At 48.1% G+C, this 269,270-nt stretch overlaps 4 protein-coding genes across 14 annotated transcripts in view; 1 reads left to right on the plus strand and 3 right to left on the minus strand.

Annotated features, from left to right (window-relative positions):
• Positions 1-80,560, plus strand: part of LOC139229971 (myocardin-related transcription factor A-like) — a 240,402-nt gene extending 159,842 nt beyond the window's left edge. For all 7 annotated transcript variants that reach the window (XM_070861664.1, XM_070861663.1, XM_070861659.1 and 4 more), the window contains 12 exons: positions 29,661-29,716; positions 32,351-32,426; positions 38,587-38,748; positions 50,561-50,733; positions 54,083-54,208; positions 59,196-59,446; positions 62,595-62,754; positions 65,627-66,694; positions 72,327-72,431; positions 73,641-73,805; positions 77,037-77,094; positions 78,898-80,560. In XM_070861664.1, coding sequence (XP_070717765.1) covers positions 29,661-29,716; positions 32,351-32,426; positions 38,587-38,748; positions 50,561-50,733; positions 54,083-54,208; positions 59,196-59,446; positions 62,595-62,754; positions 65,627-66,694; positions 72,327-72,431; positions 73,641-73,805; positions 77,037-77,094; positions 78,898-79,418 — 2,921 coding nt within the window. In that variant the 3' untranslated portion in view covers positions 79,419-80,560. The remainder of the gene's footprint in view (positions 1-29,660; positions 29,717-32,350; positions 32,427-38,586; positions 38,749-50,560; positions 50,734-54,082; positions 54,209-59,195; positions 59,447-62,594; positions 62,755-65,626; positions 66,695-72,326; positions 72,432-73,640; positions 73,806-77,036; positions 77,095-78,897) is intronic.
• Positions 80,561-116,787: 36,227 nt separating this feature from the next.
• On the minus strand, positions 116,788-136,171 carry LOC139230498 (peroxisomal membrane protein PMP34-like). Its single transcript, XM_070862326.1, has 9 exons — positions 135,996-136,171; positions 133,080-133,140; positions 130,847-130,913; positions 129,111-129,262; positions 124,998-125,114; positions 123,711-123,856; positions 119,970-120,065; positions 118,871-118,953; positions 116,788-117,177 (listed from the first exon to the last, which is right to left on the minus strand). The coding sequence occupies exons 1-9, from the start codon at positions 136,086-136,088 to the stop codon at positions 117,030-117,032; spliced, it is 963 nt and encodes a 320-aa protein (XP_070718427.1). The 5' UTR covers positions 136,089-136,171; the 3' UTR covers positions 116,788-117,029.
• Positions 136,172-144,425: 8,254 nt separating this feature from the next.
• xrcc6 (X-ray repair complementing defective repair in Chinese hamster cells 6) lies at positions 144,426-239,230 on the minus strand. 5 transcript variants are annotated; one of them, XM_070861668.1, is made up of 14 exons: positions 239,166-239,230; positions 236,152-236,249; positions 232,356-232,468; positions 229,044-229,182; positions 225,543-225,797; positions 223,218-223,401; positions 221,841-222,027; positions 217,757-217,925; positions 215,753-215,914; positions 213,074-213,203; positions 210,677-210,777; positions 208,981-209,088; positions 175,916-176,013; positions 144,426-144,668 (listed from the first exon to the last, which is right to left on the minus strand). In XM_070861668.1, exons 2-14 carry the CDS (start codon positions 236,219-236,221, stop codon positions 144,585-144,587), a joined length of 1,800 nt encoding a protein of 599 aa, XP_070717769.1. In that variant the 5' UTR covers positions 236,222-236,249; positions 239,166-239,230; the 3' UTR covers positions 144,426-144,584. The 5 variants fall into 5 exon arrangements, with proteins under 5 accessions (XP_070717769.1, XP_070717771.1, XP_070717770.1 ...); XM_070861669.1 differs by lacking the exon at positions 144,426-144,668 and adding an exon at positions 162,894-162,917; XM_070861670.1 differs by lacking the exon at positions 175,916-176,013.
• LOC139230602 (cytochrome b-c1 complex subunit 2, mitochondrial-like) lies at positions 176,726-190,774 on the minus strand. The gene is made up of 5 exons (XM_070862422.1): positions 190,646-190,774; positions 185,930-186,079; positions 180,103-180,167; positions 179,117-179,173; positions 176,726-176,813 (listed from the first exon to the last, which is right to left on the minus strand). Exons 1-5 carry the CDS (start codon positions 190,772-190,774, stop codon positions 176,726-176,728), a joined length of 489 nt encoding a protein of 162 aa, XP_070718523.1.
• Positions 239,231-269,270: the final 30,040 nt, after the last annotated feature.

The following is a 269,270-nucleotide window of genomic DNA, read 5'->3' on the forward strand; positions in this document are numbered from 1 at the left end:
TTCCAAGCTAGAGGAATGAATTGTGTCAGTAGTTGAAGAACGAATGGTGGAGAGTTCACAAGTGGGAGCTGTTGGTAGACTCGAAAGAGACAAGAAACTGTCTCTCCTGAGGAATTGAAAGAAATATGATTTTCACTGTTCTATTTAAGAACGTAGATGAATTGGTTCAACTATTGTACAATGAGAGAACTGGAGCTTGTGAGTGCTAAAGGCTAGCAAGGTTCCAGAAGTGCCTAATGCAGATAACCAGATCACCAGTGGAACAATCGTGCCGAATGGGCAGACAAGTGGCAGATGGCGTTTAATAAAGAGAAGTGTGAGGTGATGCATTTTGACAGAAGGGCTAGGGAGAGGCAATATAGACTTAATGGAACAGTTCTAAAGAGTGTGCAGGGACAGAGGGACCTGGTGGTTCATGTTCATAGATCTTTGAAGGCAGGACATATTGAGAGAGTAGTTAGCAAAGCATATGGGATCTTGGGCTTCATAAATAGAAGTATTGACTACAAAAGCAGGGAAGTTATGCTGAACCTTTATAAAGCTCTGGTTAGGCCACGACTGGAGTATTGCATCCAGTTCTGGTCATTACACTTTGCACAGGCACGATAGGCCGAATGGCCTCCTGCACTATATCATCCTGTGATTCTGCAAGATGGCAGTTGACATTTCCTTTCAGTAAAATTGCATTTCGCAACTTTGTGGATTTATAGAATTTGAGAGTCATGATAAAGTTGGCTCAGAATGCTACAGAAGATGCCAGATTCTATTCATCACAAGATGCAACAGTATGATTCAGCCAAGATATAATATTGGATTAAAAGTGCAATAATGAAGTATGAAATCTTCCATGCCAGTTACAATAACATCACCTACAAGGGTCAGGAGCAGTTGTTCCACTAGAGGAAGGAAACAAAGAATTCTCCAAGACTGTTCCCATTGGCTGACTTGTTGAGCCAAATATATAGGACGAGTATCAAGGGATTATGGAGTTGAGGTACAGATCAGCCATGATCTAATTGAATGGCGGAACAGGCCAGATGTGCTGAATGGCCTACTCCTGCTCCTCTGTGCTTAGATTGCTGCTTGTGAGGTACTTTGCAGTTTGAGACGATCGTTAGAACAGCACAATTATAAGAAAATTAATATAATATAACATTTAGGATTGGCAGAGAAGAGAAGTTTTTTTAGGGGGAATTTTGTCCTTTGTGGGTCACCAAGGCATACAGCATGGAGTATCATCGGCCACATATGAAATGTAAATCAATGTCCCCAATAATATGTATATATCCCAAGTTGTAGGTACCAACAAAACTTGGTGTTCTGATGTCGGCCATTTAAGACTGATGAGGAATTTCTTCACTCGGAGGGTCTTTAGAATTCTCTACCCCAAAGGGCTGTGGATGCTAAGTTGTATTCAAGGCTGAGTTCGATAGATTTTTGGACTTTCGGGGACTTGAGGCAAAAGAGGATCGGGCGGGAAAACAGAGTTGGGGTCGCAGATCAGCCTTGATCGTATTGAACGCCGAATGGCCTACTCCTGCTCCTAATTGTTATGTTCTTATGACAGGACAAATGGTCTCCATATCCCTGGGGTAAGGGAAGAAAAAGTATTGGTTTAAATTTCCTGTACGGATCATCATCCTGTGTCCCTCACTGGCATAAATTTGGAGCAATGTTAGGATCAAGTTTAGCTACGATGAACTACACAACTAAACCCCTTGCAATCCTCACACAAGACATGACACTTGGATGAGATACCGGAGGGCTGCCAGTGCCCATAGAAGCACACCCCTGCACGAGTTGGCACCTCCAGGAAAGGTAGAGTAGAGTGGGGAGAAAACTAGGAGGGGCTGTTGAATCTGAGACATTAGCTCGTGTCTTATACATTGAGAGAGATAAAATGTTAATGAGTTGAGCAGTAGCAGATAAACTTTAATACAGACAAGTTGAAAGTTAGACACATTGGAAGAAACAAAATGGCAACATTAGTACTCCACAAATGGCGCGGGAATAGCTACGAGTGAAGGGAGAAAGATCTTGCGGTATTATTAGATACAGGTGCTCAACAGGAATGGCGAACGCAGATCGAAATGTTAATCTACACAGCTAAAACAGTAGAATACAAGTCATAGGAAATTGTGCTTAAACTGTACAGCTTTGGTCACACCACAGCCCAAGAGATGGTTCTGATCGGCAGGATGCAAGGGAGATATTCAAACGCTGGAAGCGGTGGAAGAAACGAGACACGAGGCTCATCACCTGCAACAGAAACTTCAGTTGTGAGGAGCTTGGCTTTTCAGTCTTGAAAGTAGACAATGGAAAGATTACTTTACATAGGGTGTACAAGGTAGCAAATCTTACATCGAAATACATAGCGATTACAGTACTGCAACAGGCCATTCGGCCCAATTGGTTCGTGCCGGTGTTTATGCTCCACACCAGCCTCCTCCAACATTACTTCATCTCACTCCAGCAGATTCGGGTGCGACGGGGGAATGGGCCCTAGCTGGCAGATGCCTTTTAATACAGTTACATGCAGCATGATACTCTGGGGTAGGGGCAACTCCAAGCCTATGTACATCACATGCAGAGAATCTAATTCGGCCAGGGTGACCTCGATGACTAGTGTCGATCGCCTGGATGGGTCGGAGAGGAATTTTCCCAGATTTTTTTCTCCATAAATTGGCCCGGGTTTTTATCTGGTTTTTGCGCCTCCCAGTAGATCACATGGCTCCGGTTGGGGTGGAGTGTAGAATGTTTCAGTATAAGGGGTGTCGCAGTTGTGTGAGGCAGACTGGTTGGGCTGGGTGCTCTTTGCCTTTCCGTCATTGTTCATAGGTTTATATGTAACCTTTAGGGCTACTGACCAAGGTCCGTGCGGCTCTTTGTCGGCCGGCGCGGACATGATGGGCCGAAATGGCGTCCTCCTGCGCTGTAAATTTCTAAGTTTCGATCACGTAGGGTGCTGAGCACGAGAGGGACCCAAGGGTTACAGTGCACGAATCATTCAAGGTCCGTGACCAGTCCTGTGGGCTATTGTAAAAGCAACTAGGTGTTAGGTGATTCACAGACCAATTTCACAATGGGCCTGATCGATACCTAAAGCCCCCGCACCACTCCTACCACCGATTTGCATTGTCAATGGGCCTAGCAACTGCTTCAGGCAGTGGATCGCGTAGGGTGGCACCACCTCCCTTTGAAGGCATCAAATCCAACTAGGTCGTTTCAATGTTTTGGAGAAGTTGCTCGGCCTTTAAACCCTCTCTTCCTCTCTGTACTTCACTAATAACCATACTCAAACTTTATTCTTTCTTCCTCCACTCCCACACTCATTTGGTTGCACAACTCAATTTCCCCATGCTCCACCGCTGTTTCAGGCATCAGAGAGCTACCCCAATTATGAGTTACCATAGTTACGAAAGGCCACCGAGCTCTGCCAAAAAAACATTGGGACACATTTTAAATAAAACACATTTAGTTAAGTTTATGTAAACTTTTTCTAAAATCTAAATTTTTTTGGTCTTTATAATTATCCAAATCTTGTTCCTAGCAATATGTTTAATAAGACTCCAAGGTGATGAAGAAGTTTCAAAAAACAATTAGTGATTTCAATAATTTGAAAAAATTTTTTTGCTACGTCTTTAGTAGTTTTTTCATCCGTATAAAATTCTTATCTTTGTTTTCAAATCCTACCATGGCCTCGCCCCATCCTAACTCTGTAACCTCCTGCCGCCCCACAACCCCTGAGATCTCTGCGCTCCTCTAACACTGTCCTCTTGTGCATCCCTGATTTTAATCGTACCACCATTGGCGGCCATGCCATCAGTTGCCTGGATTCTAAGCTCTGGAACTCCCTCCCCAAACCTCTCCGCCTCTCTCTCCTCCTTTAAGATGCTCCTTAAAATCTACCTCTTTGACCAAGCTTTACATATCTCCCAATGTGGCTCGGTGTCAAATTTTAACATAGAAATATAGAAGTTTACAGAATGGCAGAAGGAGGCCATTCCGGCCCATCGTGTCCGCGCCGGCCGACAAAGAGCAGCACGGCCCTTGGTCAGCAACCCTAAAGGTTACATATAAACCTATGAACAATGACGGAAAGGCAAATAGCACCCAGCCCAACCAATCCGCCTCACACAACTGTGACACTCCTTATACTGAAAACATCTATACTGCACCCCAACCGGAGCCATGTGATTTCCTGGGAGAGCCAAAAACCAGGTAAAAACCCAGGCCAATTTAGAGAGAAAAAAATCTGGGAAAATTCCTTTCCGACCCATCCAGACGATCGAGACTCGTCCAAGAGATCACCCTGGCCGTATTCGATTCCCTGCAGTACATACCATTATATCTGCGCCGTCCAACAAAAGGTCATCCAATCTAATCCCAATTACCAGCTCTAGGTCTGTAATCCTGCAGGTTATGGCACTTCAAGTGCCCATCCAACCATCTCTTAAAAGTGGTGAGGGTTTCTGCATCCACCACTCTTCCAGGCAGCAAGTTCCAGATCCCCACAACCCTCTGTGTAAAGAAGCCCCCCCTTAAATCCCCTCTAAACCTTCCACCAACCACCTTAAAACTATGCCCCCTCGTAATAGACCTCTCCACCAATGGAAATAGACCCTAACTAACGCTTGATAACGCTCCTGTGAAGTGCCTGGGGATGTTTTACTACATTAAAGTTGTTATATAAATGCAAGTTGTTGTTTGCTAGTTTGGAATTGGTACGTTCCCTATCTGTTAAGATTTGCTGCAGCTTCATGAATGCGAAATTTGTGCCAATCAAGTGCAAGCTTTGTTTTACAAGCATGGTAGCAGAACTGAGAGGTTATACCAATCAGGGGCTCTTTTCTCTAGAAAGGAGAAGGCTGAGGGGTGACCTGATAGAGATGTTTAAGATTTGATAGGGTAGACGTAGAGAAGATGTTTCCATTTGTGGGGAGTCCAAATCAAGGGCCATAAATATACGATAGTAACCAATAAATCCAATATTCTGAAACTATGCCCCCTAGTTCTAGATTCTCCCACGAGGGGAAACATCCTCTCTGCACCTACCCTGTCATGCCCCCTCAGAATCTTAAACGTTTCAATAAGCCCATGGAATAAAAGGGATAGTAGCAGTATGGATACGAAGTTGGCTAAGTGACAGGAAACAGGGAATAGTGGTGAATGGTTGTTTTTCAGACTGGAGGAAGGTATACAGTGGTGTTCCCCAGGGGTCAGTACTAGGACCACTGCTTTTCTTGATATATATTAATGACTTGGATGTGGGTGTACAGGGCACAATTTCAAAATTTTCAGATGACACAAAACTTGGAAGTATAGTGAACAGTGAGGGTGATAGTGATAAACTTCAAGGGACATAGACAGGCTAATGGAAGATTACATTTAATGTGGAAAAGTGTGAAGTGATACATTTTGGTATAAAGAATGAGGAGAGGAAATGTAAACTAACGGGTACAATACTAGAGGGGGTGTACAAAGAGAGACCTGGGGGTGTATGTTCACAAATCGTTGAAGGTGGCAGGGCAGGTTGAGAAAGCGGTTAAAAAAAGCTTACGGGATCCTGGGCTTCATGAATAGAGGTGTAAAGTACAAAAGTGTGGAAATTATGATGAATCTGTATAAAACATTGGTTTGGCCTCAACTGGAGTATTGTGTCCAGTTCTAGGCACCGCACTTTAGGAAGGATGTGAAGGCCTTAGAGAGGGTGCAGAAAAGATTTACCAGCATGATTCCAGGGATGATTGACTTCAGTTACGTGGATAGACTGGAAAAATAAAGAAAGAAAGACTTGGATTTATATAGCACCTTTCACGACCAGCGGACGTCTCAAAGCGCTTATCAGCCAATGAAGTACTTTTGAAGTGTGGTCACTGTTGTAATGGGAAACGCAGCAGCCAATTTGCGCACAAGCAAGCTCCCACATACAGCAATGTAATAATGACCAGATAATTGTTTTTTTGTTATGTTGATTGAGGGATAAATATTGGCCAGGACACCGGGGATAACTCCCCTGCTCTTTGAAATAGTGCCATGGGATCTTTTATGTCCACCTGAGAGAGCAGACGGGGTCTTGGTTTAACGTCTCATCTGAAAGACGGCACCTCCGACAGTGCAGCACTGGCGTGTTAACTTAGATTTTTTTTGTGCTCAAGTACCTGGGGTTGTTCTCCTTGGAGCAGAGAAGGTTTAGAGATGATTTGATCGAGGTATTCAAAATCATGAGGGGTCTGGACAGAGAGAAACTGTTCCCATTGGCAAAAAAGTCGAGAACCAGAGGACACAGAATTACTTTGATTGTATAAAGAGCCAAAGGCGACATGAGGAAAAACATTTTCACATAGTGAGTGGTTCGGATCTGGAATGCACTGCCTGAAAGGGTGGTGGAGGTAGACTCGATCACCACTTTCAAAAGGGGATCTGATAAGTACCTGGCAGAAAAAAATTTGCAGGGCTACAGGGAAAGGGTGGGGGGGGTGGGACTAGCTGAAATGCTCTTGCAGAGAGCCGGCACGGGCCGATTGGCCTTCCTTCATGCTGCAACCATTCTATGATTCTACCTTTGGTTAACAAAAATCTATCAATCTCATACTTAGCATTAACAGTTGATCCAGCATCAATTACTGTTTGCAGAAGAGAGTTCCAAACTTCTGGCACGGGCCGAATGGCCGCCTTAAGAACATAAGAACATAAGAATTAGGAACAGGAGTAGGACATCTAGCCCCTCGAGCCTGCTCCGCCATTCAATAAGATCATGGCTGATCTGGTCGTGGACTCAGCTCCACTTACCCGCCCTCTCCCCGTAACCCTTAATTCCCTTATTGGTTAAAATCTATCTATCTTTGACTTGAAAACATTCAATCAGCCAGCCTCAACTGCTTCCTTGGGCAGAGAATTCCACAGATTCACAACCCTCTGGGAGAAGAAATTCTTTCTCAACTCGGTTTTAAATTGGCTCCTTCATATTTTGAGGCTGTGCCCCCTAGTTCTAGTCTTCCCCCACCAATGGAAACAACCTCTCTGCCTCTATCTTGTCTATCCCTTTCATGATTTTAAATGTTTCTATAAGATCACCCCTCATCCTTCTGAACTCCAAGGAGTAAAGACCCAGTCTATCATCATAAGGCAGTCGGGAGCAGCGTCGAGGAGGTGCGTGGTGAGGCCTATAAAAGGCACAGCCGGGAGTCCGGGGCTAGCGTCGGGAGCAGCGTCGAGGAGGTGCGTGGAGAGGCCTATAAAAGGCACAGCAGGGAGTCCGGGGCCCAGCGTCGGCGGCAGTCGGGAGCAGCGTCGAGGAGGTGCGTGGAGAGGCCTATAAAAGGCACAGCAGGGAGTGCGGGGCCCAGCGTCGGCGGCAGTCGGGAGCAGCGTCGAGGAGGTGCGTGGAGCGGCCTATAAAAGGCACAGCAGGGAGTGCGGGGCCCAGCGTCGGCGGCAGTCGGGTACAGCGTCGAGGAGGTGCGTGGAGAGGCCTATAAAAGGCGTGACTTGTGCAGCTACAGGGAGAAGGCAAAAAAGAAGTAGAAAGAAATCAAAAGGTGACGTCACAGCCAAGAGGGTAAGTGATTGGCTGGTGATTGGTGAGTAGTTTTTCTTTTTTCTCTTCTATATCAGTGAGTAACTTTTAACATTGTTGTTGCCAATTTAAGTGTATATAAGGGTTAAGTCATGGCAGGAGAGCTCGGTCGGGTGTTATGCTCCTCCTGTACCATGTGGGAACTCAGGGACACTTCGTGTGCGGGAAGTGTATCCGCCTCCAGCTCCTGACAGACCGCGTTGCGGAGTTGGAGCTGAGGGTGGATTCACTCTGGAGCATCCACGATGCTGAGAATGACGTGAGTATCACGTGTAGCGAGTTGGTCGTACTGCAGGGAAAGGGTCCACAGCCAGACAGGGAATGGAAGAACAACAGGAAGAGCAGTGCAAGGAAGGTAGTGCAGGAGTCCCCTGTGGTCAACCCCCTGCAAAACAGATACACTGCTTTGGGTACTGTTGAGGGGGATGACTCATCAGGGGAGGGCAGCAGCAGCCAAGTTCATGGCACCGTGGCTGGCTCTGCTGCACAGGAGGGCAGGAAAAAGAGTGGGAGAGCAATAGTGATTGGGGATTCAATGGTGAGGGGAATAGATAGGCGTTTCTGCGGCCGCAACCGAGACTCCAGGATGGTATGTTGCCTCCCTGGTGCAAGGGTCAAGGATGTCTCGGAGCGGGTGCAGAACATTCTAAAAAGGGAGGGAGAACAGCCAGTTGTCGTGGTGCAAATTGGTACCAACGACATAGGTAAAAAAAGGGATGAGGTCCTACGAAACGAATTTAAGGAGCTAGGAGCTAAATTAAAAAGTAGGACCTCAAAAGTAGTAATCTCGGGATTGCTACCAGTGCCACGTGATAGTCAGAGTAGGAATCGCAGGATAGTGCAGATGAATACGTGGCTTGAGCAGTGGTGCAACAGGGAGGGATTCAAATTCCTGGGGCATTGGAACCGGTTCTGGGGGAGGTGGGACCAGTACAAACCGGACGGTCTGCACCTGGGCAGGACCGGAACCAATGTCCTAGGGGGAGTGTTTGCTAGTGCTGTTGGGGAGGATTCAAACTGATATGGCAGGGGGATGGGAACCAATGCAGGGAGACAGAGGGAAACAAAAAGGAGGCAAAAGCAAAAGACAGAAAGGAGATGAGGAAAAGTGGAGGGCAGAGAAACCCAAGGCAAAGAACAAAAAGGGCCACTGTACAGCAAAATTCTAAAAGGACAAAGGGTGTTAAAAGAACAAGCCTGAAGGCTTTGTGTCTTAATGCAAGGAGTATCCGCAATGAAGTGGATGAATTAACTGTGCAAATAGATGTTAACAAATATGATGTGATTGGGATTACGGAGACGTGGCTCCAGGATGATCAGGGCTGGGAACTCAACATCCAGGGGTATTCAACATTCAGGAAAGATGGAATAAAAGGAAAAGGAGGTGGGGTAGCATTGCTGGTTAAGGAGCAAATTAAGGCAATAGTTCGGAAGGACATTAGCTTGGATGATGTGGAATCTATATGGGTAGAGCTGCAGAATACCAAAGGACAAAAAACGTTAGTGGGAGTTGTGTACAGACCTCCAAACAGTAGTAGTGATGTTGGGGAGGGCATCAAACATGAAATTAGGGGTGCGTGCAATAAAGGTGCAGCAGTTATAATGGGTGACTTTAATATGCACATAGATTGGGTTAACCAAACTGGAAGCAATACGGTAGAGGAGGATTTCCTGGAGTGCATAAGGGATGGTTTTTTAGACCAATATGTCGAGGAACCAACTAGGGGGGAGGCCATCTTAGACTGGGTGTTGTGTAATGAGAGAGGATTAATTAGCAATCTCGTTGTGCGAGGCCCCTTGGGGAAGAGTGACCATAATATGGTGGAATTCTGCATTAGGATGGAGAATGAAACAGTTAATTCAGAGACCATGGTCCAGAACTTAAAGAAGGGTAACTTTGAAGGTATGAGGCGTGAATTGGCTAGGATAGATTGGCGAATGATACTGAAGGGGTTGACTGTGGATGGGCAATGGCAGACATTTAGAGACCGCATGGATGAACTACAACAATTGTACATTCCTGTCTGTCGTAAAAATAAAAAAGGGAAGGTGGCTCAACCGTGGCTATCAAGGGAAATCAGGGATAGCATTAAAGCCAAGGAAGTGGCATACAAATTGGCCAGAAATAGCAGAGAACCCGGGGACTGGGAGAAATTTAGAACTCAGCAGAGGAGGACAAAGGGTTTGATTAGGGCAGGGAAAATGGAGTACGAGAAGAAGCTTGCAGGGAACATTAAGACGGATTGCAAAAGTTTCTATAGGTATGTAAAGAGAAAAAGGTTAATAAAGACAAACGTAAGTCCCCTGCAGTCAGAATCAGGGGAAGTCATAACGGGGAACAAAGAAATGGCGGACCAATTGAACAAGTACTTTGGTTCGGTATTCACTGAGGAGGACACAAACAACCTTCCGGATATAAAAGGGGTCGGAGGGTCTAGTAAGGAGGAGGAACTGAGGGAAATCCTTATTAGTCAGGAAATTGTGTTGGGGAAATTGATGGGATTGAAGGCCGATAAATCCCCAGGGCCTGATGGACTGCATCCCAGAGTACTTGAGGTGGCCTTGGAAATAGTGGATGCATTGACAGTCATTTTCCAACATTCCATTGACTCTGGATCAGTTCCTATGGAGTGGAGGGTAGCCAATGTAACCCCACTTTTTAAAAAAGGAGGGAGAGAGAAAACAGGGAATTACAGACCGGTCAGCCTGACATCGGTAGTGGGTAAAATGATGGAATCAATTATTAAGGATGTCATAGCAGTGCATTTGGAAAGAGGTAATATGATAGGTCCAAGTCAGCATGGATTTGTGAAAGGGAAATCATGCTTGACAAATCTTCTGGAATTTTTTGAGGATGTTTCCAGTAGAGTGGACAAGGGAGAACCAGTTGATGTGGTATATTTGGACTTTCAGAAGGCTTTCGACAAGGTCCCACACAAGAGATTAATGTGCAAAGTTAAAGCACATGGGATTGGGGGTAGTGTGCTGACATGGATTGAGAACTGGTTGTCAGACAGGAAGCAAAGAGTAGGAGTAAATGGGGACTTTTCAGAATGGCAGGCAGTGACTAGTGGGGTACTGCAAGGTTCTGTGCTGGGGCCCCAGCTGTTTACACTGTACATTAATGATTTAGACGAGGGGATTAAATGTAGTATCTCCAAATTTGCGGATGACACTAAGTTGGGTGGCAGTGTGAGCTGCAAGGAGGATTCTATGAGGCTGCAGAGCGACTTGGATAGGTTAAGTGAGTGGGCAAATACATGGCAGATGAAGTATAATGTGGATAAATGTGAGGTTATCCACTTTGGTGGTAAAAACAGAGAGACAGACTATTATCTGAATGGTGACAGATTAGGAAAAGGGCAGGTGCAAAGAGACCTGGGTGTCATGGTACATCAGTCATTGAAGGTTGGCATGCAGGTACAGCAGGCGGTTAAGAAAGCAAATGGCATGTTGGCCTTCATAGCGAGGGGATTTGAGTGCAAGGGCAGGGAGGTGTTGCTACAATTGTACAGGGCCTTGGTGAGGCCACACCTGGAGTATTGTGTACAGTTTTGGTCTCCTAACCTGAGGAAGGACATTCTTGCTATTGAGGGAGTGCAGCGAAGGTTCACCAGACTGATTCCCGGGATGGCGGGACTGACCTATCAAGAAAGACTGGATCAACTGGGCTTGTATTCACTGGAGTTCAGAAGAATGAGAGGGGACCTCATAGAAACGTTTAAAATTCTGACGGGGTTAGACAGGTTAGATGCAGGAAGAATGTTCCCAATGTTGGGGAAGTCCAGAACCAGGGGACACAGTCTAAGGATAAGGGGGAAGCCATTTAGGACCGAGATGAGGAGGAATTTCTTCACCCAGAGAGTGGTGAACCTGTGGAATTCTCCACCACAGAAAGTTGTTGAGGCCAATTCACTAAATATATTCAAAAAGGAGTTAAATGAAGTCCTTACTACTAGGGGAATCAAGGGGTATGGTGAGAAAGCAGGAATGGGGTACTGAAGTTGCATGTTCAGCCATGAACTCATTGAATGGCGGTGCAGGCTAGAAGGGCCGAATGGCCTACTCCTGCATCTATTTTCTATGTTTCTATGTAACCCCCTCATTTCTCGAATCAGCCTAGTGAATCGTCTCTGTACCCCTTCCAAAGCTAGTATATCCTTCCTTAAGTAAGGTGACCAAAACTGCACGCAGTACTCCAGGTGCGGCCTTACCAATACCTTATACAGTTGCAGCAACACCTCCCTGCTTTTGTACTCCATCCCTTTCGCAATGAAGGCCAACATTCCATTCGCCTTCCTGATTACCTGCTGCACCTGCAAACTAACCTTCCAAAAAGAGTTTCATGCACAAGGACCCCCAGGTCCCTTTGCACCACAGCATGTTGTAATTTCTCCCCATTCAAATAATATTCCCTTTTACTGTTTTTTTTTCCCAATGTGGATGACCTCACACTTTCCGACATTGTATTCCATCTGCCAAACCTTAGCCCATTCGCTTAACCTATCCAAATCTCCTTGCAGCCTCTCTGAGTCCTCTACACAACCCGCTTTCCCACTAATCTTAGTGTCATCTGCAAATTTTGTTGCACTACATTCTGTCCCCTCTTCCAGGTCATCTATGTATATTGTAAACAATTGTGGTCCCAGTACCGATCCCTGTGGCACACCACTAATCACCGATTTCCAACCGGAAAAGGACCCATTTATCCCGACTCTCTGCTTTCTGTTCGCCAGCCAATTCTCTATCCATGCTAATACATTTCCTCTGACTCCGCGTACCTTTATCTTCTGCAGTAACCTTTTGTGTGGCACCTTATCGAATGCTTTTTGGAAATCTAAATACGCCACATCTATCGGTACACCTCTATCCACCATGCTCGTTATATCCTCAAAGAATTCCAGTAAATTAGTTAAACATGATCTCCCTTTCATGAATCCATGCTGCGTCTGCTTGATTGCACTATTCCTATCCAGATGTCCCGCTATTTCTTCCTTAATAGTTTCAAGCATTTTTCCCACTACAGATGTTAAACTAACTGGCCTATAGTTACCTGCCTTTTGCCTGCCCCCTTTTTTAAACAGAGGCGTTACATTAGCTGCTCTCCAATCTGCTGGTACCTCCCCAGAGTGCAGAGAATTTTGGTAGATTATAACAAATGCATCTGCTATAACTTCCACCATCTCTTTTAATACCCTGGGATGCATTTCATTAGGACCATGGGACTTGTCTACCTTCAGTCCCATTAGTCTGTCCAGCGCTACCTCCCTAGTGATAGTGATCATCTCAAGGTCCTCCCTTCCCACGTTCCTATGACCAGCAATTTTTGGCATGGTTTTTGTGTCTTCCACTGTGAAGACGGAAGCAAAATAATTGTTTCAGGTCTCAGCCATTTCCACATTTCCCGTTATTAAATTCCCCTTTTCATCTTCTAAGGGACCAACATTTACTTTAGTCACTCTTTTCCGTTTTATATATCTGTAAAAGCTTTTACTATCTGTTTTTATGTTTTGCGCAAGTTTACCTTCGTAATCTATCTTCCCTTTCTTTATTGCTTTTTTAGTCATTCTTTGCTGTTGCTTAAAATTTTCCCAATCCTCTAGTTTCCCACTAACCTTGGCCACCTTATACGCATTGGTCTTTGATTTGATACTTTCCTTTATTTCCTTGGTTATCCACGGCTGGTTATCTCTTCTCTTGCCTTCCGTGCTATAACCATTCTATGATTCCGTGTGTAGCTGACTTTGGGAGAGGTCGCTGTACGTTAAGTGTATAACCTAAGTGTAAGTTAAAAAGACCCAGCTGAATATCACAAATAAAAGTGAGGTTTGTTACAGACTACTTGCTGACGGCGTGTTCAAAGAGGTTTTATTTTCACCTGAACAAAGCTGAGCCCCAGTTTGGCTTGTGCGTAGTGTAGCTTCTGCCAATGATGTACAAGGCAGTGTGCGAATGTGGTCATTTAAATTTATCTGGGGAGGAGTTCTTGAGTAATGGGTCATTTCTCAGTAAAGCCCCCTGGATTGCCCAGACGTCAGTGATCGTAACGACAATTGGCACTTGTGCTGACAGCAGCTGCCAAAACCAAGATGGGGCCCAAACCTGAATAAAAGCAGTTGCATAAAATTAAAGCAGCATGTCCCAACTGGGAAAGATTTTGAGCTTGTAGTCTAAAACCTCTTACAAACGGATGGCTGTTATAACCCGCTCAATCTTTCTGCTTGTGGTCATCTGAACCTAACTGCTAGGTTGTGTCCTTTGTTAACACTCCATTATTCCCCACCTTGCTGATGTTAAAATGTGTGGGGGCATTCGAAGGGTGTTGGTTAATTGCTGCAGTTTGTCTGGGTCCATGCTAGGAGTAGAAATGTAAACAGACTGTGTCAACTCCATTTACAACCATAAACACTTCTGACCCACAGCAATGATTTGTTCAAAGCGACAAGCCAAGCCTTGGGTATTGTTACAAATACAGGGAACCAATTTGAGATCCCATGAGATGCAGACTTGCCTTCAGATCTCCAGGTCGTACAGCTTTCTTCTTTGGACGCCTGACTGCCTTCCCTTCCTTTGGCTATCATGAAGGTGTCACTCACCTCTTAATACTGTGCAAAGATTGCCTCTCCCATGTTCCTTTGCCCTCCCTCCCCCGCTCCCCACGTGTATTTGCGCGCACTTCCACCAGTTCTGTGGACGAAGCTCGTATTCTGCCAATCTAAACTGAACCCTCCTGCTGTGAATTGTAAATTGTTTGGGTTTCAGCTTGCCTGCAAATGGAATTCGCAGCTGACAATCATTTCAGAAGTTTATATACCGAGTCTTGCATCATTTGGCATTTTAACACCATGGTGCTCCTCACGCTGGAGCTTTAGGCTGAGATTGATTTTTTTTGCGACGATAAGTCTAACACACTGTTAAACTTGCTCTTGGATAAGGATTTGGTGGCACAATCCATCCCTGGCACAAGGTTTCGCTCTGTTACTTGGAAGTTTTGTTGTACCGGGTACCATTAGTTTTCAGTTTGATGGCATTAATCGCACTTTGGAAAATTATTTACACAACACATCTCTGGGCACGGCCAAAGCTGGCCGGAACTAATAAAATGTTCCTGGAAGAACTATCTAGTCACTTGACAAAATATACAGATGTTACCTATGGAATAAAAGAAAAAAAGGAAGACTTGCATTTCTAAAGCGCCTTTCATGACCGCTGGACATCTCAAAGTGCTTTGCAGCCAATGAAGTACTTTTTGAAGTGTAATCACTGTTGTAATGTAGGAAACGGCGCAGCCAATTTGCGCACAGCAAGCTCCCACAAACAGCAGTGTGACAACGACCAGATAATCTGTTTTTGTTATATTGATTGAGGGATAAATGTTGTCCAGGACACCGGGGATAAACTCCCCTGCTCTCCTTTGAAATAGTGTCATGGGATCTTTTACGTCCATCTGCAAAGAGCATATACGAGTCCTCAGTTTAACGTCTCATCCGAAAGACGGCACCTCCAACAGGAATACTCAGCCTCTCCTCGGCTGCAATCCATCTGTGTTTTATGGCAGTTGATGCTTCACAGCAACAAAATCGGCCCATATTGGGAGTTTGTGTGAGAATCTGTCACTGTGTCACTGAGATTTCAGTCAATGTGTAATGGTGGGTGGGTGATTTTCCACACGAAGTTCCCTTGAGCTGGGAAAACTTTCCAGCAAAACATTTCTCGATTTTTTTTTTTTTTTTTTAATATACTTGTGAGTTTGGGTTGTGGCTAGAGGGAACGTTTATATCTGCAACACCAGGTTGGCCACTGGTTGCAGGTCTGGCATTGTGATGGCCGTAGTTTGAGGTGACGAACTAAGAGCATCACTCGGCATTACGTTGTGTTGGTTTAAGTTTCATTTGGTTGCCCTAAATTACATTGGTGCAAATGTACCAAATCGTGACAGCACTGCCAGACCTTGCTGAATCCTCATGACCATTTCTGTGGTTGGCAGAATCTTCAGAGTTTGCTCACTAGCTAATCATCGTCATCATCATAGGCAGTCCCTCGAAATCGAGGAAGAATTGCTTCCACTCTGAAAGTGAGTTCTCAGTTGACTGAACTGTCCAATACGGGAATTACAGTCCCTGTCGCAGGTGGGACAGACAGTGGTTGAGGGAAAGGGTGGGCAGGGAGTCTGGTTTGCCGCACGCTGCTTCTGCTGCCTGCGCTTGCTTTCTGCATGCTCTCGGCGACCAGACTCAAGGTGCTCAGCGCCCTCCCAGATGCTCTTCCTCCACTTAGGGCGGTCTCTGGCCAGGGACTCCCAGGTGTCGGTGGGGATGTTGCATTTTCTCAAGCTCACAAGCTGCCATGGCAGTGAATACCAATCCCTGGGTGGTGCAAACTGACTCTTGAACAATTACAATTGTTTGTAACAGGGTAACTGGGACTAAGTGAGTAAAATCCTGAGATTTCCAGCGGACTGGTCAGCAGTTGTCAGTTCCTGGTCGAGAGCGTTTTGGAATGAACCTTGCATTCTGTGTGTTCTTTTGAAAAATAACCGCAACATTTTATGGTCACCGCCAGAAGCAGAACCAACAAGTAAAGAATCGAGTTTAACATTTACTAAAAAGCTGAGCATGTTCACCCTACGTCATCCATTAATAGCCTCCGTGTGTGTCTCGGGAAGCTCCACACTGCAATAAGGCTTTTGTGCTATCCCAGCGTGGAGGCCACTTGCCGTTCACTACAAGCTGCACAATCACTTCAACCGGCCTCTGTCTCAGTTATGTATGTGAATCAGACTGTGTTATGGGTACCTCCTATTTAACAGCAATTTTAAAACTGGTTGGAGACCAATTTTTTTTTTAAGTTCTGGACTTGTTTTAATAAATCTCACTATTTTACATTACAACAGTGACTACACTTCAAAAAGTATTTCATTAGCTATAAAGCACTTTGGGGGAGCCCAGTGGCCATGAAAAGTGCTATATAAATGCAAGTCTTTACCTCCTTCCCTCTCCCTCTCCCTCTCCCTCTCCTCCCTTTCCTTGCTTCCTCCTCTTAACATCTCTCTTCTTCAATGCCTCATGGGACCATGCCCTTTGTTCTTCGTGTCTCTCTAAAGAAGAAGGAAACTCCTGTGCTCTCTCTAAGTGCACCTGTATTAAAAGCTTCTGAGGGGAGCCAATGAAATACTTTTTGAAGTGTAGTTGTAATGTGGGAAATGCAGCAGCCAATTGCGCACAGCAAGCTCCCACAAACAATAATGTGATGATGTGAGAATCTGTTTTAATAGTGAAGATTGAGGGATAAATTTTGGCCACGGCACCAGGGATAACTCCCCTGCTCTTTGAAATAGATCTTTTATGTCCACCTGAGAGAGCAGATGGGGTCTCGGTTTAATGTCTCATCCGAAAGACGACACCTCCGACAGTGCAGCACTCGCTCAGCACTGCACTGGAGGGTCAGCCTGGAGTTTTGTGCTCAAGTCCCTGGTGCCACTGTGGAGCGGGTATAGAGCATATGCACTATGGCTTTTACTTTAAGCTCAACGTGTGGCACTGTGTTGGGGTTGGACAAAAAAAGCACCGCCCATCATAAACAGGAACAGGAAATCTCTCCCTCGTTTACTTGATGAGATGAAGATTGGGCATTGCTTTTGAAGGGTTGTATTATGACTGTTGGCGTTCTGAAACCTGGACATGACTCACAGGAAACCAACCTGAATGTAAGAATGTTATTTTTTTAATGTCGTTTTTGAATAATTTTCTTCATTCTAGTTTGCGGGTGTCAGGCCACCTGTGTAAGATTTTGACGGTGCACTGTAAATATGGCAGTTTTGGTGTACACATGGACTGCTTTACTCTGAACTCTTAGCGAACTTCATATCCACCATGTGTTGAATTTTGCTTCACCTTTCATCCATCACCGCACTGAACACGAGTCACCAATCTCTGATCTCTTGATCGCAGCGAGATTTTCACTTTAAAGCTACCCTGAGTAGCTCTCCTGCTTAATGTGTTGTGTCGGCATGCGGCAGAATGCGGGATAGAGCCCGAGGTTGCTCACTCCTTTGGTTCCTGGGTGAAAGTGGCCAACTAGAATTGTGGGCTGTTTCCACTTGGTGGTAGGGATAGCTGAAGAGTAAGGTGACCCACTTTGTTGTACACGCGTCTGCTGCTGTTTAGAATCGTAGAATTATACAGCACAGAGTGAGGCCATTCATCCCACCGTACCTGTGCCAACTGCGACGAGTTATCCAATTAGTGCCACTCTCCCGCTCTTTCCCCATGGCCCTGACAATGTTTCCCCATCAAGTATTTATGCAATTCCCTTTTGAATTTATTATTGAATCTGCTTCCACCGCCCTTTCAGGCAGCGCGTACCAGATCATCGTAACTTGCTGCGCAAAAAATATTCTCCTCTTCTCTCCTCTAGTTCTTTTGCCAATTACCTTCAATTTTAAACATTAAATGGTTGTATTGGATTGAGTCTGGGAGCAAGTTTCTTGACTGTTGCCTGACCTGAACATGTTGGCTGGCCGGAAAGCAACCAGCAAAAAAAAAAACTGCAGATGTTTAAAACCTGAAACAGAAGCAGAGAATACTGGAAATACTCAGCAGATGAGACAGCATTCATTGAGAAGACACAAGTCAGTTGATGTGGACTGTACAGCCACCTAAGCACTCATGCTAAGAGTGGAAGCAAGTCTTCCTCCATTCCGAGGGACTGCCGATGATGATGATGTTTTGGGTTTAAACCCTTCCTCAGAACTTCCCAGATCTTGAAAGCAGGGTTTGCGCCTGAAAACATCAACTGATTTGTGTCTTCTTCACAGATGCTGCCTGACCTGTTGAATGTTTCCAGCATTTTCTGTTTTTGTGCCTGACTGTTGACTTGTTGGCTCTCATCAAAGTTACAAATGACCTCCTTTGTGACTGACAAAGGCAAGCTATCCCTCCTCTTCCTTCTTGACTTGTCTGCAGCCTTTGACATGGTTGACCACTCTATCCTTCCCCAACGCATCTCCACCACCGTCCAGCTGGGTGGGACTGCACTCGCCTGGGTCCGTTCTTATCTATCTAATCGTAGCCAGCGAATCACCTGCAATGGCTTCTCTTCCTGCCCCCGCATTGCTACCTCTGTTGTTCCTCCAAGGATCTATCCTTGGCCCCCTCCTATTTCTCATCTACATGTTGCCCCTTGGCGACATCCTCTGAAAACACAGCGTCAGTGTCCACATTTATGATGACACCCAGCTCGACCTCACTACCACTTCTCTCGACCCCTCCACAGTCACTAAATTATCAAACTGTTTGTCTGACATCCAGTACTGGATAAGCAGAAATTTTCTCCCAATTGAATATTGGGAAGACCAAAGCCATTGTAATTAATGCTGGGGTCCATAGTTGGGACAAAATAGAGAAAGCTTTACTCTGCATCAAACTGTGCCTTGTATGCCTGAGAGCGCTTGATGCGCTATGCATTCCTGAAGTGGAAAATCTTCTACACCCCCAGTGTTGCTGAGATCTGTTATTTCAATGAGCACAAACTTCAGCAGGAGAAATAAAGCTGGAGCAGGCAAGAGAGTTAGGGGTTGAGATGATTTTGCAGACCATGAGTGAAAATTATTGAAATCCTCTCAACCTCTAACATTCTATATCGAAACATAGAAAATAGGTGCGGGAGTAGGCCATTCGGCCCTTCAAGCCTGCACCACCATTCAGAATGCTCATGGCTGATAATGCACTTCAGTACCCCATTCCTGCTTTCACTCCATACACCTTGATCCCTTTCCACAGGTTAACAACTCTCTAAGTGAAGATGTTTCTCCTCATCTTGGTCCTAAATGGCTTACCCCTTATCTTTAGACTGTGACGCCTGGTTCTGGACTTCCCCAACATTGGGAACATTCTTCCTGCATCTAACCTGTCCAATCCCGTCAGAATTTTATATGTTTCTCCTAAATTCCATTAAATATAAGCCTAGTCGATCCAGTCTTTCTTCATATGTCAGTCCTGTCATCCTGGGCATAAGTTTGATGAACCTTCGCTGCAGTCCTCAATAACAAGAATGTCCTTCCTCAGATTAGTAGACCAAAACTGTACACAATATTCAAGTTGTGGCCTCACCAAGACCCTGTACAACTGCAGTAAGACCTCCCTGCTCCTATACTCAAATTCTCTCGCTATGAAGGCCAACATGCCATTTGCCGCCTTCACCGCCTGCTGTACCTGTGTGCCAACTTTCAATGACTGATGTACCATGACACCCAGGTCTCGTTGCACCTTCCCTTTTACTAATCTGTCACCATTTAGATAATCTGCTTTCCTGTTTTTACCACCAAAATGGATAACCTCATATTAATCTACATTATACTGCATCTGCCATGCATTTGCCCACTCACCTAACCTGTCCAAGTCACCCTGCAGCCTCTTAGCGTCCTTCTCACAGCTCACACCGCCACCCAGCTTAGTGTCATCTGCAAACTTGGAGATATTACATTCAATTCCTTTGTCTAAAGCACCCTACCCTTCAGCCTATATCATTTTGTAGCATGTATGCAAGCGTATAATGCAGGTAGTTGTATTCTTTTTGATAGTGCCTTTTGTTACGGTCGACAGTGACGCAGGGATCTCGGGATTGACTACAGACTGTGTGTGGATGGAACATAGGAACAGGAGTAGACCATCCAGCTCCTCGAGCTGTTCCGCCATTCAATCAGAACATGGCTGATCTGTATCTTAACTCCATATTCCTGACTTCATAGAATCATTAAAATTTGTAGCACAGAAGGAGGCCATTTCGACCCATCGTGTCCGCGCCGGCCGACCAAGAACTCTCTAGCCTAATCCCACTTTCCAGCTCTTGGTCTGTAGATTATGGCATTTTAAGTGCACATCCAAGTATTTTTTAAATATGGTGAGGGTTTCTGTCTCTACCACCCGTTCAGGCAGTGAGTTCCAGTCTTCCACTACCCTCTGGATGAAGAAATTTCCCCTCGTATCTACTCTAAACCTCCCCCCAATTACTTTAAATCTATGTCCCCTGGTTGTTGACCACTCTGCCAAGGGAAACAGGTCCTTCCTATCTACTATATCCAGGCCTGTCATAATTTTATACATAGAAACATAGAAAATAGGTGCAGGAGCAGGCCATTCAGCCCTTCTAGCCTGCACCGCCATTCAATGAGTTCATGGCTGAACATGAAACTTCAGTACCAACTTCCTGCTTTCACGCCATACCCCTTGATCCCCTGAGTAGTAAGGACTTCATCTAACTCCCTTTTGAATATATTTAGTGAATTGGCCTCAACTACTTCCTGTGGTAGAGAATTCCACAGGTTCACCACTCTCTGGGTGAAGAAGTTTCTCCTTATCTCGGTCCTAAATGGCTTACCCCTTATCCTTAGACTGTGACCCCTGGTTCTGGACTTCCCCAACATTGGGAACATTCTTCCTGCATCCAACCTGTCCAAACCCGTCAGAATTTTAAACGTTTCTATGAGGTCCCCTCTCACTCTTCTGAACTCCAGTGAATACAAGCCCAGTTGATCCAGTCTTTCTTGATAGGTCAGTCCCACCATCCCGGGAATCAGTCTGGTGAATCTTCGCTGCACTCCCTCAATAGCAAGAATGTCCTTCCTCAAGTTAGGAGACCAAAACTGTACACAATACTCCAGGTGTAGCCTCACCAAGGCCCTGTACAACTGTAGCAACACCTCCCTGCCCCTGTACTCAAATCCCCTCGCTATGAAGGCCAACATGCCATTTGCTTTCTTAACCGCCTGCTGTACCTGCATGCCAACCTTCAATGACTGATGTACCATGACACCCAGGTCTCGTTGCACCTTCCCTTTTCCTAATCTGTCACCATTCAGATAATAGTCTGTCTCTCTGTTTTTACCACCAAAGTGGATAACCTCACATTTATCCACATTATACTTCATCTGCCACGCATTTGCCCACTCACCTAACCTATCCAAGTCACTCTGTAGCCTCATAGCATTCTCCTCGCAGCTCACACTGCCACCCAACTTAGTGTCATCCGCAAATTTGGAGATACTACATTTAATCCCCTCGTCTAAATCATTAATGTACAATGTAAACAGCTGGGGCCCCAGCACAGAACCCTGCGGTACCCCACTAGTCACTGCCTGCCATTCTGAAAAGTACCCATTTACTCCTACTCTTTGCTTCCTGTCTGACAACCAGTTCTCAATCCACGTCAGCACACTACCCCCAATCCCATGTGCTTTAACTTTGCACATTAATCTCCTGTGTGGGACCTTGTCGAAAGCCTTCTGAAAGTCCAAATATACCACATCAACTGGTACTCCTTTGTCCACTTTATTGGAAACATCCTCAAAAAATTCCAGAAGATTTGTCAAGCATGATCTCCCTTTCACAAATCCATGCTGACTTGGACCTATCATGTCACCATTTTCCAAATGCGCTGCTATGACATCCTTAATAATTGATTCCATCATTTTACCCACTACTGAGGTCAGGCTGACCGGTCTATAATTCCCTGCTTTCTCTCTCCCTCTTTTTTTAAAAAGTGGGGTTACATTGGCTACCCTCCACTCGATAGGAACTGATCCAGAGTCAATGGAATGTTGGAAAATGACTGTCAATGCATCCGCTATTTCCAAGGCCACCTCCTTAAGTACTCTGGGATGCAGTCCATCAGGCCCTGGGGATTTATCGGCCTTCAATCCCATCAATTTCCCCAACACAATTTCCCGACTAATAAAGATTTCCCTCAGTTCCTCCTCCTTAATAGACCCTCTGACCACTTTTATATCCGGAAGGTTGTTTGTGTCCTCCTTAGTGAATACTGAACCAAAGTACTTGTTCAATTGGTCTGCCATTTCTTTGTTCCCCGTTATGACTTCCCCTGATTCTGACTGCAGGGGACCTACGTTTGTCTTTACTAACCTTTTTCTCTTTACATACCTATAGAAACTTTTGCAATCCGCCTTAATGTTCCCTGCAAGCTTCTTCTCGTACTCCATTTTCCCTGCCCTAATCAAACCCTTTGTCCTCCTCTGCTGAGTTCTAAATTTCTCCCAGTCCCCAGGTTCGCTGCTATTTCTGGCCAATTTGTATGCCATTTCCTTGGCTTTAATACTATCCCTGATTTCCCTAGATAGCCACGGTTGAGCCACTTTCCCTTTTTTATTTTTACGCCAGACAGGAATGTACAATTGTTGTAATTCATCCATGCGGTTTCTAAATGTCTGCCATTGCCCATCCACAGTCAACCCCTTAAGTATCATTAGCCAATCTATCTTAGCCAATTCATGCCTCATACCTTCAAAGTTACCCTTCTTTAAGTTCTGGACCATGGTCTCTGAATTAACTGTTTCATTCTCCATCCTAATGCAGAATTCCACCATATTATGGTCACTCTTCCCCAAGGGGCCTTGCACAATGAGATTGCTAATTAATCCTCTCTCATTACACAACACCCAGTCTAAGATGGCCTCCCCCCTAGTTGGTTCCTCGACATATTGGTCTAGAAAACCATCCCTTCAATCAGGTCTGTCCTCAGCCTCCTCTGTCCAATCTTTCCTCATAGCCAAAATTTTCCAGTCCAGGCAACATTCTTGTACAGGTATATCTGCACTGCACCCTTTCCAGTGCAATCACTGCTTTCCTGTAATGCGGTGACCAGAATTGCATACAATACTCCAGCTGCGACCTAACCAGTATTTTCTACAGTTCAAGCATAACCTCCTTGCTCTTGTATTCCATGCCTCGACTAATAAAGGCAAGCATTCCGTATGCCTTCTTAACCACCTTATCTACCTGGCCTGCTACCTTCAGGGATCTGTGGACCTCCACAGGTTCCTTTGTTCCTCTACACTTCAGTGTACAGTGTCGTACCATTTAATGTGTATTTCCTTGTCTTGTTGGACCTCCTCAACTACATTACCTCACGCTTATCTGGATTGAATTAGGGGGAGGGGGGGGGGGGCGCGGTGGGGTGGGGGCTGGGTGGCGGGCCGGGGGTGTGTGGTGGGGTGGCGGGTGAATGCCGGTAAAGCCAGTCCTCTTTACACCAGTGCTGCTTCTCCACTGAATCCGAGCTGAGATTGGGAAATGGGTGGATGTGTCCACGCTGGAGCCGTGATGGCGAGTGCTGAACCACCAGCTTGCCCCACCGTCCCAGCAGAATTGATCTTTTGCCCTGCTCTCGGCAGCTGATCACTGCAGCGTTGGGAGAATTCAGTACTTCAACTTCCTGATGTCACAACCAAAATATTTAAAGCACACCTTCAAGTGAGACTAAAACAAAACTCTCTTACTGTTTGACACTTGTTTTTATTTTAAATGATTATTAAATTCCCTGAGTTCAAATAGTAAAGCGCTTTGAGACATCAGGTGGTCGTGAAAAGCGCTGTATAAATGCAAGTGTTTGTTTTCCATTTGTCCAGTCCCTCTGAAGTGGTCTAGCAGCAGTTCAAGAGGGTGGCTCACCGCCACCTTCTCCCCGGGGACAACTCGGGATGGGCAATAAATGCCGGACTTTCCAGTGACGCCTAGAATCCCCAAAAATGAACTTTAATAACACACAAAGGATACATGATGCATGACCAAGCATCTGGAATTAATCACACAATGATAAAGTAGTGATTATGTAGCATTTAGTTGTGCTCTTTTTACAGGAGAAAGTGTGATGCCATCCGGCAAGTTGTGTAATTTTTTTTTAACTTCAGTATTTTACAATCGAGGGTCATTTGGTTGAGAGGGTAAAAGCACTGATGTTGTGCTCCCAGTGAGGGGGCAGTACTCACGGTGTGTGGTTCAGAGAGAGGACCAGAACACTGTAGTACCAGCTCTGACTCCCTTCACACGCCCTTCAAGTGCGCCATTGGTAAATTTGGCCCTTGTGAGGGTCAAGATTTGATGCTTCCTAATATGGCAGCAGATACCACATAACTTAAGGGCTAGCCTTTTTCAACCTGATTATACTTTATAAATCAGGGTCAAAGTGGAGCGAGTTCGCTTGGTTTCAGACAGTTTGAATTCAGCAGTTCTGGCCCCATGTCTACTCGAAATATATTCACATTCAGTCACAGATTTATCCTTCGTTGATGTGTGCTAGTCTAAGTATGCAGTAATTTGCTTTTTATTCCCACCCTCCCCTCCATAATGCAGCACCGCCTGGCTCATGGCACTGCTTTTCCAATGAGCCGCAGTCTGCAACCTTTAACCCCACGAGTGACCTTTTACCCCACTGGTCACCTTTTCTCTCCCCCCCCCCCCCCCCCCCAAAACCCAAGAAATTATTCCGTCTAATGCAGAGGTACTAACGATTTTATTGAAAGTCATAATGTGAGCAATAACCTGCTTGAGGGCTTCATTGCTGTCACATATTTGCTTCATGGGCTCTTTGCTTAAGGATTCACATTGCTGTTGAGAACTAGTTGGATTATTAGCAAAAGGTTTAACAATCACACTACACTTTACCAGTTCATCCACCAGGCTCACAACCACCTGCCTCATTGTGGATCCCCCGAACCCAACTGGCTGGGGTTTTATTGAGTCTTGTGAACATCACGTGACTGGCTAGGCCACTCATAACTCAGCAGCTGTACAAACCTGTTGGCATACTCACAGGTGCATACATTACAGCCGTGATCGATCATAAAATGTTAAAAACTTCTGTTACTATTCCAATCCTTTTTGTGTTAGAGCTGTTGGGCCCTGAATTGAGGCACACGGGCCTGTCCGTGAGCACCAGATGGGCTGTAGACTACAGATGGGGAAGTGGGCCGTTATGGACCCCCCTGGGGCTGTGTTCTGAACCTCACTCGCACAATGAAACCATTGCTTGGGAGCACAGCTTGGTGAAGAAAGTAGTTACATTCAGTCTTTATTATCTTGGATTTTTTTACTGTTTATTTTGGGAGAGATTGTGAATCCCTTTTTGGCATTAATTTGAAAACTAAAACCAGTGTCTTTAAGGGTTAATCTTGAGGGCTTCTCTCTCTCGATGTAAAGCCAACTCGGCAAAATTCTGTAGTTATGAGGAGATGGGTCAGGACGATAAGCTTTCAGGTCCAAGGTTAAATGATTTTCATGTGAGCAATGGAGTCCAAGGATGCTTGGTCGCCCAGCCAGCCCGAGTGTCTGTGTCCTCAATAAAACAGATGTTTTACACAAAGGATTCCAACCGTGATTTTTGCAGTTCCTTGACTTGAAAGAAAAGGCTTGCGTTTATATAGCGTCTTTCACAACAACCGGACGTCTCAAAACGCTTTACAGCCAATGAAGTACTTTTGGAATGTAGTCACTGTTGTAATGTGGGAAACACGGCAGCCAATTTGTGCACAGCAAGCTCCCACAAACAGCAACATGATAATGACCTGATAATCTGTTTCTGTTTTGCTATGTTGATTGAGGGATAAATATTGGCCCCAAGACACCAGGGAGAACTCCCCTACTCTTATTCAAAATAGCGCCATGAGATCTTTTACGTCCACTTGAGAGAGCAGATGGGGCCTCGGTTTAATGTCTCGTCCAAAAGACGGCACCTCCGATTTAAAGGGGAACATAATAAGATCCTGGCTGATCGTCGACCTTAGCTCTACTTTCCCGCCCGATCTCCATATCCCTCGAATCCTGTAGAGTCGCAACATCTATCCATCTCAGCCTTGAATATACTCAATGATTCAGCGTTCACAGCCCTCTACTTCACCCCACAACTGTTAAAACTCAGATTTGTGCAATAGTCATCTCTATACTCGACTTCTCCATCCATTCCTTGCTAGCCTTTCTCCTACACAACATCGAAGGTTCAGTACTCTGCCACCATCATGCTAACCTGTGCCAGGTCCCACTCCTCCATCTCGCCTGCCCTGGCTGACCTTCACTAACTTGCTGTATCCCAGTAGATCTATTTCAAAATCCTCGTCCTCGGATATTGATTCCTCCATATCTCTACAATCTCCTCCACTCCTCTGACTCGATCATGCATCTTTTCCACACTGCCCCTCACCACTGCACTCTATCACTGGCAGATCTTTCAGTCCTGCGCACTCGAATTCTCATCCTAAACCCATCCCCTTTGGTACATCTCTTATCTTCAAAAATCTCCTCAAACGCTACCTGTTTTACCAACTTGTTGCACCAAAAGAATGAGGCTCTCCCGACCAATCACCTATAAATTGAGCATAGAATCATAGAAATTTACAGCACGGAAGGAGGCCATTTTGGCCCATCGTATCTGCGCCGACCAACAAAGAACTATCCAGCCTAATCCCACTTTCCAGCTCTTGGTCCGTAGCCCTGCAGGTTACAGCTCTTGGTCCGTAGCCCTGCAGGTTGCAGCTCTTGGTCCTTCAAGTGCACATCCAAGTATTTTTTGAATGTGGTGAGGGTTTCTGCCTCTACCACCTTTTCAAGCAGTGAGTTCCAGACCGCCACCGCCTTCTCGATGAAGAAATTTCCCCTCCAATCCCCTCTAAACTTCCCCCAATTACTTTAAATCTATGCTTCCTGGTTGTTGACCTCTCTGCTAAGCGCAATAGGTCCTTCCTATCCAGTCTCCCCTCAGCCTCCTCTGTTCCAAAGAAAATAAATTCAGCCTATTCAATCTTTCCTCATAGCTAAAATTCTCCAGTCCTGGCAACATCCTCGTAAATCTCCTCTGTGTCCTCTCTAGTGCAATCACATCTTTCCTGTATGTGGTGGCCAGAATTGCACTCAGTACTCTAGCTGTGGCCTAACTAGTGTTTTATATAGTTCAAGCATAACCTCCCCGCTCTTGTACTCTATGCCCCGCCTTCTCAACCACCTTATCTACCTGGCATGCTACCTTCAGGGATCTGTGGACATGCACTCCAAGGTCCCTCTGTTCCTCTACACTTCTCAGTGTCCTACCATTTAATGTATATTCCCTTGACTTTAGCCCTATCCAACTGCATTACCTCACACTTCTCCGGATTGAATTCCATTTGCCACTGTTCTGACCAATTGATTGATACCTTCCTGCAGTCCGCAGCTTTCTTCATTATCAACTACACGGCCAATTTTTGCATCATCTGAAAACTTCTTAATCATACCCCTTACATTGAAGTCTAAGTCATTGATATATACCACAAAAAGGAAGGAACTGAGCCCTACGGAACCCCACTGGAAGCAGACCTCCAGTCACAGAAACACCCATCAACCATTACTCTTCGCTTCCTGCCTCTGAGCCAATTTTGGATCCAACTTGCCACTTTGCCTTAGATCATGAGCTTTTACTTTCATGACCAGTCTGCTATGACATCATCATAGGCAGTCCCTCGGAATCGAGGAAGACTTGCTTCCACTCTTAGAATGAGTTCTTAGTTGGCTGAACAGTCCAATACAAGAGCCACAGTCCCTGCCACAGGTGGGACATAGAGTCGTTGAGGGTAAGGGAGGGTGGGACAGGTTTGTCGCACACTCTTTCCGCTGCCTGTGCTTGTTTCTGCATGCACTCGGCGATGAGACTCGAGGTGCTCAGCGCCGTCCCGGATGCTCTTCCTCCACTTAGGGCGGTCTTTAGCCAGGGACTCCCAGGTGTCAGTGGGGATGTTGCACTTTATCAGGGAGGCTTTGAGGGTGTCCTTGTAACGTTTCCTCTGTCCACCTTTGGCTCATTTGCCGTGAAGGAGTTCCGAGTAGAGCTTTGGAAGTGTCGTGGCTGGCATGCGGACTATGTGGCCTGCCCAGCGGAGCTGATCAAGTGTGGTCAGTGCTTCAATGCTGGGGATGTTGGCCTGGACGAGGACACTAATGTTGGTGCGTCTGTCCTCCCAGAGGATTTGTAGGATCTTGCAGAGGCATCGTTGGTTGTATTTCTCCAGCGACTTGAGGTGTCTGGTGTACATGGTCCATGTCTCTGAGCCATACTGGAGGGCGGGTATTACTACAGCTCTGTAGACCGTGAGTTTGGTCTGCCATGTGGAACCTTATCAAAAGCCTTGCTAAAATCCATATACACTACATCAAACGCACTACCTTCATTGACCCTCCTTGTTGCCTCAAAAAAAAATTTGGGGGGGGCTAATGCTTTTAAAGTGTGAGAAAAAGAGAGAATCAGAACTCTAATCCCAAAGTGCTTCTTGTTCTTTCCAGTGCTCAGGATCAAACATGGCATTCATGGGAATGGCACAGGAATAAAATGGAAGAGCTGGAAATATGTAGCCGGTCAGTCAGTGTCTGAAAAAGGAAAATGCTTGGGTATAAATTTGGTCAACTCATTATGATAGAATGTCTGAATGGCAGACCATGAATATGCACACTAGTATATGTAGATTCCACATGAATGAATTGAAGCTTGTTGGGTGAAATCCATTGTTAACATCATACCAGCCTTGCAGCTAAAATTCTGCCATCAGCATCGAAATAAGTGACTCGCTGGATTAAGAGAATAGATGCTGTCCCGGAAAACAGTTCTGTTTAATGTCAGTGAATTTTGCTGACTTTCACCACCGTAACATCGCCCGTCCCTGCTCTACCTCAGCCCGTCTGCGACTGAAACCCTCAATCATGGTTTTGTTATCTCCAGACTCGACAATTCCAACGCTATCCTGGCCGGCCTCCCAGCTTCCACCCTCCGTAACCTTGAGGTCATCCAAAACTCTGCTCCCCATATCCTGACTCACATCAAATCCCGTTCACCCATCAACCCTGTGCTCGCTGACCGACACTGCCTCTCAGTCCAGCAACACCTCGATTTTAAAATTCTCACCCTAGTGTTTAAATCCCGCTATGGCCTCGCCCCTCCCAATCTCTATAATCTCCTCCAGCTCTACAACCCTCCGAGATCGCCCCGATTTCCTTCATCCCTCCATTGGCGGCTGCCCTGGGCCCTAATCTCTGGAATTCCCTCCCTAATCCTCTCTACCTCTTTTCTCCTCCTTTTAAGACGCTCCTTAAAAACTTACTTCTTTGGCCAAGCTTTTGGTCAAACTGTCCTAAATCTCCTTATGTGGCTCGGTGTCAAATATTGTATGATAATGCTCCTGTGAAACATCTTGGGGACATTTTACTGCATTCAAAGTGCTATATAAATGCAAGTTGTTGTTGTAGCTGCAATGTAACTTTTCTCCCTTGTGCAGCTTTGAAGAGTCCTGCTGCATTTCACGAACAGAGGAGAAGCTTGGAGAGGGCACGGGTAAGCAGCTGTATTACGGATTTTAAATTTACCTCTCGCCTTGTTACGGGATTTTTTGCTTCTGCACAACCTAGAGGGATGGTAAAGGACCAGTTGTACAAGGAGGGAAATATTTGTTTGGAGAATTGAACACCTCTTGTTGTAAAAGTCGTCTTTGGAATGTCCCTTCCACCCCCCGAGCAGGAATCACAATAGACCTTTTAAAATAAACAAAAATTGTCAAGCAAATTACATTGAATTTTGAAAACGCCCCTTCGCACCAAAATAATTATATTTAAACACATTTGACTGAAAATGATTTTCGTTGCTTAAAGTATAATCCAGTCAGGCTCTCGCAAGTCACTGGGCAGAATTTTGTGATTCCTATTGCACCAACAAGCCCCAGAAGCTGCGAGCAAATTAATTGGAAAGTTGTGGGCAGTGCATCTACAATTTTCTGATAAATAGCTCATTGCGTGACAGCCGCTGGTGAAGTGGGGTGTTGGAAAATTCTACTCACTGTGTCTTTTTAAAATAATTTTCAAAATCTATAATGGACTTCTGAAACTTAAGTTCTAGTCCCAGCTCCACCTGGATTTGTGGTGATAAACTCTACTGTAATGGATAGCGCAGTAAGCCAGCAGTGGGCTATTTTATATAAAGGGGTTGGTTACTTTCAGAAATCTTAAACACACATGCACACACATCGAAAGCCTGCCTTGATATGCAAAGTTTTATATGGTCTCCATATTACAAAAGAATGTAGAGACACTGGAGTAGGTGCGGAAAAGATTTACAAGGATGATACCAGTTAGAACTTCAGCAAAGGTTGAACAGGCTGGGTCTCTTTTCCCTAGAAAAGAGAAGGCTGAGGGGTGACCTGATGGAGGCCATTAAGATTATGAAAGGGTTTAATTTTTCCCACATTACAACAATGACTACACTCCAAAAATACTTCATTGGCTGCAAAGCGCTTTGAGACGTCCAGTGGTCATGAAAGGCGCTATATAAATGCAAGTCTGTCTGTCTGTCTGTCTGTCTTGATAGGGTAGACATGGGGAAGCTGTTTCCACTTGTGGGGGAAACCAAAACTAGGGGCCATAAATATATGATAGTCACTGATAAATCTGATGGGGGATTCAGGAGAAACTTCTTTACCCAGAGAGTGGCAAGAATGTGGAACTAGTTACCACAGGGAGTAATTGAGATGAATAATATAGATGCATTTAAGGGGAAGCTAGATAAGTACGAAGGAGAAATGAATAGAAGGATAGGGTTAGATGAAGAGGGGTGGGAGAAGGCTCGTGTGGTGCATAAACACGGCATAGACCAGTTGGGCCGAATGGCCGGTTTCTGCACTGTAAACTATATAGTGCTCCCACGTTCCACTCGTCGCCCAGTGTGGATCTTGAGCACACTACGTACACATTTCACATGAAGATACAGTAGCCCCATTCAGATATAACCATGACTGATCCTGGATCATGTCCATTATGGGGTGTAATGGGACGAAGAAAAAGAGCTCCTTAACCGATAAGAAACTAAGATGGAGCTCAAAAGACATGTTGGTTATATCTGTGCAGATATTTGTGCATGACACAAGCTGCCCTCAGTAAGGAAATTAATAACGGTGAGGCAAAGCACCACCTTGTCAGGAAAAGAAAGATTTGCATTTATAAAGCACTTTTCATGACCATCTTAAAGCGCTTTATAGAGAATGAAGTCCTTTTTGGAGTGTAGTCGCTGTTGTAATGTGGGAAACGCGGCAGCCAATTTGCGCACAGCAAGCTCCCACAAACAGCAATGTGATACTGACCAGATAATCAGTTTCTGTTATGTTATGATTATGTTGCTCTTCTTCGAACTAGTGCCACGGGATCTTTTACGTCCACCTGAGAGCGCGCTGATGGGGCCTTAGTTTAACATCTCATCCCCTCCGACAGTGCAGCACTCCCTCAGCACTGCACTGGAGTGTCAGCCTAGATTTTTATATCCAAGTCCCCGGAGCGGGACTTGAACCCACAACCGTCTGACTCAGAGGCGAATGTGCTAGCCACTGAGCCACGGCTGACACTGTGGTATCTTGGGGCTGGCAGCCAATGTTCCCTTTAAGCCGCACAGTCGCGCTGTGCTCCAGAGGTCCCACGCAGCCGGTGAGATGGCTTTTAAATTGGAAAAAAACGCACATGCGCGGACTTTTGAATGGACCACACAGTCCCTTAAAGGGGCTTCGCGGCCCCCCCAAAAATTTCAGGAACATTGCTGGTATCTACTGATCCCATCAGACAGTTGAGGCGAACTTTATTCTTTTGGTCTGCTCTGTTAGAATCCGCTTTTGAACTGAAAGTAAAGATGCTCAAATTGCCTTGCAAAATCAGATTTTGAAATGCTCGCTGCTCCACTCGGTCCACAGACGTTTCATTAGCTACAGAGGGACATGATGACCTGCTGTGGTCTCAGAGAGTTTGTAACTGAACACTCTACCATGGCGACAACATCTCAGTGAGTAAAGCCGCAAGCAGTTGGAACTGGGGAGAGTGGTGGTAGAGTTGCATTCTCTCGATGCTGCCCACTCCACCAAAAGGAGAGCTGTGTGCAGACATTATGGACCTCCTGGATTCCCAATGTAACCATTTTATTTATTTTTTAATACAGACTGAGGACTATTTAAAAAGAAAGATCCGATCACGTCCGGAGAGAGCAGAGTTGGTCAGAATGCACATACTTGAAGGTAAGGTGTACTAGATCACCCTTGGAGTCACGGTTTTACTGCACGAGAAGAAATTTGTAGTAATGTTTCAAATGGACTGTGGTCTGAGTCATACGGGCTGGAACGCACTGAAATGTCAAGATAAATTGATATCTGAAATCAAGACGGGCAAGACTTTATTTTTTTTTTAAAACTACCGTTGTGGCTTAAAAATTCGACCTCCAAATTTGTAGTTTTCTGGATAATTTGAGGCTCTCAATTTGGCTGCTGAAAGCCCTTGTACATAAAGAAGAGTGAGTTGGGTGGCCCAGTGATATTGGGCATTTCCAAAAGGCTGTTGAGGCTAGGGGGGGGGTGATCAATTGAAAATTTCAGAAACTGGCATTGATAGATTTTGTTAGGATATTGAGGGTTATGGAACAAAGGCGGGTCGATGTAGTTGAGATACAGGCCAGCCATGCTCTAATTGAATGGTGGAACATCCTCGAGGAGCTGAATGGCCTCCTCCTGTTGTTATGCACTGCTACAGAGGCTTTTGTTGCAGTTTTAATGTGAACTGCAGATGGAAAGCACATTGCAGCCAAACGCAGTGTAACAGCAGGTTGCCCACCCTGCCAATGAGGCAGTGTTTTGAAGCTGGGACTATAGGAGTAGGTTGTTCTATAAATTTAGTTGAATCATAGAAATTTGCAGCACAGAAGGAGGCCATTCGGCCCATCGTGTCTGTGCCAACTGAAAAACATCATCCAGCCGAATCCCACTTTCCAGCTCTTGGTCCGTAACCCTGTAGGTTACGGCACTTCGAGTGCATATACAAGTGCTTTTTAAAGGCGCTGAAGGCTTATACCTCTACCACCCTTTCAGGCAGTGAGTTCCAGACCCCCACCACCCTCTGGGTGAAAAATGTTCTCCTCAACTCCTCTAATCCTTCGACCAATTACTTTAAATTTGTGCCCTCGGGTTGTTGACCCCTCTGTTAGGGGAAAATAGGTCCTTCCTCTCCACTCTATCCAGGTCCCTCATAATTTTATACACCTCAATTAAATCTCCCTACAGCCCCCTCTGTTCCAAGGAAAACAACCCCAGCCTATCCACTCTTTCCTCATAGCTAAAATTCTCCAGTCCAGGCAGCATCCTGGTAAATCTCCTTTGTCCCCTCCCTAGCAATCACAACCAAACCTCTTAAATAGAGCAGCAGCCGCCATGTAGAAGTTGAAATTTTAAGACTTGTTCCTGCGCACCGTGGTGGGCAACAGATGCAAGGAGCAGCCTTCACCATTTGGGAGCTTCACATCAAAGCTAAAAGCCCCTCGTTGTAGTCGTCTGGTAATAAAATCGCTATTAAATTGTTTTTTTTAGCAGAATTAACAAAGTAGATTTATTTTTTGAAATATTGGGCTTGATCTTGCTGGAAAAATAATGGCGTGTTAACAACGGATGGCGTTTGTAATCGGCAAATCAGCCAGCAAATTCAGGGGGTTGAGAGATACGCCGTGAGACCTGAATCTCCAGAACTGGCTGCTCGATTTACGCTGCTCCGCAGTTTACTTTGCACAAACAGCATCTCGCCGTTAGTAATAGAACATTTTGATTTGCACCTTAATTGCCCGTTGAACTCGCCACAGCAAGTTAAGGCTGGTAACTAACAGCGTAAGTACCTTTTTAATGCTGTGATAATTGTTAATGCAACGCCAAGCAACCTCTCTAGCCCAAAAATTGAGCAACTTAAACTGTGGCGTCTCGTTTCTTCAGGTGGTAAATTGTGATTTTTAAAAATGTCAAATCTAAATTTGTTTTCTTACTTTTCCTTTGTCACTTTTCTCTCAATCCAATCTTTTTTCCCTTTAATTTATTTTTCTGTACCTGATTGGACTCTCATTCACCCTACTTCTCAGTCATCTGTTGCTTTCTTAATCCTTAAATCTCATTGGGCCCGCTGCTCACTGATCTCAGATACCCTGCTGCCTCATTATCAGCTCGCACTTGCAGCAAATTATGACCAATGTTTCCTTAGGGGAAAAAAAATTGCCGTGCGGGGTCCCTTTAAATTTGCCATGTCATGTCCCTTTAAATTTGCCTTGCAGTATCTTTCAAAGCTTGTGAGCGGCCTGCGCGGGAACTCCTGATTGATGCACGGCCGCACGCACCTTCGGGGGAACATTGGTTATGACGCAAAAATATTTTTGAGCTGAAGGGTGTAGAAAATGGGGGGACGCTTCGAGATGCCTCACTCCAGCAAGAACCGGCCCTATATTCCTGTCCTGATCCCCTCAGTGCTCAGTGCAGCCTCGCCCTTTGTGTGACAGCATGCTAAGTTCAACTGAAATGAATTGAAAAGGATTTTGGACACAAAAGGAATTTTCACATTCTGCTTCGTGCCGTGGAATGAACAGCAACCAATTGTGACGAGAGAGCAACTATTTTCACCACCTCCACTCGGGCCATTGGCAATCGGTGGTCGGCATGCACTTATGCATTGCTGATGAGCCGAGTGCTGGCAAAAGTTAAAGGGAATGTAGCCCAGCAGGACTGCCCTGGCACGGAAGGTTGGCATTGCACTGCAGAGTTCTATTTAACATTTCCAGCGGGATTGCAAATGAATGAGAAGCTCTTTAAACTTCCCACAATACGTAGCCGCTAAATGACTAGCTGTCCTGTTTCAAGCTGTCCGATCCCACGGCGACTCTGCTCATTTCAAGAGTTCTTGAAGCATGCTGGAAGAGAGAATACTTCTGCAAGAATTGTGTGGTTTTGGATAGAAAAGCGAAATTAAAAGGGAATTTTTTTTTTTAAAGTACATTGGCTAAATAGTCACTTGATGTTACTGTGCTCTCAGTTTTAAAACTCCTTGCCAGAGACAATCTGTGGAATTCTCTACCCCTGAGAGCTGCGGAGGTTAGGTCATTGAATATATTGAAGGTGGAGATAGACAGATTTTTGAACGATAAGGGAGTCGAGGGTTATGGGAAGCAGGCGGGGAAGTAGAGTTGAGGCTAAGATCGGATCAGCCTTGATCTTATTAAATGGCGGAGCAGGCTCAAGGGGCCAAATGGCCGATTCCTGCTCCTATTTCTTATGTTCTTATGATAGCATGTGCAAAATAAGGATCTTTAGGAAAAGGCCTGTTCCATTCCCACACCTACCTATCCAAACTGGTCCCTCAGTCCCCTTGTTACGCAGAAATGCTTCCAAATTATTCACTAACTTGCTTACACAATCTGCTGGTAACTTGCTCAACAGCTCTGTTACCCCTTTTGAGTGGAAGAGTTCAGCCTGACTCTCCTCCTTACTCCTAACTTCCTTGTTTTAACTTGTCCCCGTTAGAACCCTTCACAACAGAACAGTTCTGTTGATTTATATTCTTCATGAACATAATATCGGATTAAGTTACAATTCAATACAATACACTTCCCCTTTTTAAAAAAAAAACTGAAATATAAATAGCTCTGCTTTGTATTTCCTGCATTATCAGCATCGGACAGTGAAAGGCCCTGTTCATCCTGGATAGCCTTGATCCCCAAGTAAAGCTAGATTTGTGTTACTATAAAGCCTCTTTTTAAAAAAAACACACAATAATATAAACACAAGCTGAAGAAGTGACCAGGATAGTTGTTTCGCTAACGATACATTTAATTGAAAACAAAAGAGCATCTTAAGACACAGGAGTAAGCAACAAAACAAATGGAACTCTTTTGAAATTTAGACTCATGACTGACCGTTTTAGAAATTGCCTGACTACCCAGTCAAAACTGGACCTCCAGGCCATCATTTTTCGTCGGCAAACCTCTCAAACCCGCGACCTCTACCACCTAGAAGGACAAGGGCAGCAGGTGCATGGGAACACCACCACCTCCAAGTTCTCCTCCACGTCACACACCATCCCGACTTGGAAATATATCGGCAGTTCCTTCATCGTCACCGGGTCAAAATCCTGGAACTCCCTCCTTAACACCACTGTGGGAGCACCTTCACCACACGGACTGCAGCGGTTCAAGAAGGTGGCTCACCACCACCTTCTCAAGGGCGATTAGGGATGGGCAATAAAGGCTGGGATCGCCAATGATGCCCACATCCCAGGAACGAATCACAATCAGACTGGTGGCAATTCTGAGGAGGATTAGTGGCGTGTGTGATTTGCGCACACTTTATTGTCCAACTCTCTCAATATAAAAACAATATCCCAACATTGCCGGAGGTGGGGAGGGAGGCGGGGGAATAGAAAGGAAACTTAATTGCTGTGGATGGGTGGCATCGACCAGTAAATGTTGTGTCCTGTGGAACCTATTTATTATCCATTCTCATTCAATGTCAAAGTTGTTGCTATTTTTTTAGATTTCATACTTTAACAGTGCATGTAATAATGCAGCCTTCTGCATTACTAACTTATTAAGTAATGTGAAATGAATCCTGTGAACACTTGGGGTTGGATTTTGGGCTTTGATGTTTTTGGGGCGATAATGGCGGCGGGGCAGGAAGGTTAGCGCCCAGGAATAGTTTGCGCCTCAGTCAGTAACATTGGGCAGCTGGGCCCTGGGTCAGGGGGCGTAGCGCTAAGGGAGGCGTTGTACACCTCTCTTGGGCGCTAGCATGGGAAACTCCCGAGATAAATAGCCGGGCCGGGAGCGCTCCGAGAGGATCTAAACCCCACAAAAACATTCCCAAGATGTTTCCCAGGCCACCACAACTCAAAAAAAAAATTAAAAGAAAAAAAACAAGCACCACTTACCATAGGAGTATATTACTCACCTCTTCGCCGATGGGATTGTGGGACCACCCAGATTTCCCAGGCAGTCACTGCGGGGTGCACTTCGGGGCATACGGGTCGGGCAAGAATCAGAGCTTGCACACTGCCGCCGCTCCGGGGTGACAAACGGAGCGGACAAGACCTGAAAATTCACCCCTCTCTATAGCCTTTTGTTTTACTATGCGATGTTTCAGTGTCCTGTACATAACTCAGTGGATGGTGTTCTTGCTTTAAGTGTGAGCTGCTTAGCCCTGCCCTGGCTTCTCTTGTCCCCTCCTCTCCACAAGGATGGCTCCCTTGGCGCAGAGCTCCAGTAGCTCCAGGCGGTTGCTCTTCGTGTATGAGCCTGGGCGTTGAATGCTGATGCTACTCAATCATGTGTGGGGATTTAACGCCAGAGATTGTGTGACTGCCCTCATCCAGGGCGTCCACATAACAGCTGTTGTGGGGAAAAAGGGTTACTGGTTAGCAGTTCTCCCCGGCCATGGGAAGCTAAGACTATCTGTGGAGCCCCCTCAGCACCTGTCTCGGCTGAGGTGGAAACTCCACCGATTCTGGAACAGACAGACCCGGTCTGTGTAGCACAATGCCACACACAGGCAATCCATAGCCCATTATCCACTGGTGTACTGGCCTGGCCTTTTCTCAATGTCCCTACTGTTATTTCCACCTGTGTTCTCTATTGTTTATTTGCTGTTGTCATTGATTCCTCTATTTTACAGTGTTGTTCTTCTCTTTCCTATTCCATCTGCCATCTTAATTGTATATTAACTTTTTAATCTTTTTAAAGCTCCTGTGGCTTTCTGCCGACCATTTTGTTCTGCGAGCCTGCTTGTGGAGTTTGCTGGTATTTAACCCTTTGATTTCCGAATGGCTTTGGTTTTTAAAATGTGGACCTTTTTTTTTGCTTTTAGCGAACATCAAAGGCGACCATGGTAGTAAATTGATGAGGAACTGGGGAAATACATTCAAACAATTTTTTAATTGCCTCTCCCTTGTGCATTTGGCTTGATGGCCTGCTGTACAAAGATGCTAATCTGTGCCCATTGTTGCCCATGTAGTGAGCCCACAGGCCCAGTCTGGCTCATGGGGTGTTGCCCAGCTCAGGCAACATACACTGAGAAAAGGCGGAGACGTTCAACCAAGGTGGGCTTGACCTTGCAGTTTCTTCGTACAGTTTGTCATTGGTGAAGACCTGCAAACCTCGTACAGTTTGTCATTGGTGAAGACCTCTCTGTTGTCTTGTCCATTGAATTGCCCGAGGGCGGGGGTGAGATATTTTCTTTTTCAGTCTTCAAAGGGTTAAAATACAGTGTGTTTTTAAGCGGGCTCTACTGCAAAATGCAATGATATTTTATCTGGTCAATCCAATATCAGCCATGTGGTTAAATACTGAGCGTGCGGTGAATTGACTGGATATTTACTGGTGTCACACAGAGACTTCGGCGGAGCCTTCTCTGCAAGCCACGCAGATGAAGCTGAAGCGGGCGAGGCTGGCTGACGATCTGAACGAGAAGATTGCACAGCGCCCCGGTCCCATGGAGTTGGTGGAGAAGAACATCCTGCCCGTGGACTCCAGCGTCAAAGAGGCCATCATAGGTAAACATGGACCCGCTGCTTTAATAAATGTGCTGTATCTGTCGGGTGCTCCGCAAGGCGGCGGTGCAACACGGGGATGTCCCTTATTTTATTTGTCCACCCACTCTCCAGTTGTCATCCATGTACACTAGGTGGGACCATGCCAGGGTAGATAGTTTATCTGGTGGGACCATGCCAGGGTAGATAGTTTATCTGGTGGGACCATGCCAGGGTAGATAGTTTATCTGGTGGGACCATGCCAGGGTAGATAGTTTATCTGGTGGGACCATGCCAGGGTAGATAGTTTATCTGGTGGGACCATGCCAGGGTAGATAGTTTATCTGGTGGGACCATGCCAGGGTAGATAGTTTATCTGGTGGGACCATGCCAGGGTAGATAGTTTATCTGGTGGGACCATGCCAGGGTAGATAGTTTATCTGGTGGGACCATGCCAGGGTAGATAGTTTATCTGGTGGGACCATGCCAGGGTAGATAGTTTATCTGGTAGGGCCCTGCAGGGTAGATGGTTTATGTGGTGGGACTACACCAGGGTAGATGGTTTATCTGGTGGGACTACACCAGGGTAGATGGTTTATCTGGTGGGACTACACCAGGGTAGATACTTTATGTGGTGGGATCACATCAGGGTAGATAGTTTATCTGGTGGCACCACACCAGGGTAGATACTATATCAGGTGGGACTACGCCAGGGTAGATGCTTTATCTGACCAACCATGGGGCATCACAGCCTTCCGTTCCAAATGTGTAAAAATGCCGCTCTCTGACCACTTATGGGATAATGATTGGGAGCAGGAATCTGCCTGTTTTGCTGGATTCCCCCCTTCCCCCAGTCCAGCGATAGTGAAGTCAATTGTTGCGCTCCAGTTGTTGTGCCAGCTAAAATCAGCTAACTAAATGCAGAGCGGCTATCAAACTGGGACCCTCTAATCTGAATGGACAAGCATCATAGTGCTCCCTGATTATATGCATAGAGACATCGGGGACTTATGGATAGGACAGTTTTAAGTGAAAATCCACGTGCTGGGTCTAAAACTAAAAATATATATATATTCTAGGACCCAGTGTGATGATAAGATCCCTCATCAAGTCTGAGGCTTACATTTATTTACTTTTTCCGCCCCTCCACAACTCCTACCTCCTGAGAAATGTCGATGATTCCTGGGAACTTTCGGGCACCTCACCAAATTGCCCATTATTCATGTGTGAAATTTGAGGGAAAGACATTCTCCCCATGGAGACCAAGCCCAGTTCCACACACGAACACTGCCAGAGCCGGGGTTGCTTGACAGGAACATAGGAACAGGAGGAGGCCATTCAGCCCCTCCAGCCTGTTAGATCATGGCTGATCAGAATCTTAACTCCATCAACCCGTCATGGTTCTGTAACCCTTAATACCCTCGCCCAACAAAAACCTATCACTCTCGTTTTTGAAATTTGCAGTTGGCCCCCGGCCTCAACAGCTTTTTGGGGAGAGAATTCCAGATCCCAGTACCCTTTGTGTGAAGAAGTCCTTCATGACATCACCCCTGAACTGAAAGCAGTCAGGAATGAGAACCTCAGCTGATTTCGCCCCCCCCCCCCATGCCTTTCCCCATGCTAATCAGGGCCCTGCGGGTAATTCTGTTGCCTCTATCAACTGCCCAGTCTTAAGATCAGCTAACTCAGGACAGACTAGGGATCCTCACTGTAATGAAAAAACTTAACAAAAAGCAATAAAATATCTGGCCTGCTGTGGTCCATCTGGCATCATGTCTGCATTCAAGCTGCTTGAGTTTCACCTTTTTTTGCACTCAGCTACTACATGTGAGTTTTACTCTGTGCTTTCTGTCAACTTAGAACATCGTCCATGTTATACCACCCTTCGAACAATATGTCTTGTAGATTGGTCGCACTTTCTCTTTGTACTGCACCAATAACCACTTACCATCAGCTGTCTCAACAGGTGAATTGTTCCACACATTGCTCTTGGTAATCCCGTGTTGTCGTTATTTGCCTGTGTGATTTGTGGGAGGGGGAGTGACCGTGATCACTTGGTAACTTGCACCTATGAAGTAAAATGACAATTAGCCTCTAGGTGAAATAAGCTAATGCACTACAATCTAGAGATGGTGGTTATGGGGGAAGACTACATTGAGGTAAATAGGATATTACATGGTATAGGTGAATAAATATTACTTCAATATCAGAGTAGGGAGACCAGGAGACATAAATTGATTTTAAAAAATTAGTTACTGGGAAGGAGTTCCGAGGGTGAAGTTGTATGGAGTAATGTGCGAGACCAGGTATTGAGACAGATACATTTGGGGCATTCAAATGTAGCTGGATGTTATAATGAGAGAGTTAAGCTTGTATTAACACTTAAATCAGGATGTCTATATAGAAGGTACTGAATCTCCTGTCAGTCCAAACTATTGACAAAATACCATAAAATTGCAGGACCTGTGTCTTACATCATTGTCAAATGGCAGTGGAAAACGCTGGTTAGACCACACCTGGAGTACTGGGAGCAGTTCAGGGCACCACACCTTAGGAAGAATATTTTGACCTTGGGGAAAGTACAGCGTAGATTTACGAGAATGATACCTGGACTCCAAAGGTTAATTAACATTGCGAGATTACACAAACTAGGATTGTATTCTCTAGAATTGAAACAGTTATGGAGTGATTTGATCAAAGTTTTCAGGATATGAAGGGGAATTGGTCGGATAGATAAAGCTATTTCCGCTGGTTGGGGATTCTAGGACTAGGGGCCAAAAAAATTAGAGCCAGACCTTTCAGGAATGAAGTTAGGAAACACTTATACACACAAAGGGTGGTAGAAGTTTGAACCTCTCTTCCGCCAACAATTAATGCTAGATCAATTGTTAACTGTAAATCTAATATTGATAGATTTTTGCTAACCAAAAGTATTGAGGGATATGGGGCAAAGGCAGGTATATGGAGATAGGTTGCAGATCAGCCATGATCTCATTGAATGGCGGAACAAGCTCGAGGGGCTGAATGGCCTCGTCCTGTACTTCCATCAGAGGAAATGTAGAGAATTGGCTGGCGAACAGAAAGCAGAGAGTCGGGATAAATGGGTCCTTTTCCGGTTGGAAATCAGTGGTTAGTGGTGTGCCACAGGGATCAGTGCTAGGACCACAACTGTTTACAATATGCTTGGATGACCTAGAAGAGGGGACAGAGTGTAGTGCAACAAAATTTGCAGATGACACTAAGATTAGTGGGAAAGCGGGTTGTGTAGAGGACTCAGAGAGGCTGCAAGGAGATTTAGATAGGTTAAGCGAATGGGCTAAGGTTTGGCAAATGGAATACAATGTCGGAAAGTGTGAGGTCATCCACCTTGAGGGGGAAAAAAAACAGTAAAAGGGAATATTATTTGAATGTGGAGAAATTACAACATGCTGCGGTGCAGAGGGACCTGGGGGTCCTTGTGCATGAAACTCAAAAGGTTAGTTTGCAGGTGCAGCAGGTAATCAGAAAGGCGAATGGAATGTTGGTCTTCATTGCGAGAGGGATGGAGTACAAAAGCAGGGAGGTCTTGCTGCAACTGTATAAGGTATTGGTAAGGCCGCACCTGGAGTACTGCGTGCAGTTTTGGTCACCTTACTTAAGGAAGGATATACTAGCTTTGGAGGGGGTACAGAGACGATTCACTAGGCTGATTCCGGAGATGAGGGGGTTACCTTATGATGATAGATTGAGTGGACTGGGTCTTTACTCTTTGGAGTTCAGAAGGATGAGGGGTGATCTTATAGAAACATTTAAAATAATGAAAGGGATAGACAAGATAGAGGCAGAGAGGTTGTTTCCACTTGTGGGGGAGACTAGAACTAGGGGGCACAGCCTCAAAATACGGAGGAGCCAATTTAAAACCGAGTTGAGAAAGAATTTCTTCTCCCAGAGGGTTGTGAATCTGTGGAATTCTCTGCCCAAGGAAGCAGTTGAGGCTAGCTCATTGAATGTTTTCAAGTTAAAGATAGATAGATTTTTAACCAATAAGGGAATTAAGGGTTACGGGGAGAGGGCGGGTAAGTGGAGCTGAGTCCACGACCAGATCAGCCATGATCTTATTGAATGGCGGAGCAGGCTCGAGGGGCTAGATGGCCTACTCCTGTTCCTAATTCTTATGTTCTTATGTTCCTGTGTTCCAATGAAACATAGATCCACAGTGGGAAGAAAATATTACACAATATCAGATACCTCCCAGTGAGTTGAAGTTTTGCAATCTAGGGTTTAATGAGCAATTGTAAACCACATGAATTTTGTTTAATTTGTGACTCTGCGCTTTTGTTTGGATTTCTGCTTCCTAATTTACTGAGCCGTTTGTTATTGATGTGCACAATGCTCTGTGCTCTTCAGAACTGAGCTGCAGACTGACTGTGTGGTACCTACCCGAGGACGGGAGCATCCAGCCTATGGCCCCGCTAAACCTGGGCAAACTGAGCTCAAAGCTCAGACACTTCAGTCCTATTTGCACTTATATCTCCTCTTTGAATTTTGTGGGCCGAGAGGATTTTAGCACCACTGCCTCCTTGATGGGTAAATCCTAAATCAGAACCCCAAGATCTGATAGTATCCGCAACTTGAGATACAGGTATATACAAATTAATGGAATCGTGGAGTTAAACTTTATGTGTGACTACTTGTATTTCTGGCTCCCTCTACTCCACTCTGTATTTTTGACATACAGAAGCACTGCCTCATCTAGTACACATTATGTATTGATTTAAAAATACAGTGTGCATCACGCCCGTGCGTGATATGATAATCACACTCTGCATATTTGAATCTGGAGAACATAGGAACGGGAGGAGGCCATTCAGCCCCTCGAGCATGTTCCGTCATTCAATGAGATCATGGCTGATCTGTGACCTAACTCCATATACTTGTCTTGCCCCATAAACCTCAATACCTTTGCTTAACAAATATTTATCAATCTCAGATTTAAAACTAACAGTTGCTGTTTGTTGGAGAGATCTAAAATTCTACCACCTTTTGTGTGTAGAAGTGTTTCCTAACTTCACTCCTGAAAGGTCTGGCTCTAATGTTTAGACTATGCCCCCTAGTCCTAGACTCCCCAACCAGCAGAAATAGTTTCTCTCTATCTACCCTATCAGTTTCCTTTTAATATCTTGAAAACTTCGAACAAATCACCCCTTAACCTTCCAAATTCCAGAGAATACATCCCTAGTTTATGTAATCCCTCCTTGTAATTTAACTCTTGACGCCCGGTATCATTCTGGTAAACCTCCAAGGCCAATATATCCTTCCTAAGGTGTGGTGTCAGGAACTGCTCACAGTGCTCCAGGTGTGGTCTAACCAAGATTTTGTACAGCTGCAGCATAATTTCTACCCACTTGTATTCTAGTCTTCCAGACATAAAGGCCAGCATTTCATTAACCTTTTTGATGATTTTCTGTACCTGTCCATAACATTTTAATGATCCGTGTACCTGGACCCCCAAGTCTCTTTGGACCTCCACTGATTTTAGCTTTTCACTATTTAGAAAGTACCCTGTTCTGTCCTTTTTAGGTCCAAAGTGGATGACCTCATATTTGCCTACATTGAAATCTATCTGACTCAATTTGTGCATTCGCTTAATCTATTAATATTTCTTGTTAATTTAATGCTTCCATCTACACTGTAAATAGTGCCGCCTATCTTGGTGTCATTGGCAAATTTGGATATATGACTATCCCATCATCTGAGTCGTTAATAAAAACGGTGAATAATTGAGGCCCCAACACAGATCCCTGTGGGACGCCACTAGTCACACCCTGCCAATCAGAGTACCTACCCATTGTCCCTACTCCTGTCTTCTGCTGCTCAGCCAATCTCCTAACCAGGTCAATAATTTGTCTTCTATTCCATGAGCTTCATGAGGACTTTATCAAATGCCTTCTGGAAGTCCATATAAATAACATCCATAGAAAATCCCCAGTCCACTACTTTAGTTACCTCTTCAAAAAAAAATTCAATCAGGTTTTGTCAGGCATAACCCAGGCATAAGTCCATGCTGGCTGGCTCTCATAGCTGAAAATGTTCAAAGTGTTCAGTCACCCTATCCTTAATTATAGACTCCAGTAATTTCCGACAACAGATGATAGCCTAAATGGTCTATAATTCTCTGGTTTCCCTCTCGCACCTTTCTTAAATAGCAAAGTGAAATGTGCAATTTTCCAATCTAAAGGGATGGTTCCCAAATCGAGAGAAATTTGAAGGTTATAGTCAGGGCAGTGTTCTCACCTACTTTCTTAAAAACTCTGGGATGGAAACCACAGGATCTGGGGATTTGTCACTTTAATGCCATTATTTTTTCATTACTGTTATTTTGCTTACACTAATTTTGGTGAGTTCCCGTCCCTGATTCAATATTAGTTTCCTTCGGATGTCCAGCGTGCTATCCTCTTCCTCTACTGTAAATACCGACGCAAAGTAATTATTCAGCATGTCCGCCATTCCCTTATTTTCATTTACAATATCATTGTTACCAGTTTTCAAGGGGCTCACATTGCTCCTGACCAGAAGTTGTACATCATCTGGCATGAGGGACTTGAGTTATGTGGAGAGATTAGAGAAACTGGGGTTTGTTCTCCTTGGAGCAGGGAAAGGTTAAGTGGCGATTTGATAGAGGTGTTGAAAATTATGAGGGGTTTCAATAGAGTAGATAGGGAGAACCTGTTTCCACTGGCTGAAGGGTCGGTAACCAAAGGACACAGATTTATGGTAATTGGCAAATGAACCAGTGGGGAGATTAATTTTTTTTTTACACAGTGAGCTATGATGACCTGGAATGCACTGCCTGAAAGGGTGGTGGAAGCTAATTCGATAATAATTTTCAATAGGGAATTGGATATATAATTGAAAAGGAAAGCATTTTTATGGGGAAAGAGCGGGGAGTGGGACTAATTGGGTTCTTTCAAAGTGCCGGCACAGGCACGATAGATCGAATAGCTGCCTTTTGTGTTGTATGATCTAACCCCCTTAGTGTTACGATGACCTGTCGCTAATCTTAGAGTGGGAGCGTTCTCCTGCACCGACCGCAGGAATGTTCTCCCCTTTGCCGTGACGGTTTAAATAAAAACCAAAAAGAAACTCTGCACGACAAAGAGATTTAAAAAATATATCTTTTATTACCCAAAAAATATTCTCATCTGAGTTCAGGTCGCATTTAAAAGGTTCTTTTTAATAGTTTTAAATCGTGTAACGTGGCAAACATAGGGCTGGATTTTCGGTTTCGAAAGTTACCAGCCGGGAATAGATTGCGCTCCCGTGAGGAATTTTCGCCATCTGGGCCCTGCGCAAAGGGAGGCATTGCACTACTTTCCCGCCGCAAAAATGGGAACCTCGCGAACTACACTGCTGGGCCGGGAGCGCTTTGAGGGGGCCTTGGGGGGAGTGGGGTGGGGGGGGACTCTCAAAAACATTGCCCACGCCACCACAACACAAATCGCTAAAAAAAAATATAAAATAATAAACACTCGCACTTACCTTTTCTGCACTTTACCTACCTCACCACCGCCGGCATGGCTAGACCACTCTGGTTTACCTGGCGGTCATCGCGAGGTGTGGGTCGGGAGCGAGTCACTCACACCGGCGTCGCTCCGAGTGGCGTTGTACACCCGGCACGGCTCTTCCTGGCCATGCTGCTCAGTGCTGCCGCAAAACCTGACCCGACGGGGCGCAGGAGACCTCGCCGCCCCAGTTCACGCCGCTCTGGGGCGAGACCCGGAGTGCAAAGGTCCCGAAAATCCAGCCCATAGAATCATACAGCGCAGGAGGAAGCCATTCGGCCCGTCGTGCCTGTGCCTGCTCTTTGTAAGAGCGATCCAATTAGTCCCGCTCCCCCGACCTCCCATTTTGTTACATGACACTTACAGAAATATTAATTTCTTGAATAAATTGTAAATTGTAGGCATCATAAAGATTAATATTATTTCCTTCCAACGTTCTGCTTTGTAATTATGTGTTGCTGTGTTTTACTAATGTTAGGCTGACCTACTGGATGTCAAGTGGTGGATTTAATACAGAACATTTAGCGACATTGCTCCCTACTGCTGACAGGAAATAAAATAAATAAATCTATCTCTTCAGCCAGTGTTGTCATTCTGAGCTGCTTACTTGATGCCGAAGAGTTCATACTGACAGAGACATTCTTAATTAGCTGCAGGTTGATGCCTGAATTGTCCTGTCGGGATGTGCTGGCACAGAATGGTGGGATGATCTCATTGTTGCAACCCATTGTGCTGGGACACCCGGCCTCCCACAGTGCTATATTTAACACAAACAAACAATCCCGGTCTGAATTGGATTCAGGTCAGATGTTAATTCACTCATGCTTAAAGCAGAAAACAGCTCCAAGTATAATGCCTGTGTGTATGTGTGTGTGTGTGTATGTGTTGCGTGATTCTGTTTATAAACCTATTCGAACCAATAGCGTCTGTTTGTCAAAAGATTGTAAGTTTGAGGATGTGAGTGGAGCAGTGGGTTGGACGTTTTGTCTTTACTGGCCACACACCATGGAGCTCCGCTGGCCACCAATAAAGCTTAAGTGAGTGTTCGCCTTAACTTGCAACCGTCTCGAGCTGCCCATGCCAACTGCTCTTGGTGGCATCTCGCCACCACTGAGGAAGGAGTGCCGTCCTTTCCAAAATTCCAGGCCCACAAAATTCAAATGGTGGAAAGGCACCAAGTTCAGCTGAGTATAAGGAGCGTTATTGTGCAGACAGCTGTGCTGTCCTAGACTTTGGAATGCTCCCATTGCAGCAGGTGCCGAAATAGGCAAGGCTCCGTCCCCTAGCACTGAGCACCCTTCACCTCCGTCAGCACCAACATTCACAAAGTATGTCTTGGCAGAGTTTATTTTTGCTCTTTACATAATAACCTAGGCACTGGCAGATGATGCATCTCCCCAACATACCCGTGCGAAAGATTTAAGTTGAGAGAGGATGTGAAATATTCTACGATCGACCTTGCAGTTTAGTAATGTTTAGTGGGAGTCGAGAGTATTTTCGGTTGTTCGGGCTGTCGAGTCACGCTTTTCATGAGCACGGCTGGTTTTTTTTTGATTTTTGAAGATTCTGGGTTTCAGATGGAGAAGGAGTGTAACCGTGGTGTTTGATTGAACATGTCCGCACTCCCCGGCAGTTTGTTGGAGGATGTTGTCTTGTGTTTTTGGCCGGTTGGAGAGGATGATCGAAGAAGTTGGATGGTTGGTAGTTAACGGCCAACTCCAGATAGTGCAGAGAGGGTTGCTCACTGGCATCTTGCCTGGCGTCAGGTTTTAGCCTATCACTGTCCCTACTCAATAGCTGGACAATTTAAACAACAGCGGCTGATGAGCAGCTTTGAGGGAGCAGTGTTGTTGTATTTTTATCTCTGGATCCAGTCATTTTTGGTGGCCATTTTGTTGGTGGCCTATTGTAGTTGTTCGGAATGATTCGCTTAGTGGGCAGGGATCTTGTAAATGGCAGCAACTCAATGTTAAAACACTTGTCCTTGTTTTCAAATCCCTCTCTGGCCTCGCCCCACCCGATCTCTGTAACCTTCTCCAGCCAGACAGCCCTCGGAGATCTCCACATTCCTCCAATCCTGGCCTCTTGCAAATCCCCGATTTTCTTCGCTCCAGCATCGGTGGCCTTGCCTTCAGAAGTCCTAATATCTCCTTACAAAAGCAAAATCTGAGATATAATCAGAAAATGCTTCCTAGCAGGCCGCCTCTGGCGCGAGAAACAGAGTTAACCGTGAATGTATTTAAGGCAGAGATAGACAGATTTTTGAACGAGAAAGGAGTAAAGGGTTATGGGGAGCGGGCGGGGAAGTGGAGCTGAGTCTATGATCAGATCAGCCATGATCTTATTGAATGGCGGAGCAGGCTCGAGGGGTCAAATGGCCTACTCCTGCTCCTATTTCTTATGTTCTTGTGTAACCTTTCAGGTCGATGACCTTTTGGCAGAACAGTTCTGACTTGCTGAGTATTTCCAGCATTTACTGTTTTTATTTCTAACGTCTCCTTGTGTGTGGCTCGGTGTCAAATTTTGTTTGGTAACACTCCTGTGAAGCACTCTGGGATGTTTTCCTACATTAAAGATGCTATATAAATGGAAGTTGTTGTTGTGAAGCATGTTACATGGTTGACAGCGACGAATGAGGTGGAAATTTCAAGCATTACATAAAAGCAGAAGAAAATCCAATTGAGCTTGTTTTCATCGGAACTGGCGAAACAGCCACTAATTGTAGAATGAGGGGAAATTCATGAAATATTTATTGGCTGTGACAGTCTCGGATCAGAAAGTCTTTTGTACACTGGTATTCTTTCTGGGTGGCATTCAAAAATGTGTTGGGACATTGCTGACCTTTGAGGTGTTGTATGTTGTGTTTTTCACTTCATTTGATTTCATTGAAACATATAAAATTGTTGGCGGGCTTGACAAAGTAGATGCTGAAAGGTTGTTTTCCCTGGCTGGAGAGTCTAGATCTCGGTGACACAGTCTCAGGATAAGGGGACGGCCATTTCGGACTGGGATGAGGGGGAATTTCTTGACTCAGAGGGTGGTGAATCTTTGGAATTCTCTGCCCCAGAGGGCTGTGGATGCTCAGCATTTGAGTATATCTAAGGCTGAGATCGGTAGATATTTGGACTCCAGGAGAACCGGGACATGGGTATTGGGCAGGAAAGTGGAGTTGAGGTCGAAGATCAGCCATGATATTGGGCCTACTCTTGCTCCTATTTCTTATTTTAGTGCGACCTTAGATAGAAAGCCAGCATTCCCCAGTCCCTTTTTGGTGATTAAGCCTTGACATCATGTTTTTTTTGCCTGTCCCAGGCTGGATGGGTGGGGAGGGGAGGTAGGAGGTCATGATGCCATCAATTTTGTGTGTTGGGAGTGTGCACTTTCCATGCAATGAGATGCAGGTCTCTGCCAGTGGGGAAGCCAGAGGATTTTCCGTGCAGAGAGAAGGACAATCCGTTGCCCTGGGTTACTCTTCTGTTTGTCCTAAGTGTAGTGGAGCTGCATTGGGCAGATACCGGGGCATAGATGGTGCACTAAGATGGTGCGGACAGACTAAGGGAATCATCATCATCATCATCATAGGCAGTCCCTTGGAATCAAGGAAGACTTGCTTCCACTCTAAAAAGAGGTTCTTAGGTGGCTGAACAGTTCAATATGAGAGCCACAGTCCCTGTCAGAGGTAGGACAGACAATGGTTGAGGGAAGGGGTGGGTGGGACTGGTTTGCCGCACGCTTTTTCCGCTGCCTGCGCTTGATTTCTGCATGCTCTTGACGACGAGACTCGAGATGCTCAGCGCCCTCCCGGATGCACTTCCTCCACTTAGGGCGGTCTTTGGCCAGGGACTCCCAGGTGTCGGTGGGGATGTTGCACTTTATCAGGGAGGCTTTGAGGGTGTCCTTGAAACGCTTCCTCTGCCCACCTTTGGCTCATTTGCTAACTAAGTTTCCCCAGCTCAGGGAAACCGAATCATTAAAGGGAGTTAGTTAAAGCTTTGACACTTTGTGATGCCTGAAGCAAAATGTAACAAATGTAGGGAATTGTTGGATTATACTTTAAGCCACTTTGACTGGGATGGGTTAAATCAGGGGGGTTTTTATTGCGTGGCCAAGCACTTGTTTGTTTTTCTTGGGTAGCATAGATTGGACTGAGAGCTGCCCTCCAACGGCTGTGAAGACAGTTTGGTATTGGTAGATATTTTTTCAGTTCTGTCTGGTTTTTGATACAACCCTGAAGAAACTGGTATCGTCTCTCCTCCCAGTTGCTAATGCACGCCGTTGCCGTTTTTCTCTCTCAGAAAACCACGTGCCGTACTCTGCGTTGGCAGACAACTCGTCGTTCGACGAAGACAGCAGTGATGCCCTTTCACCAGAGCAGCCAGGGAGCCAGGAGTCGCTCGGGTCACTGCCATCCCCGACAGAAGCAAGATCCGTTGATCAGCATCACCCATTCCCCACCTCCCCAACCCAGGTATGGGCCGGGCCTTTCACTTTCAAGCAACCTCCTGAATTTGTTTTTCATGTTGAAAATCATCTTTGCAGGTCATCTTTGGCTTCAGTCGCTGCCTCCTGGTAAATTTTCCGTCCCTTCTTCCTACAGTGTGTCGGTCTGTATCAAGGCACTGTTCACTGGCAGCACCAAGCGACGCCAATAAAAATGACACATTGGGTTTAAACATAACTTTTTAAAATTAAAGCTCCTTTTTAAAATAAATGATCTGCCTCTTCCAGTCCGGAATTCAGAAGAAACTTCTTTACCCAGAGAGTGGTGAGAATGTGGAACTCGCTGCCACAGGGAAGGGTTGAAGCGAATAGTATCGATGCATTTAAGGGGAGGCTGGACAAGCACACGAGGGAGAAGGGAATAGAGGGTTATGCTGATAGAGTTAGATGAGGAAAGACGGGAGGAGGCTCGAGTGGAGCCTGAACGCCGGCAGGGACTGGTTGGGCCGAACGGCCTGTTTCTGTGCCGCAGATCCGATGTAATCAGAAGTTGGCAACACCCTCTAGACAGAAGGATGGTGCAGGGAACGCTTCAGCTCCCACAACAAGGCTGCTTTTACTGCCCCACCTCTCCCTGGGGGAGGTTCCATGGACTGGCAACTCGCTCGTACCTTGCCTTTAAAGGGCCTCTCTTGTGTGCATTGAGCTATTCAGCTGTGGCCGGTGTCGCCGCCACTGTGCTCTTGGCCTCATGGCCGAGATGACCTTTCCCTTTGAAACATGTATGTTTTTTTTTAAACACGTGGCTCGAGGCAGGCTGGTTCCTGGGTGAGTGACGTCATAAACAACCTCCCTCCCTCGCTGTCTTCCGCTTCTACATTTGAAACCTGCCGCCAGCCTCCAGCAGAGTAGACCTGCAGAGGAGGCAATTCTGATGGCAGATTATGGGAGACCCACACAACGAGAGGGTCCGCACTGCGGCCAGGACAAAGTCATTGAGGAGTTTTACATTACGGAATATCTACCCACTCAGAGACCCAGGTATTGACAGCTGTCGGTACCGCAGTAATATAAAAATAAACTTGGAGAGATGTGGTATAAACCCAAGAGTGGGGGATGCTGTTCACAGCTGAATGCCTCTCTGCCTTCTGACGATCAATAATTAATGACCATTTTGTGCCGCTGTGCACAAGCAAATATGCAAAAGTAATAATGTTCACCATGTGTGACCAGAGTCCATAAACCTTTTGTTGGGTTGTATAAAATCCATCTTAAAAACAGCAGCCGTTCCTTTTATAAATCTGATTTCCAGTCCAGATCTAGTAAATGGGGCCTTTGAGGTGCAGTAGACAAAGTGCTGGCCTTTCCCCTCTGGCATCTGGGATTTAATTCCGCCTAGACTGTGACTGCCGCATTTCCTACATTACAACATGGCTGCGCTTCAAAAGTACTTCATTAGCTGTAAAGAACTGTCGCCTCTGGGTCAGAAGGTTGTGGGTTCAAGTCCTGCTCCAGGGACTCGAGCACAAAATCTAGGCTAGTACTGTTGGAGCTGCCGTCTTTTTTTTGGATGAGACGCAAGAACATAAGAAATAAGATTAGGAGTAGGCCATTCGGCCCCTCGAGCCTGCTCCGCCATTCAATAAGATCATGGCTGATCTGATCTTGGCCTCAACTCCACTTTCCTGCTCATTCCCATAATCCTTGACTCCCCTACTGTTCAAAACAAGGGCCCCTCTGCCCGCTCAAAGAAGAGCAGGGAAGTTTTCCCCGTCTCCTGGCCAATATTTATCAACATCACTAAATCTGATTATCTGATCATTATCACATTGCTGTCTGTGGGAGCTTGTTGTGCGCAAATTGGCTGCCGTGCTTCCCACATTACAACAGTGACTGCACTCCAAAAATGCTTAATTAGCAGTAAAGCTACTTTATTAGCTTAAGTTACTTTAAAAATACTTAATTATCTGTAAAGCTTTGGGCTGTCCTGAGTCATGAAAGGCATTATATAACTACAAGTCTTTCTATTAGACTGATGGCTGAAAGTATCCTGCCCTAGCTGTAAGGATCAATTTTGAAATGAGTTTGTGCAGTCACAGTCTAGTTCCTCACGGATGTAGACTCACGGCAGAAAATGGCCATAAATCAGCACCACTTGACAATCTGATTGATTCAGAGAAGACCACAGGATGTCACACTGGTCCAGTGGTGTTGCTCTTCAGAGCTTGGCGTTGAGGCGGAGTAACGGCGTGAGTCTACATCTAACTGGGTGTGCCGGTACTGTGTGTATCAAGTGTTCCAGTTCTCAGCTTTCCCTCTGAGTGCAATAATGTGCACGACACCTAATCACTGTTTACCAATCATTGTGTGAAATGTAATCATTTTCCAGTGAATGGAACGTTCTTGACCCAGATAAATGGCTTCATTGTGACCTCCTGCTAATATGGAATCGGACACCCCATTTGACAATGGGCTCCGCTTTCTGCCACCGCTAGACAAGGCAGCAGCATGCTACAGTTTGCAAGACCGCATGTTTTGTAATTTGAGTTCATCAATGCCTCTCATTTCTAGCCATCTGCCATGTGCCAGTCTAAGGCTAAGAAGGCAAAGCAGTCAAGGGGCAACTAGGGATGGGCACTAAATGTTGGCCTTGCCAGCGGTGCCCGAGTCCCGTGAACGAATAAAAACTCCCCCCCCCCCCCCGCGCTGCCAATGCCACTCTGGAGCCAGCTTGCTCAGAGATGCATGTGACCGACCCAGCGTCCCAGACCACCACTTGATTAGGGCCTACATCCCACCACACCATGGTAGATTGCACCTGCACACCAAAGCACTGCATCACTGTGGCAGTCACCTTTTGGCCGCCTGTTGCTGTGTGACAACGGGGAAGATAAATGAGTCTGCGCAGGGTCTAAGCAAAAGTCAATGTAAGCTAATGTAATAACACCTCAAACATTTTTTAAACATCGCAGTGGCATATTGTTCGTGCCACAGTGGGCTGTGCCAGTAGGGTGCCAGCCTTCTCCATGTGCAGAGTGCCAATCTCAGCCAAGGCACGAAGTGGAAAGCAAGGAATTAGTTAAATTAGAGGCAGGTATTCACTCCATGTTCATATGTCCTTGAGGTCAGTATTGGAACACGACTGGTCGAAGCCTGGGCACCACTTGGTCCTTTGGAAGGAAATCTTGTTGGGTGGTCAGATCCATAAAGGGCAAAAAATACTGTATTCAAGAAACCAGAAACTCTTCCTCAAAAAACGTATCGCCATTTCTCTCCCTTTAGCAAGTTTTTGTACCGCTTCCCATTTCCTTCCCAAGTGGGATCGGGACCGATGTTTAGTTGCCCTCTTTTATGGTTGCCTTGTTGTTCTCTTGCAGTATCTTGTATCGTTGCCAACTGGGACAGAATTGAGCAAGTTCAAGCCGGTGTCTGACCAACAGATGGCAAAATTAGCAAATGGTGTGCCATCGCTAACCGTCAAACCCACGCCAACACTCATTAAAGTAAGCAAATCTTGGGAAACGTATAGACAGTGGGATCATGTATCGGTCTTTTGCATCATAACAAAATATGTGGCCAGAAATTCTTGAATTGTGCGGAGTTAATGGGTTGACCAAACATTGTTTACATGAAGTTGTGTGGCCTAAAATCTTCCTGTTTACTTTATTTCCTTGCCAACTTTCTTCCCTGCTATCCTGCCCTGTCCTGTAGGAGATGCCTCTCTGCTGGGAGTTGAGCGCGAGTTGATGTCCAATGCCTCTGCCAAGTGGCCATTATTTTTGTGCGACTCTTCCTTGTCAGTGATGTTGGCCGGCTATTCATTCACAGGAGGTTAGGCTGATCCTGCCCTGTCCTGACCTGCCCTTACCGCTCACAGTCTCGCTGCAGCTTACTGGCTGGCAGCGGGCACTCCTTCAAAGCCATCCCTCTTCCCTCGCCCAGCAAAGCTGTGGTCAGTCGTAGTGCCCCTACCTGGCTGAGATAGGCTAGCTCCGCAGGTGTGGGATTGAACCGGAAAGCCTCCAGGTCAGTGTGGCTCAGGTGCTCCTTGGATAAACTCACTGAACGATCTGGAGCAAGCACCGTTGTGTTATTTAAACAAATCTGTTTGAGCTTCACCATGGCTTAGTGTGGGTTAATCATAGCTCAGTCACCAGAAAACTGGGTTAACCAATTCCTAAACCATTTTAATTTCTAAATCCAGCCCACCCCCCCCGCTCCCACTTGCTTATTCATCGGGACAGTAAGTAATAGGCACTGGTGTGCAAACTACTGGTGATATTTAGAGGCCGAAATTCGCTTTATTACACCGCCGGCGGGAGACGGCTAGCGGACGGCAAAGGCCAACCGTCGATGGAAAGCGGCGCCCACACCTGTGCAGAAATTCAGTCGGCTCTTTGGCAGAGGCGGCAAGAGCTAATGCTTCCCGACTAATGCCACCCGCGCGGTGACATCATCCAGCGTGCAACGCCTCCTTGGCGCGCCTCTCGCGATATTTCGTTTGAACGTCGGCCTTCCCGGCAGGCGTTCTTGCAGCCTGGAAAGAGTGATGAGTAACAGCGGAACTCGGGCGGGCGCCCAGAGAGCAAGGCAAGGGTCATTTATTTATTTATTTATTCATTCATTTCTTTTCATTAGTTGTACCAGTGGGGAAGTTTGAGGTTTTTTTTTTTTTCTTTCTTCCCGTTTCCCAGCTAGCCTGGCGGCGGCCTCCCAATGGGAATTTCAGTCGGCCTCCTGAGCTCCCGCCCGAGGGCGAGTGTGCAACGCCACCGTTTAGCGCTGCTCTCTCATCTTTGGCCACAAAAACTAAATTTTGCAGTTTGAGGCAGCATCTAACGCCTGGCGGTAAAATCAGCAGGGCTGTGTCACCGCCTCAAAAATGGCCATAACCAATTTCGACCCCCATAGCTCGTGACGGGCACCAGTTGGTGAATTTTCTGGCTTTGTTTATGGATCAGACGCTGCAAATTTCAGAATTGGTTGATGATCCAAGAGCTGCTAACAGGTCTTAGATGAAGTCCTTACTACCAGGGGGATCAAGGGGTATGGCGAGAAAGCAGGAATGGGGTACTGAAGTTGCGTGTTCAGCCATGAACTCATTGAATGGCGGTGCAGGCTAGAAGGGCCGAATGGCCGACTCCTGCACCTATTTTCCATGTTTCTCTGTCTTTTGACGGCAGGAAACGTGACGTCAAAACATTTGTAGCTAAACTGGGTGGAATCCTTGTTTTTATTTAAGGTTCAAAACCGGTTCTTTGACAATTTTCTGACACGCGCGCCGTGGCAACTGTCAAACGACTTGACGCTCCGTAGTTCCTCGTCTGGTGGATTAAGGAGAAAGTTTTGCTTCCGAGTATTGATCCGTGGGGGCAGTCGGTTTTTAGATTTATTGTTATTAATCACTTCGCATTTTCAAATCTTTAATTACTCAGTATAACACAGTGCTTAGCAGAAACTCTGACAAACTCTCCTGACTGCGGCAGGTACTTTTGATGCCCGACAGTAGTTCCGTAGCCCGAGGCTCACTGGTTATGAAGGTCTTCAGTGGATAGGACCATCCCACTGGCAGAAAGTGTGTGTTGGTGGCTGAAAGACGAGGTACTGCAGCCCCCGAAAGCTTCAGCAGTTCAGAGCTTGCCTTCATGCCCCTGCCTATTTCTAGCATCAAACTTTCATATCATTCCCTTCGCTTTAGGAGCCGTTTCCAGACCTCTCCTCTTCTGTCTCCCTCATGGCTTTCCACCACCTTGCTTTTCGTATGCCCCATTTGTCCTTTTAATGCCTTTTTGCCGAATGAGGTGATCTTTGCATAGCATCCAACAATTTCTCACCTCTTTCCAGCTTGCTAATTAACCCGTTTGCAAGCTATTACAGCCATCGTCATCATAGGCAGTCCCTCGGAATCGAGGAAGACTAGCTTCCACTCTTAGAATGAGTTCCTAGGTGGCTGAACAGTCCAATATGAGAACCACAGCCTCTGTCACAGGTGGGACAGATAGTCGTTGAGGGAAGGGGTAGGTGAAACTGGTTTGCCGCACACTCTTTCTGCTGCCTGCGCTTGATTTCTGCATGCTCTCGGCGATGAGACTCAATGTGCTCAGCACCCTCCCGGATGTGCTTCCTCCACTTAGGGTGGTCTCTGGCCAGGGTCTCCCAGGTGTCAGTGGGGATGTTGCACTTTATCAGGGATTTACATACACTAACGAAACGAAGGGACATCTACCCGAAACGTTAACTCTGCTTTCTTTCCACGGATGCTGCCTGACCTGCTGAGATTTCCAGCATTTTCTGTTTTTACATCCACTAACTACCTCTTTTGAGATGGGGGTGGGGTGGTGTCAGCTTTTCTGCCTCTTGATTTTTACCGCTGCCTCTGTCTTTTGTTCAGTTTGCTGTTGGAGCGCACTTCTGGCTACCAGAACTGGTGCACCTGAGACCTTAGTTGTCTCTTCTCTTATCAGGTGCTGACTGACCACCTGTATATTTCCTGCATTTTCTGTCTTTATTTTGGATCTAGGGGACACAGCCTAAAAAAAGAGCCAGCCAGGCCTTTCAGGAGTCAACACTTCTCCACACAGACGACGATAGAAGTTTGGAACCCTCTTCCGCAAATGGCAATTGATGCTAGGTCAATTATTAAGTGTGATAGATTTTTGTTAACCAAAGTTATTAAGGGATATGGCCAAAGGCGGGTATATGGAGTTACGTCACAGATCAGGCCACGATCTCATTAAATGGCGGAACAGGCTCGAGGGGCTAAATGGGATACTCCTGTTCCTATGTTCCAACGCCAGAATTTCTCTCTTGTCTCTCCTGTTTAACTGTGCCATACAGGGCGGAACGTCCCCTATTCAGTCTCCAGTGCGAGCTAAACTAGCTAATCGTAGCCGGGTTGGGTGATGTCGCAAGTTAGCCCAATCCTGAAGGGGGTGGGAAGGATTAGTCCGGGTTCCTGCTGTTGATCGCTGTCCAGTGATCCCTCTTTGGAAACTGCGTCTCCGTGGACTTCGAGTGGAGACGGGAGCTGCTTGGCTTTCAGGGCCATCAAAGAGCCTGCTGTCACTCATCGTTCAGGCTCACACATTACGGGTGGGCGGGACGATGCTCCGTGATGGTGGCACAGTGAACACCTTCAGGAGGGCTGAAAATGGGCAGAGAGAGAGGGGACACAGTAGATAATTCCACTGTGATCGGGTGAAAAGCGTGCTTGATCGAGGAACATTTTTTTACGCCTGATGCGCAAGTACCCCAGTCTATTGCGTCAATCACAAACTCCACCTGTCCTTTATAGACTTGACTCTCCTGCCGTTGTCGGTTTGTATTGGACGGATTAATTCCACATTAATATGTGTTTGTGATTTGTTGGAGTGCAATTCCAGCAGAATGATCCTATGGGAAATTTTAATCTGAGAGTGATCGTTCCCAGTACACGTCTGCTGGACATGTCCCCTTTAGTTTTTGTTTCAGTCTAGTTCTGGGTTTAGCGTGTAGCTTAGAGTGTTTGTCATTAAAAAGCGGTGTCTTGATTCTAGACTTGCTTGTCTGACATCCAGTACTGGGTGAGCAGAAATTTTCTCCAATTAAATATTGGGAAGATTGAAGGCATTGTCTTTGCTCCCTGCCACAAACTAGCCACCGACTCCATCCCTCTACCTAGCATCTGTCCGAGGCTGAACCAGACTGTTCGCAATCTAGGTGTCATATTTTTGACCCTGAAATGAGCTTCCGGCCACATAGCCGCAGAAATACGCCTATTTCCACCGCCGTAACATCGCCCGCCTCCGCCCCTGCCTCAGCTCATCTGCTGCTGAAACCCTCATCCATGCCTTTGTTACCTCTAGACTTGACTACTCCAACGCACTCCCACATTCTACCCTAGGTAATCTTGAGGTTGTCCAAAACGCGGCAGCCCGTGTCCTAACTTGCACTAAGTCCCGCTCACCCATCACCCCCTGTGCTCGCTGACCTACATTGGCTTCTGGTTAAGCAACACCTCGATTTCAAAATTCTCATCCTTGTTTACAAATCTCACCAGGGCCTCGTCCCTCCCTATCTCTGTAACCTCCTCCAGCCTCACAAAACCCCCCCAGGATAACTGCGCTCCGCTAATTCTGCCCTCTTGAGCATCCCTGATTATAATCGCTCAACCATCGGTGGCCGTGCCTTCAGATGCCTGGGCCCTAAGCTCTGGAACTCCCTCCCTAAACCTCTCCGCCTCTCTACCTCTCTTTCCTCCTTTAAGATGCTCCTTAAAACCTATCTCTTTGACCAAGCTTTTAGTCATCTGCCGTAATTTCTTCTTATGTGGCTCAGTGTCAGTTTTATTTTTTGTCTTATAACACTCCTATGAAGCAGCCTTGGGACGTTTTACTACGCTAAAGGCGTTATACAAGGCCTTATTGTTTATCCACTGCAGCATATAAATCTTGCCTCCTTCTTGAGTATTCAAAGAGAACTCAGTTTGTATTTCATGATCCTCACTTGCAGCAAAGCCAGCCCAAGTCGGCACGCGACAAGAACCAGCGGAGCAAGAAGCTGAAGGAGCCAAAGTCCCGAGTGAAGAAGCTCAAATACCACCAGTACGTCCCCCCAGACCAGAAACTAGAGAAGGCCATGCTGCCCCTGGATACGGCCTACTCCAAACTCCTGCAGCAGCAACAGCTCTTCCTCCAGCTCCAGATACTGTGCCAGCAGCAGCAGCATTACAACTATCAGACCATCCTCCCTGCACCTCCAAAGTAAGAGCCACGCCTGCATGCTGCCTGTGCGCGAGAGTTGTTTTAATGCCACAATTTATCGGCTGGAAGATTTCTGACGTCCGTCGCATTCTGATGTACCTGTGAAAGCTTGGTGGGCCAATGTAGCACATGGTGAAACATTGAGCCGTACAGGGCAGCGAAGCTACGGGTTTCATTCTCAGTCTCTGCAGCGGTAGCTGGTCATAGCCAGAGCATCAATTGAGCCTCATCGCTTCTGCCCTAAGGAAGGGGCAGAAGAGAGTCAGGCTTCATGCTTCTGATTGCTATACTGCTGCCACCCCTCCTGGAATGTGTGTGTGTGGGCGTGTGTGTGTGTGGGCGTGTGTGTGTGTGGGCGTGTGTGTGTGTGGGCGTGTGTGTGTGTGGGCGTGTGTGTGTGTGGGCGTGTGTGTGTGTGGGCGTGTGTGTGTGTGGGCGTGTGTGTGTGTGGGCGTGTGTGTGTGTGGGCGTGTGTGTGTGTGGGCGTGTGTGTGTGTGTGGGCGTGTGTGTGTGTGGGCGTGTGTGTGTGTGGGCGTGTGTGTGTGTGGGCGTGTGTGTGTGTGGGCGTGTGTGTGTGTGGGCGTGTGTGTGTGTGGGCGTGTGTGTGTGTGGGCGTGTGTGTGTGTGGGCGTGTGTGTGTGTGGGCGTGTGTGTGTGTGGGCGTGTGTGTGTGTGGGCGTGTGTGTGTGTGGGCGTGTGTGTGTGTGGGCGTGTGTGTGTGTGGGCGTGTGTGTGTGTGGGCGTGTGTGTGTGTGGGCGTGTGTGTGTGTGGGCGTGTGTGTGTGTGGGCGTGTGTGTGTGTGGGCGTGTGTGTGTGTGGGCGTGTGTGTGTGTGTGGGCGTGTGTGTGTGTGTGGGCGTGTGTGTGTGTGTGGGCGTGTGTGTGTGTGTGGGCGTGTGTGTGTGTGTGGGCGTGTGTGTGTGTGTGTGTGTGGGCGTGTGTGTGTGTGGGCGTGTGTGTGTGTGGGCGTGTGTGTGTGTGGGCGTGTGTGTGTGTGGGCGTGTGTGTGTGTGGGTGGGCGTGTGTGTGTGTGGGTGGGCGTGTGTGTGTGTGGGTGGGCGTGTGTGTGTGGGTGGGCGTGTGTGTGTGTGTGTGGGCGTGTGTGTGTGTGTGTGTGGGCGTGTGTGTGTGTGTGTGTGGGCGTGTGTGTGTGGGCGTGTGTGCGTGTGTGTGTGGGCGTGTGCGTGTGTGTGTGGGCGTGTGCGTGTGTGTGTGGGCGTGTGTGGGCGTGCGTGTGTGTGGGCGTGCGTGTGTGTGTGTGTGGTGTGTGTGGTTTGTTGCGGGGCCTCCACAGTCAAGAACGCAAGAACATGGGGGAAAAAGGAGCAGGAGTCGGTCACTCAGTCCCTCGAGCCTGCTCCGCCATTCAATACGATCACGGCTGATCTTCGACCTCAACTCCACTTTCCTGCACTATCCCCATATCCCTTGATTTCCTTAATATCCAAAAATCTATCGATCTCTGTCTTGAATATACTCAACGACTGAGCATGTTGATACACTTACTGCTGGCCTTGAGGTGTCACCTTCACAAGTGTGAGTGACCAGTGAGAGCACTTCGGCTGGTTCTAGATTGGGCCTGTACTCTCTGGGGTTTAGAAGAACGGGACGTGATCTCGTTGAAACATATAAGATTTTGAGGGAGATTGACAAAGTAGATGCCGAGAGGTAGTTTCCCCTGGCTGGAGAGTCTCGGACTAAGGGGAATATTCTCAGAATAAGGGTTCGGCCATTTAAGACTGAATTAAGATGAGGAATTTTTTCACTCAATCTGAATGTTTGGAATTCTCTACCCCAGAGGGCTGTGGATGCTGAATCATTGAGTATGTTCAAGGCTGAGCCCAATAGATTTTTGGACTCGACGCCAATCAACAGATAAGGAGTTGAGGTCGAAGATCAGCCATGATCTTATTGAATGGCGGAGCAGGCTCGAGGGGCCATGTGGCCTACTCCTGCTCCGAGTTCTTGCATTCTTATATTCCCTTGGTTAAAAAAGTGGCTGTTTGTCAGTGAAGTAAAGCAACCAGTGTGGCTGAAGTCCACACATGTTTCCTTGTGCAACCCTGCACTGCCAGTCCTTTCCCATAGTGTCAGCTGTGGCTCAGTGGGCAGAACTCTGAGTCTGAAGGTTGTGGGTTCAAGTCCCACTCCAGAGACTTGAGCACAAAAATCTAGGCTGACACTTCCAGTGCAGTGCTGAGGGAGCGCCGCACTGTCGGAGGTGCCGTCTTTCGGATGAGACGTTAAACCGAGGCCTCATCTGCTCTCTCAGGTGGACGTAAAAGATCCCACAGCACTATTTTGAAGAAGAGCAGGGGAGCTATCCCCATTGTCCTGGGGCCAATATTTATCTCTCAACCAAAATCACCAAAACAGATTATCAGGTCATTATCTCATTGCTGTTTGTGGGAGCTTGCTGTGCGCAGATTGGCTACAGCGTTTTTCTACGTTACAACAGTGACTGCACTTCAAAGGTACTTCATTGGCTGACCTCGGGACGTCCTGAGGTGAAAGGCGCTATATAAATGCAAGTCTTTCCTTCACAGAGTGACTGTATTTTGTGCACACGGCATTTGAATACAGATCATTGTGTAAAAGTTTGATAGCTGCATCCTCCGGGGTGGTGGAACATCTGGGGCCAGAGAGCATTGCATCTCGTTTGTATCTAATTTCTGAAAACAAAGCCTTTGCTTTGTGTCCCCTTTTTGCAAACAATGCGACCGCAGTGACCCTTTTAGTGAGCTTTCACCATGCTCCCCAGATTTCTTTCCTTTATTCCATCCTCGCAATGCTGCCTCTTGCTCGGGTCTGGCTCCGCGATGCTGGAAACCCTTCAGTGCATCGCCAATGGTGCTATCGGTCAAGTGTAAGCCCAAATGGTGAATGTCTGCAGCTTGTCTGACCTGGCGGTTTGGAAGGCTCTGCGGTGCTATTCCCCCTCGCCCAACAGTTTCCTTTTGGTTTATGTAGATATGCCGGTAGGGTTGGATGAAGAGTGAGAGGAGGCGCGGGTGGAGTATAGGGCCAAATGGCCTGTTTCTGTGCTGTAAAGTCTATGTTGTTTCTGTCGTCGACTACAATGTTGCCGGGTGATTGCATGTGGCAGTGATCCCCTGTCCGTTAATTCTACCTTCATTCTACCTTCAGACCCAACAGCGAGCATCAGTCAAACAGCAGTACTGCCCCAGTGAGGACTCTGACCAGTAGCACATCGGCCTTGGGCTCGGCCGGACTAGCCCGACAGAACAGCTGCGTGCCCACCATCAAACCACCGGCGTCCCTGCCCTCCAACCTCGATGATCTGAAGGTCAGTTGCATTCTACCTCTGATGTGTTTCAAGCCCTTGCTTGTCCTTCTGTTCTGTTACTCGGTTTGTTATGAGTGATCTACAGCTCTTCACATTTCAAATCCATTTAGCACTTTGGTACACGACTCCACAATGTCTAGAAATAACCACTCCCTCGCTTTCCTCCTCCCCATCTCATGATCTGAAGATCAGCACCTCCCCAGACACACTCGGGCTGCCTTCCCGTGAACTGCGCTAAAACTCGGTTTAAGTGAATTGTATTTTTTTTTATTAAATGATGGGTCAGCTTTTGTTCAGAATAGATTACAAAGATGCCAAGACCATCACTGCAACTGTCAGATAGTAACTTAAAGTTCCTTCAATTGCTCAATAGCCGAATTCACTCGTTTGTGATATTAAGCCGGGCCAGACAAGGAAGTTGCAGGCTCAATCTCCGGTGCATGTCGAGCTGGTCACATCTTCAGCGATCCCAGCTAGAAAGCGGACAATGCTGGAGAACGCAAGATATGCTCTGCCTCCCACAGTTCAATAGCCTCACTGTCTGGGCTCACACAAGAGGGATAATTTTGCTAAGGTACTGTAGGACTATCGGCACTGGCAAAATTATATCCCAGTATGAATCAGCATGTCCAGGAGAGGAAAGGTCAGAAAGGAGAAGAATTTTACAGAGAGATACACTCTACGTATTTGATCTAGAAAATTAATTTTTTACTTTACTGCAAATTGCATTACCTGCAGTCTCTATTTTAGGAATGAATCACAATATATTTAATGTTTTTCAAATCTGCTTAGCGCAAGAAAAAGAAAGACTTGCATTTATATAGCGCCTTTCACGACCACTGGACGTCACAAAGCGCTTTACAGCCAATGAAGTACTTTTGGAATGTGTATACATTGTTGTAATATAAGGAACACAGCAGCCAATTTGCGCACAACAAGCTCCTCACAAACAGCAATGTGATGACGACCAGATAATTAATTTTTAATGATATTGGTTGAGGGATATATTGGCCGGGACACTGGGGAGAACTCCCGGTCATACAGGTGAAACACCATTTAATCACTTGCAATATAAAGCAATATTTCTGATATCTCCATGTTTAAAATGAGGTTTTAATCTTTACCTTGATCATATGCTAACTATTCATCTAAAGCTCGCAGAACTTGGCATCTCTTAAGCTACCCGAGAGGTGAAATGGTTGTGACACTGAATTAACAACCTGCAGGTTGACTGGCCACCAGAACAACATGTGAAACTGGATTCCGTCAATCTGGTCATTTATTCCGGATTTCCGTTAAAACCCAACAGGTTCACGTGCGTCCTTCAGGAAAGGGAACATGCTGCCCTGACCCAGTCTGTCCTTCGCTTGACTCTAGTGTTATACAAGCAAAAAGCCCACTGCCAACTTCATTAGGAAGCTGTCGGCTGTGGCTCAGTGGGTACCACTCTCTCCTTCGAGTCAGAAGGCTATGGGTTCAAGACCCACTCCAGGAACTTGAGCACACAAAAAAATCTAGGATGACGCCCCAGTGCTGTGCTATGGGATCGCTGCACTGTCGGAGGTGCCGTCATTCAGATGAGACGATAAACCGAGGCCCCGTCTGCCCTCTGGTGGACATAAAAGGCACTGTTTCAAAGAAGAGCAGGGGAGTTCCCCCTGGTGTCCTAGGGCCAGTATTTATCTCTCAATCAACATCACTAAAACAGATTATCTGGTCATTATCACATTGCTGTTTGTAGGAGTTTGCTGTGCGTAAAGTGGCTGCCATATTTCCCACATTACAACCGTGACTGCACTTCAAAACTACTTCATTGGCTGTAAAGCGCTTTGAGACGCTGGTGGTCGTGAAAGGCGCTATAGAAATCCAAGTCTTTCCTTCTTTTTCTTTTCCTGGGTAACCTGGGCAAGAAACGCAGTGTTGTCCCATCACCCACGTTCTAAAATTGGCCGTTACCTAAACCTTTATTGCTGGATATTGTGATTCTGCATCTGCACGTCCCTAGCACTGCCAGTTCTTCCAACAGTAACTCATCTAACCACCCATCGCTATAAATAACAGGTGTCCAAGCAGCTTGCATCAATAATTCAAAACCGACCACTGTTGGATAGGTTTCCACCGGAACTGTTTGCTATTTGAGGCCACGTCGCCCCCCCCTCCCAGATGTTTAAGGAGAGGGAAATGGGTAGAAATATTTAAAATGGATGGGGGAGTGGTTTCTCTCGAAGACTCAGACTCTGAGTTCCCCGGGACTCTGAGCCCCAACCTCACTGCTGTGGCCATTTTGTACATGTGAGTAGTCGGCGGGCTGTTGGAATACAGATGGCCACGTTTTCTTGTGAGTCTGGCCAGTAACAACCCCCCCCGTCTGTCCCACCAAGGGGGTCATCGCAGAACAGCCGTGACTTCCCCTTGCCTGCACTTCCCAGCAGGCGCACCGGACAGTGCTGGCGAGGTGCCCCGGCTGAGTTGACCGGAGGGCGGGGTGGCCAATTGTAGCTACCTCCGTTGCTGCCCTGGTTCAAACCAGCGAACTCGATGCAGGCTCAAGAATCCTGCTTGGGATCTTTCTGGTCAGTGTGTGTCGGTACCAGTCAGCCCACTGAGCAAGTAACTAAAATGTTGTTTTTTTTTTTCAATGGCTAACCGCTGTATATAGTGAAAGCAGATGCAGTAGTAACTTTAAAAAGGCAATTACATCTGCACGTGTAAAGAGAAACGGTTGCAGGGCGATGGGGAAAGAGCCTGGGTACCTCTTTCAAAGAGCCGGCACAGGCAAGCTGGGCCGAATGGCCTCCTGCTGTACGCTACGATTGTGTATTGAAATGTGTATGTGTTTCTGACCAAAAGCGCCTGTTGTTTCTGCCTGTAGGTGGCTGAACTGAAGCAGGAGCTGAAACTGCGAGCCTTGCCTGTGTCGGGAACGAAAACCGATCTCATTGAGCGGCTGAAGAACTATCAGGAGCTGAGCCGAGGATGTGGCACTCTTCCACCCGCAGCGCCCGCTGTCGGCAAGACTGGCACTGCCGCTTCGAAACCCGCGGAGGTGATGGTCGCCTTCCCGTCGGCCCGCTTGAGCGGCACCCCGGCTGCCGTGACCGGCGTCGCCCCCGGGGACGTGGTGGTTGCCGCGGTGACCGGCGGCTCGGCGGTGAAGTTGAGCAGCACCGGCTCCACCCCGCCGGTGTCGCCCGCCCCCTCCGACCGCTCGGTGCACAGCATGGAAGAGGGCGTGGAGGCGTTCCCCGAAGCGCTCCACTCTTCGCCCACGCGGCTCGTTGCCAAAGAAGAGCCCGCCTACGTCAACGGCGTGACCGGCGTCGCCATGCTGGTGCCCAGTGCCATCCGGGCCGGCGGCCTCGACCCGCAGGCCGCCACCAAGGACCTGATGCTGCAGGAGAAGGACAAGCAAATCGAGGAGCTGACCCGGATGCTGAGGCAGAAGCAGCAGCTGGTCGAAGCCCTCCGGCTGCAACTGGACCAGGAGAAGAGAACCCAGCAGCAGCCGCCAGCCGCCAGCGTGCCCTTGGTCTCACCGGGCAGCCAGAGGGCCGGCCCAGTCACCATCAAGCAGGAGAGCCCGCCCCCCAGCTGCCTGCTCTTCGGGCAGTCCCCGCGCCCGGGCTCCGACCAGCCCGCCCCGCTCCTCAACCACGTCCCCCCCCCGAGGAGCAACCCGAGCCCGGTGCCAACCAAGGCCGTGATGGTGAAGCAGGAGGCCGGCGCGGGCACCTGCGAGCATCCGGCGCCCGCCGTTCGGCTGAGCCCGCCCAGCCAGGTGACCGCGGGGGCGCCGAGGACAATCGCGCCGGGCCGAGCGCCCGGCCTGCTGGCTAATGGAGCGGGGACTCACATCCTCCTCACAGTGACTCCACAGAGCACGGACCTGCACCGTGTCTCCCCCACCGTCAGCACTGCCACGGGTCAACCGGCAATACAGGTACTCGATACATGGAGCTGTTTCAATATCAAGGAGCTGTTACTACATCTCTCTCTTTTCCCCCTCTCCCCAGACCCTCTCTTTTTTCCCCCCCCCCCCCATTTACAGCCTACAAACAGCCCATTCAGCCCAACAGGTCCGTGCCGATGTTGAAGTTCCACACCAGCCTCCTCCCATCCCCTTCATCTAACCCTATCAGCATTTGTTACCTCTAGACTTGACTATTCCAATGCACTCCTGGCTGGCCTCCCACATTCCACACTGCGTAAACTTGAGGTTATCCAGAACTCAGCAGCCCGTGTACTAACCCACGCCATCACCCATCACTCCTGTGCTTTCTGGCCTACATTGGCTCCCAGTTAAACAATGCATCGATTTCAAAATTCTCATCCTTATTTACAAATCTCTCCATGGCCTCGCCCCTCCCTATCTCTCTCATCTTTTTCAGCCTCACAACCCCACGAGATATCTGCGCTCCTCAAATTCTGCCCTCTTTGAACATCCCTCCCTAAACCTCTCCACCTCTCTACCTCTCCTTCCTCCTTTAAGAAGCTCCTTAAAACCGGCCTCTTTAACCAAGCTTTTGGTCATCTGCCTTAATTTCTTCTTTTGTGGCTCAGTGTCAAATGTATCTGTTTGTCTGTAACACTGTTGTGAAGCGCCTCGGGACGTTTTACTACGTTAAAGGCGCTGTATAAATAAACGTTATTATTATTATGGGGTAGATGCCAAGAGGCTGTTTTTCCCTGGCTCTGGAGAGTCTAGAATCAGGGGTCACGGGCTCAGATTAAGGGGTCAGCCATTTAGGACTGAGATGAGGAGGAATTTCTTCACCCAGAGGGTTGTGGGTGCTCAGTTGTTGAGTGTAATCAAGGCTAAGATCGATAGATTTTTGGGCATTAAAGGAATTGAGGGAAATGGGGATAGGGCGGAAAGTGGAGTTGAGGTCGAAGGTCAGCCGTGATCTTATTGAATGGTGGAGCAAACTTGAGGGGCAGGCTTTGGCCTCCTCCTGCTCCTATTTCTTATGTTCTTATAACCTTCTAGAAGGCATATCTGGCAGGATCCAAGGTGGAGGAGGTTAATCTTACCTGATGTCTTTTTAAAACACGATTGTTTAAGCCACCGTATGACTAAGATGATGCTGTGACGTTGACACCAATGCACAGCGGGTCCGTGAGCAGCAGCAGAGAAGAATTGTAACAAAGGGCTGTACCCAAAACAATAGCTGGTCAGTCTTCTCACTGATCTGCCATGTATTCCCGATTTATTTTTTCCCCCACGGGTGTGCACGCTTCAGAACGGGAGTCTATCTCTGGGCTAAAGTTGCCGAGCAGCTCAAGCTATACGCTCTGTGGTTTATGATAGATCGTCGAGAGGCATCACAACCTCATAAAACACCCAGCTTTTATTCAATGGCTTCCCTGGAGGTGCTGGATCATGGTTCCAGGGATGAGAGATTACTGTTACGTGATAGACTGGAGAAGCTGGGGTTGTTCGCCTTAGAACACAGACGGCTAAGAAGAGAATTGATGAAGGTGTTTAAAATTATGAAGGGTTTAGATAGAGTAAATAAAGGGAAACTGTTTCCAATGGATGAAGGGTGGATAACCAGAGGGCCCAGATTAAGGTGATTGACAAAAGGACCAGAGGCGACACAAGGGAAAACTTTTTTAATGCAATGAGTGGTTAGGTTCTGGAATGTGCTGCCTGATAGGGCGGTGGACACAGATCCAATAGTAGCCTTCAAAAGAAATTGGATAAATACTTGAAGGAAGAAAAATTGCAAGGATATGGGATAGCATAAACAGTGCTCTTGTGGTAGGAATTAATTATACAGCAGTTCCGGTTTCCTCAGAAATGAGTTTGTTTTTGCGTGGACAGATTACACCTTCGGGGAAAATACCAGCAAGTTTTCTTCTTGTAATCTGACCAGAATTGTGATGGTGATTGGCTTGATCAGGAAAACAGCAATTCTTTTTTTAAAGGCTCAGTTAGATGTGTACGGGTTTGCAAAGCTGATTGTGAAGTGCATGTGTGCTGGGCGCATTTAATTCAGTCATGTTTCCAAATGCCTTAGAATGTAATGCGTCAGTTTGAGGTGAAGAATATAATGAGTGGTTAAAACATTCCTGCTATAAACTTATATCTGTACTGATGAACTGTGTAGTGTTGGTGTATGGGGCCCGTGTACCGTGTTGGTGTATGGGGCCCGTGTACCGTGTTGGTGTATGGGGCCCGTGTACCGTGTTGGTGTATGGGGCCCGTGTACCGTGTTGGTGTATGGGGCCCGTGTACCGTGTTGGTGTATCGGGGCCCGTGTGCAGTGTCTCAGTGTATCGGGGCCCGTGTGCAGTGTCGGTGTATCGGGGCCCGTGTGCCGTGTCACAGTGTATCGGGGCCCGTGTGCCGTGTCACAGTGTATCGGGGCCCGTGTGCCGTGTCACAGTGTATCGGGGCCCGTGTGCCGTGTCACAGTGTATCGGGGCCCGTGTGCCGTGTCACAGTGTATCGGGGCCCGTGTGCCGTGTCACAGTGTATCGGGGCCCGTGTGCCGTGTCACAGTGTATCGGGGCCCGTGTGCCGTGTCACAGTGTATCGGGGCCCGTGTGCCGTGTCACAGTGTATCGGGGCCCGTGTGCCGTGTCACGGTGTATCGGGGCCCGTGTGCCGTGTCACGGTGTATCGGGGCCCGTGTGCCGTGTCACGGTGTATCGGGGCCCGTGTGCCGTGTCACGGTGTATCGGGGCCCGTGTGCCGTGTCACGGTGTATCGGGGCCCGTGTGCCGTGTCACGGTGTATCGGGGCCCGTGTGCCGTGTCACGGTGTATCGGGGCCCGTGTGCCGTGTCACGGTGTATCGGGGCCCGTGTGCCGTGTCACGGTGTATCGGGGCCCGTGTGCCGTGTCACGGTGTATCGGGGCCCGTGTGCCGTGTCACGGTGTATCGGGGCCCGTGTGCCGTGTCACGGTGTATCGGGGCCCGTGTGCCGTGTCACGGTGTATCGGGGCCCGTGTGCCGTGTCACGGTGTATCGGGGCCCGTGTGCCGTGTCACGGTGTATCGGGGCCCGTGTGCCGTGTCACGGGGTATCGGGGCCCGTGTGCCGTGTCACGGGGTATCGGGGCCCGTGTGCCGTGTCACGGGGTATCGGGGCCCGTGTGCCGTGTCACGGGGTATCGGGGCCCGTGTGCCGTGTCACGGGGTATCGGGGCCCGTGTGCCGTGTCACGGGGTATCGGGGCCCGTGTGCCGTGTCACGGGGTATCGGGGCCCGTGTGCCGTGTCACGGGGTATCGGGGCCCGTGTGCCGTGTCACGGGGTATCGGGGCCCGTGTGCCGTGTCACGGGGTATCGGGGCCCGTGTGCCGTGTCACGGGGTATCGGGGCCCGTGTGCCGTGTCACGGGGTATCGGGGCCCGTGTGCCGTGTCACGGGGTATCGGGGCCCGTGTGCCGTGTCACGGGGTATCGGGGCCCGTGTGCCGTGTCACGGGGTATCGGGGCCCGTGTGCCGTGTCACGGGGTATCGGGGCCCGTGTGCCGTGTCACGGGGTATCGGGGCCCGTGTGCCGTGTCACGGGGTATCGGGGCCCGTGTGCCGTGTCACGGGGTATCGGGGCCCGTGTGCCGTGTCACGGGGTATCGGGGCCCGTGTGCCGTGTCACGGGGTATCGGGGCCCGTGTGCCGTGTCACGGGGTATCGGGGCCCGTGTGCCGTGTCACGGGGTATCGGGGCCCGTGTGCCGTGTCACGGGGTATCGGGGCCCGTGTGCCGTGTCACGGGGTATCGGGGCCCGTGTGCCGTGTCACGGGGTATCGGGGCCCGTGTGCCGTGTCACGGGGTATCGGGGCCCGTGTGCCGTGTCACGGGGTATCGGGGCCCGTGTGCCGTGTCACGGGGTATCGGGGCCCGTGTGCCGTGTCACGGGGTATCGGGGCCCGTGTGCCGTGTCACGGGGTATCGGGGCCCGTGTGCCGTGTCACGGGGTATCGGGGCCCGTGTGCCGTGTCACGGGGTATCGGGGCCCGTGTGCCGTGTCACGGGGTATCGGGGCCCGTGTGCCGTGTCACGGGGTATCGGGGCCCGTGTGCCGTGTCACGGGGTATCGGGGCCCGTGTGCCGTGTCACGGGGTATCGGGGCCCGTGTGCCGTGTCACGGGGTATCGGGGCCCGTGTGCCGTGTCACGGGGTATCGGGGCCCGTGTGCCGTGTCACGGGGTATCGGGGCCCGTGTGCCGTGTCACGGGGTATCGGGGCCCGTGTGCCGTGTCACGGGGTATCGGGGCCCGTGTGCCGTGTCACGGGGTATCGGGGCCCGTGTGCCGTGTCACGGGGTATCGGGGCCCGTGTGCCGTGTCACGGGGTATCGGGGCCCGTGTGCCGTGTCACGGGGTATCGGGGCCCGTGTGCCGTGTCACGGGGTATCGGGGCCCGTGTGCCGTGTCACGGGGTATCGGGGCCCGTGTGCCGTGTCACGGGGTATCGGGGCCCGTGTGCCGTGTCACGGGGTATCGGGGCCCGTGTGCCGTGTCACGGGGTATCGGGGCCCGTGTGCCGTGTCACGGGGTATCGGGGCCCGTGTGCCGTGTCACGGGGTATCGGGGCCCGTGTGCCGTGTCACGGGGTATCGGGGCCCGTGTGCCGTGTCACGGGGTATCGGGGCCCGTGTGCCGTGTCACGGGGTATCGGGGCCCGTGTGCCGTGTCACGGGGTATCGGGGCCCGTGTGCCGTGTCACGGGGTATCGGGGCCCGTGTGCCGTGTCACGGGGTATCGGGGCCCGTGTGCCGTGTCACGGGGTATCGGGGCCCGTGTGCCGTGTCACGGGGTATCGGGGCCCGTGTGCCGTGTCACGGGGTATCGGGGCCCGTGTGCCGTGTCACGGGGTATCGGGGCCCGTGTGCCGTGTCACGGGGTATCGGGGCCCGTGTGCCGTGTCACGGGGTATCGGGGCCCGTGTGCCGTGTCACGGGGTATCGGGGCCCGTGTGCCGTGTCACGGGGTATCGGGGCCCGTGTGCCGTGTCACGGGGTATCGGGGCCCGTGTGCCGTGTCACGGGGTATCGGGGCCCGTGTGCCGTGTCACGGGGTATCGGGGCCCGTGTGCCGTGTCACGGGGTATCGGGGCCCGTGTGCCGTGTCACGGGGTATCGGGGCCCGTGTGCCGTGTCACGGGGTATCGGGGCCCGTGTGCCGTGTCACAGGGTATCGGGGCCCGTGTGCCGTGTCACGGGGTATCGGGGCCCGTGTGCCGTGTCTGTTGAAGGATATATGTTTCCTAAGACATTGGAAGAATTCTGCTTTGCTTCAAATAATGCCATGACATCTTTTTCATCCACCTAAGTAGGTGGACGAGGCCTCTGTTTAAATCCGTCCACACGCGCACAAGGTAACATTCCCTTGGTACTGCACTGAGGTGTCAGCCTGGCTGAAGTCCCGGAGTGCAGGTTGGGAGTGCCAGCAGCAAGCAAGGGAGTTTTGAAAGCTTGGAGTTCTGGAACCTGCTGAGCTATTCATGTCCCTCCCTCCTGGAAAAATGCTGTTGCTCCATCCAGACCGGATTACCGATTTGACACAGCTCTGTGTTGCCACTCTAATTGTCACACATTTCCCCACCTTCTCTCTCTCTCAGGCAGTGCTCTCTCCTCCATCCCAGGCACAGGCGCAGCAGCCAACGCCCGACACCCAGTCGAAGCAGCAGCCACAGACAGGACTGATGAACCTGGCAGCAAAAAAGGTACAGGCTTTGTGTTTGTGACGTGGAGCAGAGCCTCTGCGTGACTGCAGGCGGGGCGGGGAGCGGGGTGGGTTGGGCCGCAAAGTGGGTCCCAGTACAGTTCCGCAATGTTGCTTTGTTTCCCGAAGGCCCATGGTGGGCCAGATAGGACCTGTTGTGTGGAAGGAATGGGCCCAGTGCACTCGTTGCACACTCGGGAAATATAAAGCTGCAGGAAGCTGCATTTGTTGAACGTACTTCGCGTGGGGCAGGTTAAGCCTTTTTGTGGTTGTATCATACAAGGGGGTAGAAGTCATGCTTAGAAAACAACGGGGTGGAAGTGAAGCTTCAGTCATACAAAGCCCTGGTTAGACCACACCTGGAGCACAGTGAGCAGTTCTGGGCATCACGCCTTAGGAGGGATATATTGGATTTTGTAATATATTTGCTTCATGGGTTCTATACTTAAGAATTCATAGCAACATTAAGAACTAGTTGGTTTATTAGCAAAAGGTTTAACAATCACACTACACATTAACAGTTCATCCACCAGGCTCACAACCACCTGCCTCATCGTGGATCCCCCGAACCCAAGTGGCTGGGGTTTTATTGAGTCTTGTGAACATCACGTGACTGGCTAAGCCACTCCCAACTCAACAGCTCTACAAACCTGAGAGCACACTGACAGGTGCATAAATTACAGATATATTGGTCTTGGAGGGAGGTTACTAAAATGATACCCGGACTCTAAGGGTTAAATTACGAGGAGGGATTACACAAACTAGGGATGTATTCCTGGGATTTTGACGGTTAAGGGGCAATTTGACCAAAGTTTTCAAGATATTAAGAGGAACAGATAGGATTGATAGAGAGAAACTATATCCGCTAGTTGGTGATTCTAGGACTAGGGGGCATTGTGTATAAATTAGAGCCTGGCCTTTCAGGGGTGAAGTTAGGAAACACATCTACACACAAAGGGTGGTAGCTGTTTAGAACGCTCTTCTACAAATGTCAGTTGATGCTGTATCAGTTGTTAATTTTAAAACTGTGACTGATAGATTTCTGTAACCAAAGGTATTGAGGGATATGGGGCAAAGGCGAGTTAGGTCGCAGATCAGCCATGATCTCATTGAACGCGGAACAGGCTTGAGGGGCTACATGGCCTCCTCCTGTTCCTGTGTGTTCCAGTTTCAGTGGGTGGTATCTGACTCCTTGCTCCGCTTGCTTTAGGACCAGAAGGTGGGTCTGCAGCTGATCACTGGGCCATCTGGTGCCGTGCTCTCGTACGCCTTTACACCCTCGAACCTGCAACCATTCTTCGTAAACAACGTAACCGAGAGCTCACTAAAAACCAGGGTGAACGCTGTGAATAATGGGCCCAGCACTACACACAAGGTGAGTTAGTCGATCACTTCAGACATTTAATAAATAGTGGCATAGAGCAACCATCATTTTTACTGGGGGGCGGAGGCTGAGAGTAGGAATAGGTTTTCCCCTTGCCCTGATTGGCTCCCTTTCTCCCTGAAAGTGCTGCCTCATTCTGCAGCACTGATCGACCTCTCAGTGCCGACCTGCCAACATTGCCTGGCTGAGAACTGACCCAGTGACCCTCAGTCCGAGGTCTACCTGGGAACTGACCCAGTGACCCTCAGTCCGAGGTCTACCTGGGAACTGACCCAGTGACCCTCAGTCCGAGGTCTACCTGGGAACTGACCCAGTGACCCTCAGTCCGAGGTCTACCTGGGAACTGACCCAGTGACCCTCAGTCCGAGGTCTACCTGGGAACTGACCCAGTGACCCTCAGTCCGAGGTCTACCTGGGAACTGACCCAGTGACCCTCAGTCCGAGGTCTACCTGGGAACTGACCCAGTGACCCTCAGTCCGAGGTCTACCTGGGAACTGACCCAGTGACCCTCAGTCCGAGGTCTACCTGGGAACTGACCCAGTGACCCTCAGTCCGAGGTCTACCTGGGAACTGACCCAGTGACCCTCAGTCCGAGGTCTACCTGGGAACTGACCCCGTGACCCTCAGTCCGTGGTCTACCCGGGAACTGACCCCGTGACCCTCAGTCCGTGGTCTACCCGGGAACTGACCCCGTGACCCTCAGTCCGTGGTCTACCCGGGAACTGACCCCGTGACCCTCAGTCCGTGCTCTACCTGGGAACTGACCCCGTGACCCTCAGTCCGTGGTCTACCTGGAAACTGACCCCGTGACCCTCAGTCCGTGGTCTACCTGGGAACTGACCCAGTGACCCTCAGTCCGTGCTCTACCTGGGAACTGACCCAGTGACCCGAGGTCTACCTGGAAACTGACCCAGTGACCCTCAGTCCGAGGTCCACCTGGGAACTGACCCAGTGACCCTCAGTCCGAGGTCTACCTGGGAACTGACCCAGTGACCCTCAGTCCGTGGTCTACCTGGGAACTGACCCAGTGACCCTCAGTCCGTGGTCTACCTGGGAACTGACCCCGTGACCCTCAGTCCGTGGTCTACCTGGGAACTGACCCCGTGACCCTCAGTCCGTGGTCTACCCGGGAACTGACCCCGTGACCCTCAGTCCGTGGTCTACCCGGGAACTGACCCCGTGACCCTCAGTCTGTGGTCTACCCGGGAACTGACCCCGTGACCCTCAGTCTGTGGTCTACCCGGGAACTGACCCCGTGACCCTCAGTCCGTGGTCTACCCGGGAACTGACCCCGTGACCCTCAGTCCGTGGTCTACCCGGGAACTGACCCCGTGACCCTCAGTCCGTGCTCTACCTGGGAACTGACCCCGTGACCCTCAGTCCGTGGTCTACCTGGAAACTGACCCCGTGACCCTCAGTCCGTGGTCTACCTGGGAACTGACCCAGTGACCCTCAGTCCGAGGTCTACCTGGGAACTGACCCAGTGACCCTCAGTCCGAGGTCTACCTGGGAACTGACCCAGTGACCCTCAGTCCGAGGTCTACCTGGGAACTGACCCAGTGACCCTCAGTCCGAGGTCTACCTGGGAACTGACCCAGTGACCCTCAGTCCGAGGTCTACCTGGGAACTGACCCAGTGACCCTCAGTCCGAGGTCTACCTGGGAACTGACCCAGTGACCCTCAGTCCGAGGTCTACCTGGGAACTGACCCAGTGACCCTCAGTCCGAGGTCTACCTGGGAACTGACCCAGTGACCCTCAGTCCGAGGTCTACCTGGGAACTGACCCCGTGACCCTCAGTCCGTGGTCTACCCGGGAACTGACCCCGTGACCCTCAGTCCGTGGTCTACCCGGGAACTGACCCCGTGACCCTCAGTCCGTGGTCTACCCGGGAACTGACCCCGTGACCCTCAGTCCGTGCTCTACCTGGGAACTGACCCCGTGACCCTCAGTCCGTGGTCTACCTGGAAACTGACCCCGTGACCCTCAGTCCGTGGTCTACCTGGGAACTGACCCAGTGACCCTCAGTCCGTGCTCTACCTGGGAACTGACCCAGTGACCCGAGGTCTACCTGGAAACTGACCCAGTGACCCTCAGTCCGAGGTCCACCTGGGAACTGACCCAGTGACCCTCAGTCCGAGGTCTACCTGGGAACTGACCCAGTGACCCTCAGTCCGTGGTCTACCTGGGAACTGACCCAGTGACCCTCAGTCCGTGGTCTACCTGGGAACTGACCCCGTGACCCTCAGTCCGTGGTCTACCTGGGAACTGACCCCGTGACCCTCAGTCCGTGGTCTACCCGGGAACTGACCCCGTGACCCTCAGTCCGTGGTCTACCCGGGAACTGACCCCGTGACCCTCAGTCTGTGGTCTACCCGGGAACTGACCCCGTGACCCTCAGTCTGTGGTCTACCCGGGAACTGACCCCGTGACCCTCAGTCCGTGGTCTACCCGGGAACTGACCCCGTGACCCTCAGTCCGTGGTCTACCCGGGAACTGACCCCGTGACCCTCAGTCCGTGCTCTACCTGGGAACTGACCCCGTGACCCTCAGTCCATGGTCTACCAGGAAACTGACCCCGTGACCCTCAGTCCGTGGTCTACCTGGGAACTGACCCCGTGACCCTCAGTCCGTGGTCTACCTGGGAACTGACCCCGTGACCCTCAGTCCGTGCTCTACCTGGGAACTGACCCCGTGACCCTCAGTCCGTGCTCTACCTGGGAACTGACCCCGTGACCCTCAGTCCGTGGTCTACCTGGGAACTGACCCCGTGACCCTCAGTCCGTGCTCTACCTGGGAACTGACCCCGTGACCCTCAGTCCGTGCTCTACCTGGGAACTGACCCCGTGACCCTCAGTCCGTGGTCTACCTGGGAACTGACCCCGTGACCCTCAGTCCGTGCTCTACCTGGGAACTGACCCCGTGACCCTCAGTCCGTGGTCTACCTGGGAACTGACCCCGTGACCCTCAGTCCGTGCTCTACCTGGGAACTGACCCCGTGACCCTCAGTCCGTGGTCTACCTGGGAACTGACCCAGTGACTCTGTCTGTGGTCTACCTGGGAACTGACCCGGTGACTCTCGGCCCATGGCCTGGCTGAGGAAGTTGACTTTGTTGCCTCCTGCTTTGGGAGCCTTAATATTTTAACACCCTTGCATGGTGACTCTAATCTATCCAGTCTTTATTCACAACCAGTGATCACTCTGCTGTTTGACTGTTTTCAGGAGAACGCCAGAAGCCAACAGATGGATGATTTGTTCGACATCCTCATTGAAAGTGGAGGTAAGCTAATGGTGACAATTTTTTTTTTTTAAGAAGGTTAAAACCATTTATGCCAAGCTGTCCAAGAACGTTGTCTTTGAAGGTCCACCTAAGTGTGTATTATGGAGCCTCACAGTGTTGCGGAGGGGGGGGAATGGGGCACATATATAATGGAGTTGATGATTCCCTCCCAGTCCCACTGCAGATTGGGCTCCAACACTGTAATTTCTGATCCATGCTGCAAAGCTATGGAATTCCATCCCTTAACCTCTCCACCTCTCCTCCTTTTAAGGCGCTCCTTAAAAACTACCTCTTCTCCTGTCCTACCATCGCCCCGTGTGGCTCGGTGTCAAATTTTGTCTGATACCGTTCCTGTGAAGCGCTGTGGGACGTTTTGCTGCGTTTAAAGGCACTGTATAAATGCAAGTTGTTGCTTATGTTTGGCGTCCCGCGGGATCAATGACCTCTCACCCCAATAGTTTCCAAGCATCTCCCGCTGCTGACGGAACTTCCCTCTCCAAGGTCTACAAGCCGCGGCCAACACCCCTCTTCCAAGTGTGGTCTAACCAAGACGCTGTGTAAATTTAGACCACCTCCCTGCTTTTTGTATTTTGTTCCTCTGGAAATAAACCCCATTCTTCTGATCGTACTCTTTTTGGCCTCACCAACTTGTGTTGCTACTTTTAGTGGTTTATGTATCTGTATTTCCCAGATCTCTCTGCTCCTCTATCCTATTTAATTTCTTGCCTTCCAAGGAATAAATGGTCTCCTTATTCCTCCTACCAAAATGAGCCACCTCATATTTTGCTACATTCAATTTTATTTGTCATTATTCCGCCCACTCTGTAATTACTGGCAAATGAAATTCAGTGTAGCGAAGTTCTTCTCTCCCGATCTGCGAGGCTACGTCAGCTCGAACTGTCGGGGAGAGGTTGACTGGTGCTGGCTTTGATCCAGTCTCCCAATAGTATTAGTATTAGGCAGTCCCTCGTATCGAGGATGACTTGCTTCCACACCCAAAAAGGGACGAGTTCACAGGTATTTCAATGAGGGACCTGACATTCTAGGTTCCGAACTACATGTTGAAGAGTGGAAGGTGCCTGTGCGTGGACTTTTATAACACCGGCCACCACATGGGTTTGACAGAGCTCGGTCTTGGTCCAGTGGCAAGGGTTATCCAAGCCGACCAAGAGACCAGCTCTGCTGCACAGACCTAGTGCGCACACATGCTCCTACTACCCATAGATCGCAGTGTGGGCTGGCCACCTTCGTGTATTCTGGTACCAATACTCTGGTACTGAGTGCTGACAAGGCTCAGGCCCACTTGCAGTGTTTTATTTATTTATTTGCCTCCCCTCCCATCCTGTGATGCCATTCCCTGGACACTGGCAGTCCCCAGGTTCGGTGCTGAAGTTTCATTCATCTGGTGCGAAGCCAGACGGTGCATGCCATTGTGCTGCTCCCCTGCGGACCTGATCCTTTCTGTGCCGGCCAGTGTCTGCACATGCACCGTTCACTCGACGTCAGTGGATCGTGATCAGGAGCATGGGACCCTGGCTGCGTGTGTTGTGTTGCTCTGAAACCCAGGGTTACTGAGACCAATTGCACCTCAACTACCCGAGCTCAGAATAAACAGGGAATCGAATTTGGGGCTGCGTGTCGCACAAGCCTTTACCCTCCCCTGAGTAGTCAAGAAGCTCACTGGTACATTGGGAGACTGAGACCCTCCCTCCCAAATCACAGTGTCATGAACTGAAACTGGGTGAATGCAAAATAAGAAGTCATCGAAGCTTGGGCTTAATTTCTTTGTCTCTTCATTTGCAGAAATTTCGCTCAATGCCAAGGATATTTCGGCATCGTTAAACGTGCCGTCTCCGCCGCACGTTTCGCCCACACTCGCCGCGTCGCCGCCACTGATAGCTCTCAAGGTGCAGCCGCCATCTCCGCAGTTGTTGCTGGAGCCCATCGGTGACGGTCAGTCCAGCAGTCACGAGAGCCGTCTCGAGGACTTTCTCGTTAGCACCACCGGCGTCCCGCTATTATCGGTGGACCACGATGGGACCGAACCCCTCTCGCTCATCGATGACCTGCACAACCAAATGCTGAGCAGCTCCAGCATTCTGGAGCACCCGCACTCGCCCATGGACACGTCCGACATGCACTTCACCGCAGACGGCACCGGCCTGACCCTGGACCTTGCCGACGCTAACTTGGACAACATGGAATGGCTGGACCTCACGATGGGCGGCTCCTCTGTGGGCCTGGCTCCTCTGGGCTCCGTCGCCCCCAGTGTCTTCTCCACTGACTTTCTAGACAGTCACGACCTGCAATTACACTGGGATTAACGTCAGCAGCCAAAGCGTTGAGGCCGATCCTTCACGAAGCCTCCTGGTCCGTGTGAACCTTCCGTGCGCAGAGGCTGCATCAGGTCAGGGTCCTTCAGCAGATGGGCCCTTTGCTGTCACTTTACTTGACCAGGATCTCCACACGCACACCGGGAATGCACGTCCCTTTGTGAAGCACCAGCGGATCTTCTCTGTTCGAACGTCGCAGGCAAGTATGGGCTGGAGCTCGTGGCTGAACTCTGAGCCCTAGCACCACTCCCGGGGGATCTACACCCGCACCAGATTCCCAACCAGAAGATGGACCTTCTCAAAGATTGACCTAATGCTCTCCACGAGGCTTCTGGGCCTGTGGACCATGATGACCCCCCTCCCCAGCACCTGTCACATTCGGTTTCTCCATTGCCAAGGTTGTGTTTTTGCACTGACTGGGGAGGGGGGATGTTTTTAAAAAAAAAACCCAAAGGTACATTAACTGAGCAGGGATCAAAGGTAACTGCCCCTTCCCAACCCCCACCCCAGGACATGTCCGAATATTATTGTTGCCTGTCCCTGGGACAGATGCCTCGGTCCTGCGTGATTTCTCTCTAAGATCGCGAAAGAAGACCGGTGTTTGTGATTGGCTCGGATTGTAAGTGCGGCGTTTTGGCTTGTGGTGGAGTAGTTTCTTTCACGTCCGCGCGCTGCCCGGCATTTGTTTGTTTTAGTCTTGACGAGAGAGGTAGAATTTAGCCCCCGGGGGCCAGCCCTCACGGTGTCTGTATGTGCCGTTCATTCTCGCCGTCCAGTTTTGAGCTGGATTATTGGGTTTAGGCGAGCACCGCCATGAGCAGACCCCAGGGACAGCTGTCACTTTCCCTGCTGAGTCAAAACTTGAACAACTTGGGTCTGCAAAAATCATGTGGCGTTCTGCTTGTGGAGACAGAAGCGTTGAGCTGCCGAGGACTGAATCTCACGCGTTGCTCAGGGAAAGTAGCATTGCTGTCACGTTGCTGGCATTTACAGTGTTGACACCAGGTCGAAGCAAGTGACGCTCGAACGTGCCATTCGATTCGGACAGTGCACGAGCAATAACTCGCTTTCAGCGGTTAAACTGGGGTCTCGGTGAGCGAGCTGCGGGTTCTCTAGGCCCTTCGGTTTGCAGGGGAGGCGAGGGGCGGGCGGGGTGGGGGGTGGGGGAGCGGTGCACGTCCCCATTTCATTCCCTCGTCGACCCAAGCAGCGTTGCCCGTGCAGGAATTCCCCTCTGCCTCCTGCACACTTTGCCCTTCAAACTGTGAAGGGAGTTTGAACGGTCGAGGGGTTAAATGTCGGACATGGCAGTGGAGTGACACTTATCGCCACTCCCACGCAGCGTTTCTCTCAAGTGAAACAAAAAGGCGTTTTAAATTTTGCTGCAGGAATTTAAAAAAAAAATCTTTCTTGCCAGCTAATACAAGAATTTTTTTTTTAAACTGTAAAGTTACAATCATTTAGAATGTAAAACAGAATTGCATACTGTAAAATGTGCAGTCAAAGTCATATCTGTGTATAAGTTGTACAGCTAACTTTAGTTGTGTTATATAAATCTCACTGAGTAACACTGGTGTATGGGGCCCACTTTTAACTTGAAGCCTTGAAAATGGGCATCAGAAGACAACCTGTCCAGCCCGGTAGAATAGCAGTTCAAGAGGTTTGCTTCAACGGGGTTCTGGTACCGGAGCTTGTGTGACTCTCCAGTTTGTCAGCCACACGAGATGAGTTTCAGCATTTGCTTACAAGCCCAGGACCAAGCTAATGCCTTTTCATCCCAGACCAAGGGTTTCTCATGACTGAGTGTGGAACAGAATTAGCTTTGGAGCCAGAGAGGAGTGTGTGTATGGCTTCTATACGTGCACACTAAGCTGAAGGAGACTTGGGAAAGGCAAGAGCGTTTAGAGGATTGGAGATAGTGACAGAGGAATGGAAATTGGTTGCACAGAATAGAAATTGCCTTGAATTCCTAGTTTCTTTGAAGTTTATAGACCGATCGGGGATTACTATCATCTTGAGTCTAAGACAATGCTGTGAGTTTTGCAATTGACACACTCAGCTAAAGTCACATTCACGCACACGTATTGCAAGCCTTGTGATCGGAGGCGGAGAGGACAGATCACTCTTTATCACTATTACAAACTAGTGGCGGCCATCTTTCTGGTAGCCAAAGGTGAAGTTACTGTGGCCATTATATAGCCCAGAAAGAGATTGGGTGTAGCTGCTTTGGCCACCAGTTCTTTGCTTTGCTGACCAGTCCCCTTGACCACTAGCTGCTTGTTGGAGTGAGGAAGCCCACTGCGCGAGGAGAGTTTTTACTTTGTGGCTGGGGGTTGAGAGAAAGGACAGTTGTACCAAATATCCTGGTGCTTCACTGATTCCAAGTGGAATTCTATCCAAAATGGGATAAGTGGCAGTGGTGGGACCGTAGAATGGGGGAAAGTTTGGGAGAAATTAATTTTAAATTAGGGGGTTGGGGGGAAGGGGGTGTTAGAATTCTCCAGCCTGAGATGCAGAAGACCTTCTCCTTCGAAATATAGTTGGTGTGCCTACATTGAAGCAGAAGGAAGGTGGGTTATTGTTGAAAGTTCCTAATCCCAGTCACCCCTCAATAACTTGGTGATGATGGTTATGGTTCTTGCACTGGAAGGAGCAATGCACCCAGTACTTAAGCTGTGGATTTCTCTACATCCCCCTCAACAAAAGCTCAAGAGATTATTTTTAGTGCACTGTTTAACGTTTTCTCGTCAAATTTCTGCGTGCGCTATTAGAATGAATTTGGTGCTGTTGAGTTGACTTGTCTACTCAAATAGCAGATAAGGGAATTTTTAGTCCTTTTGTGTGTTGAACTTTGTTCGTGGTTAGAACATACATAAGAAATAGAAGCAGGAGTCGGCAATTTGGCCCCTCGAGCTTACTCCGCTATTTAATAAGATCATGGCTGATCTGATCTTGGGCTCAGCTCCACTTCCCTGCCCACTCCCCATAACCCTTTATTCCCTTATCGTTCAAAAATCTCTCTATCTCCACCTTGAATATATTCAATGACCCAGCCTCCACAGCTCTCTGGGGTAGAGAATTCCACAGATTCACAACCCTCTGAGAAGAAATTCCTTCTCATCTCCGTTTCTGAAACTATGCCCCTAGTTCTACATTAGGAAAACATTGAGGATCATGAGTTTCAATCCCACCTCCCTGATTCCCTATCCCCCTAAATCAGTCTTCCAGTGGACAGAAGGATCGCCAACCAGTACCAAGCCATGTAAAGCTCATGACAGCAGAAGCCTGGTAAACATCCATTGAATTTTGCTGTCTGAACTAAATTAGTGTACTGGTGGTTTTGTGAGTGTGAGTGCACTACAGACTATTATGTTAAATCCTATCAATCCTACTACTATCAGTCAGCCACCCAATGGGAATGTGAAGCAACTTGCCATGTCTCCGTTGTTCCAATCGTAACCAGCATCCTGTAGTGGTACCAACCAATACTATGGCCACTCAGTACCAGGGCTGAGTGCTTTCACACATTGAGGTTCATAGTTGCAGAAAAATGTGCAATATTTGGTGGTTCCACTGGAATGATGCTGCAGCCATAAAGTTAACACGGAATCTGATGTAGGTTTTCTATAGATTCTTCTCGTGAGGTAGGGCTCCGTTATCAGCACTGGGTTTTGACTGCTTTAATCCAAGACAATCCAAGCCTCATGGTCCTAACCTGCTGGTGGTGAAGCAGTCCCTGATATTTCAGTCAAGGCCCTTGATTCATGAAGGCCATGATTCAACGGCAGCACAAGAGCAGGTGTGGCGCTCTGCCCTACTGTTTGCAGTTACTTCTGTAAGTCAGTTGTGTTCTCAAGTCCCCTTGCAAGAAGAAGGGACCCTGGTCAGTTAGTGTTGGCCCTGGCACTGAACGTACAGCAGTTGACACCATGGGGAATATCTCTGGTTTCCCTCTCATCTATGTCCTGCCCAAGAACCACCAAAGACCTCAAGTACAAAATGCAAGCCTGTACACTAGATTGGGCATTGCCTACTCTTTCTCCCTCTATATATAATGTCTGTTCTCTCACTTCACTTCTTCCCTCAGCCCACCAAAAGAAACCCGTGCCCTTGTCAGATTTGCAATCCCAGCTCCCTGTCTGAAACTTACTGCTTACACTGTCTTGAATTTGGATGAAACATGCAGCTGGGTTTTCTGATGGTAGAGTTAGGATACTCTTGCGCATCCCGATTTCCTTCGCTCCACCATTGGCGACCGTGCCTTCAGCTATTTGGGCCCCAAGCTCTGGAATTCCCTCCCTAAACCTCTCCGCCTCTCTACCTCTCCTCCTTTAAGACACTCCTTAAAACCTACCTCTTTGACCACGCTTTTGGTCACCTGTCCTAATATCTTTGTGTGACTCCGTGTCAAATTTTGTTTGATAACCGCTCCTGCGAAGCACCTTGTGACTGCGTGGAAGTTGCTTTTGTAGAGGGTAGGGTTGAATGGTCTTCTCTCCTCCTTGACTGCTATCATGCTCTAAAGGTTGAGCATGTGTGGCTGTTACTCACAATACTACACACCCAACCTAACTATTTTAGGATTTTGCCGATCTTCACGCCGGAGGTCAGACAAATTTACTCCTTGGAAATGTTTCACTACACATGCCCCTCTTTTTTTCCTCTTCAGTTTTCTGCCCACTCCCCTTGGACTTGCTGCCTGATGGTTCCACAATCCTCATCAATCTACTCAAGTGGCCTTCCTTTGGTATGCGAGCCTGCGCTACATTGCCAGCCGATCCCAATCCTGCCCTTGTATATGCACTTTCAAGCAGGGATCACTGGTTATCAATCGGGCAGGAGCCCGGAAAATGAATTTTAAAACATTCCCTGTCTCCTCCTCTTCCTGCTCTTCCCTACCCCAGAGGTGCTGAGACAGATTAGTGATGCGCACACTGCCTCTTCCCCAGCCCCCCACTTGTGTTGGCTAAGATCAGCAAATTTAGCAGAGCTGTGGGGTCTGGACCTGGCACCGTTGACTTTAAATCATGTGCTCTCGGGATGTGCGTCACACTGACAGGTCCACATTTATTGGTGCGCGCCGAACACCTCGATTCTCTTCGCCAGGAGCACGCGGAAGCCAAGTGCAAACAGCGGAAGGAGCGCACGATGAATCAAGCACCCCACCCACCCGTCCCTCCAGCCACCGTCTGCCCACCTGTGACAGAGACTAGGTCCCTCATTGATCTCATCAGTCACCTGAGAACTTGTATTAGTGTGGAAGCGAGTCATCCGCGACTCTGAGGGACTGCCTAAGGAGAAGAACTATTTATTGGAGATGCCTTGTGGGGACCAGAGGTTGGTGGTGGGGCCTCTATAGCATAGAAATACACATTTCATAGAATGCACAGCACAGAAACAGGCCATTCTGACCAACTAGTTCGTGCTGGTTTTTATGCTCCACACGAGCCTCTCGCCCCTCTTCATCTCACCCTATTAACATATCCTTCTGTTCCTTTTCCTAGTGTGTCAATGTTGGCGTTTATCCTCTACACCAGCAAATCAATCTGATCACATTTACCCATCCTCCTCCTACTCCCTTCAACCCCCCCACCCCCTATTTTTACAACAAGTGGCTTGCTGGGCCACTTCAGAGGGTGTTGGATTCAACCACTGGGCAATGCACTTGGCACCGGAGCAACCAGGGCACTTTACATGTCGTCTATTCCAAAATTGGAGCAATCGGTGCCAATTCGAGGTCTTGAATGAAGCGTGCCGCTAGAATGGAGCAATCCCAGCTTATTCTTCACTGAGCCCGGGCTAACTATGGGCTGAATGTTTCCCTTACTACAATACAATGGTTAATGGTGAGCTGTATTCTAGTTCCATTGTAATTTCTGTTGAAAGTGGTTTACAATCAGGTAATAGCGCATCGTATTCCAGCTGGTGGTGTCATGAGGAACCGCACAGCAGGGGAAGCTTAGTGGGAATTACAGGTTCCCCTGGATGATGCCTAGTCTGACCTTGTGAGTGGATGCTCCACAGGTCCAAGGCCATGGATTATAAATCAACCACTCATTAATCCTGCGCCCTTTAAGCAGGGCTAGTGCACGTGCTTTGGTACAGCATCTCAAATTCTTGTCACCTATCCTGTAAATCTCTCCAGGTCCTTTGATTTGTTGCCTGATTTTACCTGAAAAGGTGGTGCAAGCTGATTCCTTCAATAATTTTCAAAGAGACTTGAACTGGTACTGGAGCATGCAGAAACCAAGCGCAGGCAACGGAAGGAGTGTGCGGCAAACCAGACTCCCCGCCCACCCTTTCCTCCAACCACTGTCTGTCCCACCTGTGACAGAGACTGTAATTCCCGTAGTGGACTGTTCAGTCACCTGAGAACTCACTTTTAGAGTGGAAGCAAGTCTTCCTCGATTTCGAGAGACTGCCAATGATGATGATGGAGGATGAGGAACTTACAGGGTTATGGACAAAAAGCAGCGGGGGGGGGGTCTGGAACTAAGTACGGCTGCTCTTTCCAAGAGCCAGCGCAGGCACAGCGGGCTGAACGGCCTCTTTCTGTGCTGTGAGTTTCTATGGAAAAGTCCCAGAGGCGGTGCACATGGCAATTTCTGAGCTGTAACTGCTGGGAGAGATGGCTTCAAATCCAGGTGTGAGCTCACTCGTTGACCCTTTCGCCAGCCTGTTAATGGTGCAGGAACTCTCAAAGCTCCACTTTCTATTCTACCCTATGACCTCTACCGCCTAGAAGGACGAGGGCAGCAGGCACACGAGAACACCACCACCCGCACGTTCCTCTCCCAAGTCACACACCATCCTGACTTGGAAATATCTCGGCTGTTCCTTCATCGTCGCTGGGTCAAAATCTTGGAACTCCCTCCCTAACAGCACTGTGGGAGCACCTTCACCACATGGACTGCAGCGGTTCAAGAAGGCGGCTCACCACCACCTTCTCGAGGGCAATTAGGGATGGGCAATAAATGCCGGCCTTGCCAGCGATGCACATATCCCAGAACAATATATTTTTTTTAATTCCCGCTTGCACCTGGGAGTGGGGGCAGACTCACCAACAGCAGAACTACTGCCCTGGCGACATGAGAAGCCCGCTCCTGGGGAGAGTTTGAGTGCCTGAGTGACGTGTATCAATGTGGCTGGGTGCCTAGTGGGTGCAACCATGTATGGTAAAGGAGGCATTCATTTCAAAGCAACCAGACCTTCAATCTAAATGTGAGCAGTTTAATTTTAACAAGTAAATCCGTAGTTGCTGGCGATCTGAAATAGAAAAACGATGGAAGGGAGAGCCACGGTCAAGTTACGGGCGGGACCTTGAATCAGAACTCCCACCCAGTGCAGAGTCCGAGCGTTTCCACTGTTTCAACACACTCCGTGTTTGCAGATCCTGAAAGTTGCTTCTGTCTTTTTAAAATCCTGGTGTTTCTCACTTTTCTAAAATTCTCAAATGTGCCTTAATTTCAGTCCCAAACCGCTGCTCTACTGGGGAGGGGGAAGGGTTTAATTGTCAGAAGGAAACTGAAGTCTAACTTAGTGCTGCTGCAATTGCATCTTAAAGGAAAAGCAAAACCTAGCTCTGTGGTTATCCTTAGCTTGTATTTTTTTAGCCAGTGATCAATGGCTACTTAACCCAGATGTGGGCCCTGTTCTTGGGAAGGCACAGCAGGAGGTTAGGTGGGGGCGGGGGGAGAGAGAGAGAGCTAGCTGCTTCGGTGATCTGTTATGAGTGGTTTGGGATGTCCATGGACAGTATAACTTGGTGGGTGGGAGGGGTCAGGTTGGTGATCTGACTTTTGAAAGATGTGAAACTGCGCCCCCCCTCCACTCTCCAGTTAGGTTGGTGCACAGTGAGGTATAACTCCAGCTTGTTGCAAAGCTGCACCTTAAAAAGGACCCACGTAGACCTTGAATATGAACAATATTTTCCACTGTTAATGTTGGGAGGAAGTGGATGCTGACTTGTGTACTTGTATCATTAAACTAGCTGCTGGTTTGTCAACAGCTGGCAGTATAATTATATGGGTCTGCCCACCGAACACCGCACTCTGCAGACACTGGCTCCGGCCTGCGCCCTGAGGGACGCCAGTTCAGTAATGGGGAGGAGGAGGGCAATGAGGAGATGTCACTGTAATTGTGCCTCCACTGAGTTTGGTGCTCTCCAATCTGTAATGGAGACTGAAGAGAAAGCCAAGGGGCGGAGGCGGGCAGAGGGTTGGAACCCATTCTAGTGTGTCACACGCTCGTTTAGTAGATTATATACATGCTGAAAGCCTACTTTAACTATCACCACTCTATGAATCAGAGCATAGATGCATAGATTGGATTTTATTTTAAGTATGTTGGTGGTGTCGATGGGCCTAGGCACTTTTTACAAATAATGCGCTGTTTGATCGATTTTGTTTTTTACATCCTATTTTTGGGTGCCTGCACAGAGATTATTTGGTGGTAAGTCACTGACCAGTGAAATGTTGTGAACCAGTAAATAGATCCATGGTTACCAATAACTGGGTTGACTCTACACTGCTTTTGCAAGCAGCGTCTGATGGAAGGTGCTGAATGGAGGCCCATTGTATGTCCACTGGCGCAAGTCACCGACTCTGCCGGGAATAGAAGCCGGTTTCTCAGCACTTTCGTGCGCTCTTGGTAGATTGCCGGAGAATGGCCCAGTCTACCTTTGCCATTGAGCCTTTCTGTACGTTGTGGCTGACTGCTGCTGCTCTTCATTCCTCAAAGTTGGCAAAGCGAAAGGTGGAAGAGACCCACGGTGTGTGTGTGTGTGTGTCCCAAGGTGTCTTGACCCCTACAGCCATCATTCAACAACTGATGATCTGCTCAAACCCAAACTGAGAGTACAGATTGGGTCTACTTGATCAATGCTGTGGCTCACCCGATGGTCTTGTGGGTAAATATACCTGAGCTAATCCAGACCAGGAAAGTGCCAGGTTCAGTCCCCAGTCTGTCCTGAGCCGACAGATGCTACAATGGGCCTCGGTATTGGGGTTGGAAAAATCCACTGTAGTCCGCTGCTGAAAAACACACGCATCTGAGAACAGGATGAGGCTTGGCATCGAGGTGTGAGCGTGACTGCCATCTGTAGAAAGGGGGAAGTAAACGTTGCCGTCCTGCATACAACATGCACATCTGATCAGTATTCTGTGTACAGCGAACAGTGGGAACTCGGGTTGGGACTTGGTGTGGAGTTTTGATCAACCCGCTGCTCTGGGACTGCACGCATGCTCTGAACAATGCTTAACCACTAAGGAGGAGAATTTAAGACTTGAATTCCCGGCCAGTGCCACACAACTCCTGCAGTCGCACCAAAAGCAAGCGAGCTGTGGCGTGTTTCTGGAAATTGTTCAGTTCATGGCGGCCTCCTGACCGAGTGCTCCACGCGGGTCTGCACTGAGGCTGCTGGATTGTGGACATTCTGTTTGAACGTATCACTGATGGAAACAAAACTCATTATAAGGCACTTTGTTGGAATTCAATTGGGAAACTTTTGAAGCAGAGAGAGGTGATATTCTCAAAGATTGGCCCCCTCAGAACGCAACAAATTCCCAGACTGGGAGTATTGATCAGGATGGGGAGTGTCCCACATTGCGAGTATTGATCGGACGGGGATCTCTCAGACTGGGAGTACTGATCGGGATGAGGAATGTCCCACACTGGGAGTATTGATCGGATGGGGAATGTCCCATCCTGGGAGTATTGAGTGGGGAGTGTCCAAGACTGGGACTATTGATCGGGAGTGTCACAGACTGGGAGTATTGATTGGGGGGTGGGGAGTGTCCAAGACTGTGGGAGTATTGATCGGGATGGGGAATGTCCCACACTGGGAGTATTGATCGGATGGGGAGTGTCCCACACTGGGAGTATTGAATGGGGATGGGGAGTGTCGCAGACAGAGTATTGATCGGGGTGGGGAGTGTCACAGACTGGGAGTATTGTTGGGGATGGAGAGATCTCCCAGACTGGGAGTATTGATGGGGATGGAGATCTCCCAGACTGGGAGTATTGATCAGGTGACCTGCTGTGCTGTGCTCGCAGGGAACCATGTGAGTTTCCACACGTGCTCCGTACCGTAATTCTAGAGAACTTCCCAGAAAATGCTGGTTCCAATGTGAGGCTTCACTGCCTGCAACCAATCACTTGCTCTAATTATTAGGGGTACAGTAAACGGCCTCTCTATTTACTCTAAATGGTTGTTTATTTGCTCGTCTGGTGTCTCATGGGAGTAAAAGCAGCCTTTTTACATTGTGGGGTTGAATTGATACTGTTCAGGCTGGTTACACACTGCCTGTAATGTCCACTGACTGACTGCATGCTTAGATCATTCTGAATGTTGATGTCGCTAAAAATTAACACTCAGAATCTCCGGATTCAGGCAGCATGTGGAGTGTCCGCACTGGTATTCTCCAATGTAACGGGCCTCACTCTGGCTCTTCAATTATTCACTAACATCCCTTCAGATCCATAGGCAATGCTGGTTTGGATTTTTAGGCAAGTACTGTAAGCTATTGGGTGGGTTAAGGAGCACTTTTACTGATGCCCTGTATGGCAGCTATGAGCTCTCAACAAGCTCTGCCTATAGACCTCGAGTGACCGTCTTGCTCTAAACATTGAAGGAAGGTCTTTGGGTGGGGGGGAGGTAGAAGAGTCAGAGAGGTGAACCGTGCTCATGCCCCACATAGCAGCAAAGCCACGGAACAGCAGGAAAGAGGCTGCAAGCAGCTTCCTCCTTGTGATTGGGAAACAGGGTGAATCCTGGTGCATAAAACTGGCGCGGTCAGGGATAAGGCGGAACGACATCGACCTATAAAGAGGAGGCAGCGGGCGCCATATGCCAGCAATCAGGAGAGCAAATCAAGGTTGACCAGTGAAAGGTTGTTTTCGTTCTACCTATTTATTTCTCAGTCCAAACATCAAATTCCCGTTTCCCACGTTGCAAGTTTGGGATCACAAGTGGAGGGTATCTACCCAGGTGATGAGTTCACTGTCTACCTTTCGCAAAGCACTGCATAACCCCAGGAAACCCTGACTGCCTTTTCATGACTGCAACATCGCTTTGGGGCCCTGCCACTCGAGAGGTGCTTTCAGTTCCGAGTCTGGTGACTTGATTCCCAGAACTCTGAGCATCTTTCCCGATGGCTCTGTGTCTAAATGCACCAACCGGTGTGGTACTGAGCCATCCCAGATCACCCAAGGTCCCAGGTTCGATCCCTGCTCTGTGCTGAAAAGCTGACCTCTGCCAGGGCTGACTATAATTGGTCTCCGTGCTGTGGGTGGAGGGATGGGAGGCGGAGGGGGGTAATTGGTCTCCGTGCTGTGGGTGGAGGGAGGTGGAGGGAGGTGGAGGAACGGGAGGCGAGGGGGAATGGGCCACGGATCCTGCTCCCGATAGCTTTCAGAGGTGAACACTGCTGGAGAGTGGTGCACACGTGGACATCAGCTCAGGGTAGGGTTGGGCTTGGCTGGGATATCCGGTAGGGTCGAATTGCTTGCTGGCATCCATGGCCTAGGCACTGGGATGAGGTACCGTAGAGCTAAAGGTGGCGCTCGCTGACTCGCTGGGAGAACGTTTCTACCTGTCGATGCAACAATCTCGCTCGTGTGAAGGAATCTTGCTTGGTGACCCAGAGATGGGGTAAGTGAATTTGCGGATCTCAATACCCTACAACATGCCCCACGAGCCACGGTGCCCTCTGCCGAACACTGTACTGTGGGTGGCATGGACTCCCTTAAAAGTGCTGCCACTTTCTGCATAAAAAGTTCTGGGGCGGCGAAGAATATTTCCGAGTGATAATCAATCTCTTGCTCTACACGAGCACTTTACAACAGATTCCCAACGTGAGCAACAACCAATCGTTTTCCTCTACTCCAGCAGAGCTCCAACTTGCGTCAGTCTGTTATGTATCAGAACTTTGTACAAACTCCTTTGATGCTACTGTGAATGTGTATATTCCAACCCTGAGGTGTAAACTTTTATTGGGAACCATTTGGAGGAATGTATATGGAGTCTCCTTCCTTTAAATTGTAGTGACGCTTTCTTCGTGATCTGCCAAAAATAAAGAAAAGGAGGGGTGGGGGGGAGGGGAAGAGGGAAACGGACGTTATGAATGAAATTTACTGCTTGCTTTTTTTTTCTTTTTATCTTTTTTAACTATGTAAACACCGTTTTGTGTTGAACTTTTTAAAAACTTTTTTTTAAGAAATACTGTGTTTGTGTTATTCAGACTCCCTCTGCTTTTATTAAAATCTTGTGATAACATAAGAACATAAGAAATAGGAGCAGGCGTAGGCCCTCTAGCCTGCTCCGCCATTTAATAAGATCGTAGCTGATCTGATCCTGACCTCAACTCCACTTCCCTGCCCACTCCCCATAACCCTTGACTCGTCTATCGTTTAAACATCTGTCTATCTCCACCTTAAATATATGCAATGACCCAGCCTCCACAGCTCTCTGGGGCAGAGAATTCCACAGATTCATGACCCTCTGAGAGAAGAAATTCCTCCTCTCAGTTTTAAATGGGTGACCCCTTATTCTGAAACTATGCCCCTTAATTCTAGATTCCCTCATGAGGAGAAACATTCTCTCTGCATCTACCTTGTCGAGCCCCCTCAGAATCTTGTACGTTTCAATAAGATCACCTCTCATTCTTCTAAATTACAATGTGTATAGGCCCAACCTGCTCAACCTTTCTTCGTAAGTCAACCCTTTCATCTCAGGAATCGACCAAGTGAATCTTCTCTGAACAGTCTCCAATGCAAGTATATGACGTCCTGGTTAACCCTTGCCACTGGATAAAGGCCTAGCTCTGTCAAGCCCGTGTGATGGCTAATGTGCAACGGCCACCACACGTTAAAAAAATCCACACACAGGCATCTTCCACCCCCTCAATCTGAGTTCAGGACTGGAATATCTGGTCCTTCACTGAAACATCTGTGAACTCATATGGAAGCAAGTCATCCTCGTTCGAGGGACCGCCTATGACGATGATGCAAAGGATTACGTTACCTTTACATCAGTTTTTTTTTAAGTGATGAGGAGGGTGTGCTTTAAAAGCCCAGAAGGCCCCAGTTTAATTCTGTTCCAATTCAAGGTGGCGGTTTTAGAGGTAAACATAGAAACATAGAAAATAAGTGCAGGAGTAGGCCATTCGGCCCTTCGAGCCTGCACCACCATTCAATAAGATCATGGCTGATCATTCACCTCAGTACCCCTTTCCTGCTTCCACTCCATACCCCTTGATCCCTTTAGTCATAAGGGCCATATCCACTCCCTCTTGAATACATCTAACGAACTGGCATCAACAACTCTCTGCGGAAGAGAATACCACAGGTTAACTCGGTGAGTGAAGAAGTTTCTCCTCATCTCGGTCCTAAATGGCTTACCCCTTATCCTTAGACTGACTCCTGGTTCTGGACTTCCCCAACATCGGAAACATTCTTCCTGCATCTAACCTGTCCAGTCCAGTCAGAATTTTATATGTTTCTATGAGATCCCCTCTCATTCCTCTAAACTCCAGTGATTACAGGCCCAGTCAATCCAGTCTCTCTTCATATGTCAGTCCTGCCATCCCAGGCATCCAACTGGTGAACCTTCGCTGCACTCCCTCAATAGCAAGAAGGTCCTTCCTCAGATTAGGAGACAAAATCTGAACACAATATTCCAGGTGAGGCCTCACCAAGGCCCTGTACAACTGCAGTAAGACCTCCCTGCTCCTATACTCAAATCCTCTAGCTATGAAGGCCAACATACCATTTGCCGCCTTCATCCCCTGCTGTACCTGCATGCCAACCTTCAATGATTGATGTACCATGACACCCAGGTCTCATTACATCTCCCCTTTTACTAATCTGCCGCCATTCAGATAATATTCTGGCTTCATGTTTTTGCCCCCAAAATGGATAACCTCACATTTATCCACATTATACTGCATCTGCCATGCATTTGCCCACTCACCTAACCTGTTCAAGTCACCCTGCAGCCTCTTAGCATCCTCCTCACAGCTCACACTGCCACCCAGCTTAGTGTCATCTGCAAACTTGGAGATATTACTCTCAATTCCTTCATCTAAATCATTGATATATATTGCACTGAGCCCTGCAGCACCCCACTAATCACTGCCTGCCATTCTGAAAAGGACCTGTTTATCCCGACTCTGCTTCCTGTCTGCCAACCAGTTCTCTATCCACGTCAATACATTACCCCCAATACCATGTGCTTTAATTTTGCACTCCAATCTCTTGTGTGGGACCTTGCCAAAAGCCAGCCTTGGCTCATTGGTCCCACTCTTGCCTCTGAGCACGAAGGTTGTGGGTTCGAGCACATAATCTCGGTCGATACTTCAGTGCAGTGCTGCGCTGTTGGAGGCCTCATCTTTTGGATGAGACGTTAAACTTGGAGCCCTGTGTAAGATCTGTCAGAAGAGACCTGTCCGTGACCACAACAAACCCGCTGGAGACAGGTATATAGTAAATAAGCAAAACAGGTTTTATTAAATGGTTTACTTCCAGTACAAAGAAATAATACTTAACAAAGCATAGATGGTCTGTTCCTTGAAACCTCAACGGAAGCCCGCTGAGTGACTATGGCACTGCCTCTTGCTGTGTTCTGTTGACTGTAGCTCTCCTCCAGTCTTCCTCTGTTCATGCTGCCTCCAGGGTTCAATAGCTGCTTCTCTTATACCTTTTTTTCTCAATGCTGTGAAAGCTGCAGCTGTTTGAGCCTCACAATACATCTCATTCCTTTGACCTTCAATAGCACAGTTCATCGTTATCTTGCTATCCTCCCTTTTTGCAAAAGGAGCCGATTTTCCTCTGAGAACTTCTACACAAACAACTTCACACATAATTCATCACTAAGCTTGGTTTTGGCAAATTTAGGATAAGAAAATGATGCATGTTGCAGATCCTTATCTTACTCATTAATATTCTGGCCTTGATCACCCTAGCTCTAGCAAAGCTATTTAATCACTTAAAAATGGTTACCATAATATTGGCTCATTTACCATGGTTACTAAGCTTACACACATTTTAGTTACTTTTATCATGTAACTGTTAAAAGCATTATTAAAACACTATCACAGCATGCAGGTAAGTTTTATCTTACATCTGTTTAAACCTTCTCAAGTAGACGTAAAAGATGTCGTGGCATTATTTGTAGAGCAGGAAGCTCTCCTGGTCATAATGCATCTCTCACCAAACCCAGAGCCTGCAGTGCGCAAATTGCCTGCCACCTTTGGCCAACAAAAATGGTGGGTACAGTTCAAAAGTAATTTGTTCCTGCACAAAAACAGGCCATTCGGCCCAATGGGTCCACACGAGCCTCTTCCCAAACTAATTATTCCTTCCCACCATGCCCTCAATTCCCTTCTCCCTCCTGTATAGGAGCAGGAGTAGGCCATTCAGCCTCTCGAGGCTGATCTGCGACCTAACTCCATAGCACCCTCACCTCTGAGTCAGAAGGTTGTGGGTTCAAGTCCCACTCCAGAGACTTGAGCATAAAAATCCAGGCTGACACTCCACTGCAGTGCTGAGGGAGCGCTGCACTGTCAGAGGTGCCGTCTTACGGATGAGACGTTAAACCGAGGCCCCATCTGAGCTCTCAGGTGGAAGTAAAAGGTCCCATGGCACTATTTTGAAGAAGAGCAGGGGGCGTTATCCCCAGTGTCTTGGCCAATATTTATCCCTCAATCAACATCACAGATTATCTGGTCATTATCACATTGGTGTTTGTGGGAGCTTGCTGTGTGCAAATTGGCTGCTGTGTTTCCTACAACAATGACTAAATTTCAAAAAGTACTTTTTAAAAGCACTTTAGGGCATCTGCTGGTCGTGAAAGGCGCTATATCAATGCAAGTATTTTCTTTTATTAAATAAAACACTCCTCCCACCTACAAAAATAAATCTGCAGCTTCTTTCTTCTACCACAGGATGGTGGTAGAGTTGTATTTAGAATCCAACTACAATTGCTGCAGAACTCGGCGCCTGAAATCGCTGCCGGACTGGGGCTCGTCCGTACTCGGGTTGCTAGCACTGGTTAAATGTATTCCTGGAGGCTTCATCACATGTCACAGTCAAACAGTTTTTTTTTAACCCCGCCCAGACTCCAATATTTTTATAACTGATAAACAAAAGTGTTCAAACATTTGTTTTTACAAAATCGCACCATCTTTCTCCCAGGTGTTGCTCACAGCAGCGGCCAGGAGTTTGAATATTTATTTGACAGACATAGACTTTTGGGGTTTATTTAATCCCGTATTTCACAAAATCATTAGATTCTTAAAACTTCTTCCTTTCCTGTCACACGGCATAACAGAGTAAGGAAAATGCAACTGAGCTGTACAATACCCATTTTATTCTACATATCTGGAAAAGACCTCATCTTTAATGAGTGCCAAAGGGCTTCCTGGAGTGCAATTAAAAAATCATTCAGTCTTCGTGCAGGTTTTGTTAACATTACAGGAAAAAATTGAGACTTGTACACCAGTTATGAATTCATTAAAATGCTGAAACAGTAGAAACACAAATTAGTTAAAGCTCTTTTGATACAGTGAGAGAAGAAAGAATGTTGCTAATGGTGCAGTTTTGGGTGAAAATGAAATCGGCTGTGATATAAATAGAATATACATCACACTACGAAAGACTATGTGTAATGATTTTTGTTTCTATGAGTGAGATGACTCATTTATGAGTTAAGGACCTCATGGCAGGTACAGCAGAAGCGGCGAGGTCAGGGCCCAGGAGAGGCGAGGGCCCAGGGGCAGCACGGGCCAGCCCACACTGCGATATGTGTACGCACTAGGGCCGTGCAGCAGAGCTGGTCTCCAGTCGTCTTGGTTAATCCTTGCCACTGGACCAAGACCTAGCTCTGTCAAGCCCGTGTAGTGGCTGGTGTGCAACGGCCACCACACGTTAAAAAAAAATCCACGCACAGGCATCTTCCACCCTTCAACATGTAGTTCGGGACCTGGAATATTAGGTCCTTCATTGAAACACGTGGGAACTCATCCCTTTTTGGCGTGGAAGTAAGTCATCCTCGATACAAGTGACCGCCTAAGAAGGCCTTTATTGCAAAAGGGATGGAATATAAAAACAGGGAAATCTTGCCACAGTTGTACAGGGTATTGGTGCAGCCACACCTGGAATACTGTGTGCAGTTTTGGTTTCCATATTTACAAAAGGATATACTTGCTTTGGAGGCAGTTCAGAGAAAGTTCACAGGTTGATTCCGGAGGTGAGGGGGTTGATTTATGAGGAAAGGTTGAGTAGTTTGGGCCTCTACTCATTGGAATTCAGAAGAATGAGTGGTGATCTTATCGAAACGTATAAGTTTATGATGGGGCTTGACAAGTTGGATGCAGAGAGGATGTTTCCACTGATGGAGGAGACTAGAACTAGAGGGCATAATCTTAGAATAAAGGGCCACCCATTTAAAACAGAGATGAGGAGAAATTTCTTCTCAGAGGGTTGTGGATCTGTGGAATTCGCTGCCTCAGAGAGCTGTGGAAGCTGGGACATTGAATAAATTTAAGACATAAAAACATAGAAAATAGGTGCAGGAGTAGGCCATTCGGACCTTCGAGCCTGCACCGCCATTCAATAAGATCATGGCTGATCATTCCTTCATTCTCTCCATACTCCTTGATCCCCTTGATCCCCTTAACCGTAAGGGCCATATCTAACTCTTGAATATATCCAATGAACTGGCATCAACAACTCTGCGGCAGGGAATTCCACAGGTTAACAACTCTCTGAATGAAGACGTTTCTCCTCATCTCAGTCCTAAATGGCCTACCCCTTATCCTAAGACTAAGTCCCCTGGTTCTGGACTTCCCCAACATCGAGAACATTCTTCCCGCATCTAACCTGTCCAGTCCCGTCAGAATCTTATATGTTTCTATGAGATCCCCTCTCATCCTTCTGAACGCCAGTGAATAAAGGCCCAGTTGATCCAGTCTCTACTCGTATGACAGTCCAGCCTGGAATCGGTCTGGTGAACCTTCACTGAACTCCCTCAATAGCAAGAACGTCCTTCCTCAGACTAGGAGACCAAAACTGAACACAATATTCCAGGTGAGGCCTCACTAAGGCCCTGTACAACTGCAGTAAGACCTCCCTGCTCCTATATTCAAATCTCCTAGCTATGAAGGCCAACATACCATTTGCCTTCTTTACCTGCTGTACCTGCGTGCCCACTTTCAGTGACTGATGAACCATGACACCCAGGTCTCGTTGCACCTCCTTTTTTCTAGTCTTCCGCCATTCAGATAATATTCTGCCTTCGTGTTTTTGCCCCCAAAGTGGATAACCTCACAGTTATCCACATTATACTGCATCTGCCATGTATTTGCCCACTCACCTAACCTGTCCAAGTCACCCTGCAGCCTCTTAGCGTCCTACCCACAGCTCATACTGTCACCCAGTTTAGTGTCATCCGCAAACTTGAAGATATTACACTCTATTCCTTCATCCAAATCGTTAATGTATATTGTAAAGAGCTGTGGTCCCAGCACTGAGCCCTGCGGCACCCCACTAGTAACTGCCTGCCATTCTGAAAAGGACCCGTTTATCCCGACTCTCTGCTTCCTGTCTGCCAACTAGTTCTCTATCCATGTCAGTACATTACCCCCAATTTTGTACACCAATCTCTTGTGCGGAACCTTGTCAAAAGCCTTTTGAAAGTCAAAATACACCACATCCACTGGTTCTCCCTTGTCCACTCTACTAGTTACATCCTCAAAAAATTCCAGAAGATTCGTCAAGCATGATTTCCCTTTCATAAATCCATGCTGACTTGGTCCGATCCTGTCACTGCTTTCCAAAGGGGCTGCTATTTCATCCTTAATGATTGATACCAACATTTTCCCCACTACTGATATCAGGCTAACCGGTCTATAATTACCCGCTTTCTCTCTTCCCTCCTTTTTTAAAAAGTGGTGTTACATTAGCTACCCTCCAGTCCATAGGAACTGATCCAGAGTCGATAGATTGTTGGAAAATGATCACCAATGCATCCACTATTTCTCGGGCCACTTCCTTAAGTACTCTGGGATGCCGACTATCAGGACCCGGGGATTTATCGGCCTTTAATCCCATCAATTTCCCTAACACAATTTCCCGCCTAATAAGGATATCTTTCAGTTCCTCATTCTCACTAGAATCACTGTCCCCTAGTTCATTCGGAAGGTTATTTGTGTCTTCCTTTGTGAAGACAGAACCGAAGTATTGGTTCAATTGGTCTGCCATTTCTTTGTTCCCCATTATAAATTCACCTGAATCCGACTGCAAGGGACCTACGTTTGTCTTTACTAATCTTTTTCTCTTAACATATTTATAGAAGACAGAAATAGACAGTTTCTTGAACGATAAGTGAATAAGGGGTTATGGAGAGCGGGCGGAGAAGTGGACCTGAGTCCATGATCGGATCAGTCATGATCTTATTGAATGGTGGAGCAGGCTCAAGGGGCAGTATGGCCTACTCCTGCTCCTATTTCTTATGTTCTTACGAAGATCTTAAACTGCTGGCGACTCCGGGGCAATCCAACAATTGGAATTGTGATTAGCTATTCCCCAGGCTCCTGCTTCCCCATCTCAGTCTAATGACCCATAAGAACATGAGAATTAGGAACAGGAGTCGACCATTTGGCCCCTCGAGCCTGCTCCGCCATTCAATAAGATCATGGCTGATCTGATCATGGACTCAGCTCCACTTCCCTGCCCGCTCCCCAAAACCCTTGACTCCCTTATCGTTCAAAAATCTGTCTATCACCACCTTAAATATATTCAATGACCCAGCCTCCACAGCTCTCTGGGGCACAGAATTCCACAGATTTACAACCCTCAAGAGAAGAAAGTTCTCCTCATCTCAATTTTAAATGGGCGACCCCTTATTCTGAGACTGTGTCCCCTAGTTCTAGTTTCCCCTATGAGTGGAAATATCCCCCTCCCCCTCAGTCTATTGATTCCCAGCCTACTTTTAATCCTTGTTGATTACACAGCTCTTTCTCTCAAAACTACTCCGACTTCACGTAACAAAATAAATAATTGATCGTCAATTTTGTCTCTTCCAAGCTGCAACCATCACAGTTTACAGACCGAAAGGAGGACATTTGGCCATCGTGTCTGTGGCGACTCTTAGCTAATCCCACATTGGATCTTTCTTAAAAGATACGTTGGTCTCCGCCTCAATCCGAGCTTGCCGCGATCCAACAAATCTTTAACCTGCTTAAAGAACATTTTCCGACTTTTTCTCAGCCACAGTTTTATAGCGATGGCCCCAAAGATTGTGGAATGAGTCGGGTCACAAGCCATGCAATGTCATATACTAAAGCTAACTGGATGGATGTATCAGTCACAGAACACAGGCTACTTTTAACCACAGCATTCGGACAGCTTACTGTGCAGCTGCTGGGGTATCTACAGTGAGAAGATAACATGACATCGACTGCAGGCAAAATAAAATGCTAGATTCCACAGTGATATATATTTATACAGCCTGCAGTCCTTCCACATAGCACATTACCTGGAAGTCTAAAATAATGAGTTTGCAATTCTTTATCTGCTGAAAGTGCTGACCCCTTACTGAGGTTAGTTTCCACATACTCACCAAGTGACCATTATGGGTAACCCTGGATTGTGAGAGTCCGTGCGCTACTGAACTGTGGTGAGTATCGCATTTTGGGTCCGATTCTGCCCGCAAACATCCGCCCATGCACCAATATTCCAGTGAGGATCACTGGATGTGAATCAGGAATGGGAGGCCAGGCTGATTTCCATCCCGAGCACCAACATTTGCTTCGTTCAACACACACAATCACCGAAAGTGTCAATTCATAGAATAATCATCATCATCATAGGTAATCCCTCAGAATCGAGGAAGACTTTCTCCCATTCTTAACATCAGTCTTTAGGTTGCTGAACAGTCCAGTAGGAGAGCCACAGTCCCTGTCACAGGTGGGACAGACAGTGGTTGAGGGCAAGGGAGGGTGGGACTGGTTTGCCGCACGCTCCTTCCGCTGCCTGCGCTTGTTTTCTGCATGCTCTCGGCGATGAGACTCGAGGTGCTCAGCGCCCTCCTTGATGCACTTCCTCCACTTAGGGCGGTCTTTGACCAGGGAATCCCAGGTGTCAGCGGAGATGTTGCACTTTATCAGGGAGGCTTTGAGGGTGTCCTTGTAACGTTTCCTCTGTCTACCTTTGGCTCGTTTGCCATGAAGGAGTTCAGAATAGAGCGCTTGCTTTGGGAGTCTCGTGTGAACAATGTGGCCTGCCCAGCAGAGCTGATCAAGTGTGGTCAGTGCTTCAATGCTGGGGATGTTGGCCTGGACGAGGACACTGATGATGGTGTGTCTGTCCTCCCATGGGATTTGTAGGATCTTGCGGAGGCATCGTTGGTAGTATTTCTCCAGCTATACATGGTCCATGTCTCTGAGCCATACAGGAGGGCAGGTATTACTACAGCCCTGTAGACCATGAGCTTGGTGGTAGATTTGAGGGCCTGGTCTTCGAACACTCTTTTCCTCAGGCGGCCGAAGGCTGCACTGGCGCACTGGAGGCGGTGTTGAATCTCCTCATCAATGTCTGCTTTTGTTGATAAAAGGCTCCCAGGGTACGGGAAATGGTCCACGTTGTCGAGGGCCGCGACGTGGATTTTGATGACTGGGGGGGCAGTGCTGTGCGGCGAGGACAGGCTGGTGGAGGACCTTTGTCTTACTGATGTTTAGCGTAAGGCTCATGCTTTTGTACGCCTCAGTAAATACATCGACAATGTCCTGGAGTTCGGCCTCTGAATGTGCGCAGACGCAGGCGTCCATGTGCTATAGCTCGACGTCAGAGGTTGGGATGGTCTTGGACCTGGCCTGGAGATGGCGAAGGTTAAACAGCTTCCCACTGGTTCTGTAGTTTAGTTCCACTCAGCGGGAAGCTTGTTGACTGTGAGGTGGAGCATGGCAGCGAGAAAAAAAACGGGGCCCTAAAGAACAGGTGGTAGATGGAGAAAGCACAGGAGATACAACAACTGGCCAACAACCATGATGTGCGAGAATTCTTCATCTCAGTGAAGACCACCTACGGTCCAAACTCTCAAGGCCCCACCCCACTGCTGGTCAAGAACAGGGAAACACTCATCAGGGACACCAAGGCAGTCAGAGCACGCTGGAAGAAGCACTTCGAAGATCTCCTCAATCAAGACTCTGCCTTTGACTCGAATGTTCTCGACTCCATCCCACAGCATGCGACCCATCACCACTTCAGTAAAACTCCAACGCTGCATGAGGTAGGAAAAGCCATAAGGCAGCTCAAGAACAACAAGGCTACGGGAGCGAATGGAATTCCTGCTGAGGCACTAAAGTATAGAATAATACAGCGCAGAAGGAGGCCATTCGGCCCATCGAGTCTATGCCAGCTCTTTCAAAGAGCAATCCAGTTAATCCCAGCTTTGCAAATCTGCCTTTAATAATTTCCCCTTCCCAACCCCTAAAAGTCCAACTCTCAGTGGGCTCTGCCCCCGGCCCACTCCTAGTGTCTCATCCAGAGACTGAGCAGCTGTGAAGATGGATCCATGAGGTGAGCACAAGTAGTTACACTGAAAGTTCAGGTACAGGAATTACCACCATCCCATCACTTGCGTTGTAAGTCAAATCTGAAAGCATGATTTAAGTGATAGTAGATTCAGATAATTCTGAAAGGGTAGCAAGTGTTGAAAAGGTGAAATTTATTTTCCAGGAAAGAATGTAGAAGCTTTTCAACTCTCCTTGCATTCATCCCGAATTGCCGACATAAACAGATGTTGCCGTTTCAATTTTGGAATTATTTACCAATAAGGCAATAGCGCTAAACATTGCCTCCATCCACAGGAAGTTCAAACAGGATAAACTGGCAGTTCCATTCGCAGCTCCTCAGATAATGGAGCAGTCCATGCCCACATGCAGCAAGACCTGGACAACATTCAGGCTTGGGCTGATAAGTGACAAGTAACATTCGCGCCCCACAAGTGCCAGGCAATAACTATCTCCAACAAGCGAGAGTCTAACCACCTCCCCATGACATTCAACGGCATTACCATCACTGAATCCCCCACCATCAACATCCTGGGGGTCACCATTGACCAGAAACTTAACTGGACCAGCCACATAAATACTGAGGCAACAAGAGCAGGTCAGAGGCTGGGTATTCTGTGGTGAGTGTCTCATCTCCTGACTGCCCAAAGCCTTTCCACCATCTACAAGGCACAAGTCAGGAGTGTGATGGAATACTCTCCACTTGCCTGGATGAGTGCAGCTCCAACAACACTCAAAAAGCTCGACACCATCCAGGACAAAGCAGCCCGCTTGATCGGCACCCCGTCCACCACCTTCAACATTCACTCCCTCCACCACCGGCGCACCGTGGCTGCCATCTACATGTGTACCATCTACAAGATGCACTGCAGCAACTCGCCAAGGCTTCTTCGGCAGCACCTCCCAAACCCGCAATCTCTGCCACCTAGAAGGACAAGGGCAGAAGGCAATGGGAACACCACCACCTCCACATTCCCCTCCAGGTCACACACCATCCTGACTTGGAAACATATCGTTGTTCCTTCATCGTCGCTGGGTCAAAATCCTGGAACTCCCTCCCTAAAAGCACCGTGGGAATACCTTCACCACACGGACTGCAACGATTCAAAAAGGCAGCTCACCACCATCTTCTCAAGGGCGATTAGGGATGGGTAACAAATGCCGGCCTTGCCAAAAATGCCCAGGAACAGATAAACAAAACAAAAAGATCCTATGGCACTATTTTGAAGAAGAGCAGGGGAGATATCGCTGGTGTCCTCGTCAATATATAGAGAAGACTGAGGAGTGACCTGATAGAAGTATTTGAAATTAAGAAGGGATTTGATAGTGTGATATCTTGAGACACAACTAAGCACACACACAGCTCAGAACATGACTCCCAATAGAACTGTGTGCAGAGCATGTGCTTTACTGTTATTATATCAGTAGTCCACTAGGTGGAGTAGTCCACTAAAGAGCTTTATTACACTTCTCCCTTCTTATTGAAGAAGTTAACCATAATAAAATAATCATCATACATAACTTGCATGGTATACACAAAAAAAGCTATGAACTTATTTGTCCATATTTACAAATCAAACAACCACTAGTTTTCTGTTTCAAAGAGGATATCTTCTTTCTTGAACAGAACCTTTCGATCTTGTTGTAGAACTTTGACTCATTCTAGGTTGAGCCTGAGAAGAGATTTTCTCCAAGGGCTGACCTTGATCTAAATTTGGACTCTTTACACTTTCAGACTGTTTGTCTGCCTGATTTGGACTCGGACTTAAATTCTGGCTTTCTCTTGGATTTGTTTCTGGTACATCTGATGTAGGATTTATTACCGGTACTTTACTTGTAACAAGACTATCTGACTCATCAGAATAAATCTAATCATCCCAACTTTCAACTCCTTCCACATGTATAGGAAAAATAATGTGAACTAACCTGACCTTTCCAGATAGGGTAGATGTAAAGAAAATGTTTCCACTTGTGGGGGGAGACCAAAACAAGGGGCCATAAATATAAGACAGTCACTAATAAATCCAATGGGGAATTCAGGAGAAACCTCTTTACCCAGAGAGTGGTGAGAATGTGGAACTCGCTACCAGAGGGAGTGGTTGAGGTGAATAGCATAGATACAGTTAAGGGGAAGCTGGATAAACACACAAGGGAGAAAGGAATAAAAGGTTAGGATGAGATGAAGAGGGGTGGGAGGAGGCTCGTGTGGAGCATAAACACCGGCACGGACCTGTTGGGCCAAATTCCCTGTTTCTGTGCTGTACATTCTATGGAAGAGGGAGGGAATATTGGAGGCGCCGTCTCTCGCTGACTGAGAGGGACACAAATTCAAAATGGCACTTGTGCTGAAAGACTCATAAAAGACTTCGGGTTGAGCCTGGAATACAAGCAAGCACCTCACACACAACCTCCAGGGTGGAGTCAGGAACCACACCCGACCCTGACAAGGGTAGCAAGGAACACAGAGCTAAAGCAGGTAAATGGAGTTGCAGTACAGATCAGCCATTATTGGAGAAAATTCTGAGGGACTGGATAAATATTCATTTAGAAAGACACGGATTAATCAGGGACCGTCAGCATGGATTTGTTAAGGGAAGGTCGTGTCTGACTAACGATTGAATTTTTTGAGGAGGTAACAAGGAGGGTCGATGAGTGTAGTGCGTATGATGTAGTGTATATGGATTTTAGCAAGGCTTTTGATAAGGTCCCACATGGCAGACTGATCACTAAAGTAAAAGCCCATGGGATCCAGGGCAAAGTGGCAAGTTGGATCCAAAATGGGTTCAGAGGTAGGAAGCAAAGGGTAATGGTTGCTGGGTGTTTCTGTGATTGGAAGGCTGTTTCCAGTGGGGTCCCACAGGGCTCAGTACTGGGTCCCTTGCTTTTTGTGGTATACATCAATGATTTAGGGCCCGAGCTTGGTCGAAGCCAAGGCCCGCCCAAGTGCCACCCAAAGACCACCAATGGCCGCCAAGAGACCGGGCGGTACTTTGCCGGGAAGATTCCTCTAAAAGTGGTGGCAGTACCGCCCGGTGGCAAAATAACGGCTTACGTCGTCAATCTGGGCGACAGAGGGCAGGAGCTCCCAATCTCGGCGGCAAATGCTTTCCTCGCCAAAGTGCGCCGAGGATCGAGTCGGGACCAGGGAGGGGGGGAAACACCGAAAAGTAAAAAGCTTCACGACAAAAAAAACAAAACACCGGAACACCTCAGGGGACCCCACACAGTAAGACGCTGAAAAATAAAAAAATTAAAAGATGTTCACTAATCTTTTTTTGCAGGTCTTTTTACTCACCATCGGGGTTAGACCTGCCTCCATGCAGCATCCTTCGCCCTGCTCCCGGCGACTCCCGCCCACACCAATATGGCAGCTCGGCGGACGGAAGGACACTTACGCGATTCGGCCGTCAGCGGACGGTTCCCAGCGTTACTCCCCTCCCGTCGTCAGCAGACCAAGAGGAGTTTGTCAACGAGGGGAGAACGCTGAAGAAACTCACCGGCAGTGGGCGGTAAGGCCACCAATTTAGGGCCCTTAGACTTAAATGATTATGATTAAGAAGTTTGCAGACGATACTAAAATAGGCTGTGTCGTTGATAATGAAGAAGAAAGCTGTAGACTGCAGGAAGATATCAATGAAGTGGTCAGGTGGACAGAACAGGGGCAATGGAATTTAATCCGGAGAAGTGTGAGGCAATGCATTTGAGGAGGGCTAACAAGTCGAGGGAATACACATTAAATGGTAGGACACTGAGAAGTGTAGAGGAACGAAGGGATCTTGGAGTGCAGGTCCACAGATCCCTGAAGGTAGCAGGCCAGGTAGATAAGGTGGTTGAGAAGAAATACAGAATGCTTGCCTTTATTAGCCGAGCCATAGAATACAAGAGCAGGGAGGTTATACTTGAACTGTATAAAACACTAGTTAGGCCACAGCTAGAATACTGCGTGCAGTTCTGGTCACCACATTAAAGGAAAGATGTGATTGCACTGGAAATGGTACGGAGGAGATTTACGAGGATGCTGCCTGGACTGGAGAATTTTATCTATGAGGTCAGATTGGATAGGCTGGGTTTGTTCTCATTGGAACAGAGGAGGCTGAGAGGAGACCTCATTGAGATGTATAAAATTCTGAGCGGCTTAGATAGAGTTGATATGAAGGGCTTATTTCCATTGGTGGAGGAGTCATTTTCGAGGGGGCATAGCTTGTGGAAGGTTTAGAGGGGATTTGAGGGGAAGCTTCTTCACGCAGAGGGTTGTGGGGGTCTGGAACTCACTGCCTGGAAGGGTGGTGGATGCCGAAACCCTCATCACATTTAAAAGATGATTGGATGGGCACTTAAAGTGTCGTAACCTGCAGGGTTACAGACATAGAGCTGGTAATTGGGATTAGACTGGATAATCTCTTGTTGGCTGTTGCAGATACGATGGTAAGTACTGCAGGGAATAGAGTACGGCCAGGGTGATCTCCTGGACTAGTTTCGATCACCTGGATGGGTCGGAGAGGAATTTTCCCAGATTTTTTTCCCCAATTGGCCTGGGTTTTTATCTTTTTTTTGCCTCTCCCAGGAGATCACATGGCTCCGGTTGGGGTGGAGTGTAGAATGTTTCAGTGTAAGGAGTGTCGCACTTGTGTGGGGTGGACTGGTTGGGCCTGATTCTCTTTACCTTTTTGCCATTGTTCATTGTTCATAGGTTTATATGTAACCTTCAAGGCTACTGACAGAGGGCCGTGTGGCTCTTTGTCGGCCGGCGGGTAATGTCAGTGGGCTTTTTGCCCACGGGGGGATTCACAGCGCAGCGCGATCCCGTCCTTATCCAATGTGCACACACAGCACTTACCAGCCAGAGACAATGGACAGGAACCAATGGGCAGGAGCCAATGGGCAGGGGTCAATGGACAGGTGCAGGGGCCAATGAGCAGGAGCTAATCGGAGGGGCATGAGCCAATGAGGAGGAGCCAATGGGCAGGGACAGGAACCAATGGGGCAGGGGCCAATGAGGAGGAGCCAATGGGCAGGGACAGGAACCAATGGGGTGAGGCCAATGGGCAGGAGCCAATGGGGCAGGGCCAATGGGCAGGAGCCAATGGGACAGGGGCCAATGGGCAGGGACAGGAGCCGATAGGCAGGGGCCAATGGGTAGCGACAGGAGTCAATGGGCAGGGGCCAATGGGCAGGGGAAGGAGCCAATGGCAGGTGAAGGAGCCAATGGGCAGGGGCCGTTGGGCAGGGACAGGAGCTGATAGGCAGGGGAAGGAGCCAATGGTCAGGGGAAGGAGCCAATGGGTAACGACAGGAGTCAATGGGCAGGGGAAGGAGCCAATGGGCAGGGGAAGGAGCCAATGTCCAGGGGAAGGAGCCAATGGGCAAGGTCCAATGGGCAAGGGAAGGCAGGGTAAAAAGCCAATGGGCAGGGGCCAATGGTCAGGGGAAGGAGCCAATGGTCAGGGGAAGGAGTCAATGGGCAGGAGCCATTGGGCAGGGGTCAATGGACAGGTGCAGGGGACAATGGACAGGAGCTAATCGGAGGGGCATGAGCCAATGAGGAGGAGCCAATGGGCAGGGACAGGAACCAATGGGGCAGAGGCCAATGGGGAGGAGCCAATGGGCAGGGACAGGAACCAATGGGGCGAGACCAATTGGCAGGAGCCAATGGGGCAGGGCCAATGGGCAGGAGCCAATGGGACAGGGGCAAATGGGCAGGAGCCAATGGGGCAGGGGCCAATGGGCAGGGACAGGAGACAATGGGCAGGAACCAATGGGCAGGGGAAGGAGCCAATGGGCAGGAGCCAATGGGCAGGGGAAGGAGCCAATGGGCAGGGGCCAATGGGCAGGGGAAGGAGCCAATGGGCAGGGGAAGGAGCCAATGGGCAGGGGCCAATGGGCAGGGGAAGGAGCCAATGGTCAGTGGAAGGAGCCAATGGGCAGGGGCCAATGGGCAGGGACAGGAGCCGATAGGCAGGGGCCAATGGGTAGCGACAGGAGCCAAGAGGCAGGGGCCAATGGTCAGGGGAAGGAGCCAATGGCAGGGGTCAATGGGCAGGGGAAGGAGCCAATGGCCAGGGGAAGGAGCCAATGGGCAGGGGCCAATGGGCAGGGGAAGGAGCCAATGGGCAGGGGCCAATGGGCAGGGGAAGGAGCCAATGGGCAGGGGCCAATGGGCGGGGAAGGAGCCAATGGGCAGGGGCCAATGGGCAGGGGAAGGAACCAATGGGAGGGAGCCAATGGGCAGGGGCTGGGGCTGAGAGAGGAATTGCTGATGAAGAAAGTCCCAGGTCCATCCAGTTCGCCTTCCACCATTCGCACGATACAACACAATTTTACTTTCTCATCCCACTGCCTGTGGGGTAGGGAATTCAAATTCTCTGCCCCCCCCACCCAGTTCCTTCTCTGCCCTCCTCTCTCTCTCACTCCCCACCCCCTTCTCTCTTTCTCTCTCTCCACGTCCTCCCTATCTCTCTACCCCCAACCTCCCCCTCTCTCTCCTCCATCTCTCATTCTCTCTCCGTTCTCCTCTCACTCTCTCTCTCCCTCCCCCACCTTCCTCTCTCTCCTAGCCTCCTCTCTTTCCCTCTCTCTCGCTCCCCACCCTCGCCTCTCTCTCCCCCTCTCTCACTCCCCACCCATCCTCTCTCTCTCTCTCTCCCCCATCCTCGTGTCTCTCTCTCGCTCCCCTTCCTCCCTATCTCTCTCCCCCCTCCCTCCCCCTCCCTCTCTCATTCTCTCCCCATCCTCCTCTCTCTCCTAGCCTCCTCTCTCTCTCCCCCCCCTCTCTCTCTCTCCCCCCACCCTCCTCTCTCCACCTGCTCCTCAGTGTCATCATATGTTCATCCCGTTGACGGGCCACGGTTGCCCTTTGATAACGTCCAACTGGCCATTTTTCACATGTGAGCCTATTTGGCTGCAGGAGACCTCACACCCAAGCCATCAAGCACTTTATCAGCAGGAGCCAGTAACTGGAATGACTCCTTCCTCCCAAATCCAGGGAGCTGAGCCAACTGTAACTCTCCAATTGCCTGTTCCAATCAGCACAGACCAAAGATTGAACCTGCGCCCTTCACATTGACTCGAGTTCCACTCTTCGCCGCAGTTGTAAGCCCCTGGAAAACTTTTAGTGCCGGCTCTCTCAGAAACATGCCGGGTGACCCCGGCCCTGGAGCCAGGGGCTCAAGAGTTCAAAGGTCAACATTTATATATCTAGACTTGACTACTCCAATGCACTCCTGGCTGGCCTCCTACATACTACCCTATGTAAACTAAAATGATCCAAAATTCTGCTGCCCATGTCCTAACTCGCACCGAGTCCCGCTCACCCATCACCCTGTGCTCGCTGACCTACATTGGCTTCCTGTTAAACAGCGCCTCGATTTCAAAATTCTCATCCTTGTTTACAAATCCCTCCATGGCCCTCGCCCCTCCCTATCTCTGTAATCTCCTCCAGCCCCACAACCCCCGAGATGTCTGCGCTCCGCTAATTCTGCCCTCTTGAGCATCCCTGATTATAATCACTCAACCATCGGTGGCCGTGCCTTCTGCTGCCTGGGCCCCAAACTCTGGAACTCCCTCCCTAAACCTCTCTGCTTCTCTTTCCTCCTTCAAGACGCTCCTTAAAACCTACCTCTTTGACCAAGCTTTTGGTCACCTGTGCTAATTTGTACTTATGTGTCTCAGTTTTTAAAAACCTCATGATACTCCTGTGAAGCGACTTGGGACGTTTCATGACGTTAAAGGTGCTATATAAATACAAGTTGTTGTTGTAAGCAGCTTGAAGAGAAACAGAACTTGCTGGACATATATAGCAAGTTGGAGAAATGAAGAGTCATGTGTTCAGGAGTGCCAGCTTCCGGATTTGGATCTTTAGGAACCGGAGCAGACAGACCGTGCTCAGTCAGGACAGTCGGGTCAATCCTAATGTCGCTGTGTAGCGAGCGAGGGGAGGGATTGAGAAAAACCATTCAACAGGCACTAGCCAAGGGCACCCCCTGCTGGACAGCAGAATATTGCCGTCTTGCCCAGTAGAATCAAAACAGCACCTGCTTTCGGTGTCGTGTTTCATTCACTGCCACGTCTCTGCCAGTGAATCATACAATCACAGAAATTTACGGCATAGGGAAGGAGGCCATTCGGCCCATCGTGTCCACGCCAGCCAACAAAGAGCTACCCAGCCTAATCCCACTTTCCAGCTCTTGGTCTGTAGTCCTGTCGGTTACGGCACTTCAAGTGCACATAGAATCATAGAATGTTTACAGCACAGAAGGAGGCCATTCGACCCATCGAGCCCGTGCCAACTCTCTGCAAGAGCACTTCAGCTAGTCCCGCTCCCCCACACTATCGCCGTATCCAAGTACTTTTTAAATGTGGTGAGGGTTTCTGCCTCTGCCACCCTTTCAGACAGTGAGTTCCAGACACCCACCACCCTCTGGGTGAAAAAAGTTCTCCTCAACTCCCCTCTAATCCTCCTATCAGTTACTTTAAATCTGTGCCCCCTGGTTATTGACCTCTCTGCTAGGGGAAATAGGTCCTTCCTATCCACTCTATCCAGGTCCCTCATCATTTAATGTACCTTGAAGAAGTTCTGCTCTTCTCTCCTGCGGGATTTACACTTGTCTCTTTTTACCTTGCTCCCTGGCTCTGTACTTGCTTAAAAACTGTTACATCGATAGTGTAATGTGTGCCCCTGTGAGGTTGCTCACCGATTTGTGGAGCTGTTGCACTGTGAGTGGCTCAGCCAGTCACGTGGTGTTCACAAAGCTCAATAAAACCCCAGCCAGTTGGGTTCGGGGGATCCACGATGGGGCAGGTAGTTGTGAGCCTGGTGGATGAACTGGTAATGTGTAGTGTGATTGTTAAACCTTTTGCTAATAAACCAACTAGTTCTTAATAGCAATGTGTTACTATGAATTCTTAAGCAAAGAACCCATGAAGCAAATATATTACAACTATCTTCCTCCCTTTCTGACGGAAGGTCGTTGACCTGAAACGTTAACTCTGTTTCTCTTTCCACAGATGCTGTCGGACCTACTGAGTGTTTGCGGTGTTTTCTGTTTGGATTTTATATAATAAAATGCTAAATGAAGTTCTGAGTGCGGGCGGGGCCAGAGGACACATGTATTTATATTTTTCAGGTGCACTGCTATCACTGTCAGCTCAGTAATGCCTTAGTTTGCTCGATGCGCGTGTTGGAAGTACATCGGGAGTGAACTCCACTCCATACCCTACCTAAACTGGAGATGATCCAAAACTCGGCTGCCCGTGTCCTAACTCGCACCGAGTCCCGCTCACCCATCACCCCCTGTGCTCGCTGACCTACATTGGCTCCCGGTTAAGCAACGCCTCAAATTTAAAATTCTCATCCTTGTTTATAAATCCCTCCATGGCCTCGCCCCTCCCTATCTCTGTAATCCTCTCCAGCCTCACAACCCCCACAATCCCCGAGATATCTATCTCTGACCTCTTGAGCATTCCCGATTTTAATTGCTCCACCATTGGTGGCCGTGCCTTCAGCTGCCTGGGGCCCCGAGCTCTGGAACTCCCTCCCTAAACCTCTCCGCCTCTCTACCTCTCTTTCCTCTGCTAAGATGCTCCACAAAACCTACCGAGCTTTTGGTCACCTGCGCTAATATCTCCTTAAGTGGCTCGGTGTCAAATTTTGTTTTATAACGCTTATGTGTTTGGGATCAGTGCATGTTCGAGAGCGTTTGACTGTTCAGGTGATTCAACCCACCTTCGATGGATGGCTATCAGATGGGCCCCAGTTCATATCTTTATTGCTCATAAGCCACCCTTTAAAGTGTAACTGGATATAAAGTAGTATGTACACGCTTTCAATGGCTGGTTCTCCCACAATGAGGAGGCAGTTTGTTCCAATTAAATAGTTTAGGCAGGACCAGGGGTCACAAATGGAAGTTGCATGAGGCCAGATCTCGGTTAGATATCAGGAGGTGGGTCATTTCCCAGAGAACAGTCGACCTCTGGAACAAGCTGCCCTTTCATGTGGTGAATGCAGCCTCGCTGAATTCCTTCCAGGGAGAGCTGGATTTGTTTCTGGCTGGGGCGGAGATCACCTCTTACAGAAGGTAGGTACAGCAGGGAATTCAGGGTCAGCGTGATCTCCTGGACTAGTTTCAATCGCCCAGATGGGTCGGAGAGGAATTAACCAGGTTTTTTTCTCCAGATTGGCCTGGGTTTTGAAACTGGTTTTCTGTCGCTCCCAGGAGATCACATGGTTTTGTGGTTTCACTCAGAGAGTGGCGAATCTTTGGAATCTTCTCCCCCAGCAGGCTGCGAATGGCCAGTCATTGAGTAGAGTCAAGGCTGAAACCGATAAATTTGGGGGAATTAAGGGATATAGGGACAGCACGGCCATGGTCTTGTTAAATGGCGGAGCAGGCTCGAGGGGCCAAATGGCTGACTCCTGCTCCTATTTCACATGTTCTTATGTTCGGGGTGGGGAGTGTATATATTATGATACACAAGATGTCGTAATTGTGTGGGACAGGCTGGATGGACCAGAGGATCTTTACCTGTTTGTACCAGTGCACCGAAGCATAAGAACATAAAAAATAGGAGCAGGAGTCCATTCGGCCCCTCGAGCCTGCTCCTCCATTCGATAAGATCATGGCCGATCTGATCTTGGCCTCCACTCCATTCCCTGCCCACTCCCCATAACCCTTTGCTCCCTTATCATTCAACAATCTGTCTATCTCCACCTTGAAAGCATCAGACATCCAATCATAGCTGCCAAGTTGTGGGATGGAGCCAGTCCAGTAGGAAAGTCGTTTCCATTATTCTATCTCATTTCACAGTCCTTGTGGGTTGGACCCAAATCTCCATGATCATAACCGCAGACTGAAGCCCATCAGCTGATGACTCCGAAAGTGGGGCCTGCTCCATCAGATGCTGCCGGGACCATTGTCTCCATCGTGAAGCATCTGTCTCTCTGCCGCCTCCACCTTTGTTTCCATTGGCAGTGCTGGCCTCCAACTGCGCCAAGCTGAAAGCACTGTCCAGGATGACTTTAATTCATTGCCGGCCAGTTAATGAAGGCTTCAGTTTCATCCGGGATGCTCAGGCACCCGAGGCAGCTTTTGGAACCGAAAGTAGCCATTGTCTCCGCTGGCTCAGCCCTGGTACACTCCTGCGACTCAGCCTGTCTGGTGAAGCTATTGCTGCTCTATTGTGCCCTGTGCTTGCTGACCTGGCCCACCAATGCCTCACCTCCTAAAATTCTCATCCTCAAATCCCTCCATGGTCTCGCTCTTCCTCAGCCGTGGCTCAGTGGGCAGTACTCTCGCCTTTGAGTCAGAAGGTTGTGAGTTAGAAGGTTGTGAGTTCAGGTCCCGCTCCAGGGACTGGAGCACATAAATCCAGGCTGACACTCCCAGTGCAGTACTGAGGGAGTGCTGCACTGTCAGAGGTGCCGTCTTTCGGATGAGACGTTAAACCGAGGCCCCATCTGCCCTCTCAGGTGGACATAAAAGATCCCATGGCACCATTTTGAAGAAGAGCAGGGGAGTTCCCCTCAGTGTCTTGGGGCCAATATTTATCCCTCAATCAACAAATTATCTGCTGTGTGTGGGAGCTTGCTGTGCACAAGTTGGCTGCCATGTTTCCCACCTTACAACAGCGACTACACTCCAAAAGTACTACTTTAACTGTAAAAGTGCTTGAGATGTCTGTGGTCGTGAAAGGTGCTATATTAATGCAAGTCTTTATATTTGTAACCTCCTTCAACCCTTCGAGACATCTGGGTCCCTCCAATTCTAACCTAGGTGCACCCCCTCCTTTGCCCCGCCATTAGCGGCCATGCCTTCAGCTGTCTCGGCTCTAAGCTCCGGAATTCCCTCCCAGCCTTTCTTCCTTTGAAAAGCTCCTTAAAACCCAACCTGTCCTAATATCTCATGTGACTCATGTCAGATTTTGTTTGAAAACACTCCTGGGGACATTCTACTAGATTAAAGGCACTATATAAATGCAGGTTGTTGCTGGGTTGGGTAGCTCTGGCTAACAGGGTTAGCAAACTTCACCTCAGTGTTGCGTCCTTGAGCTCAGCCTTGATTCCCAAAAATCCTTTCCTGGAGAAGGCTTGACGTGTTCCGTAGGATGTCGATCTCTAGCCTGGGCAGAGCGGGGTCCTTAGGAAAATGTAACATTATACGACCATAACATTAAATGAGCGCACTTTTAGCCTTTTTATTATTTCTACCACACTGGTCCTCAGTGTGGTAGAAACTCGTAGTTTGGTAAGTATTTAACTTTGCAAAACCCTTCAGTGCAGCCGTGGTGCTGGTGTTTAAGTGGATTATCGCAGTCACCCATTGCAGGAGCTGCACCCATGGTCGGGATTCAATGGGCAGAACACGCTGTAGCACCCCAGGCAGATTGCAGGTTAGCATTTCTTGGTTCTGTAACACTATCCCTAAAGAAACGGCTGTCTATAGCGGCACCATGAGTGCTGGCCAGATTGGCTCAATCCCCCATCAATCACGCCTGGATACCACACTGCTGTCAGTGACTGGGACGGATTTCACGCACATCACTTGTGGTGGTATAACTATCCTCCACTCACTGAGACGTGCTGGAGGAAGCGCCCCGCTTTTATTGGAGGTTGCCGTAGTTTCGGTCACACGTTTCCGTTCATAGAGACGCTGTTTAAATAGACTCTGTTTTCTGAGTAAATAGACTGCTGTAAAATAGACTCTGTTTGTTGTGAGGCCTGCCCCAATTTCCACCCTGCCTCCAACTCATTGGCTGACACAGTGGTGTCAATACATTAGAATTAGCAGACCATACTGCCCCTCGAGCCTGCTCCGCCATTCAATGAGATCACGGCTGATCATCGACATAAACTCCACTTTCCCGCCCGATCCCCAAATCCCTCGATTTCCCCTAGAGTTCAAAAATCTACCGATCTCAGCCTTGAATATACTCAACGACTCAACATCCACAGCTCTCTGGGGCAGAGAATTCCAAAGATTCACAACCCTCAGTGAAGAAATTTCTCCTCATCTCCGTCCTAAATGGCCGACCCCTTATTCTGAGACTGTGACCCCCCTGGTTCTAGACTCCCCAGCCAGGGGGAAACATCTGTCAATCTCCCTCAGAATGTTACATGTTTCAATTGGTATTATGTAACTATCGCCCACTCTGCATTTTTCTGGAGAAATCGCCCTGCTTTTAACCTGCAAAGGTTGCTGCAGTTTCAGTGCGGGTTGGTTGTTGTAGTTCACAGACTGTTTGCTGTGAGGCCTGCCCTATATCCTGCCCCACCCCACACGTTTGTGGAGCTGTTGCGAGAGGTGGGCGCCAGAGGGACTGGAGTGCATCATCACCCCCGGCAACCAAATTTTAATTTGATTAAAGTTACTGTCCAAAGTTTAATGTGTCGATTTTAGTGCCCCCTTTAATCAGGGGGCACTTGATTTACAGATCAACTTAAAATAGTTGTAGAGCTGTTGAGTTGGGAGTGGTTTAGCCAGTCACGTGATGTTCACAAGACTCAATAAAACCCCAGCCAGTTGGGTTTAGGGGATCCACGATGAGGTATGCAGTTGTGAGCCTGGTGGATGAACTGGTAATGTGTAGTGTGATTATTAAACCTTTGTTAATAAACCAACTAGTTCTTAATAGCAATGTGTTGCGTTGAATTCTTAAGCAAAGAAACCATGAAGCAAATACATTACAGTGAGGGAACTCTTTCACTTGTGGACAAAGGTGAGAACTGCAAGCACGGTTAGCGATCTATTCTCACTGCCTCGTGTTCGATGGCCTCCAGAAATTGGGACCAAACCCCCGAATAGTTGTTCCTCCCACTGGCTCAGGAGCAGAGATGTCTCTGAACTCTCCCACCAAACATCAACATTCTGTCCTTATTTTTATATAACACTTCAATTTTTAATCATTTAAATAGCAAACCAGGGCAATTTATGACGTAGAGCAGGGTGGAGGGTGAAGAGCTCAGAGATGTAAAACCGAGGTGTCACAGCGCCACGGTTGGCAGGAAGGCGTCATTGCAGGGTGACACGTTTACATAGATAGTTCAACAACAACTTGAATTTATATAGCGCCTTCAACGTCATGAAACATCCCAAGGCGCTTCACAAGAGTATTATGAGATATAATTTGACACCGAGCCACATAAGTAGAAATTAGGGCAGGTAGCTTGGTCATATAGGTATGTTTTCAGGAGCATCTTGAAGGAGGAAAGAGAGGTAGAGAGGCAGAGAGGTTTAGGCAGGGAGTTCCAGAGCTTGGGGCCTAGCCAACAGAAGGCACCAATGATTGAGCGATTATAATCAGAGATGCTCAAGAGGGCAGGATTAGAGGAGTGCAGACATCTCGCGGGGTTGTGGGGCTGGAGGAGATTACAGAGATAGGGAGGGGCGAGGGCCATGGAGGGATTTGTAAACAAGGATGAGAATTTTGAAATTGATGCGGACATGGGATGCTAGAATGGAAGAAATCTGACGGAAGTGTGACAATGGAAATAAGATTGGGTAGAAAGAAAGTCCAGGAGTAAGATCTATACAACCTTACAGATTAGTGTAGCAAGTCAGGGATCTATTCTCCATGTATAGAAGGATGGAAAGACACATTTAACTCAATTTAAGCTAGATAAGCACAGGAGGGAGAAAGGAATAGAAAGTTAGGACGGTAGGGTGAGATAAAGAGGAGTGGGAGGAGGCTTGTGTGGGCTGAATGGCCTCTTTCTGTGCTGCAGAGTGCGACGTAATTCTACATAACAGTGAAAGGAACTTAACACACAACCTCAAGTCAGTGAAGGTGGACCACACCAATTGGTAAAGTTCATTTTAATAACTAGTAACATTTTCTATACCCACCAAGAACGCTTCTAGTTAAAGTGAGCGGTCAGCCGGCTGGGTGTGAACTTATTCACAGCCTCTTCAGTTTCTTGTAAAGTGCAACGCTTCCCATTCTCTGGATTGTCGCTCCGAGGGGGGTGGGGGAGGGGCCTGAGGACACGCCGAGAGCTGGAGAGTGAAGCAGACTATGTCCCTGAGGTAGGTTCCTTCATTGGTCAGTCTCCCATGCGAGGGATCACGCCCATGATTCGAAAGATGAAGCTTGCCATCTTCTCATAGATGAGGAACATCAGGGCAGAGGTGAGCACAGTCTGGAGAAGTTTGGCTTCCAACCCCTTGTACAGGCCCAGGAATCCCTGCCTCCTGTTTACAATAATTAAAGACAAAAAAAAAGGACAGCTTTACCACATACAGCCAGGCGGAGAGAGAACCTGTAAATACTACAAATCCAAATCGAAAAGCAAGAACGTCTGAGGGTTAGGGTTTGTCAAGCTTCAGAAAGGGTAAGATTTCGAGGTGGAGTTTTTTCATCCTTCACACCCACAATGAGGGACGTGATTGGGGCCCAGGAGAGGCGCGAGTCTGGGGCCCAGCAGAGCCGAGGGCCCAGGGGCAGCACGGGCCCAGCCCACACTGTGCGACATGTGCGCGCACTAGGTCTGTGCAGCAGAGCTGGTCTCCAGTCGTCCTGGTTAACCCTTGCCACTGAACCAAGACCAAGCTCTGTCAAGCCCCGTGTGGTGGCTGGTGTGCAACGGTCACCCCACCTTAAAGCAATCCTCACACAGGCATCTTCCACCCTTCAACATGTAGTTCGGGATCTGGAATATTAGGTCCTTCATTGAAACACCTGTGAACTCATCTCTTTTTTGGCGTGGAAGCAAGTCATCCTCGCTTCGAGGGACGGTCTATGATGTTAAACCGCCCTTTCTCCAAAATTCTGACTCACCCGCTGTGCATTCCCATTATTGCCAGTGTCAGGGGCAAAGTTCCCTCGATTTATTTTTGGGGGGGTGTCAGAGGAGATTTACCAGAATGATACCAGGGGTGAAGGACTCCAGGTTATATGAAGCTGGGGTTGTTCTCCTTCGAGCAGAGAAGGTTAAGGGGAGATTTAATAGAGGCGTTCAAAATCATGAAGGATTTTGAGAGAGTAAATCGGGAGAAAGTGTTTGCACTGGAGGGTGGGTCGGGAACCAAAGGACGCAGATTCAAGGTAACTGGCAAAAGAACCAGAGGCGAGATGAGGAGATTTATTTTTTTAAAGGCAGAGAGTTGCTATGATCTGAAACGCGGTGCCTGAAAAGGTGGTAGAGGCTGAATCAATAACAACTTTTGGAAGGGAAATTAAAAGAATTTGCTGGGCTATGGGGAAAGAACAGGGGAGTGGGACTAATTGGATCGCTCTACCAAAGGGCCGGCACAGGCACGATGGGTCAAATGGCCTCCTTCTGTGCTGTGATATTCTACGATTCTAATTCTCTCCAGAATACACGCCTTGCTGCATCTCACACACGCAACTCACTTTATTTTTAAACCACCCTCTATTTTTAAAACCCCCCCCCCCCCCCGGCAACCCCCTGCTGAAGCCGCTGTCTCGGGCTGGTCCCTCCTCCAGGGAGCGGCCATCGCCATTCCTCACTGGCTAGCGAGCGACAGCAGCTATTCAACCAGTGGGAGGCATCACGGCCTAGCGCAACCCTGCTTCCATCCACCGTCCTCGTGTGCCCTTCCAGCCTTTCGGGAGCAGGAACCCTGGCCGCGGCTCCCCCTGCCCCTCCCCGACAGCAGTTGCAGCAGAGAATTCGGGCTCCAGCGGGAATTGAACCCGGGCCCCCTGGCTCGCCAGCTCAAGTCTCCTCAGTGCCTTCCCCCAACAGCACTGTGGGAGCACCTTCACCACACGGACTGCAACGGTTCAAGGCGGCGGCTCACCACCACCTTCTCAACGGGGCAATTAGGGATGGGCAATAAATGCCGGCCTCGTGACTCCCACATCCCAGGAACGAATAATAAAAGAAGAGATAACAGTCGGCTCGGGAAAGTCGCAACTCACTTCACTCTCTGACTCAAGAGGTAGATGACACTCCGGAGGCTGCCCAGAATCCTGTTCTCTGGGCCCATCCGCTGTTGGCCGAACTGGGGAGAGAGCGCAAACCAATTAACCGCAGTGTTAAAGCGAGGCCCACCCCCTCCGCAATCTCCTAAAGCCCCCCACCCCGCTATCGCTGGGGTATGGCCTCACGGGCGCCCCACGCCCTCCGCTGCCGCATTAAAAAGTGGCCGCTTTTCAAGCCACGAGCTTTGATGGCGAATGTCGGTGGACTATTCAACCGCAGAGGGAGTCACAGCAGAGCCTATTCCCGCCCTCGCCCGGCCCCTGCCCCCTCCCTCCCTCCCACCATGTCGCTGGGTTAGGAGCATCATTCCCTGGTCTGTTGGTACAACCTCCCTGCCGCACCTGGAACCTCCCCTGCCACAATGCCGGGAAACACGGCAGCCAATTGCGAGCACAGCAAGATTCCGCAAACAACAAAGGCCATAAATGACCAGCTTCATTTGTTTTTTTTTTAAAAAAGTGATGTCGATTGAGGAATAGATATTGGGCCAGGACACCGGGGATAACTCCCCCTGCTCATCTTTGAAATAATGCCGTGGGATCTTTTACGTCCACCTGAGAGAGCAGTCGGGGCCTCGGTTTAACGTTTTGTCCGAAAGACGGCACCTCCGACAGTGCAGCGCTCCCTCAGCACTGCACTGATGTGTCGGTCTAGATTTATGTGCTCAAGTACCTGAAGTGGGACTTGAACCCGCGACATTTGACTTAGAGGCAAGAGTGCCCCTTCATCGAGCCCTTTCTCAGGCCTGATCGCCATTACTGGCCAATCCCTTTATTTTTCCAGCACTTATCCCGGGGTACTTAGCCCCAGTCACTAGACACCACGGAATGTTGCTGGGGACAGAACGGACAGCGAGCGGAAGATCACGTGACTGGGATCCTTGTGGTCGTGGTGTTACATCACATGGTGGGGCGGAGTGGCATTAACCGCTGCGGTTTATAGAACGCGTTCAGAGTTGGGGCTTCAGCAGCAAGAGAGAAAATAAGGGGCCCAGGAAATCATGCGCTGACAATTGGAGAAAGTTTTCCAACTTACCCGCAGCAAGGACTGTACTGTTTGTAGGGGGTAGGTTACTGTGGTGGCGATCGCCTTGGCGATGGCTCCAATAATGAAGACCTCGAGTGAGAAAAGCTGTTAAAACAGACGGGAAGAGAAACATCCTGAAATAGGGTCACCACTGCACGGCAAACCGAGCCTAACCCCAACCCCAGGCCCCACACCGCAATCCAGGCCCAACCCCAGGCCTCACACCGCGATCCAGGCCCAACCCCAGGCCCCACACCGCGATCCAGGCCCAACCCCAGGCCCCACACCGCGATCCAGGCCCAACCCCAGGCCCCACACCGCAATCCAGGCCCAACCCCAGGCCCCACACCGCGATCCAGGCCCAACCCCAGGCCCCACACCGCGATCCAGGCCAGGCCCAACCCCAGGCCCCAAACCGTGATCCAGGCCCAATCCCAGGCCCCACACCGCGATCCAGGCCAGGCCCAATCCCAGGCCCCACACCGCGATCCAGGCCAGGCCCAGCCCCAGGCCCCATACCGCGAGATCCAGGCCAGGCCCAACCCCAGGCCCCACACATGGTCCAGGCCTCACATTGAGCTCTTGGCCCTACCCAACGCCAGACTAACAATCACACTCTGGCCCCAAGGTGACACCCTGGACCAAGTCCATTTGAACCATTCTATTTTGACCTGTGTACAACCACACTACAAACTAGGCCTTAATCTAGGCCCCTCATAATTTTATACACCTCAATAAGGTCTCTCCTCAGCCTCCTCTGTTCGAAATAAAAAACCAAGCCTATCCAATCTTTCCTCGTAGCCAAAATTCTCCAGTCCAGGCAACATCCTCGTAAATCTCTTCTGTACCCTCTCTAGTACAATCACATCTTTCCTGTAATGTGGTGACCAGAACTGCACGCAGTACTCTAGCTGTGGCCTAACTAGTGTTTTATACAGTTCAGGCATAACCTCCCTGCTCTTGTATTCTATGCCTCGGCTAATAAAGGAAAGTATCCCATATGCCTTCTTAACCACCTTATCTACCTGGCCTGCTACTTTCAGGGATCTGAGGACATGCACTCCAAGGTCCCTTTATTCCTCTACACTTCTCAGTGTCCTAACATTTAATGTGTATTCCCTTGCCTTGTTAGCCCTCCCCAAATGTATTACCTCACACTTCTCCGTATTGAATTCCATTTGCCACTGTTCTGCCCAGCTGACCAGTGCATTGATATCTTCCTGCAGTCCGCAGCTTTCTTTTTCATTATCAATCACACGGCCAATTTTTGTATCATCTGCAAACTTCTTAATCATACCCCTTACATTTAAGTCTAAATCATTGATATATACCTCAAAAAGCAAGGGACCCAGTACTGAGCCCTGTTGAACCCCACTGGAAACAGCCTTCCAGTCACAGAAACACCAATCAACCATTACCCTTTGCTTCCTGCCTCTGAGCCAATTTTGGATCCAACTTGCCATTTTGCCCTGGATCCCAAGGGCTTTTACTTTCGTGACCAGCCTGCCATGTGGGACCTTATCAAAAGCCTTGCTAAAATCCATATAGACTACATCATATACACTGCCCTTATCGACCCTCCTGGTTACCTCCTCGGAAAATTCAATCAAGTTAGTCAGACACGACCTTCCCTTAACAAATCCATGCTGATTGTCCCTGATTAATCCGTGTCTTTCTAAATGGAGATCTAGCCTGTCCCTCATTATTTTAGCCAATAATTTTCCCACCACTGAAGTTAGGCTGACTGGCCTGTAATTACCTGGTCTATCCCTTTCAAACAACGGTACAACGTTAGCAGTCCTCCAGCACCACACCTGTAGCCAGAGAGGACTGGAAAATGACGGTCAGAGCCTCTGCTATTTCCTCTCTTGCTTCTCTTAACAGCCTGGGATACATTTCATCCGTGCCTGGGGATTTACCCGTTTTCAAAGCTGCTAAACCCCTTAATACATCCTCTCTCACTCTGTTTATTTCATCTAATATTTCACATTCCTCCTCCGATTGCAATGTCTGCATCGCCCCTCTCTTGTGAAAACAGACGCTAAGTATTCATTAAGAACCATAGCCATGTCTTCTGCCTTCACACACAGATTACTTTTATGGTCTCTAATAGGCCCTACTCTTTCTTTAGTTATTCTCTTGTTATTAATGTATTTATAAAACATCTTGGGGTTTCCTTGATTGTACTTGCCAAAATGTTTTCATGCTCTCCCTTTGCTTTTCTAATTTCCTTTTTAATTTCCCCCCCGCTCTTCCTATAGGGTTTCTGTAGCATTGAGCCCTCGGTATCTGTCAAACGCCTCCCTTTTTTTCCTTTATCCTTCCTTTGTATGTCCCTTGACATCTAGGGGGCTCTAGATTTGTTGGCTTCACTCTTTCTTTAAGGGAACATACTTGCTTTGAACCCTCGCTATCTCTCTCTTGAAAGCCTCCCACTGCTCTGACACTGATTTACCTTCAAGTAGCTGTTTCCAGTCCAGTTTGGCTAAATCACATCTCAGCTTAGCAAAATTGGATTTTCCCCAGTTGAAAACTTTTATTCCTGGTCTATCTTTGTCCTTTTCCATAAATACCCTAAATCTAACTGAATTATGATCACTAGCACCAAAATGCTCTCCCACTGATACCCCTTCCACCGGCCCAGCTTCATTCCCTAAACCTAAATCTAGATCTGTCCCCTCCCTTGTTGGGCTTGTTACATACTGGCGAAAAAAGTTCTCCTGAATGCATTTTAGGAATTCTGCATTCTTTATACCTTGCACACTAACTCTATCCCCGTTAATATTAGGGTAATTGAAATACCCTTATAGCTTTTGCACTTCAGAAATTGGCCTACATATTTGCTCTTCTCTCTCTCCCTCATTGTTTGGGGGTCTATAGTACACTCCCAGCAGTGTAATCGCCGCTTTTTTTGTTCTTCAATTCAACCCATATGGTCTCATTTGATAATCCTTCTAACATATACTCCCTCCTCACAGCTGTAATTGTTTCTTTAATCAATACTGCGACCCCCTCCTTTTTTAACCCCCTCTCTATCCCGACTGAAAACCCTGTAACCAGGAATGTTGAACTGCCATACCTGCCCCTGTCTCAGCCATGTCTCAGTAATGGCTATATCATCATATTCCGATAATGTCTCAGTAATGGCTATATCATCATATTCCGATAATGGCTCAGTAATGGCTATATCTGTGCTCTCAGCTCATCTGCCTTATTCCCTAGGCCTTATTCCCTAGTTCCTTCAGTACGACATCACAAACACACAGACTGTTAGATGGCTGATAACTTCAGGAAACCAGACAGGTGACCTGAACTGTTATTTCTTGTAAACAGCACTGGCTGCAATGCCACAGCAGCCACTGGGTGGGGCTATATATATATATTACACTTTGCATTGAAGTATATACAATTTAGCCCTGCCAAACTCCCTAGTTGTCTATTTTCTAGCCTTTGCTTCCTCCATCTTCCAAACTCGCTTACTAATTTTCTGCCTTCCAATCACCAGCTTTGCTTCGCTCCCTTCTGAAACCCATCAGTTTCGATAATCTTCTCCCGATCCTCCCGCCGAACACAGCACCGCTCGCTGGGGTGTAGCTCCACAGGCACCGGACACCCCCAGGCATCATGCCCGAGTGACCCAGAGTCCATTAAACTCCAGGGGGCACCAGGGCAGAGTCCAATCCCACCCCCACCCGAGCAGTGCTGTATTGGGTCGGGCCCCCACCCACCCCCACCACCGGGCACTCTTACCTCAGTCCGTCCCCTCATCAGCTGTCGCTTTAACCCCTCGTAGAACATGAACTGGATGGCGGGATTGAAGACGAGGAGCAGAGAGGGGAAGGTGCTGCTCCACAGGGCCAGGGCACCCTCCTTCCGCAGGATCTGGGTGACGGCATCTGCAACAGAGTCAAGGGGAAGCGCTTTAGGGTTAGAGGAGCCGGAGACGGGATACAGAAATAGACGGTACGCGACGCATGCAGCGAGCTCGGCACCATCCCGGTTCAGAGGTCAGCCGGGATCGTCCAGAACCGCCCAAACCCAGAGGTCAGAGGTCAACCCAGAAACCGGACACACAGCAAATGAAAGACAAACAGAAAATGCTGGGAATGCATTCGTGAAGCGAGAGACTTGCATTTATATAGCGCCTTTCACAACCACCAGACGTCTCAAAGCGCTTCACAGCCAATGAAGTACTTTTGGAGTCACTGTTGTAATGTGGGACACGCAGCAGCCAATTTGCGCACAGCAAGCTCCCACACACAGCAATGTGATAACGACCCAGATAATCGGTTTTTTGGTTATGTTGATTGAGGGATAAATATTGGCCCCAGGACACCGGGGATAACTCCCCTGCTCCTCTTCGAAATAGTGCCATGGAACCTTTTACGTCTACCCACGGGGGCAGACGGGGCCTCGGTTTACCCCCTCATCCAAAAGACGGCACCTCCGACAGTGCAGCTCTTGGAGTCTCGAATATGTGAAGTTTCTAGGGTGGGGCTTGAACCCACGACCTTCCGCCTCGGAGGCGAGAGTGCGATCCACTGAGCCACGGCTGATACGGATCGAAGGATCGGAGTGAACACGGAATAAAGGACGGACCAGAAGTACGACACAAGTCAGTCAGAGCGTCCTGGATACAGAGTTGGAGATGCGAGGCCGAGTCAGTGGCAGTGTTTGAGATTCGCTTGGGGGTCGCTACGGAACAATTCACACTCCAGCTCAGGACATGGTAACCAGGGGCAATGCTGTAGCCGAGCATTCGAACCCACTGCACCAGGGAATACGGCTCCTCCACCTGCCAGGGATTGGCCACTCCTAGGCGCCAGCTAGTGGGCAGGTACAGAACTGCAGGGGCTCAGGAGGCGACGCCTGACCATTCAGGGCAAAGGGAGTGACTGGAGGGGAGGCTTTTACTGAAGGGCAAAAGAAGAGGTGACTAACTTCAGAAATAGAACCGAATAGACTTCCACTGGTGTCTAGGAAAATCCTGTTGTAAAATAAATTATTTTGAAAATTGTGACTGACTTAACTTCTTACCCAGAATGCCCTTGTAGTCAGTTTGTTGAATGTCATCACTGCGGAGTATCGCCCCCTGCATTTTGAGTCTGGTATTGACCACCCACAGTGGGGTGGTGATAAGTACGTTGACAACACCTGCAACACAAGGCAACGCCCATTAAACAGCGAGTGCTGATGATTCACTGAGGCAATGGGCCTGTAACAGGGGGACCCCCTTAAATACTGACACACTCCCAGGGACCCCCTGTAAATACTGACACACACCCGGGGACTCCCTGTAAATACTGACACACACCCGGGGACTCCCTGTAAATACTGACACACACCCGGGGACTCCCTGTAAATACCTACACACTCCCGGGGACCCCCTGTAAATACTGACACACTTCCAGGGACCCCCTGTAAATACTGACACACACCCGGGGACTCCCTGTAAATACCTACACACACCCGGGGACTCCCTGTAAATACCTACACACTCCCGGGGACGCCCTGTAAATACTGACACACTTCCAGGGACTCCCTTAAATACTGACACATTCCCAGGGACCCCCTGTAAATACCTACAAACTCCCGGGGACCCCCTGTAAATACTGGCACACTCCCAGGGACCCCCTGTAAATACTGGCACACTCCCGGGGACCCCCTGTAAATACTGGCACACTCCCGGGGACCCCCTGTAAATACCTACACACTCCCGGTGACCCCCTGTAAATATTGACACACTCGCGGACCCCCTGTAAATACTGACACACTCCCTGGGACTCCCTGTAAATACCTACACACTCCCGGGGACCCCCTGTAAATACCTACACACTCCCGGGGACCCCCTGTAAATACTGACACACTCTCGCGGACCCCCTGTAAATACTGACACACTCCTCAGGGACCCCCTGTAAATACTGACACACTCCCGGGGACCCCCTGTAAATACTGACACACCCCCGGGGATCCCCTGTAAATACTGACACATCCCCCAGAATTCCCTCGCGATCTCTCTAGTTATACGGCAGTTATGTGGTCGGAAGCTCATCTCAGAATTTTTTGAGGATGTAACTGGTAGAGTGGACAAGGGAGAACCAGTGGATGTGCTGTATTTGGACTTTTGACAAGGTCCCACACAAGAGAGTAGTGTGCAAAATTAAAGCACATGGTATTGGGGGTAATGTACTGACGTGGATAGAGAACTGGTTGGCAGACAGGAAGCAGAGAGTCGGGATAAACGGGTCCTTTTCAGAATGGCAGGCAGTGACTAGTGGAGTGCCGCAGGGCTCAGTGCTGGGACCCCAGCTCTTTACAATATACATTAATGATTTGGATGAGGGAATTGAGTGCAATATCTCCAAGTTTGCAGATGACACTAAGCTGGGTGGCGGTGTGAGCTGTGAAGAGGACGCTAAGAGGCTGCAGGGTGACTTGGACAGGTTAGGTGAGTGAACAAATGCGTGGCAGATGCAGTATAATGTGGATAAATGTGAGGTTATCCACTTTGGTGGCAAAAACACAGGCAGATTATTATCTGAATGGCAGCAGATTAGAAAAAGGGGAGGTGTAACAAGACCTGGGTGTCATGATACATCAGTGATTGAAAGTTGGCATGCAGGTACAGCAGGTGGTGAAGGCGGCAAATGGTATGATGGCCTTCATAGCTAGGGGATTTGAGTATAGGAGCAGGGAGGTCTTACTGCAGTTGTACAGGGCCTTGGTGAGGCCTCACCTGGAATATTGTGTTCAGTTTTGGTCTCCTAATCTGAGGAAGGACATCCTTGCTATTGAGGGAGTGCAGCGAAGGTTCTCCAGACTGATTCCCGGGACGGCGGGACTGACATATGAGGAGACTGGATCGGCTGGGCCTGTATTCACTGGAGTTTAGAAGGATGAGAGGGTATCTCATAGAAACATATAAAATTCTGACGGGACTGGACAGGTTAGATGCAGGAAGAATGTTCCCGATGTTGGGGAAGTCCAGAACCAGGGGACACAGTCTAAGGATAAGGGGTAAGCCATTTAGGACCGAGATGAGGAGAAACTTCTTCACTCAGAGAGTTGTTAACCTGTGGAATTCCCTACCGCAGAGAGTTGTTGATGCCAGTTCATTGGATATATTCAAGAGGGAATTAGATATGGCCCTTATCAAGGGGTATGGAGAGAAAGCAGGAAAGGGGTACTGAGGTGAATGATCAGCCGTGATCTTATTGAATGGTGGTGCAGGCTCGAAGGGCAGAATGGCCTACTCCTGCATCTATTTTCTATGTTTCTATGTTTCAGGGTCAAATTACACCAAGGTCACAAACAGTGTGGTACAGCCTCAGGCGGAGGCTAAGGAGAGGAATGGAGTCGGGCTAGGAAACGGAGTTTGGCTTCAGTCCGGCCAATATTTAGTTGGAGGAAATTTCTGCTCATCCAGTACTGGGCAGTCTGACAATTTAGAGATCCGTGGAGGGGCTGAGAAACGTGGTGCTGAGGTAGAGCTGGGTATGGACACTGACGCTGTGTTTTCGGATGATGTCGCCAAGGGGCAACATGTAGATGAGAAATAGGAGGGGGCCAAGGACAGATCCTTGGGGGACACCAGAGATAACGATGCGGGGGCGGGAAGAGAAGCCATTGCAGGTGATTCTCTGGCTATGATTAGATAGATAAGAATGGAACCAGACGATTGCAGTCCCACCCAGCTGGTCGATGGTGGAGAGGCGTTGGAGGAGGATGGAGTGGTCAACCATGTCAAAGGCTGCAGACAGGTCCAGAAGGACGAGGAGGGAGAGTTTGTCTTTGTCACAGTCACACAGGATGTCATTTGTGACTTTGATGAGAACCGTTTCAGTACTGTGGCAGGGGCAGAAACCGGATTGGAGGGATTCACACATGGAGTTCCGGGAAAGATGGGCACAGATTTGGGAAGTGACAACACATTCAAGGACTTTGGAGAGGAAAGGGAGGTTGGAGATGGGGCGGTAGTTTGCAAGGAGGGAGGGGTCGAGGGTTGGTTTTTTGAGGAGAGGGGAGATGACGGCAGATTTGAGGGAGAGGGAGACAGTACCTGAGGAGAGAGAACCGTTAACAATGTCGGCTAACCTGGGAGCCAGAAAAGGAAGTTGGGTCAGCAGTTTGGTGGGAATAGGGTCAAGGGAGCAGGAAGTGGGTCTCGGGGACAGGTTGAGCTCAGAGAGGTCATGAGGGGAGATCGGAGAGAAACTGGAGAAAGATGTGAGGTCAGGGTTAGGGCAGGGGGGAACCTTGGAGGAAGTTTGGCCCGGTGGGCTAGAGGGAAGGAAGTGGCAGAGGGAGCTGATCAAATGGTGTCAATCTTTGAGACAAAGAATTCCATGAGCTTCTCGCACTTGTTGTTGGAGGTGAGGGTGGAGGAGACTGGGGAGAGGGGTTTAAGAAGACGGTTAGCAGTACAGAATAGAAGCCAGGGTTAATCTTTGCATTTCAGAATGATCGTGGAATAGTGAGCAGTTTTGGCGGACGAGAGCAGGACCCGATAATGCTTTAAGTCGTCCAGTTAGATCTGGCGGTGAATGGATAAACCAGTTGTCCGCCATATCTGTCGAAGTCTGTGTCCCTTGGACTTGAGAGTGGAGATGAGGGCTGTACTAGGGGGAACGGCCAGAGTGAGACAGAGACCCATGGTTTTAATTAGAATTAGGGCATCAGAGGTGGTGGTGAGGGTGTAGTAGAGCAGATCGGTAGCTACAGGAATGTGGTGGTGAATGGAAGGCCAATGATGGACAGATGGGATTTTGAGAGTGCAGTTGTAAGAGAGTCGGGAAGCGAGCTTTTCCCAGGGGCAGACAGAGAAGGGAGTAGGGCTTGGATGGGGGGGGGGGCAGGGGGGATGTGGGTGAGTTATGAGAATGGTACCAAGGGATGAGGGACTTCAGTTAAGTGGAGAGACTGGAGAAGCTGTGGTTGTTCTTAGAGCAGAGGTGGTCACGGGGTGATTTACTAGAAATGTTCAAATTCATGAAGGGTTTTGGAGCTAGGTACAGTTTCTAGTGGCAGGAGGGTCAGTGACCAGAGGACACAGATTTTAAGTGATTGTCAGAGGGGAGGGGAGATTTGTGTATACGCCGGCTCACAGCTGCTGGAATTGAGCGCAGGCACCAAATGTAACCACCTACCTACCAGAGACAAAGCCCATCATGAGGTCCTTGCTGTTGGTGGAGGGTTGACCTTTGACCCAGATGTGCTTCAAGGTGTTGAAGGTGTAGAAATAGACAAAGTTGGAGCAGCAGAGGCTGGAGATGACGGAGAACCAGCTTCGATACACCGCCGACCTGGAACAGGAGGAGAGGCCGAGGTCACTGACCCAATCCCGCTGGTCACGTGGCTGACTTATGTGCCGTGGGCGAGGAACGCGAGGAACGCAGCTCTCCCCACACACACCCCCAGCCCATCCCCGATTCCGCTCCCCTTCTCCCGCTGGGGTCCACTCCGCGGAAGCCGCTCCTCACCCAAGTGGCCGTTTTTTAAAAATCTTAAACGCGCCAGCGGGCTATTCAACTGTGACGTCCAGCACAGCCGGGTCTAGGCCCACCTTCCCCCAATACAACAACAACTTGTATTTATATAGCGCTTTTAAAGTAGCAAAACGTCCCAAGGTGCTTTACAGGAGTATTTTCTGACAAAATAAATAAATTTGACACCAAGCCACATAAAATGAAATCAGGGCAGATGACCAAAAGCTTGGTCACAGACGTAGGTTTTAAGGAGCATCTTAAAGGAGGAAAGAGAGGTAGAGAGGTTTAGGGAGGGAGTTCCAGAGCTTGGGGCCCAGGCAGCAGAAGGCACGGCCATCGATGGTTAAGCGATTATAATCAGGGATGCTAAACAGGGCAGAATTTGAGGAGCGCAGATATCTCGGGGGGGGGGGGTTGTGGGGCTGGAGGAGATTAGAGATAGGGAGGGGCGAGGGCCATGGAGGGATTTGTAAATAAGGATGAGAATTTTGAAAACGAGGCGTTGCTTAACCGGGAGCCAATGTAGGTCAGTGAGCACAGGGGGTGATGGGTGAGCGGGACTTGGTGTGAGTTAGGACATGAGCAGCCGAGTTTTGGATCACCTCCAGTTTACGTAGGGTACCACAGCTCAGTGGGTTGCACTCTCTCGACTCGGAATCAGAAGGTTGTGGGTTCAAGTCCCACCACAGAGACTTGAGCATAAAATCCAAGCTGACTCAGTGCAGTGCTGAGGGAGTGCTGCACTGTCGGAGGTGCCGTCTTTCAGACGAGACGTTAGACCGAGCCCCTACTGCTCTCTCAGGCGGATGTAAAAGATTCCACGGCACTATTTCGAAGAAGAGCAGGGGAATTATCCCCGGTGCCCTGGGCCAATATTTATCCCTCAATCAACATCACTAAAACAGATTATCTGGTCATTATCACATTGCTGTTTGTGGGAGCTTGCTGTGCGCAAATTGCCTGCTGCGTTTCCCACATTACAACAGTGACTACACTCCAAAAAAAGTACTTCATTGGGTGTAAAGCACATCGAGACATCCTGAGGTTATGACCGGCGCTATATAAACGCAAGTCTTTCATTGATTAGCCCACGCAACCACACATCCCAGCAGGGTATACCAGACACTCATGAGCAGCTACCAGCAACCCTGGCCAATTCCTCCCCACTCCGTAACTCAGGGATACGGAGAACAATTGCAGTGTCCCCGAACCGAGCGAACTCAGCATAAACCAGGGAGCGTCCTGTGTGGCCCTGATTCAGTGAGGGGCACCCGGGCAGTGCATTTACCAACTCAACCAGCGGGGGGAGCTGCTGGGCCGTCTGTTCGGTTTCCAACTCTTCCAATCTTTGCAAAGGGAACCATTTTGATATGCAAACACAGGCAAATCGCTTGTACTCACAGCCCCTCCTCTCTGATGATCTGAGCCAGGACGATGGGGGTAGATCGTGCCTTCATCTTCTCATCCACTGCAATAAAGAGAAAGAGCACTTTAGGTATGGGAAAAGCTCCTTCATTGTAAACCATCTTCTTCCACCAACCCCTGCGCCCCCAATCATAAGAACATCAGAAATAGGAGCAGGAGTCGGCCATTCGGCCCCTTGAGCCTGCTCCGCCATTCAATAAGGTCATGGCTGATCTGATCATGGACTCAACTCCACTTCCCTGCCCGCTCCCCATAATCCTCGACTCCCTTCTCGTTCAAAAATCTGTCCATCTCCGCCTTAAATATATTCAATGTCCCAGCTTCCACAACTCTCTGGGGCAGAGAATTCCACAGGTTTACAAGCCGCTGAGAGAAGAAATTCCTCCTCATCTCAGTTTTACATGGGCGGCCCCTTATCCTCCCACCTAAGGTGCTGTGCTGAATCTCAGGGGCAGGGTACAATGGGTGCTAGACGCCCACACATACACACACACACTGCCTCACCCTACTGGCCATTCATAGCACAGAAACAGGTCCACGCTGGTGTCTATGCTCCACATGAGCCTCCTCGCACTGCATGTCATCTCACCCCATCAGCATATTCTTCTGTTCCTTTCTCTCTCATGTGTTTATCCAGCTTCCCCTTAAATGCATCTGTGCTATTTGTCTCAACCACTCCCTGTGGTAGCGAGTTCCTCAACCACTCTCTGGGTAAAGATGTTTCTCCTGAATTCCCCATTGGATTTATTAGTGACCATCTTATATGTATGACCCTAAGTTCTGGTCTCCCCCACAAGTGGAAGCATCTTCTCTACGTCTACCCTACCGAACCACTTCATCATTTTAAAGACCTCGATCAGGTCACCCCTCAGCCTTACCTTTTCTACTGAAAAAAGCCGCGGCCTGTTCATCACACGATCACAAGGTCATTACAGCTGAGGAAAGCCATTCGGCCCAGCTTAATTTATGGGCCAGACTTTCCACTTCACATCGCCCATCTAAGGCCCAAAACGGACCTCTATCGCCCATTTTGAGCAAAAAGTGGAAACTACGCCCAAAATATCGCCGGAAAAATAGGCCCCCCAAGTTTCCACTTTTATCGCTGAGATGATCGCTGAGATGATTGCCCACACAAGGCCCATCCCAAGTTTCAGCACTTAGCATGCACTCCGCTGGGCCGATGCAAGGCCCAAAAGAGTGCTCAAAAATAGTTGCTTTTTCAGGGCCCTACGAGGGAAATGGGCACTACGGACGCCATTTTTAGCCTCTGAGGAAGGGTGGAGAATTGTTCTGAGTTATTTAGAGAGTAAAATTGATGCAAATTGTACTCAGAAATTTGGGAGAGGAAATATAATAAATAGGTATTATCACCTTATTTATGTATATATTGGAATTATTTATTAAATAGCTTTTACATAGTGAAGTTATTTAATGATATTCCGTGGGGAAACAGAATAAACAAACAAATCTGCACGAAGAACTGTACGTTGTAAAACTTATGTAAGTAAGAGAGAAGGTTCAAAAGATGTAGAAATTTTTTTAAATTAACATCTAATGAACAACACCCTCCCTCCAAATCCCTAAAACTCAGAACAATGGAAAGGGAATAGTTAAGTAATTCTCTCGCTCTCTCACTCTCCATCCCCTCCACCACCACCCCAGAGCTTCTGAGCATGTGTGAAGACCCTTGACCTCTCAATTCGTGGGAAGAAGCATCAACCTGAAAAAAAAAATTAACCTGCACATGCGTTGCTAGGGAAGCTTTTTTTTCCATTCACTTCAGTTTTCTTTGGGTGATCAGGAGATCGCCGAGAAATGACATTGTCCATTTAACATCGCTGGGCTAAGGCCGAGTGGATCGTAAAAAAAAAATGGGCCTTCAGCCGGCAATCTTCACGGGCGATAGGTCCCACATCGCTGGAACAAGACCCATTTTTTTCGGCCTTAGCCCGAAAGTGGAAAGTCTAGCCCTATCTTTCCAGAAGGGGCTTATGGCCCAGGAGAGGAGCGGGGGGGGGGGGGGGGCCGAAGGGGGAGGAGGGCAAAGGGGGATGGGCATGGGGGGGCAGGGGGCAGTGAAAGGGAGGGACCGGGGTGGGGGTGGGGGGAAAGGCAGGGGACGGGGGGGGGTGGCGAGCATGAAGGGACAGGTGGGGGGGGGGGGGGGGGGGAATAAGGTTCTCAGCTAAAGTCCTGAACAGAATCTTACCTTGAAGTCTCAAGCGCGCTGTGTCCAGTGGGTAGAATATGGTCATTGCCATCACACCTCCCTAGAGAGAAGCGGACATTAGTAACTGGGTGCAAAGGTTCTGTTCTGTGAGTGTAAAGGTGCAGACTCAGCAGAGTGTAAACACTCAGGTCCTGTAAGGAAGGGGTCAAATACTGAGATGCTGACTTTGGGGGAGAAACAGGAAGCACCATGTACCCTGACCTGCTGAGACAAATGTCTTGCTCCCACACTAACGGCTGTTTCAGACGGCCAGATATCCTGCTGTATAACGGAGCTGTGCACCTTATGCCGTTGTCGGGGGGGCAGGAATAAAGCAGTCTGTTTACTTTAGGACTAGGGGGTTCACTTTTCGGTGCCAGCCGTGGCTCAGTTGGAAACACTCGTGGGTTCAAGTCCCACTCCAGAGACTTGAGCACATAATCCAGGCTGACGCTCCCAGTGCAGTGCTACCCTACGTAAACTACAGGTAATCCAAAACTCGGCTGCCCCCTGTCCTAACTCGCACCAATCCCTGCTCACCCGTAACCCCTGTGCTCGCTGACCTACATTGGCTCCCGGTTAAGCAACGCCTCGATTTCAAAATCTCATCCTTGTTTTCAAATTCCTCCACGGCCTCACCCCTCCCTATCTCTGGAATCTCCTCCAGCCTCACAAACCCCCCACCCCTCCTTCCCGAGATGTCTGCGCTCCTCTAATTCTGCCCGCTCAAGCATCACTGATTATAATCACTCAATCATTGTTGCCGTGACTTCTGTTGCCTGGGCCCCAAGCTCTGGAACTCCCTCCCTAAACCTCTCCGCCTCTCTATCCTCCTTCAAGATGCTCCTTAAAACCTCCCTCTTTGACCAAGCCTTTGGTCACCTGCGCTAATTTCTCATTATGCGGCTCGGTGTCAAATTTTCTATCTCATAATACTCCTTTGGGATGTTTCACTACATTAAAGGCGCTATATAAATACAAGTTGTTGTCTTGATCATTCTGTGCGTGAAGCCCTTGCTGACACTAGTCCGCAATTTATCCTTTACTAGTTTAAACTTGCATCCCCCTGTTCTAACCTATTTAATTTAAAGTCATATTCTGGATTTACCTTTTTGATTACTGTAACTAGCTTAACTACCGCTATATGGTGCCGCCTCCTTTCAGGGCTGAAAAACCCCAAGTCTCGCCACCAACGTTCCCTTTAAGCTGCGCGGCCGCGGAGCTCTCGGGACCCTCCCGCGCATCCAGCTCTTCCATGCGGAAAGTCGCGCGTCCGCGGTATTTTAAATGCGCCGCACATGCAAAACAACTAAGAGGGAAGACTGATTGGCACTCTTTCCACATAACGCTGAGCCCGGACACTGGCAATTTAAAAACCTGGCTCTTCCTCTGCCTCCAGTGCCTGCACGCCTCCCTTTTTTACTGCCAACCATAAAGCCTGTCGGCCGCAGTCCTGCTCCTGGGACCTCGCTGACGTTTCCAATCTTTGTGTGATGAGACTTTTGTTAAGCGAGGATACTAAGGGTTACGGAGCCAAGGCAGGTGGATGGAGTTAAGATGCAAATCAGCCACAGATCTCACTGAATGGTGGAACAGGCTCGAGGGGCCGAATGGCCTCCTGCTGCTCCCATGAGAGAGCCCAGGCACTGTTTGTTGGTAGGTCAGAGGAGACCTGCTGTGCCTACACCGGTCTAATCCGACCTCCATCATCATAGGCAGTCCCTCAGAATCGAGGAAGATTTGTTTCCACTCTAAACATTAGTTCGTAGGTGGCTGAACAGTCCAATACGAGAGCCACAGTCTCTGTCTGTCCCACCTGTGACAGTCATTATGGGAAAGGGTGGGTGGGGAGTCTGGTTTGCCGCACGCTCTTTCTGCTGCCTGCGCTTGGTTTCTGCATGCTCTCGGTGATGAGACTCGAAGTGCTCTGCGCCCTCCCGGATGCACTTCCTCCATTTAGGGCGGTCTTTGGCCAGGGACTCCCAGGTGTCAGTGGGGATGTTGCACTTTATCAGGGAGGCTGTTTGTTTGTAAGTCAGAGGGCACCCGCCGTGCGTGCACTGGTCTAATCCGACATCCCCACACACACTCGTACCTCCTGGCCCCATGGATAGTGAGCAGGAGCAGGAACTAGGGCTGATATTTCCCCTCTCCCTGACCCCAGTGGTGAGAGTGTGGGTTCTGAGCTTAATTCAGCAATGGCACTGGGATAAATCAGCTCAGAGTGCAGGACATTCTGGGATGGCTAATCCTTTTTCTTAAGTGATAGAGTAAGACTTGGGATTTATATAGCCCCTTACAGCCAATGACGTACTTTTGGAGTGTAGTCACTGTTGTCATGTTCGAAACACGGTAGCCAATTTGCGCAAAGCAAGCTCCCACAAACAGCAATGTGATAATGACCCGATAATCTGTTTTTTTTGTTATGTTGATTGAGGGATAAATATTGGCCAGGTCACCGGGGAGAACTCCCCTGCCCTTCTTCAAAATAGTGCCGTGGGATCTTTTACGTCCACTTGAGAGCAGACAGGGCCTCGGTTTAACGTCTCATCTGAAAGACGGCACCTCCGACAGTGCGGCTCTCCCTCAGCACTGCACTGGGAGTGTCAGCCTGGATTTTTTTTGTGCTCAGGTCCCTGGAGTGGGGCTTGAACCCACAGCCTTCTGATTCAGAGGCGAGAGAGTCAGAACCACAGATGACACTGTGGAGGTTTAATTATTTAAAACATAAACTTTCCCTTCCCCCACCAAAAAGAAGTTTGGTTCCCCCGCCCTCCAAACCCCTCTCTCACTTTGAGCGAAATATGATTGTAACCACTTTGCCCATGACCCAGACTGACTCCCTGAACCTGGGACCCGGGTGCAGGTCAGTGAGGGAGAAGGACCAACCTTCACCGGGAGATCCAGCAGACTTACCGTAGCCCCGGCCACAGCGTGCACCAGGCTTTCGTAGGAAAAGACCTGGCCGGCCGGCAGCTCGGGGTAGCCTTTCATTTTCGGCCCCAGCATCGGGGGAGAGGGGGGAAAGCCGGTTTAGGACTTCAGAAAACAGCCGCTCCACCCGGAAAATGGCCAAGGAATTCCCTCCTCCCGCCCCCGCTGGCTGGATAGTCAGTTTCAGCGCCTCCTGATTGGCTGCGGCCTCAGATTGCAACACGCACGCTCGCTCCTGATTGGTCCGAGCCTGCCCGCGCCGCCTCCAGCAACAAGCGATTGGTCGCCCTAAGCTTCCGGGTGCCTCTGACTGCTTGCCTCTGGTGTCAATCACTGACAAGGCTGGCCACGAGAGATTTATTTTGATTCTGCCCTCAAGACTTAAAGGGAGGGCAGCTTCTGGGCATTACCCACACCATAAGCACACAAGGATTAGGAGCAGGAGTAGGTCATTGGGCCCCTCTAGCCTGCTCCACCATTCAATAAAATCATGGCTGATCTACCTCAACTCCACTTTCCTGCACTGTCCCCATAATCACTTGATTCCCTCAATGATCCAAACATCTATCGATCTCCGTCTTGAATACACTCAAAGACTGAGCATCCACAGCCCACTGACGTAGAGAATTCCAAAGATTCACCATCCTCTGAGTGAAGAAGTTTCTCCTCATCTCAATCCTAAATGGCCGACCCCTTATTCTGAGATTGTGACCCCTGGTTCTAGACTCCCCAGCCGGAGGAAACATCCTCCCTGCATCTACCCTGTTGTATGTTTCAATGAGATCTTCTCTCATTCTTCTAAACTCTAGAGAATATAGACCGTGTCTACTCAATCTGTTCTCACAGGACAATCCCTCCCCACCATCCCAGGAATCAGTATGGTGAACCTTTGTTGCACTCCCGCTATGGCAAGTATATCCTTCCTTAGGTAAGGAGACCAACACTGTACACAGTACTCCAGTTGTGGTCTCACCAGAGCCCTATATAATTGCAGTAAGACGTATTTACTCATATACTCAAATCCTCTTGTAATAAAGGCCAACATACCATTTGCTTTCTTAATTGCTTGCTGTAACTGCATGCTAACTTTCAGTGATTCGTGTACAAGGACACCCAGGATTCAGGGTCCTGGGCATCACCAACATAGAGAGATATACTTGCATTGGAGGCAGTTCAGAGAAGGTTCACGAGGTTGATTCCTGGGATGAAGGGGTTGTCTTATGAAGAAAGGTTGAGCAGGTTGGGCCTATACACATTGGAGTTTAGAAGAATGAGAGGTGATCTTATTGAAACGTATAAGATTCTGAGGGGGCTTGACAGGGTAGATGCAGAGAAGATGTTTCCCCTCATGGGGGAATCTAGAACTAGGGGGCATAGTCTCAGAATAAGGGGTCGCCCGTTTAAAACAGAAATGAGGAGGAATTTTTCCTCTCAGAGGGTTGTAAATCTGTGGAATTCTCTACCCCAGAGAGCTATGGAGGCTGGGTCATTGAATATATTTAAGGTGGGGATAGACAGATTTTTGAATGATCAAGGAGTCAAGAGTTATGGGGAGCGGGCAGGGAAGTGGAGTTGAGTCCAGGATCAGATCAGCCATGATCTTATTGAATGGTGGAGCAGGCTCGAGGGGTTGAATGGTCTACTCCTGCTCCTATTTCTTATGTTCTTATGTCAAGGGTCCTGGGCAACTGGTGAGGGAGGTTAGCATTTCAGGTGTGATTCAGGGAGATTAACCCCTTCCCATCCTAGCAACGCTGAGGCCAATCATCTTCTCACTGTCTTCACAATAAGATCAGCACAGACCAGGAATTGCATCTGGTTTGTATGGTTCTGTTACCATTGCAGAAATAAACAGGTCAGTTAACATCTGTAGAGAGAAAGGGTGAGGGAATGTTCAGGGTTTAGACCCATTGTCAGAAGTGCAAGGTAAAAGGGCTGAAGAGAGGGGAGGAGTGAGCCTTGGGCGAAAGTGTCAGAAATGTGGTTTCCTCTTTAGAGTGTCAGATGTGGCTCAGTGGGCAGCACTCTCACCTCTGAATCAGAAGGTTGTGGGTTCAAGTCCCACTCCAGGGACTTGAGCACATTAATCTAGCTGACACTCCCGAGGGAGTGCTGCACTGTTGGAGATGCTGTCTTTCAGATGAGATGTTAAACTGAGGCTCTGTCTGCTCTCTCAGGTGAATGTAAAAGATCCTGTGGCACTATGTTGAAGAAGAGCAGGGGAGTTATCCCCGGTGTCCTGGCCAATATTTATCCCTCAACCAACGTAACAAAAAAACAGATTATCTGGTCATTATCACATTGCTGTTTGTGGGAGCTTGCTGTGTGCAAATTGGCTGCCACGTTTCCTACATTACAACAGTGACTACACTCCAAAAGTACTTCATTGGCTGTAAAGTGCTTTTAGACGCCTGGTGGTCGTGAAAGGTGCTATATAAATGCAAGACTTTCTTTTACATAGAGGAGTGAATGGAGCGAATTGCCAGCAAACAGGTTTTTTGTTGTAAAGCTGCCAAGAGGTGGAAATTGGTGGATGATATCCAGGCCTACGGGGAAAGAGCAAGGTGAGTGGCTCCAATTGGATAGCTCTTTCAAAGAGCCAGCACAGGCACGATGGGTCGAATGGGCTCTGTTATATATGCAGACTATAGTTATACTCTCTGTGTAGTCACTGTATAGTTGCATAAGATGGAGACTTGTTACCCGATGTACTTAAATAAGGTTTACACTGTGTATATACTATGCTGGCACCACTAGAGGGTGCAACTGGTGGAGACCGATGTTTCCTGCCTCTGTGGCAGAGGCTGTCCACCAGAGGGCACTGCGGTGGGAGACCCGAGGGTCACCTGCATAGGTGTGCAGGGCCCAGTATAAAAGACTGCTCACCATGCTTGTGCCTCACTCTGGAGTTACGAATAAAGGACCAAGGTCACTACAGTTTGAGTACAACACATTGCCTCGTGGAGTCATTCATAAGTGCATTACAGACATAACAGGCTCCTTCTGTGCTGTATCATTCCATGATTCTAAGATCAGGCAGTCACAGAGCACAAAAAAACACTAAAAAATGCACAGGGAAGAAACTGCAAATAGAAAATAAAAACAGAAAATGTCAAATACCCACACAAAGGCAGGACCACACCTCGGAACATAGGAGCAGGGGTAGGCCATTCAGCCCCTCGAGCCTGTTCCGCCATTCAGTTAGATCATGGCTGATCTGTATCTTAACTCTATCTAGCTGAATACAGACTGTATGCCAGAACAGTGTTCTGCCAAAACTCTGCACTCAACATGCCTCCCCTCCCTCCAGAGGCACCCCCCAACACTCCTTGCGTCCAAGAAGTGGGGATGCTAGTTAAGGTCTGAAGTTGCTGGAGTCAACGCTTAGACCAGAGGGCGGCAGAGCGGCGAGGAGAATAGTGAGTTACATGTTGGTATTTGAGACGTGACGTGTGGTGAGGGTAGCGTGCTCAGGAGGTCTCTACAGCTCACTTTGGGCCTATGATTTCCAATGCTCTCCATCAGTGAGGCTTTCCTCGCCTCATGTTTTGGCCTGGAGTAGACCCTTGGGGCTCAATTTTCCCCAATGCCATTTTTTTGGCGTATTGCCAGAGTTACGCCCGTTTTTCTTGGCCCCAACTAATTCAAAAAAAAAAGTAGCAAGTTTCCCCGTTCTATTTTTTAAAAATTGGCACCACGCAGCCTGTCCTGTAGCTTCGGGGGGGCGGAGCCTAATGTCTGCGCCGAAAAAACAACGCTGCCCTTCCTGCGCATGCGCGAAAAAAAATAGAACGTTTTTGATGTGATTCCTATGGGCGCGCATGCCCATTACAGCTCCCGGTCTGCATTCGGCCATTTTTAGAAACATAGAAATTTACAGCGCAGAAGGAGGCCATTTCGGCCCATCGTGTCCGCGCCGGCCGACAAAGAGTCGCACGGCCCTTGGTCAACAGCCCTAAAGGTTACATGTAAACTTATGAACAATAACGGAAAGGCAAAGAGCACCCAGCCCAACCAGTCCACCTCACACCACTGCAACACCCCTTATACTGAAACATTCTACACTCCACCCCAACCGGAGCCATGTGATCTCCTGGGAGAGGCTAAAACCAGATAAAAACCCAGGCCAATTTAGGGAGAAAAAATCTGGGAAAATTCCTCTCCGACCCATCCAGGCGATCGAAACTAGTCCAGGAGATCACCCTGGCCGTATTCTATTCCCTGCAATACTCACCATTATATCTGCTCCGTCCAACAAAAGGTCATCCAGTTTAATCCCAATTACCAGCTCTAGGTCCGTAATCCTGCAGGTTACGGCACTTTAAGTGCCCATCCAACCATCTCTTAAAAGTGGTGAAGGTTTCTGCATCCACCACTCTTCCAGGCAGCGAGTTCCAGAACCCCACAACTCTCTGCGTAAAGAAGCCCCCCCCCCCCTCAAATCCCCTCTAAACCTTCCATCAACCACCTTAAAACTATGCCCCCTCGTAATAGATCCCTCCACCAATGGAAATAGACCCTTACTATCCACTATGTCCAGGCCCCTCAATATTGTGTACACCTCAATGAGGTCTCCTCTCAACCTCCTCTGTTCCAATGAGAACAAACCCAGCCTATCCAATCTGTCCTCATAACTAAGATTCTCCATTCCAGGCAGCATCCTAGTAAATCTCCTCTGCACCCTCTCTAGTGAAATCACGTTCTTCCTATAATAGGGTGACTAGAACTGCACGCAGTACTCCAGCTGTGGCCTAACCAAAGTATTAATTTAAGCATAACCTCCCTGCTCTTATATTCTATGCCCCGGCCAATAAAGGCAAGCATTCCGTATGCCTTCTTATCCACCTGGCCTGCTACTTTCAGGGATCTGTGGACAAGCACTCCAAGGTCCCTTTATTCATCTACACTATTAAGTAGCCTACCGCTTAATGTGTATGCCCTTTCCTTTTTAGCCCTTCCAAAGTGCATCACCTCACACTTCTCTGAATTAAATTCCATTTGCCACTGCTCTGCTCACCTGACCAGTAGATTGATAACCTCCTGCAGCCCATGACTTTCCTCTTCATTATCAACCACACAGCCAATTTTAGTGTCGTCTGCAAACTTCTTAATCATACTCCCTATATTCAAATCTAAATCGTTGATGTATACCACAAAAAGGACCCAGTACTGAGCCCTGCAGAACCCCACTGGAAACATCCTTTCAGTCACAAAAACATCCATCAATCATTACCCTTTGCTTCCTACATCCAAGCCAATTTTGGATCCAACTTGCCACTTTGCCCTGGATCCCATGGGCTTTAACCTTCATGACCAGTCTACCATGTGGGACCTTATCAAAAGCCTTGCTAAAGTCCATATATACTACATCGTACGCACTACCCTCATCGACCCTCTTGGTTACCTCCTCAAAAAATTCAATCAGGTTAGTCAAACACGATGGTCAAGGCCTCTGCTATTTCCTCTTTTACTTCGCTCAACAGCCTGGGATGCATTTCATCCGGGCCTGGAGACTTATCTACTTTCAAAGCTGCTAAACCCCTTAATACTTCCTCTCTCACTATATTTATTTCGTCCAGAATATCACACTCCTCCTTGATAGCAGTATCTGCATTACCCCTTTCCTTTGTGAAAACTGATGCAAAATATTCATTAAGAACCCTACCAATATCTTCCGTCTCCTCACAAAGATGACCCTCATGGTCTCTAATAGGCTCTACCCATTCCTTAGTTACCCTCTTACTCTTAATATATTTATAGAAGAACTTAATTTTACTGGCCAAGAATTTCTCGTGCTCTCTCTTAGCATTCCTAATATCCTTTTTAATTTTGCCTCTTAACTTTCTATATTCCTTTAAAGATTCTAAAGTATTTAGCCGCTGGTATATGATATAAGCGTCCCCTTTTTTCTTAATCTTCCCCTGGGGGCTCTAGAATTATTTTTCCCAGCTTTTTTCTTTAAGGATATGTTTGGCCTGAGCCTTCCGGATCTCCTCCTTAAATACCTTCCACTGTTCCGACACCGATTTACCCACAAGTAGCTGTTTCCAGTCCACTATGGCCAAATCACTCCTTAACTTAGCAAAATTAGTGTTTCCCCAATTCGGAACTTTTATTCCAGGTGTATTCTTGTCCTTATCCATAACCAACTTGAAACTGACTGAATTATGGTCACTGGCACCCAAATGCTCCCCCACTAATACCCCTTCAACCTGCCCAGCTTCATTCCCCAAAACTAAATCCCAGACCGCCCCCTCTCGTGTTGGGCTTGCTACATACTGACCAAAAAAGTTCTCTTGAATGCATTTGAAGAATTCTACACCCTCTATACCCTTCACACTAAATTTGTCCCAATCAATATTTGGATAGTTAAAATCCCTTACTATTACTACCCTATGGTTTCTGGACTTCACAGCAATTTGCTACATATTTGCTCCTCTATCTCCCTCCCACTGTTTGGGGGTCTATAATACATGCCCAGCAGTGTGATCGCCACTTTATATTTTTCAATTCGACCCATATGGCCTCATTTGATGATCCCTCTAACATATCATCCCTCCTCACCGCTGTAATAGTTTCTTTAATTAGTACCGCAACCCCCCCCCACACTTTTTACCCCCCTCTCTATCTTGTCTAAAAAATCCTGTAGCCAGGATTATTAATCTGCCAAACCTGCCTCTCTATCAGCCATGTTTCTGTAATGGCTATAATGTCATACTCCCAAGTGTCTACCTGTGCTCTTAGCTCATCCACCTTATTCGCTATACTCCTTGCATTAAAGTATATACCATTCAGCACAGGAAGATCTCCTTGCTTACTACATACTGAGCCCTGTTTCCTATGCTTTGCATATTCGCTTTCTAGATTCTTGCTATCCAATTTCTGCTTTACTTACTTCCCTTTTGAATTCAGGTTCCCATTCCCCTGCCAAGCGAGTTTAAACTCTCCCCAACAGCACTAGCAAAACTCCCCGCGAGGATATTGGTCCCGGCACTGTTGAGGTGCAACCCATCTGGATCGTACAGGTCCCATCTCCCCAGAAGCGGTCCCAATGCCTCAGGAATTTAAAGCCCTCCCTCCTACACCAATTTTCCAGCCACGTGTTCATCCTCTCTATCCTTCTATTCTTGTACTCATTAGCACGTGGCACCGATAGTAACCCGGAGATTACTACCTTTGAGGTCCAACCCTTTAATTTTCTTCCTAGCTCCCTGAATTCTTCCTGTAGGACCTCATCCCTCATTTTACCTATGTCGTTGGTCCCGATATGGACCATGGCCTCCAGCTGTTTACCCTCCCCCCCCGCCCCAGGATGCCCTGCATCCGCTCTGTGACATCCTTGACCCTGGCACCAGAGAGGCACAAAATCATTCGGGAGTCACGTCTACGGCCGCAGAAACGCCAGTCTGTTCCCCTAACTATAGAATCCCCTATCACTGGGGCTCTTTTGTTCTTTGTCCCTCCCCCCTGTGCAGCTGAGCCACCCGTGGTATCCCGAGAGGCACCATCATCCTTACCGATATTCAGAAGTAACTATCGGTTTGAAAGCGAGATGGACTCACAGAAGGGACTCCTGCGCTACCTGCCTAGCACACTTTATTACGTCTGGTGGTCACCCACTTTCCCTCTACCTGCACACCTTTAATCTGCAGGGTGACCATCTCCAGCTCCAAAACGCGGAGCTCGAGCAGTTGAAGGTGGAGACACATGGTTGTCTAGGCTGCACGAAGCGTCCAGGACTTCCTATATGCCGCAGGATGTGCACTCCACGGGACTGAGCTGCACTGCCATCCCTCTAGTTAGTCTTATCTAGTTTAAAATCTACGTAAAAAGAAATAGAGAAAAGAGAGCTACTTATCAACTCACCTCACCGACCTCCGAACTGCCGGCCTCCAAACTCCCGACTCGCCGACCTCACGGGGCCTACCGACTCGCCAACCTCCCGAACTCGGACTCTCCCGCTCTCGGACTCTCCCGAACTTGGACTCTCCCGCTCTCGGACTCTCCTGCTCTCGGACTCGTCCACTCTCGGACTCTCCTGCTCTCGGACTGGGTTCTAGTGTCCTTACTAAAAGGAGACACTTGATTTTAAAGTTCTAACCAAAATAGTGTAAAGCTGTTGAGATGGGAGTGGCTTAGCCAGTCACGTGGTGTTCACAAGACTCAATAAAACCCCAGCCAGTTGGGTTCGGGGGATCCGCGATGAGGCAGGTGGTTGTGAGCCTGGTGGATGAACTGGTAATGTGAAGTGTGATTATTAAACGTTTGCTAATAAACTAACTAGTTCTTATAATGGCAATGTGTTGCCTTGAATTCTTAAACAAAGAACTCAGGAAGCAAATACATTACAAACGTCAATAAAATAAATCGTGCAAAATGTTTTATTTCTTCAATAATTTTATTTACAATGAAAATCAGAAAGCAATTCAAAACCTCATGCGATCAGCATGAAACAATCAACATCAAACAACGACCTCAATCATCAATGGGCATGGAAAGCTCCCATGAAGAAACCTGAAAGATTAGTGCTGGCACAGTGAATGACTGAAATGGTGCAAGGTTTCATTCTGATTAAAGCTGATCCAGAAAAGGTGCGTTAATGAGACTGCCGCTGACTGCCATCAACTTGGTGCCTGAAGCAAAGGTCTTTGCGGCCTGCAAACACAGAAAAAGAAAATTATGGTCTGGATCTGCTGAGCCCGACATCAGATTTCCCCCATCGAGCACAGATTGAAGAAAGACCTGTGTTGATATAGTGCATCAGGACTTCCAAAAGCATGTTACAGCCAATGAAGTACTTTTTGGAATGTAGTCACTGTTGTAATGTGAGGAACACCGAAGTCATTTTATGCACAGCAAGCTCCCACACACAGCAATGAGACAATGACCAGATAATCTGTTTTAGTGATGTTGGTTGAAGGATAAATATTGGCCAGGATGCTGGGGATAACTCCCCTGCTCTTCTTCGAAACAGTGCGTTCAATCCCATCAATTTCCCTAACACAATTTGCTGACTAATAAGGATTTCCTTTAGTTCCTCCTTCTCGCTAGACCCTCGTTTCCCTAGTATTTCCGTAAGGTTATTTGTGTCTTCCTTAGTGAAGACAGAACCAAAGCATTTGTTCAGTTGGTCTGCCATTTCTTTGTTCCCCATTATGACTTCACCTGATTCTGACTGTAAGGGACCTACATTTGTCTTCACTAATCTTTTTCTCTTCACGTATCTGTAGAAGCTTTTGCAGTCAGTTTTTATGCTCCCTGCAAGCTTACACTCATATTCTATTTTCACCCTCCTAATTTAACCCTTTGTCCTCCTCTGCTGAATTCTAAATTTCTCCCAGTTCTCAGATTTGCTGCTTTTTTTGGCCAATTTATATGCCTCTTTCTTGGATTTAACACTATCCCTAATTTTCCTTGTTAGCCACGGTTGAGCCACCTTCCCCATTTTATTTTTATGCCAGACAGGGATGTACAATTGTTAAAGTTCATCCATGTGATCTTTAAATGTCTGCATTGCCTATCCACCATCAACTCTTTAAGTATCATTCGCCAGTCTATCCTAGCCAATTCACGTCTCATACCATCGAAGTTACCTTTCTTTAAGTTCAGGAGTCTAATCTCTGTATTAACTGTGTCACTCTCCATCTTAATGAAGAATTCTACCAAATTATAGTCACTCTTCCCCAGGGGGCCTTGCACAACAAGATTGCTAATTAATCCTCTCTCATTACACAACACCCAGTCTAGGATTGGCAAGCTCTCTAGTTGGTTCCTCGACATACTGGTCTAGAAAATCATCCCTTATTCACTTCAGGAAATCCTCCTCCACCGTATTGCTACCAGTTTGGTTACCCCAATCTATATGTAGATTAAAGTCACCGATGATAACTGCTGTACCTTTATTGCACGCATCCCTAATTTCCTGTTTGATGCCATTCCCAACCTCACTTTGACTGTTTGGTGGTCTGTACACAACTCCCACTAGCATTTTCTGCACTTTGGTGTTCAGTAGCTCTACTCAATCAGATTCCATCTCTTCCACGCTAATGTCCTTCGTAATATCGCGTTAATCTCCTCTTTAACCAGTAACGCTACCCCACCTCCTTTTTGTTATGTATGGAGAAAGAGTCAGACTGAACACTGTGAGCTCAAAGTAAAGTGTGACCGTAGTCTTTTATTGCAGGTCTCCAGAGTGCCCCTCCAACCTGTGAGGCCTCCTTAAATACCTGTGCTCCCAAGAGATTATGCGATCCCTTGGGACTCCAGGGGGTGTACAGAGTAAATACAAGTTTACATATATAACAATACTCCCCCCCCAACCCCTACCAAAGTCAACAGTGTAGCTATTTATAAGGTGAGTCGATCTGGGGCCCTTCTTGTCCTGATTGATCATCTCGGAGTGAAAGCTGGTATTGGTGAATCAACTGTTAGGCCCTCGCTGGGCTGCTATGCAGCTGGCCTTGCTGGGCTGCCTGGTGTGGTGAATCCTGCTGGGCTGCTGTGGATGATGGGTTCTGCTTCGTGGCCAACTGCGGTGTCGGTTGCCACTGGTGTGTATGTTGGGGGGTCAAAGAAGGTAGGGTCCAAAGTGGGTTACTCAGGATAGTCCGTGAATCTAAGTTTGATTTTGTGGTGTATGCAGCACACGAATCACTGACTCCACATGGTCTGGTGTTAATCTAACTGCTGTGACTTTTGTCCTTTATTGAACAGCTCCAGAGTGACTCTCAAGTGTGGTGGTCAACCTTTTATACTGCCTCTGGCAGGTACTTTCAGGTCTCCCACCACAGCACCCTCTGTGGTGTACCATTGTGCTTATTATACATTTAAGGTACCAGGACGATACACACACTAATACATAACATCTCAGTTCCCCCCCCCCCCTCCCCCCCAGGATGCAGGACGATACACACATCAATACATAACATCTCAGTCCCCCCCCCCCAGGATGCAGGACGATACACACATCAATACATAACATCTCACTTCCCCCCCAGTCCCGAAGCTGTTGCCGGGGATCTCGACCTTGTTTGTCCAACGGAAGGCAGGTATGCATAGACAGTGCATTTGTATGGTACATGTTATCTGGTACAGATGTTGTGTCAACGGGTTGCGGGTACACTGAGCAGTTACATTAAATAGTTATTAACTGGTAACGGATCCCTGATTTCCTTATTAGCTCTTATCATTAATTGTACTTCATATCCATTATTTTACACAAACACAGTGACCATTCAGCATTAAAATATTAATTCTTATTATAAATCCATCATCTCACATTAACATAGCTCATTTTAGACTCGCTCTTGCCTTACAGAAGTCACTTTGTGGGGACCACCATGTGGTAAGGCCCTTTTAAGACTCCTGGGTGCATTTCCTTTTTAAGGAGCCAACTTTGATGCAGCAGGATTCCACGAGGCTTCTCCTTGGGTGCCGCTATCTTTGATGCTCTGCTGCTCTGGACACGAGGCCGCCACAATCTTGCTCTCCGCCGCTCCGGATGCCCTCCGCCGCCGCAGCCTCCGCTCCCCTCCGTTGCCATCTGACTTGCCACCTCCCCTGCGGCCGTTGTGGCCGCCGACCTCCAGCTGCTGCCGCCGCCCGACTCTCCCTCTGCGTGGGCCCCTCCGATCCGCCGGCCATCCTGGATCCCTCGCACCCCGCCCGCAGCGCCCCGCCGGCTCACCCCCCCCCGCCACTAGGCCCGCCTCTGCAGGGCTGCTTGCCTGTGGGGGCTGAGGGTGCAGGATCTCTGTGAGGTCCGGGCCTGGGGCTTGCTCTGCTTGCCTGTGGGGGCTAAGGCTGCAGGATCTCTGTGGTTTGAGGTCTGGGGCTGGGGTTTGCTCTGCTTGCCTGTGGGTGGATTGAGGCTGCAGCTCCAGCTCGGTCGGCGCTGCTCTCTGGGGACCCGGGACACGGCAGCACCCCAGGGAGCAGCAGCCTGCGGAGTGGTGAAGTCTTCCCAGCTCCCACGGACCGTCCCCATCCACCTCCGGCCGAGGAGTGTCGGCCCATCGCCTGCAATGACCCACAAATGTAAACCGTGCCTCTCGTCCCCGTGGGATACCTGCACCTCCGCTCTGCCAAGAACAGGTATCAGTTCCCTGGTGTAGGTACGCAGCTTTGCCGTGACCGGGACCAGCTGGGTCATGCAGCTGGGTTAATCCACAGTTTATCAAAAGTTTCCTGACTCATCAACGACGGACCCGAGCCCGTGCCCACTTCCATACTCACAGGGACTCCGTTGATTTTTACTTCCATTATCACTGGGGGCGAATCGTCGGTACACGTATACAGTCCCAACACCTAATTTTCTTCTACCTGCTCCTCGCTGAACAGTGGATCATCCCCCATCTCCTCAGCCACACGGTGAGTCCGATTTCTTTTACACATACGTTGAAGGTGGCAGGTATTGCACGTGTACTCCGCAAACCTGCACCGGTGAGCCCCATGGCTTCCTCCACAGCGCCAGCATGGTGCTGCTTGATTGGCCTCCCTCAGCGGACTCTGAGTTCCAGGACCCCGAGGTCCGTGCTCTCTGCCCCGGGCAGAGTTACGTTCTGCAGTTTTGTCCATGGCGGGCGCTATCCTGTGGACAGTGCCTGCCGGGTTCGAGACTGTGTGGATCATTTGTTTTGTGCTGCAAGTCGAGGTCATATATGCCCGGCTGAACGCGATGGCCTTTGTCAGAATTACTGTGGGTTCCGTGGCTAACAGCTTGTGAAGGAGACCCTCGTGGCCAATCCCCATGAGGAAAACGTCCTGTAATGCATTGACAGTCATTGTCAATGACTCTGGATCAGTTCCTATGGAGTGGAGGGTAGCCAATGTAACCCCACTTTTTAAAAAAGGAGGGAGAGAAAACAGGGAATTATAGACCGGTCAGCCTGACATCAGTAGTGGGTAAAATGATGGAATCAATTATTAAGGATGTCATAGCAGTGCATCTGGAAAATGGTGACATGATAGGTCCAAGTCAGCATGGATTTGTGAAAGGGAAATCATGCTTGACAAATCTTCTGGAATTTTTTGAGGATGTTTCCAGTGAAGTGGACAAAGGAGAACCAGTTAATGTGGTATATTTGGACTTTCAGAAGGCTTTCGACAAGGTCCCACACAAGAGATTAATGTGCAAAGTTAAAGCACATGGGATTGGGGGTAGTGTGCTGACGTGGATTGAGAACTGGTTGTCAGACAGGAAGCAAAGAGTAGGAGTAAACAGGTACTTTTCAGAATGGCAGGCAGTGACTAGTGGGGTGCCGCAAGGTTCTGTGCTGGGGCCCCAGCTGTTTACATTGTACATTAATGATTTAGACGAGGGGATTAAATGCAGTATCTCCAAATTTGCGGATGACACTAAGTTGGGTGGCAGTGTGAGCTGCGAGGAGGATGCTATTAGGCTGCAGAGTGACTTGGATAGGTTAGGTGAGTGGGCAAATGCATGGCAGATGAAGTATAATGTGGATAAATGTGAGGTTATCCACTTTGGTGGTAAAAACAGAGACAGACTATTATCTGAATGGTGACAGATTAGGAAAAGGGAAGGTGCAACGAGACCTGGGTGTCATGGTACATCAGTCATTGAAGGTTGGCATGCAGGTACAGCAGGCGGTTAAGAAAGCAAATGGCATGTTGGCCTTCATAGCGAGGGGATTTGAATACAGGGGCAGGGAGGTGTTGCTACAGTTGTACAGGGCCTTGGTGAGGCCACACCTGGAGTATTGTGTACAGTTTTGGTCTCCTAACTTGAGGAAGGACATTCTTGCTATTGAGGGAGTGCAGCGAAGATTCACCAGACTGATTCCCGGGATGGCGGGACTGACCTATCAAGAAAGACTGGATCAACTGGGCTTGTATTCACTGGAGTTCAGAAGAATGAGAGGGGACCTCATGGAAACGTTTAAAATTCTGACGGGTTTAGACAGGTTAGATGCAGGAAGAATGTTCCCAATGTTGGGGAAGTCCAGAACCAGGGGTCACAGTCTGAGGATAAGGGGTAAGCCATTTAGGACCGAGATGAGGAGAAACTTCTTCACCCAGAGAGTGGTGAACCTGTGGAATTCTCTACCACAGAAAGTAGTTGAGGCCAATTCACTAAATATATTCAAAAGGGAGTTAGATGAATTCCTTACTACTCGGGGGATCAAGGGTTATGGCGAGAAAGCAGGAAGGGGGTACTGAAGTTTCATGTTCAGCCATGAACTCATTGAATGGCGGTGCAGGCTAGAAGGGCTGAATGGCCTGCTCCTGCACCTAGTTTCTATGTTTCTATGTAACGCCTCATCAAGGTGTGCACCAAAATCACGTCGCCGCGAGTCTCCTGAGGTCCGCAGCATATTTGGTGACATCCTGGCCCTCGGGTCTGCAGTGATGATAAAATTTGTATCTGGCCGTGAGGATGCTCTCCTTCGGTTTCAACTGGTCACGAATGAGTTCAGTCAGCTCCTCGTATGACTTGTCGCTGGCGCTCCCGGGTGCCAGAAAATCCCTGACGAGACAGTAAACCTCATCGCCACAACTGGAGAGCAATATCGCCTTACGCTTCTCTCTCAGTGCGTTCGTATCCTCTGTCAGATCGTTTGCTGTGAAGTAGTACTCGAGCCTTTCCGTAAAGGCCTCCCACTCATTGCCTACGGTAAAGTCCTTTAGCGAGCCCAGAGTAGCCATGGTTGCGTGGAATTTGTCCGCTCCCTCATCGCCAATGTGGTGTATGCAGCACACGAATCACTGACTCCAAATGGTCTGGTGTTAATCTAACTGCTGTGACCTTCATCCTTTATTGAACAGCTCCAGAGTGACTCTCAGGTGGGGTGGTCAGCCTTTTATACTGCCTCTTGAAGGTACTTTCAGGTCTCCCACCACAGCGCCCTCTGTGGTGTACCCTTGTGCTTATTGTACATTTAAGGTACCAGAACGATACACACATCAATACATAACAGATTTGGTCCAAGCGTTTCCGGTGAATGAGTCCATTTGAAAGTTTGACCCGAAACACCCTGCTTCCCTCTTTGGCCACGACAGTGCCGGGAAGCCACTTGGGACCTTGTCCATAATTCAATACAAATACAAGATCATTGATTTCAATCTCGCGTGACACATTTGTGCTATCATGGCATGTACTTTGTTGAAGCCGCCTGCTCTCTACCTGTTCATGTAGATCAGGGTGAACTAACGAGAGCCTTGTCTTAAATGCTCTTTTCATGAGCAGTTCAGCAGGTGGGATCCCAATGTGTGAATGGTCTCGTATGATAGCTAAGCAGGACCAGGGATAGGTGAGTCTGCAGTGAGCCTTCCATTACCCTTTTCAAGTCCTGCTTGATGGTTTGCACTGCTCTCTCTGCCTGACCATTGGACGCTGGTTTAAATGGGGCAGGCGTGATATGTTTGATCCCGTTGCGGGTCATGAATTCTTTGAACTCAGCACTGGTAAAACATGGCCCGTTGTCGCTCACCAGGACATCAGGTAGGCCGTGTGTGGCAAACATGGCCCGCAGACTTTTAGTGGTGGCAGCAGACGTGCTGGCCGACATGATATTACATTCAATCCATTTGGAATACACGTCTACAACCACAAGGAACATTTTACCCAAGAACGGGCCTGCATAGACCACGGTTTGGAGGGCCAAGACCATAAACTTAGCCTCCCTGGGTGCATTGCTTAACTGCAAGCATGCACACAGGACTCTAAGTCCGTATCGATACCGGGCCACCACATGTGAGATCTGGCTATTACTTTCATCATTACGATGCCTGGGTGGGTACTGTGGAAGTCACTGATGAAGGTGTCTCTGCCCTTCTTGGGAACCACTACTCAATTGCCCCACAGAAGGCAGTCTGCCTGCATAAACATTTCATCTTTGCTCTGCTGAAACGGCTTTATCTCTTCCTGCATTTCCACTGGGACACTGGACCAGTTCCCATGAAGCACACAGTTTTTGACTAGGGACAATAAGGGGTCCTGGCTCGTCCAGATTTTGCTCACTCTCAAATGCTTCCATAACATGGCTAGATCTGTGGGCTGCGCCATTTCCACCCTGTGGTGGGCAATGGCAGTCTACTGAGAGCATTGGCGCAGTTTTCTGTGCCTGACCTGTGGCGGATGGCGTAGTTGTATGTGGACAACGTGAGCACCCATCTCTGGATGTGGGCCGATGCATTGGTGTTTATCCCCTTACTCTCGGAAAACAGATATATCAGTGGCTTATGGTCAGTTTCCAATTCAAATTTGAGCCCAAACAGATATAGATGCATTTTCTTTACCCCATGGACACACACTAATGCTTCTTTTTCAATCATGTGGTAGGCTCTCTCAGCCTTAGACAGACTCCTGGATGCAATTTCCCAAAATCATTGGCTTGTTGCAATACACACCCGACGCCATATGACAACGCACCACATGCTTGTACCAAACGCTTACATGGATCATACAACATAAGCAATTTGTTTGGGCATAACAATTTTCTAGCTTTACAAAGGCATTTTCTTGGCTTTTGCCCCATGCCCATTCATCCCCTTTACACATTAAGATGTGCAGTGGTTCTAACAGTGTGCTGAGACCCGGTAAGTAGTTCAGGAGTCCTAGAAACAACCACAGCTCTGTCACGTTCTGTGGCCTCGTTGCGTTCTCGATTGCCCCCGTCTTTGAATCGGTGGGCCTGATGCCATCCGCCGCGATCCTTCTCCCCAGGAACTCCACTTCAAGCGCCAGGAAAACGCACTTCGAGCGTTTTAACCTGAGCCCCACACGGTTGAGTCAACTAAGAACCTCCTCCAGGTTCTGCAGATGCTTAACTGTGTCCCGACCTGTAACCAAGATGTCGTCCTGGAAGACCACGGTGCGCGGGACAGACTTCAGTAAGCTTTCCATGTTTCTCTGGAATATCGCCGCGGCTGATCGAACTCCAAACGGGCATCTGTTATAAATGAAAAGATCTTTGTGCGTGTTGATGCAGTTCCTGCATCAAATCCAGCTCCGAGAACGTCTTTCCTCCTGATAGCGTTGCAAAGAGGTCGTCGGCCTTGGTAGTGGGTATTGGTCCTGCAGGGAGAAACGATTGATAGTAACTTTGTAATCGCCACAGATTCTGACGGTGCCATCTCCCTTGAGGACTGGGACAATAGGACTGGCCCACTCGCTGAACTCGATCGGTGATATGATGCCCTCTCTTTGTAGCCAGTCTAGCTCGATCTCTACCCTTTCTCTCATCATGTATCTCACCTTGTGATGGATGGGTCGCGCCCTGGAATTAGGTGGATCTGCACTTTTTCTCCTTGGAATTTCCCGATGCCTGGTTCGAACAGCAAAGGGAACTTGTTTAAGACCTGGTCACACGAAGTGTCGTCAGCGGGCGATAGCGCTTGGACGTTGTCCCAGTTCCAGAGTATCTTTCCCAGCCAGCTCCTGCCGAGCAGCATGGGACCATCGCCCGGTACCACCCAGAGTGGTAGCTTAAACACCGCGCCATCGTAGGAGACCTTTACGGTAGCACTGCCGATTATGGGAATCAGTTCTTTTGTGTAAGTTCTTAGTTTCGTGCGAATTGGAGTTAAGTCTGGCCTTGAGGCCTTGCTGCACCAGTTTCTTGAATGTCTTTTTGCCGATGATGGACTGGCTCGTGCCCGTGTCCAGCTCCAGTGACACCGGGAGTCCATTTAGTCAACATTCAGCATTATCGGGGGACAATTTGCGGTGAATGTGTGCACCCCATGTACCTCTGCCTCCTCGGACTGAGGCTCTGGTTCGTCATGATCCTCCGTGGATCTGTCCTCCTCTGCAACATGGTGGTTTGCAGGTTTAACAGGATTTGCACATACATTGGAGGTGTCCCATTGTTTCACAGCCCCTGCAAACATACCCTTTGAATCGGCATGAATGGAAACGATGATCACCCCCGCAGCGCCAACAAAGTGATAATGGCCTTGCATTCATCACCCTTAATAGTGGACTCTGAGACATCTGCGGACATGCAACTGCAGGCATATATGACCTGCCCTGTATGTTATGATTTGAAAACATCACTTTGTTCACAGTACTTGTAGCAGCACTTGTGTGCTGAGAGATTTGCTTAGTATTGTCACTGGTGGCAATGAACGCCTGGGCTATTGCTATGGCCTTGCTCAAGGTTGGGGTCTCTACAGTCAAAAGTTTGCAAAATATGGTTTTGTGGCCAATGCCAAGTACGAAAATATTTCTGAGCGTGTGCTCCAATTGTCCTTTGAATTCACAATGTCCTGCAAGGCGTCTTAGCTCGGCGACATAACTCGCCACTTCCTGGCCTTCAGACCTTTTGTAGGTGTAGAACCAGTACCTCGCCATCAGAACGCTTTCCTTCGGGTTCAAATGCTCTCGGACCAGTGTGCACAAATCATCAGACGATTTCTCCATGGGTTTCGCTGGAGTGAGCAGATTCTTCCTGAGGCCATACGTTGGTGTCCCACAGACGGTGAGGAGGATCGCCCTTCGTTTGGTAGCATTCTCTTCTCCATCTAGCGTGATCGAGTCGCTCCACAAGTTTCCCAATCATCTCCCTCCGAGAATTTCTCCAGGATGCCCACTGTTCTCTGCATCTTTGGGTTCGTCATCTGTATCTTGTCGCCAGTTGTTATGTATGGAGAAAGAGTCAGACTGAACACTGTGAGCTCAAAGTAAAGTGTGACCGTAGTCTTTTATTGCAGGTCTCCAGAGTTCCCCGCCAACCTGTGAGGCCTCCTTAAGTACCTGTACTCCCAAGGGATTATGGGATCCCTTGGAACTCCAGGGGGTGAGCCCTCTGGTGGCTGTACAGAGTAAATACAAGTTTACATATATAACACTTTTCCTTTCTGTCTATCTTTCCTGAATATTGAATACCCTTGGATGTTGAGTTCCCAGCCTTGGTCACCCTGGAGCCATGTCTCCGTAATCCCTATTACATCATATCCATTTACTGCTATCTGCGCAGTTAATTCATCCACCTTATTACGAATGCTCCTCACATTGAGACACAGAGCCTTCAGGCTTATTTTTTTTAACACTCTTTGTCCTTTTAGAATTATGCTTTAATGTGGCCCTTTTTGATCTTTGTCTTTGATTTTTCTGCCCTCCACTTTTACTTTTCCCCTTTCTACCTTTTGCTTCTGACCTCATTTTACTTCCCTCTGTCTCCTTGCATAGGTTCCCATCCCCCTGTCCTATTAGTCCTAGTATTATAGGTGACCAAGCACACATGCCACATGCGTACAGCCCGATGACCTCCGACTGCGGCACCCTCTGGTGTCTGGTGACCCCCAAGCATTAATACATAACAACAGCCCCCTTTTAAAACCTTAGCAACAGTCTTTTTACAAATTAAGATGGTCTGGGGCTTTCCTCTCATGAGTTGATCGTCTCAGTTCAAGTTTGGCTCTGGGCGAGCGTTCTGAGTCCGTTGAGACTGAGGGCTGAGTAGCCGATCTGATGGGAGTGGTCATAACCACATCAGAGACTGAAGGTTCAGAGTCAGTAATGTCAGCAGAGCCCTCTGATAAGTGAACAATGGTTGGTTGGTCACTGACTGCATCTTCCTCACTTGGTTCCAGTTCATCCGTGTGCAACAGTTTAACCTGGTCAAGGTGTTTCCTACATGTTTGCTCATTCTTGAGCACGACAATAACATAAGAACATAAGAATTAGGAACAGGAGTAGGCCATCTAGCCCCTCGAGCCTGCTCCGCCATTCAACAAGATCATGGCTGATCTGGCCGTGGACTCAGCTCCACTTACCCGCCTGCTCCCCGTAACCCATAAGAACATAAGAATTAGGAACAGGACAATAAACACTCTGTTACCTTCCTCGGCTGTGACAGTGCCGGCGATCCACTTTGGACCTTGACCATAGTTCAGTACATAAACCGGAACATTGACTGAGATGTCATGTGACACGGCAACACGATCATGACACCATTGCTGACTTTGACATCTGTTTTCAACAAGATCATTCAAAAATCAGGATGAACAAGAGAAAGCCTGGTCTTGAGATTTCTCTTCAAGAGTAGTTCAGCAGGAGGAATCCCAGTAAGCGTATGAGGTCTTGACCTATAACTGAGTTAGGGTTAGGGTTAGGTTTAAATGAAATTTAATTTTCACTGAAATGCGAACTTTGGTTGTAGTTTTAACATATCTTTTCTTCTGGCAGCAGCAACAAGCTTTTGGCCGATTGCCAGTTCCTTTGTCTTACTGAGACCACATGGCCAAAATGGCTGTTCATATACCTGGCTGATTACAGAAAAGAACATGCTCTTTGACCTTATTGGCTCAATTGATATTCTGTTAACCTTTAATTGGCTCGCTACCAAAGGTCCTAAAATGTCAAGTTGATTGATGACTTCATGCAACATGCTCCCACTCACGTAGCATCTCTGACTGGGAAGTCTGTGACTACTCTGAATGCAGCCTGTTTGAATTCTCTATCAATCCCCCCTTTGATTCTTTCACAAACTGAATCATAAAACATCAGGTATCACTGGTTAAACATTCTACAAAATAATTTCATACATATTAATAGAGTTTCCTTCTAAAATTTGTTGATGTGTTTCGCCACATGTCCGGACTAGTAGCTTCCACACAAATTTACACCAACCCGAATTCCATCGTGGCCACAATGGAAGTCTGGTTTTAGTAGGTTAATTAACCTTATTCCAATTTAGTCCAAATCAATATCTTAATTCAACCAGTAAACAACCTTCCCTTAAGCATAACATACCCCTGTGCCACGTACAGACGGTCTGCTGGGACCTGCAAGGTGTCTCACCTGCGGGACAACAGCTACTGCTGCTTGGTCGCAACAACATTTAATCAACATAAACAAACAATATAAAAATAAAATAATTACAACAAATAGAATTAAACCTTCCACCAATGAAGTTCCTATTGAACCTAGCCATTCAGTGGCTCCGCTCCACAATGTGAATGATGGGATTGCTTAAGTTTTTCTACCTCCTTTTGGATATGCTCCGCTAAGTGAGTAATTTCTTCGGAGCTATCTGGGATATATGTGCAACACTCAGTTCCGAGTAGGGCGTAAGTACCTCCCTTTTCAGCCAGGATGTAGTCAAGGGCCAATCTATTCTGTAGGGCTACTGTGCGAATTGCTACCATTTCTGCAATGATTTTAACTAGGGCCTCTGAGGTATCATTGGCTACCCGTTCCACAACGGATGGCATGTTAATGGATTCCCTTGCCAGTCTGGCGGTCCCATACCTGGGGATCAGATTGGCAAAGAACCTCTCTGTTTCTGTGATAGCTCTCTTAGGACGGTGTAAATGTTCCGACAGTGACTCTATATGATACATATATGGCACAATGTGGGCTAAATAGCAGGATCCGGTCCAATTCTGGGGCAGCCAAGGGTAGGCCTTGTGACCACACACCCAATAAGTGCCATTATAGGCAATGAATGTTAGCCGTTTCTTTGTCAGCAATACTCCGGGGCCTGTCCAGGCTTTTCCATCTGTTTTATTCAGAATCCCTGTTACGTTAAGAATTCCCACATCGGCCCAGTTTGGACGGTTACGTGGCTTGATTACATTATAATTCCGGGAACGGTTACTATACCCCTTTTGGCCTCCTTTGATGTTTCTAATCAGACAGACCGATTCCCCCGGTCTTTCTATTCCCGTTGTATTAGTGATAACAAAAAATGGGGGCCGTTTGGAATTATTGTACCACGGTTGGTATCTCCCTTCAAAAGTAGTCAGATTGTAACCTGCTGACTTCCATTTACGTGCCCAATTTTCCATATCCTGAAACGCATTGCCTGTTTTGTTTTGATTAATTATCCACTCAGCCATTTCCGAGATATTCAAGGGAACTGGCCTCAAGGGAATCCCTCCCTTTGAGTGAATAGGAATATGCGCACACACCCAACAACTGGAAATGTTACCTTGTTTGGCATAAATGTATGACATATATAAAAAGGTATTTACATGTAATTCCCTGGGTACTCTACTATTGCCCTTTGGTGCAGAAGGTCGGCTAGTAAGAAGTAGGCATATGCCTAGAACACCTACAGTCAGTAATACAGTAAATTTATACATTTTGGCAAAAAGTAATGATCCTTATTAGATTTCAGCTTCAGTTACGGGTGCTCGTTTAACGTGTGAGGCGTGGATCCAGGCTTTCTTTCCTTGGACTTTAACAGCTGCCTGGGTGGTCAATAACACTTGGTAAGGTCCATCCCACTTGGCACCCAAAGGTTCTTTATGCAACTTTTTCACATACACCCAGACTCCCGGGATGATGTCGTGTCCTCCTTCAGGTGGATTACTCCAAGCTGCTGATACCTGTCGGGAAACAGAACTAATAGCATTGGTTAGGTCCTGACAGTATGATAACAAAGTGTCACTCATTAAGTGAACATCAGCTTTCCGTAAATCAATAGTTCCTGGCAGCGACATGGGTCTTCCTGTTATAATTTCAAATGGGCTTAGACCTGTAGTTCTGTTCGGGGTTGCCCTAATGTTACATAGCACTATTGGTAGTGCCTGGGGCTATGGTGTTCCTTCTTGGTGATATTTGGCAAGCCGTTGTTTCAGAGTTCGATTCATTCGCTTTACTTGTCCTGATGATTGTGGATGATAAGGACAGTGTAAATCCCACGTAATGTTCAGTAACCTACAGACTTCTTGGCAGACAGCACCTGTAAAGTGGGTTCCCTGATCTGAGTCAATGCTACTCGGGACTCCCCATCGGGGAATGTAATCCTTACACAAGACCTTTGCAGTGTGATTGGCTGTGGCTCTTTTAGTTGGGACAGCTTCTACCCATCTAGAGAATCTGTCGATCATGACAAGAATGTTAGTGTATCCTTGGCATGAAGGAAGAGATATATAATCAACCTGCAGATGCTGGAATGGTCCGACAGGGGCAGGGGGCCTCAGTTGGGGCATTACCGTGATGGGTCCAGAATTATTTTTCTGGCAGACCACACAGCGGTCTGCTATCAGCTGGGCATGTTTTTTAAATCCCCGACCCCACCAGCTTTTCTGGAACCGTGCCGTCATCTGTTGTGAGGCCAAGTGTCCCCACGAGTGGATCTGTTGGGCTAAAAAAGGCATAAGCGCTTGTGGCGCGACTGGCTTGTCGGTAACTCTTTGTCTCCAGACACCATCTTCGCATAGCTTAATTCCTGCCTCAATCCATGTCCATTTTTCCTCTCGGGAGCACTCGCCTTGCATTGTTTGAAGGTCTCGTGTCAGAGTCCTGAGTGCTTTCAATCTGCACATCTGTGTTGGTTCTTCTGGGGGAGCGCCCTGTGAGGCGGCATCTTTAGCTGCCTGGTCGGCTATGGCATTTCCCTGTGTTTCCGTGGTATTTTCCTTGGTATGGGCTTTACACTTCAGGATGGACACTTTCTGAGGTAATGTATGGCCTCTAGTAAGTCTCGGACTTCTTTTCCATTCGGATAGGTGTACCAGCAGCAGTGAGGAATCCTCTTTTCCGCCATAACAGATAAAAGTCGTGAGCGACTCCAAAAGCATAGCGCGAATCTGTGTAGACATAAGCTGTCTATCCTTCTGCTATTCGACATGCTTCTGACAGGATCCGTAACTCGGCCTGTTGTGCTGACATTCCTGAGGGTAAACATCCTTTTGCCACTACCTCATATAAGTTTGCAACTGCCCATCCTGCTTTTCTGGTACCATTGTCAACAAAGGAGGAACCATCTGTAAACAGGACGAGGTCTGGTTTGTGCAGAGGCTCCTCTGCTGCTAAGGCTGCTTCTTCTGTTTCTTTTAAAATCTCCACGCTCTTCACATTCTCCCCCCTCTTGCTCCCTTGATTCTGACAGCGGGAGCATAGTTGCGGGATTAACCGGGCTGGCTCAGACAAAATAGAGATTAGGAGCTTCCAAAACTGCTGTCCAGCTGGTCCATCTAGCTGCTGTCACCTGAGACATTCTATTCATAGACAGGAAAGCGTGTACGGTGTGGGGACACTTGACAATCAGCTTTTGGTCGAGGACTAGACCGTCAGTGATCATTGCCGCTCGACATGTAGCTTCCATGGCACTTAGGCAACTTCCTCATCCGAGGGCTACCGCATCCAGTTTTGCCGAATAATAGCCAATAGGTCTTTGCCGCTCTCCATGTTCTTGTGTCAGTATAGCTGTCATATATCCTTCTTTCTCATGGGCAAACAGGGTAAATGGCTTACATAGAACATAAGAATTAGGAACAGGAGTAGTCCATCTCGCCCCTTGAGCCTGCTCCGCCATTCAACAAGATCATGGCTGATCTGGCCGTGGACTTAGCTCCACTTACCCACCCGCTCCCCGTAACCCTTAATTCCCTTATTGGTTAAAAATCTATCTATCTGTGATTAGAATACATTCAATGAGCTAGCCTCAACTGCTTCTCTGGGCAGAGAATTCCACAGATTCACAACCCTCTGGGAGAAGAAATTCCTTCTCAACTCGGTTTTCTTACCACTGTCGGGGATTCCCAGAGCCGGTGCCGAACACAAAGCCTTTTTCAAACTCAGGAAGGCCTCTTGCTGTTCTTTAGTGAGGGTGATGGCTTCTTTAGAGGCACGTTTCCCCTTTAAAATATCATTCAGTGGCTGAGCAAGCTGTGTGAAGGAGTCAATCCAATTTCTGTTAAAGTTACACAATCCCAAAAAAGACCTTAGTTCCTAAATAGTGGTGGGTTTTTTAGCAGCCCGAATGGCTGCAGTTCTATCCTGGGTAAGTTCTCTCTTTCCTTGCGAAATCTTTTGCCCTAGGTATACAACCTCTTCTTGGGATATTTGTGCTTTGTCGATGCTGGCTTTATGTCCTTTCAGCCAAAGGTGGTCCAGCAAAGCTCGTAAATCTTGTTCATGCTGTTCTTCCGTGTTTGAAGCTAGCAGGATATCGTCTACATATTGGATGACTGTGGATGACGGGGGAGGTAATTCTCGCAAATGGCTTTGTAAAGCCATGTGGAATACCAGAGGGCTGTTGTGGAAACCCTGTGGTAACCGGGTCCAAGTATACTGTTGTCCTTGGACTGTGAAAGCAAACCACTGTCGAACCTCCGGTGCCAGAGGCACCGACCAAAATCCGTTGGCCATATCTATAACCGAGAAATATTTATGTTTCGGTTTGAGGGCATTAAAAATGGTGGAGGGATCTGCGACAAAAGGAGCTTTTTGATCAATACACTGGTTAGCTTTCCTATAATCGACAGTCAAACGCCAAGTCTCATTAGATTTCTGTACCGGCCACACGGGGCTATTGGAGGAGCTATGCATTTTAATAAGCACCCCTTGTTTCTCCAATTGCCGAATAACCGGTAAGATTCCCGCGATGGCAGTTGGACTGATGGGATACTGTTGAGTGCATGGAGGCTTGGTCCCGGTAAATGGCGCAGGCTCCATCTGGAGTAGGCCACAATCATTCTTATCTTTAGCCCATATCGGGTGTTCCTTCAATTCTTCTTTCTTCAAAGTTCTAATTGACCATGTCACCCGACCATCCTCAAAATGCAACGATGAATCTACTTGGATTAGAACGTCCATTCCCAAAAGGGGTTGATCTACTGGGCCTATCCAGACCGGCGTGGTTAGTTCATGTGGACCCAGCCCTATAAGTACCGGTGTTGTCCTTTTAATTTCCATTTTATGGCCCCCAACTCCATAGGCTGTACGTGCCCTACCATCCAACAGCAAAAAGTCTCCATATTGTAGGCATGTTAATTCCTCCCCTGTGTCTAAAAGACAGTCCACATCCTTATCGCCCACCCTCACAGTCATATATAGCCCATCTCCCCTCTGTTATATTAGTGTGAGGAGGGGGGCCAGGGTGGGCTCTAATCATTTTTTGCTATCCCAAGTAACTCCTTCTGTTGTTGTATTGTCAGTCGCTTAAATGCTTCTGAGGTCATTATCTTGTGACAAGACTGGTTTGTTGGCTGAATTGTATCTCTGTATATTTTGCATACACCCTTTTCTTCGTTGTTTTGGTTCCGTCCTCATCCGCAGTCTCTTCTGATCTGACTACAACTCGTCTTTTTTTAAAAGGGGCAAAGCGCACCCCTAATTCTTCATCCTCCGACCCTGTATCATCAGAGGATTCAGAATCCGTATCTATTCCTCGGTCGTGTCTTCGGGTTTGTGCTTTTAATTTATCCAAACATGGGTACCCTGGGAATTGACCGATACATTTTCCTTTTCCTATTGCTGTCTCTTGACCTAATGATTTTTTCCATTCCTTAATTTCACCTTTAAGATCTTTAATTTCCACTTCCGACTTTTCAAGTTCAAGTTTTTTCTGTCGCAGCTGTGCACAAACAGCTTGCAATTGGTCCTTTGTACTGGTCAGGTCCCTATCATATTGGGAACGCGTTATAATTTCATTCCGCTTTCGGATCTGTCCCATAATGGCTAGGGACCATCTGATTCGCTCTTTATTTTTCATACGGGTCGTTTTTCCCCAGACCCTTTTAATCTCGTCCTAGGACCATTGTCCTTTGGAGGTTCCGTACTTTTGTTCGATCTTAATTCAGGTTTTAGATAAGTCGAATTGTTGCTCTATGTATTCTTTCAACTGTTCGAGGATTTCATCTATCAAAACCTCAGGTGGTGCCTGCCCACCTTTAACAATTGTAGGCAATTCTTTGCTCTTATCTCCTGCTGCCATAATACTTATTTCTTTACTGGGGTCTCGAGTCATAGGCTTTCCAGCCGATCAGTGGGTCGGTGATTAATTAACTAACCCACCGCCGAAGTTAGACATCTATGGGAGCTCAAGCCGACTACCAACCGGAGGGTTCGCAAACCAGAGGCTTTCGGAATCGTGTAGAAGGAGAGGCGAATTTAGACTTTTGACCGAGGACTTTTATAAAGAGGAGTCCTTACCTCAGTATGTAGGTCCGATGTCCAAAATTCAGTTTCTTCCCTCAGCGATCCTGTTAGTGACACCAAAATTGTTAGATCTCTTAATTTTCAATGACATGCGAACTCCGGTTGTAGTTTTAACATAACTTTTATTCTGGCAGCAGCAACAAGCTTTTGGCTGATTGCTAGTTCCTTTGTCTTACTGAGACCACATGGCCAAAATGGCTGTTCTTATACCTGGCTCAGTTTACAGAAACGAACGTGCCTTCTTTGACCTTATTGGCTCAATTGATATCCTGTTCACCTTTAATTGGCTCGCTACCAAAGGTCCTAAAATGTCAAGTTGATTAATGACTTACAGGCTGGAGAGGCACTCTGGAGACCTACAATAAAAGACTACGGTCACACTTTACTTTGAGCTCACAGTATCCAGTCAGACTTTTTATTCATACATAACAACTGGCGACGAGATACAGATGACAAACCCAACGATGCAGAGAACAGTGGGCATCCTGGAGAAATTCTCGGAGGGAGGTGATTGGGAAACTTTTGTGGAGTGACTCGACCAATACTTTGTGGCCAACGAGCTAGATGGAGAAGGGAACGCTGCCAAACGAAGGGCGATCCTCCTCACCGTCTGTGGGGCACCAACGTATGAAGAATCTGCTTACTCCAGCGAAACTCACAGAGAAATCGTACGATGATTTGTGCACACTGGTCCGGGAGCATCTGAACCTGAAGGAAAGCGTTCTGATGTATGGTACTGGTTTTATACCTACAAAAGGTCTGAAGACCAGGAAGTGGCGAGTTATATCGTCGAGCTAAGTCGCCTTGCAGGACATTGCAAATTTGAAGGACATTTGGAGCACATGCTCAGAGACTTCTTTGTACTTGGCATTGGCCATGAAGTGATACTTCACAAACTTTTGACTGTAGAGACCCCAACCTTGAGTAAAGCCATAGCGATAGCCCAGGCATTCATTGCCACCAGTGACAATACTAAGCAAATCTCTCAGCACACGAGTGCTGCTACAAGTACTGTGAATAAAGTGATGTTATTTTCAAATGCAACGTACAGGGCAGACCCCACATGCCTGCAGCTGCATGTCCGCAGATGTCTCAGAGTCCACCATCAAGGGTGATGAATGCTAGGCCATTAACACCTTGTTGGCGCTGCGGGGGTGATCATCGTTTCCATTCATGCCGCTTCAAAGGGTATGTTTGCAGGGGCTGTGGAACAATGGGACACCTCCAACGTATGTGCAGGCGAGCTGCAAACCCTGTTAATCCTGCAAACCACCATGTTACAGAGGAGGACAGATCCACGGCGGATCACGATGAACCAGAGCCTCAGATCGAGGAGGCAGAGGTACATGGGGTGCACACATTTACCACAAAGTGTCCCCCGATAATGCTGACGGTTGAATTAAATGGACTCTCGGTATCAATGGAGCTGGTACAGGCGTGAGCCAGTCCATTATGAGCAAAAAGACTCGATAAATTGTGGTGCAGCAAGGCCTCAAGGCCAGTCTTGACTCCCATTCGCACGAAACTGAGAACTTACACAAAGGATCTGATTCCCGTAATCGGCAGTGCTACCGTAAAGGTCTCCTACAATGGAGCGATGCACAAGCTACCACTCTGGGTGGTATCGGGCGATGGTCCCACGCTGCTTGGCAGAAGCTGGCTGGGAAAGATACGCTGGAACTGGGACGACGTCCGAGCACTATCACCCGCTGACGACACTTCGTGTGGCCAGGTCTTAAACAAGTTCCCTTTGCTGTTCGAACCAGGCATCAGGAATTTCCAAGGAGCAAAAGTGCAGATCCACCTAATTCCGGGGGCGCGAGCCATCCATCACAAGGCGAGAGCAGTACCGTACATGATGAGAGAAAGGGTAGAGATCGAGCTAGACCGGCTGCAATGAGAGAGCATCATTTCGCTGATCAAATTCAACGAGTGGGCCAGTCCCGGTTGTTCCAGTCCTCAAGGGAGATGGCACCGTCAGAATCTGTGGTGATTACAAAGTAACTATCAATCGTTTCTGCCTGTAGGATTAATACCCACTACCAAAGGCAGATGACCTTTTTTGCGACGCTGGCGGGAGGAAAGACGTTCATGAAGCTGGACTTGACCTCGGCCTCTATGACGCAGGAGCTGGAGGAATCATCGAAGGGCCTCATCTGCATCTACACGCACAAAGCTCTCTTCATTTACAACAGATGCCCGTTTGGGATTCGATTAGCTGCGGCGATATTCGAGAAACATGGAAAACTTACTGAAGTCGGTCCCGTGCACGGTGGTCTTCCAGGACAACATTTTGGTTACAGGTCGGGACACAGTCGAGCATCTGCAGAACCTGGAGGAGGTTCTTAATCGACTCAATCGCGTGGGGCTCAGATTAAAATGCTCGAAGTGTGTTTTCCTGGCGCCTGAAGTGGAATTCCTGGGGAGAAGAATCGCGGCGGATGGCATCAGGTCCATCGATTCGAAGATGGAGGCAATCGAGAACGCACCGAGGCCACAGAACGTGAGGGAGCTGCGGTCGTTCCTAGGACTCTTGAACTACTTTGCTAACTTCTTACCGGGTCTCAGCAGACTGTTAAAGCCTTGATGAGGCCACACCTGGAATATTGTGTTCAGTTTTGGTCTCCTAATCTGAGGAAGGACATTCTTACGATTGAGGAAGTACAGCGAAGGTTCACCAGATTGATTCCCGGGATGGCAGGACTGACAGATGAGGAGAGACTGGATCAACTGGGCTTGTATCCACTGGAATTTAGAAGAATGAGAGGGGATCTCATAGAAACATATAAAATTCTGACCGGATTGGACAGGTTAGAGGCAGGAAGAATGTTACCGTTGCTGGGGAGTTCCAGAACCAGGGATCACAGTCTAAGAATAAGGGATAAGCCATTTAGGACCAAGATGAGGAGAAACTTCTTCACTCAGAGAGTGGTTAACCTGTGGAATTCTCTATCGCAGAAAGTTGTTGAGGCCAGTTCGTTAGATATATTCAAAAGGGAGTTAGATATGGCCCTTACGGCCAAAGGGATCAAGGGGTATGGAGAGAAAGCAGGAAAGGGATACTGAGGTTGAATGATCAGCCATGATCTTATTGAATGGCGGTGCAGGCTCGATTGGCCGAATAGCCTGCTCCTGCACCTAATTTCTATGTTTCTATGTTTAGAACCACTGCACGCCTTACTGCGTAAAGGAGATGAATGGGAATGGGGCAAAAGCCAAGAAAATGCCTTTGTAAAAGCTAGAAAATTGTTATGCTTATACAAATTGCTTGTGTTGTATGATCCATGTAAGCGTTTGGTACTAGCATGTGATGCGTCGTCGTACGGCGTCGAGTGTGTATTGCAACAAGCTAATGAATCTGGAAAATTGCAACTGGTTGCTTATGCATCCAGAAGTCTGTCCAAGGCTGAGAGAGCCTACAGCATGATTGAAAAAGAAGCGTTAGCGTGTGTTTGTGGGGTAAAGAAAATGCATCAATACCTGTTTGGGCTCAAGTTTGAATTGGAAACTGAGCATAAGCCACTGATATCCCTTTTTTCCGAAAGTAGGGTTAAATACTAATGCATCGGCCCGCATCCAGAGATGGGCGCTCATGTTGTCCGCATACAACTACGCCACCCGCCACAGGCCAGGCACAGAAAACTGTGCCGATGCTCTCAGTAGGCTGCCATTGCCCACCACGGGGGTAGAAATGGCACAGCCTGCAGATTTAGTCATGGTTATGGAAGCATTCGAGAGTGAGCAATCACCTGTCACTGCCTGGCAGATCAAAACCTGGACGAGCCAGGACCTCTTACTGTCCCTAGTAAAAAATTGTGTGCTTCACGGGAGCTGGTCCAGTGTCCCAGTGGAAGTGCAGGAAGAGATAAAGCCATACCAGCGGCACAAGGATGAAATGCAGGCAGACCTCCTCTTATGGGGTAATCGGGTAGTGGTGCCAAAAAAGGGCAGGGACACTTTCATCAGTGACCTCCACAGTACTCACCCAGGCAGTGTAATGATGAAAGCGATAGCCAGATCCCACGTGTGATGGCCCGGTATCGATGCGGACTTAAGAGTCCTGCGTGCACAAATGTAACACATGCTCGCAGTTAAGCAATGCACCCAGGGAGGCGCCACTAAGTTTATGGTCTTGGCCCTCCAAACCGTGGTCCAGGGTCCATGTCGACTATGCAGGCCCGTTTTTGGGTAAAATGTTCCTTGTGGTTGTAGATGCATACTCCAAATGGATTGAATGTGAGATAATATTGGCAAGCACGTCCGCTGCCACCACTGAAAGCCTGCGGGTCATGTTTGCCACGTACGGAATACCCGATGTCCTGGTGAGCGACAACGGGCCATGTTTCACCAGTGCCGAGTTCAAAGAGTTCATGACCCGTAATGGGATCAAACATGTCACATCTGCCCCGTTCAAACCAGCATCCAATGGTCAGGCAGTGAGAGCAGTGCAAACCATCAAACAGGGCTTGAAGAGGGTAACTGAAGGCTCACTGCAGACTCGCCTATCCCGAGTCCTGCTTAGCTAACGCACGAGACCCCACTCGCTCACTGGAATTCCACCTGCTGAACTGCTCATGAAAAGGGCACTTAAGACAAGGCTCTCGTTAGTTCACCCTGATCTACATGAACAGGTAGAGAGCAGGCGGCTTCAACAAAGTACATATCATGATAGCGCAAATGTGGCACGCGAAATGGAAATCATTGAAATCATTGTATTTGTGTTGAACTATGGACAAGGTCCCAAGTGGCTTCCCGGCACTGTCATGGCCAAAGAGGGGAACAGGGTGTTTCAGGTCAAACTTTCAAATGGACTCATTCACCAGAAACATTTGGACCAAATCAAACTCAGATTTATGGACTATCCTGAGCAACCAACTTTGGACCCTACATTCTTTGACCCCCCCAACCTATACACCAGTGGCAACCGACACCGCGGCTGGCCACGAAGCAGAACCTATCACCCGCAACAGCCCAGCAAGGCCAGCTGCTCTGCAGCCCAGCAAGGTCCCAACAAACAATTCACCAAAACCAACATTTGCACCGAGGGAAAGAAAGGCCCCAGATTGACTCACCTTGTAAATAGTTACACTGTTGACTTTGGCGGGGGTGGGGGGTGGGGGGGGGAGGGAATGTTGTTATATATGTAAACGTGTATTTACTTTGTACAGCCACCAGAGGGCTCATCCCCTGGAGTCCCAAGGGATTCCACAATCCCTTGGGAGCACAGGTACTTAAGGAGGCCTCACAGGCTGGAGAGGCATTCTGAAGACCTGCAATAAAAGACTACGGTCAAACTTTACTTTGAGCTTCACAATATCCAGTCAGACTCTTTATTCATACATAACAGCCACGACCAAAGACTCAGCGGAGATTCCGCTGGTACTTTACTTAGCTACATGCAAGTATTGCACTGATGCATGCATGATTCCAGATCAGAGTCAATTCCAGGCCACCATACATGAGACCTAGCAATGGACTTCATCATGACAATACCAGAATGAGTGCTATGAAGTTCACGTACAAATTTTTCTCAACCTTTCTTAGGCATGATTACACGATTACCCCACAGTAAACAGTCTGACTGAATGGACAGCTCATCCTTGCGACGGTTGTAAGGTTTGGTCTCCTCACGCATCTCCATAGGTATGGCAGACCAATCACCACTGAGTACACACTGTTTCACAACCGATAAAATAGGGTCATAGCTGGTCCAGATCCTAACTTGTTGAGCAGTGACAGGGGTTCCTTCACTCTCAAAAGCATCCATTACTAACAGTAGATCTGCAGGTTGAGACGTCTCCATCTCAGTTGTAGGTAAGGGCAGATGACTCAATGCATCGGCACAATTCTCAGTACCAGGTCTATGATGGATGAGGTAATCATAGGCAGACAATGTCAGTGCCCACCTTTGAATGCGGGACGATGCATTGGTATTAATACCTTTGTTTTCCGCAAACAAAGAAATGAGTGGCTTGTGATCGGTTTCTTGTTCAAAACTGTCATGTATTCAACTATCATTGTAACCCATGTATAAGCTGATCTAAGTTGTACACCTTGAGAACATTGACCACTAGGGGGTGAACTTGAGGGCTTGGTAATAAAGGTAACTGGTCACAGAGTGACCTTCTCTCAAGTATGGGCCTCGTGTGCATTTATACTGTATAGTAAGGACATATCATTGGCGACGAGAAACTGGGATTTAAACCACGCGAGCATGGCCACTAGCAGCACAGAAGAGAGGTACTGTGTTGGTGATGATTGGGACGACTTTATTCAGAGACTACAGCAAAGTTTTGTCACTAAGGAATGGTTGGGATAGGATTCGGCCGACAAACACAGGGCTCATCTCCTGACGGTTTGTTGATCCAGAACGTACGCCCTGATGAAGGACCTTCTAACGCCAGAGAATCCGACGGATTTGAAGAGCTCAGTAAGTTGATCGGGGAACATCTTAAACCGGCGAGCAGCAGGCACATGGCAAGACACTGGTTTTACACGCACTGGTGGCGAGAAAGGCAAAGCGTTCCAGACTTCGTGGCAGATCTCCGGCGACTGGCGAGCCTATGTAAGTTCCCAGATGCATGCAGAGCGAAGATGCTGCGAGACTTTTTTATTGAGGGCATTGGGCACGCTGGGGTTTTCAGGAAACTGATTGAGACCAAAGACTTGACTTTGAAAGCGGCGGCTCTGATAGTCCAGACATTTATCTCAGGGGAGGAATAGACCAGAATGATGTATGACAAAAATCTTGGCTCAAATGCGGCAAACGACCAGGGAGTCAACATTGTTAACGCGGCACACAGTTCTCTAGGCAGACAAGGGCAATCGGACATGCCCCAGCATGTAGTCGAACCCAAAGGGGGAATTCAACAGAGACAATGGCAAGCTGAACGCCGATTCATGCCATCGCAATGGACAATGCAGCCAGTAATGGGGCCATCAACATGGTGCGCTTAAGGACAGTTACAGAGACAGTCAGAGACAATCGACTGGTAATGGACCTTTTGTTTCCAGCAACGGAGCCTCCAGCTCATGCTGGAGGTGTGGAGGCAAACACCCAGCCAGAGCTTGCAGGTATCAGCAATATACCTGCAGAAACTGCAACGTCAGCGGTCACTTGGTGCATATGTACAGGAAGCCTGCAGCCAGGTTGATGTACGAGGAGGACGGGCCTGATGTAAGCCCTACGAGGCTAAATGAATACTGGGGGAAATCGCTGGAAGCTGAAGTTCACGAGTTCATGTGGAGCACATATACAGTTTATTTCGTAGGACGCCACCGATAATTATGAAAGTGCTCCTCAATGGCATCCCAGTATTAATGGAGCTAGACACGGGGGCCAGCCAGTCCCTGAGGAGTATCAAACAGTTGGAAAGGTTTTGGGTGTCCAAGGCCAGGAGGCCAAAATTATTGCCGATTGACGCACAGCTACGGACATATACAAAGGAGATCATTCCGGTGCTCGGCAGCGCCACAGTAGTCGTGACCCACAAAGATTCGGAGAACAGGTTGCCACTCTGGATTGTCCCGGGGGACAGTCCCACACTACTGGGGAGGAGTTGGTTTGCTGTCATGAACTGGAAATGGGGCAATGTCAATGCAATTTCTTCTGTGGAGCGAGTGTCATGCTCTCAGGTCCTGGACAAATTTGACTCATTATTTCAACCCGGCATCGGCACTTTCATGGGGGCCAAGATAGTGATTCACATAAACCCGGACGTCAGACCAGTACACCACAAGGCCAGAGCGGTGCCAAACGTGATGCGGGAAAAGATAGAAGGCGAATTGGACCGCCTGCTGAGGGAAGGCATCATCTCACCAGTTGAATTCAGTGACTGGGCGAGCCCGATCGTGCCGGTACTCAAGGCGGATGGGTCGGTCAGAATATGTGGCGATTACAAGGCCATCATCAATCGGGTGTCACTCCAAGACCAGTACCCGCTACCTCTTTGCGGAGGACCTCTTTGCGACGCTATCCGGTGGCAAACTTTTTTCAAAATTGGACCTGACCTCAGCTTACATGACCCAGGAGCTGGCGATTGCTTCGAAGAAGCTGACCACCATCACGACACATAAGGAGTTGTTTGGGTATAACAGATGTCCGTTCGGGATTCGTTCGGCCGCCGCGATCTTTCAGCGAAATATGGAAAGCCTCCTCAAGTTGATTCCAAGGACGGTGGTTTTTCAAGATGACATCCACGGGTCGCGATACTGAAGAACACCTCCACAACCTGGAGGGGGTGCTACGCAGACTGGACCGGGTAGGTCTGCGACTGAAAAAGGCGAAGTGCGTCTTCTTAGTCCAGAGTTAGAATTCCTGGGGGAGGGTAGTAGCAGACGGGATCAGACCTACTGGGTCCAAAACGGAAGCGATCCAGAGAGCACCCAGACCCCGTAACACGACGGAGCTGCGTTCGTTCCTAGGGCTTCTGAACTATTTTGGTAACTTTCTTCCCAAATTGAGCACGCATTTAGAGCCACTACACGTGCTCCTACGCAAAGGTCGCGATTGGGTCTGGGGGGACAGCCAGGAAAGGGCTTTTGATAGAGCATGCAATTTGTTATGCTCAACAAACTGTTAACGTTATATGACCCGTGTAAGAAATTTGTTTTAACGTGTGATGCGTCGTCCTATGGGATCGGGTGTGTGTTGTAGCATGTGAATGCCAATGGTCAGTTACAGCCGGTAGCCTTTGCCTCCAGAAGTCTGTCCCAGGCAGAAAGGGGCTAAGAAATGGTAGAAAAGGAAGCGCTCGCATGTGATGCAGTAAAAAAAATGCACCAGTATCTGTTTGGCAGGAAATTTGAGCTGGAGACAGATCACAAACCCCTAACGTCCCTTTTGGCCGACAACAAGGCCATAAATGCGAATGCATCGGCCCTCCTACAGAGGTGGGCACTTTAGCTGCCAATGACTCCACAATTCGGCACAGACCGGGCACTGAAAACTGCGCCGAAGCACTCAGCAGGCTCCTACTAGCCACCACTGAGGGGGCAACTGAGCATGATGCTGAGATGGTCATAGCTGTTGAAGCTTTCGAAGGCGAAGGCTCACCTGTGACAGCCCGTCAGATTAAAGTCTGGACAAATAAAGACCCGCTACTATCTTTAGTTAAGAAATGTGTCCTGAATGGGGACTGGGCAGCCACGTACGGGGCATGCCCTGAGGAATTTAAACCGTTTCATAGGTGCAAGGATGAACTCTCGATTCAGGCTGATTGCCTATTGTGGGGAAACCGAGCAGTCATGCCCCAGATGGGCAGAGAGGTGTTTATCAGAGAACTTCACAATGAGCACCCGGGCATTGTCATGATGAAGGCAATTGCCAGGTCACACATTTGGTAGCCAAGGATAGATGCAGACCTGGAACTTTGTGTTCGCAGGTGCAACACGTGTGCTCAGCTGGGCAATGCACCCAGGGAAGCCCCCCTTAGCCCCTGGTCCTGGCCCGCCAAGCCATTGTCACACATCCATGTGGACTACGCAGGTCCTTTCATGGGAAAAATGTTTTTGGTTGTGGTAGACGACTACTCCAAATGGATTGAGTGTGCCATTTTAAATTCAAGCACATCCTCTGCCACGGTAGAAAGTCTACGGGCAATGTTCGCCGCCCATGGTCTACCGGGTGTCTTGGTCAGCGACAATGGCCCGTGCTTCACAAGCACTGAATTCCAGGACTTCATGGCAGGCAATGGAATCAAACATGTCAGAATGGCACCATTCAAGCCGGCCTCAAACGGCCAGGCGGAACGAGCAGTGCAGATAATCAAACAGGGGATGCTCAGAATCCAAGGGGGTTCCCTACAAAGCCGCTTATCACGCCTCCTGTTGGCCAATAGATCCCGACCACACTCGCTCACAGGGGTTCCACCCGCAGAGCTGCTAATGAAAAGGACGCTCAAAACCAGGTTATCCCTTATACAACCTACTATGAAAGAAATTGTTGAGAGCAGGTGTCAGTCACAATGTGACTACCATGACAGGAATGCGAGGGCGCGATGTATTGATGTCAATGACCCTGTTTATGTCCTTAATTACGCTGCAGGGCCCAAATGGCTTGCAGGCACTGTGATTGCAAAAGAGGGGAATAGGGTTTTGGTAGTTAAACTTACCAATGGACAAACCTGCCGCAAACACGTGGATCAAACTAAAAGGAGGTTCAGCAACCCCATAGAAGAAGCAGAGAAAGAACACAACGTAGAGTTTACTCCACCACAGGTGACCGAACACAGAAACCAAGTGGAGGAGAGCCCAGTCACTGTGGACAGTCCGGACAGGCCTGAGGCACCACAAAAAGCAGACACTCAGGCCAGCGCCCAACAACTGGAACCCCAACTCAGGCACTCTACAAGGGAGCGTAAACCACCAGAGAGACTTAACCTGTGATCCCAATAAGACTTTGGAGTGATGTCATGTATTCAACTATCATTGTAACCCATGTAGGCTCGAAGGGCTGCACCTATTTTCTATTTTCTATAAGCTGACCTAAGTTGTACACCTTGAGAACATTGACCACTAGTGGGTGAACTTGTGGGAGATACTCCTAACCTGGACTTTCAGGTATAAAAGGGGAAGCTCCACCCACCTTCATCACTTGTGGTCTTGGTAATAAAGGTAACTGGTCACAGAGTGACCTTCTCTCAAATCTGGGCCTCATGTGCATTTATACTGTATAGTAAGGACATATCAAAAACGAAGGTACAGGTGCATTTTTTTTACTTCATATACACAGGCCAAAGCTTCTTTCCCTAGCATACTGTAAGCTCTTTCCGCTTTAGACTGACTTCTCGAAGCATATGCAACAGGCTGTGGCTTGCCCGATTCATTTGCTTGTTGGAGTACGGATATGATGAAGCGTCACAGGCCAATACAAGACAGGATCAGGTTGCACCTGAGTGAGTTTACAGTAACCAGACTCTTGAGTCATTACAATTGGCGACGAGGTAATTTAAGAATCTTCGCATGTACAACAGTTGGAATCCTGGAGAGATTCGTGGAGGGCGAGGATTGGGTGGATTTTGTCGACCGTCTGGATCAGTATTTTGTGGCCAACGGTATGGAGGCAGATGCCTACGCAGTTAAGTTCTCCTCATCATTTGTGGTCTGAAAATTTACGGCCTCATGAAGAATCTTCTCTTGCCTGTACGTCCGGCGGAAAAAGGGTCCGAGGAATTGTGTACGTTGGTGGGTTACCATCTGAAGCCACAAGAGGGGATCATCATATCTCGCTACCGTTTCTACACGCATGTTCGTGCTGAGGGCCAGGATGTGTCGGGATTTGTCGCTGACCTGTGACATCTTGCTGAGCCGTGTAAGTTCGGGAACATGCTGGAAGACATGCTGCGAGATGTCTTCGTGATAGGCATCAGCCATGATGCGATCCTCAGGAAGCTGTTGGCTGCAGAGACGCTGGATTTGAAAAAGGCCATCACGACTGCACAGACATGCATGCCGACGGATGATAATTTGAGGCAGATATCATCGACGAGGCGGAGTTCCACGGCAAGTACTGTAAACTCACTCAGGTGCAACCTGATCCATATTTATTCCAGCCCAAGAATGCCTGCGTGACAAAGACACCCAGCTTATATACAGGTGACCAAGCACACATGCCACATGCGTACAGCCCGATGACCTCCAACTGTGGCGCCCTCTAGTGTCTGGTGACCCCCAAGCATTAATACATAACAACTCCACAAGTGGAAACATTTTCTCTGTGTCTACCCTATTGAACCCCTTTATAATTTTAAAGACCTCTATCAGGTCACCTCTCAGCCTGTTCAATCTTTTCTAGAGAAAATAGCCCCAGCCTGTTTAATCTTTCCTGATTCTCAGGTCTGGCATCATCCTTGTAAATCTTTTTTGCATCCTCTCCATATCTTTTTCAAAATATTGAGATATGAATTGTGCACAGTACTCCCAGTGTGGTCTAACCAAGGCTCAATACAAGGACGTGTGCTGGTCAGCTTCACATTAATTCAATGGGAACCGCTTTTGTTGCCAAATTTGGAATGATCGATAAAATTGGGTAAAGGCTGTATTAACCTTCTCATTTTTAACATGTGCAGTCCTCCTGGATCACATTTGTCAATTCCACTTCATAAACCTCAAAACCTTCCGAATTGGTATAACAATGCGAGTCTGTACTTACATCAGCTGCTGCCTTATCCCGGGCAAGAATAAGCCAACTGGTCCATCAAGTCTGCCCCACACCATAAAGTAACATTATTTCAAGGAGTGAGACACGATAAATGGTAGGATACTGAGAAGTGTAGAGAAACAGAGGGACTTTGGAGTGCATGTCTACAAATCCCTGAAGGTAGCAGGCCAGGTAGATAAGGTGGTTAAGAAGGCACACGGAATACTTGCCTTTATTAGCCGAGGTATAGAATGCAAGAGCAGGGGGATTATGCTTGAACTGCATAAAATACTGGTTAGGCCACAGCTAGAGTACTTCATGCAGATCTGGTCACTACATTACAGGAACGATGTGATTGCACTGGAGAGGGTGTTGCCAGGACTGGAGAATTTTAGCTCTGAGGAAAGATCGAATAGGCTGGCGTTTTCTTTGGAACCGAGGAGGCTGAAGAGAGACTTGATTGAAGTGTATAAAATTATGAGGGGCCTAGACAGAGTGGACAGGAAGGACCTATTTCCCTTAGCAGGGGGGTCAACAACCAAGGGCTTAGATTTAAAGTAATTGGTAGGCGGTTTAGAGGGGATTTGAGGAGAACATTTTTCACCCAGAGGGTGGTTGGGGTCTGGAACTCACTGCCTGAAAGGGTGGTAGAGGCAGAAACCCTCACCGCATTTAAAAAGTACTTGGATGTGCACTTGAAGTGCCGTAACCTACAGGGCTACGGACCGAGAGCTGGAAAGTGGGATTAGGCTGGATGGGACTTTTTTGGCCGGCACAGACACAATGAGCCGAATTTATATGTACCGTAAATTTCTATGATTCTATGAATCTATGATGAAGACTGGAGGGAGGTAGAGAGTTCCAGTTTCGAGCTGCGGTAGAGGATGTCTTTCTTGGACTCACCTGTTCACAGGTGAACTGGCCCAGCATGAAGTCGGGACAGTAGAGGCGGTTGCCGAGTGTGTTGCGATAAGCCGCTGTGTGCAGGTTTTCCATTATTCCTGCCAAGAGAAAGACGTTTATTTAAATAGCGCCTTTCACGTCTCAAAGTGCTTAACAGCCAATGAAGTACTTTTGAAGTGTAGTTACTGTTGTAATGTAGGAACCGCGGCAGCCAATTTGCGCACAGCAAGCTCCCACAGACAGCAATGTGATAACAGCTAGATTATCTGTTTTGTGATGTTGATTGAGGGATAAATATTGGCCTCAGGACACCAGGGAGAACTCCCCTACTCTTCTTCAAAATAGGAATCTTTTACGTCCACCTGAGAGAGCAGACAGGGTCTCGGTTTAACGTCGCATCCAAAAGACGGCACCTCCGACAGTGCAGCTCTCCTTCAGCACTGCACTGGAGCGCCAGCCTGGATTTTTGTGCTCAGGTCCCTGGAGTGGGACTTCAACCCACAATCTACTGATTCAGAGGCAAGAGTGCTGCCCACTGAGCCACGGCTCTCACTATTCTGCCTTAATAACATGCCTCATCCCAATCTGAAGAGCACTCCGTACTACGCCACTGTATTCTCTTCTGTTTCCCACAGCGACCAGCCTTGAGCCCAGCATCTAAAGGTGAAAGTTCGGAGTCTAACCCAGCTCCCCCTCCAGACCCGTTTCCAACACCGACACCTCTACACACATAAAACACCCCGGTTCCATTCCCCAGTCACTTTGACTCACTTATCTGTGGCTGATGGTACGCTATTTCTTTCTCTACTTTTAGGCGGTCGTCGGTGGTTGTGGCGACCACCAGGGCCTGAACTCTGGTGCTATTACTGCACTGGCCAGGTACTCCAGCAGCTCGTCACTGGAAGATAAAAGCAGAAAAGCTCTGGTGGGGGCTGTGAAGTCAGGAGGTTCAATCAAGTTCAGGCCCTCATAAAATAACACAGCATCTGTAACATATGCACCTGTGAGTATGCTCACAGGTTTGTAGAGCCGAGCTCCTTCCACTATTTATTGGGGACTTGGCCTGGAGGGTGGTGCACGGAGCAGTCCCGTGCAATAAATTTTTAAGTCGGTTCCCGGGCTCCCAGGCCGCCTGCAATTTCTGTGGTCTGGAGGAGTCCCTGTTCCATGTTTTTATTGAATGTATGAGGTTCCAGCCCCTGTTCCACTATTTAAAGGGGCTGCTCATGAAATTCTGGCTGCACTTCAGTCCCACACTCCTGATCTTTGGGCACCCTGTGCGGAGGGGAGCGGGCAGGTCCGAAGGCCTCCTCGTAGGACTGCTCCTGGGCACGGCCAAGGGGGCCATTAACTGGTCCAGGCAGCGGGCGGTCGTTCAGCCCGACTGCGGTTACATCTGCACCAGGAGCATCTGGAGATGGAGCACGCAGTGTCCACTGGTACGCTCGCGACCTTCCGCGAGAGGTGGGCGCCGGAGGGACTGGAGAGCATCATCACCCCCGGCAACCAAATTTTAATTTGCTGTTATATGTTTTAAAGTTTCATTTGTTTTATTGCCGGGTTTTAGTGTCTCCCTCCCATTTTAGCCAGGGGAGCACTTGTATAATTTGTGCTTTTAGTGCCCCCCAAAAAAACAGAAAAAAACACAAAAAAACCCCTCAAAAAACCCTAAACAAAAAAGGGCACTTGAAAAGTGTTTGGAGTGTCCCCCCCCCACCCCCTTTAATCAGGGGGCACTTGATTAATGATTGCAACTAAAATAGTTGTAGAGCTGTTGACATCCTCCTAGATGGTGTGCGCTGGTGATGTATTTGTTGTTTGATAAGGGCAACAAGCGATATGAAGCAAAGGTGGGCAAATGGGGTTGAGGTACAGATCAGCCATGAACTAACTGAATGGTGGAACATGCTCGATGGGCTATTCCTGTTCCTATATTCTTAAATAAAGGTGTGATTATTTTTTTAAGCTACACTTTACGTAACGCAAAACAAAACATGGACGTGCATTACGTGGCATTAAACGTATTGGAGCAAAAAAAGCTGAAATTCAGTTCATGATCTGTAATATATTTGCTTCATGGGTTTTTTGCTTAAGAATTCATAGCAACACATTGCTATTAAGAACTAGTTGGTTTACTAGCAAAAGGTTTAACAATGACGCTACACATTACCAGTTCATCCACCAAGCTCACAACCACCTGCCTCATTTTGGATCCCCCGAACTCAACTGGCTGGGGTTTTATTGAGTCTTGGCCACTCCCAATTCAACAGCTCTACCAACCTGCGAGCATCCTCACAGATGCATACAATCCATGACCTACACAGAGTGAAGTGAAATGTCCCTGAGTCTGGAGTTTGTAGATAGGGTTATGGTGAGCACTGCATGGCTGGAGGTCGATACCCTCAGACAGCGATGGTTCTTTACGGAAAGCCAAAGCAGGAGTGGCACAGCTGTATCCAGGAGAACTGGAGCCTGTAATCCTAAACTATCCTCTCGACTCCACTATTCCCATGCTCTCCTGGCCGGCCTCCCACCCTGCTCCCTCCGTAAACTTGGGCTCACCCAAATCTCGGCTGCCCATATCCTAACTCGCGCACCAAGTCCCGTTCACCCGTCACCCCTGACCTACATTGGCTCCCAGTACAACAATGCCTCAATATCATCCTTGTTTTCCAAGCTTTGCATGGCTTCGCTCCTCCCTATCTCTATAACCTCTTCCGACCCTACAGCCCTCCAAGATCTCTGTGCTCATCTAATTCTACCCTCTTGAACACCTCTGATTTTAATTGCTCCACTGTTGGCGGGGGTGCCTTCAGCTGTCTGGGCCCCAATCTCTGGAACTCCCTCTCCAAACCTCTCCATCCTCTTTTAAGACGCTCCTTAAAACCTTTTGGCCAACTGCCCTAATATCTCCTTATGTGGCTGGGTGTCACATTTTTGTTTGATAACACTCCTGTGAAGCGCCTTGGGACATTTTATTGCGGTAAAGGTGCTATAAAAACGTTGTCCCATTTATATAGCACCTTTAATATGAACTGACTGCGTGAAAGAATGATGATTCTCAGAGGAGATCCGAGGTGATCCGAACCCTATCCCTAGCTGTGACTGGGCGGAGGATGTGGGAGGATGTTGGCCGCTGTGCCACCTACTCTCAGCGGCATTCCTGCACAGTGCTTTTCTGGCCGGTAAAAACTTACTCACACACAGTCCCGCATGCATTCCACGCTGTACAGCATACTGTCCCTTGTTGAAGTCACGCTGAAAAGACACAAACAGAAGCTCTATAGTTATGCCAGGGCACTAAATCTGAGAAGTGGCCCAAATATTTGGCAGTGCAATCATTTCCCCCTGATCACCCTACCTTTGCAACTTCTCGATTTTCAGAGCACTCGGCTGTTCATTTCTTTTTTTCTCCTAACTCCGGGTCGTGAATCCCACAGCCCTCTGGTGACACAAGCAACCATTCTCCACGTCGACAGTAAGGGGCCGAAATTGGCCCTTCCCTTGAGGCCTGTTACCGCCGACCGCGCTGCGGACTGGAATGGTTGTCGATTTTTCGTGGATTGGCCGCCATTTTGAAAATTCCACTCCTGCGGTATCCTGCTGCATTACCTACATTACAACAGTGACTACACGCCATAGGTACTTCATTGGCTGTAAAGCGCTTTGGGAGGTCCTGAGGTTGTGAAAGGAGCCTATATAAACACAAGTCTTAAGGGCTGGAGTACACCGTTACTACTTAGTGTTTCCTGGCATGTCCCGGCCAATGATTATCCCTCAACCAATGTCATTAACACAGATCATCTGGTCATCATCTCATTGCTGTTTGTGGAAGCTTGCTGTGTTGAAATTGGCTGCCACATTTCCTACATTACAACAGTGACTACACTTCAAAAGTACTTCATTGGCTGTAAAGCGCTTTGGGTCATCCGGTGGTCGTGAAAGGCGCTATAGAAATGCAAGTCTTTCTTTTCTCTTCCCTGCCCTAGCCCAGGGACACCGAAGCGATTGACGCACCCTTACGGGACCTCCCCACACCCCAGAACAGCTAAATCAGCAGAGACCAGCGCTCAAACCTCTGGTCCGTACGGTTTAACAACACAGCACGCAGTAAATTTACCAACTGGGCCATGGAGTGGGCCCGACTGCTCCTTTCAAAATGCATCAAAGCACAGTTTAGGAAAGACCGTAGGTTCCCGCCCACAGCCTCGATAGCACGGGTCAGCCTGAACGCACTGGCTCCCCTGGAGGTCTGTGAAAGGAGATCATCATTCTTCAGTCAATGCCACAGGCCCAACAACAAGCAGGACCAGTATCGGGTCGCCATGGCATCCGATGGTGCAGTTGGGAGAGGTTAAAGTTCATGCACCCTGCAGGTAACAGAAGCACAACTGCACAGAAACAGAGCGCTGGTCACACCTCGCTTGGAGTATTGTGCTCAGTTCCGGCTGCCCTACCACAGGAAGGATGTAGAGGCCTTGGAGCAAGACCAGCGACAATTCTCCAGGATGAAACATGGGATGACGGGACTGAGCTGCGATACAAGACTTGGTAAACTTGGGTTGTTTACACATAGCCTTTTTTAATTAACTTTCTTTTTTAATATGTGTGTACCAATTCAGTGCAGGATCGTGTCCCTTGGGATGGCCCCTTTAAGGGCAATGTACAACAACAACAACTACAACTTGTATTTATATAGCGCCTTTAACATAGTGAAACATCCCGAGGCGCTTCACAGGAGTGTTACGAGATAAAAATTTGACAACGAACCACATAAATAGAAATTAGCGCAGGTGTCCAAAGAGGTAGATTTTAAGGAGCGTCTTGAAGGAGGAAAGAGAGGTAGAGAGGTGAGAGGTTTAGGGAGGGAGTTCCAGAGCTTGGGGCCCACGCAGCTGAAGGCACGGCCACCAATGGTTGAGCGATTATAATCAGGGATGCTCAAGAGGGCAGAATTAGAGGAGTGCAGACATCTTGGGGTGGGGTAATGGGGTTGTGGGCTGGAGGAGGACAGAGACATGGAGGGGCAGGGCCATGGAGGGACTTTGAAAACAAGGATGAGAATTTTGAAATTGAGGCATGCATGCATGGTATTTTGAATGGCCCACCCATCCACTTAAAGGGGCCGTGCAGGGCTAAAGCAAATTATAGGGATCATTGCTAAAAGCACTCCCTAACAGCACTGTGGGCACACTGCTGTTAGTATACTGCCCTTAATGCAGCGGTTCAAGACAGCGGCTCACCACCACCTTCTCAAGGGCAATTAGGGATGGGCAATAAATGCCGGCCTTGCCAGTAACGCCCACATCCCGTGACTAAATTTTAAAAAGTGCCCCACCCTGTTGTAAGTATAAGCTGTTCCAGGTAGAATAGCCATAGTAAGCTTTTAAAATATATATTCATATATTAGTTACTCATTCTGCAACAGACTTTGCAAGGTCAAGCTTGGAGCAGGTATGATCAACCTGTTAAGCATCTACCGTCTACTTTGTCATCACTAACACCTTGTTCCACCAGAGGGACAAGTACAAGGCATCATGGCAACACCCTCGCTCCAAGCACTGGAACCTGCTCGACTATGTCATCGTCCGAGCCAGGGACCGCAAGGACGTGCGCATCACCCGCGCCATGACGGGAGCTGACGACTGCTGGACGGACCACCTTCTAATCCGCTCTGTCAACAACATCAACACCATCAAAGCAGCGATGGCAACAGAAACAATGCCACAGGAAAATCAATGCCGGGACACTCAATGACCCAGTTAAGAAAGCCCTATACAGCCAGCGCCTCACTACCAACCTGGTGACCCTCGATGACCACGAGACGCAGCGTGCCCACAGCGCTTGGTCTGCCCTACAGGCCACCATAACCAGAGCCTGCGAAGAGATGATCGGTCACTCAACCAGGAAACACCAAGACTGGTTTGTTGAGAACGACCAGGAGATCAAGGAGCTAATAAACCGCAAGCGCAAACCATTTCTGAACTTAAAGCAGCAACCCAATTCGGGAGCAGAAAAGCAGCTCTACAGGCAGCTGAAGGCCGAGGTCTAACAAAAAACCCGCAATCTAAAGAATAAATGGTGGATGGAGAAAGCACAGGAGATTCAGCAGCTGGCCGGCAGCCATGATGTGCGAGGATTCTTCACCGCAGTTAAGTCCACCTGCGGCCCAAGCACCCAAGGTCCCACCCCACTGCTGGCCAACACTGGAGAGGCACTCATTAAGGACACCGAGGCAGTCAGGGCCCGCTGGAACGAGCACTTCGAAAATCTCCTTAACCGAGACTCTGCCTTCAACACGAGTGTCCTCGACTCCATCCCGCAGCATACTACCCGTCACCACCTCAGTAAAACCCCAGCCCTGCACGAGGTAGAAAAGGCCATCTGTCAGCTCAAGAACAACAAGGCATCAGGAGCAGATGGAATCCCCGCTGAGGCACTAGAGTATGGCGGAGAGGCACTACTGGCACAAATGCATGACCTCATCTCTCTTATCTGGAAAGAGGAGAGCATGCTGGGAGATCTCAGAGATGCTGTAATCGTGACCATCTTCAAAAAAGGGGTCAAATCCTACTGCGGCAACTATCGAGGAATCTCCCTGCTGTCGGCCACTGGGAAAGTCATCGCAAGAATCCTCCTCAACCGTCTTCTCCCTGTGGCTGAACATCCGTAAGAGAAAGGTCCTCCACCAACCTGACCCCGCCACACAGCACTGCCCTCCAGTCATCAAAATCCACTGCGCAGCCTTGGACAACGTGGACCGCTTTCCATATCTTAGGAGCCTACTATCAGCGAGGGCAGTCATCGATGACGAGGTCCAACACTGCCTCCAGTGTGCCAGCACAGCCTTCGGTCGCCTGAGGAAGAGAGTATTTGAAGACCAAGACCTCAATTCTGGCACCAAGCTTATGGTCTACAGGGCAGTAGTGATACCCGCCCTCCTATATGGCTCAGAGACATGGACTATATACAGCAGACACCTCAAATTGCTGGAGGAGTACCACCAGCGCTGCCTCCGCATGATCCTGCAAATCCACTGGGAGGATAGACGCACCAACGTCAGTGTTCTCGTTCAGACCAACATCCCCAGCATCGAAGCACTGACCACACTCGACCAACTCCGTTGGGCGGGCCACATCGTCTGCATGCTCGACACAAGACTCCCTAAGCCAGCGCTCTACTCGGAACTCCTACACGGTAAGCGATCCCCTGGTGGGCAGAGGAAACGTTTCAAAGACACCCTCAACATCCCCACCGACACCTGGGAGTCCCTGGCCAAAGACCACCCTAAGTGGAGGAAGAGCATCCGGGAGGGCACTGAGCACCTCGAGTCTCGTCGCCGAGAGCATGCAGAAATCAAGTGCAGGCAGCGGAAGGAGCGTGCGGCAAACCAGTCCCACCCTCCCTTTCCTTCAAACACTTTCTGCCCCGCCTGTTACAGAGGCTGTAATTCCCGTATTGGACTGTACAGTCACGTGAGAACTCACTTCTAGAGTGGAAGCAAGTCTTCCTCGATTTTGAGTGATTGCCCAAGATGATGATAAACCATCTAGGAGATGAATAGGCTTGTGTTATAAATATACTGGGAGGAGATAAAAGGAAGGTCATATTTGATAGCCGCCTTTCTCATTAGTGAGTACAATGAACAAGTAAACGGATGTTACTGGGCAGACTTGTGGAAGGGAGATTTACCATGGGAAGTTGGAATTGCTTGAGGGCAGTTTTTTGACTGAATATTGATGAGTCTGGTGTAAGCAATAAAGACAGAATGCTGTGAAGTCTTCTGCGAGTGAGTTAGAATCAATACTGATCGCATATGCACTGTATCTTGTGTTTTATTATATCATTGCTTTGAGTTAATAAAGAGTATTTTCTAGATGTTTTCAGTTGTTTCTGTGTCCCAACTCGCACTAAGTCCCGCTCACCCGTCACCCCCTGTGCTCGCTGACCGACATTGGCTTCCGGTTAAGCAATACCTCGATTTCAAAATTCTCATCCTTATTTTCAAATCCCTCCATGGCCTCGCCCCTCCCTATCTCTGTAATCTCCTCAAGCCCCACAACACCCCCCCTCCCCCCCCGAGATGTCTGCGCTCCTCTAATTCTGCCCTCCTGAGCATCCCTGATTATAATCGCTCAACCATTGGTGGCCGTGCCTTCTGTTGCTGAGGCCCCAAGCTCTGGAACATCCTCCCTAAACCTCTCCGCCTCTCTTTCAAGACGCTCCTTAAAATATACCTCTTTGACCAAGCTCCAATGCTAATTTCTACTTATACGGCTTGGTGTCAAATTTTTATCTCATAATACTCCTGTGAAGCGCCTTGGGACTTTTCACTACATTAAAGACTCTATATATGTAAAGGCCTGTCTCTGCAGTACAGATTCACACGAGGCAGATACTGAAGTCAAGGTCACTCTGGACCTGCACCTTTATTACACAGCTCTCGAATGCCACACTTGCCTGAAACCTGTCTTTATATACCTGTCTGGGACAGGTATCCAGTGTCTCCTGCAAGTGCACCCCTGGTGGTAAGGTAAGCTTGTGGTTACAGGTCATCTCTAGTCATAGTCATGTATAGCATGGTAAGATACAGTTATGTACAGTAGTGTGAGATACATGACAATATAAATACAAGTTGTTGTTTCTTAGTCCCCAAACGTGTATTACAGGTGAAGGATATACAATATATCCTATATAAACCTAACACCTGGCCCTTAGAATGATCCCTTTAAAGGGGGTGAGGTGAACGATGCTAATTGTCGACTTGTGCCAATAAATAATCTTGAGACATTCCACTCAAGACCAATGAAGAAATGGCAAACCTCAAGAATGGAGTGGCAGGCAGCTTTAGTGTGTGAGCAGTGGTGGGGGCAGCAAGTACCATAAGCTGTGGGATAGCAGGGTGTCCCCTCCACCCCTGGGACTGTGTGACCAGCTTTACCTAAGGCAATAGCACCTATCCACGACAGAAAAGTAAATCACACACGCCACTTTGCTTTGCTAACAACGTTACGTAGAATGTAGGGCTCAGAAACAGGCCATTCAGCCCATCAGGTTGGACCTATACTCATTGGAGTTTAGAAGAATGAGAGGTGATCTTATTGGAACGTACAAGATTCTGAGGGGGCTTGACAGGGTGATGATCATCATCATAGGCGGTCCCTCGAACGAGGATGACTTGCTTCCACAAGAGTGCACAGATGTTTCAATGAAGGACCCGATGTTCCAGTCCTGAACTGCAGTTGAGGGGGTGGAAGATGCCTGTGTGTGGATTTTTTGAACGTGTGGTGACCGTTGCACATCAGCCACCACAATGGGTAGATGCAGAGAGGATGTTTCCCCTCGTGGGGGAATCTAGAACTAGGGAGCATAGTTTCAGAATAAGGGGCCGCCTGTTTAAAACTGAGATGAGGAGGAATTTTTTTCTTTCAGAGAGTCGTGACTCTTTGGAATTCTCTACCCCGGGGAGTTGTGGAGGCTGGGTCATTGAATATATTTAAGAATCATAGAAGTTTACAGCATGGAAGGAGGCCATTTTGTCCCATCGTGTCTGCCGACCAACAAGAGGCTATCCAGCCTAATCCCACATTTGGAGACCTGAAACATTAACTCTGTTTCTCTCTCCACAGATGCTGCCTGACCCACTGAGTGTTTCCAGCACTCTCTGTTTTTATTTCTGACTTACCCCGGTCTGTTTTTATCCATATGGTCAGCATTGAATATATTTAAAGTGGAGATAGACAGATTTTTGAACGATAAGGGAGTCAAGGGTTATGAGGAGCGGGCAGGGGGGTGGAGTTGAGGCCTAGATCAGATCAGCCATGATCTTATTGATTGGCGGAGCAGGCTTGAGGGGCATGGTGGCCTACTCCTGAATTATCATGTTCTTATCTCCTGGCACATTCCAGCTTTGGAAGGGCAGCATCAAAACTGCACTGGGTCCTTATTACAGTCCAAGTGGAGGCAGCCTGACATTCCTCGGGAACCACCGTGTATTGTAAAGCAGAGACTCACCAGGTTGGAAGCCAGCCTGAGGCAACGTGTGATGCCCAGGTTGCCGGTATCTTCATATCTGCTGCTGGCTTTCACCCAGACGCCCACCCTGGACACGGGGCTGTGGTTCTCCAGCTCCACGATCACCAGCCCGTTGCACAGCTTGCTCACCTGGGAAGGGGGAAGGAGGACTCGGCACCATTAGACCACGGTTTGGCCTTCAGCTTCTGTTCAGCTTCAGGCTCCTCGCGGGCTCACCGGGGATTGGCGCGACACAACGGAACAAGGCATCTGCTTTCCAGTTATGACACGCGGTCGCTCAGTGACAAGCAGAGGAGTGTGAACACAGGGACAAAATGACCTCTGAGAAAACACTGACACACAAAGAAATAGCATTTTCCGGGAGCCATGTTACAACAACTTGTATTTATATAGCGCTTTTAATGCAGTAAAACACCCCAGGGCGCTTCACAGGAACGTCATCAAACGTTGCATTTAGAAGAATGAGAGGTGATCGCATTGAAACATACAAAATTCTTACAGGGCTTGACAGGGTAGATGCAGGGAGGATGTTTCCCCCGGGCTGGGGAGTCTAGAACCAGGGGTCACAGTCTCAGAATAAGGGGTCGGCCATTTAGGACTGAGATGAGGAGAAACTTCTTCACTCAGAGGGTAGAATTCTCTACCCCAGAGGGCTGTGGTGGCTCAGTCTTTGAGTAAATTCAAGACAGAGATTGATAGATTTTTGAATGTTAAGGGGATCAAGGGATATGAGGAAAATGGATTTGAGGTCGAAGATCAGCCATGATCTCATTGAATGGCGGAGCAGGCTCGAGGGGGCGAATGGCCGACTCCTGCTCCTAATTATTAAGTTCTTTTGTTCAAACAAAATTTGACACCGAGCCACAAAAGGAGATATTAGGACAGCTGACCAAAAACTTAGGTCAAAGAGGTTGGTTTTAAGGAACCCTGTTTTGGTCTTAAAGGAGGAGAAAGAGGAGAGGTTTAGGGAGGGAGTTCCAGAGCTTGGGGCCCAGGCAGCTGAAGGCACGACCACCAATGGTGGAGTGATTATATTCAGGGATGCTCAAGAGGCCAGAATTGGAGGAGTGCAGAGATCTCGGGGGCGGGGGGTGGGGGGGGTTATGGGGCTGGAGGAGATTACAGAGATATGGAGGGGCGAGGCATTGGAAGGAGTTGAAAACAAGGATAAGAATGTTAAAATTGAAGCGTTGCTTAACTGGGAGCCAATGTAGGTCAGCGAGCACAGGGGATGTAGGTTAGGTAGCAGTAATACGCTTGAGCAGTTTGGAAAATGTGAGAACAAAGCTCAAAGTCACCCGACAGCAGCCTGCAGAGGTCAACAGAACCACCCCCCCCACCACCCCTTCCTCCCTCTCCCACCTCCAGTGACACAGATATTCATCAATCCCTACACTCTACTTCTGCTGTTCCAAATGCTTCGAATCTGAGGTTTCTGTTGCCAAGTTTAGTTATGTTTACTGAAGAAAAAACTTGCATTTATATAGCGCCTTTCATGACCACCAGACGTCTCAAAGCGCTTTGCAGCCAATGAATAATTAAGACCGCTGTAACAACCAGGCAGAATGTAGCAATAGAGGACTTTTAGATGTCATTATTTTTAATACATTTCATTCACTTTAATCTCTTTATTTCCACCTTTTAAAGACTTGAGTTCATTCTAACCCCTCTTAATTTTATTCAAATCTACTTGGTTTTTAAATAAACAGATGATTTTAATCTTTTAAATATAAATTTATTTTCTATTTTTAAAATTTAACCTTATTATTGCTCTCATATTTCATTAAAATATTTTGTTCACTTTAATTTGTTAAATTTATTTCCACTTTTTAATTGACAGAAGAACCAAAGGCGACATTGAGGAAAACCTTGTTTGTGCAGTGACTGGCTGGGATCTGGAGTGCACTGCCTGGGGGCAGGGACAAGCTCGATCAAGGCTTTCAGAAGGGGAACTAGTCGCTGTAATGTATTAGCTTCATGGGTTCTTTGCTTAAGAATTCATAGCAACACATTGCTATTAAGAACTAGTTGGTTTATTAACACAGATTTAACAATCACACTACACATTACCAGTTCATCCACCAGGCTCACAACTGCATACCTCATCGTGGATCCCCTGAACCCAACTGGCTGGGGTTTTATTGAGTCTTCTGAACATCACGTGACTGGCTAAGCCACTCCCAACTCAACAGCTCTACAACTATTTTAAGTAGAAACTTTAAATTAAGTGCCCCCTTTTGGCACTAGAACCCACAGATTAACGATTTAAAACTGTAACGAAAACCTTTAATCAAATTAGAATTTGGTTGCCGGGGGTGATGATGCACTCCAGTCCCTCCGGTGCCCACCTCTCACGGAAGGCCACGAGCGTGCCGGTGGACACTGGCGCGCTCCATCTGCAGGGAGGAAATTGTGTTCGGGAAATTGATGGGATTGAAGGCTGATTGCAGTTGTACAGGGCCTTAGTGAAGTCACACCTTGAATATTGTGTTCAGTTTTGGTCTCCTAATCTGAGGAAGGACATTCTTGCTATTGAGGGAGTGCAGCGAAGGTTCACCAGACTGATTCCTGGGATGGCAGGACTGACATATGAAGAAAGACTGGATTGACTAAGCTTATATTCACTGGAATTTAGAAGAATGAGAGGGGATCTCATAGAAACATATAACATTCTTACGGGATTGGACAGGTTAGATGCAGGAAGAATGTTCCCGATGTTGGGGAAGTCCAGAACCAGGGGTCACAATCTAAGGATAAGGGGTAAGCCATTTAGGACCGAGATGAGGAAAACCTTCTTCACTCAGAGAATTGTGAACCTGTGGAATTCTCTACCACAGAAAGTTGTTGAGGCCAGTTCATTAGATGTATTCAAAAGGGAGTTAGATGTGGCCCTTATGGCTAAAGGGATCAAGGGGTATGAAGAGAAAGCAGGAATGGGGTATTGAAGTTGAATGATCAGCCATGATCAGATTGAATGGTGGTGCAGGCTCGAAGGGCCGAATGGCCTACTCCTGCACCTATTTTTTATGTTTCTATGACACCCCGGCTCGAATATTCAACAGCACTACAACTATTTTAGTTGTATACTTTAATCAAGAGCCCCCATTAAAGGGGGCCCACTCCAAAAACTTTTCAAGTGCCCCCTTGTTTTTTTTTCTGGAGGTTTTTTTGGGGGCACTAAAATCACAAATTATACATGTGCCCCCTGGCTAAAAGGGGAGGGGGGACACTAAAACCGACAAACTTAAGCAAATTAAACTTTGGTCATGGTTCAAATTAAAATTTGGTTGCCGGGGGTGACCCTCCGGAGTCCACCTCTCGCGGAAGGCCGCGAGCGTACCGGTGGACACCGCGTGCTCCATCTCCAGGGACACCCTGGCTCGGATGTTCAACAGCTCTACAACTCTTTCTGTAGAAGAACAAAAATAATTAAATCAAGTGCCCCCCCCCCAATCTGGGGGACACTCCAAACATTTTTCAAGTGCCACTTTTTTTGTGTGTTTTTTTTGTGTGTTTTTTTCCCCCTTTTTTCTTGGGCACTAAAACCACAGATATATATACAAGTACCCCCTATAAAAGGGGAGGGGGACACTAAAACCCGGCAATTAAAACAAATTAAACTTTGGTCATGGTTCAAATTAAAATTTGGTTGCCGGGGGTGATGATGCACTCCAGTCCCTCCGGAGTCCACCTCTCGCGGAAGGCCGCGAGCGTACCGGCGGACACCGTGTGCCCCATCTCCAGGGACACCCTGGCCCGGATGTTCAACAGCTCTACAAACCTGTGAGTATACTCACAGGTGCATCCATTACAGATGGGTACCTGAAGGGAGAGAAAATTGCTGGGCTGCAGGGAGGGAACGGGAGAGTGGGACCGGGTGAGGTGCTCTTGCAGAGAGCCGGCATGGGCTCGATGGGCCGAGTGGCCCCCTTCTGTCCTGCTGCCATCCCAGGCTTGACTCCCTCCTGGACAAGCCTACAGCTTCCCTCTGTGCCTCTCTTGGCATCCTACAAAGGGGACATCAAGGCACTTGTCGAGCAATCCTAACTGTCCCGGTCTACTCTCTCACCGACCTTCCTGCCCAGCGCGCACTAGGGGCTAATCTTACAAAGGAACATAAGAAATAGGAACAGGAGTAGGCCATACTCCGCCATTTAATAAGATGATGGCTGATCTGATCATGGACTCAGCTCCACTTCCCTGCCCACTCTCCATAACCCCTTATCCCCTTAGCGTTTAAGAAACTGTCTATCTCTGTCTTAAATATATTCAATGTCCCACTTCCACAGCTCTCTGAGGCAGCAAATTCCACAGATTTACAACCCTCTGAGAGAAGAAATTCCTCATCTCAGTTTTAAATGGGCGGCCCCTTATTCTAAGATTGTGCCCCCTCGTTCTAGTCTCCCCCATCAGTGGAAACATCCTCTCTGCATCCACCTTGTCAAGCCCCCTCATAATCTTATACGTTTTGATAAGATCACCTCTCATTCTTCTGAATTCCAATGAGTAGAGGCTCAACCTACTCAACCTTTCCTCATAAGTTAATCCCTTCATCCCCAGAATCAACCGAGTGAACCTTCTCTGAACTGCCTCCAAAGCAAATCCTTCCTTAAATACGGAGACCAAAACTGCACGCAGTATTCCAGGTGTCTCGCAAATTTCCTCCCCATTCAACTCACACTCCCCAGCGCTGACCCTGTGGACGCCGGCAGTGAGGCAGCTATCACCAACCCTCTCCACATCTCCCTCCAGAATGTCCGTTCGCTTGTGAACAAGGCCCTTCCCACCCATCAGCTTATTGTGGAGGATCATCATCATCATCATCATAGGCAGTCCCTCAGAATTGAGGAAGACTTGCTTCCACTCCCAAAGGGAGTTCTTTGATGGCTGAACAGTCCGATACGGGAGCCACAGACCCTGTTACAGTTGGGACAGACATTCGTCGGGGGAAGGGGTGGGTGGGGCTGGTTTGCCGCGCGCTCCTTCCGCTGCCTGCGCTTGGCCTCTTCACGCTCTTTGCGTTGAGACTCGAAGAGCTCAGCGCCCTCCCGGATGGACTTTCTCCTCCTCGGGCGGTCTGCGGCCAGGGTCTCCCAGGTGTCAGTGGTGATGTTGCACTTTACCAGTGAGGCTTTGAGGGTGTCCTTATAACGTTTCCGCTGTCCTCCTTTGGCTCGTTTACCATGAAGGAGCTCCACATAAAGCATTTGCTTAGGGAGTCTCGTATCTGGCATGCGTACTATGTGGCCTGATTGAGGACACTGATGTTGGTGCGCCTGTCCTCCCAGGGGATTTGCAGGATCTTGCGGAGACATCAACCTGGCTGAGGGGCGATGACACATTATCATTAAACGAAGCCTCGTCGCCTGGCTATACCTTCTACCACTTTCCCTGCCCAGACCACCGTGGTGGCATTGTGGCTCTCATCACCAAATCACACCTGGTCTGTCTCCCCTACTGTCTCCCGGCACTTTCTCCTCCTTTGAGCATATCACCTAATTCTACCCTTCTCACATTTAAAATTAGCGTTCTCTACCACCCACCCAAGCACGATAAAAGTTTTATTACTGAGATATCTTCACTGCTTTCCTCCCTCTGCCTTTGCATCTCATCCTCAGTGATTTCAACTTCCATCTCACTTCATCATGCTCTCTCTCCCCTGAGTTCACTCGCCTCCTATCCTCCCTTAATTGCTTCCTCCATGTAAACTCCCAAACTCATATTCACGGCCACTCCCTTGACGTTGCTTTGCTATTCCCATCGTGTCAATCGTGGATAAGGCCATCTCTGACCACTTCCTTGTATCGCTCTCCACCCACATCTCCCTTCCACCCACCCCCCCCACCCCCATCCCAACCCTATCTCCTTCTGAATCCGCCCCTGGAAAAAAACCTTCTCCCGAATCTCTGACAACTGCACTTAGCAACTCCTAACTGTCCAGTCGTTGGCCTTTCATTCACCATGGCATTTCTGCAGCTACCGATCTGCTCAATCATACTCTCACCACCACTTTTGATGCCCGAGTCCCTGTTAAAACAATGACTCTCTCTCACACTGGCCGTTCCCCCTGGTACAGCCCTGACCGTTGCTCCCGTAAGTCCAAGGGACGCAGACTTGAACAGATATTGCGGACAACTTGGTTAACCATTCACCGCCGGATCTGGCTGGACCACACAAAGCACTATCAGGTCCTGCTCTTGTCTGCCAAAACTGCTCACTATTCCAGGATCATTCTGGAATGTATAGATAAACCCCGGCTTCTATTCTCCACTGCTAACCGTTTTTTTAAACCCCTCTCCCCAGTCTCTACCCTCACCTCCGACAATAAGTGTGAGGAGCTCATGGACTTCTTTGTCTCTGAGATTGAGACCATCCGTTCGGCCACCTCTGCCTCTGCCCTTCCTTCCCCTAGCCCACCGGGCCAAACTTACCCCCTGCCCTAGCCCTGACCTCTCCAGTTTCTCTCCGATTTCCCCTCATGACCTTTCCGAGCTCATCCTGCCCAACTGCTCCCTTGACCTATTCCCACCAAACCGCTGACCACTTAACTTCCTTTTCTGGCTCCCAGGTTAGCCGACATTGTTAACGGTTCTCTCTCCTCAGGTACTGTCCCCTTCTCCCTCAAATCTGCCGTCATCTTCCCTCTCCTCAAAAAACCAACCCTCGACCCCTCCGACCTTGCAAACTACCGCCCCATCTCCAACATCCCTTTGCTCTCCAAAGTCCTTGAAGGTGTGCCCTACTTTCCCAGAACTCCATGATTGAATCCCTCCAATCCGGTTTCCGCCCTTGCCACAGTACCGAAACGGCTCTCATCAAATTCACAAATTACATCCTGCGTGACTGTGACAGACATAGAAACATAGAAAATAGGTGCAAGAGTAGCCATTCGGCCCTTCGAGCCTGCACCACCATTCAATAAGATCATGGCTGATCATTCACCTCAGTACCCCTTTCCTGCTTTCTCTCCATACAAAGACAAAGGCAAACTATCCTTCCTCGTCCTTCTTGACTTGTCTGCAGACTTTGACACAGTTGACCACTCCATCCTCCTCCAACACCTCTCCACCATCGTCCAGCTGGGTGGGAATGCACTCGCCTGGTTCCATTCTGATCTATCTAATCGTAGCTAGAAAATCACCTGCAACGGCTTCTCTTCCCACCCCCGCATCGTTACCTCTGGTGTCCCAGCAAGGATCGATCCTTGGCTCCCTCCTATTTCTCATCTATATGTTGCTCCTTAGCGACATCATCCGAAAACACAGCGTCAGTTTCCACATGCGCGCTGAAAACACCCAGCTCTATCTCACCACCACTTCTCTCAACTCCTCCTAGGTTTCTAAATTATCAGACTGCTTGTCCGACATCCAGTTCTGGATGAGCAGAAATTTTCTCCAATTGAATATTGGGATGGCCGAAGCCATTGTTTTCGGTTCCTGCCACGAACTCCGTTCCCTAGCCACTGACTCCATCCCTCTCTCCAACCTCTATCTGAGGCTGAACCAGACTGTTCGCAACCTTGGTCTCATGTTTGACCCTGAAATGAGCTTTTGACCACATATCCGCAGCATAATTAAGACTTGCCTATTTACATCTCTGTAACATCGCCCGTCTCCGCCCTTGCCTCAGCTCATCCGCTGCTGAAGCCCTCATCCATGCATTTGTTACCTCCAGACTTGACTATTCCAACGCACTCCTGGTTGGTCTCCCACATTCTACCCTACGTAAACTAGAGGTGATCCAAAACTAGGCTGCCTGTGTCCTAACTCGCATCAAGTCCCGCTCACCCATCATCATCATAGGCAGTCCCTCGGAATCAAAGAAGACTTGCTTCCACTCTTAGCATGATTTCTTAGGGGGCTGAACAGTCCAATACAAGAACCACAGTCTCTGTCACAGGTGGGACAGATAGTCATTGAGGGAAGGGGTGGGCAGGGAGCCTGGTTTGCCGCACGCTCCTTCCGCTGCCTGCGCTTGATTTCTGCATGCTCTCGGCGACGATACTCGAGGAGCTCAGCGCCCTCCCGAATGTACTTCCTCGACTTAGAGCGGTCTATGGCCAGGGACTTCCAGGTGTCAGTGGGGATGTTGCACTTTATTAGGGAGGCTTTGAGGGTGTCCCTGTAACGTTTCCTCTGCCCGCCTTTGGCTCGTTTGCCGTGGACGAGTTCCGAGTAGAGCGCTTGCTTTGGGAGTCTCGTGCCTGGCATGCGGACACTGTGGCCTGCCCAGCGGAGCTGATCAAGTATGGTCAGTGCTTCAATGCTGGGGATGTTGGCCTGGACGAGGACGCGAACGTTTGTGCGTCTGTCCTCCCAGGGGATTTGCAGGATTTTGTGGAGACATCGCTGGTGGTATTTCTCCAGCGACTTGAGGTGTCTACTGTACATGGTCCATGTCCCTGAGCCATACAGGAGGGCGGGTATTACTACAGCCCTGTAGACCATGAGCTTGGTGACAGTTTTGAGGGCCTGGTCTTCAAACACTCTTTTCCTCAGGCAGCCGAAGGCTGCACTGGCGCACTGGAGACAGTGCTGGATCTCGTCAATGCCTGCTCTTGTTGACAGGAGGCTCCCGAGATAGGGGAGGTGGTCCATGTTGTCCAGGACCACGCCGTGGATCTTGACGTCTGGGGGGCCGAATCTGTGCGGCGAGGACAGGCTGGTGGAGGTCTAATGTTTAGCATAAGGCCAATGCTTTCATATGCCTCGGTAAATATGTCGACTGCGTCCTGGAGTTCACCCTCTGTGTGTGCACAGACGCAGGCATCATCCGCGTACTGTAGCTCGACGACAGAGGTTGGAGTGGTCTTGAACCTGGCCTGGAGACGGCGAAGGTTTAACAGCTTCCCACTGCTTCTGTAGTTTAGTTCCACTCCAGCAGGGAGCTTATCAACTGTGAGGTGGAGCATGGCAGCGAGGAAGATTGAGAAGAGGGTTGGGGCGATGACGCAGCCCCGCTTGACCACAGTCCCGACGTGAATTGTGTCTGTGATGGATCCATTGGTAAGGATCACGGCCTGCATGTGGTCGTGGAGCAGGCGGAGGATGATGACGTACTTTTGGGGGCATCCGAAACGGAGGAGGACGCTCCATAGACCCTCACGGTTGACAGTGTCAAAGGCCTTTGTAAGATCGAAGAAGGCCATGTATAAGGGCTGGTGCTGTTCGCTGAATTTTTCCTGCAGCTGTTGCGCTGCAAAAATCATGTCCGCTGTGCCCCGGAGGGGACAAAATCCGAGTTGCAACTCCGGGGAGAAGACGGTTGAGGAGGACTCTAGCGACGACTTTCCCAGTGGCTGATAGCAAGGAGATTCCTCTGTAGTTGCCGCAGTCGGACTTGTCCCCTTTTTTAAAGATGGTCACAATCACTGCATCTCTAAGATCTCCCGGCATGCTCTCCGCCCTCCAGATGAGAGCGATGAGGTCATGTATTTAGAAACATAAAAACATAGAAAATAGGTGCAGGAGTAGGCCATTCGGCCCTTCTAGCCTGCACCGCCATTCAATGAGTTCATGGCTGAACATGCAACTTCAGTACCCCATTCCTGCTTTCTCACCATACCCCTTGATTCCCCTAGTAGTAAGGACTTCATCTAACTCCTTTTTGAATATATTTAGTGAATTGGCCTCAACAACTTTCTGTGGTAGAGAATTCCACAGGTTCACCACTCTCTGGGTGAAGAAATTCCTCCTCATCTCGGTCCTAAATGGCTTCCCCCTTATCCTTAGACTGTGTCCCCTGGTTCTGGACTTCCCCAACATTGGGAACATTCTTCCTGCATCTAACCTGTCTAACCCCGTCAGAATTTTAAACGTTTCTATGAGGTCCCCTCTCATTCTTCTGAACTCCAGTGAATACAAGCCCAGTTGATCCAGTCTTTCTTGATAGGTCAGTCCCGCCATCCCGGGAATCAGTCTGGTGAACCTTCGCTGCACTCCCTCAATAGCAAGAATGTCCTTCCTCAGGTTAGGAGACCAAAACTGTACACAATACTCCAGGTGTGGCCTCACCAAGGCCCTGTACAATTGTAGCAACACCTCCCTGCCCCTGTACTCAAATCCCCTCGCTATGAAGGCCAACATGCCATTTGCTTTCTTAACCGCCTGCTGTACCTGCATGCCAACCTTCAATGACTGATGTACCATGACACCCAGGTCTCTTTGCACCTCCCCTTTTCCTAATCTGTCACCATTCAGATAATAGTCTGTCTCTCTGTTTTTACCACCAAAGTGGATAACCTCACATTTATCCACATTATACTTCATCTGCCATGCATTTGCCCACTCACCTAACCTATCCAAGTCACTCTGCAGCCTCATAGAATCCTCCTTGCAGCTCACACTGCCACCCAACTTAGTGTCATCCGCAAATTTGGAGATACTACATTTAATCCCCTCGTCTAAATCATTAATGTACAGTGTAAACAGCTGGGGCCCCAGCACAGAACCTTGCGGTACCCCACTAGTCACTGCCTGCCATTCTGAAAAGTCCCCATTTACTCCTACTCTTTGCTTCCTGTCGGACAACCAGTTCTCAATCCATGTCAGCACACTACCCCCAATCCCATGTGCTTTAACTTTGCACATTAATCTCTTGTGTGGGACCTTGTCGAAAGCCTTCTGAAAGTCCAAATATACCACATCAACTGGTTCTCCCTTGTCCACTCTACTGGAAACATCCTCAAAAAATTCCAGAAGATTTGTCAAGCATGATTTCCCTTTCACAAATCCATGCTGACTTGGACCTATCATATTACCTCTTTCCAAATGCACTGCTATGACATCCTTAATAATTGATTCCATCATTTTACCCACTACCGATGTCAGGCTGTAATTCCCTGTTTTCTCTCTCCCTCCTTTTTTAAAAAGTGGGGTTACATTGGCTACCCTCCACTCCATAGGAACTGATCCAGAGTCAATGGAATGTTGGAAAATGACTGTCAATGCATCCACTATTTCCAAGGCCACCTCCTTAAGTACTCTGGGATGCAGTCCATCAGGCCCTGGGGATTTATCGGCCTTCAATCCCATCAATTTCCCCAACACAATTTCCCGACTAATAAGGATTTTCCTCAGTTCCTCCTCCTTACTAGACCCTCTGACCCCTTTTATATCCGGAAGGTTGTTTGTGTCCTCCTCAGTGAATACCGACAGTGCGCCAGCAGTGTCTCTCTGCCATACTTCAGTGCCTCAGCAGGGATTCCATCCGCTCCCGCAGCCTTCTTCTTTTTTTAGCTGTCTTACGGCCTTTTCTACCTCGTGCAGTGCTGGGGCTTCACTGAGCTGGTGGCGGGTGGCATGCTGCGGAATGGAGTCGAGAACACTCGAGTCAAAGGCAGAGTCTCGTTTGAGGAGATCTTCGAAGTGTTCCTTCCAGCGGGCTCTGACTGCCTTGGTGTCCTTAATGTATTTCCCCATTCTTGGCTAGGAGTGGGGTGAGGCCTTGGGAGTTTGGTCGGTATGTGGCCCTGACTGCGGCGAAGAATCCTCGTACATCATGGTTGTCGGCCAGCTGCTGTATCTCCTGTGCTTTCTCCATCCACTACCTGTTCTTTAGGTCCCGGGTTTTTTGTTGGACCTTAGCCTTCAGCCGTCTGTAATGCTGCTTTGCTGCTCCCGAGTTGGGTTGCTGTTTAAGGCTCAGAATTGCCCTGCGCTTGCAATCAATTAGTTCTTGAATCTCCTGATCATTCTCATCAAACCAGTCCTGGTGCTCGCTGACCTACATTGGCTCCCGGTTAAGCAATGCCTCAATTTCAAAATTCTCATCCTTGTCTTCAAATCCCTCCATGGCCCTCGCCCCTCCCTATCTCTGTAATCTCCTCCGCACCACAACCACGAGATGTCTATGCTCCGCTAATTCTGCCCTCTTGAGCATCCCTGATTATAATCGCTCAACCATTGGTGGCCGTGACTTCTGTTGCCTAGGCCCCAAGCTCTAGAACTCCCTGCTTAAACCTCTCTGCCGCTCTATCTCTCCTTCTTCATTCAAGACGCTCCTTAAAACCTACCTCTTTAACTAAGCTTTTGGTCACCTGCCCTAATTTCTCTTTATGTGGCTCGGTGACAATTTTTTTTGTCTCAATATTCCTGTGAAACACCTTGGGGCATTTCACTATATTTTCATAGGCGGTCCCTCGAACGAGGATGACTTGTTTCCACAAGAGTTCACAGATGTTTCAATGAAGAACCCGATGTTCCAGTCCTGAACTGCAGTTGAAGGGGTGGAAGATGCCTGTGCGTGGATTTTTTTAACGTGTGGTGACCGTTGCACATCAGCCAACACACAGGCTTGACAGAGCTAAGCCTTTATCCAGTAGCAAGGGTTGAACCAGAACGACTGGAGACCTGCTCTGCTGCACGGACCTAGTGCGCACATATCGCAGTGTGGGCTGGTCCGTGCTGCCCCTGGGCCCTCGCCTCTTCTGGACCCCGTACCCTCATTCGCCGCTCCTCCGCCCACAATGTTCCAGGGCCCGCGCTCCAGCTCTATTTATAGCCCCGACCTGCGGTGGTGTTCTCACACAGGTCGGGCGGCCCACGATATTCACTATGTTAAAGGCGCTATATAAATACAAGTTGTTGTTGTAAGGTCATCATCATAGGCAGTCTCTCAGAATCGAGGAAGACTTGCTTCCACTCTAAAAATGAGTCCTTAGGTGGCTGAACAGTCCAATATGGGAACCACAGTTCCTGTCACAGGTGGGACAGATAGTTGTTGAGGGAAAGGGTGGGTGGGACAGGTTTGCCGCACGCTCTTTCCGCTGCCTGCGCTTGTTTTCTGCACGCTCTCGGCGATGAGACTCGAGGTGCTCAGCGCCCTCCTGGATGCTCTTCCTCCACTTAGGACGGTCTTTGGTCAGGGACTCCCAGGTATCGGTGGGGATGTTGCACTTTATCAGGGAGGCTTTGAGGGTGTCCTTGTAACGTTTCCTCTGCCCACCTTTGGCTCATTTGCCGTGAAGGAGTTCCGAGTAGAGCACTTGCTTTGGGAGTCTCGTGTCTGGCATGCGAACTATCTGGCCTGCCCAGCGGAGTTGATCGAGTATGGTCAGAATGAGCCCAGTAGTTACCGTCACTGTTCCAGTGTAGTGAGTTTAGGAACAGGGCACCAATCCCTCTTGTCAGCTGTGGCTCAGTGGGCAGCACTCTCATCTCTGAGTCAGAAGGTTGCTGGTTCAAGTCCCACTCCAGAGACTTGAGCACAAAAATCTAGGCTGACACTCCCAGTGCAGTGACAAGGGAGTGCTGCACAGTCGGAGGTGCTGGTTTTCAGATGAGACGTTAAACTGAGGGTCCTGTCTGCTCTCTCAGGTGGACGTAAAAGATCCCACGGCATTATTTCGAAGAGAAAGAAAGTTATCCCCGGTGGCTTGCTCAGTATTTATCCCTCAATCAATGTCACTAAAACAGATTATCTGGTTATTATCACATTGCTGTTTGTGGGAGCTTGCTGTGTGAAATTGGCTGCCGAGTTTCCTATAAAAGTGACCACTTCAAAAATACTTAATTAGCTGTAAAGTGCTTTGCAATGTCCTGAGGTTGTGAAAGGTGCTATATAAATGCAACTCTTTCTTTTTCTTTTCTTCCCATTGCAGAGGAGGGGTCTCTTGCCCTTCCCTCAGCAGAGGTCTGTTCTCATCTAGCCCCTTCCACCCTCGTACATGGAGTGTTTCCCTCGCTAGTCCAGGGGCTCCTGTCCCTTCTCCCAGGGTCTTGGTCCCGGTCCCCCTACAGAAAGGTGATACTGGTTCCTGTCCCCCTCCCCATCTATCCCTTATCCCACCTCTACAAGGGGGGTCTCGGTCCCAATCCCTTTCCCCAATACATGGATGGCCCTCCCCCCCAGCACTCCTTTTACATTCTCCCATTCAAGGGAGTCCCAGTCATCTCCCCTTCCCCCAAAACAGGTCGGCCCAGTCCATGTTCACTAGTTCAGAGCATACCGTCAGCACCCTACTCCAGAATCAGAGCCTCTCTCCTGGTATCAGGGCCCCTCCCCTGGTAACTCGGACCCTCCCCCATTATCAGGGCCCTTCCCCCAGTATCTAGGTTCCCCCCCAGTATGTAGACCCCTCTCCCTGGATCTAAGCCCCACCCCCAGTATCTAAGCCCCGCCCCTATTATCTAGGCCCCTCCCTTAGTGTCGAGGCTCCTCCCCAGTATCTAGTCCCCACCACCAGTAACTAGGCCTCTCCTCCAGTATCAGAGCCCCACCCCCAGAACCAGAGCCTCTCCCCAGTATCAGGGACGCTGCTCACAGTGATCCTCGGTTTTTAGCGGCTCCGTGTGATGTGTCAGTGATATGTTGCTGTAAGTTGGATATTGTGATGTACAATATCAGTGTCTGTGGGACTCACCGCGCCCTGCCAGCGCCATCACTCCCGCCGCTCGCAGGCCCCACCTCTTAAAGGCACAGGGGGTCACCTCGACTTTTGCGACGGCGACAAATATTCTTAAAGACGCTGGGCATGCACATCCTTAGCCCACCTGCGGAAGGGGACATTTTAATGCTCAGGATCCGAATCTAAGAAAAAACTTGGCTTTTATATAGCACGTCCCCAAAACCCTTTGCAGCCAGTGGACCAATTTCGAAGTGTCGATATACAATGTGCACACTGTGCACTGTTTTCCCCGTAAACCTGAGCTCATCCCAAAGCCCGTGTCCTAACTCAATCCAAGTCATCGTTCAACCGTCACCGCCCCCCCCCCCCCCCTCTGTGCTCGCTGACCTACAGCAGCTCACATTACGCCAACATCTCCCTTTTAAATGGCCTCCAGGGCCTCGCCCCTCTCCATCTCTGTAATCTCCCCCAGCCCCACCCCCGAGATCTCCGCGCCCCTCCAATTTTGGCCTCTTGGAGCATCCCAGATTATCATCACTCCACCATTGGCAGCCGTGCCATCAGCCGCCTGGGCTCTAAGTTCTGGAATTCCCTCCCTGAAACTCTCCACCCCTCTCTCCTTTAAAACCTACCTCGTTGACCTATCCTAATATCTCACATGGTTCGTTGTCAAATTATGTCTGATAATCGCTCCTGTGAAGCACCTTGGGACATTTTATTATGTTAAAGGCGCTATATAAATGCAAGTTGGTGATGTTGTTACACTTATTTCCCGTAACTCATTCTGTCACTTTGTTGGGGTACATCGTCTCAAATCCGGCAACCTCGGGACCGAGACCCTGCCAATTTTTTGATTTTTCTGGGTTTCGGACCCCGCTGTTGGCGCTCCTCACCGCCCACCGATTCTCCACTCCTCGCCGATCTGCCCTGCCCACCGATCCACCACTCCTCGCCGATCCTCACCGCCCACCGATCCTCGCTGATCCTCACCGCCCACCGATCCTCCGCTCCTCGCCGATCCTCACCGCCCACCGATCCTCACCGCCCACCGATCCTCACCGCCCACCGATCCTCGCCGATCTGCCCCGCCCACCGAACCTCACCGCCCACCGATCCTCCGCTCCTCGCCGATCCTCACCGCCCACCGATCCTCACCGCCCACCGATCCTCACCGCCCACCGATCCTCACCGCCCACCGATCCTCACCGCCCACCGATCCTCCGCTCCTCACCGATCCTCACCGCCCACCGATCCTCACCGCCCACCGATCCTCACCGCCCACCGCTCCTCGCCGATCTGCCCCGCCCACCGAACCTCACCGCCCACCAATCCTCCGCTCCTCGCCAACCCTCCCACCGATTCCCGCCGCTGCGTATCAATATAGGATATCAAATGGGATTTTCTCAAAAATGTCCTGTTTTTGTACAATTCTGATTTTTGGACAGCCGGATTTGAGATGTTGTTCCTGTGACACCCAGTTATAAAACAGACTCACTATGAGCAATGCCATAGAGATCTGCTAGTAATTACTCCAAAATGTTCGACCCCTGGTCACCACGTAACCATATATGGTTATGAGAATAGAAACATAGAAAATAGGTGCAGGAGTAGGCCATTCGGCCCTTCTAGCCTGCACCGCCATTCAATGAGTTCATGGCTGAACATGCAACTTCAGTACCCCATTTCCTGCTTTCTCACCATACCCCTTGATCTCCCGAGTAGTAAGGACTACATCTAACTCCTTTTTGAATATATTCAGTGAATTGGCCTCAACAACTTTCTGTGGTAGAGAATTCCACAGGTTCACCACTCTCTGGGTGAAGAAATTCCTCCTCATCTCGGTCCTAAATGGCTTCCCCCTTATCCTTAGACTGTGTCCCCTGGTTCTGGACTTCCCCAACATTGGGAACATTCTTCCTGCATCTAACCTGTCTAACCCCGTCAGAATTTTAAACGTTTCTATGAGGTCCCCTCTCATTCTTCTGAACTCCAGTGAATACAAGCCCAGTTGATCCGTTCCACACGTGTGGCTGTGGTGCTGAGCACAAGAGAGACATCGGGAGGCAGCCCTCAGGACCAGACGCAGAAAACTTTTGCAAATGCAGTTACAATGTCCGCACACATCATGGCCATTGGGATTGTTGAGATTGCGACTCAGTGCAGGTGTGACTGTCAGATCAGTCTTTATGCTGCATTTGTGAAACCTTGAAGGACGGGGAAAGAGGCAGTAACTGTGATTACAGAAGAAAGTAATAAAGGGTGAGTGAAAATACTGCAGGATTTGTGTTGGGGGGTGGCAGACACGTTGGAATACCAACGAGCTGTGATAGAACAGGGATCTGCACTCACGATCTCCTGCTGTGCTGCATCGTGCAAACTGTTTGGCAGTGGAAGGGATGGGAGGCCGGCCAGGAGAGCGTTGGAATAGTTGAGCCTGGAGGTGCATGAATGAGTATTTCAGCGGCAGAAGGGTTGAGGCCAGGGCGTGTTGCGAAAGCCGGTCTTTGTATCGGAGAGGATGTGGGGTTTGGCACCTCGGCTCAGCGGTAGATCAGACGGCGAGATTGCCAACAGTCCGGTTCAGCCTTGGGCAGGGTCCGGGAAGTGGGAGTGTAGTCGGTGCCGAGGAAACAAGGAGCTGGTGGCCGGGGGGGGGGGGGAGGGCTGGAGACAACGGCTTCGGTCTTCCCAATGTTTAATTGGGGGGAAACTGCGGCTCATCCAAGGGCTGGTTGCCCCAAGTGGAGGAAGTGCATCCGGGAGGGCGCTGAGCACCTCGAGTCTCGTCGCTGAGAGCGTGCAGAAAGCAAGCGCAGGCAGCGGAAGGAGCGTGCGGCAAACCAGTCCCACCCTCCCTTTCCTTCAACCACTGTCTGTCCCACCTGTGACAGAGACTGTAATTCCCATATTGGACTGTAGTCCCCTGAGAACTCACTTTTAGATTGGAAGCAAGTTTTCCTCGATTTCGAGGGACTGCCTATGATGGTGATGGTTGTCTTCGGGGCCAGGGGCCCAGGGGCAGCACGGGCCAGCCCACACTGCGATACGTGTGCGCACTAGGTCCGAGCAGCAGAGCAGGTCTCCAGTCGTCTTGGTTAATCCTTGCCCCTGTCAAGCCTGTGTGGTGGCTGGTGTGCAACGTTAAAAAAAATCCACGCACAGGTATCTTCCATCCTTCAACATGCAGTTTGGGATCTGGAATATTAGGTCCTTCATTGAAACACCTGTGAACTCATCCCTTTTTTGGAGTGGAAGCAAGTCATCCTTGCTTCGAGGGACTGCCTATGATGATACGATGATGATGATTGTCTGTCAAGCATTCTGACAACACAGCGAAGAGCTCGAGAGAGAGGTGGTGGTGAGGTAGAGCTGGGCATCATCAGCTGACGTGGAAACTGACGTTGTGTCTTCAGATGCTGTCGCCAAGGGGCAGCATGCAGACTAGAAATAGGAGCGGGGCCAAGCAAGCACACGTAGCAGTTATTTCGAACACAGAAACATCAATGAGATAAGTGACTAGTTAATCTGCTTGTCCTGGTGTTGGATGAAGGAGGGATGTTGGGCAGGACACTGGGAGAATGCTGTGCTATTCTTTGAATAGTGTCATGGAACTTAATATCCACCTGAACAGGGATAGTTTACAGGCAGGACAGCACTCCCGACAATGCAGCGCTCCCTCAGTGCTGCATTTGAGCGCCAGCCTGTACACTGAGATCCAGGGGTGGGGCTCAAACCAACAGTCTTCAGTCCCAAAAGCAAGGGTGCTACGAACACTGACACAATCCTGGGAGAAGGTCACTCACTCCCTCAGTTACTGGTGGGCCGGGTGAGGAGTTTAAGAACGATGCCAGGTTACGTCTAACCATCATGGTGGTGGCGCGGCATCGAGCCGATAAACTGAAGCTGGATAAATGGTAAACATCCCAGCAACCTCCGTGACAAAACACACAAACAACTTTCAAAATTTGGAAAAAAGTTTATTTTTTTAAATTTTATTTGCTTTTAAACTTACAAATGTCCACTCCAACATTGAATTATTTTAACTTCCCCACATTGTGCCAGGTCACAGACCCCGATACGTACACAACCACTACTTTAAAGGAACAGTTAATGTAGAAGAAATAAATGTGAGCATTTTACCCTGGGAGCCGAGGCTGTGCCCAGATGGAAGGTCAAGATGAGGCTGCAAGTCTTGACCTCAGTAATGGGAGACGAAGGTACCGTGGAGCTCCGAGGGAGGCACCGTGGAGCTCCGAGGGAGGCATCGTGGAGCTCCGAGGGAGGCACCGTGGAGCTCCGAGGATTGTACTGTGGAACTCCGAGGGAGGAACCGTGAAGCTCAGAGGGAGGTGGCCTGGAGTTCTGTGGGTGGTGTGGTGGAGCTCCGAGGGAGGTACCGTGGAGCTCCGAGGGTGGTACCATGGAGTTCCGAGGGAGCTGTGGTGGAGCTCCGCGGGAGGTGGCGTGGAGCTCCAAGGGCAGAAGAGAAAATAATAGTTTCCTAAAGAAAAACACACAGGAGAAGCACCAACTCAGGCAAGAAAATACTTGAAAAAAATCTCCAGTTAAACTCCGCACTCTGGTTTTTGTTACTTATGAAAAATACAGACACCCATTTGAGATTGGTTAGTGTGCAGAGGAAGAGCGATACGAGATGGTTTGTGTTGCAATTTCCAAGTGCGTTCTTAACTTCAAAGCCACCCTGGCTTCTCTCAGGCAGATCCTGTGAACAGGCTCGAGGGGCTGAATGGCCTCCTCCTGTCCCGATGGTGCTGCTGCCCAGAATTGGGAGGATGGTCCACCAGCACCACCAGCAGAAAAGTCATGGTACTGCAGCCAATTAAAGGGAGGTCACTGAACCTCATTATTACTGTATATTTTTGTTAAACCAGGTTTAGGTTATTTTTCACAGCTGCCTCGCTCTCCCTCGATGCACATTAAAACATATCCCCCACTCACTGGAACTATGTGCACTTTAACCAGGCATTTCTCAGTATCTGAGAGCAGCCAAGGTTCATTATACCAAGGTTCAAGTACCAGTTGGGTCTTCAATTGATGACGTATGTCACTGTAACCAATTTCAAGGGTTTCCCCCCCACCCTTCTAAAACAGGAGGGGGGAAATGTTGAGACAATACAGGGTTTGTTAGTCGTGAGTTGGCCACAGGTGGTTTGTACAATACAAAGTATAATATAAAAGGTATAAAAATATCCCGCGGAGATTTTTCTCTGAACGAGCTTCTTGCCAGTGACATGCAGTAAATCCCAGGGAGCGTAGAAGAGAGTGCTTTTCTCATTAGATGGCTTGAGTTAGGGAGAGGCTTTCACCTGGTAGAGCTGGTCTCAGTCCTGTTGTGTTGGGATCAGTGCTGATGTGGACACCGGATGCTGTCGCCTTTAACGGCTCATAATCTACGCGATACTTCAGTGCAGTATTGAGAGAGTGCAGTGCTGCCCTTTGATGAGCCATTAAACCGAAGCCCCGTCTGCCCTCGCAGGTGTAAAAGATCCCATGGTAAAGAGCAAGGAAGTTTATCTGGTGCCACTGCCAACATTAAGCCCTCAAGCAACACAATTTAAAGCAGATTTTATATGACTGTTGCCTTTAACGGCTGTGTGAGTGCTATGCTTCAGTTAGGTGTGGGGAAGGCCGAGTGTCTCGTGTGGTCACTGCCTCCGGGACCAAGCACCGAACCTCTCCGCTGCTGCTGTCCGCGGCTCTCGCATGCCCCCCCCCCCCCATCCCGGTCAGTTCTTAGCGAAGTAGCCGGTGATGGCGTCCATCAGCTCCTGCTTCTTGCTGCCACGCAGCCCGTACTGTCGGCAGACCTCCTTCAGCAGGGGCACCGTCAGCTTGCCCAGGGTCCCGCTCCGCAGGTGCTGCCTGACCTCGTCCTCCCCCACTGGGGCCTCCACCTTCGGCTTCTTCTCCGCTCCCCCAGCGGCACCCCCTGATCACACAAAACAGCGGCTCACACCTTCATTCTGCTAACATTTACATGAGAAATAGGAGCAAAAGTAGGCCATACGGCCCCTCGAGCCTGCTCCGCCATTTAATACGATGATGGCTGATCTGATCATAGACTCAGCTCCACTTTCCCGCCCGCTCCCCATAACCCCTTATTCCCTTATTGGTTAAGAAGCTGTCTATCTCTGTCTTAAATTTGTTCAATGTCCCAGCTTCCACAGCTCTCCAAGGCAGCGAATTCCACAGATTTACAACCCTGAGAGAAGAAATTTCTCCTCATCTCAGTTTTAAATGGGCTGCCCCTTATTCTAAGATCATGCCCTCTAGTTCTAGTCTCCCCCATCAGTGGAAACATCCTCTCTGCATCCACCTTGTCAAACCCCCTCATAATCTTATACGTTTCGATAAGATCACCTCTCATACTTCTGAATTCCAATGTGTAGAAACCTACTCAACCTTTCTTCATAAGTCAACCCCCTCATCTCCGGAATCAATCTAGTGAACCTTTTCTGAACTGCCTCCAAAGCAAGTATGTCCTTTCGTAAATATGGAAACCAAAACTGCACGCAGTATTTGTTGTGAAAATCCTTGACGCCAAAGCTCTAACATAAGAACGTAAGAAATAGGAGCAGGAGTAGGCCATTTGGCCCCTCGAGATCATGGCTGATCTGATCTGATCTTCACTCCACTTTCCTCCTGCACCCCATAACCCTCGACTCCCCAATGGCCCTATCCTTGAATTGTCAGCTAACAAGAGTACCACCATGTGGCTACATTCAAGAACTCCTTCACGGCAAACGAGCCAAAGGTTACAAGGACACCCTCAAAGCCTCCCTGATAAAGTGCAACATCCCCACTGACTCCTGGGAAACCCTGGCCAAAGACCGCCCTAAGTGGAGGAAGTGCATCCGGCAGGTTGCTGAACACCTTGAGTCTCGTCACCGAGAGCATGCAGAAATCAAGTGCAGGCAACAGAACGAGCGTGCGGCAAACCAGTCCCACCCACCCCTTCCCTCAACGACTATCTGTCCCACCTGTGACAGAGACTGTGGTTCTCGTATTGGACTGTTCAGCCACCTAAGAACTCATGTTAAGAATGGAAACAAGTCTTCCTCGATTCCGAGGCACTGCCTATGATGATGATGACATTCAAGATAATTATATCTAATTTGTTTTTTAAAACACACTTAAAAAAAACATTCTGTTGTGGGCGTTGCTGGCAAGGCTGGCATTTATTGGCCCTCCTCAGTGGCTCTGAACAGCCGGTTTTGATATAACTGTGTGGCTTCCAGGCCACTCACGAGTCAGCCGTACCGGAGTGGGACTGGAGTCGCAGTCAGACCAGACCGGGTAAGGACGGCAGGCTTTCTCCCCGCATGGACATTCGTGAAACGGTTGGGTTTTTAACAACACAACAGCTTCGTGGTCACTTTTACTGGTACCAGCTCATTTTATATTCCAGTTTTTAATAAACTGAATTAAGACTCTCAAACCCTCCTGGTGGGATTTGAACTCGTGGTCTCTGGATCATTAGTCCCGGTCTCTCCCTGATTTACTAGTGCAGTAACATCGCCACTACACTACATTCCAATCGCTGCCCCAGCTGAGATGGGAACATGAGAAGTATTGGAAACTGGGAAAGATCATTTGGACAAATAAACTGGCTTCTTACTGTTAATCTCCTTGTTGGCCTTGGCTTGGTGGTAGCACCCTCGCCTGAGTGTAGGTTCAAGACCCACTCCAGGGACTCGAGCACAAAATCTAGGCTGACACTTCCAGTGCAGTGCTGAGGGAGTGTTGCTCTGTCGGAGGTGCCGTCTTTCGGATGAGGCGTTAAACCAACTCTCTAAGTCTGCTCTCTAAGGTTGATGTAAAAGATCCCATGGCACAATTTCGAAGAGCAGGGGAGTAAAACCTGGTGTCCTGGCCAATATTTATCCCTCAATCCACATCACTAAAACAGATTATCTGGTCATTATCACATGGTAATTGTGGGAGCTTGCTGTGCGCAAATTGGCTGCCACGTTTCCCACATTACAACAGTGACTACACTTCAAAAGGACTTCATTGGCTGTAAGGCACTTTGGGACGTCCTGGGGTCGTGAAAGGCGCTATAGAAATGCAAGTTCTTTCTTTTACTGATCAGCTGACTCAGCACTGACGCAGGGACTTCCTGTCCAGGTGACTTAGCTCTATCCTGAGAGGTGCAATCTCCCTGGGATGGGGGATTGTCCCATGAGGAGAGATTGAGGAGACTAGGCCTATATTCCCTAGAAGAATGAGAGGTAATCTCATTGAAACATACCAGATTCTGAGGTGTATTGACAGGGTAGATGCAGGGAGGATGTTTCCCCCTGGCTGGGGACTCTAGAACCAGGGGTCACAGTCTCAGAATAAGAGGTCGGCCATTTAGGACTGAGATGAGGAGAAATTTCTTCATTCAGAGGGTGGTGAATTTTTGGAATTCTCTACCCCAGAGGGGTGTAGAGGCTCAGTCTTTGAGTATATTCAAGACAGACATCGATAGATTTTTGGATATTAATGGATTAAGAGATATGGGGACAGTGCAGGAACGTGGAGTTGAGGGAGAAGATCGGCCATGATCTTATTGAAAGGCAGAGCAGGCTCGAGGGGCCGAATGGCCTACTCCTGCTCCTAATCCTTATGTTCCTACCAACACAATGTTTAATTTGCTCCTGAATTCCTGAGCACTCACCGAGCTTCCTCTTCTTTGCATCTGGGTTATAGTCGGGAGGATAGACCATGTCCGTGAACTCCTCTGCCAGCTGCCCGATTCTTCTGTCTATCATGTCATACTTCGGCACTGCATGGGGAAAAAGGTGGCGTGTGTTCCAGTTATACACAGCACGTACATCCCTCACCAGAAGATATTCCACAATGTATTGCTCTGACAGAGAATGGTTTCCTATCCCACACTGTCCTGACAATTTACATTGTGTGTTCTTACTCTCTTTGTTTGGGGATTGCCCCCCTCGACTCCAGCTGACCTGTGCTGGGCTTTGCTTCCGTGGGCATTTGCCAGCTCTCTGGTACCTCACCCAAGCTTCACTTGTCTGTCAGCAGGCTGTGTGCAGATCCTGACCTCAGCCGCTTCCACTCTTATTATCCAATTCAGAGTTCCAAAGGCTCTCACCGTGCCCCCTCCTCCTCCTCATCCACATGCTGCCCCTTGGTGAAGGTATGGGGTCATCTTCCTCATGCACACTGACATCAAGTTCTTTCTCTCCACCACCCTGTTCTACCTCTCCAGCACCCACCTCCAACCTCCAACCTCCCCACCACCCACCTCCAACCTCCCCACCGCCCACCTCCCCACAGCCCACCTCCAACCTCCCCGCCTCCAACCTCCCCGCCTCCAACCTCCCCGCCGCCCACCTCCAACCACACCACCGCCCACCTCCAACCACACCACCGCCCACCTCCAACCTCCCCACCGCCCACCTCCAACCTCCCCACCGCCCACCTCCAACCTCCAACCTCCCCACCGCCCACCTCCAACCTCTCCACCTCTAACCTCGCCACCATCCAGCTCCACCGGTCAGCTCTAATCTCCCCACCTCTATCCTCTCCACTAACCAGCTTCCTTTACCATTCCACTTGTCACTGTTGTAAGAAAATAGATATGTTTTTAACCAGACAGAACAGGTAATGTAGCAATTACGCTTAAACCAGATTTGTAAATCAAAATTGGTTTGACCTGTGCACTCCCAGATCTTATCTGTGATCACAATGACTTCCCAAAGTTCGGGAAGAGCAAAGTTTGGAAGCAAAGGTTGGAGGTGGCAATGTAACAAGTTATTGACCAGGACGTGAGGCCACCTATGATTGTGTGCACAGTAATCTGTTTGATCTCAAACACCCAACAAAGTTAAAACTCAACAAGAATTGGAAAACGTATGATTGTTTTTAAGCCGGTATATGGAGGGATACAAAACTTCACCCAGTTAGGAACTTTGTCTACCTTGAAGGCCAGACACCGCGAACAGTTTCTGACAGCCAATCGCTCACAATTCCTGGGAGGTTCTTCACACCCAGGTTTCCAGACGTAGGGCTGGTGGACTGCTCTGTATGTGTCTCTACCACCCTTTCAGGCAGTGAGTTCCAGACCCCCACCACCCTCTGGCTGAAAAGATTTCTCCTCACCTACCCTCTAATCCTGCTACTTTAAATCTATGCCCACAGGTTGTTGACCCATCTGCTAAGAGAAATAGGTCCTTCCTAGCCATTCTATCTGGGCCCCTCATAATTTTATACACTTCAATAAGGTCTCCCCTCAGCCTCCTCTGTTCCAAAGCAAACAACTCCAGCCTGTCCGATCTTTCCCCATAGCTAAAATGCTCCAATCCAGGCAACATCCTGGTAAATCCCCTCTCTGTAAATAGAGCACCTACTTGTCAAGTCCTCCATTTGTTCTGGTTCCTTCAAATCGAGTGCCAACGCCTCCAGATTACGGAAGTGCCGCTGAATTACCGGATTCTCAAAGCTCTCGGGCCTGTCATCAGAAGAATTGAAACCGTCACCGTTTTTGAATAAAACATTGCAGGATAGACTTACACCACCCATTTTGTCTGCACAATGGCGTATGCCACTGCAGGGAGCAGTGCGAGCTGCTGCAGGAAGGTGACTGGATTAGATGTCACCATACCCCAGGTCGGTGATTGGAGCGTGGGCAGGTACAGCAGGAGCGGCGAAGTCGGGGCGAAGGAGCAGCAAGAGTACGTAGAGGGACGTGATCAGGGCCCCGGGAGAGGCGTGAGTTCGGGGCCCAGATTAGGCGAGGGCCCAGGGGCAGCACGGGCCAGCCCACACTGCGATATGTGTGCGCTCTAGGCCCGTGCAGCAGAGCTGGTCTCCAGTTGTCTTGGATAAGCCTTGCCACTGCACCAAGACCTAGCACTGTCAAGCCCGTGTGGTGGCTGGTGTGCAACGGCCAGCCCACGTTAAAAAAAATCCACGCACAGGCATCTTCCACCCTTCAGGATGTAGTTCGGGACCTGGAATATTAGGTCCTTCATTGAAACACCTGTGAACTCATCGAACTCAGCCCTTTCTGGTGTGGAAGCAAGTCATCCTCGTTTCGAGGGACCGCATAAGAAGAAGATGCGTGATTTCTAGTGACACATACTCTGTGGGTACTATTTTCCAATGTTCGGCACATAGCAACAGCACCGAGTGCTCTCGGGTTGCGATATGGCAAGGCCAGATACAGAGCAAAGCTCCCTCCTCAGTGCCCCAGCATCATTAGGGTGACCCAGTTATATCACCAGACCTATTTATCACACCAAGTCTGCGGGGGGTGTGGGGGGGGGGGGGGGTACTGTTGTGTGATACACGTCTCACGTGACACTTCTTATTCCAAACACCTCAAGTTGCTCCCACAGTCAGCGACAGAACTGTAAGAAAGAAATATTTTGCATACAGAGATATCTAACAGGCACAATGTTTTTGGTGGTGGTTGAAGGACTAATGTTACTCAGTTGACCAAGAGAGCTGCTTGCTTTTCTTTGATTAGTATCATGGTGTCAGCCATGGCTCGGTGGGCAGCACCCTTGCCTCGGAGTCAGAAGGTTGTAGGTTCAAATCCCCCTCCGGAGCACAAAATCTAGGCCGACGGTCCCAGTGCAATGCTAAGGGAGTGCCGCACTATCGGAGGTGCTGTCCTTTTGGATGAGACGTTAAACTGAGGACCCGTCTGCTCTTTCAGGTGCACACAAAAGATCCCATGGCACTATTTCGAAGAAGAGCAGGGGAGTTCTCCCCGGTGTCCTGGCCAATATTCATCCCTCAATCAACATCACTAAAACAGATTATCTGGTCATTATCACATTGCTGCTTGTGGCAGCTTGCTGTGCACAAATTGGCTGCTGCGTTTCCCACATTACAACAGTGACTACACTCCAAAAGTACTTCATTGGCTGTAAAGTGCTTTGGGACGTCCGGTGGTTGTGAAAGGTGCTATAGAAATGCAAGTCTTTCTTTCTATGGTTGGATGTTCACAACAGGCTCTCACAGTTCAAAGTGCACACCTACCAATCCTAGTGATAGTGCTGGATGTCTTAATGAGTAATTCCCATTGGCCAATATGTGAGCATACCAACATAGGGGCAGGAAAAGAGCAGCAGCTCCATCAAGCCTGCACCACACCATGCTGGCCAGAGCACCATGACCAGGCACTTGTAAACCTCCCGAGCCATGTAATCTCCTGGGAGAGGCAAAAAACCCAGAAAGAATGACTTGCATTTATATAGCGCTTTTCACGACCTCAGGATGTCCCAATGCATTTTACAGCCAATGAAGTACTTTTGAAGTGTAGTCACTGTTGTAATGCAGGAAATGCGGCAGCCAAGTGCGCACAGCAAGCTCCCACAAATGCTGGCCTCTTGCGCAGCCCTGATTTTCATCGCTCCACCAGTGATGCCATGCCGTGACCCCAAGCTCTGGAATTCCCTTCCTATACCTCTTTGCCTCTCTTGTCTCCTTTAAGACGCTCCTTAATACCTACCTCTTTGACCAAGCTTTTGGTCACCTGTCCTAACATCTCCTCATGTTGCTCGGTGTCAAATTTTGTCCGATAACGCTCCTGTGAAATGCCTTGGATGTTTTGCGACGTGAAAGGTGCTATATAAATGCAAGTTGTTGTTATGTGCGAGCTTTGCAGTTTTAACCCCTCCCGTTCCTGGTAGAAGTGGCCCCCGAGCACAAAACCGCCCTCAGTGCGCCAACAGTCACATCTACAATCGGGCTCGCCTATAAGGGCGGAGGAAATATTGTCTGAAGCTCCGACTGACCTGTACTTGAACCTGAGCTTCTGCACCACTGACTTCATCGTCTCGATCTGATCCTGATTGGCCACCGTCTTCTCCGTGAAACTGATCTTTCTGATGTCGTCGGCATACGGCAAGAAAGTCAGGTGGAATCCTGATGGGAAGGACAAGGAAAAGAGTTTTATTTGTACCGAAAATTGCCGAGCGTTTCACACGTGCAGACAGCCCCGCGCTCTCGAGCCCCAGGATGAAGGTCCACAGGTTCCACAGAAATAAGGGTCACAGCTACCAGGTGACCTCACACCAGCAACAGCAAGGTTCTCTCCAACTACCTCCCGCCCTCCCCCAGACCACCGTGTGTAGTGAGGGGAGGATACTGGGCCTTGGGTACCGGAACGTCTGTCGGACGAGACATTAAACCGAGGCCCCGTCTGCCCCTTTGAGGTGGATGTAAAAGATCCCATGGCACTATTTCAAAGACGAGCAGGGGAGCTCTGCCCAATGCCCAACTTATGAGGAAAGGTTGAGTAGGTTGGGCCTCTACTCATTGGAATTCAGAAGAATGAGAGGTGATCTTATCGAAAAGTATAAGATTATGAGGGGGCTTGACAAGGTGGATGCAGAGAGGATGTTTCCACTGATGGGGGAGACTAGAACTAGGGGGCATGATCTTAGAATAAGGGGCCGCCCATTTAAAACAGAGATGAGAAGAAATTTCTTCTCTCAGAGGGTTGTAAATCTGTGGAATTCGCTGCCTGAGAGAGCTGTGGAGGTCGGGTCATTGAATAAATTTAAGACAGAGATAGACAGTTTCTTAACCGATAAGGGAATAGGGGGTTATGGGGAGCGGACAGGGAAGTGGACCTGAGTCCATGATCGGATCAGCCATGATCGTATTAAATGACGGAGCCGGCTCGAGGGGCCGTATGGCCTGCTCCTATTTCTTATGTTCTTATATTTATCCCTCAACCCACATCACTAAAACAGATGATCTGGTCATGATCACATCGCTGTTTGCGGGAGCTTGCTGTGCGCAAATTGGCTGCCGCGTTTCCCACATTATGATAATGTTTGCACTTCAAAAAAAAAGTACTCGATTGGCTGTGAAGCGTTTTGGGACGTCCCTGAAGACGTGAAAGGGGCTATATAAATGCACGTCTTTCTTTTTACTCTGCTACCTTAAGTCAGCGAGTGTCCGGAGACGGCGTGAAGGTGGAAATCCTCACAGCTGAGGCCCAATCCTGCCCTCACTTGAAGTGCACTCACTGCGTGGAGCTCCCGAATAATGGAGGGAAGGCACAAGAGACGATCCATAGCAAACATCAACTGGACTGCCAACATAAGGCAGGGCCAGAGCGCCGCAAAATCATCTGGAATCATACAGCACAGGAGGCGGCCATTCGGCTCATCGTGCCTGTTCCCTGAAAGAGCGATCCATTTGGTCCCACACCCCCACTCTTTCCCCATAGCCCTGCCAATTTTTTCCCCTTCGAGTATTTATCCAATTTTCTTTTGAAAGAAAGACTTGCATTTATATAGCGCCTTTCACGATCACCAGATGTCTCAAAGCACTTTACAACCAATGAAGTACTTTTGGAGTCTGGTCACTGTTGTAATGTGGGAAACACGCAGCCAATTTGCGCACAGCAAGCTCCCACAGACAGCAATGTGATAGTGACCAGATCATCTGTTTCTGTTATGCTGATTGAGGGATAAATATTGGCCAGGACACCGGGGATAACTCCCCTGATCTTCTTCGAAATAATGCCGAGGGATATTTTGCGTCCACCTGAGCGCGTAGACGGGGCCTCGGTTTAACGTCTCATCCGAAAGACGTCACCTCCGACAGTGTGGCACTCCCTCAGCACTGCACTGCAGCGTCAGCCTGGATTTTATTTGTGCTCGAGTCCCTGGAGTGGGACTTGAACCCGCAAACTTCGGACTCGGAGGCGAGAGTGCTACCCACTGGGCCACAACTTTGAAAGTTATTATCGAATTGGCTTGCGGTACCCTTTCAGGAATCCAAGGTTCCACCCACTGTAACTCAGAGCCATTGGAACCAGAAGGACCCGGGTTTGCTCGCTGGTCAGCCCCGAGTTAGTTGGTCTGAGCCTGGACAGGGGTTGCAGTCCTACAATGGGTCCCAGTGCCTCTGGGTCATGGAGGAAAACAGAATCAGCTGGGCTCCAGATCTTTCTCCAGTGATTTCTACGTGTGTGTAGCTGTGATGCTGAAATAGTCGATAGTCGAATAGCGTACCAACAGTCACCGTCTAGACTCATGTCTGACCACGTGGAGGCGATACCTGCTACCACCGGCTATAATGTATTCACACCATGGGTTCTTTGCTTAAGAATTCAACACATTGCTAATAAGAACTAGTTGGTTTATTAGCAAAAGGTTTAACAATCACACTACACATTACCAGTTCATCCACCAGGCTCACAAATGCCTGCCTCATCGTGGATTCCCCGAAGCCAACTGGCTGGGGTTTTATTGAGTCTTGTGAACACCACGTGACTGGCTAAGCTACTCCCAACTCAACGGCTTACCAACCTGTGAGCATCCTCACAGGTGCACACATTACACCGGCGAAACCATAACTCAGCCAAAGAGGGGAGGATAGTGAGGGAAGGAAGTTGGAAAATAGAGTGTACTCACCCAATCAGTGAGCGGTTTGGAGGCGGAGACAGTGTCACTGACCTGGGGGGAGGGTCTGCATTTTCTGATCGTCCAGCTCCTCCTCTTGTGGGATCAAGGCCACGAATCGGGGCGGGGTGTTCCTCCGGGGAATGTAGCGGCAGACAGGGTATACCTCCCTCTCCAGGCACTTGGTCAGCAGCGCGCTGAATAAAGTGGTGCTTCCTGTTGGGAGCGTGAGCACAAAAACACCGCTGAGAATAACCAAGAACCGGGAGACTGAGCCAGGGGGTGGTCAGAGGCGAGCTGTAGTCGAGGAGGAGAAGCGGGAGGACCGACCACTCTGAGATCTTTAACAAATGGTGACAATAACAAGATCATTGCTACATATCTAACCAAGGCATTGGGCCCGCAAGGACATGACAGCTTTACTCAAAGGGTGAGATACATTTGTGATTATCTACCAGCCAGAGCAATCGGGGTGGGGGCTACAACACTGGGGCCATTCAACAGGCAGTGGAAGGTTGTCATGGGAGGGAGTGGACCAGAGGGAGGAGGCTCCCTCAGCTCAACGCCATCTTCTCATCTTTCAGTCTTCGTGATTCTTAGGCAGTGTCAACAACAGCTCCCTGGGGTAGGGACATTCTGTACAGTGAGTGACACCGGCCCCTGGGGTAGGGACATTCTGTACAACCAGTGACTCAGCCCCCTGGGGTAGGGACATAGTAAATATCTACAAAGCCATTAACTCCTCAGGGTAGGATTCTTCCAACAGGCTTAAACGAAAATGAATTATTCACGCTTGTGGCTGGATTCTCGGTCCGTTTCTGCCTCTATTTGCGCCCGGCAGTGGAAATGGTTACCGCCCAGACGGCCAGCTCCCAGCACCCCGCTGGGACATTTGGTGGTGGTTTTGCAGGGGGGGGGGGGGGGGAGCAGTACCGCCCGGTAGCATCACGCTGGTGTGCAACATCCCCGGTTTCGACTGCGTTGTGAAATTTGTTTGCAGCGGCGCATGTAGCGCCCCCTCTAGTGGGACCGCCTGGGAACGCGAGCGGTCCGAGCTGTTCCGGCGGCGGTGTGGGAAGGAGTGACCCCAGGAGCTAAGTGCGATTGTTTTTTGTTCCGTTTTATTTTTGCGTTTATGCGGGGTGAGCAAGGGATTGGGAACGCTTCTTGTGGCGATTTGTTTTTTCCACTAAAGCCTCTCTTCGGGCGCTCCGAGGCCGGCTCTTAGCCACGGACTTCCAGTTGCTCAGCCGGCCTAGTGCCCTCGGAGAGGGTCTCCCTTAGCGCCCCGCCCCACACTCAGGGCCCAGCTGATGAATGTTGTGGCTGCAGACGCAAACCATTTCCCAGTGCAAAATGTAGCGTCCCGCTGCCATTAACGTTGAAAACCCTAATCCAGCCCTTGATGCTTCCACTGTGGGCTTTCCCTTTGCTGTCCTGGGTGGTTTTGTAGTTCGACCCATCAGCTAACTGAGGACAAACGGAATCAAAGGAAGCAATAGAGGTTCACTAGACTGATTCCTGGGCTGTCTTATGCTGCGAGATTGTGTAGAATGGGCCTATACTCTCTTCGAAGAATGAGAGATGATCTCATTGAAACATACAAGATTCTGAAGGGGGATTGACAGGGTGGATGCTGAGAGGTTGTTTCCCCCTGGCTGGAATGTCTAGAACTAGGGGCCACAGTCTCAGAATAAGGGGTCGGCCATTTAAGACAGATGAGGTGGAATTTCTTCACTCAGAGGGTGGTGAATCTTTGGAGTTCTCTGCCCCAGAGGGCTGTGGAGGCTGAGTCTCTGAATATTTTCAAGGCTGAGATCGACAGATTTTTGGAGTCTCGGGGAATCATAGGATATGGAGATCGGGCGGGAAAGTGGAGTTGAGGTCGATGATTAGCCATGGTCTTATTGAATGGCGGAGCAGGCTCAAGGGGCCATAGGGCCTACTCCTGCTCCTATTTCTTATGTCCTTACAGATTGGACCCTCCGGTCTGTAAACCACACTGGGCAGTGCCTTAGCCATTAGCCAACGAGGAGCTGATGCTGGGTTGAGGGTTACCTGCAATGAGAGCCTCCTCTGGGTAAATGAACTGTGAGGGTCGGATGTAGTGGTGTCTCTTTAACATTGACAATGGCTTGAAACCAATGAGGAACAAGCCTGGGTGATCAAACCTCTTCAGTTCCTCAGTTTCTTCTTTCTCCATAACAATCTGTCTGTGTGCATACACCTGTTTACCAAAACACAAGAGCAGGCTTCAATCTCCACGCATTGACACTAAACAGCAACATCTTGCATTTGTATAGCGCCTTTAACGTGGTAAAAATGCTATTCACAGGGGCGATTATAAATCAACCCATGTAAAATAAAGGAATTTCATATGAATACATTAATATGTTAATCACTAATATCACACAGCAAAATGTAATCCATAAAGGGACCAGCTTTTGTTTTCAGCAGGCCACATATGGAGATATTTGAACAGGTGACCAAAAGCTGGTTGGTTTTGAAGGAGCGTCTTAAAAGGAGGAGAGAGAGATGGAGAAGTTTAGGGAGGGATGGAGCGATGAAAATCGGGGATGCTCAAGAGTCCAGATTTGGAGGAACGCAGGTATCTCGGAGGGTTGTGGAGCCGGAAGAGATTACACAGATAGGAAGAGGCGAGGGGGCCACGGATGGATTTGCAAACAAGGATGAGAATTTTCAAATCGAGGCGTTGCCGGACCGGGAGCCGATATAGGTCAGCGAGCACAGGGGTAATGGATGAACGGGACTTGGTGCGAATTAGGACACGGACTGTCGAGTTTTGGGGTGACCTCAAGTTTACAGAAATGTAAAGTGGCCTGTTGAAAAGAAGAGCTGGTCCCTTCATGGATTACATATCGCTGTGCGATATTATGATCAACGTGTTAATGCGTCCATGTGAAATAGGGTTATTTTACATGGGTTAACACTTTTGATAAATAGCACTGAGTGGCACAAACACACGCAGAACTAATAACTTATTTAACTACATCCGCTGAGTTAATCCACGCGCTCGTGTAACTACAGCAGGGAGATGGACCCAGTGACGATCTGACTGAAAGATGGCAAAGGGATGTAGTGATGGGAAGAGCAGGAGGAAGAAGGATGTCCCCGTTGGGTGTGTGGATAGGGTCATGTACTCAATGCTCAATGTGCGAGGCACTGTACGGAGGTTGGGGATAGGGTCACGTACCCAATGTGCGAGGTACTGTGCGGAGGTTGGAGATAGGGTCATGTACTCAATGCTCAATGTGCGAGGCACTGTACGGAGGTTGGGGATAGGGTCATGTACTCAATGTGCGCGGCACTGTACGGAGGTTGGGGATAGGGTCATGTACTCAATGTGCGAGGCACTGTACGGAGGTTGGGGATAGGGTCATGTACTCAATGTGCGAGGCACTGTACGGAGGTTGGGGATAGGGTCATGTACTCAATGCTCAATGTGCGAGGCACTGTACGGAGGTTGGAGATAGGGTCACGTACCCAATGTGCGAGGTACTGTGCGGAGGTTGGAGATAGGGTCATGTACCCAATGTGCGAGCCACTGTACGGAGGTTGGGGATAGGGTCACGTACCCAATGTGCGAGGCACTGTACGGAGGTTGGGGATAGGGTCATGTACTCAATGAGCGAGGCACTGTGCGGAGGTTGGAGATAGGGTCACGTGCTCAATGAGCGAGGTACTGCACGGAGGTTGGGGATAGGGTCACGTACTCAATGTGTGAGGCACTGTACGGAGGTTGGGGATAGGGTCACGTACTCAATGTGCGAGGCACTGTACGGAGGTTGGGGATAGGGTCATGTACTCAATGTGCGAGGCACTGTACGGAGGTTGGGGATAGGGTCATGTACTCAATGCTCAATGTGCGAGGCACTGTACGGAGGTTGGAGATAGGGTCACGTACCCAATGTGCGAGGTACTGTGCGGAGGTTGGAGATAGGGTCATGTACCCAATGTGCGAGCCACTGTACGGAGGTTGGGGATAGGGTCAAGTACCCAATGTGCGAGGCACTGTACGGAGGTTGGGGATAGGGTCACGTACCCAATGTGCGAGGCACTGTACGGAGGTTGGGGATAGGGTCACGTACTCAATGAGCGAGGCACTGTACGGAGGTTGGGGATAGGGTCACGTACTCAATGTGCAAGGCACTGTACGGAGGTTGGGGATAGGGTCATGTACTCAATGTGTGAAGCACTGTACGGAGGTTGGGGATAGGGTCATGTACTCAATGAGCGAGGCACTGTGCGGATGTTGGGGATAGGGTCACGTACTCAATGAGCGAGGCACTGTGCGGATGTTGGGGATAGGGTCATGTACTCAATGTGTGAAGCACTGTACGGAGGTTGGGGATAGGGTCACGTACTCAATGAGCGAGGCACTGTGCGGATGTTGGGGATAGGGTCACGTACTCAATGAGCGAGGTACTGCACGGAGGTTGGGGATAGGGTCACGTACCCAATGTGCGAGGCACTGTACGGAGGTTGGGGGCATGTCGACACATACCCCAGCAACAGGCAGCAAATTAAAGAGAGCAGAAAATTGGGCGGAAAATAAAAAAGATATCACATACAGGTCTTCAATTTTAAATAAAAGAGAAAGTTAAAGGGAGGGAATCAGTTTGTAAAAGAGATGAAGGGAATCAAATGCCAAAAAGGGGCTTTCTTAACTTGTCCCATTACCCCTTCCCTTCTGCTTCGCACCATCATCCCTTTTGTCATTTAATCACTCCTGCCTTTCACCCGAGCACAGACCTTCCCTTTTGTTCTCTCCTCCCCTCCCCGCTTTCCCTGCCTCTGTACTTACTTGACCCTTGGGATGCCCTGGCCCCAAGTGGAGGAGCGGTATCCGAGAAGGGCCGAACACTTCGGGGCCGAGATTGCCCACCAGCGGCAACGCACACACCGACCTTGCTTCAGCTGTTTTTACCGGTGCGGTAGATGAGGTGGCCTCTTGAACAAAATTCTACTCGTCTTTTTTACCCCCAGCGGGCCGGAAAGTGGGTCATAACGGGGGCGGAAATGCGGCGGTGAGCACACTGGAGCGGCGGAAGTTGGGGGGGGGGGGGGGAGCAGGCGGAGTGTCCTCCGCTGTCACTCAGCGTAGCGCCGATGACATCATCGCGCGGACGCGTCACCACGTCTCTCCCCTTCACTTAAAAGGGGAGAGCTGCTGCGAACTCTGCGATTCTTTTAGTTAGGTCCACTGGGCCACCAGGGAGGGACTCGGCCGGGCTGCCTGTTGGCAGCTCTGCCAAACCTGGGGGGGGGGGGGGGGGGCATAACTGTCGGGCCGACATGGTAGTCGGCTGACAAAAAATTAAGATGGCGGCCGCGGCAGTGCGCCCTCCCCTTAAATGGCAGCCGCGCCGTCTACTTTGCAAACACTCCGAGCTCAGTGCGCCGGCAGAAAAAGCTGTCGCTGGTACCGCGTGGGGGGGACCGAGATTTTCTTAGTGGAATTTCGCGATTGGGGTGGGGGGGGGGACGGGACATCAGTGGTGCGCGCTCTGATGACGCACTTAGCACGGATCAGCAGCAGTGGGGGGGTGGGGGGAAGAACAGGTCACCGCTGGGCTACTGCAGGAGCAGAATTTTCAAAATGGCGGCCACTCCGTGAACAATCGGCGGCCATTGCTCTCCGCAGCGTGGCCGCCGATTTCTGGCGGTAGCGGGCCTTAAGGGAAGGGGCAATTTCGGCCCCCTTCGAGTCTCTTCATCGGGAGCAGACGAAAACCCACGCGCAAACAGCGGAAGGAGCGTACGACGACCCAAGCCCCCCCACCCACCCATCCCTCCAACCACCGTGTCGGAGACTGCAGGTCCTGCATCGGACTCATCAGTCACCTGAGAACTCGTGTCAGTGTGGAAGCAAGTCATCCTCGACTCCGAGGGGACTGCCTAAGAAGACTTGCTCCAAACCTGTTACACCTCTAACTTTTGCCAGTTCTGACGAAAGGTCACCGACCCGGGACGTGAGCTCTGTTTCTCTCTCCCCGCTAATGCTTGCCTGGCCCGCCGAGCATTTTTCTGTTTGGGTTTCAGATTTCCAGCGCCCGCCTCTGGCGACAAGGGCGTTGGTGTTTTAGCTCAGCAGGGTACGGTTCAGTTCAGCGTCCACTACCTGGGCCTTTTTGGTGTCGCTGGGCAGCAGCAGGCTGCCAGTCTCCCCGTTAAACCAGCGGGTCTTGGTCTTGACTGGCTCGTTGGTCTCTCGGTAGAGGCGGATGGCGCTGGGTCTCCCGGCGCTCCGGATGAGATTGTAAACCCCGAAGGAAAGTTCTACGCCTTCTCCCAGCTTCAGGTTCAGCCTGGGCAAAAACAGGATGGGGGGGGGGGGGGAAGACTTGCATTTATATAGCGCCTGTCACGACCACCATCTCAAAGCATTTTATAGCCAACGAAGGATACTTGGGAGTATAGTCACTGTTGTAATGTAATAAAGCAATCAATCGTCGCTGTAGCGGAGAAAGGTTAGCAGGTTACACGCCAAGTAGACACACGCTGCCACACGTTCAGTGATTGAAGAAGGAGCGAGCTTAGGGACGTGAGGTTAAACTGAGACCCTGATCTCAGTGGGGGTCACATGAAGATCACATGACATCATATAAAGAGCAGGGAAACTCTCCTGGAGCACCCAGCCAACATCCGTCCCATAACCACCAAAAACAGAACCTGTTCATTCACCACACGGTGGGAGCTCGTGTGGAAAACAACTGCCAACATAATAGTCAATGCCCTTCAAAGTAATCCAATGCATATGAAGCACTTTCTGATGTTTCTACACAGGATGTACAGTACAGAAACAGGCCATTTGGCCCAACCAGTCCCTGCCGGGGTTTATGCTCCACTCGAGCCTCCTCCCGTCTTTCCTCATCTAACTCTATCAGCATAACCCTCTATTCCCTTCTCCCTCATGTGCTTGTCCAGCCTCCCCTTAAATGCATCGATACTATTCGCCTCAACCCCTCCCTGTGGTAGTGAGTTCCACATTCTCACCACTCTCTGGGTAAAGAAGTTTCTCCTGAATTCCCTATTGGATTTATCTTATATTGATGGCCTCTAGTTAAGCTCTTCCCCACAAGTGCAAACATTCTCTCTGTATCCACTCTATCAAAAACTTTCATAATTTTAGAGATCTCGATTAGGTCACCTGTCAGCCTTCTCTTGTTAAGAGAAAAGGGCCCCAGTCAGTTCATCCTTTCTAAGACATGATGAGGATCCCTGTACAGACCAGCCGGTCTATTCTACTGTCATGGGACCCACGCCCTGGCCCAACACAAGCAGTGATGGTCCTGCCTCCTAATAGCCCCCCCCAGGAAACAGCATTGAATCTCAGCTTGACCGGCACTGCTCCGTTGAGCCGATTGTGAATGTGAGCCCACGAGTCGGCCTGCCGTGGTCCGCAGGTCACAGGAAGTGGGTCACGGGTGACGGTATGAGAAAGGGCCACGGGGCTTTAGGACCCAGGAGACACTGTGCTATCGGTGTGATTGCTGACCTGGTCAAGGCTCTCTTCTTGTAGTCCTTGGCCCAGACCTTCCGCAGCAGGTCATCCAACTTGGCCGACTCCTCGCCCTGCACGGGCAGGTCGTCATCCTCCGACACGCTGACGATGTCACGGTAGAAGAGCGAGGTATCAAACCCACCAGGCTTCCTCAGGTGCAATAGGTCAAGGATGATGCCTGCAGCACAGACAGGGACACAGGCAAAGACGCTCCAGTCACAACACAGCGGCAGAAAGCAGCAGTCTTACTCCTATTAGTACTCTATAGATACAGCTTCCAATGAAAGACGATTGACAATTTTCTCCCCCATCTCTTCTCGGGCCCTTCAAGAGGGAGCTGGAGCGCTCCGTGACTGGGGCCGAGATCGCACCACAGGGGTTCTTAGCTGGGGGTCCGCGAGAAGATTTCAGGGAGTCCGTCAGTTGGTTTGTCCCATCAATGTACAGGGGGGGGGGGCGGGGGGAACGGCGACTGATGTTTACAGCATTAACATCAGTCGTCTCCCCCATTTATTGAGAAGAGTGGAGTGGTCTCAGCGATACAAAGACTGTGCGTGCGCAGTCAATTCGGGCTCTCATTGTTGTTAAAGAAAGAACTTGCATTTATATAGCGCCTTTCACCCATCGTCAGACCTGAAACGCTAACTCAGTTTCTCTCTCCACAGAAACTGCCTGGCCCACCGAGTATTTCCAGCATTTTTTCTCTTTAGTTCAGATTTCCAGCATCCGCAGTATTTTGCTGATGTAAATTTGGGACTTAATAAAGGCTTCTTTACGAAAGGTTGCGAAGCCCGATATAGGAGGTCAGTGTCTTTATAGATCAACACTTGGTCCTTGTCATCTCCTGGACTGCTTTTGATTGCTTGAGAGGAATTTTCCTCTATTGGCCTTGGGTTTTACGGTCTTTTTGCCTCTCACGAGAGTTTACATGACTGCGTGGGGGGGTGGGGAAGAGAGGAGGAATGCCTGGTCACGATGCTCCAGCCACCACGTGGTGCGGGGCCAGGCCTGACGGTCATTTCCTGCCCATCAGTTCCGTTTGTTGGTCGGTCACCAGCCCACGCTGGGGACTCACTTCATGGACACCCCTGAGGGACCATTCTTCACGAGAGTCAAGGCAGTCCAAGCAGTGAGGGTAATCTTAGGTGACGCTCCGATGCACAGTACTGCTACACCCAGCGTTAAACACGATTATCACGTTAAACGAAATTAACTTTTTTTTAAGAGCAGTTACTGCAGGGCCGGAAATGCGTTTCCGCCCAGTCGCGGCGGACTCTCCGACAATCGGGACGTTGCCCTCGTGATTTTGCTTTTGAGGCGGAGAAGGTATTCGTCCCGCTCCTGTGAGAACGGTAATAGTGCCGTCATTAGAGCGCGCACCGCCTGGTCCCTGTCCCAGCGCGACATTGCCCGCAAATAATCGATCGGCCGCCTGTCGGGAACCCCGACAGCTTTGCGTGGCGGGAAGCTGCCAGTGGCTGGTCGGCATGGCCGCCATTTTGTTTTCATTGAGTCGGCCCGACAGTGGCGGCTACGGGTTCGGCCGGATCACCAACAGGCGGCCTGGGACCCCCTCTTGGGTACTGGATCGCTGGCCCGACTGAAGCCCTCCCCGGTGGCCCAGTGGGCGGCAAGTAGGCCTCGCAGTGTCCCTCCCCTTTAAGTGAAGCGCAGGGACATCGCTAAGCACTAGCGCTGCACTGATGACACTGTCTGCCTTCCGCCCAAAACACCGCCCCGATGATTTTGAGGCAAAAGCGGGCACTTTCCCTCTATTACCCGCCCCATCGATTCAGGCAGAGCCCAAAACGGGGCGGAAGGGCAATTTCGGCCCCATAATCTTGCCTAATCCCTCCATGGCCTCGCCCCCTCCCTACCTCTGTAACCTTCTCCAGCTCGACAACCCTCCGAGATGTCTGCGCTCCTCCAACTCTGGCGTCTTCCGCACTCCCTGTTTCCTTCGCTCCACTACTGGTGGCCGTGCCTTCAGCTGCCTGGGCCCCAAGCTCTGGAACTCCCTCCCTAAACCTCTCCGCCTCTCTACCTCACTTTCCTCCTTTAACATGCTCCTTAAAACCTACCTCTCTGACCAAGCTTTTGTTCACCTGTCCCACTATCTCCTCATGTGGCTCGGTGTCAAATCTTGTTTGATGACGCTCCTGTGAAGCGCCTTGGGACTTTAAAAGATGCTATATAAATGTATGTTGTAGTTGTAGTGGCAGAGAAACAGTACTGCACTGACATCGGTACCACATTTCCTTCACCCAGTCGCTGACAAACGTTTACCAATGTTTTCTGTCCAATAGGATGCCCGCCTACCTGTCTCTCGGAGGTCGCTGGCCTTTGTCCTGGCCATTCGTGCTTTGGAGCCGTCTTTGGCATGAGGGTCGTCGTTGTTGGTGAACAGCATGATGCGCTTATGGCTCATTTTAAGCCTGACGTCACTGAAGAGGTTGGAACAGACCCAGAGAGCCTCACCCAATGAGCCGTCGCGGCTGTGGCCAAGGTTCTCTTTGAAGGACTTGTACCCCTTCTCCCCCTGATACTGATCCAGCTCCAACACTCGCTTAGCACCTGCGCCCAGAGAGATGGAAAAAAGACTTGAATTTATATAGCGCCTTTCACGACCACCAGGGGTCTCAAAGCGTGAAGTGTAGTCACAGTTGTAATGTGGGAAACGCGGCAGCCAAATTTGCGCACAGCAAGCTCCCACAAGCAGCAATGTGACAATGACCAGATAATCTGTTTTAGTGATGTTGATTGAGGGATAAATATTGGCCCCAGGACACCGGGGATAATTCCCTTGCTCTTCTTCGAATTAGTGCCACGGGATCTTTTACATCCACCTGAGAGGGCAGACGGGGCCTCGGTTTAACGTCTCATCCGAAAGACGGCACCTCCGACAGTGCAGCGCTCCCTCAGCACTGCACTGGAATGTCAGCCTAGATTTATGTGCTCAAGTTCCTGGAGTGGGACTTGAACCCACAACCTTCTGACTCAGAGGCAAAAGTGCTGCCCACTGAGCCAAGGCTGACACTATTGATATATGGATTCAGTTTATAAATCAATCTATAATATACACATCAGTAAATGGCTCACTGTGCGGAATACAAGTTCTTTTTTTTTTACAAATACAAGTAAGTGACGCTGTTGGGAGAATTCAGAAACCTGCTCCACACCACCACCTCCTGGCCAGAGCTCATAACTACATTGTTACAGGCCACTTTTTAGAAATAGGATTTTCATTCCAAATGGTTACGTAGGCTATTCAGATATTAAATGTTGACATAAAAGCATGACTATAAATCGTGCCAGCACCAAGTTGGACAAGAAATGCAAACATACTCAAGACTTTTTATAATGTATACAGATATATGGACAGTGTTATTGTATTAATTTGATCATTGTTATTGTGTAATAGAGACCAATAGTGTTTTCTCCCAACACTGACACATTAAACTTGCATAATGTTACCAATCATTATTCTTTCACTGCAGATGCCATTGTCTCTCAATCTGACAAAAGGAAATACAAATATGAAGAGAGACTTGAAAATGTGTGTCTTTTTTCGTTAAAACAATGCAGATTGCGGGACGATAGGAAGTGTGTAAAGTTATGAAAGGATAGACAGAAGCAGACTGTTCCCAGTAATTGACGGGTCTTGAACGATTAAATGTAAGCGATTTAAAACAGAGGGCCGGAGAGGCTTCTTCACACAGTGCGGGCGATTTTCACCGAATAGTTTAGGCGCTAAAGACGTGGCCAAGGTGGGGTTTTAAACTAAAACACGGCTTTAGCCCACATTTAGTGCTAAACACCATCTTGGTTAGGAACGGCCACCCGGAGGCTCGTTAAACAGCTGATGGCTACTTAAAATGCGCTCACAGCATTCTGGTGGTTAGCGCTTCAACAAACGCCCTCTCCTAACGGTGACCAGCTGTTTGGGAGCAAACACAGCGTTGATGTCGATTTCAAGCACTACTTAAAGGGGTACCCACCACTTAAAGGGATACTTTGCTGCTGGAGCTGTGAAGAGGACCTCTGAAACACATTGGGAGACTTTCTGGGACACTTTGTCAAGACTTCACCAACACTCGAGTGACATTTATTTTGGAAATTCTCTGAGGATTTCACCTAAAAAGAGTGATTGTTGAGCTACTCCACCTTGGACAACTTGTAGAAGTCACCAGGAGCAAGGGAGTGCCTGGTCACGGGCATTTTGCTCAGGGTTCCCCTTGGCCCCTTACCAAGGAAGGATATACTTGCCATTGAGGGAGTGCAACGAAGGTTCACCAGATTGATTCCTGGGATGGGGGGGGGGGGATTGACCTATGAGGAGAGATTGAGTAGACTAGTCCTATATTCTTTAGAGTTGAGAAGAATGTGAGACAATCTCATTGAAACATGCAAAAATCTTGCAGAGCTTGACAGGGTAGATGCAGGGAGGATGTTTCCCTCTGGCTGGAGAGTCTAGAACCAGGGGTCACAGTCTCAGAATAAGGGGTCGGCCATTTAGGACTGAGATGAGGAGAAACTTCTTCACTCAGAGGGTGGTGAATCTCTGGAATTCTCAGCCAGAGGGCTGTGGATGCTCAGTCATTGAGTATATTCAAGACAGAGATCGATAGATTTTTGCATACGAAGGGAATCAAGGGATATGGGGACAGTGCAGGAAAGTGGAGTTGAGGTAGAAGATCAGCCGTGATCTCACTGAATGGCGGAGCAGGCTCGAGGGGCCGAATGGCCTACTCCAGCTCCTAATTCTTATCTTCTTGTCTGGATTTGGAATGGGAGGACATGAGGCCAGGCAGAGCAGCACCAGCTGCTGCAGGAGAGAGGGACAGGAGGGCTATTTTGGCCAACGGGTGAAAACGGACTCCTTCCCCCATGCACGGACAGGACATCAACGTTCCCTCTAAGCTGCGCGGCCCGGGACCAGCTTTTCCAGCGTGAAATCTTGCGCATGGGCCGCACAACCCGTTGAAGGGACCGCACACCCACCTTTAAAATTAGGGGCAACACTGCAGGGATATCGCTCCTGCTCGGGATCTCCTCCAGCAGGACCTCCAGTGCTGTGTGCAAGAACCTGTGCGCCCTCTCCCTCGGTCCCTGAGCCACCCTGCACCGTGCCGCTGTGTGCTGGCCAGAGCACGCCGCACCTTTGCAGTGGAAGTGGGTGAGAGCCGCCCACAAATACTGCGCCACGAAAATTGCGTCTTATTAGTGCTCAAGTGCTAAAGTCTGTTTAGCACCTCCAGGGGAGTTTAAATGATGGTAATCAGCAAAATTGTGTGTGCTAAATCTGGACTGTCAAACAGGCGTGTCTTTATCAGCACTGCACCCATTTTAGCTTCTGCTTGCACTCATTGACCAAAATAACCACCACCCCCCCCCCCACAAGGTGTGAGGTTGCGGATGTGGAATTCATTTTCAGCTTTTGTAGTTGAGTCAGAAACGACGTCAACATTCAAGATCGGATTGGAGAGGTGGATGAAGGGAATGGGGTTGAAGAGGTAGGAGAAGAAGGTGGGTAAATGTGAAGAGTACAAAAGAAACAACTGCGTTTCTATAGCGCCTTTCCACGACCTCAGGATGTCCCAACATGCTTTACAGTCAATCAAGTACTTTCCAATGTCCTGGCCGCTATTTATCCCTCAATCAGCATGACTAAAACAGATTACCCGGCCATTATCACATTGTTTGTTGTGCGCAGACTGACGCGTTTCCTACATTACAATTTGTGCACAGCAAGGTCCCAAGTACGAGTGCCGGAGGGAGATGTCCCACACCGGGTGCCCTGGATCTGGCAGACCAACTTGCCTGGCGTGTCCAAGTCATGGAGGACGTACACGTGCTTGAAGTCGACAGAGTTGTTGTGCTTTTGAGTCCCGAAGAAGACGACGGCCAGAAGATCGCGGTCGCTGCTGATGATTTTACTGGTGTAAACCCTGTGAACACACTGCCGGCAAACGGGGTCAAAACAGTCAACTGCAGAACAAGTCGCGGCACAACCTCCAACCCAACCACAATCACGGGCCGGGGGGGGGGGGGGGGGGGGGGAACGCCCTGGGACTTGAAATCTATAGCAGCACACCTGGAATACTGCGTGCAGTTCTGGTTTCCATATTTAAGAAAGGATATACTTGCTTTGGAGGCAGTTCAAAGAAGGTTCACTAGGTTTGTTGTGGAGATGAGGGGGTTGACTTATTAGGAAAGGTTGAGTAGATTGGGCCTCTACTCATTCGAATTCAGAAGAATGAGAGGTGATCTTATCGAAACGTATAAGATTATGAGGGAGCTTGACAAGGTGGATGGAGAGAGGATGTTTCCACTGATGGGGGAGACTAGAACTAGAGGGCATAATCTTAGAATAAGGGGCCGCCCATTTAAAACTGAGATGAGGAGAAATTTCTTCTCTGAGGGTTGTAAATCTGTGGAATTCGCTGCCTCAGAGAGCTGTGGAAGCTGGGTCATTGAATAAATTTAAGACAGAAATAGACAGTTTCTTAATTGATAAGGGGTTATGTGTAGCGGGCGGGGAAGTGGACCTGAGTCCATGATCGGATCAGCCATGATCGTATTAAATGGCGGAGCAGGCGCGAGGGGTTGTATGGCCGACTCCTGCTCCTATTTCTTATGTTCTTATCACTCCCGGTATCCGAGGCATCGCTCAGACCAAACTACTGGATCATAATACAGTTTGGTAGCAACATAGGAGCAGGAGTAGACCATTCAGCCCCTCGAGCCTGTTCCGCCATTCAATTAGTTCATGGCGGATCTGTATCTTAATTCCATTTACCTGCCTTGGTTCCATAACCCTTAATACCCTTACCCAACAGCTTTGACGTTTTTACTTGACCCCCCCCCCCCCCCCAGCCCCCCAGCCTCATCAGTTTTTTGGGGGGAGAGAGTTCCAGATTTCCACTACCCTTTAGGTGAAGAAGTGCTTCCTGCCATCACCCCTGAGTGGCCTGGCTCTAATTTTAAGGTTATTCCCCCTTGTTCTGGACTCCTACCCCCCAACTAGGATGAAATAATACGTCCCGATACAATTATATACTACTCTGGCAGCTCTCCCGTGGCATTGCTCATGCGAAGTCAGAGGACATGCTGTTTTATAAGGGCCGGAGCATTGTATGGTGTCACCCACAAGGTAGTATTTTGCTGCGAAGGTGGTGCCTTCTCTTTCGAAGGCCATGATCCCTAACTGTTGCATTCTGGTCCTCGTGCCAACTAGAGGGTGGCTGATCGTCTCTCTTGAGATTGGCAGGAGTTTGTAAATCCCAGCTCTTCTCTCAGCTCATCCTGAAATTATTCACTTTCTTTCTCTTCATTTTGAGATGGTTTTTCATCTGTAATCAAGTGTGGCGAATGTGTGCTAGGCAAAGGCACACGTCTCTATATATCTGTCTATCTGTAATTCTGCACTTACTGTCGACAAACCTTACTTCGTGTTGTAAAATTTTTTGTCACACTCTGCCCATTACAAATCCCTATGTCCACATTTATAATGGAAAATGCCCATGTAAACATGTCACGTTGTAATTACACCCTTCCGCCAGTGGTGACACTGTAATGTTTTTATTTTACACCTCTCTGCTCCTTAGCCTGTAGCAGCGAAACTCTTCGGCTCCCATCAACTCTCCTCCCCAAACTACCATCAGGTTTTTCAGTTTTAAGTATAAATAATTTCAAATCAAAGTATTATATATAAACAAGGAGAGAATGTATGAGTTTGAAATGGAAACTGTGTCTACTTTATATTATATATCTATATCTTTTTAAAAGATCTTACTTCTGTGCACTCTGGTCCAATTATCCCCCAGTCTTTAGCCCCAATCATCATGGTCTTGACTCCCTGTGCACAATGCCATTGGAGATTGCTTAGTACATTAAAAAACTTACCACTGGGTGTACGTTCTGTCTACCCATTTATACCCATTATAAATTACTGTTTCTAATATATAATGGATTTTGATAATGTAAACCCGTGCAGCCCAGTGTAATGTATGCACCTGTAAGTATGCTCACAGGTTTGTCGAGCTGTTGCCACTATTTAAAGGGGCTGCACTTCAGTCCCATACTCCTGATCTTTGGGCACCCTGTGCGAAGGGGAGCGGGTAGGTCCGAGGGCCTCCTTGTAGGACTGCTCCTGGGCACGGCCAAGGGTGCCACCAGCCGGTCCAGGCAGCGGGCGGTCGTTCAGCCTGACTGCCTGCCTTTCTTCCGTGCTTACATCCGGGCCAGGGTGTCTTTGGAGATGGAGCACGCAGTGTCCACCGGTACGCTCGCGGCCTTCCGCGAGAGGTGGGCGCCGGAGGGACTGGAGTGCATCATCACCCCCTGCAACCAAATTTTAATTTGTTTAATTAAAATTTGTTTAATATGTTGGCTTAGTGCCCCCCTTTAATCAGGGGGCACTTGTATTAATGTTTCTACACAAAATAATTGTAGAGCTGTTGCATTGTCAGAGGCAACACTGCACCGGCTAGCGCCATCCGCGTGGTGATGTCCTCCAGCGTGCAACGCCTCTTTGGCGCCTCCATCGCGATATTTGCTTTGTACGGCTGCAGTACCGGCAAGGGGCCGCACAGCCTGAAAAAAGTGGTGGTTAAACAGCGGAATTTGGGCGGAATCGGCCAGAGAGCAAGGTTTTTTTTTCTTTCTTTATTTCTTTCATTAGTTGTAACAGCGGGGAAGTTTGTGTGGGTAGTTGGGGAAGTTTGAGTTTTTTTTTCTTTCTTCCGGTTTTCCAGCTAGCCTGACAGCAGCAGGCTCCCGATACAAGATCCAGTCGGCCTCCTGAGCTCCCGCCCGAGGGCATGTGCGCAACGCCACCTTTTAGCACCACTTTCTCATCTTTGGGCGTAAAAACTGAATTTGTCAGTTGGAGCCTGGCACCTAACGCCCGGCGGTAAAGTCAGCTCTCAGGCCGTGTCACTGCCTCAAAAACGGCGCTAACGAATTTCGACCCCTCAAGAGCGTGGAGTGCAGCAGATTTACTGAATTTAATTTCATATGCTTATCATAGTGGGATCTGAACTCACAATCTGGTTACTGGTCCTGTACCAGAAGGACGACACTGTCCGAGCTATACAGGGACTATAGTGGGGTTACCAGTACTCCTCTTACCTGAATAGTCATGTCAAAAGCTGAAGTATCTGTTTCACTGTTCATTTCAAACATGGCTTCTGAGGCATCAATGAGGAAGATTAAGCTATCCCTTCCTGCAACTTTAATTTCGCCTGAAACAAGAAATGAACACATCACGATTTTAGATGACGGACCAGAAGTGGGGACGGTGGTAAATCTGTCCTATTTCCCACACCTCTGCTCTCACCCCTTTCCCTCCCTCTCAGAACCATGACAGAGTTCTCCTTGTCCTCACCTTTCACCCCCCCCCCCGGCCTCCACGCTCAACGGATCATCCTCCGCCATCTCCAGCATGATCCCACCACCAATCACATCTTCCCCTCCCCGCTCAACATTCCGAAGGGACCGTTCCCTCCGTGACATCCTGGTCCATTCTGCAGTCTCCTCCTCCCCTTCCCACGGCACCTTCCCGTGCAAGCGCAGGAGATGCAACACCTGCCCTTTTACCTCCTCCCTTCCCACTGTCCAGGGCCCCAAACACTCCTTCCAGGTGAAACAGTGATTTACTTGTACTTCTTGCAATTTAGTACCGGTATATGGTATTTGCTGCTCACGATGTGGTCTCCTCTACATTGGGGAGACCAAACGTAGATTGGGTGACTGCTTTGTGGAGCACCTCCGTTCAGTCCGCAAGTGTGACCCTGAGCTCCCGGTCCCCTGTCACTTTAATTCTCCATTCCATTCCCACTCTGACCTCTCCGTCCTCGGTCTTCTGCACTGTTCCATCGAAGCTCAACGCAAGCTCGAGGAACACCACCTCATCTTTCGTTCAGGCATTTTACAGCCTTCTGCACTCAACATCGAGTTCAACAATTTCAGAGCATAACCTCTGCCAACCTTTGGCTCCCTTTCCGCTGTGCCGTCTGCAGTGAAACTGTAAATACGTGCATAAAAACAGAGTTAAGAAAGAAAGACTTGCGTTTTATAGCGTCTTTCATGACCTTGGGATGTTTCACTACGTTTTACAGCCAATGAAGTACTTTTGAAGTGCAGCCACTGTTGTAATGTGGGAAATGCGTGAGTCAAATTTACGCACAGCAAGCTCCCACAAACAGCAATGTGATAATGACCAGATTATCTGTACTAGTGATATTGATCGAGGGACAACTATTGGCCAGGACAATGGGGAAATCTCATCTTGCAAATAATGCCATGGGGTCTTTCATGCCCAGCTGAGAGAGCAGACGGGGCCTCGGTTTAAAGTCTCATTTGAAAGGCGGCACCTCCGACAGTGCAGCGCTCCCTCAGCACTGCACTGAGAGTGTCAGCCTCGATGATGTGCTCAAATCTCTAGTGGGACTCGAACCCACAACCTTCTGTCTTAGGAGGTGAGAGTGAGACCCACTGAGCCACGATACCGCAAAGAAAATCTTTCCCCACTGCTGGCAAGAGTGGGAGGGCTTTTCTCTGCATTTAATGGTGCCAGAGCTCACATGGGGGTGCTCATTACACACAGGGGAATTTTATCTATGAGGAAAGATTGGATAGGCTGGGGTTGTTTTCTTTGGAACGGAAGAGGCTGAGGGGAGACCTAATTGAGATGTATAAAATTATGAGGGGCCAAGATAAAGTGGGTGGGAAGGACCGATTTTCCTTAGCAAAGGGGTCAACAACTAGATTTAAAATGGTCTTTGCTGGCGTCCATGCTCCACACATGCTTCCTCCCATCACTCTTCTTCTAACTCTGTCAACAAACCCTTCTTATTCCTTTCTCCCTCATGTGCGTATCTAGCTTGCCCTTGAATGCACTCTACTCCGAGCTAATGACACGGCAGGCAAGCCCCAGAAGGGCAGAGAAAATGCTTCAAAGAGGTCCTTAAAGCCTCCTTGAAAAAATGTAACATCCCCACCGACTCTTGGGAATCCCTGGCTCAAGACCGCTCAAAGTGGAGCAGTATCTGAGAAGGCACCGAACACCTCGAGTCTCTTCGCCGGGAGCACGCAGAAGCTAAGTACAAACAGCGGAAGGAGCGTACGACAAATCAAGCACCCCACCCACCCGTCCCTCCAACCACCGACTGCTCCCCCTGTGGCAGAGACTGTCGGTCCCATATTGGTCTCACCAGTCACCTTAGAACTCATTTTAGTGTGGAAGCAAGTCATCCTCGACTCCAAGGAACTGCCTAAGAAGGAATGCAGCTATACTATTCGCCTCAACTACACCTTGTGGTAGCACGTTCCACATTCTTACCACTCTTTGGGTAAAGAAGTTTCTACTGAATTTATTAGTGACTATTTTATATTTACGGCCTCTAGTTTTGGTCTCCCCCACAAATGGAAATATGTTCTCCACATCTACCCTATCATGCTCTTTGAAAGAGACCCACTCAATGTCCCCCGTAAGCTGCACTGCCCCCTGCAAGGCCTGCCTCCCTCAGTGCGTGGCCCATTCACATTTTTGCACATGCACAGTACTGACAATACTGCCTGCGCAGGACCTCTCAGACGGGTACGGTAGCACAGTGGTTATGTTACTGGACTAGTAATCCAGAGGCCTGGACTAATGATCCGGAGACATAAGTTCAACCCCCACCAAGGCAGCTGAGGAATTTAAATTCAGTTAATGAAATAAATCTGGGATAAAAGGCTAGTGTCGCAAATGTGGCTCAGTGGGCAGCACTGAGTCAGAAGGTTGTGGGTTCAAGCCCCACTCCAGGGACCTGAGCACATAAAGCTAGGCTGACACTCCCAGTGCAGTGCTGAGGGAGTGCCGCACTGTCGGAGATGCTGTCTTTCGGATGAGACGTTAAACCGAGGCCCTGTCTGCTCTCTCAGACGGACGTAAAAGATCCCGTGGCACTATTTCGAAAAAGAGCAGGGGAGTTATCCCCAGTGTGCTGGCCAATATTTATCTCTCAATCAACATCACAAAAACAGATTATCACATTGCTGTTTGTGAGAGCTTGCTGTGCACAAACTGGCTGCCGCATTTCCCACATTACAACAGCGACTACACTCCAAAAGTACTTCATTGGCTGTAAAGCACGTTGAGACGTCTGGTGGTCGTGAAAGGTGCTATATAAATGCAAGTCTTTCCTTAAAAACCCATCTGGTTCACTAGGGAAGGAAATCTGCCGTCCTTACCCGGTGTGGCCTATATGTGACTCCAGACCCACAGCAACGTGGTTCACTCCTAAATAGCCTAGCAAGCCAAACCGTTACAAAAAGGTGACTTTCCACCACCTTCTCATGGGCAATAAATGCTGGCCTTGCCAGCGTCGCCCACATCCAATGTATGAATACATTTTTTAAAAAGTAATCGGGAGAAGGATTAGAGGGGAGTTGAGGGGAACTTTGTTCACCCAGAGGGTGGTGGGTGTCTGGAACTCACTGCCTGAAAGGGTGGCAGAGGCAGAAACCCTCATCACATTTAAAAAGTACTTGGATGTGTACTCGAAGTGCTGTAACCTACAGGGCTACGGACCACGAGCTGGACAGTGGGATTAGGCTGGATAGCTCTTTGTTGGCCGGCATGGACACGATGGGCCGAATGGCCTCCTTCTGTGCCATATATTTCTACGATTCTATATAACTGTAGGGAGAGAAGGCAGGTAAAATAAAATAAAACTGATGTGGATTGCCACAATGTGTAACTAAAGGTGAAGCACCGGTCTGTGACGGTGGCAGGAATTTCAGATGATGATCAAGATTATTGAAAAGATTATCGATTAGGTGCACTGTACATAAAGATTTTTCTTCCATGTACAAAGATTTTATCTACACTGAAGAGCTCCTTTAAGAAGAGCACGGTGTGAATACAGTGACTCTGCTGTACCTTCACCCTCCTCTGCCTCTTCCTGATCCTCGTCGTCTTCATTCCGATAGTGTGACTGCCAATCCGACATATCTGCTGTGGTCGAAGTGCTGGCTGGCCTGTAAGGAAGGTAGAAATACAATACATTAACTGAAGGAGACATTCCTGGGTTGTGGGCTTAGCTCAGTGATGAGACCACATCCAGTGCTCGCTGTCCTCTGGTTACACATCCAGTGCTCTCTGTCCTCTGGTTACTGACCCTCCTGCCACTGGAAACAGTTGCTCCTTACTCTACCAAAACACCTCATAATTTTGAGCACATAAGGTACACAAAATAGGAAATGATCCAGTACGAAGAAAGAACTTAAGAGTGCATTTTAAACAGTCTAGTTGATCTTCCGTGATGTTGCACGAGGGTGTTGGAAATCTGGAACTCTCTTTCCCAAAAGCTGCTGAGGCTGGGAGTCAACTGAAAATTTCAACACCGAGATCGATAAATTTTTGCTGGGCAAGGGTATTAAGGGTTACAGAACCAAGGCAGGTAGATGGAGTTAGGATACATAAGAAATAGGAGCAGGAGTAGGCAATTTGCCCCTCGAGCCTGCTCCGCCATTCAATAAGATCATGGCCGATCTGATCTTGGCCTCAACTCCACTTCCCTAAGTGCTCCCCATACAGATCAGGCATTGAATGGCACTCGAAGGAACATAGGAGGAAGCCATTTGGCCCTAAGACCAAATGTAGCCTTCAGGTGAAGCAGGGTTAGAGGGCGGGAGATAATAGGATCAGGGCATGCAAACATATTTCAGCCCTCATTTTAAAGTCACTCATTCTGTCCTTGTTCCATATAATATTTCAATATCGGCCCGGAATTTTCTGAAATGACGTAACGTGCTGGTTATCTGGCGGGCAGTTACGCCAAAACTTCCTGAGGATCTTATTAGCATACACCAGCCCGTAGAAACCGGCGTAAAATAACAATAACTTGTATTTATATAGTGCCTTTAAGGTAGTGAAACGTTCCAAGGCGCTTCACAGGAGTATTATGAGATAAAACAATTTGACATCGAGCTGCATAAGTAGAAATTAGGGCAGGTGATCAAAAGTTTGGTCGAAGAGGCAGGTTTTAAGGAGCGTCTTGAAGGAGGAAAGACAGGTAGAGAGGCGGAGAGGTTTAGGCAGGGAGTTCCAGAGCTTGGGGCCTAGGCGACAGAAGGCACCAATGGTGGAGCGATTATAATCAGGGATGCTCAGGAGGGCAGAATTAGAGGAGCGCAGACATCTCGGGGGGATTGTGAGGCTGGAGGAGATTACAGAGATAGGGAGGGGCGAGGCCATGGAGGGATCTGAAAACAAGGATGAGAATTTTGAAGTTGAGGCACTGTTTAACAGGAAGCCAATGTAGGTCAGCGAGCACAGGGGGTGATGGATAAGCGGGACTTGGTGTGAGTTAGGACACAGGGCAGGAGAGTTTTGGATCACCTCTAGTTTACGTAGGGTAGAATGTGAGAGGCCAGCCAGGAGTTAGGCCCAAGGTAGATGCTATATTCTTTCTTTAAGTCAATCTTAAAGCGAGGAAATTAAAATTTGAAACAATTATTGATGCATATTAGGCACAGCATTTTTAAGAAAATGCAACTGAGGAAAGTTTTAAATTTTTAATGCAAATCATTCTGAATGCTATAAAGATACATTGAAAGATACGGAAAATACATTTTAGGTCCCAGTAAGGAGAAATATTTTTAAAACGCCAGAAACAAACTGGAGCGTGACTATGGATCCGATTGTGCCTAAAAATTTATAAGTAAATTTACAGCCCGTTCAGAACTAGAGTTAATTCAGGAATTTTGCAAGAGGCAGCAGAGATTTCACAAAATCGCTGTTAAAGATCGAGGAACACGGCTGTAGTGTAAAGGCCGGCACTTTCCTCAATTTCTACGCTGAATTTTGCCGATCCTACACTGCTTAAGCGCAAGTTTTCCTGAAATTCCGGGCCAGTCTGCTTTTTAATTAGTTACTAGCAAAACTGACCGGGGTGGGGGGGTGAGGAGGGTTTAATTAGTGTGACAAGTTAGCAAGGATTTAGAATGGGAAACGTTGACATAAAAGTGTGACAGAAACACAATTCCAGAAATTTGGAACTCTCTTCCCCCTAAAAAGTTGGGAGTCAACTGAAAATGTCAACACTGAGATTGATAGAATTTTGATAGGTAAAGGTCACAGAGGCTGGTAGCTGGTTAAGATATAGATCAGCCAGGATCTCACCGAATGGTGGAACAGGCTCGAGGGGCTGAATGGCCTCCTGCTGTTCTTAAAAACAGATGACATTTCTAATGAATGTTACTGAAAATTTGCTTTCACTATGTTAGGCGAGGGTATTAAGGGTTAGGGAACCAAGGTGGGTAGATGGGGTTAAGATACAGATCAGCCGAGATCTCACTGAATGGTGAAACTGGCTCGAGGAGCTGAATGGCCTCCTCCTGTTCCTATGTCAAAAGTAAGGCTTTGGGACAGGAAGTGTGCGCAACATAAGATTACTTTTATCACACATATCTGAAAAAAAAATCTGACAAACTGAGCAGCAGAGGTAAAACTAGTAGGAACTCTGCTAATGCAGCTAGATGTTGTCAAGCTGTGTATTATTCAGAGGAGCAGGAAGATAGTGGCCTCACTTTAAGGACCTGCACCAATCAGTCCAAATTTGATTGACAGCCAACCAGAACCTATCCAACCAATCAGAAGCAGAATCGAGGACAGGCACGGAACCTATCAGAAACAAAGAAGGCGGACCATAGCAACAGAGTGATTGACGCGCGATTTAACCAATCAGCAGCGAGGTGGGAAAAACCGCCAACCGCGCTGTGACCAATCAGATGTGCGGGAAGCGTGACCAACCGCTCCAACAGAAAAGTCATTCGCTTCTTACACTTTGGCACGGGAAAATCAGGCGCTGCAGTAAGCAGGGTAATCCGGCGTCGCCTCCCTCAGTCCAGGACCGGGACACGGACACGAACTGCACAGCCCGCCTCACTCACCCACTCCGTGACACAGACAACTCCCGGCTCCTTCACTCACTGCCGGCCGGCCGGGGGTGGGTCTCGCGAGAGCTGAGGTGGCGCAGGCGCAGACCGCACCCTGGGGGCTGGGAGCAGAGAGTAAAAGGGCAGAGGCCAAGGGAAAAGCACAGGGGGGAAAGGACAGAGGGCAGGAGCCAAGGGAAGCGGATAGGGGGGTAAAGGGCAGAGGCCAAGGGAAGAGGATGGGGGAGGGAGGTAAAGGGCAGAGGCCAAGGGAAAAGGACAGAGGGTAGGAGCCAAGGGAAGCGGATAGGGGGTAAAGGGCAGAGGCCAAGGGAAGAGGATGGGGGAGGGAGGTAAAGGGCAGAGGCCAAGGGAAAAGGACAGAGGGCAGGAGCCAAGGGAAGAGGATTGGGGGGAAAGAGCAGAGGGCCAAGCGAAGAGGATGGGGAGGGAAAGGGCCAAGGGAAGAGGATAGGAGGGGAAAGAGTAGTGGGAAAGGGTTGGAGGGAGAGGGGGAAAGGGAGTTTTTGATTACTACTGCAACCACTTCATTTTCAGGTGGACAGCAAACACAATCTCACTGAAATATAACATTCTTAAAGGGCTTGTCTGTCAGTCGTGGCTCAGTGGGTAGCCCTCTCGACAGAAGATTGTGGATTCAAGTCCAACTCCAGAGACTTGAGCGCAAAAATCTAGGCTGACACTCCAGTGCAGTGCTGAGGGAGTGCTGCACTGTCGGAGGTGCTGTCCTTTGGATGAGATGTAAAACCGAGGCCCCGCCTGCTGTCTCGCGTGGATGTATAACATCCCATCGCACTCTTTTGAAGAAGAGCAGGAGAGTTATCCCCGGTGTCCTGGACCAAGATTTATTCAATACCGCTAAAACAGATTATCTGGTCATTATCACATTGCTGATTGTGGGAGCTTGCTGTACGCAAATTGGTCGCCGTATTTCCTACATTACAACAGTAACTACACTGTAAAGCGCTTTGGGACATGTTATGAAAAACGCTGTATAAATGGAAGTCTTAGTTTCAGATGCAAAGAGTTTGCTCCTGGCTGGAGAATTTAGAACCAGGAGGCATAGTTTGAGGATAAGGGGTTGGCCATTTAAGATTAAGATGAGGAGGAATTTCTTCTCTGGAATTCTCTACCCTACCCAAAGGGCTGTGGATACGGAGTCATTAAGTATATTCAAGGCTGAGATAGATATATTTTTGGACTCTAGGGGAATCGAGGGATATGGGGACCGGATGGGAAAGTGTAGTTCAGGTTGAAGATCAGCCATGTTCTTATTGAATGGCTCGAGGGGCCGAATGGCCTCCTAATTCTTATGTTATTAATCTACAGAACAGAAACAGGCCATTTGGCCCAATTGATTTATGCTGATGTTTTTACTCCACACAAACCTCCTCCCACTCTAATTACCGTTTCCCACCGTGCCTCCATTCCCCTCTATTCCCTTCTCGTGTTTGCATCAAGCCTCCCCTTAAATGCATCACTGCTATCTGCTTCAACCACTCGGTTGGCAACAGGGTGGGGGGAGTGATTAGGTGGAACGAGGCCCAATTTCTACATCCATACATAAGAACGTAAGATATGAGAGCAGGAGTAGGCCATCTGGCCCCTCGAGCCTGCTCCGCCATTCAATAAGATCATGGCTGATCTGATCTTGGGCTCAACTCCACTTCCCTGCCTACTCCCCATAACCCTTGACTCCCTTATCATTCAAAAATCTGTCTATCTCCACCTTAAATATATTTAATGACCCAGCCTCCACAGCTCTCTGGGGCAGAGAATTCCAAAGATTCATGACCCTCAGAGAAGAAATTCCTCCTCATTTCCATTTTAAATGGGCGGCCCCTTATTCTGAGACTATGCCCCTAGTTCTAGGTTCCCCCACGAGAGGAAATCTACATCGAATACCTCCAATTTCTGAGTCCAGATCTTTGATGTATCTGGGGAACAATTGTGGACCAGCACAGTTCCCTGCGGGACACTCCTTCACATTTTCTGCCCAGTCTGAGAAACTTCCCTTAACTCCTACCCTTTGTTTTCTGTGTTGTAGCCACCTTTCGACCCTTTCTGCTACCCGTCCCCTCACGTCATGCGTCTCTTAACTGGCACCTTATTGAAAGGCCTTGTCTCCCACATCTACTGCATAGACCTTGTCTACTCTTTCTGTTACTCCTTCAAAGAATTCAATAAGGTTGGTTAAACATGATTCCTTTTAGAAATCCCCACTGACTACTTTTCATTATATTCTCCATCTCTTGATGTTTTGTTAACTGATCTTTTAGCAAAGATTCTGGATATCTTTTCTACCACTGACCTTAAGCTAATAAGAACATAAGAAATAGGAGCAGGGGTGGGCCATACGGCCCCTCGAGCCTGCCCCGCCATTTAATACGATCTTAGCTGATCCGATCATGGACTCAGGTCCACTTCCCCGCCCGCTCCTCATAACCCCTTATTCTCTTATCAGTTAAGAAGCTGTCTATCTCTGTCTTAAATTTATTCAATGTCCCGGCTTCCACAGCTCTGAAGCAGCGAATTCCACAGATCCACAACCCTCTGAGAGAAAAAATTCCTCCTCATCTCAGTTTTAAATGGGTGGCCCCTTATTCTAACTGGTCTGCAGTTCCCTGGGTTAGTGCCCTCTCCCTTTTCAAAGGGAGGAATTATACTGCTTGCTTGCCAATCCTCTGGCATTGTTCCATTTCTTATTGAATTTTTATATGTGACACTCTTACTGATTTCAAATCAAACTTTCAGTAAAGGAGACCATTATTGGCTCAAAGATTTCCCTGATGTTCAAGCACACATTTCAGTCTTGAGTGCCGTTGGTGCGAACCTGAATCCTAGAATGGTTACAGCACAGAAGGAAGCCATTCGGCCCGTCGAGCCCGTGACGGCTCTCTGCAAGAGCACCTCAGCTAGTCCCACTCCCTTGCCCTTTCCCCGTAGTCCTGCAAACCTTCCCCCAGCAGTTATCCATCCAATTCCCTCTTGAAAGCCACGACCAAATCCACCTTCAACCCCACCCCTAGGCATTCCCGACCATAACCACTGGCTGCGTAAAAAGATTTTCCCTCACGTCGCCCCTGGCACCTCTGCCAACGATCCCAAATCCGTGTCCTCTGGTTCTCGACCCTTCCACCAATGTGAACGGTCTCTATCTACCCTGTCTGGATCCCTCATGGTTTTGAACACCCATCAATTTTCCTCTCCATTTTCTCGATTCCAATGAGAACAGCCCCAGCGTCTCCACTCCATCACGCAACCAAATGACATATTTTAATCTCCATTTATTGCTGCAGACTCTGTTATGTATGTAAAGATTGTAACTATTGCCACCAGAGGGCGCAACTGTTGGAGGCCCAAGGGTCACCTGCACACCTCATGCAAGGGAGTATTAAAGGTTGTCTGCCATGCTGCTTAGGCACTCTGGAGTTGTATTAAAGAGACTAAGGTCACATCAGTTTTAGCTCACAGTCTTACGGAGTTCTTCCATACTTAACAATTGACGACGAGGATGGGATTACGAACTTTCACGTGGTCATGGCTGCCATTGGTATTTTAGAGAGATTTTTAGAGGGTGATGATTGAAAAGCCTTCGTTGAGCGTCTCGACCAGTACTTGGTGGCCAACGAGCTGGATGGGGACGCTAAAGCGATCAAGCGAAGGGCGATTCTCCTCACCATGTGTGTGTGAGTCCACAATATACAGCCTCATCAGGTTCACCATTTAGACCTGTCTTAAACTGCGACACGGAATCACTTTGCAATTGTTTTTCAAGAACTGGATTGAAATGATGTTTCTTTTCTCATCTGTGAGCTAATTGCCTTTCGTCTTGTTGAATGGGAACATTGTGTTCCCCATCTCAGCGGTGAAAGGCAATATTAGGGAAACAGTTAGTCTCGGGCTGCACATTCTGCGCCTCCCTGGGTTACGTACAGATGCGGACAGAATCGGCCCCTGACAAATAGAAACCTGAAAATCTTTTGAAGTGTTTGCTGGGGACCTTGAATAGTTTTTTTAACAAGAGATATTTAATCAAATGAAGAATCAGTGAAAAAGAAAGAACTGGCATTTCTACAGCGTCTTTCACAACCTCAGTACATCCCAAAGCACTTTACAGCCAATGAAATACTTTTGAAGTGTGGTCACTGTTGTAATGTGGGAGACGCCACAGCCAATTTACGCACAGCAAGCTCCCACAAACAGCAATGTGATAATGACCAGATAATCTGTTTTTGTTATGTTGATTGAGGGATAAATATTGGCCCCAGGACACAACTCCCCTGCTCTTCTTCGAAATAATGCCATGGGATCTTTTATGTCCACCTGAGAGAGCAGACAGGGCCTCGGTTTAACATATCATCCAAAAAACAGCGCCTCCCACAATGCAGCACTCCCTCAGCACTGCACTGGGAACGTCAACCTAGATTTTTGTGCTCAAGTCCCTGGAGCAGGACTTGCCTCCCACAATGCAGCACTCCCTCAGCACTGCACTGGGAACGTCAACCTAGATTTTTGTGCTCAAGTCCCTGGAGCAGGACTTGAACCCACAACCTTCAGACTCCGAAGCAGGGGTGCTGCCCACTGAGCCACGGCTGACCCTCAGGCTTACTAATCGTGGAGAGAGAGAAGGAAACCAAAGGTTTGCGTTTACGCAGCAATTTGTCACGTTGCTCACGAGCACCGTGAAGTGTCTCACAGATTACCTTGAAATGGGCGTATGGAGGGCTGACGCGTAAGCCATTTTGCGCACAATAAGATCCTGCAAAAAAGAAATGAGATAAATGGACAGTTAATCAGTTTTGGGGCGTGACTACCGGGAGAACTTCCTATTAAGGATTACATCGGATATACGGCACAGAAACAGGCCATTTGGCCCAACCAGTCCATGCCGGCGTTTATACTCCACCCGAGCCTCCTCCCGTCTTTCCTCATCTAAATCTATCAGCAAAACCCTCTATTCCCTTCTCTCTCATATGCTTATCTAGCCTCCCCTTAAATGCATCGATACTATTCACTTCAACCGCTCCCTGTGGCAGCAAGTTCCACATTCTCACCACTCTCTGGGTAAAGAAGTTTCTTCAGAATTCCCTATCGGATTTCTTGGTGACTATCTTAGAAACATAGAAACATAGAAAATAGGTGCAGGAGCAGGCCATTCAGCCCTTCTAGCCTGCACCGCCATTCAACGAGTTCATGGCTGAACATGAAACTTCAGTACCCACTTCCTGCTTTCACGCCATACCCCTTGATCCCCCGAGTAGTAAGGACTTCATCTAACTCCCTTTTGAATATATTTAGTGAATTGGCCTCAACTACTTCCTGTGGTAGAGAATTCCACAGGTTCACCACTCTCTGGGTGAAGAAGTTTCTCCTTATCTCGGTCCTAAATGGCTTACCCCTTATCCTTAGACTGTGACCCCTGGTTCTGGACTTCCCCAACATTGGGAACATTCTTCCTGCATCCAACCTGTCCAAACCCGTCAGAATTTTAAACGTTTCTATGAGGTCCCCTCTCACTCTTCTGAACTCCAGTGAATACAAGCCCAGTTGATTCAGTCTTTCTTGATAGGTCAGTCCCACCATCCCGGGAATCAGTCTGGTGAATCTTCGCTGCACTCCCTCAACAGCAAGTATGTCCTTCCTCAAGTTAGGAGACCAAAACTGTACACAATACTCCAGGTGTGGCCTCACCAAGGCCCTGTACAACTGTAGCAACACCTCCCTGCCCCTGTACTCAAATCCCCTCGCTATGAAGGCCAACATGCCATTTGCTTTCTTAACCGCCTGCTGTACCTGCATGCCAACCTTCAATGACTGATGTACCATGACACCCAGGTCTCGTTGCACCTTCCCTTTTCCTAATCTGTCACCATTCAGATAATAGTCTGTCTCTCTGTTTTTACCACCAAAGTGGATAACCTCACATTTATCCACATTATACTTCATCTGCCACGCATTTGCCCACTCACCTAACCTATCCAAGTCACTCTGTAGCCTCATAGCATCCTCCTCGCAGCTCACACTGCCACCCAACTTAGTGTCATCCGCAAATTTGGAGATACTACATTTAATCCCCTCGTCTAAATCATTAATGTACAATGTAAACAGCTGGGGCCCCAGCACAGAACCCTGCGGTACCCCACTAGTCACTGCCTGCCATTCCGAAAAGTACCCATTTACTCCTACTCTTTGCTTCCTGTCTGACAACCAGTTCTCAATCCACGTCAGCACACTACCCCCAATCCCATGTGCTTTAACTTTGCACATTAATCTCCTGTGTGGGACCTTGTCGAAAGCCTTCTGAAAGTCCAAATATACCACATCAACTGGTACTCCTTTGTCCACTTTATTGGAAACATCCTCAAAAAATTCCAGAAGATTTGTCAAGCATGATCTCCCTTTCACAAATCCATGCTGACTTGCACCTATCATGTCACCATTTTCCAAATGCGCTGCTATGACATCCTTAATAATTGATTCCATCATTTTACCCACTACTGAGGTCAGGCTGACCGGTCTATAATTCCCTGCTTTCTCTCTCCCTCCTTTTTTAAAAAGTGGGGTTACATTGGCTACCCTCCACTCGATAGGAACTGATCCAGAGTCAATGGAATGTTGGAAAATGACTGTCAATGCATCCGCTATTTCCAAGGCCACCTCCTTAAGTACTCTGGGATGCAGTCCATCAGGCCCTGGGGATTTATCGGCCTTCAATCCCATCAATTTCCCCAACACAATTTCCCGACTAATAAAGATTTCCCTCAGTTCCTCCTCCTTAATAGACCCTCTGACCACTTTTATATCCGGAAGGTTGTTTGTGTCCTCCTTAGTGAATACTGAACCAAAGTACTTGTTCAATTGGTCTGCCATTTCTTTGTTCCCCGTTATGACTTCCCCTGATTCTGACTGCAGGGGACCTACGTTTGTCTTTACTAACCTCTTTCTCTTTACATACCTATAGAAACTTTTGCAATCCGCCTTAATGTTCCCTGCAAGCTTCTTCTCGTACTCCATTTTCCCTACCCTAATCAAACCCTTTGTCCTCCTCTGCTGAGTTCTAAATTTCTCCCAGTCCCCAGGTTCGCTGCTATTTCTGGCCAATTTGTATGCCACTTCCTTGGCTTTAATACTATCCCTGATTTCCCTAGATAGCCACGGTTGAGCCACCTTCCCTTTTTTATTTTTACGCCAGACAGGAATGTACAATTGTTGTAATTCATCCATGCGTTCTCTAAATGTCTGCCATTGCCCATCCACAGTCAACCCCTTAAGTATCATTAGCCAATCTATCTTAGCCAATTCATGCCTCATATCTTCAAAGTTACCCTTCTTTAAGTTCTGGACCATGGTCTCTGAATTAACTGTTTCATTCTCCATCCTAATGCAGAATTCCACCATATTATGGTCACTCTTCCCCAAGGGGCCTCGCACAATGAGATTGCTAATTAATCCTCTCTCATTACACAACACCCAGTCTAAGATGGCCTCCCCCCTAGTTGGTTCCTCGACATATTGGTCTAGAAAACCATCCCTTATGCATTCCAGGAAATCCATCTTATATCGATGGCCTCTAGTTATGCTCTTCCCCACAAGTGGAAACATTCTCTCTGAATCCACTCTATCAAAAACTTTCATCATTTTAAAGATTAGGTCATCTCTCAGCCTTCTCTTTTCAAGACACTTTGAAACTGTGCCATGGGATCTTTGATGTCCACCTGAATAGACAGACGGGGCCTCGGTTTAACGCCTGATCTGAAGAAGACTCCTCTAGTACTGCAGCATTCCCTCAGTACCTCCCTGAAGGGGCAGCCTCGGTTATGTGCCATGACTCCCAATAAGGGGTACAATCCCACAGGGAGTTGAGTCTGAGCTTTCGGAGGAGACAAAGACCACCTTGTTATTTAAACGGACCAACAACTGTTTTAAGGGCCATGCGAAACTGAACAGTGGGATGATATAAAGCTTTGCGCAAAAGTATTACTGAGATCCCAACCAATCTCTAGACCATCTCGTGCCTAGCTTAGGACTCCCGCCTGAACTGATACTCCATCCCTGTCATCATCGTCTGCATGCTCGACAGCTACAGTGCTCTCAATCACTGGTCTTCGGTGATAATGCCACTCCATTTTTACAACCACAACTTGTATTTATATTAGCGCCTTTAACGTAGTAAAACGTCCCATATGCTTCACATGAGCGATTATCAAACAAGATTTGACACCGAGCCACATAAGGAGATATTAGGGCAGGTGACCAAAAGCTTGGTCAAAGAGGTAGCATCTTAAAGGAGGAGAGAGAGGCGGAGCGGATTAGGGAGGGAGTTCCAGAGCTTGGGGCCCCAGGTAGCTGAAGGCATGGCCACCAATATTGGAGCGATTATAATCGGGGCTATGGAAGCTGCCAGAATTAGAGGAAGCAGACATCTCAGGGGGGTTGTGGGGCTGGAGGAGATTACAGAGATAGGGAGGGGCGGGGTCATGGAGGGATTTGAAAACAAGAATTTTAAAATCGAGGTGTTGCATATAAGCAATTAGCGAATTCACTTATTGTTATGTATGCAATAAAGGTTCAAACTGAGTACTGTTTAACTAAGCATGATACAACTTTGGCTCTGCTTTATTCAGGCCCAAAGTGCCTGACTCCAAGATGGCTGGCCTTTTATACTAGAGCAGCACCATGTGCGAGCTGCTCAGTGGCCTCCAACAATGACGCCACCTGGAGGCTACAAACAGCGTGTACATACATGTCACTTATAAAATATGATGGACTCTGCTTCATTAACAGTCCGGAGACAAATTCCACATTGAAACTATCCTGTGTAAAGATATTTTTTCCAACATCCCCAGTTAACTCTTTAATTCCTGTGTGTTTTTTAGTTCCACTGATTAGCATGTTAACTCTGTTGCTGTTCACGAATAAAGCACGGGTTCCACAATGATGGGGCGGTAGTCCTTTGGGGAATGACAGTGTCTTCTGGACATTAGGCTAGAGGGCCCTCTGGAGTTTGTATAAATTACAGGATATCCGCGGGAGTGTGTCAGTATTTACAGGGGTTCCCCGGGAGTGTGTCAATATTTACAAGGCGTCCCCGGGAGTGTATCAGTATTTACAGAGGGTCCCAGGGAGTGTGTCAGTATTTACAGGGGGTCCCCAAGAGTGTGTCAGTATTTACAGGGGGTCCCCGAGGGTGTGTCAGTATTTACAGGAGGTCCCCGAGACTGTGTCAGTATTTACAGGGGGTCCCCAAGAGTGTGTCAGTATTTACAGGGAGTCCCCGAGAGTGTGTCAGTATTTACAGGGGGTCCCCATGAGTATGTCAGTATTTACAGGGGGTCTCCAAGAATGTGTCAGTATTTACAGGGGGTCCCCAAGAGTGTGTCAGTATTTACAGTGGGTCCCCGAGAGTGTGTCAGTATTTACAGGGGGTCCCCAAGAGTGTGTCAGTATTTATAGTGGGTCCCCGAGAGTATGTCAGTATTTTCAGGGGGTCTCGAGAGTATGTCAGTATTTACAGGGAGCCCCCGAGAGTGTGTCAGTATTTACAGGGAGCCCCCGAAAGTGTGTCAGTATTTACAGGGGGTCCCCGAGACTGTGTCAGTATTTACAGGGGGTCCCCGAGAGTGTGTCAGTATTTACAGGGGGTCCCCGAGAGTGTGTCAGTATTTACAGGGAGCCCCCGAGAGTGTGTCAGTATTTACTGGGGGTCCCCGAGAGTGTGTCAGTATTTACAGGGGGTCCCCGAGAGTGTGTCAGTACAATCATTTCACAGTCTAAGATAAATGTTTTTTGGAGATTTCTGGAGGCAGGCTTCAGTTTAACATTGGCTCAGTGATATTACTCTTGCCTCTGAGTCGTGTAGATTGTCAATTGAAGGCTCACTGTCGGACTGTAACATATAATCTAGTTTGACACTTCAGTGCAATATTGGGTGAGACATTAGACAAAGGCCTTGTCTGCCCTATTCAATGTACATAAGCCACCTTGAAGAGGAGGGGAGTTCTCCTGGTGTCCAAAATCACAGTTTGTTTGGTCATTTATCCTAACGCTGTTTGTGGGAGCTTGCTGTGCGCACGCTGGCTGCCGTGTTTCCCTACGTTACAACAGTGACTGCACCTCAGAAGTATTTTGTTGGTTGTGACATGCTTTGTGACATCTTGAAGTCAGGAAAAGCTGCTAAATAAATTGGTGTCATTTCTATCCCACTGTCAGCTGTGGCTCAGTGGGCAGCACACTGGCCTTTGGGTCAGAAGGTTGTGGGTTCAAGTCCCACTCTCGGGACTTGAGCACATAAATCTAGGCTGATGCTCCAGTGCAGGACTGTCGGAGGTATTGTCTTTTAGTTAAACCGAGGCCCTGTCTACTCTCTCAGGTGGATATAAATGTTCCTATGGCACTATTCCGAAGAAGTGCAAGGGAATTCTCCTCGGTGTCCTGGATTAATATTTATCCCTTAATTAACATCACTAAACCAGATTATCTGGGTCATTGTCACATTGCTGTTTGTGGGAGCTTGCTGTGCGCAAATTGGCTGCCGCATTTCCCACATTACAACAGTGACTGCACTCTAAAAGTACTTCATTGGCTGTAGAGCGCTTTGAGACGTCTGGTGGTCGTGAAAGGCGCTATATAAATTTAAGTCTTTCTTTCACCAGAGAGAGCTCTTGGGCGCCATTGCAGCCAGCTACCTGCAGATGGTAGCATCGCACAATGCCAGCTGGTTTGAGAAGGGAAGAAGCTGAGATGTGAACTGAGGGAACTGATTTCCGACACAGTGGGAAAAAGGGCAACTGTTGGGCTAAAGAACTTCAGCATAACCGAAGGAAGAAAGAGGGCCTTCTTCGTTCTGAGCGTTATCCGTAACAGTGACCTGTCTTTTCTCTTTCAGGTGTTGACCATGTTGCGTCTACTTCTCCCCTCCGCCCTCTGCAAACTTTAGTTTTGGGGATGTGTTAATCTTGTTAAGTATGGAAGAACTCCACAAGACTGAGTACTGTGAGCTAAAACTGATGTGACCTTAGTCTCTTTAATGCAACTCCAGAGTGTCCTAAGCAGCATGGCAGAAACTTTTTATACTCATTTGCACGAGGTGTGCAGGTGACCCTTGGGCCTCCAACAGTTGCGCCCTCTGGTGGCAAGTCTCACACAGTTACAATGTTTACATACGTAACAAATCTCACTTACCATAATTAAATGGCAGCTTCAGTGGAGCATGCCTTTTATTCCGAGTATACACACGGAGCACTTCCTGGGCTGCTCTGCAGGGTAATTAAGAATGTGTGAAGCGTTGCGTTTTTGATGCATGTAAATCTGGCTTCCATAAGCTGATTCGGTCCCCGACAGCTTTGGGTGCAGCTGTTTGCCGAGTTGCCCCCCCCCCACACACACACACACACACACACAGGCTGCAGCGCTGTTCTTCGTGTGGGGCTGTTTGTGCTATGGGGAGTGCAGCACGTCCCACTTCACAAACTCACAACACTAACTGGGGGTTCACAGAAAGGGCCTCCCTCACCCACTCCCTTAGCTTGTGTGCCAGCCGTGGCTCAGTGGACAGCACTCCTCGTCCGAAGGTTGTGGGTTCAAGTTCCACTCCAGAGGCTTGAGCACAAAAATCTAGGCTGACGCTCTCCAGTGCAGCGCTGAGGGAGCACTGCACTGCCGGAGGTGCCGTCTTTCGGATGAGACATTAAACCAAGGCCCCGTCTGCCCTCTCGGGTGGATGTAAAAGGTCCCAGGGCTCTATTTTGAAGTAGAGCAGGGGAGTTATCCCCGGTGTTCTGGCCAATATTTATCCCTCGATCAACATCACTAAAACAAATTATCCAGTCATTGTCACATTGCTGTTTGTGGGAGCTTGCTGTGCACAAATTGGCTGCTGTGTTTCCCACATTATAACAGTGACTGCACTTCATTGGCTGTAAAGCGTTTTGAGACGTCCTGAGATTGTGACACTATATAAATGCAAGTGTTTCTTTTCACTGACTAGGGTGGGAGGGGGCAGCATGCGGGGGGAAGGATTAGTGAAGCAGATTAAAGATGTTGAAGAGATACTGATGCTCCACCATCCTTCTTTTGTGAGACAGTTTGCCAGGTTATAAAACAAAGTATCTGCTGTATCTCGGATGGGAATTTAAAAATTGAGGCATTGCTTAACCGGGAGCCAATGTAGGTGGGCGAGCACAGGGGTTGATGGGTGAGCGGGACTTGGTGCGAGTTAGGACAGGGGCTGCCGAGTTTTGGATCACCTCTACTTTACGTAGGGTGGAAGATGGGAGGCCAGCAAGGAGTATCTTGGAATAGTCGAGTCTGGAGGTAACAAAGGTATGGATGAGGGCTTCAGCAGCGGATGAGCTGAAACAGGGATGGAGACGGGCGATGTCACGGAGGCGGAAATGGGTGGTTTTGGTGATGGAGGATCTGTGGGCAGAACCTCAGTTCTGGGTCAAATAGGACTCCAAGACTGCGAACAGTCTGGTTCAACCTCAGACAATGGCCAGGGACAGGATGGAGTCAGTGACTGGAGAATGGAGTTAGTGGCTGGGACTGAAGACAATGGCTTCGGCCTTCCCAAGCTGAGCTGGACGGAGCTGGACCTTTGAGCACATGTGCCCAAGAAAGGCCAGGATCCTGTCTGCCCACATTCGGACCTCTCTCCTCTGCCAGTCGCCCAAGTTGCTGGCACCAACAGTTGGCACATGTTACCAACGTGTAGGGACATGGTAGTTACCACTGGCCACTCTGCATACTCTGATTGAAAAGGATTTTAGGGACAGAGAAAGTCCACTCTATTACACAGACTGATCCCACTGAGCGCCTCCTCCCATTCCCCTCAATCCCTTCTCTCTTCAGCAGCCTATTGAAGTCCCACTTGAACCTGTGGCGCGCTTCAATATTTTTTCTTGGTAATATATTCCACAGGTTGGGATTGTTCGGACAACCTCCCTTCCTGTTCCATCGGATTTTTCCAATCGACGAACATGGCTGATAGGAAAATTCAGGCTCCAACTTTTCTGAAGAACTAACTTAGAAACATAGAAACATAGAAAATAGGAGCAGTAGTCGGCCATTCGGCCCTTCAAGCCTGCACCACCATTCAATATGATCATGGTTGATCCTCTATCTCAACACCATATTCTCACTTTTTCCCCAGACCCCTTGATGCCTTTTGCGTCTAGAAATCTATCTATCTCCTTCTTAAATATATTCAATGACTTGGCCTCCACAGCCTTCTGTGGTAGAGAATTCCACAGCTTCATCACCCTCTGAGTGAAAACATTTCTCCTCATCTTGGTCCTAAACTTCCTATCCCATATGGAGGCCATTTGGCCCATCGTGCCTGTGTTGGCTCTTTGAATTAGCCCCCCTCCTCCAATCTTTTCTCACAGCCCTGCAATTTGGTCCTTCTGTCCCCCATGTGCTTGAAGGATGTGGACCGACCATGTATCCCCGAAACCTCTCAGTCGATCACATTCCTGCCCACCGGCTGTGCCCCGTCCTCAAGGAAGTCAACGCAATTCTTTTTCTTTATTCGATTCAGGATGTGGGCGTCACAGGCAAGACCAGTGTAATGTATGCACCTGTGAGGATGCTCACAAAGAGTTGTAGAGCTGCTTCATTGTGAGTGGCTTAGCCAGTCACGTGATCTTCATAAGATTCAATAAAACCCCAGCCAGTTGGGTTCGGGGGATCCACGATGGGGCAGGTGGTTGTGAGCCTGGTGGATGAACTGATAATGTGTAGTGTGATTGTTAAACCTTTGCTAATAAACCAACTAGTTCTTAAAAGCAATGTGTTGCTATGAATTATTAAGCAAAAAACCCATGATGCAAATACATTACAGCCAACATTTATTGCCCATCCCTAATTGCCCCTTGAGAAGGTGGTGGTTAGCCGCCTTCTTGAACCGCTGCAGTCCGTGAGGTGAAGGTGCTCCCATAGGGCTGTTAGGGAGGGAGTTCCAGGATTTTGAACCAGCGACGATGAAGGAATGGCAATATATTTCCAAGTCAGGATGATGTGTGACTTGGAGGGGAACTTGGAGGTGGTGGTGTTCCCATGCACCTGCTGCCCTTGACCTTCTAGGCGGTAGAGGTCGCGGGTTTGGGAGGTGCTGTCGAAGAAGCCTTGGCGAGTTGCTGCAGTGCGTCTTGTAGATGGTACACACTGCAGCCACGGTGCACTGGTGGTGGAGGGAGTGAATGTTTAAGCGGGTTGATGGGGTGCCAATCAAACGGGCTGCTTTGTCCTGGATGCTGAACCAAAGTGAAGGAATGCCTGAGGCTGAATGTATCATTCCTGCCAGGAATAGCTGTCAGCTCGGAGGGGAGCCGCTTTCTTTCTTTCCCATTTACTTCTGTGCTGATTAGATTGAGAGGTGACATGTTGCTAGGATACAGCCTAAAGCTGCACCACGCTCTCCTAACTGGCAAACCATTGCGGTAAACCTCAGCTGCTCTTTGCAGACTGTTCCCATACACCTGGTCAAGTGTTTCAAAGTAGAACCGAGTCCTCGATGGATATAAATCCGGGGAATGGAGGTGGAGCTGTCGCTGAATATGCCAGCGCTTCATGCCATACACAATAAGCCTCCGGTCTGTGCCAGGCGCGGGTATGGGCTTGGCTGCGATTGACGAACTTGCTTGGGCCTCCTTGTCAAGGCTCACACATGACCATCGGGGATTGAGTCGAGCCATGCTGTCTACGGAAGTAATGTCCAAAGAAGGAGTCGTGAAAAAGAAAGAACTTGCATTTATGTGGCACCTTTCACAACCACAGGATGTCCCAAAGCGCTTTGCAGTCGATGAAGCACTTTTTGAAGTGTAGTCACTGTTGTAATGTGGAAACGCGGCAGCCAATTAGCGCACAGCAAGCTCCCACAAACTGCAACGTGACAATGACCAGATCATCTGTTTGTGATGTTGGTTGAGGGATAATCTTCTTAGGCAGTCCCTCGGAGCCGAGGATGACTTGCTTCCACACTAATACGAGTTCTCAGATGACTGATGAGACCAATGTGGGACCTACAGTCTCTGTCACAGGTGGAGCAGACGGTGAGTGGGCGGGGTGCTTGGGTTTGCCGTGCGCTCTTTCTGCTGTTTGCACTTGACTTACTCGTGCTCCCGGCGAAGAGACTCGAGGTGTTCGGCTGCTCCTCCACTTCGAGCGGACTCGGGCTCGAGGATTCCCAAGAGGCGGTGGGGATGTTACACATTTTTTTCAGGGAGGCTTTGAGGGATAAATATTATCCAGGACAGTGGGGAGAACTGCCCTGCTCTTCTTTGAAATAGTGTCGCGGGCAATGTTCCCTCTAATTTTGTTCTTGGTGCGTGGTCCCTTTAAGCGGGCGGGATCCAAACCAGTGAACAGCCTGCACGGGACCTCCTGATTGGTGCACGGCTGCCCGCCTTAGCAGCGACATTGGTCGTGGGATCTTTCACGTCCGCTGTAATGTCTGTAGCTCCACACTGTGGACGCCTGTGTTACTGCAGCTAGTGCTGTTAATAAAGAGCAGGTCACCTGGCCAGCAGGTAAGGGGGTCACCGGAACCTGCAGCCATTTTACAGGCTGTGTGATGTGTGTGCTCACTAAGAAATCATCAGGTACACATTTCTTTGCCAGTCATTTTAAAGGTGATGTTAACCTGTTTATTTTGAACATTGTACACCAATCGTGGAATCATAGCATGATACAGCACAGATGAAAGAGCTGCCCAATTAGTCCCTCTCCCCCGCTCTTTCCTCATAGTCCTGCAATCCTTTCTCCAAAAGTATTTATCCAATTCTCCTTTGAAAGTTACTATTAAATCTGCTTCCGCCGCCCTTTCAGGCAGCGCGCCATAATAATAAATGTCCTCACGCCTCAATTTGAAGCCGGCAATATGTAGCCAGTTGCATTTCATTTATATATAAACATTATTATTTATACGTACATCTGCTTGTAGTCCTGCGGTCTGTAGACAACTGTTAATCTGTGAAATTAGATTATGGTAACGTCCAGTCGCCCACTTCACTGCCGTTGCCCTCCCGCACAAGCTCGGGCTGTACCTTGTAGTGGTATGCTGCCACACTGCTCACAGCGCCATATATGCCCCCATAATCCAGATCGACGATTGGAGTGTGGGCAGGATCGGCGAGGTCGGGGCCCAGGAGAGGCATGAGTTTGGGGCCTAGCAGAGACAAGGGCCCAGGGGCAGCACGGGCCCAGCCCACACTGCGATGTGTGTGCGCACTGGGTCCGTGCAGCAGAGCTGGTCTCCAGTCGTCTTGGGTAACCCTTGCCACTGGACCAAGGCCTAGCTCTGTCAAGCCCATGTGGTGGCTGGTGTGCAACGGTCACCCCACGTTAAAAAAATCCACGCACAGGCATCCTTCCAACCTCGAGGATGTAGTTCGGGATCCGGAATATTAGGTCCTTCATTGAAACACCTGTGAACTCATCCCTTTTTTGGTGTGGAAGCAAGTCATCCTCGATACGAGGGACCACCTAAGAAGAAGAGTAAGATATGACATCCAGCTGAGAGGACAGACGTGGCCTCGGTTTAACATCTCATCCGAAAGACCAGTCGTGCATCAGTGGTCCTGATTCTAAATGGGTGAAACCATTGGCTGATGTTAAAATCTCCGCGTCTCCTGGAATCGCAATAAAAGCCTCTCCAGAGAATCACATCCAGCGATTAGCCTTTAAACTCAGCACAATCAGGCGATAAAGCAAATGGCTGTACTCCAGATCCCATCTGGGGTATTTTCCTACACTATAAAATGGGGGTGATTCAGATCAGCGGCTGATTGTAGTAAATCAGAATGAACAGAGTGCATGGAGATAAGATTGTGACAGACCCACTGAGCCAATTAATTACATTTTGTGCAATCTGTGTCTCTTGTCTCATTATCATGCTAATGCATTCCTCCTCTGGTCCGCTCCCTTATCTCCCCCGCTGATGTGCCGAGCTGCATGTTAATCCTCCCGCGTGCCGCTGGAATTGTTAATCGTTTTAACGTCTTTTTTTTTGTGTGTTCCTTCTCACCCAATTTGCACTATTTAATCAAGGATGCATATAGTGACACCACACGTCCCGGCCAGAGTGGAGGCCTGTCAGTGACTGGGATTGAGTTTATGCAGATCACTTGGGTTATGTAAATATTCTTCTCTCACTGCATTTGTTGTGCATAGAGACTCTGTTTCAATAGACTCTGTGTAAAATAGACTCTGTTTGCTATAAAATAGACTCTGTTTGCTGTAAAATAGACTATGTTTGCTGTGAATAGACTCTGTTTGCTATAAGATAGACCCTGCTATAAAATAGACTCTGTTTGCTGTGAATAGACTCTGCTGTAAAATAGACTCTGTTTGCTGCGAATGGACTCTGTTTTGAATAGTCAGTTGGTCATACCGCAGGTAAAAGTTACACAGACAAATAGGGAATGGGTGACTAACAGGAAGAGCAGTGGAAGGAAGGTAGTGCAGAGGTCCCCTGCGGTCATCCTGCTCCAAAACAGATACACCATTTTGGGTATTGCTGGGGGAGATGACTCATCGGCGGGGGGGGGGGTGGTGGCGGGGGGCAGCAGCAGCCAAGTCCATGGCACCGTGAGTGGCTCTGCTGCACAGGAGGGCAGGAAAAAGAGTGGGAGAGCTATAGTGGTAGGGGATTCTATTTTAAGGGTAAGACGTTTCTGCGGCCGCAATCGAGACTCCAGGATGGTATGTTGCCTCCCTAGTGCAAGGGTCAAGGATATCTCGGAGTGGTTGCAGGACATTTTGGAGGGGGAGGGTGAACAGCCAGTTGTCGTGGTACATATAGGTACCGACGATATAGGTAAAAAATGGGATGAGGTCCTACAAGCTGCATTTAGGGAGCTAGGAGTTAAATTAAAAAGTAGGACCTCAAAGGTAGTAATCTCAGGATTGCTACCAGTGCCATGTGCTAGTCAGAGTAGGAATCGCAGGATTGCTGAGATGAATACGTGACTTGAGGAGTGATGCAGAAGGGAGGGATTCAAATTCCTGGGGGAGCTGGGACCAGTACAAACCGGACGGTCTGCACCTGGGCAGGACCGGAACCAATGTCCTTGGGGGAGTGTTTGCTAGTGCTGTTGGGGAGGGGTTAAACTAATATGAAGGGGGATGGGAACCTATGCAGGGAGACAGAGGGAAGTAGAATGGGGGCAGAAGCAAAATAGAAAGAAGAAAAGTAAAAGTGGAGGGCGGAGAAACCCAAGGCAAAAATCAAAAAGAGCCACATTACAGCAAAATTCTAAAGGCAAAGTGTGTTAAAAAGACAAGCCTGAAGGCTCTGTGCCTCAATGCGAGGAGTATTCGTAATAAGGTGGACGAATTAACTGCACAGGCAGCAATGAATGAATATGATATAATTGGCGTCACGGAGACATAGCTCCAGGGTGACCAAGACTGGGAACTCAACATCCAGGGGTATTCAACATTCAGGAAGGATAGACAGAAAGGAAAAGGAGGTGGGGTAGCGTTAAAGAGGAAATTAACGCAATAGTAAAGAAGGACATTAGCTTGGATGATGTGGAATCTGTATGGGTGGAGCTGCGGAATACCAAGAGCAGAAAACGCTAGTGGGAGTTGTGTACAGACCACCAAACAGTAGTAGTGAGGTTGGGGACAGCATCAAACAAGAAATTAGGGATGTATGCAATAAAGGTACAGCAGTTATCATGGGCGACATTAATCTACATATAGATTGGGCTAACCAAACTGGTAGCAATACAGTGGAGGAGGATTTCCTGGAGTGTATTAGGGATGATTTTCTTGACCAATATGTCGAGGAACCAACTAGAGGGCCGGCTCCTAGACTGGGTGATGTATAATGAGAAAGGACTAATTAGCAGTCTTAATGTGCGAGGCCCCTTGGGGAAGAGTGACCATAATATGGTAGAATTCTTTATTAAGATGGAGAGTAACACAGTTATTTCAGAGACTAGGGTCCTGAACTTAAGGAAGGGTAACTTTGATGGTATGGGACGTGAATTGGCTAGAATAGACCGGCAAATGATACTTAAAGGGTTGACATTGGATAGGCAATGGCAAACATTTAAAGATCACATGGATGAACTTCAACAATTGTACATCCCTGTTTCGAGTAAAAATAAAACGGGGAAGGTGGCTCAACTGTGACTAACAAGGTAAATTAAGGATAGTGTTAAATCCAAGGAAGAGGCATATAAATTGGCCAGAAAAAGCAGCAAACCTGAAGACTGGGAGAAATTTAGAATTCAGCAGAGGAGGAAAAAGGGTTTAATTAGGAGGGGGGAAATAGAGTGTGAGAGAAAGCTTGCCGGGAACATAAAAACTGACTGCAAAAGCTTCTATCGATATGTGAAGAGAAAAAGATTAGTGAAGACAAACGTAGATCCCTTGCAGTCAGATTCAGATGAATTTATAATGGAGAACAAAGAAGTGGCAGACCAATTGAACAAATACTTTGATTCTGTCTTCATGAAAGAAGACACAAATAACCTTCCAGAAATACTAGGGGACTGAGGGTCTAGTGAGAAGGAGGAACTGAAGGAAATGCTTATTATACGGGAAATTGTGTTAGGGAATTTGATGGGATTGAAGGCCGATAAATCCCCAGGGCCTGATAGTCTGCATCCCAGAGTACTTAAGGAAGTGGCCCTAGAAATATTGGATGCATTGATGATCATTTTCCAACATTCTATCGACTCTGGATCAGTTCCTATGGAATGGAGGGTAGCTAATGTAACACCACTTTTTAAAAAAGGAGGGAGAGAGAAAAACGGGTAATTATAGACCGGTTAGCCTGACATCAGTAGTGGGGAAAATGTTGGAATCAATTATTAAAGATGAAATAGCAGCACATTTGGAAAGCAGTGACAGAATCGGTCCAAGTCAGCATGGATTTATGAAAGGGAAATCATATCTTTGGGAATTTTTTGAGGATGTAACTAGTAGAGTGGACAAGGGAGAACCAGTGGATGTAAAATAGACTATGTTGTAAATAGTCTCTGTTTCTGATAAAATAGACTCTGTTTGCTGTAAAGTAACCTCTGTTTGCTGTAAGATAGACTTTGTTTGCTGTAAAATAGACTCTGTTTGCTGTGAATAAACTCTGTTTCTAATAAAATCGACTCTGTTTGCTGTAAAAAGACTCTTTTGTAAAATAGGCTATGTTTACTGTGACTAGACTCTGTTTCTGATAAAAATAGAATCTGTTTGCTGTAATTACTCTGTTGTAAATAGACTCTGTTTCTGATAAAATAGACTCTGCTGTGAATAGACTCTGTTTCTAATAAAATAGACTCTGTTTACTATAAAATAGACCATGCTATAAAATAGACTCTGTTTGCTGTGAATAGACTCTGTTTCTGATAAAATTGACTCTTTGCTGTAAAATAGCCTCTGTTTACTGTAAAATAGACTCTGTTTGCTGTAAAATAGAGTCTCTTTGCTGTAAATAGACTCTGTTTGTTGTAAATAGACTCTGTTTCTAATAAAAAAAACTCTGTTTGCTGTGAATAGTCTCTGTTTCTGATAAAATAGACTCTGTTTGCTGTGAATAGACTCTGCTTCTGATAAAATAGACTGTTTGCTATACGATAGTTTCTGTTTGCTATAAATAGACTCTGCTATAAAATAGACTCTGTTTGCTGTAAAATAGACTCTGTTTGCTGTAAAATAGACTCTGTTTGCTGTGAATAGACTCTGTTTCTGATAAAGTAGACTCTGTTTGCTGTACGATAGCCGCTGTTTGCTATAAACAGACTCTGCTATAAAATAGACTCATTTGCTGTAAAATAGACTCTGTTTGCTGTGAATAGACTCTGTTTCTGATAAAAGAGACTCTGTTTTCTGTAAAATAGACTCTGTTTGCTGTGAATGGACTCTGTTTCTGATAAAATAGACTTTATTTGCTATAAAATAGACTCTGTTTGCTGTGAATAGACTCTGTTTGTTATAAAATAGACTGTTTGCTATAAAATAGACTTTGTTTGCTGTGAATAGACTGTTTGCTATACGATAGTCTCTGTTTGCTATAAATAGACTCTGTTTGCTATGAAATAGACACTGTTTGCTGTAAAATGGACTCTGTTTGCTGTGAATAGACTCTGTTTGTTGTAAATAGACTCTGTTTTTGAAAATAGACATTATTTGCTATAAAATAGACTCTGTTTGCTGTGAATAGACTGTTTTGCTGTGAATAGACTCTGTTTGCTATAAAGTAGACTCTGTTTGCTGTGAATACACTCTGTTTGCTGTCAATAGACTCTGTTTGCTATCAATAGACTCTGTTTGCTGTGAATAGACTCTGTTTGTATGAAGTAGACTCTGTTTGCTGTGAATAGACTCTGTTTGCTGTAAATAGACTCTGTTTGCTGTCAATAGAATCTGTTTGCTGTCAATAGACTCTGTTTGCTATAAAATAGACTCCATTTGCTATAAAATAGACTCTGTTTGCTGTGAATAGACTCCGTTTGTTATAAAATAGACTGTTTGCTATAAAATAGACTTTGTTTGCTGTGAATAGACTGTTTGCTATATGATAGTCTCTGTTTGCTATAAATAGACTCTGTTTGCTATGAAATAGACACTGTTTGCTGTAAAATGGACTCTGTTTGTTGTAAAATAGACTCTGTTTGCTGTGAATAGACTCTGTTTCTGATAAAGTAGACTCTGTTTGCTGTGAATAGACTCTGTATCTGATAAAATAGACTCTGTTTGCTATACGATAGTCGCTGTTTGCTATAAATAGACTCTGCTATACAATAGACTAATTTGCTGTAAAATAGACTCTGTTTGCTGTGAATAGACTGTTTCTGATAAAATAGACTCTGTTTGCTGTGAATAGATTCTGCTTCTGATAAAATAGACTCTGTTTGCTATACGATAGTCACTGTTTGCAATAAATAGACTCTGCTATAAAATAGACTCATTTGCTGTAAAATAGACTCTGTTTGCTGTGAATAGACTCTGTTTCTGATAAAATAGACTATGTTTGCTGTAAAATAGACTCTGTTTGCTGTGAATGGACTCTGTTTCTGATAAAATGGAATCTGTTTGCTGTAAATAGACTCTGTTTGTTGTAAATAGACTCTTTTTTTGATAAAATAGACTCTGCTGTTAATAGACTCTGTTTCTGATAAAATAGACTTTATTTGCTATAAAATAGACTCTGTTTGCTGTGAATAGACTGTGTTTGCTGTGAATAGACTCTGTTTGCTATAAAGTAGACTCTGTTTGCTGTGAATAGACTCTGTTGCTCTAAATAGACTCTGTTTTCTGTCAATAGACTCTGTTTGCTATCAATAGACTCTGTTTGCTATAAAATAGACTCCATTTGCTATAAAATAGACTCTGTTTGCTGTGAATAGACTCTGTTTGTTATAAAATAGACTGTTCGCTATAAAATAGACTTTGTTTGCTGTGAATAGACTGTTTGCTATACTATAGTCTCTGTTTGCTATAAATAGACTCTGTTTGCTATGAAATAGACACTGTTTGCTGTAAAATGGACTCTGTTTGTTGTAAAATAGACTGTTTGTTGTAAAATAGACTCTGTTTGTTGTAAAATAGACTCTGTTTGCTATAAAATAGACTCTGTTTGATGTAAAATAGACTGTTTGCTGTGAATAGACTCTGTTTGTTGTAAATAGACTCTGTTTCTGATAAAATAGACTCTGTTTGCTATTCAGAGACTCTGTTTCTGATAAAATAGACATTATTTGCTATAAAAAAGACTGTGTTTGCTGTGAATAGACTGTGTTTGCTGTGAATAGACTGTTTGTATGAAGTAGACTCTGTTTGCTGTGAATAGACTCTGTTTGCTGTAAATAGACTCTGTTTTCTGTCAATAGACTCTGTTTGCTGTCAATAGACTCTGTTTGCTATAAAATAGACTCCATTTGCTATAAAATAGACTCTTTTTGCTGTGAATAGACTCTGTTTGTTATAAAATAGACTGTTTGCTATAAAATAGACTTTGTTTGCTGTAAATAGACTGTTTGCTATACGATAGTCTCTGTTTGCTATAAATAGACTCTGTTTGCTGTAAAATAGACTCTGTTTGCTATAAAATAGATTCTGTTTGCTGTGAATAGACTCCGTTTGTTATAAAATAGACTGTTTACTATAAAATAGACTTTGTTTGCTGTGAATAGACTGTTTGCTATATGATAGTCTCTGTTTGCTATAAATAGACTCTGTTTGCTATGAAATAGACACTGTTTGCTGTAAAATGGACTCTGTTTGTTGTAAAATAGACTCTGTTTGTTGTAAAATAGACTTTGTTTGCTGTAAAATAGACTCTGTTTGCTGTAAAATAGACTCTGTTTGCTGTGAATAGACTCTGTTTCTGATAAAGTAGACTCTGTTTGCTGTGAATAGACTCTGTTTGCTGTAAATAGACTCTGTTTTCTGTCAATAGACTCTGTTTGCTGTCAATAGACTCTGTTTGCTATAAAATAGACTCCATTTGCTATAAAATAGGCTCTTTTTGCTGTGAATAGACTCTGTTTGTTATAAAATAGACTGTTTGCTATAAAATAGACTTTGTTTGCTGTGAATAGACTGTTTGCTATACGATAGTCTCTGTTTGCTATAAATAGACTCTGTTTGCTGTAAAATAGACTCTGTTTGCTATAAAATAGATTCTGTTTGCTGTGAATAGACTCCGTTTGTTATAAAATAGACTGTTTACTATAAAATAGACTTTGCTTGCTGTGAATAGACTGTTTGCTATATGATAGTCTCTGTTTGCTATAAATAGACTCTGTTTGCTATGAAATAGACACTGTTTGCTGTAAAATGGACTCTGTTTGTTGTAAAATAGACTCTGTTTGTTGTAAAATAGACTTTGTTTGCTGTAAAATAGACTCTGTTTGCTGTAAAATAGACTCTGTTTGCTGTGAATAGACTCTGTTTCTGATAAAGTAGACTCTGTTTGCTGTGAATAGACTCTGTTTGCTGTAAATAGACTCTGTTTTCTGTCAATAGACTCTGTTTGCTGTCAATAGACTCTGTTTGCTATAAAATAGACTCCATTTGCTATAAAATAGACTCTTTTTGCTGTGAATAGACTCTGTTTGTTATAAAATAGACTGTTTGCTATAAAATAGACTTTGTTTGCTGTGAATAGACTGTTTGCTATACGATAGTCTCTGTTTGCTATAAATAGACTCTGTTTGCTGTAAAATAGACTCTGTTTGCTATAAAATAGATTCTGTTTGCTGTGAATAGACTCCGTTTGTTATAAAATAGACTGTTTACTATAAAATAGACTTTGTTTGCTGTGAATAGACTGTTTGCTATATGATAGTCTCTGTTTGCTATAAATAGACTCTGTTTGCTATGAAATAGACACTGTTTGCTGTAAAATGGACTCTGTTTGTTGTAAAATAGACTCTGTTTGTTGTAAAATAGACTTTGTTTGCTGTAAAATAGACTCTGTTTGCTGTAAAATAGACTCTGTTTGCTGTGAATAGACTCTGTTTCTGATAAAGTAGACTCTGTTTGCTGTGAATAGACTCTGTTTGCTGTAAATAGACTCTGTTTTCTGTCAATAGACTCTGTTTGCTGTCAATAGACTCTGTTTGCTATAAAATAGACTCCATTTGCTATAAAATAGACTCTTTTTGCTGTGAATAGACTCTGTTTGTTATAAAATAGACTGTTTGCTATAAAATAGACTTTGTTTGCTGTGAATAGACTGTTTGCTATACGATAGTCTCTGTTTGCTATAAATAGACTCTGTTTGCTGTAAAATAGACTCTGTTTGCTATAAAATAGATTCTGTTTGCTGTGAATAGACTCCGTTTGTTATAAAATAGACTGTTTACTATAAAATAGACTTTGTTTGCTGTGAATAGACTGTTTGCTATATGATAGTCTCTGTTTGCTATAAATAGACTCTGTTTGCTATGAAATAGACACTGTTTGCTGTAAAATGGACTCTGTTTGTTGTAAAATAGACTCTGTTTGTTGTAAAATAGACTTTGTTTGCTGTAAAATAGACTCTGTTTGTTGTAAAATAGACTCTGTTTGCTGTGAATAGACTGTTTCTGATAAAATAGACTCTGTTTGCTGTGAATAGATTCTGCTTCTGATAAAATAGACTCTGTTTGCTATACGGTAGTCGCTGTTTGCTATAAATAGACTCTGCTATAAAATAGACTCTGTTTGCTGTGAATAGACTCTGTTTCTGATAAAATAGACTCTGTTTGCTGTAAAATAGACTCTATTTGCTGTGAATGGACTCTGTTTCTGATAAAATAGAATCTGTTTGCTGTAAATAGACTCTGTTTGTTGTAAATAGACTCTGTTTCTGATAAAATAGACTCTGCTGTTAATAGACTCTGTTTCTGATAAAATAGACTTTATTTGCTATAAAATAGACTCTGTTTGCTGTGAATAGACTGTGTTTGCTGTGAATAGACTCTGTTTACTATAAAGTAGACTCTGTTTGCTGTGAATAGACTCTGTTGCTCTAAATAGACTCTGTTTGCTGTCAATAGACTCTGTTTGCTGTGAATAGATTCTGTTTGCAATAAAATAGATTCCATTTGCGATAAAATAGACTCTGTTTGCTGTGAATAGACTCTGTTTGTTATAAAATAGACTGTTTGCTATAAAATAGACTTTGTTTGCTGTGAATAGACTGTTTGCTATACTATAGTCTCTGTTTGCTATAAATAGACTCTGTTTGCTATGAAATAGACACTGTTTGCTGTAAAATGGACTCTGTTTGTTGTAAAATAGACTCTGTTTGTTGTAAAATAGACTTTGTTTGCTGTAAAATAGACTCTGTTTGCTGTAAAATAGACTCTGTTTGCTGTGAATAGACTGTTTCTGATAAAATAGACTCTGTTTGCTGTGAATAGATTCTGCTTCTGATAAAATAGACTCTGTTTGCTATACGGTAGTCGCTGTTTGCTATAAATAGACTCTGCTATAAAATAGACTCTGTTTGCTGTGAATAGACTCTGTTTCTGATAAAATAGACTCTGTTTGCTGTAAAATAGACTCTATTTGCTGTGAATGGACTCTGTTTCTGATAAAATAGAATCTGTTTGCTGTAAATAGACTCTGTTTGTTGTAAATAGACTCTGTTTCTGATAAAATAGACTCTGCTGTTAATAGACTCTGTTTCTGATAAAATAGACTTTATTTGCTATAAAATAGACTCTGTTTGCTGTGAATAGACTGTGTTTGCTGTGAATAGACTCTGTTTACTATAAAGTAGACTCTGTTTGCTGTGAATAGACTCTGTTGCTCTAAATAGACTCTGTTTGCTGTCAATAGACTCTGTTTGCTGTGAATAGATTCTGTTTGCAATAAAATAGATTCCATTTGCGATAAAATAGACTCTGTTTGCTGTGAATAGACTCTGTTTGTTATAAAATAGACTGTTTGCTATAAAATAGACTTTGTTTGCTGTGAATAGACTGTTTGCTATACTATAGTCTCTGTTTGCTATAAATAGACTCTGTTTGCTATGAAATAGACACTGTTTGCTGTAAAATGGACTCTGTTGTAAAATAGACTGTTTGTTGTAAAATAGACTGTTTGTTGTAAAATAGACTCTGTTTGCTATAAAATAGACTTTGTTTGCTGTAAAATAGACTCTGTTTGCTGTGAATAGACTCTGTTTGTTGTAAATAGACTCTGTTTCTGATAAAATAGACTCTGTTTGCTGTTCAGAGACTCTGTTTCTGATAAAATAGACATTATTTGCTATAAAAAAGACTCTGTTTGCTATCAATAGACTCTGTTTGCTATAAAATAGACTCCATTTGCTATAAAATAGACTCTGTTTGCTGTGAATAGACTCTGTTTGTTATAAAATAGACTGTTTGCTATAAAATAGACTTTGTTTGCTGTGAATAGACTGTTTGCTATACTATAGTCTCTGTTTGCTATAAATAGACTCTGTTTGCTATGAAATAGACACTGTTTTCTGTAAAATGGACTCTGTTGTAAAATAGACTGTTTGTTGTAAAATAGACTCTGTTTGTTGTAAAATAGACTTTGTTTGCTGTAAAATAGACTCTGTTTGCTGTAAAATAGACTCTGTTTGCTGTGAATAGACTCTGTTTCTGATAAAGTAGACTCTGTTTGCTGTGAATAGACTCTGTTTGCTGTAAATAGACTCTGTTTTCTGTCAATAGACTCTGTTTGCTGTCAATAGACTCTGTTTGCTATAAAATAGACTCCATTTGCTATAAAATAGACTCTTTTTGCTGTGAATAGACTCTGTTTGTTATAAAATAGACTGTTTGCTATAAAATAGACTTTGTTTGCTGTGAATAGACTGTTTGCTATACGATAGTCTCTGTTTGCTATAAATAGACTCTGTTTGCTGTAAAATAGACTCTGTTTGCTATAAAATAGATTCTGTTTGCTGTGAATAGACTCCGTTTGTTATAAAATAGACTGTTTACTATAAAATAGACTTTGTTTGCTGTGAATAGACTGTTTGCTATATGATAGTCTCTGTTTGCTATAAATAGACTCTGTTTGCTATGAAATAGACACTGTTTGCTGTAAAATGGACTCTGTTTGTTGTAAAATAGACTCTGTTTGTTGTAAAATAGACTTTGTTTGCTGTAAAATAGACTCTGTTTGCTGTAAAATAGACTCTGTTTGCTGTGAATAGACTCTGTTTCTGATAAAGTAGACTCTGTTTGCTGTGAATAGACTCTGTTTGCTGTAAATAGACTCTGTTTTCTGTCAATAGACTCTGTTTGCTGTCAATAGACTCTGTTTGCTATAAAATAGACTCCATTTGCTATAAAATAGACTCTTTTTGCTGTGAATAGACTCTGTTTGTTATAAAATAGACTGTTTGCTATAAAATAGACTTTGTTTGCTGTGAATAGACTGTTTGCTATACGATAGTCTCTGTTTGCTATAAATAGACTCTGTTTGCTGTAAAATAGACTCTGTTTGCTATAAAATAGATTCTGTTTGCTGTGAATAGACTCCGTTTGTTATAAAATAGACTGTTTACTATAAAATAGACTTTGTTTGCTGTGAATAGACTGTTTGCTATATGATAGTCTCTGTTTGCTATAAATAGACTCTGTTTGCTATGAAATAGACACTGTTTGCTGTAAAATGGACTCTGTTTGTTGTAAAATAGACTCTGTTTGTTGTAAAATAGACTTTGTTTGCTGTAAAATAGACTCTGTTTGCTGTAAAATAGACTCTGTTTGCTGTGAATAGACTGTTTCTGATAAAATAGACTCTGTTTGCTGTGAATAGATTCTGCTTCTGATAAAATAGACTCTGTTTGCTATACGGTAGTCGCTGTTTGCTATAAATAGACTCTGCTATAAAATAGACTCTGTTTGCTGTGAATAGACTCTGTTTCTGATAAAATAGACTCTGTTTGCTGTAAAATAGACTCTATTTGCTGTGAATGGACTCTGTTTCTGATAAAATAGAATCTGTTTGCTGTAAATAGACTCTGTTTGTTGTAAATAGACTCTGTTTCTGATAAAATAGACTCTGCTGTTAATAGACTCTGTTTCTGATAAAATAGACTTTATTTGCTATAAAATAGACTCTGTTTGCTGTGAATAGACTGTGTTTGCTGTGAATAGACTCTGTTTACTATAAAGTAGACTCTGTTTGCTGTGAATAGACTCTGTTGCTCTAAATAGACTCTGTTTGCTGTCACTAGACTCTGTTTGCTGTGAATAGATTCTGTTTGCAATAAAATAGATTCCATTTGCGATAAAATAGACTCTGTTTGCTGTGAATAGACTCTGTTTGTTATAAAATAGACTGTTTGCTATAAAATAGACTTTGTTTGCTGTGAATAGACTGTTTGCTATACTATAGTCTCTGTTTGCTATAAATAGACTCTGTTTGCTATGAAATAGACACTGTTTGCTGTAAAATGGACTCTGTTGTAAAATAGACTGTTTGTTGTAAAATAGACTGTTTGTTGTAAAATAGACTCTGTTTGCTATAAAATAGACTTTGTTTGTTGTAAAATAGACTCTGTTTGCTGTGAATAGACTCTGTTTGTTGTAAATAGACTCTGTTTCTGATAAAATAGACTCTGTTTGCTGTTCAGAGACTCTGTTTCTGATAAAATAGACATTATTTGCTATAAAAAAGACTCTGTTTGCTATCAATAGACTCTGTTTGCTATAAAATAGACTCCATTTGCTATAAAATAGACTCTGTTTGCTGTGAATAGACTCTGTTTGTTATAAAATAGACTGTTTGCTATAAAATAGACTTTGTTTGCTGTGAATAGACTGTTTGCTATACTATAGTCTCTGTTTGCTATAAATAGACTCTGTTTGCTATGAAATAGACACTGTTTTCTGTAAAATGGACTCTGTTGTAAAATAGACTGTTTGTTGTAAAATAGACTCTGTTTGTTGTAAAATAGACTCTGTTTGCTATAAAATAGACTCTGTTTGCTGTGAATAGACTCTGTTTGTTGTAAATAGACTCTGTTTCTGATAAAATAGACTCTGTTTGCTGTTCAGAGACTCTGTTTCTGATAAAATAGACATTATTTGCTGTAAAAAAGACTCTGTTTGCTGTGCATAGACTGTGTTTGCTGTGAATAGACTGTGTTTGTATGAAGTAGACTCTGTTTGCTGTGAATAGTCTCTGTTTGCTGTAAATAGACTCTGTTTTCTGTCAATAGACTCTGTTTGCAGTCAATAGACTCTGTTTGCTATAAAATAGACTCCATTTGCTATAAAATAGACTCTGTTTGCTGTGAATAGACTCTGTTTGTTATAAAATAGACTGTTTGCTATAAAATAGACTTTGTTTGCTGTGAATAGACTGTTTGCTATACGATAGTCTCTGTTTGCTATAAATAGACTCTGTTTGCTGTAAAATAGACTCTGTTTGCTGTGAATAGACTCTGTTTCTGATAAAGTAGACTCTGTTTGCTGTGAATAGACTCTGTTTCTGATAAAATAGACTCTGTTTGCTATACGATAGTCGCTGTTTGCTATAAATAGACTCTGCTATAAAATAGACTAATTTGCTGTAAAATAGACTCTGTTTGCTGTGAATAGACTGTTTCTGATAAAATAGACTCTGTTTGCTGTGAATAGATTCTGCTTCTGATAAAATTTAGAC

Source organism: Pristiophorus japonicus, chromosome 19 (genome assembly GCF_044704955.1).
Source record: "Pristiophorus japonicus isolate sPriJap1 chromosome 19, sPriJap1.hap1, whole genome shotgun sequence".
NCBI lineage: Eukaryota > Metazoa > Chordata > Chondrichthyes > Pristiophoridae > Pristiophorus > Pristiophorus japonicus.

Bases quoted from the DNA above. Each gene is read 5' to 3' on its own strand.
- LOC139230498 (XM_070862326.1), bottom strand. From the start codon at position 136,088: ATGCTGGGGCCGAAAATGAAAGGCTACCCCGAGCTGCCGGCCGGCCAG. The intron at 133,141-135,995 runs GTAAGTCTGCTG...GCTTCTCTCTAG, and splicing joins ACGCTGTGGCCGGGGCTACG to GGAGGTGTGATGGCAATGAC. The intron at 118,954-119,969 runs GTAAGTTGGAAA...CTCTCTCCCCAG, and splicing joins CAGTACAGTCCTTGCTGCGG to TTCGGCCAACAGCGGATGGG.
- LOC139230602 (XM_070862422.1), bottom strand. From the start codon at position 190,774: ATGATGATGATGATGATCCTCCACAATAAGCTGATGGGTGGGAAGGGC. The intron at 186,080-190,645 runs GTCAGCGCTGGG...CCCCCTTCCCAG, and splicing joins TCACTGCCGGCGTCCACAGG to GTGAGCAAGCTGTGCAACGG. The intron at 180,168-185,929 runs GTGAGTCTCTGC...CTCCTTTCACAG, and splicing joins TCAGGCTGGCTTCCAACCTG to ACCTCCAGGGGAGCCAGTGC.
- xrcc6 (XM_070861666.1), bottom strand. From the start codon at position 236,221: ATGTCGGATTGGCAGTCACACTATCGGAATGAAGACGACGAGGATCAG. The intron at 223,402-225,542 runs GTAGGCGGGCAT...TCTGTGCTGCAG, and splicing joins CAGCGACCTCCGAGAGACAG to GCATCATCCTTGACCTATTG. The intron at 222,028-223,217 runs GTCAGCAATCAC...GTTTTTGCCCAG, and splicing joins AAGAAGAGAGCCTTGACCAG to GCTGAACCTGAAGCTGGGAG.